At 32.6% G+C, this 254,580-nt stretch overlaps 8 protein-coding genes and 1 pseudogene across 32 annotated transcripts; 3 read left to right on the forward strand and 6 right to left on the reverse strand.

Moving 5' to 3' along the window:
• The first annotated feature begins 19,666 nt into the window (after positions 1-19,666).
• Positions 19,667-36,460, forward strand: LOC148615252 (uncharacterized). The gene is made up of 2 exons (XM_088589979.1): positions 19,667-20,157; positions 32,853-36,460. The coding sequence occupies exons 1-2, from the start codon at positions 19,807-19,809 to the stop codon at positions 34,428-34,430; spliced, it is 1,929 nt and encodes a 642-aa protein (XP_088446105.1). The 5' UTR covers positions 19,667-19,806; the 3' UTR covers positions 34,431-36,460.
• A 19,125-nt stretch (positions 36,461-55,585) lies between these two features.
• Positions 55,586-74,221, reverse strand: LOC148615253 (uncharacterized). Of its 10 annotated transcripts, none has more exons than XM_088589986.1 (11): positions 74,203-74,221; positions 67,451-67,526; positions 66,915-67,020; positions 66,015-66,071; positions 65,588-65,644; positions 63,552-63,758; positions 61,840-61,927; positions 60,633-60,757; positions 59,134-59,212; positions 56,581-56,617; positions 55,586-55,769 (listed from the first exon to the last, which is right to left on the reverse strand). In XM_088589986.1, the coding sequence occupies exons 2-11, from the start codon at positions 67,495-67,497 to the stop codon at positions 55,649-55,651; spliced, it is 924 nt and encodes a 307-aa protein (XP_088446112.1). In that variant the 5' UTR covers positions 67,498-67,526; positions 74,203-74,221; the 3' UTR covers positions 55,586-55,648. The 10 variants fall into 10 exon arrangements, with proteins under 10 accessions (XP_088446112.1, XP_088446114.1, XP_088446115.1 ...); XM_088589988.1 differs by lacking the exon at positions 74,203-74,221 and adding an exon at positions 73,937-74,176; XM_088589989.1 differs by lacking the exon at positions 74,203-74,221 and adding an exon at positions 70,055-70,179 and having other exon boundaries at positions 66,015-66,068.
• Positions 70,179-119,067, forward strand: LOC148615254 (testis-expressed protein 11-like). 3 transcript variants are annotated; one of them, XM_088589980.1, is made up of 30 exons: positions 70,179-70,289; positions 77,087-77,170; positions 78,947-79,086; positions 82,245-82,329; positions 83,019-83,098; positions 84,852-84,882; positions 87,835-87,884; positions 88,197-88,325; positions 89,028-89,108; positions 89,709-89,846; positions 90,437-90,532; positions 92,239-92,320; positions 93,428-93,509; positions 94,209-94,360; positions 94,787-94,872; positions 98,132-98,269; positions 98,451-98,553; positions 99,679-99,782; positions 102,109-102,236; positions 104,409-104,446; positions 104,876-104,962; positions 106,588-106,658; positions 107,928-108,044; positions 108,329-108,416; positions 108,962-109,114; positions 113,006-113,114; positions 115,026-115,143; positions 116,116-116,186; positions 118,241-118,334; positions 118,831-119,067. In XM_088589980.1, exons 2-30 carry the CDS (start codon positions 77,125-77,127, stop codon positions 118,909-118,911), a joined length of 2,778 nt encoding a protein of 925 aa, XP_088446106.1. In that variant the 5' UTR covers positions 70,179-70,289; positions 77,087-77,124; the 3' UTR covers positions 118,912-119,067. The 3 variants fall into 3 exon arrangements, with proteins under 3 accessions (XP_088446106.1, XP_088446107.1, XP_088446108.1); XM_088589981.1 differs by having other exon boundaries at positions 108,965-109,114; XM_088589982.1 differs by lacking the exon at positions 90,437-90,532 and having other exon boundaries at positions 70,184-70,289.
• LOC148615255 (indolethylamine N-methyltransferase-like) lies at positions 95,014-96,735 on the reverse strand. Its single transcript, XM_088586256.1, has 3 exons — positions 96,729-96,735; positions 96,040-96,247; positions 95,014-95,431 (listed from the first exon to the last, which is right to left on the reverse strand). The coding sequence occupies exons 1-3, from the start codon at positions 96,733-96,735 to the stop codon at positions 95,014-95,016; spliced, it is 633 nt and encodes a 210-aa protein (XP_088442382.1).
• A 3,547-nt stretch (positions 119,068-122,614) lies between the features above and the next one.
• Positions 122,615-182,300, forward strand: LOC148615256 (arrestin domain-containing protein 2-like). 12 transcript variants are annotated; one of them, XM_088590007.1, is made up of 9 exons: positions 130,688-130,753; positions 131,414-131,498; positions 153,781-153,913; positions 158,986-159,096; positions 162,709-162,935; positions 165,599-165,781; positions 177,898-178,080; positions 179,271-179,533; positions 180,039-182,300. In XM_088590007.1, exons 3-8 carry the CDS (start codon positions 153,796-153,798, stop codon positions 179,523-179,525), a joined length of 1,077 nt encoding a protein of 358 aa, XP_088446133.1. In that variant the 5' UTR covers positions 130,688-130,753; positions 131,414-131,498; positions 153,781-153,795; the 3' UTR covers positions 179,526-179,533; positions 180,039-182,300. The 12 variants fall into 12 exon arrangements, with proteins under 12 accessions (XP_088446135.1, XP_088446134.1, XP_088446133.1 ...); XM_088590009.1 differs by lacking the exons at positions 130,688-130,753; positions 131,414-131,498 and adding an exon at positions 122,615-122,842; XM_088590008.1 differs by lacking the exons at positions 130,688-130,753; positions 131,414-131,498 and adding an exon at positions 125,315-125,425.
• Positions 182,301-182,932: 632 nt separating this feature from the next.
• Positions 182,933-217,327, reverse strand: LOC148615257 (coiled-coil alpha-helical rod protein 1-like). 3 transcript variants are annotated; one of them, XM_088589996.1, is made up of 21 exons: positions 217,239-217,296; positions 214,314-214,417; positions 209,827-209,977; positions 209,338-209,377; positions 208,767-209,015; positions 206,558-206,745; positions 204,555-204,690; positions 201,318-201,425; positions 200,698-200,750; positions 196,816-196,903; positions 196,195-196,305; positions 195,107-195,213; positions 193,186-193,298; positions 190,650-190,737; positions 189,437-189,555; positions 187,262-187,332; positions 186,754-186,871; positions 186,055-186,156; positions 184,973-185,124; positions 184,135-184,267; positions 182,933-183,722 (listed from the first exon to the last, which is right to left on the reverse strand). In XM_088589996.1, the coding sequence occupies exons 3-21, from the start codon at positions 209,967-209,969 to the stop codon at positions 183,631-183,633; spliced, it is 2,211 nt and encodes a 736-aa protein (XP_088446122.1). In that variant the 5' UTR covers positions 209,970-209,977; positions 214,314-214,417; positions 217,239-217,296; the 3' UTR covers positions 182,933-183,630. The 3 variants fall into 3 exon arrangements, with proteins under 3 accessions (XP_088446122.1, XP_088446121.1, XP_088446123.1); XM_088589995.1 differs by lacking the exon at positions 214,314-214,417 and having other exon boundaries at positions 217,239-217,327; XM_088589997.1 differs by lacking the exons at positions 214,314-214,417; positions 217,239-217,296 and adding an exon at positions 214,490-215,613.
• Positions 217,328-219,785: 2,458 nt separating this feature from the next.
• LOC148615258 (acetylcholine receptor subunit beta-type lev-1-like) lies at positions 219,786-221,225 on the reverse strand. The gene has a single exon (XM_088586225.1). It carries the CDS (start codon positions 221,189-221,191, stop codon positions 220,016-220,018), a length of 1,176 nt encoding a protein of 391 aa, XP_088442351.1. The 5' UTR covers positions 221,192-221,225; the 3' UTR covers positions 219,786-220,015.
• A 6,785-nt stretch (positions 221,226-228,010) lies between these two features.
• LOC148615259 (neuronal acetylcholine receptor subunit alpha-3-like) lies at positions 228,011-228,993 on the reverse strand (annotated as a pseudogene).
• Positions 228,994-234,669: 5,676 nt separating this feature from the next.
• Positions 234,670-235,860, reverse strand: LOC148615260 (neuronal acetylcholine receptor subunit beta-4-like). The gene has a single exon (XM_088590488.1). It carries the CDS (start codon positions 235,858-235,860, stop codon positions 234,670-234,672), a length of 1,191 nt encoding a protein of 396 aa, XP_088446614.1.
• Positions 235,861-254,580: the final 18,720 nt, after the last annotated feature.

Here is a 254,580-nt window from a genome sequence, read left to right on the forward strand (position 1 = left end):
CAACTTATATATACCTTCTGTCTGTCGAGAGAGGGAACTTGCCCAAAATTACTTAAGACATATAAAATGAGTATTAGGAATTATAATGTTACCAATGGCACATAATGAGTATGAATAAAAGCAACTTTAGAATATTAAATGCATACACGTATAAAAATAAATATTTAGATTGCAAGCTGAAACAGGCAATGGTTTGGTATCCTTAAAATCATAGCAACACGCCGGGTATTCGGACACATGGGACCGAATATAGCACTAGGGACCGGGTGACGAACAACGTTTGCATGTGGATATCTCAATTTCGTGCTCATGCATCATGAAGATGACGAAGGACAAAAATAAATTTATCCAACGTTTCACATGTCTCTGTAGTAACGTACTGATTACCAAATTTTACGTACTGTTCGTCACCAACGTTTTAATTTGAAGTTGTTCGCGCAGCATTGCTCTATAGCGAAAATCGGACACAAAGAGGCACGGGTGAGGACACTGTTGACTGCCGGTTTGTTATCTCGATTGAACAAAAATAACCGGATTATTTAGTCATTTATTTCGTACCTTAAAATTGATGTTTTCAGTTTGTTTTTTTATACTTACTGTGATACATAAAAAGAAATGCTGCTGTTCATTTTCTTTCCATGCATCATGTGCTTCTTCCAACACCAAATTAAAACCAAAGGACGTGAATAAGTGCTACTATTGTGTATTAAAGGAACATTTCTTACAGAAAAATCATCGACCATTGCATCGTTGAAATACAGACAACTTGTTTTAGATGAAAATACGAGTGTACAAAGATATCAAACTAAAAAGCACGAACGGAGCAGTACCATCCAACTTACACGAATGTGGGGGGAAAGCGTAACCGCTCACGATGGCCTCACTCACGTATTTGAAGAAATTAAATACACCGATGAAAGACAACGTTGCAAGAATCTTTTTCGACCTGAAAAATCAATCAGAATGAGGAAATGTCATAAACCCTATCAGTTTGAAATACGCTTAAAACAATAAATGGCTTCACAAAGACAAAAGGAAATCTATATAAGTAAATATCAACCATATGGAACAAACAAAAAATATTGATGCCTACCTTTATACAAGCCGTACAATAGCAAAGCAAGCTCATCATAATTTGTAGGAACTTATATAATTGTATATCATGCATATTACTTCAAACGAAAAAGAAAGGATATGGGTAATGTAAGAAGCACAACGGTAAATCAACCATATAAACATGTAAACAGGAGTAAAAATTTAATCGGAGCCCGCAACGAAACCTCCAACAAAGCGGACTTCACACCCAGTTGTAAGCTCTGAATTGCCCCGAAATCACCAAATAAAGATAAATAAAGATAATAAATATAGTTTGTGCATGGAATGTATATTGACCAAAATAGCATTTTTCTTTGTGTGTGTGTGTGTGTGTGAGAGTCAATTACGTTCGTGACGATTTATTATCCAAAACCAGTATATAAAATTAGGTATGACATGTGAAACGTTTGATAAACTTATTTCTGTCCTTCGTCTTTTTCGTGAACGAAATTAAGATACCCACCTGAAGACATTGTTCGCACTTTACTCCCTCGGGTCTTGGTGCTCCACCTGCTTTTAAGTGTCCGATTACCTGGTGTGAGCAAAAGTAATCAAGGGAACGAGGTTATAGCGGTAATCAAAAGAATGTAATCCAGGGTCAAAGACCAGACATGGAAAACAGACATACACAACAAAGAACATAAAGTAACTAAAATCATTCATACAAAATAACAAAAGCAAAAAAGCAACACCCGCCGAGTTCCTCATAAAAAGTCAAGTCCGGTGTAGACAAACGAGGAATGGGAAACTATGACCCGTTGAATAAATCAGTTTTCATGGTGCAGATAGATACACAATAACGATCCACGAGTTCATGATGACGACCATAAAACTTCTGTAGTGATGTCTTCAATCTTGTAGCAATATAACCCTGTTCCAGAAGCCTATTTGTTAGAGTTCTAGCGCGATACAAAAAGTGTCGGCAAGCTCTGGCATAACGTATGACTTGTGATATGACACTCCATTCGCAGGTGCTGGAGGGATGTTGCCACAGATGAAAGGAAAGTTCGCAATTCTGAATGAAAAGTCATCACGTTTGTCGTAAAGTTTGGTCAATAGTTTTCCTTTACCATCGATGTCTAAGTGTAGGTCAAGATATGAGGCTGACTTCACAGTGTCTGTAGTATCCTTTATCTCAAGTTCGTTGGGGTAGATGCGATGTATCAAATCCCCGAAATTAGGTTTCAAACCAATCTGGTGATGTGTTGCATGGTCGAAATCTAAATTCCTTGGTTGTTGTGAAAAATGGGGAACGAGGCACCCTTAGAGACGAATGAAAATCGTTTTCAGTTAGATCTATAAATCACAGAAATTAAAGAACAATATCTTACAGAATCTCTCCCACTCAGAGAAACAGTTTTTAAAATATTTTTACTTTTATAAGTTAATGACAAACGATGGTAGAAAAGCCCTTTTTGCTAGCAGTTTTGTGCCAGCATTTTGCTAGGGTTTTTGTACCATCATTTTGCTTGGGATTTTGTTGCATCATTTTGCTATTGTTTTGGACTTATATAATACCGTTTATATTTTTCCATATGATGGGTGTGCTGTAATATATTTACTTAACACGTTAGGTATGTGGTTTTCTACGTCAATACATGTAAAATGTCAGTTTGTAAGTATTGGATTGCACAAATATTGTATTCCCTTTAAATTGTATTTGACTATATAGTATAAATGCTTTGTCCAATAAACTAGTTGGAACTTGAATATGAATAAAGTTTGGACACTTAAGTACAAGTCCATATAAAATTCAGACACTGCCAATTGTGAAGTGATTCATGGTGTAGAAAAACACACAGAACAAACAATGGTTTTTCAGTCTACATATGCTATACTTTCACATAACGGTAATCATTTATGCATTCAGATCTGCACTTTTTAGAAAATCATACATTTATCTACCACTAAAATCAACCAAATGAAACCTAATCAAGAACGATAACTCTTGCAAAGTGCCAATTCCATGTACAATCTATATATTTTTTATCTCGAAAGCGCAACAACCAAATGAAAAACTTCAACTAGTTATGTGTTCAGTAACTGTTTCTGAAAAGAAATAAAACTAAATTTGGTGGGTTTTTGACGTGCATGAATCACCTTCTGCCTGATTTTTATAAAGACTGCTACTTAACACCAATGTTACATAACTTCTTTCAGTATATATTCGAATGCCCGACTGTTTGAGTTTACCTTTACAGGTATTTTATTTAATTAATCACTGTGCCCATTAAGGAAAACAATAAAATTAAGGACATCCAACTGGTCTTGAACAAAGAGAGACAATCCTTAACAATATTTCAATTTTCAACATATAAGTTTCAAAATAACACAAAAATCTTCGAGTTATTTTCGGAGAGATAGTTCTGTAACAAGGGGTATCTTTAATATAGTTTGTTTACTACAATATTGTTCGTTACTTGTCTTTGCTTTTATGTATTAGTCTGGGGTTGTAATTTTTCTCCCTGTCCAGTAAAAGATTGGCATGGCTCAGTTTCCTGATTAAATTTTTTGTCAATGCAAAATTGGACTAATGAGATTACTTGAAATTTAAATATTTGAAAGATACATGAATTTGAGGAAACTCTCAGCTAGAGTTTTTATCTATGAAACTAAGATCAGTTCTTACGTGGACAGAGGGAATGATGACTAGTTTAGAAATTGGCGAAATTCAGACATAGAAATCATGTAGAATTCTATAAGCAATTAGAATTTATTAGCACCTTAATCGGCACTTTGCGCAGATTAAATTTCTATGGAAGTTCAAATTTTTTGAAAAAAGTGCATTTGAATATGTTTTATTCAAGGTGCAAGAATGGCGTAATTCTGCAGTTATTACATAAATAACTGACGTAAGAGTGGTTTTTAGACTGGCCTTGATATTTTATAGTAATGGGTCTTAGATGTATTGTAATATATTTTGTTCGAAATCAAGCTTGACTAACATTGCTTTTCTATATGATGTTTGTAAATCAGATTTATGGTATTATATTTGCCTGAATCCCATTACTTATAAGTGTTGTATCATTTTAAGAGTCTGGTCTGATTGTTACCTATAACAGAGTGGGTCCATTGAAAACATAATTTCATCTGCGCCATGAAAACTGATTTGTTCAAAATCTCATAGTTTTCCTTTCCTCTTTCGTCTACCTCGGACTTGACTTTTTATGATCAACTCGGCGGGTGTTTCCAGAAAAGCAGAGGACGCTTGCCCTACCGGTGCACCTGGTCCATGCTCCCAGTTTTTAGCGGAGTCCGAGTTGCTCATTTGCTTTTGTTACTTTGTATGTATGATTTTAGTTACTTTATGTTCTTTGTTGTGTATGTCTGTTTTCCATGTCTGGTCTTTGTCCCTGGATTACATTCTTTTGATTACCGTTATAATCTTGGTTCCCTTGATTACTCTTTCAGATTTTCAACTCGTATCTTGTACAACCTGTGAGAGAAAATTCGCTCTTCCCATAAAACCTTCCTTGTATAATTTAATCAGAATCCGTTTTCTTAAACTGATTTATTCAACTGGTCATAGTTTTCCTTCCCTCTGTTGTCTACCCCATACTTGACTTTTTATGAGCAACTCGGTGGGTGTGTCTAGAAAAACAGAGGACGCTTACCCTACCGGTGCACCTGGTCCATGCTCCTAGTTTTTGGTGGAGTCCGAGTTGCTCATTTGCTTTTGTTGCTTTGTATGTATGATTTTAATTACTTTATGTTCTTTGTTGTGTATATTTGTTTTCCATGTCTGGTCTTTGTCCCTGTATTAAATTCTTTTGATCATCGCTATAACCTTGGTTCCCTTGATTACTCTTTCACAAAGTGTTTGGATAATGTAGAAATCATGTAATAAAGTTGTGTTATTTATTGCCTCTGGAATTTAATGGCTGTAATTCATTCATATTTATGGATTATGGATTGTATCAGTGTATTAACGATTAACACATTGGAAATATGAATGTATCTAGTTTACTTGGCATTGTGCAGTCTTCATAACAGGTATTTATTTCAAAACCTGTATTTCACGCATTTAAACTGTTACTATGATTTTTATGTATGATATGATAGATAAGGACAATATAGCAAAAAATCCATCTCCTCTAGCCCCCCCCCCCTCACTAAACAAAAGAAACAAAAAAACTGAGTTTTTACTTGTGTTATGTACATATTCTGTCTCTGGTTTTTGTAAACCTTCCTCTTTTTTCAAAAGTCTTAATTTGCCTTTTAAGTTTTTTTCCTTCAACTCACTTGTTTCCTAATTCAACTCTCTTATTACTCTTTATTTTAAATCGTTTTTAAAAATGAATTTAACTTAATTTTAATCCGAATTTCCTCTGACCCTACAACCCTTTTTTTATTTGGATATTGATATGTCTGGTTGGCACATACCCTCAACCCGACATATCAATATCCAAATAAAAAAGGAGGGTGGTTGCAGGGTCAGAGAAAGTTTAACTTAATTTATGATTTCCAAAGGTATTTTGGACTTGTGACAATTAATACTGATGTTCAAGATTTATTATTTGTTTAATATCTTGTACATACAATTTACACATGTATCTAGTTCCTGTTATAATTTACTGATCCGACTGACAGAATTTTATTACTATTAGGATTATTACTTTATTTAAGCGCCATAACTTATTTCTCTGCTTCTAATTTTTAAGGTTAAACTTTTATTACATCTCGAAGTGATAAACCGATATGGATATGAGCAAATGAAATCTTGAACTTCGCGGAAAAAGATGAGTCATGAAAATGTTTGTTTACAAACATAGCCTAATTCTTCCTTTACGTAGGTAGGAAAAGGTTACCTGCGCTTGACAAAGTAAACATCAAAATTTGATACAATTTGATAAAACCTGACGCAAATATTGCACTAGAAACAGGCAAAAACACTCCCCCATATAATATTGGGTAAATAAGTGCTTTCCTTCAACGAAAATTTGATTATGCTACACTTTGTATGTACTAAAATATTTAGACTTGAAATCCTCTACTAGGAAATCCCCACTTTACTACCTTATTTTGTGCTTGCTTCGACCTGGGGGAGGTAACATGAACACTTGGTCAGTGTGTTTTATTATGCCCTGATGTTATTGAATTTTTTATCAACAATTACTGTATGGGATCATATAAGTGCTGTTATGATCAACTTGGACTTTCGGAGCTCCATACTGTATCAACGATAAACTTTAGGTAAAGTGAACAATTTACTTGCCTATTGAAGGAGGAAACCCTTCCATAACTAATATTGCTAAATAAGAGAGGTGAATACAAAGATAAATAGCATAGAAATAGATGTAGGTTCATGTTACTCCTATAACGTAAGAGGTTGGAATTCACTTCCTCCATACAGAAAATAGCTTGCCAGACGGCGCTGGAGTAGGTTTATGTGTGGTGGATAAAATCAGGGGTGATGAGTAAATGACTAAATTCTGATAAATTGACACAACTTGCGGAGTTCAGTCTTTTTGTGGTATTTATTAGTTTATTGAACTTTAAAACGTTTAAACCATTGTTGTGACGTCAACCTTTTGTTAAATCAGTGGATTCTTTTATTACGAATCAATGGCAAATAATAGACAGAACAACACAATGAGTGGTTTTTAGAAAGTATGTGCAAGCCGTTGTACCATTTATCAGTACGCCACTAATTACCACTAATCCAAAAAGAGTTCAGTAATTTTACTAACGTTAACATCTTAATGCACATTCGTAAATCTTTCGACAGTCCCTTCGCCAGTTAATAGGGTAGGTAGGTAGAGAATTATTTTTATTAAAAAAAAACATTTGAAATTGAGTTAATGGGAAAACAATATGGACTCTAGCAGTGCTTGAGCCAAAATGGCAATAAAATTGATTGATATTCTTTAGGCACAAAAATAGAGTAGGTAGGGTAGTAGAAAACAGACAGATAACTTTTGCCTTAAACACCATAATACTTTCAAATGAAAAAGATAAAATACACTCATGTGCATGTAAATACCTAACGAAAATGATAATTTAATTATGCATTTAATGAAGAAAATGTCTTTGTGAAAGTCAGACCAAGTGGGAAGTCTGAAACATGCAAGTCAAAACCTGCCAATCTGACAATATGATTTCATTCACTAACAGGTGAATCTTCTCTATCTGAAATGACCAATTGTATATCTGCAGCACAAAATACGTAGTACTTTTCAATAAAATGTAAAACAATGAGGTTTTTGAGAGCATAACATGCACTTGAAAAGTACATTTGCAGTGCATTTTAATGAGATTTTCACTCCTTTAGTTAAAATGAAGTGCAAAAAACTTGTTTTTCTCTCTTGCTTTTGAAGGTACAAATTACACTGTCTAAATGGTGGATTATTTCCATACATGTTTCACACACACTGTCTGATCCTTACACAGATACACTTACATGTAACCATAACGACTTATAGTTCACGAAAAAATTATATGGACATTTTGTCAAAGTAATATATGAGATATTACAAGCATACTTCAATAATCACATGACCGGCTACTACAAACAAAATACATTTATTGTGTCATATATGGAGCACATGTACTTTATTTTGTATAGTATTATAGCTACTTATAAGGAATACATATGTATAAATGAAATACCAGTTTGTTTTTTTAATAAGAAAGAAATGTGGACAAACCTTATAGCTTTTTCATTGGACAACGATATTGTGATTACAATGCTGATAGCAAACTGAAAAAAAGTCGAATTGACGACCTGGCTCTATTGTCAGGTCATATCATAGGAATTCCGGGTCATCAACAGTTCACACATCTACATTCTTTATATGGATCGAAGTTGTTGTAGGTCGTGGTTTCGCTCGAAACGTCTTAAAGCCATTGAATGCAGTATTTCGCATAATACCCGGAACGAAGTTTGCTCACTTGAGTTACACAAAAGGCCTAATTGGAGGTCATAACAGATTACTTCGGGGACGTCAAAACAATAGTTTAAGTAACAGAAACAATGAAATGCCGTTGAATCGTAAAAAGAAGTCACTCGCCCTTCTCTATTACAAAATTCTCTATAAACTTCTTATCTATATTATATACTTTTCTTTCCATCACGAAGGACTTGCATTTTAGTATATAATGATATGCCTCATCTATATCGCTATCCCCTCAAAAAGGGCAGGTTCTGTTATCTCTTGATATGTTTTTCTATCTCCCACTTTCAACAGGAAGTTTAGGATTTATGAGTCGAAATTTACACAGCGTTGCAATATCTTTATCATTAAATATATCAAAATATTTTTCAGTACCATGCATGCTCTTTTTGAATAGTCGCTATATCAATGTTCTACCATCATTTTCAATATTTTAATACCAACTTTGGATGAAGAGGTCATGAAGAGTTATTCTAACAGTGCTTTTTAGCCATTAATTTTACCATAGACAAATTGGTAAAGCCATATGTAGTGCAGGCCACATTCATTCAAAATGTGTTCAATAATTTTAAGCTAAGTGACGAAAAAGATATCGTGTTTGTTAGTTTAATTATCAGCTTATAAGCAAAGGTACTTTTTTCTATGGACCGTTTATGGGTTTCATCCAAAAAGAAAGCATTCTTACCTCTATATCTAAGACTAAAGGACATCTTCTTAGTTCCCCATAAACCATGGAGCTATACGTTGTTGATTTAACTCGGAGTAGAAGTTTTCAAAACTTCAAATGGATTTTTCCTATAATTTCATTATTACCAATCCCATATTTCATAACCATTCAACAGAATCAGCTTGACAAGTTTATCAAACTGATCCTCCAGGCATTTAGTTGAAAGATTATGGACTCGCCCTTTTTTAGTAGACTATACATGGTTTGTTTGCCTTTTCAGCTTAATGATGTTTGCAGGTTTTAAAGTTTCCACTCTTCGAAAAATGTACACCCAGGTATTTTAAGTCATTTACGATTTCTACAGCATAAATGTTGTAGACGAAATTCATTCATTATTTGTCTTTTTTGCGAATTTTTTTTTCTCGATTTTTCGACTTTTAACTATTAATTTCCATATGTTATAGTACTCTTTAAATTTGTTCAATGAGTATTGCAGATCACTTGTCGATTCAGTCATAACGTCAGCATACAAGGTGACAAAAGTTTTTAAAATAATAAAATTCTTTTCAATTGCACTTACCGTATCAAAGCCCATAACATTTCTATTGCTAAGAAAGTTCTCGAGATCATTCAAAAATAAAGAAAATAAGAAAAGGGACAGATTTTCACCCTGACGCACTCCTATTTTACATAGGAAATAGTCTGATTTCTGACCATTATAATTCATACGAGATTTGATGTTTTGGTACATATTGTGTATAACTTAAAATATTTTTCCGTTTGTATTATTAAGTATCATTTTTTTGCCAAAGGGCGTCTCCTTTACGGAATCAAAAGCCATTTCGAAATCTACGAATGCACAATACAGATTATTTTTCTTAATTAAGAACCTCAAGCAGAGAATGAAGAACACAAATATTGTCAGTGGTGGAATATCCTTCTCGGAATCCACAATGGTGTTCCTTGATTAAGAAAGATTCATCCGAAAATCTATTTAGCCTATTTTTCAGTACAGACATGAAGAGTTTTCCAAAGCTGCTCACTATAATTATTATTCTATATTTTTTGGATTATACTTGTTTGCTTTGTTTTTATAAAAGGATTTTATAGTTCCCCCTAGCCACGACTCTGGAATTTTACCTGTTTCAAATATTAAGTTAAAGTATTTTCTATACCCATCAATAAATTTATCTAAAGTTGCCTTAATATATTCGTTAATTATACCGTCATCACATGCTTTATTATTCTTTAAAGTTTTACAACACGTGTATATTTCTTCCTTTGTGATTGACATATTTATTTTCTCATTAATGTTTTCAAAATTATTATCTTGTAAAAATGACCTCTCATTACCACTGAACTTATCAGAATTAAAATCTTTAAAAACAATCAAACATTTTCGTGCTGTCAATATCGGGCTGCTTACAAGAGTCTCGTTCGTTAAGGATTTTTCAGAATTCCGTTTGGTCTCCGCATCTTAAGTTATCCATACGGTTTCTGCATTCAGCTTGTGCCTTATTTAGATTTTCTTTATGTTCTTTTTGGCTTTTTTAAATAGTTTGCGGATGTTTTCGAACTTCTCTTTATTTCGCTTTAGTTTTCCAAACTCCTTTCTTGCTACTTTACATTCATTGTTAAACCAATCTTTACTTTTAAGCGTTGCTTGGAAATGATTTCTTTCGCTGTCAACGTTATTTTTTTAGTTCCTAAAGTTTAAGAAGCTGTTTTGATCATATATTGATCAGCTTCTGTGTTGTCCTCTAATTCTTTGAGAAGTAAAATAATTTCTTCGCTATCTATGTTATCCAAAAAGACAATTCATTATTCCACTTATTTACCTTTGTTTCACTTTTTTTTTTGTTTATATATCTTTATTTCTCATCATCATATTACATAGGTACCGAGATATTATGCATAATATGTACAGTATTTACAACATAGTGTATGTGTTTAGCCAGGAGGGCACACATTCTTAATAATAACACTTATAAACTTACATATTTTGACCAGTTGAGTTTTGTTATGTGAAGACATCAATTCATTAAACAATAAATTCTTCACCAACATCATTAACATCACATAGTGTACATAATTTGTTTTCTCTTAAAATGTTGCTCCATCGACTTTGTTCTATAGGCAGTCTGTGATTAGTGGTCCGAAATTTACAAAATAAAAAATAATCTTTATCTGCCAAAATATCAAAGTATTTCTCAAATACAAGATCTTCCTTAAAAATTCTATAATTTACAGCTTTAGCACTTTTATGAACCACATCATTCCACTCTTGTTGAAATTGATCTAATAAACAAGTTTTAATCACCGCCTTTAACCAAGTATCACTACGAAAAGTCTGAGTAATCTATACATAAGAGAGACTACACTCATCGAGTACCTTTTTAACATAAAGAAGCCATGGAAATGAAATACCACGGTTTGATTGTATCTTGTACAATAATTTATACATTACATACGAATATTTTGTTTGCTTTCCAGAAACAAGTTTAGTCCAGTATGTTACCACTCTATGTTTTAAATCTAAAAGTAATGGATGGCGACCCAATTCACCATAAACCATAACACTTGGAGTTGAAGGCTTTAAACGTAGCAAAATTTTGCAAAATTTTAGATGAACCTTTTCTATTGGTTCAGTATTTCCGAAGCCCCAAACTTCTGAACCATATAGTAATATAGGATTTACAACCTTATCAAACAGATCTAGTTGACAAGAAATCGATAGATTATGGCGTCTACCTCTTGAGTATCTCATATATAGCCTTCAGTCCCGTTTCTGCCTGTCCTTGTATTGCTTTCCCAAATTTTCCACTTTTTGAAAGGAGAACACCTAAATAATTGAAATCTTGGACAATATCGATATTTTGGTTAAATAACTTTTCATAAACATCTATAAATTTCACTGAAGTGCTTTTTATGTACTCATTAACAACATCATCTTATCTTGTTAAACTCGGTGTTTACATTAGATCTTACTATTTTACCATTTTGATAAGCATTCAGCTTCACATACAGAGGACAATGGACATCAGAATATAGTGTGGAAAAAATCTGATACTTCAAAATCTATCAGATACTTCAAACGAAATGAGTTGCATATGCAGTAGTCAACGACGCTTGCATTCCGACACGTAAGTTTACCCGTACGGTCGCCTTTAGACCTACCGTTTAAAATAAATCATTTCCTTTACATAATTCCAAAAATTGGTTTCGGAATCTATTTTTACCCCTATCCATACTTATTGTTTTTCTCGGTAAACTAAATCGATCTAACTGACATACTTCATTAACGTTAACGCCATCATTTTACATCTCCCTTATGCTTTCTTCTTCAAATATATAATCCTTATCTGACGCAGTTCGGGCATTAAAGTCTCCTTTCAGCATTATATTCTTAAAATTAGTTGAAAGGGATATATATTCATTTTCAATTTCACTTAATGAGCTATCTGAGGACTACAAAGTGTATTCTGGGGTATGTATACAATGCCTAATATAATGTCTTCTCCCTGTGGAAGCAAATTTGAGATTCTACACCGAGAATGATTTAAATTCATAAAAGTTATGTTTGGTTTTTAGGCCACAGCAATTTACACACAAAATGTTCAGATACGATTGAATCAGTAGACAGTTTACTTAATCATTCTCTCAGATGTTTCTACATTCTTGTGGTTTCCGTTCCACTGGGTGTACATGTAGTGTCGGAATCAGTTGAGTTCAACCTATTACACTGGCCCTTGTATGGTCGAGGTGGTACTGGTGGGTATTTATCACTTAGTATTTGTTGGCTTAGTATCACATCTCTGTATTCCTTTGTCTGTTTATTGCAGCTTGAATGTGTATCATTACGTACTTTAGTTCGTGTCGTGTTTTTTTTTAGAAATTGAATCTACAAAATCATTCAATTCTCTTCTTGAAAGTCAGAATTTGTAGAAAATATTTGAACCACTCAACAAATAATCCTATGCACCCAATTCCATAGAAAAAAAAAAGAAATAAAGGTCCCGTGTTCAAAAACACCTAAAATATAACAGGGTTATATTAATAAAACACAAAATTCTACTTTGTGTCGCTTTCAGTGTTGCACTTGATATTGGCCACTTTAAACTGTTTAGAATAAGTCTATTCATAAGTTCATCCTGAAACATCATTTTTTATTTCACTCTCTTTGCCAGATAAGGCAATGGTGCAATTAATTTTGGCATTCACCTACACCATAAACCATTACAAAAGAAATTTTGCCAAATGTGAAGGGTAAGTCTATCCTTTTTATTTCTTATGCTAACAGTCTATCATTGCATTCCGTCATAAATGAATTTTGCAGAATCGTTACACTGACGAATACAAATCAAACCTCTTCATTAATATCTACTGTCAAAATTCCCCATTTCGATATAGTCATGTCGGTCACGTTATAAGAGGTGGATATCATAAAAAATAATGTTCTTCGAAAATATGATAGCTAAAGGACCTAAATATGGTGAAACGAAACCCATTAATTGGAAATTTAAACTTTAAAATGTTAATGTATTCAATAATAGGACTATACATAACAAGAAAAGGAGGAAATCGACACCTTTCTGAGACCCGTAAATCAAGACGAATCTTGCATGGTTCTAAAAATGTTCATGAGTTCAAGATAGCATCAATTCTCAAAAATTCTGAGCTTGTAGCTAGAGACACTTTACATCTTACAATTAAAAATTATTGAGCCTGCAGATAAAGCACCAAGTAACACCGTTTTTATCCGTAAAAAAATAATACCTTAATGGTCTAAAATATGAATTTGAATTAAGACAAAGCAATTCAACCGGTACACATAATGGATAATTACAAAATTAACGAACTGATAAACTCTAGGCAATAGTAAAAATGAAAAGTCAAAAAGGAAAGCCCGTAACACAAATGGCAATTTTAAGGTAAAAACCAGAAAGTTGGAAACCACAGTCATAGTTCAGTCTTTGTACAGGCATATTTAAAAGGTTCTAAAGGAATAAAATACAATCAAAATACAAGTAAAACAAAGAAGACACCAACTGCCGTCATATTCATCTTGATCTTTGTGGGGAAGACGCGTCAAGTTCAAGGTGAAATTAATCAGATACAAGTAAAAATACTGAAATTAAATTTGTTGATATTATAAAATTCATCATCTATAATCTCTTTTGTCAGAAATAGAAAATATCAAATAAACAAGAATACATATATGATGAGGCAAAAACCATATGATTATCGGGGGGATGTTTTTTTCCCAAAAAGTTTTTTTTTCACATTTTTGGTGAACAAAAAAATAAAATGATTGCTTTCTAATTATATGCATGTGTGTGAATTTAAAAACCGAATGAAGTTATTGATTTTCGATTGTTACATGTATGTATTAGAAATAGAAACAGTAGCATTTTTTTAATAAAGTGTCACGGAATCGTTAAACATTCAGGTCAAAAATCACACTGATTCCTTAAAAATATGTTTGAACCGACGCGTGCCGGTCATTCTGTGGTATTTTTTTTTCGATAAGATGATCCTAAGATACCTATTTAGTCGTCCTAAAGTTAGGATAAAAATTGCGACTTGTCTTAACTTGTGATGGCTTCGAGAACACGACTTAGAACAGAGACGAATCCTAAAATAGTCTTAGGACACGTCTTATCCCTAAGATAGCTTCGAGAAACATACCCATTGGTCGTTGCATAAAAAAGTTCTGTGAAATTAACCCATGCTCTATTCTACACAGATAGAGCTTGGCGTATCGCAGCTCTTTTTTTATCAGATGGCAGGTCGGATAAAGACAGGGAAAGCTAACTTTTAGAAAGAACAAAAAAAAAACTTTTTCTAGACAAAATAAAAAAAAAATTGCTATCGTTGGGTAAATTTTTAGAAAACGGTACTAATGAGAAAATAACATGACTCCCTTGTCGCGGCATTAATAAGACCTCAGAGCTTGAACCCTAAACAGTTTTGGCAAGTATGGAAACACTATACAAGCTTGATACAGCTTTGAATTTCGATTGCAATTAAACGTTTGACACAAAGATATAGATCTTACCAGAAATCGAAGTTGGCCTTTATCTGTCCTTACTTCATAAATAGCTTCAGCCACAGCCTCAAAATAAGTTCAAGCTTTCCGTCGGAGGAATGACACTTTGTGACAATATCAAAGAAATTCGTTCCGTTTCATTCAAGTTATCAAATAAACATTAGAAAAAAAACGCTGGTTTCTGATCGCTTTGGCACATTATTTCTACTGGGTTAAGTCGGGTTGATTGATTAATTGGCATGCACGGATCCAAAATAAACCTTAGCTGTAGAGTGGAACAATGTTATCAGTGGTCGGGAAAGAATTTTTACAAATGGGCCATTTTCAGCTATTCTTACAAATGGGCCATTTTCAGCTATTTTTACAAATGGGCCATTTTCAGCTATTCAAGATGTTAATTGGTCATTTTTTAACATTTTAAGTGAAACCCTGTAACTTTCAGCTTCAATGTGCATATAGCCCATGGCCCCTACCTCCCCATATCGATGTATTATAAACAATGTTTACCGGATTGAAATTCTATAAATGCTGTTTTTACCGCATTTTGGATCCAAATTCTTAATTGGTTCACAACACCTAAAAACATTTACAGTCTTCCTCATGTGGTGTGAAACCCTGCGGTTAAATTCCATATTCTATTCATTTTTTCGGACAAGAAATATATAGGGGCAATCAAATAACATATATGGAAAACGCAATAAATGCACTAGTGTGTAACCTGAATCCAAAATAGTAAATACTTCAAAAGATCACCAAAAGGTCTTCAGCAAGTGTAAACACACCTTTAAGTGTGCTATTGTATTTTTGTTCCAAAGTTTTGTAACGCTTAAAAGAACTGAGTAAATGTTTTTTAGAAGTTTGATATATCGATATTGTCTGTGCAAAAGCTTGTCTGTTAGGAACTTGTTATGCTCATTAAAATCTGACAGTTCATTACAAATACGAGCAAACGGACCAGTTCTGAAATGTAAATACTGTTGGAGGGTGTTTCAGGAATATCACCATTTAGGAGTGGAAAGACAACGATAAGAAAATCGAAGTTATCGCTTTCATAATAAATTTTAGTATGAAGGTTGCCATTTTCTATAGTGTAATATCTTCATGGAAAAAGTGCATACGCGCACTATTTTAAGACTCTGTCCAGATAAGTTCTTTTAGTAGATATCTTGAAAATAGATTTTGATGTTATAGGATTATTAACGTCCAAAATATCATCAGGATATCTAAAGGTATTATTAAATTCGTGTAACAGATTATGTTTAGAATGATCTTTAAAAAGTTCAGACATGAACTAAGATTCGTAACAGTAGAGAAATAAATCATCTTCTATGATAAAAGCACAATTAGTACCCATTTGAATACTAACAGCCTGTCTGCACGTCGAGCATTACTAAATTGTATACAATTACTGTCAATTAAAGATTCAAAGCATTAATCATATCTAATGTGTCCAATTAATGTATTTATCTCGTATTAAATCACTGAAAAATGCAGTGAAATGATTTGAGACTCAGATTTATCAAATTAAGGAACATTTAATCAAATATGACAACTTTTGTTTAATTAGGTTAGGCGGCAGCGGTGTATACAGGGTAGAAAAGTCATCACTATCGACAGAATCATACTAATCTCGAAATCTTATACTTTAAATGCCTTTTTGACAATCCAAAAATAGTTCACACCATTATTTTCATAACGTTTATTGCAATAATTAATACGTAGTTTTTGATATATTATTGGCCGCTTTATCCGTCGGTGCAAAAACAAATTTCTTGGTTCTTTTGGCTTTTTTCTTATTCTAGAAATTTGTAGATGAGTGTCGAAGGATGTATAGTTATTTTCGTAATGTTCAATTATTATACCTACGGTGGTCATGAATTTATTGATGAAACTGACAAGGGATCTTTTAAACAGTCTTTGATGTTGCGACAATCTTACCAATCAATTGCAATAAAAGGATCGACGATGTTTAAATCCTTTTTCAAAAGCTTAATAATTTCTCGGTCTTCGACGGTGTTCAGGTCTCCGGTTATAATATAGTCACACGCAGTGCTCATATCGAAATCTAGTACTGGCACATCAGCTAGGATGATGGGCAATTTGTATTAATGTTCGTCAGTAGAGACATAAGTGTGATTAAAAATAATACTTACAGCATTAGAAATTAGATCAAACGAACTGGCGACAAATGAAAAAGAAAAATTAGCAGGATTGGTTATCAACTTTCTAATCTTTAATATACATCTTATAAAATTAGTAAAGGGATTTGTTTGATCACGAATATCCGTTAAGATATTCGGTTTCTTCGATTTTGGAGAAGAAGTCCTAATGCAGCAGTCATGTCTAAACTATAACAACGCAAATTTATGGATGCTTAATTTAGATCTCTCATATCGGTTTTGATTAAATTTATGATAAGAGCATGTTTTGTTACTCGAAAAGAACTGTAAGTTTACATAAAGAGGATTTTGGATTCATCTTTTCTTCTAAATACCCAATTTAAATAAAGACGGTCTACGAGAGTACAACGTAAATATACTTAAGACCATTGTCTTCACAGTCATTTAAAGAAGCCATTTCTTCAAAGAGGGCGTCGAGTTACTCGATTTCTACTTAAAATGTTGTTCTTAAGATTATCTTAATGCTAAAGAGTGCTTCTAGTTCATGGTCCCTGGTGCATGAAAGAGAGCTTCTAGTTCCTGGGCCCTGGTGCATGCACGAAGAAAGAACAGCTTACCCTTCCAAAGGATATATATAAGTTCAAATGGGTTCTAGTGGTTTTCTGAGAACCTTTTGTTTTCCATATGTTCTTTTGTGTGTTCCCGATGCTGACTTCTCAAAAAGAACTCCTTTTGTCAGCTTGTCTGACCCCAACTTTGTGTTATATGTCATTTGCCAAAATGTGCCGTAGTACAAAGTTCAAAATCAAAATACCGAGGCTTCGTTCGGAGCTACAATGTTGTAGCACATTTGGTATACTTTCTAAATACTCATCTGTGCTGGATTTTGGCTTTCTATTTCGATATTTTCGGATTTGCGTACTTCTCGTATTTTTTGTAATCTTAAAATTCCTTAGTATTTGGTTTTAATGCTGCTGATGACAGGTTACTCCTTAAAACTCGGGTACAGCGTATACCGAAATTTTCAATATTTATATTATTGGTATTTTTGTATTTTACACCTTTTTCTCCCCCTTTATTGTTATTATGTCATTTCTTGGTTTATCTGACATTTTCAATGGACACGTAGTATTAAATCCAAATGTACAGATTTCATGAATAATCCTCAAAGCAGGTGGGAATGTAGTCGTCTCAAACCATATTGGTGCAACGTGTTGGGAAAGATGCCATGTTCCTCGCACGATAAAAAAACCTACTGTGGCATTCTCCCGGAGTAGGGACCATTGGGCTCCGCCGCAGGAGGCTAAATTGCCCGACCCTACTCGCCTCTCCCTATTTCCAGTGGCAATCAAAATTTGTCGACCCCATTATCCTTATGTCCAATCCCATTTCGTCATCATTTCATGTTCATTTTATCATCCATTTCATATTCATAACCTGAATATATATAGCTGAAATATTGCTGCGCATGCTCGGGCGTTAAACCCCAACAATCAATCAATCAATCCATCTGTATATATGTAATTACATTGACAAAACTCATGGTGAACTTCCAACTATCAAGGAGAAGATGCGTTTAAGGCTCATCAATTGAGCTTAAAAAATCATCACATGAGTTAAATATCATATACGGGTAATATGTCCCCCACCCTTAAAAAGATAGACATTCAATTCAATCAATGATTGGTATTTTTGTATTAAATATCTACTGGGTCGATACCCCTGCTGGTGGACCAAAGGTCCCCGAGGGTAGTCATACTTGATTGATCCCGAATTTAGCAGATTTATCAAAATTTCACCGAGAGTATCCAAATTCCAAATCATTCCTTGTATTGCACATGGTAGAGCCTCACGGTGGTGGCTTTCGGCATATCGAAATTTGTAATATTTCATTTAAAAAAACCAAGATTTTTATGGTAAAATATATTTAACTCCTTTAGTAAAATAATACAATATTTCAGTTTTTCTTCATTTCTTTAGGGACCGGTCATTATTTATCTCCAGGGAAGGGCCGGAAAAAAAGCAAAAAAGTAGGGGGGGTCAAATAAAAAAATAGCAGTACTTGAAGGGGGTTTATGTATTTTTTTACTAATTGATAAGGGGGGTCATGATTTTTTTAAAAGAAAAATCATTTACACATGTACTTGTGCAATATCTAGAATTGTATACACAATGTCCTGTGTAATAAAGTTTTTTTATGTTTGGTTCAGTCATTGTCTCTAATTGTCTGTTTCATTTTTATTTATGCATAGAAAATGACATTGCTGATTTTTTACTTGGGGCCTTTCAGAGCTCACTACTAGATGAGGTTATCCCCATGATGCAGGGGGTTGACTTTTTTCTTGGTTCTTGAGAGAGGGGGTTGAGAATTTTTCTGTGTTTTGAAAAGGGGGGTCAATTATTTTTTCCGGGATCATTATTCGATTTCCTGGCCCACTCCAGGAGATAATTAATGACCGGTCCCTTATATCTTTCTCCACTAATGGAGTACACCAATATTTACTATAATTGGTTTAAAAAAAACATTTCGTTCTTAACAAGTAGGAACAGTAAAATTCTAGAACGATAGATGCAAAATTAAAATTTGCATGTTCATTATTAAGAAGTAAACGATTTCGGTGGTAAATAATAGTTAAATCAATGAATTCAACGACTGAATCGTCAGTCAATAACGGAAGTTGTAATGTTATGATGCGCATTGGCAAACTGCGCATAATATGCAAATCACCCGTGACAACACATACGTAAGCAGGTGCCCCTTCGGTACCGTGTGCATCAAAAAGCTCAAATTTTACCTGATCTAATGTTTTGATTTGTATTGGAATGTTTACACATGTGTGTTTACAGTGTCATAATGAAAATAACAATCGATCATAAACTTAAGATTGTAAATTTCAAGATAATCAATGCCAAAGTGTGGAAATTTTAGGATAATTGTGTCAAATCTGTGTTAGACATCAGTGCCTTTACTTGAGATCCAAAATGGACGTTCAACCTGTCGAGATAGACCCAAACTTCGAGCCGCAAACGCGAGTCAGGAGTAATACATGGCCATGTAGGCCACGTGAAGTTATAGCTGATGCCCAGTGCTCACCTGTGTCCGACGAATCGGCATCAGGAGATCCTCAAAAGCCTGAAAACTTGGGACTAAAAGCGAAGTCGTCTTCGCGTAGAAATGCTTGGGGTAACTTATCGTACGCTGACCTAATTACGAAAGCTATACAAAATTCGCCTGAACAGAGATTGACCTTGTCTCAAATATACGACTGGATGGTGCAAAATGTTCCTTATTTTAAGGATAAGGGTGACAGCACCAGCTCTGCAGGTTGGAAGGTGGGTTTATTTGTTTACATTTATAGTTGAATTCCTATTATTAACAGAACACGTGGGAGACTGGGCTTTGTTTACTTTTTGCAACGTGTGAAGTGAACCGTGTAATTGGTTGTTAATCAAGCTAATCACCTTTTTCTTTGTTACGTAATTGCTTTGCAGTAAATATACAGTAATACATGTTTATTTGGCAAGGGGGCGTGTCGTGATAATTGATAAGATAATTGATCATGTTAAATGAACTGTCTGACGAACATGCACACTGTATACATACCGAATGTTTAGTGTGTGTTTATTGCTTATAGGGAGAATTCCACATGTAAATATAGCATACTCTATTTATTAAAAATATATTTTAGTATAAATTCTGAAATTATGCAAATTTCTATACATGTACATGTTATGTTATTACTCTGAAATCTGATTGCTTCTTGGAAGTTAACTTTTATTAAGAATTGACTATGATAAAAATTTTGTCTATTGAAAAATAACAAAAATTTCCCATGTGCATATTGTTTATTTGACAAAGTGCAATATACAAAATATATATATAATATTGACTGTATCATAATATACAAAAATGTATAGTGCTGTGTTTTGCAATGCTATAATTTTTTAACACTGGTACATGTATCTGAAATCAATTGTATATTTATCATGAATGGGCTGTTAGCACTGTGTGAGTCATATGCCAGTAAGCATTGCAGGAGTTCACTAGCAGTACTGCTAGATTTGTCACCCACAATTTTTGAACCAGCCCCTTTGAGCACCTTTGACTAGTCCTGGACTTACATGTATTTCTCTTGAGAGCCAGGGCTCAAGCTACTTGAGAAAAATAGGGAGATGTGACTTCTCTTTCAGAGAAACACAAGGGAAAATTGAATGCGTACGTGCATCATTTACTAATGCTTTTTTAAATTATGTGTTATATGTTATTTACATGCACACAATATTAGCAGCCATTTTCAGTCAAACTTCACTCGCTCAAACTCAGATGGTTCGAACACCTGGGATTTTTCAAACATTATTCAAAGTACCAAAATTTTCTCCTATGTAATAAATGTATATAATAACTTTGATTTCTCGAAAACTCGAACTGACTAGTCGTTCCGTATGGTAATAAATCTTAGAGGATAACCCTCACTAACTCAAACTCCTCACACATTTTGTCTGCTTGGGTAATAAAAGGTGTGAAAAACTGGAACCCTATCATTAATCAGTGTCATTTTAGTTAATTACAGGTAATATTTAAGTCATCACTAATTAGGTAGTTTTGATCTTAACATATAAAACTGATTGAAGTTTGAGAATGTTCCGAAGTCAGTATGATGAAATCATGAAAGAAAATCGGATGAAAACAAATTATTGAGCAATGAACCAGCACTCTGGACGTTTTTAAAAGAAAACACAGCATTTTTAATGTCCACAAATCAACACAATCTTCTGAAAGCGAATGAAAAAGATCCATGAACTAACACAACTTCGGAGAAAGAAAGCAATTTGTAACGATAATCTTGAACTCGGACCGGCAACGAAAGAAATCCAGAAATATACGAACTTCAATTTCTCGAACTCCCGATAACTCGAACACATTTCAATGGTCCTTTGGAGTTCGAGCTACCGAGGTTTGACTGTATATTTATTTCCTTTTATTGAGATAAATGTTACTTTTTCTCTAAGTTACAACATATGTAAGTAGCTAAAAAATTTGGGCAAAATGAAATCAGCCTGCTGACTGAATGATTGACTGTATCATATATTCATGAAATGGAATTTCTAATCTATACCTCTACCCCTTACCAAATTTATTACAGCAGAATCAATACATGATTGAGCAAAGCAAAGCTTCTTAAAATGCATTGTCCTATTATTTTGTCTTTAGCAGCACTGGAGAAGAAAATTTTCAGGCTGTGACATTCTGTTGGAATTTTCATTTTGTCCTGTTTTTTTCCTGATCCCGCTTCATCCATAATGATTTCTTGGTCAAAATATCCAGTCTGGATATAAGTTGACCAAGAATATCAATAATCATGTTCACAAAATTAAGACTGAAACTTTATTGACACATATTGTAGCGGTTAGTACGAACTCAACAAATGCTTTGCCGAAATGGAGAATTTTCTTTTCTGTTGTGAAACATGAAAATCAAAAGAAACTCTTGGGGTTTTCTACCAAATTGTCAATTGAGATAAATTTAACCCTAGTCCAAAGAACCTGCACAACTAATTTGCACGTTTCGTAATGAAATATGAACTGTAAAACATGAATGATCATAAGCTGAAGTAAAAAATGTTCATTCTGTGTCCAATCTTAAATGTTTGAAACAAAAAGCTGATTAAAATACTTGCTTGTAACCGATAATTTGATAGATTTTGAAAATTTTTACAATTTTCTCGTACTGGCACCATTTTTGTTTGAATTGTTATCAAATGAAAGATAACTCTGGTCAAAATACCACTAACAGATAGAGTACAGTCCTGATCATGGGCGATGTCTGAAAATGAGAGGTCGACTGTTTCACCCAAATTGCCCAGCAGCATGAGCCCTGGACTGGCTTGAGAGCTAATTTGAATTCTTGCATTGTGCTTCTGTTGATCAAATTCATGAGTGAACACTAAGCTCTATACTAAAATAAGTCTTTCAGAAGTCTTGTGAAAAGATGGCATAGTGAAACTCAAAAGCTCTATGCTGAGTGTAGTGACTTGTACAATGTATGAACTTAGCAAGGTCAGAAGTACATGTACATACAGTGTTTTAAAATGTAGTTCTTTACTGAGCTGTTAGTACTTTTGTCCCACGTCGTTACATGACTGTGGGGACCAGCTGACTCAAAAAATGTATACAAAATACAATTTTGAAAAATTGTCATAGAAGTATTCTATGTAAATAGTGTACAATTTACATGTACCTTTACATACATATGCTTTCTAGATATATACAATGTAACATGCAAATGTCACATCCTTGAACATTTTATAAGAAATAGCATGTACATTGTATATTTGTATAAAGATCTATCAAAATTAAATGCTCTTACAATTTAATCCTTCTATACAATTGAAAGATCCTTTTATAGCACATTAAATTGTTAGGACTATTTATATACATTGTACACATTTGGAACTTAGCCATTGAAATACACTTAAGATCCAGATTAGGTCAAGGTAGACCCATAAATTTTGTGTGCTGTCATTAATATAGCACATGTTAGTACAAATTGCATAATCATAATGGCTACATTATTTAAAGCTTTGAAATTTAGAATTTTAGATACACAGGAACATTCATTGTTGGAGCTTGAAGAATTCATGGGCAAAATGTACGGAACATTTTTGCCTTGGAAACACAAGATTCAGTTTTAATGTCTCATTCTTGGTAAATTTTTTGCTTTATCCCCAAATTCTTTTCTGTTCTGTTGTGCTCTGATAAGTATTATTAAAACCTGAAAGAATACTTCATAACTGTACGTTTACATTACCGACATTGGTCATGGAACAAAAATACTGTGTACATTTTACTTCAAAGTGACTGAATATTTCATGTGACAAAATGACCAATGTTTTATTTTTCAAATCTGATCAGTAAAGATCTATTTTTAGTCACTTCTACTGATTTATCAGTTTGTTTTATGAATTATTCCTACCTTCTGTACATCCATATACATGTACATGTACTTTTGTATATACATGTTTATATATCCTTTCACATTCATTTTTATGGATAAGCAAATTGATAACGATTTAAACTGCTTTGATTTACACAAAATCTTCGCTGACTTATGCATTGTACAAATTATTTTAAAGTGGTTAGTTACATGTTCATTTTTTGTACATGACATGCAAATGTACTAAGTAATGCAATTGGGACATACAGAGCACTGATCAAAAGATGCAACTATATGTACAGTAGAAGTATCTACATGTAGTATTCACATGCGAATCTTACTAGCCCACAGACAGCTAACGTCTCTTTTTAAACTTTCCTGACCCTAAAAAGTACTTTCCACGAGTAACAGGTAATGATAATCCTAGAGCAGTGTATAATGTAGTAATAGTTTCTTCATATTTTTAAAAGACACAGCCTTTGTGTTGCATGAAATGGCAACTGTTATGGAGCAAAATTTTGATGTGACATTTGTAAAATTGGGTAAAACATTGCTATTTTTGAGGAGGTCAATATCTTGAATTTGGTTGGTTGATCTTTATGAAATTTTACAATAGTGTTCCATATCACAAAGGTAAGGCTCATGTTAATTTTGGAGGTTGTGGCCCCAATGGTTTTGGAATAAAGGCTTAAAATAAACTTCTGTTTAACCCCAGTACAAGCATATATGGATGTCTATAACATTGATACACAGTATTCTATAGCTGAACGGTCAGACTGGTTTACTTTGGGATAAGACTTGAATCAATAAGAAACAAGCATTTTCCTGATTTTCAGATAATAACTTGACTATTAAGTAACAGATCTCTTTGAAATTGTACCTCAAAGTGTCAAAGCACCAAAGATGGCTGGAAATTATTTCAAGGGTTGATTCAGCTAGGAAGTAGGGGCCAGAAACAAACACTTTCCTGATATGTGGATGATATCCTATAAGGGAATAGATCTCCTTCAAATTGGACCACTACATGTAGGTTTTGGATTGATATTTGTGGTTGATAAGAACTTTTAAGGAATTGAGGGCCTGAAAGCACTTTGATTGTGATCAAATTCTTTTCCTGTAACAAATGTCAATCACAACCAAAATTCTAAGTTTTAGTAAGTTGTGTCTATACTATACTTTCCTGAACTGTTCAGGGTTAGACCTCTGGTTGTTTCATGTTCCACCCTGCAAAACTTATTATTTTTTCTAAGTAAAATTACTTGTATTGCAAAACATACATTGTAACTTGTTGAACATTATCTGAGAAATTAAGAAATTATAAGACTGTATTATTTTCCTTTTGTATAATGGTATGGGGCTGTCATCCATCTGTCCATAGACACTTTATTTTCATGCAGTTACATGTTTATTGGTAGTTTGATCTTGATTAAATTTGATAACCATGTTCCATAACATAATAGGGTTTAATGTTTTCTCTGTGCTCGGAGAGGTTCCATACCACTAAAGTCAGGCTGGGATTTATTTTGGAGTAAGTGTGGCTGTAAAAGTATGTGGAACTCTACAAAATTGTATTTCAAGGCTTTGGTGGATTTAAAGGAATGTGACCCTTATGAATTAGGGGCAAAAAAATCAGAGATAAACATTTTTACACAATGTATTAATAATTTATTTTTAAAGTTTAAATTTGTAATTGCAAATATTTAGTGCTTTGTCAAATATTTCATCACAATCCAAATTGAGAGCTTTATGAAGTATGAATGTTGTGTCCCTATTTGTTCCAACTGTTTAGGATTCAATGTCCACAGTATTTAAATATTACATGCATGAGTTTACATTGTATACATGTTCAAAATTTATCTGAGTAATTGACATAAATTATCCCAACTATGCCATTACATGCACATATACATGTGTTTGTGAATAAAATAGATACATGTATGATGTTCGGTATTTTATTACCAAATTAAACTGTTAAATTAAATTTGGTAGCTAGTCCTTTAATTCCTTACATTGCTTATGACATCATGGACAGACTATCACTAGAATTAGTGGAAGATACTGAATGCTGAAGTTACCAAATATTCCCAAAGAGTCGTAGAGAAAAAGCTACATTGAATACATCATAACAGACCAACCTTGTTGAAATTATAGGGAGTTGATATTTTTGCGATTTTGACAACTCCACTCATTAAGAAACTTTTAAGTACATTTTGTATATGATGCTTACTTTGTTTAGGATAAAAAAATTAGTGTATTTTACTGGACCTACATTTGTATAACTGATGGTGTCCAAGAAGAAGTTTATGAACTCTCACTCTACCCTGTTAACAAAGTGATTGAACTAAAATTGAACATTTTACATAAGTTAGGCGCTAAACATGAACAATAACTCAAAGCCTACACAAGTATGAATTGTACAATGTAATTGACTTAAACCAAAAATAACAGGATATGAAGTGTTAATTTGCAGTACACATGTAAGTGCATGTACATTTATGAACTTTTACCATTAAAATGTTATCTGTCTGTCTGTCCAGTGTTCTAGGGTTTCTGAAAATTTTCACTTTCCATGAATTATTTTTAGAAAACAAATATATTTCCCACAATACAAATGAAAGCTAAAACCAGTGAAATTAAACTTTCCCTGTGTCAAAATCTACTTTCCACGGGTGAAAGGAAATGGGAATTCTAGGATACTACTGTCAATCTCTTCTATGTGTGGTTTCTCAAAAATTCCTGTAGAACTTTGGTCATTATGGTTCCATGTTTATTTTTATGGAAGGATGCTGCCATTGTTTTTAAAATTTTCCAATTTTCTCTTTTTTTCAAAAACATCTTCATATGTCATGTACTTGTGTCATATGTAGTAGGATTTTAAGCCCAAAATAATATATGGAACAGTTGTAAATTTGTATAATTTCTGGGATTGTTGTCATATGATGTAATGAAAATTTTCATTTGGTATAAATTTGGCACCCTGTACATGTATGATTGTTCACCGAGATAAGCCTGATTTTAGAAAAGAAACTTTTTTGGAGTCAGTATAGAGATTGACTTCACATCTTCTTTTTTGCTTCTCTTTGTACCAAAGTCGCTCATAGCCTTTGATTAAAAAACGGCCAATAAGTATATACTGGGGTACCTATTGGGAGTTGAAAATTCGCTCGTGTGCTTTAATGGTGTTCATTAGAACAAGTGATTCAAATCTCATGAGCTTAGACTATCAGACTAGGATTAGTACATGTACATGCATTTCTTCCTAAATACACTGCATGTTGTAGGCAATAGATAAGGAGAATACCTTATAGTCTCATTATTCCCACAACTGTTCATATGATGTTTCTTTGCAAAATATAAAATGATAGTTGCTGAAAGTCACTTGACAGCCTGGAAATCACCTCTGACCTTGCCACTGTTTTTACACTGTCTATGCAGGACACTAGCAAAATTATGGAACTGATAAAATCTAGACAGTAGTCAAAAGGAAAGTCTGTATAATGAATGACAATATCAGGGTGAAAATTGACATCTATTGTAAGAAATGATTGCACTTGTTACCAAATCATATGACACATATTTTGTCTTTTAAATGTAACTTTCAATATGGGTAAGTTCATTTGAAGTCTGGGTAGGTCATTATTTGGAAGCCACTTCCACGTGGTAAGTCAAGTTGACCAAAAAATCCTAGAAATCCTAGAACACTACTGTGTTCTAGGTCACCCAGAGAATATTTATGTACATGCAATCTTGGTGTGGGGAATGTTATATATTATGTTCTACCCTTCCCTTTGGCATGTAGAAAACTTTATATTTTGAAAGATTTGTTAAGTTGGGAAAGCTCATTTTAAGTGTTGGATAGTTAATCTTCATTTAGAGTTTTCCTGTAAAATCCTAGAATACTGACTAAAAGTTGGCAATATGTGATTGACTGATTAATGGTATGCCAAGTAAGACAAGGTCACAGACAACTGCCTTTTCACTTGTTTTCTTACATGGAAAATGCATAAGAAAGGTAGCTGAAACATTTTAAAATTTTGCTGTTTGGGTAGGGTTGAGAATGTACATGTATGAAAGAAATGACCAACATCTTCCAAATTTCTATGTGGTTGACTGTCTGATGTCCAGTATAAAGAATAGCAAATGACTTTTTCATTTGCACTGAAAGCAATAATTGCTTGGTGTACATGTACATGTACCAAAGTCATAACATGCACACTTATTGTCTGGTTGCCTGCATTCTTTTCACATGCACCCCTCTTGCTGTTTGGCCCATTTTATAATGTTTAGATTGAACACTGCACATGAAATGAAAGGTATACATTTTTGTACATTATACAGAGGATCAAAATTCGTGGGTATTTATTCATACTCACAGAATTAGGGTATTATCTACAATGTACATACAATGTACATATTGTAGGATACAAAAATGTACATGTATTGATTTGATCATACATGTAGTTACATGTATGTTTATTGTGTTCATGTAAATCATCTGCATTTGTACATACAACTGTATATGGTGACTTAAAAAGAGTTAAATAGAAGATGAATGATTTCTACTAGCAGTATTTTGTTAGGTTCATTACTGTAATAGATTTATATAATTTTGGACTGTATCCAACATAATACAATGATATGAATGTCTTGGTTTGTTGAGCTTAATATTGAACTATAGTTTACCACTGTATCCACAAGTAACTTGTATGTAGTTCAGTATCATGAACAAAAACTCATTTCAATGTAGTAAAACCAGAATTACTGTTCTTGTTAAATATCATGACATGTTGAAATTTGAGGAAAGTTGTGAAGAATAGATTTTACTCTGATTTTTTGGGAGATACAGTTTACATGTACATTTGTACATGTACATTGTATAAAGTGATTGTAGTGTCCATCCATTCGTCTTGCCACAATTTTCTCGGCAATGACGTATTCCAGCCAGGCATCATGTGAATTATTGTTAGTCTGAAGTACTATTACTAATAGTGCTGCACTATGCTAATACTTTGAACGGTAGGTTCTTCATTTCTACACATTTATATGTGTGTTTATAAATATTACAAAATAAAAAAATCACACACAAGGTTGTTGAACTAATATAGATTGCATGCTTTAGTTTTAACATTCATAGATTGAATATGCTGCTCATCATCTGGACAGTAATGAAATACATGTAAGATGGCTTCATTGTAAAGGTGTTTAACTATCTGTAATGTCATCTGGTTCATTATGTGATTCCCAAGGTGTTTTACGAAATGACACAGATCAGTTTAATATTTGAAGCATGTAACTGCTTACTTAACATGTATCCTTTTCAATAAACTCAAACATGATAAGGATACCCCTTAATTTCAAGCATGTAAACATTCATGAAAGTTAATCTGACCATAATCTTTGTTAAAGTTTAATGAAACTTAGTACATGTGTATATTACCTTTTATGTACCTATTATTAACAATTTAATACCATACATCATTATTTCTCATGTTTATAATCCAGGATGATCTGCTTTCATTCATCATTTGGCGTTCATGTCACACTATTTATTGAACACATTAACATCAGTCATGCCTAGATGATGTTCATTGTATATGAGCTTGCATGTCTTAAACAACCAATTCAAAATTGAATTAACATTTATTTTTAAAAAAATGAAAATTGATAGTCTGATGTCCTCTTAATATGTCAGTGAAATTATTCATTTGAAGGCTGGTTTACATATATTTATATACAATGTAGTCTGAATAAGTCTTTGTATTCTTATTAATGTCAGCCTGCTACATGTTTTTTTGTTACTTGAATGCCAATTTTAGCTCTTAGGTCAAATACATGTATATTTAATTTTTCTTGCCTCCTTCCCATTGATATCTTTGTATTAAGTCATAAAATGAAGTTGATTGAACAGCTTGTTGCTATACACATTTTTTTGTCAATACTACTTTTGAAATACTGTTAGGTATTAGTCTTTCTAAGATTCAGACTAAAGTTGATAAAACTGACACACGGTAGGTGCAAATAAAAAATTCTGATTAACTATTGTCACTTGAAGTGGTCTCATCAGGTAATAAAACATGGTTATTGCTGATGATATTGGGAACTTACATTGTACTTGTAATTTGTACTTTTTAACAAAATATTATTTGCCTTTTAATTATTCATTTTAATCTTGATGTTTAAACCTGTCATTTGTAACTTTTTGCCCTCTTCCAGCCCTTGTAAGCCTCATGTAAGTGCACCAGGATATAGGATAGGTGTCAGTGTAAGCTAAAAAGAACATTGAAGTTAACCACCTGTATCTTGGCCTTGGTAGCAAGTGTTTTTACTTTGTGACATATGTACATTCTTTACTCTTATTGTCAATCTAACTTTCCCAGAAAGTTTATAGTAGGCTTTGTCCATGTGACCGACAAAGACGTTTGTATATTACTGATAGACATTAGTAAGTTTTGTCAACTGCATCCGTATTATACTAAATTTGACATTTGTACTAAATATGTCAGCATGGCTGGGGAATCATTGTCTCACTTCTGTTTTACATCCTCAGGTTTTGTTGTAATTTAAACCTTCTTCTACTTACAGAATGTCTTATATTCAAATTCATATTATAAATTGTATGATAAAATAAGGGAATGAGTTTATTTCAGTTTATTACAAACTTGAAACTTTTTGGACGTATTTTGTTTGAGTACAAAGGCAACTTACTACTGATCTCATGTATATTCTGTACATTTTAAGGGAATGGAAGGTTTCATTCATTATGTAGCTATTAAAAAAGAGTTATAGCGGAAGTCTGGTGGATCAGTAGTGTTGAACATAAATGATAAAAAAGGGAGCTTTAGGTGGCTTCAAACTACTTATGAAATAACTAACAACACTTGACAGTTTCACAATTTTCCATTACCCCAGAAATAAAGCTTCAAGTTTGTTGACTGCTTCTGCTTAGAAAGGGAGGTAACTAGATTGTTATATGTAGGGTCCCTATTACATTTATACCCTCCTGAGTTTAAATATAACTTCTAAATGCTTCAATAGTTTTGGTGTGCATTACAGATCTTTACATGCCTTTTAAACACTTTTATTCAGTTATGGTACAGAGATAGACATTTTATATAACTTCACATTTGACCCTATCTATTCAGTAGCAGGATATCAGGTAATGAGATCCTATGAAAGGTGAAATGTTGTTGATCCGGTTATTCCTACTGGTCATTTCCTGAAGCCATTATCTCACTATGTTGCAACAGAAGGTGGCCTTGGCTAATAACTCAGTAAATTTCATGAATTTACTCATCAACAAAATTTGTCCTATATTGGTACTCCTGTATTTTTTGCCAATATTACAGTACTGTACCAGTATGTCTGAAGTATTCTCCATGAAAGCTTAAAAACACCATACTCTTGACACAACTCCAAACAGATTTCTACATGTCAATTAATTCACCAGATTTATTAATTGAATTACCATACTTGGTACAATTTTTTAAACAGACACACATATACTTCTATCCACATGTATAATATTGGTAGATTTCAATGACTATCTCAAAGCCAAAAAATAATGAAATTTTGTGGTGCAAAGACAAGATAATGTTAAGATATCTCTTTATCACGTTGTTCTACAGTTCCTACATGCTAATACATATTTGTTTCTAGACAGGACAGGTCTAAAAGGCTGTTAAACAATGGTTGTAGAATTGATTTTCTATATTGAAGTGTCAATAGACCTGTACAAGTGTGAATGTTGTGTAAAACTTGATATTTTGTGCATTAGAATGATTATACAACGTAAGTGTTTTAATTGAAAAATATCTCTCTGTAACTTCATGATTTATCCTATGAAAATTGCAGACTTAGCTCAAGGAGCCTGGAAAAATCTATGTATTTCAACAACTTAGCAATTAAATTTTGGGTGAAAACTTGAAAGATTTATTATGTAAGAATATATTGTAATTTTGAGTGTTAAGACTGGGAAGAATTTTCCTCGCTAAGAGCCAAGCAAATCAATAAAAGAAGCGGTAAGTCTGCTCAGCTATGTCACAGTACAAATGTAATTATCAGACTTATCTTCTCTTTATATCGGCTGTAGGGAATTTGTACTGAACATTCAATTTAATTTTTCTTAGAACTTCCTTTTAATGTCCGCTTTTGCCTTATAGTACATGAACACGTATTAAAGTTCCGGAAGGTTCCTTGTGGGTAGCATACATGTAGCATTTGCTACATTGTATAAATTTGCTTATATATTCAGTGCAACCATACATGTTGTTACAAACCATATGTGACCAGTTAGAGAAAAAAGTGTCTGATAGCTATTTGTGTAGTTCACACGTGGAAAGTGTTGCTTTGAAATAAGAAAAAAAAGTTATACAGATCTCTTATATACATGTAGTTACATCTGTAGTAAGCTTAAGTTCTTGACATTTTGAAAAATTGATGAACATTAACTTTCAGACTTCTGCTTAACCATGAAGACTGCTCAAACTTCTGTAGCGTTAAAATCTATGTTGTATTTTACCTGTCAGTGTTTTCTATTGGCAACCCTGATATAAAGTGAAAGCTCCATTGTTTTTTTTATTCTTAATGTTTGTTTAGTTTTAAATAGGTTAAATAGAAGCTACTGTCAATGGAATGAAGTAAAAAAAAGTACAAGGTTTGGACAGATGCTTGGTTTAATCTGTCCTTAATTAATAAGACATTCATTTATATTATTCACTGGTATCATACATATATAGATTATTATGAAAAATGAAAGGTCAGATAAATTTGATTTCAACACATGTATATTTTGTTTCAGAAACCTGTCATTATGAAGGATTGTGTTAATGAATCTTCAAAAATCACTTAAGTATCACTACATAAGTTTTATGGTCGTCATCGTGAACTGGTCCAATCTCCCAGTTTTTAGTGGAGTCCTAGTTGCTCATTTGCTTTTGTTACTTAGTATGTATGGTTTTAGTTACTTATGTTCTTTGTTGTGTATGTCTGTTTTCCATGTCTGGTCTTTGTCCCTGGATTACATTTTTTTTATTACCGCTATAACCTTGGTTCCCTTGATTACTCTTTATGAAAACTGTTTTCTTTTTTTTTCCAGAACTCCATCCGACACAACTTATCATTACACAGTCGATTTATGCGAGTTCAAAATGAAGGAACTGGTAAAAGTTCTTGGTGGGTCCTTAACCCAGATGCTAAACCAGGAAAAACACCAAGGAGACGTGCTGGAAGTATGGAAACTAAAAGTTATGAGAAGAGACGTGGAAGGGTGAAAAAGAAAGTGGAAGCAGTTCGGGCTGCCATGGAAAACATGATGAATGGATCCCCATCTGGGGAAGACTTTTTAAGTGACTCACCACTCGGTTTTCAGTTAAGTCCCGAGTTTAGGCCACGAGCTAGTTCAAATGCAAGTAGTTGTGGCAGACTATCTCCCATACAGGCAGCCAATGAACCCGATCTCCATGACAGTCAAGTACCACCTATGTCCCCTATTCCATGGGGATCTGAACTTGACTCTGTTGACTCATTTGATTCTATGGGCCATTATGATGATCAGTTAGTTGATACTTTGGTTGGAAGTATGAAACTAGGAGAAACAACTAAGATAGGGCTTGGCAGTGACAATACTGCTGTTAACCCGGGAATGGATCAAACTGACATTGACATGTTGTTTGATGGCAATGTGCCGATGACACATCTACTAAGTGGTAACATGAGTAATACATCTGACCGTATTAATTTAACTAATGTGCCCTTGTCCCAATTTGATCAAAGTGCCAACTCAGACAATGCTCAGTATCGCAACCTTCCAGCCCCACCAGCATATCCCGGTGATTCCTTACGTCGGAGTCCACAACAAAGTATGGAACAACTAGCCCTCAATAATAGTGGTTCATTTAATGGCCTTCAGAGGCAAGGTGTTGGCAACATGACAGTTGCCTTCGGTAATCCACCAAATTCATTATTTTCTCAGCAGGATTCATTCCAGCACATGAATCACATGAATCAACTGAATGTGAATACACAACAACAAATGCATTCACCAGCACGTTCTCCTCAATCACATCAACAAGCAAGTCCAAATTACGGCAACTTCGTGTCTCCGCAACAGTCTCCACAGAATAAACAAATTTCCCCTAATCAGCTCCAGAATCAGGTTCCTCAACCGCAGCAACAAGGAGAAAGATCTCTACTCCAGCGATGTTTAGAAGCTCCAACTGATTCACTTCTTAGAGCTGCCTTAACACAGAAAACTCAGGGTTATAGGACTATGTCAGACATGCCAACAACTACAGTGTATAACAACACTGGTTTTGAGAATTTAAATCAGATGCCATCAGGCCTTCAGTTGAATAATAATGGGCTCAATAACAATTTATTTAACATGCCTTCTCAACCAGTGGCAGGTAGAAGTGAAAATTTAATGTTAAACTCATCAGGTGGAAACATTCAAATGATACAGCAACAAATACCCCAGCAGATCTCAATGCCGCAACAACAGAAACCAAATTCTTCTAATTCATTAAATGAAATAGATCCCGATTTCTTTGAGACTGGAGGCTTTGATATGGAACAAATTCTTCAGAATGAGCTCAGTATAGAGGGTAATTTGGATTTTAACTTTGAGCCTACCTCAAGCAGTTCTAATGATATAAGCCAAAATTTAGTACGATGATGAAGGTTAGATTAGTGTTGGTCGTCCTATATTAAGTGTTATTGGATGTGTGATACTGTTTTTGTTTTGTTTGTTAAAGATTGTCGCTTTGTTGTGATATATACAAGTTGTTACAGATGAAGTGGTAGCAGTAAAAACTGGCAGCATGGGTCTAGCTTGGGCTGTCCTAACACCCAGATGATTGAGCGCAGGTCGTGAACACAGGGATATTAATCAAAGTACAGAAATCATACAGTATAATAGTATGGTTCTAGATGAGCCAATATAATGGTGTTAGTTGTAAGAATTTGTAGTACTATGTGATATTCAATTGGTCATTATCATCATGTATGTACATGTATGGAAGATGGTTTAAATGATATCCTTTCATTTATACATCCTATCAATATTTTATGTCTTAATTCATTGGTGAAATGATACAGTAGGTTAAAGTACTTTTGCTGTAAAATGAAACTTTATCTTATTTTTTTTTTTTTTTGCATATCACTATTATTTAGCGATCAATGACATGCAACATGCTGATATTAAGGACAAAAGAATGTTAAAGTTAGTACAAAGCAATTGAGAAAAATACTTTACTTAATCTCTAGAATATCTTTTACTGATAAAAATCTACTTCTATGAATAGCTTTCTAGGTCGTTAACTGTCAGTGACCTAGATCATTCTATATGGTAAAATCCATAAAAAGTCAATTTTCCAGGAGTCTCATACATAATGGCACACTCTAGAGCTAGTATTGATTATTATGGAAAAATTGAAAGGCTCCTATCTGAAGTGGAGCTTAGGATACTGAGCTGAATTACCAGCTATTAGCTTGATTTAAATCTTCACAATTTAATTGTGTTTTTGAAGAAAAAAAATTCTAATGCAAAGCACGGACATTTAATTGAATTTTCACATTTTGTTATCAGTCTTTACTATGCGACAAGATGATTGTTGGGGTTAACTTTATTAAATTACACTACCATGGTGCTGTTTCTATCAAAAGTACTTTAATTCACCTAAATATTTCCAACTTATTGTATATTGTTAATTTGTCTGTCCCAGAGTATTCCCCTATTATCGGTGATAATCTCTCTTGTTCATGTCATATGTGTAGTATTTATTCCTTATCTGCAATATTCATTGGAAATGACCATTAAATTTTGTTAACTGTCAATAAATGTAATTTTTGCTTATTTTGTAATTTGCTATTTACTATAGCAGTCAAATCAAGAATATCTTGAGTCACCCAGAACAATTCATTCATGTCTGATAAATACATCAGTATTGTGTGTTCAAAATAATAGCTCAATTGAAGCTTCTTTTTTAATTGAATTTCACCTGGATACATGTATGATATTGATAAGATCTACCATGTTGTCTTCAGTTACACAGGAAAAAAATGCAACATTTGTTTTTCATACATGTATGTTTCAGAAATATATGAAAGTCATATGTTTTTCATATGTTTAGGACTACCATGAACATCATATGAAAAACATATTATTTCAATTATAAATTTTATACCTCTCATTAAAATATTAACAAATGTTTCCCAGATAATTTCAATCTTTAAAGGCATGTGTTTTCATTTGAATTGGGGCCACATATGTAGTTTATGAGTTAATGGGCAAAAATAGATATAAATTTCCATACTGGTCCTTAACATATGTTTCCATATGTTTTGAAACATATGGCAATTTTTCCTGTGTAATGTTAACATTTTTATAAGAACTTATTAACATGTTCAAATTGATCCCTTGTGGAGATGTAATTGTGAAGTGTAAAAGCATTGGATTGTAGACATATCTGATTTAAATCATTCTATTCTGGTTTTACTTGATTGGCTGATGATATTTTCTCATGTGTTAGGAAAGAGAATCTTATGTTCTTTGATTTAAAGATGTTGAAGATCTATGTTTTATTACCTTGGTTGTAGTCTTACTAATATTTGAATTTCTCAAAATTTGTGTTGTAAAGATGGTTAGATCAAATCTGATTTATAAACAATATGAAGAATTGTTCATAAAATATGTTGAGTTACTTGTATCCATGTTTTCATTATTATATGAATGTGGTTAACTTATTAATAGTGTGTGACTTCAGAAGTCTTAATAATTCACTATACCCAATGACCTTTAAAATGAGGCACCAAGTGAAATTATGTGAGCACAGTAACAACTCATTTAAAATTACATTATTATTAGGGATCATTTGTACATCAGACCATAATCAAATGGCTTTCCTTTCAAAGTTCAGGCCTCAGTTAGTATTTGTTCTGAGCTGTTAAAATTGCTTCCGTCAGAAATCCTCTAAATATAAAGTAGTATTGATCTGACTGTTGATATTGGCTTTGACAAATGTCTTCTGTTGTAAATTTCTAATTTTTGCAGGTGGTGAACTCTAACAATTTGACTTATTAAGACTAGATACATTAAAAAAAATTTATTGGTTAATTAGGTGAACCTTATAGCTTGTTCATTTAGTAAATAATATAGTATTATTGTGTAAGGTTTTCCATATTGGCTTATTTATTGTTCCAATGCCAGCCATATTGGACTGAAGTTTAGCCTAAGTCCAGTATTGCTAGCCGTGGACCTTACGCAATTATACCTTTATTGCCTAACTAATCCAGTATGTCATATTGGCCTAGGCCAACATGGATTTTAATGAGGCCAATATGACGCATTGGACAGCTTAATCCCATATTGGCATACTTTTGTATTTTGTATTGTATCGATAGTTTTTATCATATTTAGGCTAATATTTGAATGTTTGTCAATAATTCTCTCATACACAGGATAGTAATGATGTATTTCTTATCTTAGAACAGAGTGGTGCTTGTTGAAATCTGATTTTATCACCAGATCTTTTTTGGTGTGCTTTATTTTTGTTAATATAGCAGTTGAGGTTCTTAAACATTTTCTAAAGAGTTAACAATGAAATACAAGTATCAGTATTTAGTGGTGAATCCATCTTCGTTCAGGCTTTTATTTTTTTTCCACTTAGATTTACATGTACTTAAAATGCATGTAATGAACTAATAGTGTAAATTCATGATTTTTCCCTCACTAGGTCACTGTGAATAGTATTGTGTAAAATGAGGTCACATTTGCCCCACTTCCTTCCTCCTTTGTACTGGTACAATGATAAATCGGAAAACATAAGCAAGTAAAGGAAGTTAACTATTTGTTCTGGCAGACCTAAAAATCTACTGGCATAAAGAAACCATTGGTAGATTCTTTACAAGAAGTGCTGCATGAATCTCAGCCCAAGTCAATGTGTCTTTTACAGTGTTCAACATTACAACCTGTCAGCTGATTTCTGCTTCTTTATCCAGTTTTAATCTATCATTTGTGTATTTTCTAGAAAGAGTGCTCCATGTGTTAGATATTACAAACTTGTTTTTGCATATAATTTCCCTTCGTTTTGGTGAAACCATTACAAATTACATACAGGTTTTACTTAATTAATCTTATTCGTGGTGATCAGTTTTAACTTACTTCCTTTGGGATGTCGAAACATTCAACATAATACCAATTCAACAATATATTTAAGGATGATTTATGAATTCACTGCTTCTTTTCATTAGTAGAAATGCATATTTCAGAGACATTTATAATTGTAATGGAAGAGAATAATATTCAAATCACCACTTATTGAATTCTTCAGCTTAAATACTTTGTCACTTAAAATGCAGATCTATAGTAAGAATTGATTACATATTGTCAAAAGGGAAATCAGACATTACATGTTAAACATGTCATTCATGTCATGTAGAAATAAAGTGTAGAACTTGATTGAAATGGGATTTGAAAATGTGAAGTAATACTGAATAAATATTGTTGGTTCATTTCACTGAATAGAAGTTAGTAGTGAAGAAATCATCAACCAAGTACACATCATTACTTTATATAGCTGAAGTGATTGTTCCTTTACTGATCAAATTGCTTACCATGGGCAGTTGTGAATTTTTTTCCTCAGTCTGCTTGATTTGTAATTAATTATCAGTTAAGTACATGATCTCACCCAAGTATGACTTGAGTTCATTGTTTTTTTTTTTTTTTGGGTGGGGGGGGTTAAATGAGCTTTTGATGCATATACATGTATTTGCACATGTATTTAAATATTAAAGTATTGTGAAAATTAATACAGAAAACAAATGATGCTTCAAGTAGCTAGATTTACATAAGATTTTTATAACTAGGAAGTGTACTTGAGTTTTATAAAATTGCGTAACTTTCATCGTTATCTTATGCAACAGATTTTATTTTGTTCGTCAAAACATGTGAGAGAAAATGTCTTTTTATAATTATAAAGATGGTGACAAGCCTATTGGTTTTAAAACATTTTATTTTTTACAACTTATATGTTGCATAATTTTTCTACAAAAATTAATATTCTTCTAAAAATAGCTGAAAACACTGCACTAGTATGAACTTCATGGAGAATTCATTTCATAAATAAGGATTTACAGTACCTTGTTGAAATAGTTAACTTTTCTGAACAACAAAAGCTATATGAGTTGATGTATCTTATGATTAATCTCACCAATGCTTAAATATGAAATAATGTTACCTGACAAGAAGTAAAGGTGCATGTACATTTGTAGCTTACCCCAAAAATTATGAAAAGTAGTAGTATTTTGGTCTATTTCAACAACTTTACAATGTATAAAACAAATAACTAGTAAAGAAATGAAGCATAGCAATATAAAATCATATATTGAAGTATGTACAGTTTGTGGTTCATTGTATTTTATCATGCCTATAAACACGCTGATAATGTGAGGTACTTGTACTGTTAAGTGATTAAACCTGTACAAATTCAATATGGTCTATTATTTCATATTTAAATGTCTGATATCTAGAGCAATCGATGGGATAAAAATTAATGAGATATCACAATGATAGGCCTGAAATAGATTTTATTTCACACCTGGCTAATAAAATTGGTAATGTTTTGGTTCATTGTGATAATTTGTATAGATATTCTTAATTAGCTGTGTGGATCATATACATTATTTTACCACTGGCACAAGCCCACTACATGCATGTACTACCATTTGAAAAAACTACATGCAATAGGCTATACAATGCTAGAAGTTTTGCTGAATGTCACAGAAGGATGCATTCTATATAAAGGCATAGCTCCTTTTCCTTCACTCAACTTTTTCTCTGTGAAAAACTAAGGCCAAGTAATTGTAGCATTTAATGTTTTGAGTTATTTTTGTTAATTATTGTGCTTATATACTTTTTGTATGCTTTCTGTAGTGCTTAAATGTTATAATTTCTGCTCAACTTAAGTGTGAACTATATCAGGGGAAGTTACTCTATCTGAATGTGAAAGTGCAATTCTTCAGAATAATTATCTCCCTTAGAAGAATGGGAAGTCTGTGATTTTTTTTCTGTTCTCTGGTGATTAGTTAGGTTTATCTTGTATCTGTCAATGTGATATCATGGTACTATGTGACTGTATATTAAATGATACAGAATCTTTATAATATACTACTTAACAATTTACACCACACATTTTTTCATCAGTGAGTTTTATGTTTTAAAATAATCTTCTTTTATTTATCATGCCGGTGATGAGAAACTATTACCGTGAAATAAGATAAATTTGTGAGGTTTTCATGATTAGAAACCCTAACAAATGTATACATGTATGTCTTTAGGCTATACATGAATTGGACTGTCAATCTGCTTTTCTTTCTCATTATCTGTTTAGTTTGCTTGAATTTGATGAATGTTTTTGTTCATTTACTTTTAATTTCATTAGTGTATATAAAGTTGGTCAGTGCTTCATTTTATTCAATATTTTAATTGTAGATAGACTTGCAGCTTCTTACGAGTTTTGTGCTATTTTACACTTGTATAATTTTCATATTGTTTTATTTTCTTCATTTTTACTTGTGCAATGTTCATGTATATGAGAAGTTTTTATGAATGGCATACACTTCATTAGTTATTTTGTTCATTCAGTTTTTGGTCTTGTTCCTTTTGGTTTTTAATTAGTTAAGAAGAATGTTGAAAGTGCTTGAAATACTCTTGATAGGGGAGGAATTCACTGTTTAGTTAGAGTTACATGAATATTTTATTCTCTTCTTTTTTCTCTTATCGGTAATTTTTTTTTTTTTTTTTTTTTTTGGAAAGGTGACTTATCTTGATTAAGCAATGGCATTTTGATTTTAGGGCATTCAGGGTTTTGCTGCAAAACTTTTGACGTATGATTGGAAATGGCAAAGCACAATTCAGGCTTCTTTTTTTTTATCAGATTAATAATTCTGTGCAGTTCATATTGAACATTTTCTCAAACAGTAAAAACTTACAACAGCAGATTGAATTTAACGAGTTAAAAAGTGCAGCAAGCCATAAAGAGTCAATTAGGAGGTCTTAATACGGCAGTATCTTCTAATGTCATCTTTAAATCACTGCTTTTATAAAATCTCCTATGATATCCCTTTTTTTCAGATCTCCTCCTATATTAACCTTTAATGTATTAATGAAATAAGAAAAATAAAGATAAGATGATATCCAACCTGCATTTGGCTATTGTGATAAAGCTGTTCAAATTTGTATTAAATGATTGAATTTGTTCAGATTCTTTTACAAGATGATTCAGAATATGTTCCTACCCTAATTGCATGGAGATAAAGGGCTTTATAGACATTTTAGTAACTGATATTTTGTTATGTTTTATGGAATCACACATACCAAAGGAGTTGATTTGTTAATTAAATTTAAATTATATTTATATTAGAATGAATCATATGATCTGTTATTGCTGTCTTGTTTTAAATGTTTTAATCAATGAACTTTAGTTGTTTAACCTGACTAGGTAGATACCCTGGTATTGTTTTCTGTTAGTATGTCTGGCTTCTAAACTGGGCTGAAGTCCAGCTGGTTGTATCACTGTACAACAAGGGAATACAGTCACCAAGAATTAAGTCTGTTCAATATTATTGTTATGTCATCTGGTGATAAGTTTGAAGCTCTGATTTTTTAAGCACAGATTTTATTTATTTGAATACAAATTAACATTATTATTTAAGAATGTGTTTTATGTTCTATAGAGACAGTACTTAGAGATATTTTTTGTGCTCATTATGGTCATGATATAGTTCATCTGTTGCAAAGTCGAGGTTTTAAGATCCTTATGATGGAACAAAATAGGCTGAAATCAAATACACCAATTATTGTGAACATCTAATCAATCACTGTTTTTATTGTGTAGTACTTAAGGCATTGTTATTACCACTACCATCCTGATGATAAGGTCGGATGACAAATGTTAGTGTTGTGATCATTGTTACTGTATCAGTTATCTCTGTTTATTGTTTTTCATTGTGAATAATTCATATCTCAGTTGATAAATAAAATAATCCAACTCAATTGAAAGATAAGCCTATACTTGTAACCGCTAAAAAATGTTGAATATTTGTTTTAGTATTGGTGTTATACCACTTAAAGTTGAAATTTGTCAACATATTTATCTAATTTTGAACATAATTCAGCTCATTTAAAATTCATAATCAGTCTGTCATGTTAATTAGAGACTACATAATTCACAATCTGATGAGCACTTGGTAAGTCTACATTGATCAAGCGAAATTTAGACCATATTGTGCTGAAATAACTTACTGTCTGGTATAACAGAAATATGTGTAGTGTACTTATTTACCCCTCATCTGTTTCATGCCTTTCTTTAATCTACAGCAAATTTGAATAACAATTCCATAATCAGCAGTTACAATTTGTGTATGAAATCATTGTTGATTTTGATTGGTTGTTAATTTTTGAGGCTGCTGTTGATATTATAAGCCTTTCATTGTGCACTCATATTGTACAGAAAAGATAGATAAATATATATATATTATGCTATTACCTGTGTATAAATTTTACAAAGACTTCTTGTGGAAAGTAAACTACATAAAATGTGCTTGTATTTGATTTATGTTCATGCCTATTTTTAGCTCACCTGGCCTTCGCCATGTGAGCTACTGCCATCACTTCGTGTCCGTTGTCGTTAACAATTTTTCAATACTCTTCTCCTCTGACACTACTGGACCAAATGGAACCAAACTTAATAAGAATGTTCCTTGGGGTATCATGCATAGAATTGATGTGGAGATCTTTGATGCATTGAAAACATGGCTGCTGTTACTAAAAATAGAACATAGGGGTCAGACAGTAGTTTTTCACATATACAGTCGAACCTCGATGTGTCTAACTCGGATTAGTCGAAATCTCGGATAACTCGAACTAATTACTAAGTCCCAGCAAAACTCCCCTTACTCCAATACAATTTTACCTCGGATAATTCGAGGTAATCAGTCCCCTCGATAGGACTTCGAGGTTAATTAACCCCGATGTCTCGAAGTCAACTAATTAGTCGGAAAACTGATTGCTTTGTTACAAACCATGATCGAAGTGTGTTTTAACAACAATTAGCGTGGCTTTTAAAATCGATTTGTTGACACTCTTTATAGTTGGGTTTGTTTATTTAATTAATTAAAAATTGCGCGTTTTTAAAAGAAACGAATTTTTAAATTATTGATAACACGTCGGGATTTACACTAATAGTGATATCGGATAGTTTTGATATTTTGAAAAATACAGATGAATTGTAATGGTATCTGACTATTTAATGAAACATCAAACAGACGATAGTAAGGGTATTTCCAACGACTACATTCGTTTCACTAATGAATTTGAAATTTTATCGTAATATTGTAGAGCACATTGTTTGACGATACTCCTGATTGTGAATCAAACAAAGCAGCATGTTATGAACTATTACGTTTCTGATATAGAATAAATAAAAAAAAAGATCACTAAAACACTTGGTGCCGTTCAGTATTTCAAACATGATATACAAAAAAAAATATCTTCCGATATGAAACGTTTGACATTACGAAGTACCGTGTAAAGTGAAGTACATGTGCATGTACAAGTACTACAAATGATGTAAATACAGAAACAATCATGGACCAAACTACTAGTATTTCCGGTTTATCCTCGACCTCGGATTACTCGAACATTTGTGCATGGTACCTACGACTCCGACTTAATGAGGTTCGACTGTATCTCCAAAACTGTTAGGTTTAGCCAAATTCTGACATGAGGTATAAATGTTCAGCATGATGAGATCTATCTGTGGTCAAATATTCATTTAAATCGGTTAAACCATGTTAGAGTTATTGCCCCTTTTCGACTTTTTTTTGCTATTTTTAATGTTATTTCTTTCAAAAATCTTCTCCTCTGACACTACTTCACCAATTGGAACCAAATTTGGTATGAATGTTCCTTAGTGTATTTTTCATAGATCCGTTATAGGGATTTTTGATCCATGGAAAAAGATAACCGCTGTTACTAAAAATAGAACAAAGGGGTCAGTCAGAAGTTTTTTTCATATATTTCCAATACCGTTAGGTTAAGCAATGTTCTTTCAATTGGTAAAATGGTCCTTATTATAAGGCCTACAAAAGTGTCCAGGGATCAAAGTTGTCAGATGACTCATTGTAGGAGTTGCTGTCCTTGAAAGGGCGAAAAATGATGGGTTTTTTTTTCAGTTCCCAGCCAATGTCTTGAAAGTATATTAGATAGAAACTTTCAAATGCTGAAATGATCCTTATGATAAGTCCTTCCACTAGTTAAATTTATTGCCATTGAAAGACCAAATTTAACCAGGTGAGCGATTTAGGCTGCACTTAGCCTCTTGTCAATTTAGATCGATGATCAGAACTGATATAGCAGTCGCCAGAGCCTTTAGATTGGTAAAGCCTAATAACATCTGCAAATATCTTACACTACCGCAGGAAAATAGTCCCATTGTTATACCCCACTAAGGTTCAAATGCAGATAGTTCGGTCGACTTAATAGGTATTTCTAATATATCAAATTCTATGTTATTTACGCCAATAAACAACTTTTACTGGGAACTAATTGTGCTGATTAATTTGGTTTGTATTAACCACGATCCAATTAATAACAGTTGACTTCTAACCTCTTACCAGTACCTGTTTATTTCTATGCATTTACACGAAGGTGTAATACCACGATTTCGGGAACCAGCCGCCTGCACACAAAGGAAAGTAGTTCGTAATGACACGAAGTAGTCCCATTATTGCACCATATCATTCTCCTAGTTGGTAGAGGTATACAAACTTGGTGTAATCTGAAATCTGAATGAACCAGCAGTAATCTTACAAACTTCATTTTCAATATTCAATGTAGGGTGAAAAAAATCATATCCCACTTTACCGTTCTCATGAGGCACGTAAGGTATGTTTATTTTCATGAAAGATAAGGTAAAGGGTGACCATCATAATGAAACAGCTCTATCACCATCTGTACTGCATGATGTAAAAAAATGAGGCTTATAAATAGCTGGATTAAACATGTAAAGTAATGGAGACCAGAAATAGTGGTATGGCACCAGAAACCAGTATTTCAGTGTCGATATAATTAAGTTGCCTATTTGTTTTTAGAAGCATGAAATAAAAATTTGATGCTTAGCTAGAAATGATAACCCTGAGAAATTATTAGTAGTTATCAATCATTGAATTAAAATATAAGAGGAATGCTGTGTACCAATTGGAGGAGCTGTCTTCAGATTTTTTATGCAGGCCCTTGCGGATAAAAGGGGCATTGGAGTGGTAACGAACAAGAAACTTGTTTAAAGAAGGGATTTCATGCTATTATTTGCCACTTATCTTTTGTCCATAACCCCCGAAACCATCCTGATGTATTTTTATTACAATTACTGCCTCGTGAATTCAGAAACCCTAATCAGACAAATAAAAATGAAACTTTGCATAGGTGATGCCATAGGAATTTCGATTATGAATTCTCGGGAATTGTGTCATATTTTGGTCTTGTGTTCTTAGTTTTTGCAATAATCATTCTATCTGGCTATTTTGGCCATGTGTTTGTTAATATAATAGAGCTGTAGGTGCCCCAGGGCCTTAAAAGTGCATGGCAAATGTTTCCTGCACCAGACAAGATTGACACAAATACATTCTAAGACTTTATCGTTAATGTATGTGTGTCTGGAAATAGGTGCCCAGAAACTAAGCGCTTTTACATGACACATAGGCGTCTATGGATTAACTTGTAGCACTTGAGCTAGAAAGCTTATCAACGGGGAAATGTAGCTAGTTTAGAGGAACGTGTATCATTTATCTCAATGATTGTGGCTTTATTTTGAATGATTTAACAGTTTCGACCTGGACGTCGATAAATTGAATTTCCACCTGAAAATTTAAAAACTGGGAATGGCCAACTAACAGTGTGTAGTTCAAATATGCATTATACCGGAGAGCTATGTGTTCATTCATTTAGGTGTTCCATGGAAACCAATATTAAATACTTCGTAATCAGAATTGTGATTTTAAGAATAAAACAACGAGTTCAACGTGAACCATTTATAAAAATAAGCTTGTGTACAATACGTTTGAATTCGATCCACGCACGATTGACGATGATTTTAGGCGTAAAATTCTTACGATCGATATAAATTGATTCAGTTCATGGGTACTTTGATTATCTTTTGGTATAGTTTCTTCATTTTATTAACATTGAAATAAGAGACTCATGCTTTATGTAAAATAATGTGTCAGATTAGCACAAAACAGAGTCTGTTCGAAATTCTTGTCCCGAGTTATTTGCCAAAATCCACAGGCCCTCGGGACCAGGATTTTTTTAATCACAAAAATATCATTAAATCATTTTGTTTCCATATTTGAGGAAACTGAAAAAAATGTGTGTGTTCTCAGACATGTCCGCTTGCTATTTAATGCTGTTTATACTATAATACCTAGTCTTTCGTCTATCTCCTTCATAAACAGAATTAATAGCAAGAGGACATGTCTGAGAATACATATACTACTCAAACAAAATGAAACAAAATGATTTAATGATATTTTTGTGATTAAAAAAAAACCGGGTCCCAAGGGCCTGTGCCAAAATCGTAAAACCAATGTCAATCTGTCATGGAAAGCCTTGATTGAAATTTTGGTTTTAGTGTGCAGCTTTAGGGACATGTCTTTGATCCTATAGACACTCATGTAGGACAGCTTATCTTTGAAAAAAATAATTTCAGAAGTTACATGCTTCCGGTTTGGATAAAATAAAACTGTCCATCATCTCATAGACCAAAATTTGTAGACCTGTGCAGGTCCGGGTGTCAAAAGAATAGGCCTGCAACAGCGCTAAGCTTGTCGTAAAAGACGACTAAATAGTGCTCACAACCTTAGCCGGGGGCTAGGGCGCTCTGCCCACAGAGCAACTGGTTTGTGTGCCCCTGGTGGTGGAATGGGGTACCCCTGGTATGTTACATGCTGGGGTTTTCAGGCTGTAATACGGAAAACCTGACCGCAAACCATAGTGGTGCACCGTGTTGGGAAAGATGCCACGTTCCTCGTTCGTAAAAAAACCCTACTGTGGTATTCTCCCGGAGTAGGAACCATAGTACTCCGCCACAGAAGGCTAAATTGCCCGACCCTACTCGCCTCTCCCTATTTCCAGTGGCAATCAAAATTTCTCGACCCCATTATCCTTGTGTCCCATCCCATTTTTCATTTCATCATCATTTCATGTTCATTTTATCATCCACTTCATGTTCATCGCCTGAATATAGCTGAAATATCGCTGCTCGGGCGTTAAACCCCAACAAACAAACAAACAAACAAAATTTTTAATGTGACTGTGACGTCATCTATCTTTTAGAATGATTTACCAGTAGCATTTTTTAATACCAAAATTAAATTATGAGGAATGACTTGTTATATTTGTCAGTCTGCTTGAAATAATCTCAATGCCCGTGGTGCACAGTAAAAAATAATCTGCTACGCAGGTTATTTAGTGTGCACCACGTGATTTAGGTTATTTCTTCATTGACCGAAAACATTGAACAGTCATTCGTAAGTGGCCTAGATTATATTATCAATAAGTGAGAACTTAAGTACCAGTCCATATAAAATTCATACACTGTCCATATTAAAGTGATTCATGGTGAAAAAAAACCCACCGAACAAACAATGCTTTTTTTTCAATCTATATGTGCTATATTTCACGTATCAGTTTTCCTTTCCATCAAATCATACATTTATCTCCCACTAAAATCAACCAAATCGAACAAACTCAAGAACGATAACTCTTGCAAAGTGCTAATTTCATGTGTACACAATCTATATAAATTTTATCTCATAAGCGCAATATCCAAATGAAAAACTAAGATTGGTTATGTGGTCTGTAACTGATTCTGAATAAGAAATAAAAGTGAATTCGGTGGGTTTTTGACATGCATGAATCACCTCTTCTGATTTTTATAAAGACAGGTACTTAAGACCATTCTTAAGGGAACTAATATTAACGCTGAGTCTATCAAAAACATGAAATAAAAAATAACAACGCAGTAAAGAAAATCAATGAAGGGCTTCGTCCTGATGAACTTCTTCCGCACACGAGTTAAATCCTGAAGCGTTCTTGGGTCGAGTGAACTGATTACCCTATTTATTATATAGATGTTCTCCATAATTTATCGATATTTTCAACATTAATTTTTAATTCTGTGATTGGCGGATTGATATTAAATTTGTAACGTTTTGGCGGGAGAAAGCACAAGAGTGAAATTACCGAATTTATTTCACAGTGTGAATTATAGAAATTAATTACACTGGGATCATTCGATACACTGCTATCTATATAATAATAAAGTTTAATTTGACTTCTATTGTTGGAGTTGGCTAAGAAAAAGGCTGAAATATGTGTACCAAAACCTTATGAAACCATATAACACTCGGATGACATTCAACTTTTAGTAATAGACAAATTGTATACCTCACAGAATCTATTGTCACTTATAATTACCACCTCTCAGTTACGTGGAGAATAACACGTCTTGTTGATGACTTCCAAGTTATATAAAATGTAGATTATGTGAAACTGGGAAATAATGATACATGTATACACCACAGGTGGTGAAATATTCAAATTCACGTACGTCACAAAGACCTCTCTGGTAAAAAAATGATCTGATACTGTTCTCCGTGTCGATATCATCCGTAAACTATTTTTTTAAATTGGTTGTTTAATGGTATCCCCATGTCTTCATTGGTGTTCATTAACTTTATTTACAATAACTTGTGTAAGATTATTCGATCTTTTTATAAGACTCCGTTAACTTTAGTTTACGATAACCTAAGTAAAATTTATCTCATTTTTTTTTAATTTAAACACATTGTTCCAGAGACATTGTGGGAGGCCCTATAATTTTTTTTGGAATGGCCATGTGAGCTATTGCCATCACTTGCTTCTGTTGTCGCCATGAACATTTTTTGAAAACTCTCCTCTGACACTACTGGACCAATTTTGCATGAATGTTCATTGGGGTATTTTGCATAAAACTGATGTGGGCATTTTGATCCGTCGAAAAATATGCCCGTCATTACTAAAATATGGAACATAGGAGTCAGAATTTTCTTGTGTATATATCTCCAAAACCATTAGGTTAAGCATAATTCTGACATAAGAACAAGTCTGAATTGCTTATCTTGCAAACCATGCCTTTTAACTAAGTAAGTAAAGGTATCATGCTTTGTTGCCACGTTTGACAAAAAGTTGCTGAAAAAGAGCATATATTGATGAATTCTGTAGGTTCAAAAGAATACCTAAGGCACTGTAAAATGTTGGAAATGCCTTCAAAGCTTTTTTTAGAACCTCTGGGAAAAATTGGGCGGAGGTCCCCCCTATGCCCTGTTATTCCACTAGGACTAAAAGGGGCATTAGCCCAATATACATTTGCAGAAAAAGAACATAAAATTAAGTTAAACCATAAAAATAAGCGGGAAAATGGCCACCCAGAACAATCTTTCGATATCACCATTCAACTTAAAACACATATATGCTTTCTAAAGAAACCAATAATCATTGGAATCAGAGCAACTGATGAAAATGGTTGCAAAAAGGCATCCATTTTTGTGTTTTGGATATTGGCGAAGTTCCGTCTTCTGGTGAACAATATTACTCTCCATCAGGGGCCATAACTCCTACGAAGACAACAAATCATTTTGGAAATTTCTGCGAAGTTCCGTCTTCTGGTGAACAATATTACTCTCCATCAGAAATTTGCTAAATTCAACGTTTTTGAGTTACTCGCAAAAAAAAATTGTATTTAGACCACTATGTTCTATTTTTAGTAACAGTGGCCACGTTTTACCAACTTTAATTCAATTCCGTACTGTAGACCTGAGAAGATTTTTGAAAGTAATAACATGAAAAACGGCAATAAACATCCAAAAATGGCAATAACTCCAACATGGGTCAACAGATTTTCACCAAAATTACATCACAGATAGATCTCATCATGGTGAACACTTTCACCCGAGTCAAAATTTGGTTAAACCTAACGGTTTTGGATATTTATGCAAAAAACTGCTGTCTGACCCCTATGTTTTATTTTTAGTAACGACGACCATATTTTCGAAAAATCCAAACGGTCATTTTGTGCGGGATGCTCTAAGAAACAAACATAAAAAGTTTCATACAAATCCATTCAGTAGTTTCAGAGGAGAAGTAGTTTGAAGAACCGTTAACGACAACGACAGAATACGAAAAACGCCAAGTGATGGCAAGTAAAATGTGTTCAGCATGATGTGATTTATCTGTGGTCAAATATTTGCTTAAATCTGTTCAGACAAAGGTCTTTGATGAACACACGTAAAACAGAATTGTGTTGACTTTGGGCTAGTGTGGACACAATACAAGTATTTTGGCAGACTTACAACTGATTATAGACACAACAACTGGTTTAGACACAATATTGCAAAATATTACAGGTGAAAGTTCTGCTTTAAGGGTGGTCACTAAATGATCAATGCTAGATATCTGATAAAAAAATACAGGCATGGGTTTTCAAGAGGAATCCAATTAAAAATTGGACCAAAAATAACAAAGTTGATTTTTTTATGTGGCCCACTTTGACCTTTCATTTATACTGAGAGGTATCTGAAATCTGCTTGAAATATACAGGCAGCGTAAATAAACTAGCAAAAGAAATTTCCAAATCAGACCAAATTGAAATAAGGTGATTTTTTTTAGTTGCGGCCTAATGTCATACTCCTATACAGTGTATGTTAAGTCTATTTTGTAAAAAAAACTCTTAAAACAGAATTTCAAAATGAACATATATTGACAACATCAAGTTCAGATTTCTGTCAATTCTGATTACAATACCTTTTTCTCCCTTTTTGCCCCTTGTTTACAATAGGGCAAAAATCTCTATAAAATATATAGGTAGGATCAATGTGTTAAAATTTCAAAAAGATCTGGTAAGTTTTACTATAAGATATCAAAAGTTAACCGACAACAATATCAATCATTTTTTTCAGTCATATAACTACAGGTTCTAAAGAGCCTCATTAACTCACATGGTTATTGCAAAAATCTTCTCTGACCTTACATGAACAATTGGACTCAAATATGATATGAATGTTCTTAGGGATATTCTGAATTGAACTGATTTTGGGATTCTTTGTAAAAGCAGCCATATTTTTTCATGGATAAAATATCACAACGCTCACACCTAAGGAACAATCATATAAATTTTCATTGAATTCTTTCTTGTATTTTGTCTCACAGGAGAAGATATTTGGAAGTATAAGACCAAAAATTGCCCCCCCCTCCAAATCTCCAAAACAGACATTATCATAGGTTAATAGATTTTCATAAAAATTTGATAATAAATGGATCTCTCCATGCTGAACACGTTCACCCATGTCAGATTTGGCTAAACCTAACGGTTTACGAAATATATCCCAAAACTTGTTGTCTGACCCCAGTGTTGTTTTAGCAACAGTGGCCAATTTTTTTCGTGTATCAAAAATCCAAATTGCATTTTGCGCAGGATCCTCTAAAAAAAACAATCATACCTGCATTTAATTCTTTCCAGTAGTTTCTGAGGAGAAGATTTTTGAAAGTAATAACATTATAAATAACAAAAAATATGACCAAAAAGGGCAACGACTCCATCATGGGTAAACATATTTGAAGAAAGTTTGATAACAATTACATAAATCTCATCACGCTCAAAACTTTTACGCTATGTCAGAATTTGGCTATAAATCTAATGTTTTTTGGAGGTATATGCGAAAAACTGCTCCCAAGTCCTAAGTTCTATTTTTAGTTCATTTGTCCGAAATCAATGTGATCTATTGCAATCATTTGGCGTCCGTCGTTGTAGTCGTTAACAATTTTCCAAAACTCTTTTCCGCTTACACTACTTAACGAATTAGAACCAAAGTATGTATGAATGTCCCTTGAGGTATTCTGCATAGAAGTGATGTGGGGATTTTTGATCCGTTGACAAACATGGCCGCCATTACTAAAAATAGAACATAGAGTCAGATAGAAGACTTTCGCATATATCCCCACACCGTAAGGTTTATTCAAATTCTGTCATGGGTTAAAAGTGTTCAGCATGATGAGATCTATCTGTGGTCAATATTTTGTTTTAATTTGGTAACCCATGTTGAAGTTATTACAAAAATTCTCTCTGACCTTACATGAAAGAGTAATTAAGGGAACCAAGGTTATAGCGGTACAATTGGACCCAAATATGGTATGAATGTTCTTAAGGATATTCTGAATTGAAATGATTTTGGGATTTTTGATCCGTTGAAAAATATGACTGCCGTTACTAAAAATAGAAGTCGGACAGAAGATTTTCATATACATCCACAAAATCATCAGGTCTAGCCAAATTCTGACATAGGGGTAAAAGTGTTCGGCATGACGAGATCTGTCTTTGGTCAAATTTTCGTTTTGACCAATTAGAACCAAACTTAATATGAATATTTCTTAGGGTATTCTGCATGACCTGAATTCGGAATTTTTCAACCGTCTGTTACTTAAAATAAAACAAAGGGGTCAGTCAGAGGTTTTTCTCTTATATCTCAAAAACCGTTAGGTTTAGCCCAAGTCTTTCAGTTGTCGATATGATCCTATGTGTAAGGCCTACAAACAGGCGCGTAGCTGAGGCCAAATTGAAGTGTAGGCAAAATTACGGCAGGGGGTCGAATCTCCGCGGAGATAGCGTTTTAGAGCATCATTTATGCCTCTCCTGGATGTATTTTATCACAAAAAAAAAGAAAAAAAATGGCAAAATTAAGTGCAGGCAAAAGCTTTTTTGCCTAACGGCAGCTATGCGCCTGACAAAAGTCTACAGTTGTCGGGCGACTCCTGGTTAGTTATTGTCCTTGTAAAGTGAATTATTTTTTAGTTTTCAGCCTGTGTCTTTAAAAAAAAAACTATGATAAATAGACAGAATCTTTCAATGGCTGAAATGATCCCCAGACAGCTCATTATTAGAGTTATTGCCCTTGAAAGGCAAAAATTTAACCATGTGAGCGATTCAGACTCCTGGGAGCCTCTTGTTAGCAACTACAGCCATGTTTGTTTATGGATCAAAAACCTCCATATCAGTTCTAGGCAGAATACCCTTAGAAACATTCATACAATGTTAGGTTCTAATTGGTTCGGTAATGTCAGAGAAGAGTTATAAATCAAAGACTGAAGTCTTCAAAGACGCTAATCGTCGAATATTCTCTGCGACTGATTTTGGCCTACTTTGAACATCCAAAATGGCACGAATGCGATGTACTCTAAAATCGAGTGACTTCTGCTAGAATCTTGGTTCCCTTTATACGAGTACTCTTTTGTAATCATGATGACCCGAATGTTTTCAATCAAAACAACGAGTTACCAGGAACCAGATTAAACACTGGCAATGGCTTTATATAGATGTCAGGGCCCTGATAATGTACGAGACCTATATAGTAAATTGTACGAGCTCCTGTATTTGAATCGGAAACTGGGTAATATTACATAAATTCAATGCTAACCGATCATTTCATCTTTTAATGTAAACTTCCCGTTCTCATAAAGGCAAAGAAACACAGACATCTGTATATTTTTTTTTGAAAGAGGTACATTTTAGCGGTCTTTGAGTCGTTTATGATATTGACGTTACTAGATTGGAACCAGATTAAACAGCTGGCAATGAATATTTATAAATATCGGGGCCCTGCTAATGTATATAACCTATATACCCCTGTGCATGAATCGACAACTGGGTAATGTTCAATGCTAACCGATCATTTCATGTAAACTTCTCGTTCTCATTCAAGCAAGCAAGAAAACACGTGTATGACATTTAAGAGGTACATCGTTATCTTGTAGGAAGCTAGATCTACATGTATGACGCAATGGCGGTAAACATGGCGTAGATCTGCAGCATGAAGTGGAGTAGTAGTATAAAATTATGCGAATATTTAGAAGTTGGTGAAATTCTTATCCTGTGGTAAATGTTTAATCACAATAAAAATTCAAAGCTAAGTGATAATGAGTGGTTTGTTCATACTTGCCCCAAATTGTTCTGGGTTCGACCTATGTGGATGTATCAAACTGCACCCTCCATAGCGCCTTCTTTGTATGAACTTTTTCTGTCACCTAATTTTAATTGTCAAAGATCATTTGCGACTGAAGGACTCCATTTTATAATGCAGTTCTAATTTCCATAGAACAAAATTACAAGTGAATAGCTTATAAATACTGGAACGTAAATATGCTAACTGTTAGATATTATATAACAACTTAGTGTTTTACGCATACACAAAGCTTTATCCATAGAATAAGGACAGTTTGGCATCACAGTTTGCCGAGCTATGTAGGATTATATAAGAGTATTTTAGAAATATGTAATTAGTTATTTGATTCAACTGCTATCTTTTCAGTAACAGTTTCATTAATTGATTTTGTCAATGAAATTCGCCTAAACCTTAATCTAGAAATTGTTTCCTCTCACCATAATGGGGAACTACCATTTAATTTTTTTGAGGGGGAGCCAAACTTCTCAAGAAAAAAAGCAGGACATGCCATACCAAAACAACAAAAAGGCATGGTCAATTAACAATGCCCTAATGTTTTACAGTTCATATTAAAAAAAATAACTTTTGGCTCTTTGCATCACAGAAAAAAATGCAGGGCCTTTATTTTCTCAAAACTAGGCTACATTGAGATGGAAATCATCTCTACAGACCCCACATTACATTAAAAAGTGAATTATGAACATTTTGGAGGTTCAAAATTATACAGAAAATTTTAACTGATCTACCCTCATGCAAATTAACAAATGCATATGCCAAATGATGACAAAGTTACAGCCCAGACATGAATTTGTATTGCAAAATCATTAATTTGTCTTTCAGGTCAACCATAGCACACAACACAATTTTTTAGCTGATCTACCCTCATGCACATCTACATATGATGCCAAACCTTCCTTTAAAATTTTATCAAAATCCCATAAAAATCCCTGGAGTCGTTTAGGAGTTGTGCTGACAAGATTGAAGTCCTCTGACAGTAACTATATTCCTTTATGTGTATATACACGATTCCCAACCTTCCTTTAAATTTTCCCTTGAGCTGTTTTGGAGTTTTTAACATGTACTGATCGTCCTAACTTTCTAATTACAATTTAAAATAAGAAAATCTACATCAAAATATATGTAAAAACATTAAGGCTTTTTCATGATAAAATGTATAGGGGACAGCATCTTAGTATGGATGGGGGTATTTCTAGGCATAAATAGTAATGCTTTGTTGTGAATATTTAATTTTAATTCTATGGGTGGTGGGATATAAAAAAATGTGCTGTCCAACCCTCCCATACACTTTTTCCAGGAATTAAAAGCCCTTATGAAAGGTTCATTCAAAAAAGCAAAAACCATTTCAGACAGAGTGTTCCAGAACTGGAAAATCACATTTTTTATCATTTTTTTTCAAAAAAGAAAATTGGGATTAAAAGGGAGTCAATAGATATACATAGTTCATTAAATTTTCATGAAAATGCTGAAACCATATTTGAGTTGATGTTAAAAGTGTGAACAAAAACAGTATACCATGATATGATATGACTGTACAAGTGGGAAAGTAACAGTGTTTTCTTTTTATTGCATTACAGTAAAGTGGATAGGGTGGCTACATACAAACTATTTCTACTCATTATACAATGTTATAGGTTTTGTTTATAATTCAAATAGCATAAGTAAGGAGGTGGCTATGGTCCCCTTATCCACAAATATACCCGGAGTAACGATTCAAATTTCATATTTCAGAAAATCATTCATTTTTTATTTTACACATAAAAATAAAATAAACCAATGACATGAAGATCAGGTTTTATATTCTTTCCTTTGAAGAAGATTTGTCACAGAACATATTTGAGCTAACAGTTGCAATAATATCTTATCCCTTGGCAAGCTGGAACCACTTTGTAGAATCGGTTTAGAAGATCTGAAAAAAAATACACAAGAACAACATCACAAAAACTGATTTTGCACAATGTCAGAATGTCACACTTAGTATAAAAGGCCAAGAAAATGGAATAGACATTAACATTCAGATACTGTTGGAAGTGGTGGACCTGGGGTTGGAAATAGTCCCATATGAAATATATCTAATTTAATATAAAGTTGCTAAAATACATCCCTGTAAATTCAAAATTTTAAAATAAAATCTACCATGTCATGTAGCATATCTGCCCATAAATTGAGGCAAACATCGATTTTCAGTAGCCAGGCCTAATAAAACACTATTCAACAGTCTGCTATGTTCCAAATTCAGTGGTTTTGGCTCCTTATTGTTCCTACAATTTTTTTATGTTAATTTCTTTTTTAATGTTCAATAATTGTACATGTCTCTGTCATTTTTCCTGGGCTTAATATTTGACAAAAGATTTGGTTGAATACCAAGGAGACATAATTGCACTATTGTAGCCATAATAGCATATAGAGATTTCAGAGAAATACATATAAACTATGAGCACATTAATTTTATTTTGTTGACAATAAACCATTATTATTTTTTTTTATTTCTTTAAAAAATGAGAAACATCTTTTGCTATGACTCACAGATAATAAAGTTCTTCCAATAATAAGAATGATAATTTACAAGTAAAAATGTTAGAAGCTATAACATACTTTATAACAACTTAAGGGTTTACAATAATTTTAAGTCATTTGTTTTTATGGAGGTGTTTTTCACTCTTTTACTTGCATCATAGTGTAGTTGTCTCCCTTAAAAATATTTTGACAAAACCACTTACTTTTCTATCATTGGAGTTGTTTTCTGTTTACCACATGCTGAAATAAAAGGTTACAATACACAAACTTAAAAGTAAGGACTGAATAAAATGCAGCCTATATCATGACAATTAAATTCTCTATTTATGCAATCACAAAAATTCCAAATATATATAAATTTCCTTGTTTAAAATTTAATTTCTGGTCCTGTTGTGGATGTACTTAAATTCAAATTAGATATAGTACTTTCAAGGTAAAGTAAATGAATCTCATTTGCCTTAAACTATGTCAATAGATATTGATATTCAAAAACCGTGAAAATCTCCACAAAAACTCGTGTTTATGCTATAAATAGTATAAACTTTAGGTCCCAATATTTAGACACTTTTCTATGTAAAAAACAGCTATGTTTTAAAATTAATCTATTTTACTGGGGTCAAGTGTTGCTTTTGCTATTTAATTCATGGGAATTAACTTGGATCATGTCACACAGCATAAAGTGAGTTAGATATTACATACACAGATTTCACAGCTTTCTATCATTAACACATGTATAAAAATACAAAACTAATTAATTGAGGTTATTGTCAATAAATATTGCTTACAATATAAAAATGTAGGATTATCTATTCTGTCGACTAACAGGAATGTTGTCTTTAATTTCAATTAATATCATAATATTACACTAATTAATTTAGGTGCGAGACTTCCTTTTTTGTGTTATATATACTGTAATTGTTGCAATATGAGGTGTTATTTCAGAATTTGTTTGATCAAACAATTTGGTTGATTGTTAATTTTGCTGACAGAACACTAGTTAAACAATTTTTTTTTAGATATGTGGTGACCCAAATGAAGTCAAAATTACCCCCTGGAAAATTTCTTTGCTTAAAAAGATGCATCATTCTGATACATTGTACTGATGTTGATAGAATATTTGACACATTAATCCCCAAACAGTGCCAGGCCACAAGTGAAGTATTGTGGTGATAAGGAATGAGCAAGTCTGAGATGGCAAGTTATTTCACCCTAATGTATAAAGTCATCAATCTGCAAAATTTTGATATCCAATGAACCATTAATTTCTTAACATTTATAACGAAAGGCACTGTAATGTGAAAGTTCATTACCATGACACTGATAGTCACAAAACACAAATGGTACTTAATTGACTTTATTGATACTTTTTCAAATATTAACCTAAATATGATCTGAACTGCCAATACAATACAAAATAGGAAAGTGTGCCAATACAGGATCTAGCCGTCCAATATGGGATTTAGCCATCCAAAATGGGATTTAGATGTCCAATATGGCTTTTACTCATCCAATATGTCATTGGCCTGATAAAAATCCATATTGGCCTAGGCTAATATGACATATTGGACTAGTTAGTCAGTAGAGGTATAATTGCATAAGGTTTTCCATACTGGCTAAGTTATTGGTCCTTGGCTAGCAATATTGGACTTTGGTTATGCCTCAGTCCAATATGACTAGCCTCAGACCAATAACTAAGGTGTCATTTTCTCAAAGTACAATAGTAATTCTTTAATCAAACTTTCATAGAAATACTTGATTGGATTGCAATATCCTGGGGTGACAAAATGGCAGTATAGTAATCAATATGGTTTACAAGGTATTTCACTGTCAAAACAACTTCTATACTATTACTTTTAGTTCATCAAGGTTCTGAAAGCACGTTAGAGCAGGATGCCGTTTTAGTATTTTAGTCGGAAAAAAGTCACAATTTTCAAATTAAGCAGAAATCAAGGATGCTCATCTATTCAGACAGTCACTTTAAAAAAAAATTAAACCAACCTAACAACCACTACCGATTCCTGCTAAATATGGTGTGGGTACTTTGGTTTGCAAACGACAACTCAGTGATGAACAGAAACACCAACTTTGGATTTCTACAGTAGACTTTCAAAATCCTTGCTTCTAAAGAACTATTTCATTACTAACCCTAAAAAAATGTGTATTTGTTCCAAAGTATGGGTCCTCTCGAGAACATCCCCTTGCTTTTGGTCATAATGATATCTTGGCCTCAAATGTCTCCTTTCCTAAAATTACTGCTCTTACAGTTACATTTTATTATTTTGATCGATTACAGGTGTTTTGTCATCAAACCACTAATTATTACACATAGTCCGTGCATACAATCAGCTTATAAAGGATTTCTGGGAAAATGACAAAGAAACCCCCTACCCTTCCCCCCGCAAAAAAAAGAGAACAAAAAAAAAAGAAAAAGACAAATTTGAAAGAAAAAAATGAAGGTATTCAGTTGCCTTAGTATGATGGAAACTATTTAATATGACATAAGTAATTCCTTAGCAAACACGAAAAATGCAAAAAATGAAAGAATAGTTGTTAAATCCAGCAGTGTTGTTAATTGTGTAGTTTTATATTGAAATCAAAACTTACTGTCAAGAGGTTATATTACAGATGACTCATTAATACACTTTTATTGGGAACTCAACTTTGGGAATGACTCAGCGATGAAAAAATCAAGCCAATTGACATTCATTTGGGACCACCCCTAAATTTTTTTCTGGATCCACCACTTATTTCATTACCATGACATAGAGAGTCACCAAACATAATGGATGGCACTGTAAATTTCTCTGTATTGGTCTGAGTTGATTTATCTGTCATCTAAAATTGTTCAGATAATACAGGGTACATGTATAAAAAATTATAACACTTCTATTTCATATCACAGTGCTAATACAATTTGGTGGATTAGATGTCCTTACAAGGTTTATCACTGATTCTCTCTAAAGATCTAACTGAGTCAGACATGCATAGTCACAAATTTGGGTTTTGATGATATTTGTAAACATGCTACATATGTCATGTGAACTTTAAATATGCATTGGTCTGTTATAATCGATTTGGTTGCTAGGGAACAGTGCGCTATATGGGAATTCCATTTAATTGCCTTTTGGGCCAAAATCATCAAGGTCTGTTGCCACGACCATGTTCCTGATTTTTTTTACATATGAAGTCTTAAGTTGTAACATGGTGGTAATAGTCAATGTCTACAAGAATGATCAAATTCTGAGACTATGCATGTCTGATCCCCTATATAATTAAATTCTTCGCAATGCACAGCATGATAAAAATACAATGGTTGAACCGTTGAACCCTTAACATTTGGGGCAAGTGTGAACACAATATTAGTTTTTGACACACTTAAACATAGTGACTTACATGTACAATTCATTATGGACTAATTTGGACACTTTCAATACAAAATTTCAAAATCAGACCAATAATAAAAGTAAATTTTTAAGGGTGTGGTCTCTTTGACTCCTTATAACTTAAAAACCATATGAAATATCTGAAGTCTTAATGAAAAACACAAGTAGGGATTATCAGGAATCCAATTAATTTTTTTTCTTCGAAATTGCCCACTGGACCAAATTTGAAAAAGTCATTTTTTTAGGATGTGGCCCCTTTTAATTCAAAATGGTCCAGAATCCATCAAATCTGCTGATATAACAATAAATAAGGAACACAATCAAAAAAGAATAATCAAAATTGAAAGAAAAACAAACATTCTACATGGGCTTTCATAAAACATCAATTTTTACACTTTTTGGTCCCTTGTTCTTAAACTGTAGGGGCCACAAACCCAAATTCCATAGAAACTTTCCTTCAGTAGTTAGTAGGTAAAGTAATATAACGATTTCATAATAATTGGTCAATGCCAACTTAAGTTAATGTACCAAAATGAACACATTTTTTTGCAGTCATATAAGAAGTCTGGTCCTTACAATGAATTGGTACATGTATTACATAAGGTATAACTGTTGATCTGAGATATAAAATGATTACTTTAATGATTGACTACAAAATATTTTTCTATTTGTTTTGTTTTTTCTGTAAAGAATATCTAAAATTATGGAAAACAAACAGGGCATAGTTTGAGTAGGACCCAAGCAGTTTCCTGGAAAGTTCAAATCTTTTACTTGAACATAAGCTCCAGCATGTGTATGTTTATAATCAAAGACATAAAACCTAAGATATACACACATACTTAGGATGCAAATAATGTAGGGACAAAACATACCTCAACAATATTTGTATTACAGCAACATCTATCTGTACCCGTCTTAAGAGCTCTGGTAACAATCTGCCGGACATGCATCCCTTGTTCAGTTAATAATTCATCATATCTATTCTTGAAAAATCTGTCTGATAGAATAATAGAATCTTGAAAAACTCCAGCAGTTAACAAAAAAATGTGTCACATTCCATTGAAGTCCAGACCTGTGTCCTAATATTTCACATGATGGGATTATGCAGTGGAACAAGATATTAATAAATCCTTCATAACAGATAAATTCATATCCATGTAATAAATAATACATGTGTACCAATTTCATTACAATATGATTATCAATCATCATAAAAGGTTTTATACTGAAATCTCCAACAAGTAATGAAACTAGAAATATTGTGAGCAAGTTCACAAAGAGAATACCCCACCACACTTCAAATAGACTTAATTGTAAAACCTTTAAATTGGATTATCTCCCTTTGGACTCCTAAAACAGTAACTAATACATCTATGTATAATACCCAACCTCATACAATTTCATTAAAATCCCTAGAGTGGTTTAGGAGGAGTTGTGCATACAAGGAATGTGGACAGACAGACATACAGCGTGATTCCTATGTGCTCATCGACCAAACTTTGTTTGCGGGAGTATAATAATAGTTACCAAAATGACAAGGAATGTGGACAGACAGGCATACTGGGTGATTCCTATGTACCCACCAACCAAACTTTGTCTGCGGGAGTATAATAATAGTTACCAAAATGACAAGGAATGTGGACAGACAGACATACAGGGTGATTCCTATGTACCCATCGACCAAACTTTGCTGGAGTATAATAATAGTTACCAAAATGACAAGGAATGTGGACAGACAGACATACAGGGCGATTCCTATGTACCCATCAACCAAACTTTGTTTGCTGGAGTATAATAATAGTTACCAAAATGACAAGGAATGTGGACAGACAGACATACAGGGTGATTCCTATGTACCCACCAACCAAACTTTGCTGGAGTATAATAATAGTTACCAAAATGACAAGGAATGTGGACAGACAGACATACAGGGTGATTCCTATGTACCCACCAACCAAACTTTGCTGGAGTATAATAATAGTTACCAAAATAACAAGGAATGTGGACAGACAGACATACAGGGTGATTCCTATGTACCCACCAACCAAACTTTGTTTGCTGGAATATAATAATAGTTACCAAAATGAAACAACAAATCTTCCATTTCATCATCTCCTTCAAAGCATTCTTCAGGGTCTGTATGATTCATGTTCTGTGCACTGTCAGACTGAGCCATAAGTAAACAAATAGGTAATGACATTGTTAACAAAACATGACACAAAAGTGGGCATTTCAGGCTTAAGCCAGAAAAGCATGTTTATGAAAACTAGGTAATATAACTCACTGAACAGCTGTGGTGTTATTTCCTAGAACAGCAATGTTTCCTATGTAAGCAATGAATAAAATAATGGCTAATGAACATATATATTTGGTTAATTTTTCAATAGCAAGAGGCTTCCAGGAGCCTGAATCGCTCACCTGGTTAAGTTTTTGTCTTTTAAGGGCAATAACTCTAACAAGGAGCTGTTCGACAATTTTGACTCAAAAAAAGACATTCATAGGACTTATCATAAGGATCATTTCATCAATTGAAAGTTTCATTCTATCCGACAGTTTTCAAGATATTGGTTAAAAACTGCTAAAAAATCATTTTTACCAGACAACTTTGATCCCTTCAGACTTTTGTTGGCCTTATAATTAGAATTGAAAGAATTTGGCAAAACCTAACGGTTTTGGAGAAAACTTCTGACATCTTTGTTCTATTTTAAGTAATGGCAGCCATGTTTTTCCACAGATCAAAAATCTCTACATCAGTTCTATGAAAAAATGTTGAAAAAGGAATAACTCCCACATGGCCTAACAGATTTAAACAAACATTTTAACGCAAATAGATCTCATTATGTTGAGCACTTTAATTTGGTATCAGATTTGGCTAAAACAAACGGTTTTGGAGATATATGTGAAAAACTGCAGTCTGACCCCTATATTCTATTTTTAGTCATGACAGCCAAGTTTTTTTTGATGGATCAAAAATCCCCACATCAGTTCTATGCCAGATACCCCAAGGAACATTCATACCAAGTTTGGTTTAAGTACGTCATGCAGTATCAGAGGAGATGAATTTTGAAAGAAATAACATTGAAAATAGCCAAAAAAAATGTCCAAAAAAAGGGCAATAACTCCAACATGGCTAATCAGATTAAAACGATAATTTGATCTATAGATAGATCTCATCATGTTGGACACTTTTAGATATTCAAAATTTTGCTAAAACTAACGGTTTTGGAGATATATGCCAAAAACAACTGTCTGACCCCTATATTTAAATATTTGGTAATGCCGGCCATGTTTTTCAACGAATTAAATATCCCCACTTCTGTTCTATGCAGGGTACCAAAACCCCACTTCTGCTCTATGCAGGGTACCAAAAGAAACATTCATACAAAGTTTGGTTCCAGTTTATCAAGTAGTGTCAGAGGAGAAGAGTTTTGAAAAATTGTTAATGACGACAGACGGCAACAACAGATGGTGACGACGGACGCCAAGTGAGCTAGAAATGGATTGTTACATTTTTTTGATAAGGGACTACAGTTAGAACTTTTATTACATGGAAGTTTTACCAATTGAACAACTCTGCCCACACGCAAGTCCTCCCAAGTCTACAAGAACCAAGGATGCCATATGAACTATAAGAATTATAACCTATCTATCAATAAGGCCTCTATACCTTATAACTTCATCCTCGTAAAGTTTAAACTTGCCTCACAAAACACTAGTGGTTACCCATATATACTTCTAAATCAATATTTCAGACAATGTTTTACAATATTACTACTTTCACCATTGTTAACCTGAGATTCTGGTTGACAACTGCTACATGCACTGTGACTAGAGTATCCCATGTCAATCTCACCCTCCAGTTGCTGATACTGGGAACACCATGTCTGAATTCTTGGTAGTGTATTCCCACAGGAATAGGGTGTATGGTTCATACCAGTAGAAACGTCATCATCTTGTGACATATAAACCTCAGAACACAGATTGTTCTCCTTGTCGCCCTGTTGCAAGAGGAGAAATTGATTGTGATTACATACCACTAATTCAACCAATGAGCTTTTAAAACATACACAAGTTTTAGTGCACTTGTGTTATGTTGTTGTAGAAAAAGTGCACATCAAATCTGCACAAATGAGTCTGTTTTTGGCAGAAAATCATGTTTTCATTACCTCTACATAAAATGGTCATTTTAAATTACTGAATTAAATATTTTAATGAGGTAAGCATGAAGATCACCTTTTTGTCAATGCAGGGGAATTCCCATTCTATTTTTCCCTAAGAGCCTATTAGTGTACACATGCAGCTCTTAGGTGAAATATAGTCTTCTTCAGGTTAAACTTCAGGTAGAAGCTCTATAACACATTGAACTTTGTGAAATAAGCATTGGAGCCTGTGGGAAGTGACATTAGTGTTTGTAGCTTTGCATTATACTTTATGAACAGACTGTCTTTCCCTTATCACCATCAAGGCACTTGTTTTACTTTGTATAATTTCTCCATTAACATACAAAAGAAAGGCAGGATATACACGTTAATCTTACTCTACAATACTTTATCTCCAAAAAATTGTACAACAAAAATACCTTTGCAATTAAAATTAGAAAATGCCACTAACAGGACTAATACCTGCAGCCTGTTGAACCCTGTACATTTAGGGTCCAGTGTGGACCCACAATTCATATTGGACACAATTGTTATAGGGGGATACACTACGTACTTTTGACACACAATTTTGCTGCCATTGTAAAACATCAAACTCTTTTTTGTAGACAACACAGTAACAGAATATGACTGCAAATTTACTTTAAACACTAATTCCTATTAATATGCACACATCTATTTGGTAATCTAACACTCCACTGAGTTTCATTACAATCCTGCATGTCATTAAGTAAGACTTGCAAACAATGTATCAGACCCAAAACGCCCAAGTCTAACAGCTGTCATTTCTACAATTTTTGCCAAAACATAAAATTCTGAAAATACATGTATGCACATTCCATTATGGTACTTTAACATGCCACCAAGTTTCATAACAATCCTACAGGTCATTGAGGAGGAGTTGCAGACAACACATCAGACCTAAAATTTGCTGAAAAACTCCAACAGCTTTCATTTCTATAATTTTTGCCCAAGCATAAATTCCTGACAAAATGCACATTCAAATATTGTACTTTAACATGCCACTAAGTTTCATAACATTCCTGCAAGTTTTTTAGGAGGAGTTGCAGACAACGCATCACACCAAGTTAAAAACGCCATCAGCCATCATTTCTACAATTTTAGCTCAAATTTAAATTTCTGACAGTATGCACATCTCCATGTGGTTATATTACATTCCACAAAGTTTCATAACAAAGCTGCTCTGAAATTAGTTGCAAACAGACAGTTGGACAGACAGAAATGGTGAAACCTATAAACACCAAAAACTGTGTAGCTATGTTTGCAGAGGGTATATAATAGACTTTTACAATAAATATGCCGATAACTGATAAGTAACACCCTACAAACATGTAAGTAAAATAAAAAAAAATACAATTATCAAAATGTAAATTCTAAGCATAACATTTTTTACGTTAATTCAAAAATAATTCCATGCACATAAAGTTGGAATACTAGCATTATATTCAACTGTGACATTTCATATGTTAAAGCATTATCTGCACTGATCTGATCTTTTTTTTTTTTAGGTCTATTAAGTATCATGTATTTTTCCTGTTCTCATACAGACACATTTCACATTTTTATGCTCTCTATGATAATCATTGTCATAAGAAATGTTCTAAAATATCATAATATAAGTCAAAATTGTCTTCTCCATCAATACATACTAAATTAAGATCTTTCTGGCTGCTGAACTGTAAAATGCTTTCATTGGAATTTTCTTCCTAATATTGATGATAGAAATGATGTAAGCAAACAGAATAAAAAAAAAGCATTCAACTGATGAAATCTCTTAGTTTTATTATACTGATGATGGATATATATTTTTCAATGCAATACCTATCTAACAATAAAAACTCTAATTTTTTTAGTTTTGAGTATGATGGTCTTTGGTTCATTTTGAGATGGTAACTGAGGCAAAAAATAAATATGTCTGTTTCCTGCTATTCTACCTACCCTAGTTTTTTGTGCCTTCCCTGAAATTTTATGACCAAATTGGCTCAAGCCCTGTTAAAGTCTAGATTGTTTCCCCATTACCGGCAACTCAATTTTAAAATGTTTTTGAAAAATAAAATAATTTCCCTACCAACCTACCTTGTTTTTTTCTTGCTGGTAGCAGGAAGCAAGACTGTTATTTTTTTTGCCTAACTGCTATTAAAATAATAGAAAAAGACATAAAAATCAATTTCACAGAAAAAGTTAACTGTAACATTAAAGGCATGCATGAAGAGTGTATAATGACAAGTTTTCCAAGGTGCATAAAAATAGAAAACTTTTAGGCTTGATAGATTTTAATTTAATTTCAATCTAAATTGGTTATCTACTTTAAGCTTCTCCATTTTATATCTGAAGAGAATAAATATAAAAGAATGCTTAAAATTATGACCTAAAAACTTCATCAACAACAAACAACTTCCAGTTTTGGACAGATATAATATGGTTTTTAATTTTATTGAAGTAAATGTTCAATGTCCTCTATACTCCTAGATCTAACATCATCCAACAGTTCATGGGTGAACATGTATATATTATGACTTGACCAATCACACGATAGTAATCCTTACACTGAAATCTACTAACTGATTCATTCTTGAAATAGATCACTGAGAATTTCAAATATAAACATATAAAAGAGTAATCAAGGGAGCCAAGGTTATAATCTATATGCAGAAAGTTTTGAAAAGCAGTGACTATTAAAATCTCTGTGTGATTTGGCCGGGGATCAAACACATTACTGCCTGCACATGAGGGGATACGATGAAAAGCAGTGATTATTAAAATCTTTGTGTGATTTGGCTGGGGATCAAACACATCATCCCCCTGCACATGAGGGGATACGATGAAACCATTGAGGCAGTTCAACAATTTTTTAGATTAGAATGATGCTTTATTATATTAATTTCACTGCAACTGACTCTTTATTTCTTTTTTAAAACCTTCAATTTCTTTTAAGAGTCATTGCAATTCTATGAAACCCTATAAATATCACCTAACCTGAATAACTGCTGCTTTAACAGATGCAGCACCATTTTCATCTGGCAAATCAGCTTCCATGAAATGATCAGTTTCACTTGATGACAAAGGTACAACTTGTTCTGAACTGGAAGAAACAAGTAACTTATTAGTCATGGCTTGTGTGTGACAAAAGCCTTGTTGCTTTTGTTTTCTAAAGGGATGGACTGTCATTTGTCATTGGCATTGTCAGTTTGCCTAATTATATGCATTTTAACAGTGTTCTATGGAACGATTTACTAGGAAAAACAGTGATTGAGAAAAAATATGTATTAAATTATTAAAAATAAGAATTAAAATAATTGGGAGAACCTGGAGATCATCTGTGTATTCTAACACCTTCTTTATACATGGAAGTATATTGACTGCAAGATAAGGTTAGAAAAGTTATACCATCCAACAAATCCATGCATAAATATAATTTAAAGCATTTAAAGCTTTTGTAGAAATAAAAGTAAACTATACACTGATACAGATCTGTCTATTATTACATCTTAACCTATTAAAATACAATGTACCTATTCAATACACCAGACTGTGGCTCCAGTTGACCAGGTAATGGCATACTGTCTGTAGTCAACACACAAGTATAATCTGAAAATAAATCTAATAGAAGTACTTGTATCACACTGTATAATTTTTTTTAATTAAAAAACTTTTCAATGAGGAGTGGGGTTATATGATAAACTTCTTGTAGTTTTCTTTTATCTCTATTTGACTTGGGCTGCCCTTTGGTCTAAAATTTTTATCATTGACCTTCAAAATGAAACAATTTATTATAAAATATAGAATAACATGTATTAATGTTGAAATTAAAGTTTCTGCACATTTTTTATCAACAAAAAAAAAAAACATATACATAAAAAACATGCAAAGATCTGACAAGATTCAATATACATGTACGATCACTCCATGTATTTCAAAATCTTACTAGTACAAGTAATAATCATTAATATCAATACTGAATATTCCCTATTACTTATGTCCTTTATAGAAATGCATTATAAAATGTGAGGTACATGTACCAGCTGCTTTTTGGGGAGAAAATTGTTTCCATTTTGTAAACATATTATTTTTGGCCCTAATCACTATACTTAGTGTTACAGATATACATAACTTGGCTATATTGAAAAAAAGTAATTTTTTTATCGGTATACTGTAAAGTAAATATTTTTTTTTTGCAAGAAATGAAAAGGAATGTGCATAAGGGACTATATGAGCATAAACAGTGAAAGAAATTAACAGTAGACCTACGGACTAAGTCTATGTAAAATCAAGCAGGTCTGTGTTGAAATTGGCTCAATTTCCTTTGAAATGTACAGTGTGGTCTACATAAAATTATGATGGGTCTATGTTGACCAAAAATTAAGTTTCCAACACTGTGTAATTTTTTTTAAAATAATTTCATATGAAAATAGAGGTTTACATTTAAATATCATTTCAAATTTATTTTTCAAGTAAGAGTTATACATGTAAATTCCCATACTTAATATGAATTATACTGGGGTACCCCCTTTCCATTGGTCAAATTTATTTTCTTCCGATGGAGTTACCGATCTGACCAGACAATGCTAATGTTATTTATAAAAATAAAATTCTGACATTCTACTTTCTACTTCTGTAAATTATGTCATGTGCATGTCTTTTTTTTATTATAACACCAGTGAATGAAAATCGGATGTCAAGTATCTGCCATTATTGTAGTCATACACCAAATCTGTGCATTTCCGGTGCAGAGATTAAACAATTATGGGGAGCCATATGAGATACAATACAATTCCACTAAAAAAATAGAAATATGCTTGTATTGGATTTAATGACAAAAATAACTGTATAGAATCTATTTTTTAGTCTAAAAGAGAAATTTTAAATGTGGGAATTTAAACACTTTATTTTTTAAGGCAAATTGTTTCAAAATGATATTTATCTTATTTCAATTCCTATTCAAATAATATTTGATTGAAATTGATTAAGAATTGAAATCATTTATAATATTTTAGATCACTTAAAATTGATACATTGTAGGGTGATCTCAATCATCAGATTATTGAAACTGGCTAATTTTTAATTGATAAGTATTCAAATATTCTTATATAAGTATTTCATATACCATTTTTGTGCAACTTATTTTTCATTTGAATCAATTCTAACATAGAAAATTAAATCATTTATACATTTGAACAACTTTAATGAAATCAACAACAACAAAAAAAGTGTCAAACAAAAATATCCAATCTGTACTGCATTAAAGGCATATTTCAAACAATCAATCAGGGTGATACTGTTTTTCTTCATTTTTGAGATATCTATAAATAAGAAAATATCCCAAATTAGCTTAAATTTGTTCATTCTGAACTTTTTCTATTGTTAAATACTGCATATCTATTAATTTCCATAGAATTTTTCTAAAAAAAACATTTTTCAGATGAGGGAAAATATGTTCGATATTTTAATTTGTCAAATCCTCAGAAAATGTTCATTTTTTGTTATTATGGCTTTCAATAATTTTTATGGTATGACACATGACATATTTTAGTCACATGATTGTTGTTTGGGAACCTTTCCACATGGCAGACGATAAATCAATATCGATTGATTTCATGTGTATTTTCTACATTTCTAAAAGGGATTAAATAATCAGCATACAGAGGTTTTTGGAAAAGTTGGAAATAATCTTCGTTGTTGTTTATGTGAAACAGGCCAGGTTCAGTGTTGGCAACCTCTGACCCAAGCACGTGCAATCAGTTCCGTACAAAGAGGGATATTAATAATACATCAGAACCAGTTATACATCAGAAAGAGGGTACAGCAGTATATTTTATCTAAATGAAACATTTTACAGAACGAAAATTGGATATAAAATTTCTATTCTAATCATGAAATTGTCAATTGTTTATTTTAGTTATTTATTTGCCAACCAATTTGACACAAATCAGTGAATATGACATCACTAATGTAGTAATGAGATTTGCGAACTCTCCTATAAAAAAATATATACATGCAGAGACTAGAGTAGGGTAGATTCTATTTAATAAACATGGCCAGTCATGCATTTTTCAAGAGCAGGACTACAATTAAAATTTGTAACTCTTCGTAGATGTACTAATTATGCATATCAATACCCTAGTATCATGCCATATTTATTCTTGGCTACGTTTTGAAATGTCAACACTCCAGCAGCAGCAGCAGCAGCAGAAAGTACTTTGATGTCTTAGTCGACTGAGTGTTTTCTTTTCAACTCATATACAAGCGCCAAAAGAGATGTAGATCAGAGTTGACATTTGGCGGGAACGTATGTCAGTAGCAAACGACAACTTATCCACATCGTGAAGCTCTGCATGGTGTTCCAATACACAGGTAGCTACAATATCATTGTCATCGTTGTTGCATTTATATTTTCTGTCCCAGTTTCGATGTGGTTTTTGTATTATAGTATATGGCAAAAAAAAAAAAAAAAAAAAATGAAAATACATATTTGGGACTCCACTCTTAGAAAATATAAAAAAATGGCCTCCAGATTGTACTGTATGGTATCATAAAATATAAATTAACTAGATACATGTATGTAAAGATTTAGCATTTGAAAATAAATATTGTGTCCTGATCAAAACTGTCAGACCACCTCCCTGCAGAATCAAATGGTCCTGCCCGTATACTTGGGTTTCACTGTATCACGGTAGTGTATTTGTTTTGTAGAGTGAGGAAAAGTGGATTTTTTTTGTCTTAAGTTCGTACAACATCTAACATTTTATTGCATTCAACCGATTTTTCTGAAACAGCACCATTTAACACCCTGTTTGCTCGCAAAAAGGTAAGGTAAATTTTTGTGCCTAAAAAAATGTTTCCATTGTATCACTGCATTGAAAAGAAAATTCTTTAAAATTATTTCTATAAAAAACCTATTGGTGGTAATTTGTATGGATGCACTTCATAACATTTATATTTTTTTCTTCATTCATTTAACAACAATTTTCTGAACATGACCATAGAAAATTTTTTAAATTGCTGAAAATCACACTAAATTGGTCCCTAATTTTCCTGTCCTTGAGGAAGTTTGACAAATGAGTGGTGCTTAGTCCCCCTGCCAAGCACAACAAATACTAAGAATGTGCATCGTTCCATGTTCTTGATCTAAATGTAGCAATATAGTGGGAACATAGTACACATTGTAAGTTACAAAATATCATGGCTTATGGCCCAATCTTTTTTTTTGCAGTAAGGTGTCAACATCAGCAGTTCGTGGAATTTAAAGGGAAAGACCACCTTTGCATTAAGTTAGGCTCTTATGATAAATCATACCCACGTAAACAAAAATAAAAAACCTTTAATGCAAAATGCGCTTTTATAAAATGGTCAAGGCTATGCAAAGTTCGAAATCCTTGAAATATAAGTGGATAGCCATCTTGCAGAACTCTATTATATGAAGGAAGATCATAGTCAGACTTTATTGATTTTTACCGATAGTTTCTGATTGGCTCATGACGTCACTAAGTCGGTTTGGTACTGATGCAAGTACTGCAAATAATATGTAAACAAAGAATATTTGGTAAATATTTCTACTATCCTTTTTACTAATCACCAAACATGATGATTTGTCAAGCTTACAATTGCACTAATGATAAAAGAGAATTGTTCTAAAAGTTTTTTTTACCAGCAACACGAACATTCTTCGGAAGTAGTCATAAGATTTTCCTTACAAATACTAGTCATCTAGCTGCAAATCCCTGTGTTCGACAGTGATGTCTGACATTTGCGTACATGTTGTGCCTCAATCTCTTCTATCTATTTTGGGTTGAAATTATAGGGGAAAAGTCCCAAATTTGCGATTTTTGGGACATCATAATCAATTACCTATTTACTTTCACTTTACGAACTGACTTCGTGACGTCACAGTTCAACTGATCATGGTGGTGCAAATAGGCGTGGGAAGTTCTAATTTCCTAATTATAAATCTTGATTAATTAAGAAAAGGAAATTACTTTGTTTCAATTTAATTTTCATGAATATTTAACAGATTAGTTTCGATATTCATGACTTGCACAATAACATGGTCTTCTCCTTTAACTGTATAACTACAGTAAAAACAAAGTGCTTTGATACAGCAGCAGCATGTTGAACTCTGGTCACTTGAGGCAAATGTAAATGCAATTTAGTTTTTTGATACACTTAAGGATAAGGACACATCAACAAGTTTGGACATAATACAGCACACAATTTGAAACTCGAAGATGTAAATAGTGTTGTTTTAATGATGCTACAGTAATTAAAGACCTGTAACTAAAAAAATGAAAGAAATGTAAATCTGATTGTCAAATGCAGGCATGGATTTACACGAGGATTCCAAAGAATTCAGAATCAGACCCCAAAAAAGTTGTTTTTTATTGGTTTTGATTCTGTAAGATAAAAATACTTTGTTGCCGTTTCATTCCAGGAATTTCTCTACTGTTTCTGAACACACCACTAAAATACAGTCCAAATGCAAGTCCTTTTATGTCATTCAATAAATCTTTTATAACATGTAAATATGTTTCTGACAATTTTTCAAGTCAATGATATTCCATTATTTCTGCAAATAAAATTAAGATCTAGCCTTAATTTATGGCTAGGATAAATAAAGACCCTTCCAAACAACATTTGTAGAAAAGTTTATTAACACTTTAAATATTTGGACCATTTGCATTGAATAAAGCTAATATTGATCATAAAAAAATGTCTGTTTCTTGATCTTACATGTAGTATTGATATCAATAATGGTAAACTTAATACTAAAATTTACGATAAAAGAGAGGATTTTTCATTCCCAGTTTTGTGAACTTTTCATTTTTAGATGGTGATATACCCTTGTCGCTATCGTATGGCATTTCTTAATTGATTCAGTTTGCTTGTATTTGTTACAATGTTTCAGATTTTAACAAAAGGAATCTTTATATAGCCGTAAAATTACTCCATCAAGGTTTTTGTTATCAAACTTGTAAAAACATCACAAAATGTTTCAACGAATACAAGTACATGTAACTCATTCTTGAACAGTGTTCATTCCAGGCAGTGCCTTTGCGCCATTGGCACAGATATTTTATGTATGGCACACAAAAAGTATGGAGTGGGCACTGCAGGCGCACAGTATTATGCAGGTCAACCTCTTAATTTCCAGATATTTTTCAATTCCGTGTCCAAGCATAATGCTCTTATTTTAAGTGCTAGTGGCCTTGACTGTTTCATAGTAATCAGGAAAAACGAAAGTTAAAACTTTTTCTGCATTCTTGTCAAAACGACTTAATGAAACTGCAGGTGGTACCAAAGGGGACATAATGGTTTCCCCTGACCCTGCTGACGGCACTCAATAAATTACAGGTGAGCTGACTGACTGAAAACAAGCATGAGCTCTGATTGTAAGTTACTTTTATATGCTGATGAAAGCACGATTTTATTTACACATCAAGATCCAGATATTATTTCATTAAGACTTGGTAGTGAACTTAGCTCATGCAATGAGTGGTTGGTGGGCAATAAATGACTTCTCCATCTTGGAAAAACTGAATGTATAATATTTGGATCAAAAAGAAAAAAAAAAAAATGGTGAAAGATTTCAAAATTTCATAATGGTCATACAATTTCATGTTAAAAAAAATATTAAATATTTAGGTCTATGTATTGACCTATTCATATCTGGAGAGAGAGTTGTGAATAACATAGTTTGTAAAGTTAATGCAAGACAGTTTTTTATACAGATACAAAAAATGTTAGTCAGAAAAATAGAGAAAAACTTAATGTATGGCCTTAATACAGTGTCATTTTGATTACTCCTGTTCATCATGATTTTCTGGTTTAAACAAAACATTGAAAAATAAACTGCAAGTAGCACAGAATAAGACAATTAGTTTTATGAAAGACTGAGACTTATAATCAAGCATACAATATCCAGTGTTTCAAGAGATTGGTTTTTGGGGTTTTTACACTACACAAAAATATAATACATATTTAATTCCTTTTATATCATTCTATACCTCATTTATAACCAGTAAATATGTTTCTTGCATTTATGCAGCTCAATAATATTATATTATTTCTGCAAACAAATATAAGGTCTAGTCTTCTTATAAGCTGAAGATTTAAGGAAGTTCTTTTTGGCCTTGAAATATATTTCCCATTAAATTTGCATTCAGGGAATTGAGTTGTTGCAGTAATGTGTCAACAAGTGTAAAACACATCAAGAATGTTCCATTGAACACGCTTATCAATCAAATTCTCCATCCTATCATTGATATTTTACCATTTATAAACAGGAAGTGAAGAGCAGTGGTTTTAACTACAAAATGTAAGTAAAATTGGCGGGAAAATTCAAATTGATATACGTGTCTTAAGTTTTTGAAAATCATCTGTTCATCAAGGAAAATGATTTTCTTCAGCTGAAATTGGTTTTATATGAGTAAAATTACCTTGTAGGATAAATACTCTGTTAATATAGTTTTTTAAATGCGAATGTACATTAACTTTTGGACAGGTTTATAAATTTGGGAAAAAGGTGAAATGGAACAAAAGTGTGTGAGTTTTGATCAGTAGTATGGATTGACATTAATTTCAGTGTATACATATTAGGGAGAAAAGCAGTTCTTATTGTAAAATGTAGATGTATGAACGATCACAGTTTTATTTTACATCAGGTAATCATTGAAATTTTGTTCATGCTACAATTTCACAAGAATGAAAAACCTCTAGTGCTAACAGCACTTTGATTTAAATGTTGAAAATAAGGTACTGCTATTGGGACTTGACCATGTTAATAATGTTCAATAAATGCCAATCGTATATGAAAAATGATGGTGTTAAACTAAGAGATAATCTCTCCTATAACACAAGATCCAGTCAGCACAACTTTTTTGTACCACTTGTTCAGGGCATGTTAGCAAATACATTTTACTACAATTCTATTAAAGATGGGAATGATTTTCCCAGTGAACTGAAATATATTGCAAATCAAGATGCTTTTAAAAAAGGGTTAAAAGATTATCTGTTTGAAAAATTAAAGTTAAAACAGCAATGTGATTTTTAATTCACGAATGATTTTTTTATGCCCCCGAAACAAACAGTCAGGGGGGCATATTAATTTACACATGTACCCATGTCCCTCCATTCGTCCGTCTGCATTACACATGATCATGGCTTGTCCAGCTATCTCCTCGTACAGATTTTTTTAACTACATCTAAAATATTTCACAGGATATTTTTACACATGATGAAGGTGTGCATGGTCAAAGGATTTTGATTTTCATGAAATATTATGGAAATTGGTGAAAGTTAGACTTAGTCATTTTCATCAGAAATAGGGCTATATGGCTTGTCTAGTTATTTCCTGTAGTTTTTGAACTACATGTACATTTAAAAAATTTTTTTTCCCTAAAATTTATTATGAAATTCCTAGCTGAAGCAAGCAATATGAAAGTTGTCAATTAATTTATCTGTCGGTAGAATGAAAGTATTATTTTATTGATGAGTCAGCAAATAGTTTTTGTCAAAGTTACTCGAGAGCAATTTTAAGATTGAGGAAAGAAACATGTCTGTTCTTCAATTTATGACTTTTTATGGCAGCCGATTTACAGTAATTATTTCGGAACTTCTTTTACCTTCCATTGGTTGTAAAATAAAAGGTATCTTTAGTAAAAAATGGCATTGCAATGTGTCATAGCAAATTATTTTATTTGTTACACAGTAAATATTAATCAAAAATAGGAGGCCACCAGTTTTTATTTCCTAATTAGTTCCTTTTCTAAATAAATGTGAAGGAATTCTTTTTTTGGATCAAAGTTTATTTGGGATTTCTGCTTAGAAATGTCTGAAATGCATGTTAGATACATCATACATGTAGTTGAAAAACAAGCCCTACATTACTTTAAGTGTCATTAAAGAGGCTTACAGTGTTTTCATTAAGAGCCGGTACCTGGTACTTTTACCCGGCTACGGTAGCATCTTGTACCAGCAGAATAAAGTAAAAACAAAAAAAAGATCATGAGGAATAATCTAGTAAATAGATATCTGAGCTTGTTCCTTCTGTATGCTATCTCTCCAAAATCACAATCTCTAGTGTTTATTATTGTTTATATAAGTGTCTTCGTTGAGGTCCATATTGGAATCTAATCGGTGAAGCACTTTAACCTACAACAATATAACGTACATTGTCCATTTATAGAAAACATGTGGTGACTTGACAATGCCAAAGCAATCACCAATTATTTTGTGCTGAACAAAAAGCTAAACAGAGGTGAAGATTCCATGTAAACGTGTAAAGAAGAATGCTGTTCGTATTTGGAATTGCCCATACCTGTCATTTTTTCCCGATATTTGTTGTGATTTGCGCAGACAAATGCAGGAATTTTTAGTGTTGACTATATGTTGACTTATTTCACAATAAGACACATGCAATTGCACTACATATCACAGTAATAATTAGGCAATAAACAACAACTAAGTTTTATTATGAAAATTATTTAATCAGCACAAGGAACCACCACATGTTATGGAATTTCATTTAATAAATGTTTAGTTTTGTTCCTATGCTTTTATTTGCATGTGCTAGTGTTCAAATTTTGTAACAAGTAAATAAAAGCCTAAGAACAAAATATGACATTTATCAAAATTTCATATGAAATGGCATTATATTAAAGTCAACGAATTCATATATTTTAAACAAAACTGAAGCAAATATTGCAGACTTAAAATTTAAATCTCAAAAAGGCTAACATCCAGAGCATCCCCACCGTAGCGTTGCCCTGGACCCACTAGGGGCTTTATGCGGCCCCAGAGCCCTTGCCAAATTTATTTGGTACCTTCTACTTTCTGTAAAGTACCTCCTGCCTGAAAAAATTAGTGAAACCACTGGGCTTATAACTTAATAGAAGATACTGAAATATTAATACTCACATTCAACAGACCAAAGCTTTCAAAGTCCTAGAAAAAAAAACTTGATTAATAAGTCAGATGCATTTTTGTGTTACTTCAAAGGATGAACCTGCACAAAACAGTAATTTTTTTTGCAATATTAAAAAAATTTTAATTAAGTCGGGGCTGTAATGTATCATGGTCCCTGATTAAGCAGAAGAATGTCTAGGTCTATGATTCAATTGTTCTCCTCTGTTAACTGTTCTTGTTTGTATTTCAAGCTGTTCCAGAAGTGACAATCAGTTTATAGGAAGTGAATATGACTCGAGCAGAAAATGTTAGCACATTATCAGCACAGATTCAAGGTAATTAAGATGAGTAAATAGGTAAAATAAACAGTGCTCCAGCTAGAAATTGAAAGGGGCAGGGTGCTGTTTAGCAGAGGGGCACCTATGTAGTCGGAAAAGGGCACTTTTGTTTTGGTTTGCATGTTTACCATGTCAGGTTGTTTGTTTCATTTTCTATGTATGTAATTTTCTTTGTTTCTTTGTTTTTTTATCTGAATTCTTCTTTCTGATTACTACATGTAGCTGCTGAACACCACCTCTTATGGTTTATATGAAAATTTATTGATAGTTACTATATGCACTAAGATCCAGGACTGAAAACTGGTCAATGATGTCTGTGTCAACAAACCTGTCTTAGATATTGGTAATCAGTTCGGTGAGGAATGGTTCTTTGACTTTTGTGTTGAAGTCAGAACTTGGAGTAGTTGTCAATTGTAGATCAGTTGACATCTGGGAGTATTTCAGCTGCCAAGGTCCATCTTGGGTTTATCTGGTTTCTAACATCTTGATGGTTTTGTCTACTATTGATTTTACCATGCTGAGGTTAACATCTCTACGTTGGAAGACCAGTGATAAAGTGGATATGTGTGGTAGTGTATCTGCCAGCAACAAGAGTGATCTAAGTGTAGTTGTGTCTTTAAGACTCTTCAGGATACCATTACCAACTGGGTCACTGCTTATACCTGACGTCCTTAGGTCAACAACAATAGCTTTATAGGATCTAACTATGCTGGAAACTGCTTGGTCATGGGATAACCATATGTGGTGTTTGGCTTGTTTAATTCTCAGTGGTGCTTGGTTAAAGGCAGCTTGAACCATTTTCAGACTTTTAAAACTTGTTCGAAAATTTAATGTCATCAGTACATGTACGTGGTCACAAAAATATTATTTGAAAGAAAATATAAAATGACTGGTACCAAGTTGAGTCTTTGTTGAAGAACGATCTGATAGATGCGTTCGACTTTGCAACTTCCTGTTTGTCGCTGGCAAGTTGAGCTGAACATCGTTTCTGCGAAGGCATAGTGGTTTATGAATAACTAAAAACTGACTCAAAACGCATGTTATATACATTTATTAGCTGTGACATAGAGTAGTCGTGTTGAGATCAATCATATCACTTAAGTGGCGGGCATGCGCTGAGGTTTTCATCACCTACTTCAAACTAATTATGTTAATCAATTACACAAAACAAAAGGTAAACTGTAACTGATATCTCTTAATTAACACCTGTGAAGTTTAATCTAAACTAATTGATTTTAATGACATGATTGTATTCTCTAGGTAAACTTTAGGTACGTGTCATGACTGTAGTTGTAATATTTATGACAGGAAATCGATCAATCATGCAAAAAACCACCTGTTCGGAACTTATCATTGCAAAAAAAAGCACAAGGGCGTATCAGAAAAGTCGTAAGGACAGAAGGGCACCAAGGGCGCTGCGCCCTTCTATTTCGGGCTACCAAGACCATTGATAAAGACCATTGGAGTAAAACATACTGATGGAATCATTTTCCTGTATTTTAAAGCCAGGTTTTGTCCTAACGATTGTTAATGATTATAACTTTACATGTACACATACATACATGTAAATACTAATTTTGTTTTTCTAACATTTTACAATGATATCTTGACACATCAATCAGAAAGGATATAATTATTGTTTGACTTGTTTTCTTGTGATATGTGATTCTTTGATCATGTGTTGTCAAATACTGGTCATTATATTATTTTCTCATATCTGCATATTGTTGCATTTTCAACATATTGCTATATTCCTATATATGTATGTTTCAGCACTTCTTAAAGAAATTTTGAAGGAAAATATAAAGGATAGTGGACTTTTCTGTGATTATGTTGAAAAAGCAATTGTATTAGCTGAGCGGCTTCATGATGAAAATGATTCAAATTCAAGAACACCAAATATTGATTCTGTGGTTTGTATTGGTTTAAAAAATAATTTTGATGCCATAAATGTTTAAAAACTACAGTTGAACCTTGATGTGTCTAACTTGGAAGAGTCGAAATCTCAGTAAACCTGATAGCTTTATTGCAAACCATGACCGAAGTTTGTTTTTAGCTTGGCTTATATAATCACTGGTTGTCACCTTCATGACTTTTAAAATTGTATATTAATTCCACAGGCCCTTGGGAACAGGATTTTTTTTATTACAAAAATATTAAATCATTTTATTTCCATATTTGAGTTATTATGTGTATTCTCGGACACTTGCTATTTAATGCTGTTTATACTATGCCTAGTTTTTTGTCTATCTCCTTCTCTAACAAGGTTAGAAACTATGTAAATTCTAAAAATAGAACATTTTTTAACCAACGGTAACTCTGCTTCATTTTTCTCCTAGATTTTTTTTCCAGTCTGTGTTGAGGAATTGTTTGTTTGTTATTGCATTTTCCTTCTTGCACAATACTTATTTGCAGCACGACCATGTCTTTTTAGTCAGAATATAAACTTTTAAAATTCCAATGCATAGAAAATGTTATTAAAAAAAATCCTGGTCCCAAGGGCTTATGAATATCTTGTGTAGTTATAGAAATGAATTTGAATTAATCGCACTTTGGATTTTACAACAGTGATATTGAATATTTTGATGATTATAAAAAATTACTGATAAATATTATTTGTTGAATGATATAGGATCATTTAAGTACATGTCAAACAGACGCTAGCAACTTAAGTAATTCAACATCTACATTCGTTTCGCCAGTAAATCTGAAATTTTATTGTTGTAATAAAAGACATGTTGTGTGATGATAGTCTTGATTTTGAAATTTTCAAGGCAACATATTATGTACTGAAATGTTTCGGATGAAAAAAAAAAGCAATAATTTTTCCTATCTTTGTCACTCAGCATTAAGAATCTTAATTGATATACAACACCCCAAAATTGTCTTCCAATCAGATCCAAGTGCTCTGGCCTGTTAAGTGAAGTTACGTGCTAGAAATCAAATCATTAATCATTTCCGGGGTTATAATCAAACTTAGATGGCTCAAACCTTGGATAACTCGTACATGTATGCCTGGTCCTTTCAACTTCGACTTAAAGAGGTTTGACTGTACGTGTATATGTCTTTTAAAGGGCAGGTTTTAGTGGTCTAACCAAATGAATTTTATTGGGGTTTTTGATCCTTCAGGATCAAAATACCTTATGTCGCCGATCCATCACTGGAACTTCCCTGCTATTTCTGAATACTACACAAAGTTCTTTTTACATCTTTCAATACCTCTTTTTTAACCAGTAAATGTGTTTCTTGCATTTATTCATCTCAATGATATTCTATTATTTCTACAAGTAAGGACTCCTTTATCGGCCTCGAAAGCTATTTAGAAATTAATTTGCATTTAGGGAATTTATTTCTTGCATTAATGTGTCAAGAAGCATTGAATTTGATATGCATGTTCCATTTAACACGCTTATCAGTCGAATTCTCCATTCTATCATTAATATTTTACCATTAATAAATAGGAAGTGGAGAGCAGTGACTTTAACCAAATAAAATTGGTGGGAAAATTCAAGTTGATAAAAATGTCTAGTTTTTTTTAAAATCTTGTGTTCATCAAGGAAATTATTTTCTAAGCTGAAAATGGTTTCATTTGAGTATAATTCAGGAATAGTTACAGTGTAGGATAAATACTCTGTTAAATATAGTTTTTGAATGTGAATGCACATTAACTTTTAGACAGGCTTAAACATTTAGAAAAAGGGTTATAGGAACAAAATTTATCATGTGTGTTAAGTTGGATCAGTAATATAGATTGGCATTCAGTTCATACGTATCAGGGAAAAAACAGTTTGATAATAAAATGCAAATGTATGATCACAATTTCATTTAACATCATGTAATCTTTGAAATTTTGTTCATGCTACAATTTTCACAAGAATCGAAAACCACCAGTGCTATTAGCACTTTGATTCAATTCATACACCCACTCAACAAATGAACACTATATTGGAATCCCCTTGTCTGTCTGTCCAAATTCCCTTGCAATTATCTCAGCTGCAAATGGATGGATTGATTTCAAATTTTGTGTGTTACTTTATAAAGTTTGGGTACCGTATTCGTCCATGTATACCGCACAATTTTTTTCAACTTTTTCTTTGTTCCAGGAGGGGTGTGTGTGTGGTATACACCAAAACAATGAGTTTCTAAATTTTATTTCTGGAGACATACAAATTTTAATTATCAGGAATCAGAATTGAAGTCGACAACACAAGACAACATTGAGCCATTTTGTATTTTTGAGAACAGTTTACGTGAAATAAACAAAGTTTTACTGCAATTAAATATTTGTTTTATCCATCGATGCTGTTTTCTTGCATTTCATAGTTACATGTAGTATGAATAACTACAATTCTTATTTTTCTCTCAAAACACACGGTCCTAATTACAACTTCTTCACCTGTGTGCTGTGGAGCATCTAATACACAATTACAGGAGTCCCAACTTGTCGTTTGGCCCATTGTCATTTAATTATTAAATAACAAAAGATCAATTACGAAGGTGAAAACAATTGTTACCTGTCCTTAAATCCACTTGATGAACTGTTTCCAGATGTCAAATATCAATATACAAGCTTGGCAAATTAAAGCATTATTTTCAAAATGGTCGAACTTGACACCATTAATATGTTAGTTAAATACCTGATTTGCATACGAACAGGAATTTGAAACATTTTAGCTGACTTGTTGAACAGATCCAATACATCGCTCTATTTGAATCAATAAATGGCTTGCAAATGCAGGGATACAAATGGAAGGATACGCCTTTCACAGAATTCATCTCATTGTGGTGATCCACTGGTGATTTTTCAGCGCTTCTTGGTGTGCATTTTACACAGAAACTAACAATTTTTGTCTATCTCCCTTGCCAAGAAGGGGGTGAACTGAATGCACACTATACACAGAAAAATACAGTATGAGTTTGGGGTGCTGTCAAATATCAACAATATGTGCAACTTCATGTTTGTTTTGAATTTTAATATTTTTTGGAATGACAACATTGACATCAAATTGTATTTAGCATATTGTTATAAATATGTATGAATCTTTTCTTTAAAGAAATTGTTGATTTTCAGCTAGAAAATGCTGCAGTTAGCCTGTGGAACTTTGCAGTTGGTCTGAAAACAAAGGGTTCTCTTTCAAGTTTGTCTAATGCAAAGTGTATGTTATTATTAGGAATGAAATTATTTATGTCTGAGTACTGTTTACCTCAGTACATAGTCTGAGAAAGTTTAATATACAAAACTTTTTGGTCATCCTACTTGTACATATAAAGAGACATTATTTATTATTAACAAGAAAATTCAAAAGTATGGACTCGTTACATAACTCTTACATGAGTTTCACATACAATGTTTGTGCTTTATAAAGCTTTATTAACACTTTTAAACAATCAAGAATTTTGAATACAAGCTGGTGTAATAATGTTTAAAATGAGCAGAAAAAAATTAATTTACTGATTTTTCCCCTACTGCAACATGACATGTGGACTTAGTTATGGTCTTTGGTGCGTGCATTACCTATCTATGACAGATTTTGTAGGATTGTAAGTCACCAGATGCACATGTATTTGGTCTAGTTGCAAAAATATTATAATATGACAAACTTAATGGGAGTTATGGCACTTAGATTAATTTGTATGTGTCATGTTTCCATTTTTTCTGTCAACTGCATAAATGTGTTTTTGCACCCTTCAGCGAAATTCTGTTCTTTTTTTTTTCTTTTTTTCTTTTTTTTCTTCATCTAATCTGGATTTTACTATAATGTTTATTTTTTTACCATTTTAACTTATGATTTTACCAATTTCTGCTTTTTTAGTCTATGCAAAATCATGTTTGTTCACATTTTAGTGAGGTATATATCATTGTTGTTAGTGGATACTTATCTAACTGATGAAGTCGATGGTGCAACTTTAAAGAAGATAATAATGGTATGTGACTATTGTTCAGAATAAGTTTTGTTTGGCCAAAATGTTAGTGTGATATTTAATAATCTTAAATGTAAAACATTGTGCAAAGATTTAGAAATTCTGAATCATGAAAAAGTATGTAAGATGCAAGCATGTAAATATGCTTTACTAGCTCATTTGTGAGGTTGTGAAGTCTCTTTTGACATTTCATTTACCTTAGTAGGTCTTCAACCCATTTCATAGACACTTTTTTGAGGACTTGTTCTCAACTGGACTATTAATTATACCTGCATCATTTTCAATTTTGTTCGAAAATTTTTTGAGAGTTTGAAATAACTATATGGTCTATAGAGAATTAGGTTGATTTTCTTTTAATATTAGTATCAAATGTAGAATGGTAATGTTTTGGAGCAACCTTCTGGTGAACAATACAAAACTATGCTCAATTATATACCAAGTTATGTTAAAATTGCATTCTTTAGAACCAGACAAATTTAAGTGCATTTCCCATGTTAAATCGATTTTTGATTATACTGCATTATCGTTCATCTGGGATGACCAAATACCGTTAGTAAAGCAAGTATTAAAGTCAATGCTTTCAGTACAATTGACAGGTCAGTTTATACAACACTGGCAGTCTAGCATGTCTAACTCAAGTCGTTAGTCAACTTCTATTCAAAATTTAAGACTACCTTGGGCCTAGAAAATTACCTGCTATGTTTACAACAAGCAGATAGTTTATTTCTAAATTCAGATGCTCAAATTTGAACATCCCTGTTGAAGCCAGGAGATGGTCAGGAATTCCACGAGATGAACGAACATGCCAGTTATATAGAATTATGGAACAGGCAATGAATTTCATTACCTGTTCATTTGTCAGAAAAAAAGAAATTCTAGAACTTAGGCAAAAATAAATATCTAGTTATTATTTACAATATCCAACTGAACAAAAATTTATTAATTTATTAAAACTATGTCATACTGAAATGTACAAAGATAAAAAGATTAAAAAGTTTTCTGTGGTGTAATTTTTATGTATTTGTAAAAACTGAGAATGTCTTGAGTTTGGTTTTTAAAAATAGTTGTTTGTGTTTGTTGTGTTTAAATGTGTATATGTCCTCTTGTATACCTGTGTGCCTGAGGTATATCAAATAAAGTATTGTCCATTATCTATTGTAAATTTTTTATTTTCACATATTTGAGGTTTGGGGCTTGGGTGATTGCCCTTTTTCTGACAATACTTTAAAATGCTCTCAGCAGTTTCCATGAAAGTGATAGTAAATTGTGTGTTATTTCTATTGATGTAAGCTTTTTTAATTCTTATCTGAATTTACATTTTTAAGTTAGATTATAAAAAGGATGGGTTTTCCAACAATGACTCAAAATGCTTTTAGCAATTTTAATCAAGTCAGTGTATTGTTAATTTCGATTGGTGTAAACTTCCTTTCTATTTCATCAATTTTTCATTTTACCTTTTTCAAGTTATTGAACTTAATTTAAGAAAAAACTGGGGAGATATCTTGCTTTCTGACATTGTTGATGTTTCTTTTATTTTTTTTTCATATAGATGCAATACAAAACAATTTATGATGTTTCCAGTTGAGTGAACATTTCATTTACCCAATCCATTGGATTTATGACCATCATGCATGTGTATAGCGTTGTTAAAACATACAGTACTTTCACATTATAAATCTCAAAATTGACCAGTTTTTTCAGTCAGTTGTCTCCCATTTTAAACTTTCTGACATTTGTTGTCTTTTTTTCTTTGCAGATGGGAATCAAAACTGCTAGAGCATGGCTTGGTAAATATGATTGTGTTTATTGTGTAAAAATACCCAAATTTAAAAAATTCTTTCTCTGTAATTTTTAATATCAACATGTAATGTCTCCCTTCAAGCTAATTCACTATAAGTTGAAAGAGCTGAAAATTACCAAGTAACAGATACTACCTATTATTTTTATAATTTCTATGAATATAGTAGAAGCCTATATAAAAATCAGATGGGAGGTGATTCACGTATTTCATGAACTCACTGAATTCACTTTTATTCCAACTCAGAAATAGTAACAGTAAAACGGAACTATTCTTTTAGCTCACCTGGCCATTGGCCAAGTGTGCCTATGCCATTTCTTGGCATCCGTTCTCGTTATCATCCATAGACAAATTTTCAAAAATCTCCTGAAACTACTTGACCGACAGGATGTGAACTTAGCATGATTGTTCCTTGAGTATTGTGCAAAAAGATAACTGTTGGGATTTATGATCCGTGAAAAAACATGGCCGCCATTACTAAAAATAAAATATAGGGGTCTGAAGGTATTTTTTTTTTTGGCAAATAACTCTAAAAGCGTTGGCTTTAGCAAAATTCTGGCAGAGGGTTATATTGATCAGCAATATTACCTTCTGCCAGACGGACCTATGCCCAAATTTTCAAGACAGTTCATCATTTGATGTAGGAATTCCTGCTCCTGAAACAGTTTTTTTTGCCATTTTTTGTATGTGCAAAATGTATGTGAAATTCTTCTCATAAACCATTTTCATAAACCATTTTACAGAATTCCATGAAAGTTGGCATATTTGTACCTCAAAGTATCCCACACAAATTGACTGTTTGGATTTTTTGTTTGTGAAAATAATGTGGCTGCCATTATTAAAAATAGAACATAGGGGTCAGAAGACAGATATTTTCAATTAACTCAGGAACTGTTACCTTTAGCAAAACTCTGGTAGGGTTATATTATTTAATATGATAAGAGCGACTCGCGCTGAAATGTTCAAAACAATTCGTCGACCGATTTTTTTTTTTTTTTTGCATATGTCTTGCTTTTAAAATCTTCTCTAAAACCATTTAAGATCATTGAATGAAAATAAGCATATGGTTCTTCAGTGCATTGTGCTTGTAATGACTGGTTGTTTTTAATCCGTGAATAGATATGGTTGCCTACACTAAAAACAAAACATGAAGGTCATAAATAATTCAAAAACTGTTGCCTATAGCAAAATTCTGGTTTAGGTTTATATTAAAGCATTTCCTGAATTTGACAATACAGTTAATTTGAACTTAGCCTGTCTCATTCCTCAAGTTTTTCAAAAAAGCAAATGGTTAACCAGGTGAGTGATTCAGGCTCTCTTGAGCCGCTAGTTTTCATAAGCAACAATATTGAAACTTCTAAAAAATCAATTCCTATAAAACAATTACAGAGCTATAAACTGGCCATTTTCCAGTTGTATCTTCATTTTCTAATTAAAAATGTGAGCAAAGTTGTAGAAAACTTTTAACTTTTTGTCCCCTTTCGGCAAATGCTGAAGGGGACTTAGGTTTGCACTCCGTCCATCTGTCAGTCAGTCTGTCAGTCACACTTGGTTTTCCAGACTTTTTTTTGTAATGCCTCATCCAATTGATTTCATATTTGGTATATAGTCTTATCATGACAAGTTACAAGTTAAGTTCGAATGATGTTACGGTTGAACGATTTTTACAGAAGGTATGGCCCTTGGACATAGAAAATTTCATGAAATTTTATGTTTTCCAGACTTTTTTTTTGTAATGCCTCATCCAATTGATTTCATATTTTGTATATAGTCTTATCATGACAAGTTACAAGTTAAGTTTGAATGACATCATGGTTGAATGATTTTTACAGAAGTTATGGCCCTTGGACATAGAAATTTTCATGAAATTTTATGTTTTTCAGGCTTTTTTTGTAATGCTTCATCCAATCGATTTCATATTTTGGATATAGTCTTATCTTGACAAGTTACAGGTTAAGTTTGAATGACCTTACAGTTGAATGATTTTTACGGAAGTTATGGCCCTTGGACATAGAAAATTTCATGAAATTTTATGTTTTCTGGACTTTTGAATGCTTGTATTTTCTTGTAAAACCGTATTTCTTTCTACCTAATGTATGTTTGATTTTAACTCTGTGACTCATAATGGCAAAATAATTGCATGATTTTATTACAGAAGCCATCTTATCCGAAAGAGTTTTAAATTGATTATAGAAGTCTGTCCTGATACGAATATTAAAGACTAGAGAAGTGATATCTAAAACCTCTGTGGCTATTTCATGCTATATTTTTATCTTTTATGTTTGTAAAAAAACTTCAAACGAATTATCTTGCTATTTGGAACACATGTTTAATACAATAAAACAGGTTTTTATTTTTTCTGTTTTAAGCAGATGATGTTTGGGGTCAAAATTTCCTTCTTTTCTGCTAATGGCAAACATTTCTAAAATTCTTAAAACTTTTATAAAATGGTTTTAAAAAAAAATGGGCGAGTTTTTACGAACAGAATAATGTTACAATTTGTCCAGTCATAGTGTCTGGAAGTATTTACGTAACAAGGGTACACTAAAGGCCATCCTTAAATAGTACGCTTCTACTTACAGACCACATAACCAGTCATGGTTTGTCTTTCAATTATTGCACTTTCAAGATAAGAAATATATAAATTTGTATGAAATAGGCATTTTGTAAGAGTTATTGTTCTTGGTTTGGTTAATTTATGTTAGAGATGAATGTAGGGTTTTAAAATAAAAAAATTCAAGCCCGAATACTTATGGAATATCGTTATATCAAAGTATATAATGTGAAGAGTTAAGACTGAAAAAGCATTGTTTGTATTTAGGTTTGTCTACACCATGAATGTGTGAATTTTGTATGGACTGCTAATTAAGACCTATTTTATAATCACTCATTGTTTGGTATATAAAAGTCTATTATGTTACATTATTCTTTCCTTTTCCAGATGCAAAAAGACCCAAGTTGGCTGATAAAACATTACAGATAACTGATGAGGTTGGATGTTACATATACGTGAAAGATGGAATTTATCAATAGCTTTTGAAAGTGAATTCTTAATTTTGTCGCTTTCAAATGAAATGAATGTTTTCATTTTTCATTAGTTTATCTTTCAGTAAAATTGTTAACTGAAATTAACAAAAACAGACTTGCTTCTTAGATCTGGTAAGTTACAAAATGTAGAATGAATTTTTGTTGGTTCCATTTCTTTCTTTCAATAATAAAAACTATTTGGAGATTTAAGTACTTCTTAGGTTAATAGATATACAACCACTTGCTATGGCTATTCTGGTCATTTTTCAATTTCAGTATGTGAAAGTGTGCCAAAGAATAATTGTACAGAAGATAAATAGTAATGGACCTTCAGATCAGCTTAAACAACAGAAGATAGACATAGAACAAAATGTGTTTAAAATACTGTGCTACAGAGCTGAAAGTGTAAGTTTCTTGTACAGAGCTGAAAGTGTAAGTTTCTTGTACGGAGTTGAAAGTGTAAGTTTATTGTACAGAGCCGGAAGTGTAAATTTATTGTACAGAGCTAAAAGTATGAGTTTATTGTACAGAACTGAAAGTTTAGGTTTATTGTACAGAGCTCAAAGGGTAGGTTTCTTGTACGGAGCTGAAAGTGTAAGTTTATTGTACAGAGCTGAAAGTGTAGGTTTATTGTACAGAGCTGAAAGTGTAAGTTTCTTGTACAGAGCTGAAAGTGTAAGTTTATTGTACAGAGCTGAAAATGTATGTGCAATATTTAAACTCAAATGAGACAGAAACAAGTTAAGATAAAATGAAATAGAGCCATAAATTATGGGAAATGTGACTAAAAGAAGCCTCATCAGCAATTTGCAGGTAATTGAAAAGTGTACATGAAACAGCAATTACAGACAGTTCTTGTCATCAAGTGGAGTAGGTCTCACTCTCTACAGCAACCTTTTACCAGACCCTAACAGACTTCTGGAACTTATAAATCCAAAAGGCTTGAAGTAATGCTTTATGTTGTTTTCTTTTATTCGTTGAATAAATGTCAATTTCTAAATATCAAGTTTTTGAATGTTTGGCAACTGAGGAATTCTCCACAAACCATAATTCTTTTTTTTAATGATCAAATCTTCAAATAAAATATCATCTGTCATTGTTTTAAAGTGTTTAGAGGAAAATAGATGCCAGGAAGCTCTAGAGATGGCACTTCTTGCCAAGGAGATGTTGGTCAACTTTCCTAAAGAGGTATGTTGATATGTGACTGGTGAGAATGCAGTAATTGTTACAGCCTGCTTTGTGTTGGATGTTCTGGCACTGTGATTGTGTATCTTGTCAAATACTTTATTCAAAGTCTACAAATTATCCTTTTGTGTATATGTGTATAAGTGCATGAATTGTCAAAAAAAATGTTGACATTAAAACTGACCGATCAAAATTTGAGATTCTAATGTTTCAGAAGAGTTTTGTTGTTTTTTGTTTTTTGTTTTTTGTTTTCAATTGTATGAATACATTTGGATAGAAATAGAAAATATTACACAACATATTTTCATTTGTTTTTACATGTTTAAAACTAATGTTCTACATATAAAGATATATTTAGGACTAAAAAATTAATTCGTGAAAAACACAAAAGTATAAAAGTTATATTGTAAACATATTTTCCAAATGATTTCACATATTATATGCCTATGATATTGAACAAAATGAATACATCTTAATGGGTTTTAATAGGTGCAAAAAAACAATATTTCCCAAACTGGTGTCTTACAATGTTTTGCTTTCTCTCAAAACCCATTATATTGTAAAACATCAAAAACACATTATTTCTTTGGCTGTATTTTGAAGGGTGCTTTCCTATCTATGATGTGTTATAACTTTGGAGTAGACATGTACCAGAAGAAGAGATATGAAGAAGCTGTAACATGGCTGAGAGAAAGTTTTGAACTAGGGAAGGGTAAAAATAGTATTGGTTCAAAAAACCAGGTTTGTTCAGAATATGTCCTCGTGGTAATGAAACTACAAGTTGTAATACTGTAAAATGACATTTTTGCAAGCAAATTATTTTGGCTTATTTCCTAAGGACGATAAAATAATGAACATTATGGGATACATACTAGAGTTCTGGTTGCAAGTATTAATAGCAGGACAATTGAGATTACACCCTGAAATACCAAAAAAAAAGAACGTCAACTGAAATAGGTTTACAGTTACATATTTTTATGTATTACACAATCTATGTTTCTAATGGTGGATGTTGTTATTATAACAAATCAAAATCATGATATGTCTTGGTACTCCATTTCTGTGAACTACATATGTAAAGTTCCGAAGAAAACTGCTGAATTTAATAAGAATGAAACCTCCATTGTCTGTCTTTCTTAAATTCTATTTATAGACAATTAAACAACATTACTTTATGTCAGGAGTTGTCCTAAATATATGCCCAATCACATGAATATCATTAAAATCCTAAATGAGCTGTTATTGTTTTACTTTAGCAGACAGTAAGGTTACTGTGATATTGAATTTTACCATTGATTGCATTACCATTCAGTTTTCACATTCTGTTAAAGGCTAGAACACTGAGATTGTTGGCCAGCACTTACATTGAGTGGAGTCCAAAAGAACATCTACAGAAAGCTTTAAATGCTGTGACATTAGCAAATGCAGTGAGTTGAGTTTTCACACTTAATTGGTGTTGAAATGCCTTACCCAAGGTTAAGGACATAGTTTAGATCATTGAAAATGAAATATCGTCAGACCAATGGAAAAGTCTAGTAAAATGACTGCCAGTCCAGTAAATTTTTTTATAATCCTGGTCCCAATGTGTGGTGTATTTTCCAGCGGCGGATTTGGAAATTATGGTACTTTTTCAATTTCTATTGAACAAATCACTGACAATCAGTCCCTCTATACTGTGTTCTCTCAAAACGAAGCTTTAAAACAATGCTCAATGTATTGGCCATTGGATTTCTTCCTCAAAAAAATGATCTGCTTTCCAAGGAAAGCATGGTGTCCACAACAGCAATCCACTCACTCGATTCGATGGAAAGTTATACGGATGTCACCGGAATCATCCAAGGAGTTACCAGATTTGTTTGTAAACAAAGAAATATGATTACGAATGAACTTTTGTATAGAATTTTCCTGTAAGAAGAGATGATAAAAGTAAATGAGCTGCTTCAATGAGGAATACTTGGTGGAATGGATACCAACAGTTTGCATTATTTAACCATTAGGAGGTAACTTATTTAACAATTTGTTTTATGAGAGAGTGTACAGTGAACTTGTGAAAGAGGTAGTCAAACTTTATAATCAATCAGCACTTGACAATAAGAGAAGCTTTAAACAATTCTATTTTGCTGTTAATAAAGTCTTTTGATTCATAGACAGCTGAATAAGTAATGGTGACGTGTTTTTAGAATTACATAAAAGTAAATTCTTCATTTATTTTTTTTTTTTATTTTTATTCACTAGATTCGTTTTTTTGTGATTGTATTTATGAATTTTATTTCTTCAATATAATTATTTTTTTTAGAAGATTCTGATGCTTTGCAGAGGCGGAAGATTTAGCAGTCCTCAATTTAATTCCTTCAAGCGATGGTAATGAAGAATTCACAGCATAAAATAATGGGAGGAGATACTCTTTATTTCAGAAAGAACTGAGACATAAAATAATGGAAGGAGATATTCTTTATTTCAAGAAAGAACTTAAGACTTCTCTCAATAAATTACTAAAAATCATTTCTCCATTTAATCTTCTGAAGCCATATCAGTTTGTTCACACCAGAATTATGTTATAGTAATATAACCTCGATTTTTTTTTTCGGTCTAGTTAAGTTTCTTTAATTACAAGACCGAATGTCCTGTAAAAAAATTTTACGTTTCACGGTCACTGCTAGATGCCCTCTTAAGTTGGGGCCCTTTGATATTATGCCTTAAATTAAGATTTGCAGAAACTTGAAAATCATACTACATGTAATAACTTCCAAACATAGTTAACCGGTTTTTACTGGATATCGGTTATTATTGTCATATTCACTTTCACATTATTTAATTGACAGGTTGAATATTGTTTAAAATAATAAAACTGTATAAATAATTTTCATTGCCTAAATTATGCGAATTACTTTTGTTTTCTAATTTTGCGTATTAAAAACTTTTCCATATAATGAGTATAGGTATGATGTAAAAGTGAAAGAGACAACAACCCCACCATGGGTAGCATGTTTGGTAATCTTATTTAGTTTAGGATGTGCTCACTAGAAAACATTGTATTGTTTTCATTGTCATTATTTGTTGACTTTACCAAAGAAATACATTTTGCTTTGCAAATAGGTTTGGTATGCTTTAACTTGAAAAATTTTTTTTACAGGAACATTCACACCCAGCAGGATTATATATTAAGCTGAAGATACTATTAGTAAATGGTGACTCTGATGAAGGAATTGGAAGAGGTATTGTCTGAATGAGGGGGTTTAATGTGACTTATTTTTGACTGCATAAATTAGAAGTAAAACAGCTATTTGGCCAGTTTAGTCTCTCTGCGAATGTTTCAAATATTCCATTACTGGTTCACCTGGCCTTAAAAGCAGTTTGATTTATTGTTATCTCACGGCTTCTGTTGTCCTTGTTTAAATGTCTGCTTAACTAAAACTACTTGACTGATTTTAATTAAAGTTTACATGAATTTTTCTACAGTATCCTGCACAAAACTTGTATTTGAATTATTGATTTGTTAAAATACATGGCTGACATTGGTAAAGCAACTTATTTCAAGGTATATTTCAAACATTATTGTCAGATAGAGAAAAATACTAGACCCACCCTCTTAAGCTTAAAGAGCTGTGCAACAGCTTTCATATGGTTGAAGCTGAAGGCGACTCTTTATTATAATTATTGCCCTCGAAAGAGGAAAAATGACATTTTTTTAGCGACTTTTGCCAATATTTTGAAAACCATAAAAAAAAAACTTTCTATTGATGAAATGATCTTTACAATAAGGCTTTAAAAGTCTTTATTTGGTCGAGGTTGTAGTTCTTGGCCAATTTCCTGAAAACTGTAATGGACTGAAAGAAACTAACAATTGATGAAATAATTTTTATGACTCCTGCTCTTGAAGTGCAGTAAGTGACATGTTGTAGTTCTTGGCCAATTTCCTGAAAACTGTAATGGACTGAAAGAAACTAACAATTGATGAAATAATTTTTATGACATTGCCTTTGACATCTTTTTGAAGTTGAAGACTAACTTCTTGTTATAAATTTTGCCTTTAAAATGCTAAACATGAACCAAGTGAGTAATTCAGGCTTCTGGGTGCCTCTAGTGTTTCCATTAGGGTCAGCTACTGTATGTGGGTTTTTGGTTAGTGTCTTTTAGTTTGTAATTTTTATGTATATTTCAGTTAAGGTACTGTTAAAGATCAGCTTTTTCCATTGAATTGTATATTGTCAGTACATTTGTACACATGTACAATAAATGATTTATATATTTATATATATCTGTTAGTAGTGTGAAGCTAAGCATCAGTATTATGTCACCTTATTTTCTTGCTGTAATTACAGCGGTAGAAGATATTTTACAACAATCGGGAACATCTGTTGACATGGTTCTATCACTGACCCAGCTTCTTAATGAGAGTAAAAGGTACTTAATGTTGTCATTTTTGAAGTTCTAATGGCTTTGAATAATAAACAGAATTGAGAAATTTTTTTTGTTTTTGTTTTTTATTGTTTTTAGTATATTTAAATTCTTATCTTATTTATATGGCACATTGTAGTTTAAAACCAAAAAGATATGGACATTATAATTTGAAAAAAATCTCTTGTGACACGAATAACTGCTAAACTATTTTTGTATTGTATCCTGAAATATCATTTTATGAGATTACTTTCTACTCTGAATTTGCAGTTATGGCTAACCATATACCTACACGAAGAAGTATCAGAATTTCTTGTAATGTAAAATCAGTTTATTTTTGTTTTGTGGCTCAGACTTTTTTGAACAGGTTTTTACGTGTGTTTAATGGTGTTGTATTTTTTCCACAGTGGCCAGATTAAAAAGGGGGAGGGCTGTGATCACACAAAGTACTTTAACCAGCACCATGTTTTTTTGTGCTTGTCCCAAGTCTGGAATTTCTGAGCTCTCTATGTCTTGTTATTTTTTCACTTTCAGTTAACTTTTTGGGGTTTGCTGCAGCCTGCCATGTTGTTTGAGGTTTCCTGGCCATTTATTGAAGACCCATGGGTGGCCTTGAGCTCTCATTTTTCATTCCTGTGGGGATATTATCTCTTCCACATATTCACCATAGTCATTCTTGTTATATTAATTAGGAATATTTTCCAGATATGAAGTCTCTAAAGAAGTTTTGGTCCATTCTTTGACAAAGTTTGATAGCAGTCCAGACCTTGGGAAACTGAAGACCACTCAACTAGAACTATTGTTACAGTCCAAACAAGCCGAGGCAGCCAAACAGCTTGTAGAACAGAGTATCATTGGTCAATATAAGGAATTTGATGGATTTAAAATTAAATTGGCAGAGGACCAGTTTCCTCTATTAACTATACAAATTTAATATGTAATATAATTAGTAATAAAGATCATTGGTAAATAAAGTTTATAGTGTTTCAATAACTCACATTTTGAATTAATATGTTGTAAACATTATCATACAAAGAAAATGAAAATAATATTCATTTACAGCTTTGAAACCAATATCACAATATTAAATGCATTTATACAAATGAAAGATGAAGTCCTTTAAGGTAGACTACATGATATAAAACTCATATTAGATTATTGATGTCAAACACTAAGTTCTTTAATAAATGTCCATTACATTTTTAAACTGTTTTGATATTCAAATTTTAAATGATGTGACTGTAACATAAAATTCAAAATATTAATTTTTTTACTTTTTCCAGATCACAACACTGGACAACCATTAGACAAAGATGTTCTTAAAAGATTTCATGTTCTGTTATGGGAAAAGGCAGGAGAGGAATTTGAGGTATACATATGTACTTGAAAAGTGCAAAGATAGATGTACAGTTGTCTCCCCTGAAGTCATTATGATGTTAAATCCAAACATAATTGAGAACTCTAGAAAGTCCAGTAACCCACTGTTAATATCATTATTCAGCAATCAAAATTAGATCATTTCTGCAAGAATGATAATGGCACCACCAGGGGAATTGTCAATGGCTTCATCACTTTTATGTTCATATGTCTTTAGTATCTTCAGTCCTGCATTCTTCATTGCATCTAGTACATCATACTTGGTCACAGTCATGTCTTTGAAGATTTCATTTCCCACAGGATAAATTGCCCCATTAAGTAATTCAGCAAATACAAGTTTTCCTCCTTGTCTCAACAGTGATGTCATGTTTTTCATGGCCTTTTGGTATTCATCTAAAGTTTTACATGCTGCTTCTAAACATTGACATGTACTGATCACGTCCAGATCTTTATATTCTGTTTCAGCCATGGGATTTGTATGGTGAACATCACATGGCAGTATTCTTTTTATTTTATTTCTTAAGTCTTCCTCTTTCTTTAACCAATCTGATCTGAAATCAAAGCTGTATATTTTCAGTTTATCAATTTTAGAAAGGAATGTAAGTGAAAACTATTTTGGATAAAGTAATTTGATGAATTTAGATGAATTAAGGTGACAAATACACTATCAAGAGTTATAGGACTATCTATTACCAAAAAAAAAGTGAGGTACAGGCTTGTTATGTAGCGGTACTGTGAAAATGCTTTAATATGTGGATGCAAATTTTCGTAGATTAGGGAAGAAACACAAATTTGTTGATTCTTGAATTCATGGTTTTGAAGTTTTCAGTATACATATCTGTGACAATTTTCTTTTCGTTGGCAACCCAATATTGTGGTTTGACCTACCCACAAAAACCACGAACAATAATACTTCACAGTACTTTATTGCATCTGTTCAACATACTACACAATCCAGCTTGTGCTAGATTTTATGTGCTTGCCTACAAGAAGGCAATGCATACTCTGAAAACCTGTGCTTAGATGAGAAGTGGTAAGTACATGTGTGACGCTTCCAGTGATGTTCATCAACAAAGTTCATGTGCTGCTCTCTGACCATCTAGTTTGTATTTAATAAAGTCATGAGAGATTAAAATGATATAAAACTCAATTTACTTACTCATTACCATCAAGTTTACTGAAGAATTTAAAGAAAGGTGTCCAGTCATGAGCCTCTGTGTCTTTCTGTAGCCACTTCTCCTGCATTTCTCTGTTAAGTTGGCAAACATCAGTCAAGATAATCTCCTCAAACTGTGCTACAGCTGGGATAATAGTATGAAGACTAGGTCCTGTACCTATATCTAATAGTCTATGACCTTTAACTTCACCTGTTAAAATAGAAATCTTATATTAATTAAGATAATTTAACGACCTCAGAGATCGTTTTAATATTCCCTGAATTAGTTCTGTCTCATAATAGTTGTATGGTAATGAATGGAAATCTCACTTGGTTCAACTGGTCAATTTTTTGATGTATGATTTTTCCTGATCTGTGTGGCATGTTCAATCTACTAAAACAACTTATTGTATAATTTCTTGATCGGTGTCATCCTGGTTGGCCCACTTTTAATTACAGATATAATTAAACATAAGGGGTTAAGGGGTCACTTGATTATTGTAAATTTCAATTTTAATCAGCAACTACAATCCATTGCTACATGATATTTGCCATGTACAATTTCAGTTAGAGATCTTATACTGTACTAATTGATTTCAAATCAATGTTGAGATTGTAAATAGTATGAAGTCTAAAAAAATGATATTTCTTGTAATGAATTTGAAGAGGAGAAATTCTGATTATTACATTACTTGGCATGTCGTGTTTTGAAGTCCTGTCTCAGATACAGTTCACATCCTAACTACTATGAGAGTAGTTTTTGATACTTTTATCTAACTATCAAAATACTATCAACTTAACAACTTACCAGATGAATATATTGTGTTTAATGTGTCCAAAAGAAAAATCAGATATTTTTGAAATTCAGGAAATGGATGTTGTTCAATTTGTTGATAAAAAGTTGACAAATATAATTTAGGGTTGAAATATGTCTGAAAGTCATATCCCTGACGAATCTGTTCTTCCATACTTTCTTCTGAAATTTACAAATAATAATCTGTAAGTTGTACCTGTAGAACTATACCAAAAGGATGTTTGGATGGTTTTACCCCAGACAGTAGGTGTGACACAAAAAGAAAAAGTATATGTAGGGTTCATTTCATAATAATTATTTTCTGCTTTAAGTCATGGGTTACTAGAAATTGTTGAAAAAAATATTTATGCTATGAAATGGTTAAAACCAGAGGAGTCCTAAAATCTGACAAAAATGACCGAACATGAGCAGCAATTATCCTTAGTGTTATGAATTCCATGTTTTTGAATTAAGCAGTATTTTATGTTAACTAATGAATCCAAGTTTGCAAGAGATTTTCCTCATATAGGATGTAAATGGTTATGTCCCCTTCCTACCGGAAATCCTTGAGGTGCCCCTGGCTTTTGTGTCGGTTATTGCTCAAACAAAATCTTCTTGGGATGTACATACTTTTTTTGTTTTGTAAATTTGTGTTTTTATCCAACCTATGCATAAAATAAAGTGATAAATATGCTGTACAGAACATAATAGTCCGTGAGTTTTTTTTCATTGAATGCATTCTATAATTGTATTTCTCTGGTAATTTTAGTAGAGTTTAACAATATTGATATAAGCCAGCTTTGTTTAATAAATTTTGCTTTAGAGTGATAAATAATACCACTGTACTAGTACAGATATAAGTGTTCTGTAGTTTGATAGAATTATGAACCAGTTTACAATGATTTCCTTGGATAAAAAAGTTATCCTTACCTCTGACCTCTGCCTGTATAGCTTTATAATACTTTATGTGAACTTGAAGTATACTGACTTATATGATCTTAAATTATCGGTTTGTTGACCACTTAGGTATGTGGAATTTGTTTGTCTTGACCAAGTGACTTCACTTTACGATAATCAATATAAGTTAGTGGAATTACCCTTCAACTTGTAATGAATTTGCAAATGTATCAAGCTTTCCTGAAGAAATCAATGATAATTGTATAGAATGAAGAGAAAATGTCAATCACCATTTTGATTATGTAATCTGGCATGGGCTTGTGAAAACTAATAAATTTTTCAGGTGCATTTCTTTGAAATTACATCTTATTGTTTAAATAAAATGTATAAATTTATATTTTTCAGAGTAAAGACTACCAGTCCTCCCTTGATTGGTACAACTATTCCCTGAGTTTATATGAAGTTCAGTCTGGAGATAAAAACTTGGCCAAATTACATAGGAACAGAGCTAACTGTTACATTAATCTACAGATGAATGTCAAGGTTAGGTCATTGCTGTTTAAATTGATTTATTTAAACACTTCAAGACAAGGAGTTAGAGAAATTTTGGATAATTTTTAAAGTAGTTTTGATCTCCTTTAAAAAAAAAAAAAAACACACAAAGAAATTGACCTGTTCTCCCTACACGTATGAAATATTTACTATGTTTATGTTGTCCTCTCAGGCTGATGATGTGCTACATGAAGCAGAGAAGTATGATCCAGAATCTGTACACACCCAGTTCACCATGTATAAACTAGCTTTGGCTCAGTCTGATCTAGAAAAAGGTTTGATTCTGAAATATCAAATACCTAAATCTGTTACATATTATATAACTTTAAACTGTCAGTTAAAATACATGTAGTTTATAATGCGAGTTAATGAGATCAGATAATTTTGTTAACTTCATAAAAGGGCTAGTGACATCATATAAAGTCAACAAAAATAGAAAAAAAAATACACATGTTTATATTTATGAAACCATGATACAACATTCACACAGATGGATTCAGAGATCTTAAAAGGAGTCCAGAGGAGTATCAGAAAAAAAATGGGGATTTCAGGCTACTATTTGTTCATATGTGTTTAAATTTTGTCCAAAACAAAATACTTCAATAAAAAAGGGGGTTTTCTGGCCCCTGGATCCATTCATAGTGATTATGTTTATTTAGACAACAAAGGATTGTGGAGTCAGTCAACTGCTTAAAGAGAGATAACTCTGTTTGAAACAGAATTAATTGATGCTGTCAATCGTAATCTTATTGTTATCAAAATGTATTTCAAGTAGGAAAGAGATTTGAGTATGTATCACTAAGCTTAGTGAATCAAATAGAGTATGTTAAGGATAAGGAGATTCACATGTGTCCCTTAGATATAACCCTGCAACCAAGGCTCTTTTTGTTATATGAGAATCACCCTGTCTGTCTGTTTTGCTCTTCTGTCTACATATCTTGTAAGCAGAAGTTTTAACCAGTTGAGATTTTGATAAAATTTCATAGGAAGGTTGGGTATCAAATGTAGATGTGCATGAAGGAATGCATTCATTCTCAGAAGACTCCAAAGTGAAATAATGGTTAAACATATAACTCCATTTGAGCATGAGTTATTTTCTTGTTACCTTGATTACTGTATTTCTAGTTGTCATATTAATTTTTGCCTCATTGACATTCCAAACATATGCAATTATACTTTTGCTTGTTAATTTGTCTGTTCACAAAATTCCAAGAAGTCCATTTTACTAGAAATTGTAATTCCCAAGTTCTATCTGAATTCAGGTTTTGATGAGTGCTGTTGATGATATGGTTATGTAATTAGACATCACACATGGTAGAATGAGGTACAAAGGACAGTTTGATACTTATTCTGATGTTATTCTATGTTTATTAATTTGTTGATGTTCACTATTACTTTAGCAAAAGCTTCATTACATAAGATGTGTGTGTTCGCTACAAACAGTATGTCAGAAGACAGTGATGTTCACAGTTTGATTTGCTTGGCTGCTCATATGGCTTTTGAGGTATTGTGAAACTATACAAAGGTGCTCAAAAAATTAAAATCTGTCTTCCATGATGACATTTTCCCTTATCAATTCATTCACACCCACATAAGATATAAATTTAAGAGATGTTTATATTTGAATTTATTTTTTACTTGTATGTCTGGTATCACACATTTAGCAATCAAATAAAAATTGAGATGCTAGTTGTCTTAGTTGAATGCATAATGAAAATCATGCAAAATTATTTACCTTTTAAGCTCATCTGGCAGAAAAGGCCAAGTGAACTTCTTTCATTGCTTGTTGTCTGTCCCCATTGTGTGATGTCTGTCTTTAACTTTTCCTTCAAAATCTTCTCTGAAAGATTGAACAGAATTTGATAAAGCTTAGCAACAATCATAGGGGTATTACCATATTTTTTTGTTTATATCTCAAAAATCATTACAGATAGAAGAAATCTGAGACATTAAGAATCTAACACTGCTGAGAGTGCAAAACAGAGAAATCTCAGACGTCCGAGATTTGAAGTTCTCCAGCAAGGTTTTGCTGAGTTCATTGAAATCTTACCAGAGGGTGTCTGACATTTCTGTATTGTATTTTCTAGCGATGTTTGATTCTTTTTCTCACTTTTAAAGTGAATTTTTTATTAGTATGCCAAATTAGAGCCCAATGATTACCTAAATTGCTTTGAATTTACAGGACATCATAAAACTTTTGTTGTGATATGTTTTATCTCTCCCGTGGGTGAGAAAAGGATGTCTCACATGGATGAAAATTGGAATATGCTTACCTCTGTAATGAGAAGTCTTGGACTTGAAAAGATCTATAATCAATTTACCAATTTTGAAGTTATGGCCCTCTTATCCTGATTTTACCTTCTTTTGAATTTTTTGGTTATTTATTTGGAAAAGAAAACAGCTAGCTGCACAATTCAAACTGTATTATCATAATAAAGACAAGATCCATCAATGGTGCAAATTTCAGGAAAAATCAGTAGCTTATTCTTGGAGTAAAAGCCCCTGAATGTGTCATTTTTAACATTTTTCCAGTTTTGCTCGTTATTTAGAGAACAAAAGCAGTTGATGATAAATGTAATTTGGTAAAATGTTCAGTATTTCAATGTCTATTTTTGGTGCATATTTCAGAAAAATCTGTTGACCTCTCTTGCAGTTATGACCTTTTAAAGTGTTATTTTTGACACTTTTATCAGTTTTTGCCTGTTATTCAGAAAACAAAGTCAGATTGATAATTAATGTGAATTGGCAAAATGTTTAGTATTTCATTAACTATTTTTGGTACAAATTTTAGAAAAAATCTCTTGACACTTCTTAGTGTCATTTTTGCCTATTTTATGCTTGTATACAACTTTTTAAAGTTTTTTAAACCATGTGAACGATTCATGCTTTTGAGAGCCTCTTGTTTCCCTCAAAAACAAATAGTTAAATGCACTACAACATCAGACACATGTAATGATAAGAAATACATGTATTCTGAATCAAGGGTCCGAAAATTTTGGCAGCCCATGCCGGTCATTTTATCAAACTTCAGTAGATATTTGTGTCAGTCTTTTACATGCTTAGATTGAAAATAAACTTTAAGAAAAAAAATATGTAGTTATTTATGATAAATACTTGAATTTGTATTATTTCATCACATACTCTGTCTTTTACAAAATGTCAGAACGAGTGAACGATTTCCGTTTCAATCACACATGGATGTTCTAACATGTAAACAAAACATCGTATCTCTTGGACTTTTTCATCACATCCACAAAGAGCCAAAAACTTCCGAGTGATGAAAAAAAGTTGATTATTTATATAAGAAAATCATGTATATACATTTTGTATATTGATTTAAATGGTCTGTTGACTTCTGTGTTAAACAGATTCTATCGATAAATTAATAATTACAAACTACGACGGATTCGTAGTTCTAGGACCATGTGCTTTTGTTACCTCTGAAAGATCGGCGGCAAAATGATGGACTTGTCATCTTTTTCTTAATAAATCAAGTAATAAATATTTATATATGCGAAGGGGCTGCATATGTACTGTTAATTCACATATGCAATCTACTAATCAGTTACAGGTAAATCACAGTCACAGGTGGCTGCACATCGGATAAAATTGACACACATCTGTCAATTAATTTCCAATAAACAATTAGGAGACAGGTAGAGAGGATGTTTATACACTATTAAAACCATGCCGACTGTAAATTATAAGGGTTGACAATTTTCTATGTCTGATATTGGAAAATGGTTGTCGGCCATTTGCAAAATTTGTCTGTCAATGACCCTTGTCCTGAATCCTTGTTTCACTTTACATATTATATTCCATTTTCATAGCAACAACAACAGTCCACAGCATCTGAAGCATTGGAATGTTTGGCCAACACAAGTCCTGACCATTTACAAGTACTGACATCCCTTAGATGTCTGATCAGAATGAGTTTATCAGATTCTCAGGAGAAAAGGTACTGCCACACAAAATCTTCTAGAAAAAGTTTTGAACAAATTAAAACCTTTAGATTTATATTATTAGTTAGATGATGATTTCTTATGGCTGATGGTTGTAATATATGCCCTATGGAATATAAAGTAGGAGTGTCATTGAAGTGTGTTAAGAGAAGTTGTTTTAAACAAAGTGATTTCTCTGAATACATTAATGTGATATTATTTAAGGAAGGATTATTATATTTTTTCTATCTATGAAGAAATATTGTCAATCACGTGGAGCACACTCGATATTCTGTATAGCACTATTTTTAAGTGTGCATCTCTGGCATTGAGGTTTTATCAATTAGATCGAAAAATATAACAATCCTTTCCTATAATTTGAATTGAGTATAAAAAAATCAACAAGTATTCCATCAAAAAAGGTCAATGTCACAGTCGTATTACAAAATTTTGTCTATGAGAGGATGCACAAAATTTGTTTTTTTTTCAATCAGGAAGCTTGTTACATCAGAAATTGAATGATATATATTCATGTGTGAAGTTAAATATCAGGGTTTGAAATTACTATTGGTCCGCTAGCCCACGTCTAGTAAAATCAGTCACAGTCTTGCAAAATGCTTCATTGTACTGGTCTGGTGGTCTAGAAGAATTTTACGGAAATGTACCCAGAATTAGTAATTTCATAATTCCAGTCTTTAAACGCTTAAGAAATTTGAGAGGCATATTTCAAACATACGTCGCTATTGATTAATGTCAAGGTAAACCAAGTCGGAACTTCTTAGACTTCCTCATAACACGAAGGTAGGTATTTGAAGTTCGAGAAATTAATCGAATAGTTCTGAAAGAAAGTAAACAAGTGGCGACACTTTGAAGGGCTATCCAAACCTACCCCTCAATAACGATCCTCCTATGAAATAGGGGAACAAAATAAAGTGTATGACTTAACGCAGAGGCGCTGAATGTTTCAGGCTTCAATACAAATTGCAAAAGGAATAGATGTATTGTAAATATTGTCGTGATACGCTAGTAGGGATGGTGGCGGCTAACTTATTACCGAAACAAAAAACTTAAAGTAGGATACACTTGATTGGCACAAGGAGATTAAACTACACATAAAGGCTAGTGATATCCAGCATTAGGTTCACTGTTGCAATTAAAATTGTTGTGTCATAGCAAGTTAATCAATTGAAAGTTTGCAGCCTTTCAAGTTCTAAGATAATATTTTATATTGTCTTCTAACTTCCAGTGCCCATTAGCTGCCATCATTTCTATACATTTATTTTAAAAATTACCTTCTTAAAAGATCCAGACTTCAAATCAATAAAAAAACACAACAAAAATGAATGAAATGCCACTTTTATTAAAAACAAACCACCTTGTGTTATTCAGTTCAGGTTTTGATCAAGGTCTAGTGGCTTGTTTGCAGGTCTAGGTATTTTTTTTTGTCTACTAGACCTGTCGTCCAGACAGATGTAGACTAATTTTGATCCCTGAATATCCTATGCAGATAATTAGAAATATGTATTCCCCTGCCTTAAGGTATTGGAGGCATCAAGTACTACTCCTTCCTGTTTATATTGTACAAAATGTAGGTCTTTTCTATAAGTTTTCAATCTTGACAGTCACCCATCATGTAAGTGATTTAAATGTAAGTGTGCAGCTTCATCTTGATGAGTTTTAGTGAAGGCTTGTCAAGATAGTTGCACTAGGATGATTTGTTGATTTTTAGGGTGTCTTTTTCAATAAATTTTGGTTGCAAACAATCTTCGCAGCCATTCTATTGGAATTATTTTGCAGCTTCATTTTGATTGGTTGCACCATTTGGAAGTGTTTTTTTGTTTTTTTGTTAGTAGGTTTCACGTCATATTCCTGTTTTTCTCAGCAACCCTTTGTTGGAAAGCTTTAAAATTTATTTGAAGCTTCAGTTTTAAATGAATTAATTATGTTTGCTCGGTACTTTATTAAATTCCTGTTTATTGTTTCTTTGAATTCTAGAAATGATTGGGCATCCATGTCTTTTGAACACACATCCTCTTGTTTAACTATCGGTAGGAAAGCAAACTACTACATCAATCCATGAAAGTAATTCCATCTAATCTTTAATTTATATCCGTTATAACGATTAGAGATTTTCCATCTTTCTAGCCATATCTGTATTTCATACTGATGTTACTTACTGTAACTTTCAGCATTAATATGGAGAAAATTACAAAGCACATCAGAACAGGTAGTGTGTTAAAAATTCACTATAACTTAGTTTTTGTTTTATGTTTTTTTGTTGTCTTTGTTAATCATTGATTTTTTGGAAGTTGTTAGTAGTGCTATATTGCCATTTAAATGAATAATCTGGTTATGACTGACATGTATTTATTTATTTTTTTGCATCTATAAGTGAGCCAGTTTTCCCACACCTTCATTGAGAGGAGATATATATATATATATATATATATATATATATATATATATATATATATATATATACACACACACACACACACACACACACACACACACACACACACACACACAAACTTTATTTTTTAGTTCTATAGCTAATCATTGTTTATTCATCTCAATAATTTGAAATCATTTACAAATTTTAGCTAGCAAATTAAGTATATTTATTAGAGCAAAATTGGCAGGATTTAAATTTCAGGCTATAACAAACTTCTTCAATTGATCGGTGAAAGGAAAGACATGGCTGAACAGCTGAGAAATGAAGCTAGCTGGTTTATGAAAATATGTAAGTTTTTAATGTATCTTTGTCATTGATTTCTGTTGTGGTCCATTATGTTATCATCCCACTTCACACATAATACTTTCACCCACATTAATGACACTTTTCAATCTCAAGAGTCACAGGATACATGTATATTTCAATCTCAAGAGCAGTGATTTAGCTAGCGCTCGCCATTTTCGCTATTGACGAATGATTTTCGAAAGTGGCGAATTTTTCTCGTGCACGATTCGTCACTTGATATTTCGCTCCCCCCCCAAAAAAAAATCAGTAAAAAAGCCTCTGATGTTCCCATGACCCCATAATTGACAACTTTATTACCTTTCCCAAGCCAATTAGGGTTTTACAATGAACAATCATGACTACAATCAAACAATGAATTGATTGCATCACCTTTGATCACACCTTGCTTGATCACCTGGTTGAGGCTAATTATCCAGACAAACAAATTAATTAACGGTAATGATTTGTTTGTTGAGCGCTGTGACACGTTCTCAAAGTGTCATCGTATGTATTTAAAATGGAAAGATGTTTGGATTTTTCAATCACAGTTCGAATCGCAACTATGTCCGCCATTACGACTATTTTAGTTCGTCGTCACATGACAACGTACCTAAAGGTCAAAAGTCTAAAAATAAGTCAACTACTACAAAGAGTCGCAGTGATCGACTATTAAAGTCAAAATTTAAACTAGAGTGGTCAAAGATATTTTGATATGGGTTCCTTTGATTTTAAGAGGGCTTTCACTTTGTGGTGCATGGCTAAGGACAGGAGGTTTATGCATTACTGATCAAGTAAACAGTGCTTTACATTCTTAGACACATGCCAACAATAGTAGCTGATGTATATAATTTTTAGATTTTTACACACATGATATGTATGACACAGTAACAAAGTATTTTTTTGCATTTTTTATTCATGAATAGTTGCTAATGTAGAAACTGTATGTTGTTATATATTTTTTATTAATATGAATTATCTGTTATTTATATATCAGTGATGACATAGAAATAAACATGTTATTATTTATAATATAGTTGTTCTAAGTATATGTATATACATGCATGCTGATAAATTTGCAACGCGAAAAGAAAAAACAGTATTGAGATTTAGTCTTATGCAAAAGTGACTAATGGGTTGGAAATCCTGGCTAAATCCCTGCAAGAGTCAAAGGATACATGTATATTTCAATCTCAAGAGTCGCAGGATACATGTATATTTCAATCTCAAGAGTCGCAGGATACATGTGTATTTCAATCTCAAGAGTCAAAGGATACATGTATATTTCAATCTCTAGAGTCACAGGATACATGTATACTTTTATTTTGTACATGTGAACACTAAAGGTATTTGTTTAATTGATATCAATAACAGAGTTCTTCAAAATTTCATTATTTGTTGATTTTTATCATGTAAATTTGATATTTCCATTGTAGTTTATTCATGATTTAACAGAACAATGAAGGTACCAAAATTGCAATGCACAATCAATATTTCTTCTACAATTCATGTTTATGTTGTAGAAATATTTTAGAGAATTTTTTAATCACAAAAACAACATTTATTTATTTAAGATTTTGGGATTTTTATACAGTTTATGTTGTTTCACCATATTCTTCTCCTTTGTTTAGCCTGGAATATGGCATTACAGAATGAAGATAACCCACAATGTATGAGAGACTTGTTTTCATTGTGTTGTCAGGTATCTGCCCTGTCATGCTCATTTACTTTTGACATCTTTTAGCAGCTTTTATTAACATGTATTTATGCTAGCTATTTGTACTCAAATTACATTTTACTTATACCCCAACTCACAAGTGGGTGATATTGGAATTACCTTGTTCATCCTTCCATCTGCCCTAATTTCATCTCATTAATCTTTCAGTAGATAGATTGATTTTAAATTTGGTTTGTTGCTTTATATAGATGGGGCATACATTGTAAGCAATTTGGATGATGTCTGATATCAACTTCCTGTACAAGTGGGGGGGGGTGGGTAAGCCTACTACTACAATGTAAGCGGTTGGAATTTCGTTCCTCCATATCCCAACCTCTTACATAACATGGGTGAAGGTGACTAAATTTGAAGAAAAACGAATGACCTACCTGATAAGGAAGTCCAGCAATCCTGGAAGTCCTTTGTGAAAGCAACTTCTCATTTGGTTTTCAGCATTTTGAATAGGTACATCCGGTTAATAAAATCATGGATTTTAATTTGCGAAACAAAATATTAAATTAACCAACAAATTTTCAGTTGTTTTGTCAAAAATATTTGTAGTTCGTAAAATTAGCGACCTAATTCAAAATGGCTTGTCACTTTGATAACTGTCTTCATTATAACTGTTTTCTAGGTATTTAACAAAAATTAAGGATTTTTATCGCTTGATTTCTGGTGGTTTAAACTTCTTTTATGTAAATAAAAGACTTCAAATAATTTAAAGCACATGTTTAGCATATTCACATTTGTGATGGCTTTGAACATGTCAGATGCTAGAGGTTAGGATGGCACCAAGTCAGAAAATAGCTTGCCAGACAACCTCTAGCACTGCTCTAGTAGGGGTTAACCTAGCACGGCAAGGCATGCAATTTCATGTTGATAATGGACAGTTATGCTCTTGCATCACTGATGTCTCGCCCACCTGGAATATGTGACACTTCCTGTAGCACTTGATGTGCATCTGCTTTACAAAATCAAATAATCACATCCATTCTTCATAAGTCACTTCTTTCAGAAAGATTTTGAGGTATTCATGTTTCACAGAGGATCTACGTGTGTAGGATGTCACCGACACTCTCTCCATATTATACCCAAATGGCTAACATTTCTGTCAATTTAAATTTTACACTATCAACCCACATTAAGTACCAAAGAAATTCTTCTACCCACAGAATTGAGTAAAATTACTATAAAGTCAATTTAGAATGTCATTTAGAATTTTAACACTTAATTTGTTCCACTGAATATTTCTAGTTGTCATCACTGTGTGAAGTAGAAAACAACCAGTTAAGCAGACAGAAGACCTGTAGACTGATGGCAGCAGCAGCTAGCCTTCAAGTGGCCAGGACTTCAATAAATCAGCTGGAACAGGTATAAAATTGAAAAATATTTCAAACTTCAATTTGTTTTAATGCAAACTTTGAAGCACTGAATTCAAATTTGATTTTGGGTGCTACTTTCTAACACTTTTGTTTTTTCATCTCAGCAGTTGAAATATGATGAATGAGTTCTGCAAAAATTTTAACTTTTCCTAATTTTAAGATTATAATCATGAATAAACTGGAAAAAAAACTTAGATGTGTTTATACATAAATTGTTCAATAGTTTATATTTTACCGAACTTTTTCCCATGTGTTTCTTCTATCTATTTTTAGAGGAATTCTTTAGAAGATGCTCTGCATCATGTGGAAGAGTGTAAAAGACTTTGCTGCCAGATACAGAGTAACATTCTATCATCTACAGGTAAACTTAACGTAGACAATGATATTCACCTATAGATGTGTAAGGAGTGGATATAGTTTAATGTATCTCCTTGAAAACTGGCATTATTGCTTGAGCTAAAACTTACTATTTTGACCAAAATCATTATGTTGTTTTGTTTTGTTTAGTTTTATCTGATTCATACAAGTATAAGAACTTTTTGACAGTCATATGGAACCTCTATACTGTAGAAAACAATCATCTCCATATAGTCAAATTCTACTTTTCCAAGTTGAACATTTTAGTAGCCAGTTTTTACAAAGTTAACTTGGCTTTAGACAACATTGATTGTGTAGATGGAAACAGATTGTAAGAAAATGCCAAAAAAAACTTACAAGAGTTTCAAAATGTTGTCTTACAGCAGTGTTGTCATCACCATTCTGTAACCTAATTGTTGATATAAATGCTTCATGCATATCAAAGAATTACTTCAACTCCTGTATTGAATTTTTAATGAGATTAAACTTCTTCCTCCCTCCAGCCAGTGAAGCTGTTTTAGTAACATTAATGTGATGACTTTTTATCAGCAGATATCAAATCTAAAGACACTACAGACATTCTTCTTTTGTTGTATGAATTTGAAGCTAGAGTGAAACTGAATGATCATAGAGTGGAAGAGATTTTAGAGAAAGCTTTAAAGCTTCCAAGTCCTGATCCAAAAACATTTGAAACACTGGCAGGTTTGTTGGCTTTATTTTTTAGTATAATCCTCCTTAGGATAAGTCCCAGTTTTATTGTGTAATTCTGTGTAGGCTTAGGCCCAGTTTTTAGTCTAATCTCTGATGAAAGTTGCTATGCTATGACCTATGCTAGGTCAATGTTATTTGGTGTACAGATGCATTTCCACCATTGCCTCACAAATCCATGCCAGTTTTAAGCATATACCCCTGCAGCCTTGGTTTGTTGACTTAGAAAATTCAATGTTATAAGTTAAACATTAAGGTTTCTTATAGTTCATGTAGACATTTTTATTTAAATTTCATATTTACTTAAATCTCTGCTATCACTGTGTGATGATATAAAAAACAATTTAATCCCCAGCTACTCACAGTTTTTGCCATTCATAATCACGTTATTTTAAAAAGAATTTTCCACTTTTTTGATTTGTCAGATATTTGAGTTCCTCACTCCTTTCCTATTTCATAATAATGTAAGCCACCTGCTGGTATCATGTCCATAATACCTGCTGGTGGTCTACCGTAATGTACATGTTGAACATGTAGCGCTATATCCATATAACTGTTCTATTTAAATAGTTGTATTTGTAGTTTCAATTTTTATGGGTTTATTTTTATAGGTTTTACTTCTATGTATATATGCACTAGGGTTTTCTGGTATTAGTCTTTGTCCTGTGAGATCGGATTTGGTATGTTTTATTGTGACCATGGATTCCCAATGTTTTCTGATAATCCAGATATTGCAGATAAGATAGGGCGTTTGTTATTAACTTCAAAACATTTATTATAATAATAATAATGTTCATATATAACGACTATATCAACTGTACGAGTGGTGTCCGACATGGTTGGAAATAGCACTGTGCTTTCATGAAGCTGTTTTATTATTCCATTAGACTTACCGCATACATAGAGAATAATATTAGTGGTGGACTTACAAAATTATTATCTTCCTTAACTTAAGCAAAATCCATATTTGGTATAATTTCCTCACCTAAAGTCTGGAAAGATTTCTGGCAAAAATTCTGAATTTGTAAATTGCCGCCTGAAGATGTTTGTTTGTTTGTTTGTTGGGGTTTAATGTCCGAGCAGCAATATTTCAGCTATATTCAGACGATGAACATGACATTGATGATAAAATGAACATGAAATGATGATGAAATGAAAAAGGGATGGGACACAAGGACAATGGGGTCGACAAATTTTGAATGCCACTGGAAATAGGGAGAGATGGGTAGGGTCGGGCAATTTAGCCTCCTGTGGCGGAGCCTTATGGTTCCTACTCCGGGAGAATACCACAGTAGGGTTCTTTTACGTGCGAGGAACATGGCATCTTTCCCAACACGGTGCACCACTATGGTTTGCGGTCAGGTTTTCTGTATTATAGCCTGACAACCCCAGCATGTAACATGCCAGGGGTACCCCATTCCACCACCTGGGGCACACATCCCAGTTGCTCTGTGGGCAGAGCGCCCTAGCCCCCGGCTAGGGTTTTGAGCACAATTTAGTCGCCTTTTACGACTAGCTTAGCGCTGCTGCAGGCCTATTCTTTTAACACCCGGACCAGGGCGCCGCCTGAAGATACTTTCAGCTATCTGTCATGTTGAAATACTTTCATGTTTATATATGATGGGAATTTGTACCAAGTGACCTAAAGTGACCAGTGGCAGATTGTCCTTTTTGTAGGGGGTGGGATGATTAGACAATGGGATATGCTTAAACAGCAAAAATAAGTTATGTCAACTTGTCCGCTAACTAACTGTACTTACTAATATATAAATAAAACATTTTTAGTGAAAGTAAAAAAGTGGACAAGTTGTCATAAAATAAACGATTCAGACACCACTATCATAAATGTGCATAAATACAGCAGACGAAACAACAATGTGGAAGTTTCCCTTGACAAATAGTATCCTCTACTATTCTTAATAATGAAATCACATTCACATCCAGCAAGGTGCACCTTACATAAAAATGAAAAATGAGACCTTTACAATGAACCTAATGTGATAATTATTTTTTTTTATTATTTTACATGATAAAATAAAAGAGATTCTTTGATGTTTCACTCCTACCTCCGAAAATGGTGACTGGTTGACACTGAACAAAACAAAGTACGAAAATACTGAATAATAGCCGGTAATCTTAACAAGAAGTGATTTAACATGAATGACTACTCCAAAAATCTTGTGCAGCTACTAATTATTCCTTATAAAGAGTGGCATAAGCCTATAAAATGACAAAATCAATGGAAGTGGGTAAATGCAACCATAGTAAACACTGGTTTGACGAATATACAAAAATTAAAATTCCTATGAAATAGCTTGTGTGCTGGCATGTCAAATACTGCTTGCCTTGTGCCACAAGCATATCAAATATAATAAATTCCTACCCCATCCCTCCATTGAAAAACTATCCTACAAAGATTAATTTCCCAAGAATAAAAAAAAGTTTCCTACTGTTTCTTACAATATTATATACATTTAGTGATCAAACGTAATTATGTGACCACTTTTTATACCCTGCCACACGAAGTGGCAAGGTATTTTGTGATGGCCTCCGGGAAAGTTTAGTTGAGTGTTCATTCATCTGTTGCCTGTGCATTATGTAGTGGTAACACAAAACTGATGATTCTGTAATAACATATTATTATACAAACCTTGAAAGCAACACAAAATATTTAACGAACATACTATTATATTGACAACATTGAACAGGCAAGACTTGTCTCTGTGATAACAGTTTACATAGTATAATTCTCTGTAGGCTTAGGCCCAGTTTCATGGAATTATTCTGTGTAGGATTAGGCCCAGTTTTATAGTATTATTCTCTGTAGGATTAGGTCCAGTTTTGTAGTATTATTCTCTGTAGGACTAGGCCCACTTATATAGTATAATTCTGTGTAGGATTAGGCCTAATTTTTTAGTATTATTCTGTGTATTATCAGGCCCAGTTTTTTTAGTATAATTCTCTGTAGGATTAGGTTCAGTTTTTTAAATATAAATTAAATCTGGTCTTTTTTTGTTGCGGGTATACAGTACATATCTACTGAAATAACATGGTCAATATGGTTATATCTTTTCGGCATTGTTTCTGCCTCTGCCTGACCTTTATAAACACTGGTAGATTAACTATGCTCATAGGTAACAGGTACCATGCAGATATTTAACTAGTTTCTTACTGGCATCACTTTCAATAGTTTTTAAATGTTTTCAGTGCTCACAAAAGGTTTGTTTTGAAATTTTGAGCTAAAGTAGTTTGCTTCAGTGATAATTTGCTGTAAGGCAGAGAAATGGGTCAATTTCATATATTTTATTGACCCACGAACCACGAATTCAAGTATTCAACAAAATGTCATTTTTCCTGTTACCATGAAAATTTATACCCACAAAAATAAATTAAACCACAGTATTTTTTTCCCAGTCTGTCTGTTGATTATACTTTTGAAAGCACATTTCGTTGGAAAATACTGCTCCAATTTTCACTAAATTTTGTAGGTATTTTCATCATACGAAGTTGTTCATGTTACAAGAATTTATGATCCACTGAATTTTGTGGCAGTAAATACCCATTTGAACTTTGCCTACAAAAACAAACTTCAATTTTTAAATCAGATTATAAAATGATTTGACCAAGTCAAATATTTGAAGACTGCATGTTAAAAATATTTTTAAAAAACCCAATTATTTGCAACAAATCCCTAGATTTTGATTTTTTTTGGTTATTATTTTTTTTTTTTTTTGGAAAGGGTTTGTGCAGCTCACCTACAATTGTAATTGTTTTTTTTTTTTGTCTTTCTTGTTATTTGTCCTGGTTGGTTTATGTGTTCTTAGACATTTATTGGCACTTCATGCACATTTGAGTATTTATCAATGACTCGTATTATTATTTCAGCTTTAGCTGTAGAGGAACCTGCCCAAAACAAGAGTGTTAGTGTCAGGGCTTTAAAGGTTGCAATAAGGAAACATCTACAGATGCCAGAACCAGATTATAATAGATGCAGGTAAAAATGGTTCTGACACGAGTTCAGGGACTTCTTACATGAGTGTTCAGTAATTATGTCTTTTGCACAAGTGAAAAGACAATGAATTTCTCTCCCAAGTGCAAGAAATCTCAACAGTTTCATTAGGTACAAGTATAAGTACCTTTTTCTTCAGAAGAGCTCTGCATTTTATAGACAAATCTACTTATAGTCAGTGTGAATACCTCAATCTACTTATGATCAGTGTGAATACCTCTATCTACTTATAGTCAGTGTGAATACCTGTCTCTACTTATAGTTAGTGGGAATACCTGTATCTACTTATAGTCAGTGGGAATACCTCAATCGACTTATAGTCAGTGTGAATACCTCTATCTACTTCTGATCAGTGGGAATACCTCTATCTACTTATTATCAGTGTAAATACCTCAATCTACTTATAGTCAGTGTGAATACCTCTATCTACTTATGGTCAGTGTGAATACCTCAATCTACTTCTGATCAGTGTGAATACCTCAACCTACTTGGGGTCAGTGGGAATACCTCAATCTACTTATGGTCAGTGTGAATACCTCTATATTTATAGTCAGTGTGAATACCTGTATCTACTTATAGTCAGTGTGAATACCTCTATCTACTTGTGGTCAGTGTGAATACCTCTATCTACTTGTGGTCAGTGTGAATACCTCAATCTACTTATTATCAATGTGAATACCTGTATCTACTTGTGGTCAGTGTGAATACCTCAATCTACTTATAGTCAGTGTGAATACCTCTATCTACTTGTGGTCAGTGTGAATACCTCAATCTACTTATGGTCAGTGTGAATACCTCAATCTACTTATGGTCAGTGTGAATACCTCTGTATTTATAGTCGGTGTGAATACCTGTATCTACTTATAGTCAAGTGTGAATACCTCTATCAACTTGTGGTCAGTGTGAATATCTCAATCTACTTGTGGTCAGTGTGAATACCTCGGTCTATTTGGGGTCAGTGGGAATATCTCAATCTACTTATTATCAGTGTGAATACCTGTATCTACTTATAGTCAGTGTGAATACCTCTATCTACTTGTGGTCAGTGTGAATACCTCTATCTACTTATACTCAGTGTAAATACCTCAATCTACTTGTAGTCAGTGGGAATACCTCTATCTACTTATAGTCAATGTGAATACCTCAATCTACTTATAGTCAGTGTGAATACCTGTATCTACTTATAGTCAGTGTGAATACCTCTATCTACTTATAATCAGTGTGAATACTTGTCTCTACTTAAAGTTAGTGGGAATACCTGTATCTACTTATAGTCAGTGTGAATACCTCTATCTGCTTATGGTCAGTTTGAATATCTCAATCTACTTATTGTCAGTGTGAATACCTCAATCTACTTATGGTCAGTGTGAATACCTCTATCTACTTATGGTCAGTGTGAATACCTCTATCTACTTATAGTCAGTATGAATACCTCTGTCTACTTATGGTCAGTGTAAATACCTCTATCTACTTACGGTCAGTTTGAATATCTCAATCTACTATAGTCAGTGTGAATACCCCTTTCATTTCCCACAACTGGCACTGCTATAGTGTGTTGTTTAATCATAAATCACTTGTAATGTTGCCTATGTGCTTGTTTTGATTGGTTAATAAAATGAGTGTGGTCTTGTATGAACTAAAAAAACACCCTTTTATAAACAAATTGAAATTTTCCTAATGTGATAATTTGGTGTTGAAAGGAAAACTTGGACTAATGCAACTGACCGTTTTTGGAGAAAGACACATGTATTGAAAAATATTGATAATATATTGGTGTGTCTGTTAAAAAAATCACTTACATTTTTTTTGTTTTTAGGGATGCATTTAACTAAACTAAAAAAGTATGGAACTTACTTGCTATGGATATGTGACTAATAAATTGTGATTTATTTTCAGTAAATTATTCCATAGCTTGATACAGTTATCACTATCAGGAGGGATGGAACTCTGTGGGAAAGAAGAGGCATGGAACTATTTTGTGGAAGTTATAGATATTATTGACAAAAAATCACAGGTAAAAATTATTCTATTCTAGCTTTTGATGGACAAATGCTGTGGAGGTGTTGTCATCTGTGGTACCAGTGAAGTTTTCTGTCATATCAAATCTTATGTGGAAAGTTGCAAAATGATTTGGTTAAATAATACATCAAAAAAAAATTATTTTCAGACTCATTCGTAGGAGAAGTTTTTTTTATCTAAACAAGATTCAAGCACCAGTGGTCAGTTTCACTAAAAATTTTAAGTCTATGACATCATTACTTACAACATAATTTACATTTTGTTTAGGAAAGTTGCTCAAGTAGCAAAATATCTTGGCAGTCCTTTTAATTCCTGAACACCTGAGAGAACCTAATCGTGGCAGTCCTTTTAATTCCTGAACACCTGAAAGAACCTAATCGTGGCAGTCCTTTTAATTTCTGAACACCAGATGGAACCTAATCATGGCAGTCCTTTTAATTCCTGAACACCTGAAAGAACCTAATCGTGGCAGTCCGTTTAATTTCTGAACACCAGATGGAACCTAATCGTGGCAGTCCTTTTAATTCCTGAACACCTGAAGGAACCTAATCATGACAGTCCTTTTAATTCCTGAACACCTGAAAGAACCTAATCATGGCAGTCCTTTTAATTTCTGAACACCAGATGGAACCTAATCATGGCAGTCCTTTTAATTCCTGAACACCTGAAGGAACCTAATCATGACAGTCCTTTTAATTTCTGAACACCTGAAGGAACCTAATCATGGCAGTCCTTTTAATTTCTGAACACCAGATGGAACCTAATCATGGCAGTCCTTTTAATTCCTGAACACCTGAAGGAACCTAATCATGACAGTCCTTTTAATTCCTGAACACCTGAAGGAACCTAATCGTGGCAGTCCTTTTAATTCCTTTCATTTGTGTATTGGTCATTGATTGTATTGGATTAAGTTAGCTTTCAAGTATTCTTTTGAAACCCATAAGTATTGTTCTATTTTGGATTACAGGGCCAGTATCCAGAGATAGAAATTCTGTGGTTAATGACTAAGGCATGGAACTGTGGCATCAATTTTTACAGGTAAGTTAAGTTGTGTTTTCCACAAAGATGATATGGATGATTTAAAAGAGTAAAAGAATTTGTCCACCACAATCAAGCTGCTTACTGTAATTCATAAAGCTGAACTTCTATTAAAAACTTCTAAATTTACACTGCAATTTGGTTATTTTAAAACTAAATTTTGTATTTTTTAAATAAATTGTATGCATTTAATTATGTTATTCATGGTAAAATCAGCTAATAAGGGGAAATGTAGTTTATTTTCGTCCTAAATGTACGTTTTTTAAATAACATCTTACAGCATTTCATTAACTTCTGTGAATGAGATCAAAAGACAAATCAGTGATTATTATAATTATTGAACAAACATATTTGTAGGTAAGCCTGAACATTGTCAATATGTCACTCCATTATCAAGCCAATCAACTGTTTATTGAGGTTTGTCATGGGGTATTTTGTTTTTGTAAGAATAATAATCTTGACAAAAATGGACTGAGATAACCTGTTGAAGTGTTCCTCAGCTTGTTCACAATTAATCCTGCTGTAGAAAAAATTCTTTCTGATAGAACTGATGTTGCCATAATGGATAACAAACTGTCAGCTAGGATTGCTAACCAAGGAAATCTGTTCTTATTATGAGCCCACCAATGTAGGGGGTTAACATTTAAGTCACTTTATCCACATTGTATGTTTGTATAACAAAATCGTGTTCATTGCAAAATTTAATCAAGGGACTGATGAATAAGAAAGTCAATCTCACTCTTGACACTTTGTCCTCGGTTCATCGTTGTTATCTGTTTCAACAGAATTTCAGTTAATTTTGATTCAAGTTTATCCTCTGCCACTTTACATTGGTTTTTGTGGAGAAATTTCATTGGCTTATATTGTGGATCCATAATGCAGGCTAGAACTGTTGTGGTTTGTCCTATATTGCTGTCATTGAAGCTATAATGATGCTTCAATTCATCTTCACTGCATTCCTTTAATTGAACTGTGATCATCAGATAATTTCAAACTTTACTTTGAGAGTCTAGATACTATGGGGTAAATCTGTGAGACACACACATTTAGTTCATTAGTCATGTATGTTGTAACATCAGACAGATCTTTCAGCACAAGGTATAAATCGAAAATGAACTCCCATTCATCATCTTTTGGTAACAGAATCGTATTGGTTTTCTTAGTGATCGAAATGTCTAACATTAGGTGGTGTTCAACCATATGTTCTAGCATATGTAAAGTGGAGTTCCATCTTGTAACCACATCTTGGATCAGTTCATGTTGAGGGTTACCAAGAAGTTTCTGTAATCTGGGTGTTTAATAGTGTGGTAGAGTATTTAATATGTCCAACTAGTTTGTGACACTTAGCAACAGTCTTTGATACGTAGATGATTTTGATACATGACTTAAGTTTGTGCCCAAAACAGCCCAGATCATTCCATTCTGGGCACTTTGCCCTGGCACATTCCATATACTTGCTTTGTCATGGACCACAGAATATATTTTATCTTCAATTCCAAATTTTGTGTAACAAATTAATTTTTTCTGTAATGTTCGCTGTACATCTTTCTAGCATTTCGTGGGTAAACAATGCATTTGATATAAATTCCTATCTGTCAGTTAAATGATGTTCTGTTGCAGTCAAATAATTGTCATTTGATGCATTTATCAATGAAACAGACTGCACTGACTGAAGATTCTAAATGAGATTGTTTCTGTTCTTCAGTCAGTTTTTCTATCTTGGATCGTATGGTATTACAGGATGACACCTTGTAGCTAGGACTAACAATATTCAAGAGGTCAAGTTCATCCTGGTCCACACATTCTGTTTTTTTTTGTTTTTTGTTTTTTTTTTTAGAGAGAACTAGTCATCAGAGTTTGGTTCACATCTACAGTATTATTTTTGTTCTTCATTCAATGGCAAAATATTTGATTAAGAAAAAATTATATGATCTCTTCCATTAAAATTTAACCCTGTTTCTCATGAAAAGAAGATGAGGATACGAAAAAAACTCAAAAATTGTTCTTTTATAGTACCATAATGTGAACAATCTTGTGTATTTTTAAACAATCAGCTCAGGAAGGTATAGTGATGCAGAGAAATGGTGTGCTACTAGTATGAAGCTTCTGTTGTTCCTTGGTCCACTAAGGAGTAATTATGAAGATCATGTAAGTCTGTACCACTGTGATCAACATGTTTATTACTGTTTGTTTATAATTTACTACAAATGTTAGAGTGAGTTTCTCACAGAAGTATTTGTTATTTACAGTAGTTTACATCTTCCATTAATTGTGTGTCTTTAGTGTATAGCACCAGTGTCTGTGACAGGAATTACCAAATTTAAAATGTTACTTTCCTCTTAGTTATTTTTTTCTTTCAACCAGACAAATTCTTACTAGACATACCTGTAATCTCACTGCAGATATGTGTACATCATTTACATATTGTGAATACAAGGTATTATTTTTGTGCTTTTGTTCATTGTGTATTGCACATAGCATTATATCCATTGCAGTGTAACAAGACATTTTGTAATGTGCTTTGTGCCTGTATTGAGTTTTTATGTAACATTTGAATAAATAGCACATGTTTATTGAACTGAGCTTTGTTTATTATTATTATTATTATTATTATTATTACTTGACATGTTTTTTTTTCTTGCAGATGAATAACACATATTCTGAAATACTGGCTAAAATAGAGGCTAGCAGGACCAAAGGTAAATTTAAAGGCCAAGAAGAATGAACTTGTATCTATTACAGAAATACAATGAGTCGTAATAATGAAATAAACTCATTTTATTGCTGTTATTTTCAGATGTTTTACACTAGAACATAACCAGCTGAAATGTATAAATGGTGTAAAAGGTGTTTCTTGAAAATTAAAAGATAAAATAAATGTGTTTTTTTGTTTGTTTAATGTTTTGTCTTGTTTGTCTTAGCTTTTTCTATCCTTTTTAAAATACCTGGCATATGATATTCAACAAAAAGGAAGAAGACTTCTTACAATTAAGCCTCTGTAACAGGGTTATGTTGCTACAAGATTTGAAGAAGATCATCTCTACAGAAGTTTTATGGACGTCATCGTGAACACGTATTGTTAGGGTGTATCCATCTGCACCTGGAGAACTGATTTGTTCAACATATAGTTTTCCTTTACTCATTCATCTAACCGGACTTGACTTCATAATGAGCAACTCAGTGGGTTTTTCTAGAAAAGCAGAGTATGCTTACCCTATCGGTGCACCTGGTACATGCTCCCAGTTTTTAGTGGAGTCCAAGTTGTTCATTTACTTTTATTGCTTTGTATATATTTTTTTTTATGTTGTCTGGATAACATTCTTTTGATTTCCGCTAGAATCTTGGTTCCATTGTTTACTGAAGTTATACCATCTAGAACTCAACTCAATACATTACTAATTAACATAGAACAAAGTGTTGTGGAAGAAAATATGATACAAAAAAGTTGTAAGGAAAAGTACTAGAGCCTTATGCTTGGTGTCTTATCTGGACATTAAATGGCAAGTATTCAAAGCTTTACTATAGCTCTACTTTATTTAGAACCCACCAGCATTGCTTCAGACCCTTTATCAGTAAGCTAGAAATAGTTGAAAGATGTGCAACTCGACTTTTATCACCAAAGATTATTCAGAAGATCCTGGTCATAAATCGAACCAACTTAATGGAATATACTAAGCCTTAACCAGTAGACACAAGAAGGAAATAACTCGGCTATCACACCAAGTTGTGGTGCCAATAGTTGAAGTTGAATAGTTTCATGGTGATCCCTATGACGAGATTGAGCACTATAGTGGATTGGCTCCCAGTGACAGACGTCCTCCGTTCGTCATCAATGTTCGCCCTTATTTATCAGACATGACCTTTAATTGCCAGTACAGTGAGATTCTTGCAAGATGAGGAACAGATCAACATTCATGAAGCAGCCCAGTCTACTCATTGTTTTCTGTGCTGCTTGTTTTAGTGTACCGTTTAGTTACTCAGTGTTGTAAGAATTGCTATTCGTCTGTTGTCTATTTCGTGCCTGTTCCTAGTTGGTGTTTCTTTACTTAATTAAAACAAAGGATGCTTACAATACTGTTACAACTTTTCCTTGATCATAGATTTATTGTAAAGACTGGATTAAACTTTTATTTTTATGTCATTTTTTTCTCGTAAGATCTTTATTTTTTTCCTTTCATTGTTTAATTGGTATTTTTGTTCAAAATGGACTTTGTAATCTTGTTAAAATACAGGTTCCACTACAATTTTGTTCAAATACGACTCCTCGGAATTTCTCTGCTCTGAAATGTTTCTAGTACCTTTGAAGCAATTTGAAATACTAAACAAAATATAACGAAAGCTATTGTCAGCTCACCTGGTCCACAGGCTCTGTGAACTATTGTCATCACTATGTGTCCGTCGTCCGTAAACTTTTTCAAACATCATCGCCACTGAAACTACCCAATAGATTGTAAACAAACTTTGCATAAATGTTTCTTAGGGTATTTTTAACCATCCTTGTGTGGGGATTTTTTATCTGACAAAAACCATGACCGCTGTTACTAAAAATAGACCATATCAAATTGTTGAATTATGCAAATATCTCAAAAACAGTTTGGTTTAGCTAAAGTCTGGTAGGGATCAAATTGTTCAGCATGAAAGGATGGACCCATGTCGAAATTTTCAGAAAGATCCATTGACGAATGTATGAGTTACGGGTCCTGAAATGGATTTTTTCCCGAATTTTACGTTTCCAACTTTGGAAATCTTCTCTAAAAATACTGAATGGTTTGAAACAAAACCTTGCATGAATATTATGTAAAATATGTTTAACAATCTATGAATGTGAATTTTTTATCCTGTGAAAAAAAAACATGGCCACCGTTTGTAAAAATAGACCATAGAGATGACTTTTATTTCGGCATTGTATTTATGGTATGCCGAATCAAAATAGTTATCTTATAGAGGTCGAATTTCAGAATTGTGCAAATAAGTCAAAAACAGTTTGGTTTTATTTTTTTTCTACAATACACGGGAAAAGTCATTGAAGAGTTACATTGGCTTAGAATTTCAACTGAAACATGTCTAATGCTTCTATGTAGGTGACGCCTATAGAACATCCAGTTTAAAATGCCTTTAATTATATTGTGGTTTATGATCACACTTAAGTCTTACAAAAGTACATGTTTAGATTTTTTTACTTGTCTGTGTTTACCCTTTTCGTTAATACCTTCCATTAGTTATTAATGAAAGTTTTAAAGATAGAAAATAGTAAATATGATCACATTGCGTTAAGCCTTTGATCCCTGGAAAATTGGAAATTCAAATTTTCACTCTCAGTGCGAATTGTTTAAAATTGACAATTTCATTAGAAAGTAATTTTGTAGTTGTGAATATTATTCTCATTTGGGTCATACTAAAAAAGAGAGTGTACTTTTCTGTTATTTTCGTATAAAAACTCGGCGCCAATTTAATTCGTTGTAAGTAACATTTTTTGTGTAAATAAATATTTAATTCCTTTTCTTCAAAATAATTGATAATTTGATTGGTGAAACTGATTTATACCTACTTAAAGCATTCTTTGGCATTTTTATTATTTTTCCAAAATGGTAAATTTCTTTTTTGTCCTTTTAAGATTTCTTTGCCATGAAACTGCAAATATTTTGCATATATCTTCTGGAAAGAGTAAGAAATTTTTGAAATTGCTACCTAGACCTGTCCCACATTTTCATGCCTGTGCTGTTGCCACATATTACTTCTATGAATAAAAGTCATCTTTCCTGTCATAACTATATTGATAATGGTTTCTCTCAATGCTCTATAAAAAAATGCCTAGAATTGACATAACAAAAAACAAAAAAGCACAAGCTAAGGCTCAGGGGACTAAAGCAATTTCAAAATGTTCAAACCATTTGTTGTGTCCATAATGAACTGTAAGTCCACATGCTCAAGTGTGTCAAAAATTAATCATGCCCACATTGTTCAATGTTCGCCATTATCATACCTATCATGTGTCTTTCCTTCACGATATCAAATTTTCATCGCGTTCATTCTGCCCTAAGAATTGTTACGGAGCTTTAAAATTTACTATCGAAAGTAAAATTTCGATCACGAAACGTCAACTTAAATTTGAAATACCTTCAAACCAGGGTACACCGTGCTTTCTGATGTCGAGTAAAACTGCAGAATACAGAATACTAAGAAATAGTGATTTTGGGCATTCTTTCAGTCTGTTGATCTCTCCTCCATGAAATTAAGTGTTTCTCTAGCTAATTATCAGAAAATTTCTTAAGTATAGTATGTCAAAAGATGTTTTGACCCATAACTTCACACAAAATAGATTTTGATTACCTGCTAATCGACCAGTATTTCGCAATTGTTGTATCTGTTTAACTGATTATCTCATTCTAATAAAGAGGCTGACAACAATCATCAGCAGTCAGCTAACAGGTAGTTGCAGAGTGATGGGGTCCTCCGATGTGAACCAAGAATTAAAAAAAAAACTTTTAATGGATGGATTTTTATGAATGATTCTCGTTTCTATGTGATTTCGTGATGGGAGAATTCTCATTTTACCTGTGTTGTTATCGAACATTATTGACATAAGATTTAAACGGTTCAATCAGAATATTTGGCGCATATTTCGTATTTTATACCAGAAAAGACCGCGTGGTCGGGTAAGTTTATACGTCAAGCTTTTTAGGCCCGAAAACTGTTATTTCGGCTGGATGGTATTTTGGTAAGTAAAAATGACTTTAGAACATCTTCATTCAGTTTCAATTTTTACCAGTCACTGTTACACAAGGTTCGGTATGAAGAACGTTCAACAAAAATTGCAAATTGAATTCAACTGCTACGGGATAAACGGATCTGACTTTTATCAACAGGCGGGGATTCATAGGGGCGGATCACTCCCCCTACAATTAGCAAGTCTTTTTTGTTCGCATGAAATCTTGATATTCCCAAAATTTTAGTCCTCCATTTTCTTGCCTCGCTTCACTTGACCTTTACTTTAATTCTATTTAAGCCCCTTCCCTCCCCCATGAAATCCTGGATTTGCTCCTGCTAAAATAATGAATTGAAAATTAATATATTTTAAAAATTTCATCTTATCAAATAGGACAACATTTTTACATTTAAATGAGTTAATTAATGTACAAAGTGTATTTGATCACGAGGCTTTGCAGATATTTCTCCTAATTTTAAATCAACCAAGTTTTCACATAGTTGAAGCTCATAAATCAGCATTTGATCGGAAGAAATTAACCCGTATTTAATGTAAGGATTTCTATATACATTCTCCTTATGTACATGTAGTAACCAAATGCAAAATTCTACATACCAGAATTTGCTATTCTAGTTATAGATACGGTAAAGGTGTAGTGTCAATCTAATTAAAATTTAATTACGCTACCCTACATAAAAGACTTCACAAATGTCAGATCGTGTATTTTAATCAGATTAAGTGGCGGGTCCAGAAATTAACAAAAGGTGGGGAGAGGGTCCATTAAAGAAAAGATAAAACTAAATGTCCGGGATATACATGTAGTTTGATTATTTTTTGCCAGAATTTTGCACAAAGTCAATATTTTAAACAAAAGGGGTCCAACTCCCGAAACCGCGCTGAATTCTGTCCTAGGTTGCACCAGGTTACATAGATATACTACAATGTACAAAGTTAACATATGAATACACACGGTGAACTTCAATTATAGAGAACTAACTAGGCTAAAAACCACTAATTCCACTTCCCATAGGCTTCTATGCTAATTTCACAATATTCAATGGCTTCTCTGGACTTTACCTTAACTTTAACCTGCAGAGGACTATATATCAGCATGATTCTACATATGTCAGCTCACAATCCTCAGAATGGCATGTGGGGTTAGCAGACTTGCAGTGCAGTACTGGTCACCGGAAGTGAAGTGTCTATAAATAGCATGGGAAATCCCAGTGTTTTCACAAGATAGGGGTATATTTAGAAATCATTATGGAGATTAGGCTTCACATCACAAGAAGCAAAATGCACCTATAAAATGTACAGAAATGTTTTTCCTTTCAGAAACTGTTTAAATTTTTTAAATGAGATGAGAACTTTTTTCATAGCACTATGAGGAACAGGGGTAATTCCTGCGTAGGACTATTTTTGCGTACGTTCCAAATGCTCATTGGTTGAATTGGTGGTCTGTAACCTAACTAACTAAGGGGGTTTTTAACGTCCTTGACTACCCTGTCGGGTCTCGCACGGACGGTTTTATACAGAACCTATTTTGTGGTCTATTTATAGTTATAGTCAGGCGGAGAGCCGGGTGGAAATAGTGCTCATTAATAATAATAAAAAAAACTCCCAAAAATCACTTTCACCATTTAAAGTAAAGTTTACACACTCCAGTGCCATGTCAGTATATATGCAATGTATATATTTATTCAAATCCAAATCGAATCAAACACAACCAGGAAACAATAACAAATTCCAAAGGTAGATCATACCTTATAATTTTAGTGGATATAGATTTCTCTCAAAGACACACTGTAATTTTTTTTTTTGATTTATATAGGTCACCAAACTTAACTTCGAGATAATTGAGCCTAAATATATAATTTTTACAACATTTTATAAATACTCGAAAGGGAAAATAATTTCGCTTACTTTTACAAAAAGGGTAGATAAAATTTCTTTAAATTGCGAATAAAGACATAATTTCAAATTTCAAAAAGAATTTGTTTTTTTTCTTGAAATATTAAAAAAAAAAGCTAAAATTCCCTTTCATTTCCAACTAATTATCTACCCCCAGACCTTCACCATACATAGGTTTACGCCAAACAATCTTTTTGAATTATTTAGACATTTTTTTGTGTCTTTTGAAACACTTATTGCTCATTATAACTAAATGTAAATGCAAGAAGGCAGGAAAGAATGCTCTGTGAAATAGGTTTGATCACTGGGTTTGTTCTACCTTAAGAGCAAATATGCCGGAAGAGAGGATCTTTTTTTTGTTAAGTTATTGTATTGTTCAATGTAATTAATATAGCGTCCATCAAAATAAAAGGTGCTTTAGCAGCATTCCTTAATATGTATTGCCAATGACAATCCATGGCATGTCGGTCAAGTTATCGGCTGTTTCGACTGTTTCTTTCCCCGGTACTAACGTCTCCCATCAACCAACGCTGGTGCGCTTTGAGTCTATGCCTGAGCAGCAAATAGGGAATGGTGCACAGCGGAAAAAATCGTCATTTAAAATTCCACTTAGAAGTACACGGTATGCTTCTTGGAACTATCAAAGTTTTCTGTGCAAATGATCCCACGATATCCACCTAGGTGCAAGGACAGTTTTACCCCATTATCTTTTATCTGTTTTTTTTAACTGACGTTTCGGTTGGCAGAATTTTACATTTAGATCTAAATAATATATGTTTATTTAAGTGCATGTATAATCAACTTTCATGTCTGAATCCAGACATTTTTTTAAAAAAACAGGCGCGTGAATACGTTTATGTCAAAACGCCCGGGCGTACACATCAACAACAAAAAAATCATTAAGAGTTGTTGCACATTCACCGGGAAGTTCTTATAAATGTAGAAAAAGTAATTGACAGTTTTGCATCACGTGAAAAGAGGATGATGGCCCTCATTTATTAGACTGACTAGAACTGTAAACTCTTCTGAAACTAGTAAATAGGTTGATTGATATCTACATGATGTGTTTTTTCTTCATTTGCATGTTTTGATACCAATAGTTGATACTTGTAGTTGATCTATATAATACACAAATTTAAACATTTCGACTCATCTTGTTACTACAAGCAAATAACTTATAATGAAAAGATACCGGGAAAATGACACAATGTAGAAACAATAAGACAATAATCCATCAGGCAAACATTCAAAAACATCAAAATGTAAAATTTCAAATTCCTATTATTATTTTTATATAAAGATCTTAACTGCGATGAGTCCTTGCTTTTGGGGGTATTTTTTTCAATTTCAAACATCCACATTTCCTTAATCCCAGGAGCTTCAGACCCCTTGTCGTAAAATAGGCCTACACATTAATTAACTCTAGCAACGTCACTGAAAAAGAGGAGATTTTCCAGGTTATTATTTGCTCATTTGTGTCCTTATTCTGCACGGATCAACACGATTTTCCATCAGATGGGCAATGGATTCCAAACCGCAGAATTTCCTTTGTATCAGCCATTGAACTGTGTACAGTCAGTTGGAACTTTATACATAAACATACATGTAAATAAATAAATATTCATGATAATAAACATAAGCTCTATTGAGCTTTTGACAAACATGGATTATATGTACTTTGTTAATCATTATATCAGTCCCCAGCAATAAATGAACCTAGTTATTTAGTTGTGCAATTTTCTTTATTTAGATGTTGATACGAAACCAAAATGACAGCTCTTTTTCAGAGCTTTTTAAGTACCTTGCCGGGCTCAGACTACTTTTGGTTTGACTGATTCTGGTTACAGCTCTAGAAAGAAGGGGAATATTTTTCTTTTCTGACATGTCTACACTATTATTTTGAAAGCTTTGACATTTCATCCAGAAAACTCTAGCTAAAACAGATACTTTGTACTTTAATGGTGCTTTCCCTTTGTAGTACATGAAAAACTTAGTCATGTTAGGTCAATGAGAATAGTGATGTATTAAACATTAAATGTACATGTATTGAACTTTTTGTTAGATCTATAATATTAACAGACTGTTGGAATATGAACAGAAAGTTTAAATTGAATTAAAAACAATGATGCAAAACTAATACAGACATCTAGAAACTTTCACAGAAAAAAAACAAATATGTCACTGAACCTCCTTCACTTCTTCCCATGTAACCAAAATTCACTCAGGATTAACCATAGTGAAGCTTTAGGTGGTACTAACCTGAGTTCATCCAACTTCAGCTTTAGGTTACAATAACATTATTATGCATGGTCTATTTGAAGAACATTTATTTCAAGAAAAACTATGAGAGATAGAAAAAAGTAAAGGTAACTTTCATTTTTGGCTTTATGAGGTCTACTGGTCTTCATTGAGTGGAAGGTGTAGGGTGACTCCTTATTAGAGTTATTGACCTTAAATGGTGAAAAATGACTTTTTTCAGTTTTAGACTTAATCTTGAAAACCCTTAACAGATAGAAATACATGTAATCATTCAATGGTTGAAATTATTCTTATGATAATGCCAACAAAATTTTCAAATGATGTTTGGTTAAGCCCCTGTAAATAAAAAATTATGTGACTTTTGTATCTATAGCAAAGACTTTGCTAATTTTTCCTGCTATTTGACCTCAAGTTTGAAAACTGTCCACTTTCTTTGTCACTTCAAACACAAAGATTATGTTGTTGTGGCAGATATCTTAAGGCTATAAATAGATAAACTGTATGAATCTAACATCTAACAATGGAAATATGCCCACAGTCATCATAGGTTTACAGTTCTCTGAGTATGATTTTCTTTACAATTTACTTTCCATGCAGTAAAATGCATTTAAAACTCCATTAATAACATATTCACATGCAGTTGTATTCCCTTGTGTTTATATAAAGACATTGTAAGCCAGAGTTAGGTAAGCATCTGCATTGGAGATAGATAATTCTCCACCATCTGTTTTTTATGAAACTTTGCAGCAAATTTTGACTTATATTATTTTTATCACCTGCAGCTTCCAACAACAGACTCATCAAGTTTTGTTTTGACATATGCACTGTTAATGGTGCAGTAAATTAATACAATGCAATGTTATGAAATCAAAGTAACTCTTCTTTAAGTCACAGTTCATATAACTATAGCCAAGTATAATTTGAATAACACAAACATACTTATGATCCGAAAGTCATAGATTTTTCTATAGTTTTGTTTATATTTACCATTTTATGGAATTTAGTTGGTTATTTACTTGAGATTGCTTTGCTCTGCAAATTTTGGGTTTATTTGATTGAAAGGCAGTACTTATTGCAGTAAAATGGCCAAGTGTTCCATGGATGATGTAAATATATAAACCATTTTTCTACATACTGTTTAGCAGTTCTTCGCTGAATATTTATATTCTATTTATTGGTTTCTAGTGAGAGCATGTATAGTAGAGTGACTATGAATCTACTGCACATAGAATTAAAAAAAAAATTAGTTAGACATTACTTTTCTTAAGGATTAGATAGATGGATGGATGGATAGATAGGTAGATAGATAGGTGGATGGATGGATAGATGGATAGATAGATAGATAGATAGAATATCAACATACATATGTACTACAAAATATATGTATTACATTCAAACATTATAAATATTTTCACATCACAATATAAATATATTCATACATTACTGAGTTCACATTTGTATTGATACTTAAAATATTAACTAGCCAAAAATGTATATAGGCCAAATGTTAAAATTCAAAGTTTTTAACCATAAAATTATGTAACTAATAATACTGGTACAGACACAGTGAATGTAACTTTTTTTTGTTCCATCTGTAAATTGTCATTCATCTAGATGTAATACTATTTATTACAATGCCATCAATACAAATGTACCACAGGAATTAAAAAAAAGTAAAAAAAATACTAATAATTTCAAAACTGGCATCAAAAAGTATCTTTTTTGATCAAATGATGGAAATTTTTTTTAGTAACTTCATTATGTAAATTTATAATTAAAGTTTCTATATTTACCTTAAAGCCTGTCTAAATCATGTGTCAGTCACATTGTTCGTTTTTATTTTTTAGGCTTAAGTGCTATAAAGGACCCCATTGGAAATAAGCCATAAAGGTTTTATAGGCCATCCTAGGTTAAATATCAACCTTTTTTACAAAGTCAATAATTTTAATAAATCTTATTATTTTGTTTTGTATAACTTATCGTTCTTTCTTAAGGGTTTTATTTACACTACTATACCAGGAAGAACAAGCATAGTCAAAATGACTTTGTATAAGAGCCATAGTTAAAGTTTTTCTGACATTTTTTGACAAGCATTTGCATTTCTATAAAGAAATTTCAATCTAGCATATGCTTTTGTATTATACTTTTGACTATAATGTCCAGGCGGGTAGCTGCCGTTAGGCAAAAAAGCTTTTGCCTGCACTTAATTTTGCCATTTTTTTTTTTTTTTTTTTTTGGATAAAATACATCCAGGAGAGGCATAAATGATGCTCTAAAATGCCCCTGGACCCCCTGCCGTAATTTTGCCTACACTTCAATTTGGCCTCGGCTACATGCCTGATGTCACAAGAGAGAAATTGATCAACATTAATGCCCAGGTGTTTAACACTATTTTGAGCTATAATTGTGTGTTCATTACAACTTGACTAAACTCCTTTATTTCGTGAAGTTTTCTTTTAGAACCAAGCAATATACACTCTGTTTTACCAAGATGGAGTGACAGTTTATTGGCAACTAACCATTCACTACATGATTTTAATTCTTTTCCTAATTTATCAGATATTATATCGGTATTTCTGTGCAAAAAAGTATTGCACTATCATCTGCATAGAGAAGCAGCTGGACCACACACGGGTTGACATGTCTTTCATGTAGCACAAGAAAAGCAGAGGTCTGAGAATACTGCCCTAGGGGACACCACATTTAATTTTTAGAAAATCAGACTATGCTGTTGGTACCGACTATCTGTTGTCGATCTGTAAGGTATGATTCAAACCACTTAGTGGATGAAACTCCCATAGTCTGCAACTTGTAACACAGAATCTGATGATCCATGGTTTCAAATGCTTTGTTAAAATATAAAGATATGAAATAAAAAAGTCTCTAAAGTATCACTGTAAAACACCTGAGAGAAAAAAAAACATACAACATTCTAATAAACTTATTCATTTTGTTTTTTACTTTCTGTTATTCTGTATCTTCCTACCAAGAATTACTCTATGAACAAGATGTTAGATGAAATAAAATTTGTCTATTTGCAATTAAATGTTTGAAAAGGATGTTTTTTTAGATTAGAGTTACTTCCCTTTGCCCTTGTTGCTAATCTTACCTCATTACTGTAATAACTTCTACAGCTTTGATGGATCAAGACAGTCAATTACAGGTCAATTTTCTCCAGTCAATTTGTATAGGTTGTCAGTTTTGGTCATTCAAAGTCAAGAAATCTCATTCAGTAATTGATGGGGCATAATAAGCTTGTCAATTATAGCTCTGATATCTTGACATTTCATTTAGTAAAGAAGGAGTTCCTTCAGTTTTTCAACTGCTCATTGGTATTAAGAAAAGGAATACTCAAATGTATTTACAGCATTGGATACTGATAGGTAATATTTCTGTATATGTGATGAATATGACACTGATATAAAGTTGCTGTACTTAACATCTACACTAATGCATGCCTTTCCCGAGTTACTGTACACTCATCATACATGTATATAGAATATATGCTTTGAACTGGTTTTCATGTAGGGATGCATTGTTGCCATAGCAAGTAAAGAATTTAATACAGAACTAGCAACCAATTGATGGGTGATCAAACATGAAATGATCCTTTTCAATTTTAGATGTTGAAAGAACAGAAACTCTGCATCAAAAACACTGGCACAAGTGTAGAAAGAGTAAGACTTTTAAGGTTTGTCATTAGCTTACTTAGGTGAAAAATGTACTATATCTAAAATCACTTTACACACAACTTTAAAAAAAAAAAATTTTTAAAAGATTGGGCCAGCCTTCATACTTAGATTAGTTAAGTGTCCATTTTAACCAGGGAAGAATTTGTACTTTTGTAGATGGTATTTTAACTATGTATCAATATTTACTAATTTTATGGTCAGAAAGTTAAATGACAATTTACTAAGTAATTTCTTTGGCCAATAACAATTAAATAAATGTGACAGAATTAACACTTTGGGAAGACTTCATTGGACATAAATGTATCTAGTGATTAATTATTGTATAGATCTATAATACAATAACGAAGTACTTAGCCCTCTGGTCAGGGAAAGTGTTCATTCTTCACTGAACATTTCCAATTAGAACCTTAATATAGCTTGTGTAATAGATGTTGAAGGATGTGGCACTCTATAGATTTATGTTGTCTCTAGGGTGTGAAATTTTACCCAATTTAAGATGAAATGATTGTTATTTGTTTGTATTATTATTGCCTTGAACATTTGTCCAAAAATGATTTCACATTAATCACTGAACTGTCAATCATATACTAATGCCTATTGGGTTTGCCTAATAAAATTGTAACTCAATAAAAGTCTTCATTTTCACCCTTTTTTCTTAGTATTTGTATGGAAGATAAATACAATCATCACCTTCATCTGTCTGTTTTTACCATATAAAAGGATCATCTATTGACTTGGTTGAAGGTAAGGAAATTTCTTTTCATATATTTGTTAATATTGTAGGCTAATTTCTAAGTCTGATAGATTTTTGATACACTTTTTTGGTTGAATGTTCATTATGTGTAGGGAACAATGAAGAGGATGGTTAACCATTCAGTAGATGTTCACAGATTTTTACAATCCATTATGAATGAAAATCATTTATCATAATTGTGTATTGATGTCTTTATTACTATATTGGGGCAAATATCTGTAGAAACTATAGATAAAGGTTAGTTTATCTGTTTGACCTTGAAGTTAAGAAAACAATTACATAACTACATGTTGTTTGTTATGATATATTTTATAATTATTTTTTTATATTAGTAGGCTAAGTTAAAGTAGATATAAAGATTCTCTTTCAGTTATGAGTGGTTTAAGTTATTTTTCAACTTGAGATGGTAAAATAAAAATTTTTGACAAGTGAGCTTTGTCACAGAGCTTTACTGAGCATGTCGAAATCTTAATTTTACCTTAGAGAGTGGAGAAATAATTTAAATCAAGCAAAAGTTGAAAGCAAATCAGCTCCATGAAATCTTTAGAAACCTTGGAAAATGTGAAAGAAATTTAAAATTCCCCACCCCCACTCCCCGGGTAAACTTTTATTCACTGGCATAGAATTGAAGAATGATGGCAACCCTATTATTGCACAGATAAGCTTTAATTACTGGTGGTTATGGAGAAGGAATAAACTACATGTTATATAACGTTGATGTTGAACTAACTATTGCTATTTTTGTTGTTGGAAAAAAAGCTGTAAGAGTATTAATACATGTAATACTTCATTTATTCATTAATACATGAAATTAATTTCCAAAAACATATTGTCACGTCATGAATTATCAAAAAATGTATGTCCAATATTTGGTGTTTACTTCAGGTTGGATATTGCAGCACTTTGATTTTTTAAATGAATTTAAATATGAATGCAATATGAGCCCTGTGCTATAATTTGTGAATTATAAAGAGCTGTGCATAGAAAGCACTGTGATATTTTAAATTTTGTATATTATACCTGATACTTATAAGCATAATAAGTAGCTTAAATTTTTTCTTGAACACAAATAAGTCCTTTCAGGCGCGATCCAAGGATAGACATGGCAGAATACCCCTCCCCCCTATAATTGGGATTATTTTATTTTCATATGAAATTATTATTTTTTGTGTATTCTACCTTCCAAAATGTTCTTGACTTGGTTTGCTTGGTCTTTAATTCTATTTACACCCCCTTTACCTGAAATTTGGATCTGCCCTGCCTTTGATTGTAATACAGACTTAATTCTGCAGCCTCTACTAATATTTTCTTACTAAGTTATGTGATATCAACTCCTGGAATTTACTGCATGTTAATTATCCTGACCACAGTTAAACTATTGATTAAAATATTGTCCAGCCCTATATAAATAACTAAGTGTAGAATGAAGATGTGTTATTTGGTAAGACTATGATTGGTCAGTAATTAGTATATCAGAGATCAGATTATAATCCTGAGCTTTTGTCTTCTCATTGAATGAGGTCAATGTATCAGTCGTAATGGATCTTACTTATGTGTTAAAGAGATATAAGACTATATATATCTTGTTTTAAATGAAGTTTTATGGTAATTCATGGTTATATTAGAACAGTGAGTATGCCAATTTAGTTTCAGTGTCTTAATGAATATATTTTAAGAAATCTGATGTAGTTAACAGGTGAATTAGTTGATAAGACCTGTATAATGGTGTAGGATAAACTACATAGTACTATATAGGTTTTAATTTAAAGCATTGTAACTAAACAAATGCAGTAGAAGTTTATTAAAAGTGGTGTTGGGTCACAAAAAAAGTTATAAGAATTTCCAATTTAGTTGCAAAATTTTTTAAATGTCAACACATGTTGCAGTGTTTTTAAAAAAAAACAACCATGCATTTGACTATTAGCTGTATCCTATAATTGTGAACTAATTACCATTAAATATACTTTTGGTTGAACAAAATACTGTGAAAGTACTTTAATTCATGAATACCAATTTTCGTGGATTTGGGAAGAAAAAAAAGTTCATGGGTTCTTGAATTTGTGGTTTTGAGGTTTTCAGTTTACACATCAGTGGGATTCTCCTTTTCATTTGGAATCAAATTTCATGTTTCCGCCTACCCACATAAACCACGAAAATTAGTACCCCATGAAGAATAGTACTTTCACAGTAATACAGCTTTAGCTAAAACATACATATATAGCAGAAGCTGTAACCCATAATAAATCCTTAAACTCAACAGAGCTGATGTTTAACTTGTACAGTGATGTCTCCTACATGACATACTTATATCCATTTCTCCTTGAGGAGAATTTGGCCATAAAGAGAATTGGGCCAGATTACCAAGGCATGATTTATGCTAATAAAAGTTCAGTTAGACAGGTTTTACTATCACTGTGAAATTATTTGTAATTTATGCAAATTCTGTGTAATTTTGATACATGAACATAAGTAGAGCAAGGGATTAAAAGATGCATTGATTTCATCCTTTGTATTTCATTTTACAGGAGATTTAACTTGTAAATTATATGTACAAGTATGGGAAAGCTAGGTTTACTAACAATGTCAATTGCTGTAAGTGTTTTTGGGTACTCATGTTTATATCTGTTATTGAAGATTGTTTGCTATGATACCTTTGTCTATCTTGTCTTGTTGAGAAATGACTGGCCAGGACAGCTTGACCTAGGAAAGCCCTACCCTGCATTGAGATAATCGTTTTGGTACAAGAATTAATTTTACCATATACTTGATTCATCAGAGAATGAAGGTCATTCAGAGGTCATTTCTTTCAGTATGCCATCCATCCTACAGGATAGAGAAAGTTCAAACTGTTGTTATGGTTTGTGAAAAAGTCACATTCAAAAGCAGCCTAATGTGTCCTGTTTAATTCTACCCATTTATAAAAGCATGTTAACTGATGGGGTAGTACTCACATTGGTATGGATTAATTACTCTGTATGTTGCTGATTCACTTCATGCTGGCATGTTATAATATAAACATCAAATGCTTTGAGAAGTAATTATCAAATTAAGATGTACCATTCCTCATAAAAGTAATTTAAAGCGTAGTGTGTCATTGACATTTATATTTAACTCTGATAAATAAAGTTAATTTGGAAAATTATTAATTAATGTGACACTGGTCCACAGAGTGAGAAAAAAACATCAGAGCACAAATTCATTTTCGAAGTAAATCTGATTTCTTTTGGAATCTTAGTCTATTCCAAATAGACCTGACAGTCATTAGCTAGGTGATTTCCCTAGTGACTTATCCTTATTCAAATAAAGTATTTTTGTATTCTGCCATAGTAATGTTTCTGTCTGATTGGTAATAAATCCAAGTTAAGCCATTAGCAGTATTTTGTGAGCTACAAATTATTTTATTTTGACTCAATCTTTAGCCAATTTTAACAGGTATTATCAGTATATGTGTGTATTGGCTATTTAGTTTGTGATGGTGACAAAAGTCAATTAAACTATGGAAATAAGGATAATATTGGAATTTTCTGGCCTGTTTGGTCTATATAATTTTGAATTATATTATTCTTAATTGTCAAGTCAGCAATTTGGCCTAGTTCTCAGACTGTTAACAATATCTATTGTAGTGGATGATATAATAAAAATGTGAATTAAGTTTTATTAATACCTATGTATAGGTTCAGTGTAGGGTAGTTTTTGTTTTTCTTGTCCTATATATTGCTTGGTGCTATACTAATTTTAATTCAATAGTTGTTTATACTACACATAATTTCTTCTTAAGTTGAGAAGAATTTAGTATTTATATATGTATGGTAGTGGGTAATTGAAGTAGGTTATTTTTGAGAGTTTCTATACTGAAATGTATGTTTAATGCTTCTTTAGATATGTAATGTTTTCATCTTATTCCATTTTGCCATGTCATTTGTTAGTGACAATAGTTGTCTGTTTTAGTTAGATAAATCCATTAGTTGTTATGGATGATATCTACAGTCGGTTGCAACTTCATAACATAATTTTTGTAAAAACAGCTAACTTGAATTTTTCTTATAATTTCCATGATTTTTATACTTCCACTTAACTAGTTTTGGTATATTGGAATCCCCATTTTAGTCCATTCCTCGTTCTGTCCATCCAAATTTCAACACAATTATATCAACTCCCACAAGAAAGATTGATTTCAAATTTGGTATGTGCCTTTACATGAAATTGGGGTATAATTTGTGATTTTGGCTGCTGTCTGATATTAATTTCCTGATTGTTTTGGACTTTGTCCTTTTTTCATTACAATGGAATAATTTTCATCACATAAATCATTGCTTCCACTGGACAATTTGGTACTAGTATGTGGCCTCATATAGGTTGGGCATATGTTGTAAATAGTTTTGTCTTCTTTCTGATATTAACTTCCTGTTTGATAGAAAGCTCCCCTTTTACACCTTGTGGAACCATTACCTATCACAACAATGTGTACAACTTCATATTTTACTTTTTTAAAACAAATTACTGTCATCCAATGATGCCAGTAGAGTTATAGATTAGAGATATGCTGTATGAGCACTTTATCATTGATATATGTTTTAATCATGCCTTTCATTCATTAACTGCTATGTATATTATTCATATTATACATGTCACTATTATCTGTTGCACACTTGACAAATTATTATAAGGCAAAAATATGTTAGCTACATAAATTTGAAACTTTGAATCTCAGAATATTAGTCTGATCTTTCGATTGAAGATTCCAATACTCATAGCATTGGTTATTACTGTACATGTAGCAGGTAATTAATATACATGTATTCAGTAGTCTTACTTTTATATCTTAATGAACAAGGAGTGACTGAAGGGGTTAGAGCATTAATAAAATCTGAAATGACTACTGGCTGTTGTGGCAAGCGGCAGGGGTTGCAGGGATCAGTTTTGGCAGAAGGTTTTCATTAGTTTCATAAATGGAATATGAGGCTTTTCTTTCTCACAAAGCCCCCTCTATTGACACTTTCAATAAGCTTTTGGATGAGCTCAAAATTGATCAGATCAGGCACAATATTATGGAAGTTTTCTATTCTTAGAATGTTCATGTATGTTAATTTTTAATGCACAATTTCATGTCATTAGATGATTACATACCATAACCAGAGAGGGAGTGAGTATATACCCTATCCAGAGAGGGTGATTACATACCCTATCCAGAGAGGACATGATTACATACCCTATCCAGAGAAAAAATGATTACATACCCTATCCAGAGAGGAAGTGATTACATACCCTATCCAGAGAGAGTGAGTACATAACCTATCCAGAGAGGGATTTAGTACATAACCTATCCAGAAAGAGTGATTACATACCCTATCCAGAGAGGAAGTGATTACATACCCTATCCAGAGAAAGAGTGATTACATACCCTATCCAGAGAGGAAGTGATTACATACCCTATCCAGAGAAAGAGTGATTACATACCCTATCCAGAGAGGAAGTGATTACATACCCTATCCAGAGTGGGAGTGAGTACATATATCCAGAGAAGGAGTGAGTACAAAACCTATCCAGAGTGGGAGTGTGAACATACCCTATCGATAGAAGGAGTGAGTGCATAACCTATCCAGAGAGGTAGTGAGTACTTAACCTATGCAGAAAAAGAGTGATTACATACCCTATCCAGGGAGGAAGTGATTACATACCCTATCCAGAGAAAGAGTGATTACATACCCTATCCAGAGTGGGGGTGAGTACATACTCTATCCAGAGTGGGGTGAGTACATACTCTATCCAGAGAAGGAGTGAGTACATAACCTATCCATAGTGGGAGTGGGTACATACCCTATCCAGAGGAGGAGTGAGTACATAACCTATCCAGAGTAGCAGTGAGTACATACCATATCCAGAGAAGGAGTGGTACATACCCAATCCAGAGAGGGAGTGAGTACATAACCTATCCAGAGAAAGAGTGATTACATACCCTAACCAGAGAGGGAGTGAATACATATTCAATCCAGAGAAAGAGTGATTACATACCATATCCAGAGAAGGAGTGGTACATACCCAATCCAGAGAGGGAGTGAGTACATAACCTATCCAGAGAAAGAGTGATTACATACCCTAACCAGAGAGGGAGTGAATACATATTCAATCCAGAGAAAGAGTGATTACATACCCTATCCAGAGTGGGAGTGAGTACATACCCTATCCAGAGAAGTAGTGATTAAATACCCTATCCAGAGTGGGAGTGAGTACATAACCTATCCAGAGAAAGAGTGATTACATATCCTAACCAGAGAGGGAGTGAGTACATACCCTATCCAGAGAAGTAGTGAGTACATACCCTATTCAGAGAAGGAGTGATTACATACCCTAACCAGAGAGGGAGTGAGTAAATATCCAATCCAGAGAAAGAGTGATTAAATACCCTATCCAGAGTGGGAGTGAGTACATAACCTATCCAGAGAAAGAGTGATTACATATCCTAACCAGAGAGGGAGTGAGTACATACCCTATCCAGAGACTGGAAAGAGTGATTACATACCCTAACCAGAGAGGGAGTGAGTACATATCCAATCCAGAGACTGGAAAGAGTGATTACATACCCTAACCAGAGAGGGAGTGAGTACATACCCATCCTGAGAGGCCGTAATCACATACCCTGTCCAGAGAGGGAGTGAGTGAGGGAAAAGGAGGAGATTTATCTGGCCTATGAATTGCAGATTTTTAAAATTGTTAATTTTGTCTAAATTTTAAACATTAAAAACTCCCTGAAAAGGAATATATTTAAATACATTAATTTGCTATTTAGTATTGTATTATTAAAACAAGTGAAACATGATTCCTATTTTTTGTTGACTAATTTCTCCTATTGTAAATCTCTGGATCCACCAATTCTGATTATGTGGTGGTTACACACAATTTATTTCATGAACAGGGAATGATTCAGGAGTGTATGTATTGTTAGAAGCTTTTAGAACAGTAGTAAATAAACTCCCGTCAATTAAGGTATTTAAATTACGTAGTGCAATTCAATATTTGTATCCTTATTTTAATTTCTTAGTGTCAACTGTCATGAAGTCTGTTAAAACACCTTAAAAGACAATTAGGCTTTAAAGCCCATAACTATGACAGAAATTTGTAGTCAATATTTATAAAATATGTACAGTATTATGACAATAGCATAAATATAATGTAGAATGTAGCTCTGAGCTGAACAATGACGTAAATGTCTTGGTCAAAGTTCAACATGTTTCTGTCATGTTGATGATGCCATGGGTTCTCTCTGTTTTATATATCTGATGTATAAGTGAAGTATGAAATACCTTTGTAAGCTATCAGTATTGACAATGTCAATGAAAAACAGAGGTTAAATACAGATACCTCCACATTCCAAGACCCATAAGTCCTGAAAAGAAAATGCAATATACATCTTAATTAGTTGGAAACTGTATGACCCACAATATCGTGTTAAAGTTTGAAAATATTTTATTTACGTATCATCCATAAACCATAATTGATCAGATGAACAGACATGATGATCACCATATAACCCGAGCTTATTTAGTGGGGGAGGGCATATAAACTGGATCTTTCAAGACATCAAAAGCTGCAAAAATTCCCTTAACAGAGTGAATAATTGGGATAAAATATAATAAAACTTAATACTGTTACCATAAGTTATATCTTAAATTCCATTTCTACTGTTGACAGTTCCACATTTCTACTGTTGGGAGATGATGGGATTTAAATGCAATTACTTGAGCAAAAATAAAATATTATTGTATTATTAGCTCACCTGACCAAACATCTTCTCTGAAACTTCTCAATAGATTGTAACCAAACTTTGCATGCACATTTCTGAGGGTACTTTTAAAAATTCTTGGGTGTGGATTTTTAATCTGGCAAAAAAAAGGCCACCATTACTAAAAATAGATGATAGAGGTCAAATTGTAGAATTATGCAAATAGCTCAAAAACAGTTTGGTTTTGTTAAAATCTAGTAGGGTGTAAAATTGTTCAGCATGATGGGATGGACCTATGGCAAAATTTTCAGAAAGATCTGTTGTCGAATGAATGAGTTATGGGTCCTGAAAATCTTCTCTGAAACTACTGGATGGATTAAAACAAAACTTTGCATGAATATTATGTAGAATATGTTTAGCAATCTATGCTTGTGGATTTTTTATCTTGTGGAAAACATGGCCACTGTTTCTAAAAATAGACCATAGGGGTCAAATTGAAGAATCATGCAAATAACTCAAAAACAGTTTGGTTTAGCTAAAATCTGGCAGGGATTAAAATTGTTCAGCATGATAGGATTACCTACATGTAAATGTATGTGAATGCTGAAATTTTCAGAAAGATCTGTTGACAAATGAATGAGTAATTGGTCCTGAAATGAATTTAAAAAAATAAAATCTCCTCTTAGACAACTCGTAGGATGGATTGTAACCAAACATTGCATGAATGTTTGTTAGGATATCCTTAACATTTTTTTATGTGTCGAAAACATAGCCATCACTGATAAAATTGATGACTAGTTGTCATAACTTGAATACCAAAGGGTTCAGCCTAATTTTCTAGGGGGTGGGGGGATTGATCAGTGTGGTGAATTCGACCTTTGCTAAAATTTTCGTAAAGATCTGTTACTTAATGTTGGAGTTATTGCCCTTGAAGAGAAAAAAATGACAATTAGAGATTTATTTTATAATATGAAAACTGGTTGGATAACTAAGATGCTTTGTATTGATTAAATGATTGTTGTGACAATAGTACGGTAAGGTCAACAGTCCAGCTTTAGAAAGCTATAAAGACAATTTTTGAACATTTGAGCGATTCAGGCTCTCTAGAGCCTCTAGTTACATCTATACCATTCCTTAAAAGCTTAACCAAATGACACATTGCTCTACGTCAAGTCTGGAATTTTTTTCCACTCTTTTAATTTGTTGAATCTACTATTCTGTTACTGCTTTCATACTTTCCCCGATACAACTTTTCAACTGAAAAATCTTGTTACATTTTGCTTTTATAGCATTTGCAAAAAGTTCAATTTCTAACTAAAGCAAAACAATGTCTTTTTCCATTCAATTTTTATTCAAAGACAAATATTTAAGTATCATGATTTGTCAAGATAAAACTTTCATTTTTTATCAGCAAAATGCATTGCCTACAAAAAGTTACGAAGGAACTTCAACATGATTTGTAAAGTTACGAAGGAACTTCAACATGATTTGTATTTACTTGATTGTTATATTGTCTAAATTTTTCTATTTATCCTCCATTTCCTCTATCCTCCATTTCCTCTATCCTCCATTTCCTCTATCATTACATTGAATATTTTTATACTGATTTTTAGGAAATTTACAATATACTAAAGTTTTATATAAAACTGATGGCTATATGAACAATAACCCCAGTTGGCAATAATCTCTTTTTTCCAAAAACAATCTTTATGAATATATCTCTTTATCAAGCATCAGATATTTGGCCAAGAATCAGAAAAAAACAATGGAAGAGAAAGATCATTGTTCTGTAACAAGAAAGTTAAGGAATAATTAAGCTCAAATTAGTATTTTATACCTCCCCTGTTATAATGACTTGCATGAGGTGTAGTTGGAGCCAGCTTGTGTCCATTAATGACTTATATAACCATTACTGACATCCAGGCATGGAAGAAGAGAGATTATTTGTCAATGTTTATTATGATCACCATGTGGTTGTAACCTCTACATGTAAAGGTTATAACAGACATAACATGTGTCACACCATTCTCTATTTGTTTTTCTTTTCTTAGGTAGTGGAAGTTCTTTATTTTGGATGGGTTAGCAACTGGGCTCTGGAATTTTAATTTTGATTGGAGTTTGATTTGGTTAGAGTTGGCAAGTAAGTTATTCTGGCCTGTTGATTTTATTGGTGATAATAGATATGTAAATTACAGGGTAGATTGAATTGATAATCTTAAGTAAGTTTTGTTAATAAACTTTTTCTAATTAAGTGCAAAAAAAAATACAGAAAAAAGTTCCATATTCCTTGGAAAAAATAAAATGGTTTTCATGATATGAAATTGCAGGTAGTAAAAACTATCTTGGGTATGTTCTTCTATTTGTGAAAATGATTTTTGTTTTCAATTCAGACTCATTCTCATTGTTTCACTTTGCTTGCCAAACAATACACAACTCTTTTTTGATACAGAATACTGCTGATTTTCATATTGTTGAGAGTATTTTATGAAACTGATTTTTTACTTTTTTTAAATGAATAAAACTTATCTAAATAATGAAAAAGAATTCATAGCAAAAATTTTAATAAATGTGATTTCAGTCCTGTGACATTCATATACAATAATATCTCAATTTTCTGCACTTGATTAAACTGTCTTATGTGACAGACTATGTAGCTTTTGAATTTCCCCATTCAGTTGTATTTTATTGCATAAACTCATTAATAATATAGAAAGAAACTTAACGGATGAGAAAAAAGATGATTATTTTATATAGCAAGATAACGATTTGTCAAAAGGTGGTTCTGTAGATTAAAAGAATGTTTAAGGTTTCTGACCTAAGGACTCCTGGTAGTGCTCTGTGTTTAATGATTAAAATATTAATTAAAGAATTGCATCACAGATGTATGCATGAACTAGTTATTTCTCTGTCTGTTTGAGCATAAAGACAATTTATGCATACATCTTTTTGCACTAAAGTGAAATAAATGACCTGGAAGGGTATTAGTATGTTATTAGAACCCTAGGGATTACCAATAAAGGTCCAATATGGCTGATTTGGCAGGCTTTTTGTTGATTCCCTGTTTGTCAACCTTAGCAGAGAACAGTTTGTATCGATCTTTTTCCAGATATTTTAAGTATGTAACATATCCCTCTATAGATCCACATGTGTTGGAATGTTCCCAGGTATGAAAAAAAATGTTTAATATTTATTTATATATAAAGATTTTTGTTCTGTTTGACAAAAGCCTGCTCAAGTGTAAACAGAGTTGCATTGGAAAAAAAGAAACTAGAATTTGGTCCATGTTATTAAATAAGACAGCTGGTTATTGATGACAAATACATGTAGGTAATTTTGCATTATAATTCGTGTTTAAAATTTAAACATTTTACTTAAAAGTCAAGACTGAAGATATCATACATGTAATAATAATCAGCTGTACAAATTTTTCTTTTGTCATCCAGATTATTTGTATAGATTTACTATTAATACTCTGAAATCTTTATAGTTGTTGAGTATGTGGATAGAGTATTTATCTGTGAGTGCACAGCATATACTTGTATTAGATGCATTAGAAAACACATGGAAAAACTATAGAGTAATGTTTTGTTGAATTGAACATTGGCCCATCAGGGTATGGCATTAACATTTTATAAACATTGTCCTATAGGGCAAGTTGATGAAAATTCTACATGCCCAATTGAAATCTATGTTGTGCTTTAGTAAATGAATGTTGAAAAAAGAATAAAATTTTGTTGTTCTTCAGGCAAGTATAATTTAACCTTAAGCTGTCCTAATGGTAGCTTCACTTGTCTAGGGCAATAAGGCAATCTTCAATGTCATACCCTCCACAGTCAAAGTATTGTCACAAGATTTTCACATGAATTTCATATTAACAAAGTTTGAATATATTTTTCATTATTATATAGGTAGGGTTGATTTATTGTCTTGGTGTAATTTATTCCATAGATGTTTTTTTCTGATGTGACTGATAGTTTCGAATATTGACATCCCAAAGTAAAGATAAAATATTATGTAAAACCAATAAATAAAACAAATTAATTTTTATTAGCAATTTCCAAAGTATCATCTCTGGTGCTGATTGTAAGTTTATTGTGTTTGTTGAATTTAGCCACTCCACAGATTGTAGTCTTCCACGGTGAGTTAAAACCATGGTATAAGGCATGGATGGATTCAAAAAATCTTCAAAAAGGGGTACCATGCTATTATTTTCTAAATTTTTTTGTTTGTTTTACTTTTCAACATTTTTGTGGTAGTTGTGGACATATGGCTACTGGAAGCAGTCTTGTTTAACCCAATTTTTGTACAAAATTTTCCAAAAATGAGGGGATAGTGTCGCTGTCCTCAGATCCCAGGATCTGTAAGGGTTGTTCCATCTGTTATTAGATTGACAAGTCATTCTGACGTTAGCATGTCAAGATAGTCCACTTGAATGTTTGTATGTACTCTTATCTGATATGTGAAGATTTGGCTTTATCTGAATTAGGTTAATTTCTGTTCGTATATATACCGTCAGCAGTTGGAACTATTTGGAAACTTGCTACAATGGAAGTAATCAGGTTTTGGTTAATGACAAATTATAAGGTATTTTTAAAATTGTTTTTGTCTTTAAATGGTTTAATGGGACGATTAGATTGAATTATTAATTATGTGTTCAGGGTTGAAATGTGATCTACATGACGTCTATATATTGTTACTATTCTATGCTTACTAGTCTAACAGAGTACAATGAATTTAGATTATTTTTAGAATGACATGTATGCTACTTATTGTTAGAACCATACATTATAGTACAAGTAGGATGAATGACTTCCTGCTACATGTATAGCAGTTTGTAGAAATTGTCAAGGGTTGTCTGGATAGTATTCTCAAAAATGGTATGTGGACATCTTATTTCATACTTGTTTTAAATGTACATATATTTCTGTACATTGGATAACATTTTAATGTTTAAGTATTACGTGAAAACATGGTTCCACATTGGCCTTTGGTTGCTAAAGCTAGCTTAAGTATGATCATAATCTTTGCTGTAAGCTGCAAGGTTTGTCTGTTACATAATCTTTGTACTGAATGAGTACTTATCTGCTTATATAAAAGGCCTGAAGTAAAGTCAGAAACCATTATCCCATAGGTTTTAGCATTGTTAATCTTTAAGTCAGCTACCAACATTGATTTCTACTTGTTAGCAGTCTTATGAAGTGCTGGAGATATAATTCTTTGACTTCCCAGTGACAATAAAACATTGCTCATTTGTCTGCTCATGTATTGGGGTTAAGACAAAAGGTGGGAGAAATGGTCGTTGCAGATCCTGATCATATAAATGTTTAATATACAATCTGTTGCTTTGGGATGTTTGTAACAATATAAATTGACTAGTTTTGTGATTGTGGAGTGTCTGATGAGGTGTTTAGTTGCTATTGTAATGGTACTATGGTAATATATTGACCTACAGGACATCATTTCTGTCTGTGTTTCTTGTTGGATGTCGTTCTTTGGTAAGATATTTTTTTCTTTGATCTTTAGTCTTGGTGTTTGACTTCATGGGAAAAAAATAGAATATTAAATGGATTCAATCATAACTTTGAATAACTGTAAGTTATTGACTTACAAATCAAAATATAACAATTGGTCATTGTTGAACTAATGGCTTTTTAAAGAATTGACTTGTCATGTCCTTTGAATGGGTTTGGATTGTCATGTTTTTTTTTTTTTTGAGATGGTAATATTGATCATTATATTTATTGTATATTCTTCAGTAAAGTATGTGTTTCCTTTCAATGATTGATTTATAATTAGGACAAAAGAAGTCTAAAGGCATTCAATTATATGTTAAATATATTGAAGTACTTGTTCCAATTCTTATTATGCATGTTACTGCTAATAACATTAGCATTTGTAAGTTATGTTTGAAGTCTTCCTTAAAATAGTTTATATCAAAACATGACCTACTAATCTTAATTCATTTGAAATACTTTGAAGATGTTCTTTAGCCTTTGATATTTTACAATTCTTGTAATTCTTTATGATGGTAAAGCCATTTCCATGCAGTTTAAGTATTTACCTGTTATACTGGGTAGTACATATGATAATAGCATTACTTTTTGAAAGCTAACCTGCAAAAATCATGAAGAAAGTGGTATTTTAGTCACATGGACTGAACTATGTTTATTGTTGTTCTGTCAGTAGTCAGCTTCTAAAGATATTCTGTCAAGGTAGAAGCATCAAACTGAATGCTAAGATTACATTTTTTTTTCTGTTTTGGGTGAAGGGAATTTTCAACCTGTTATACATATACCAGTACTGCTACTATTATCTATATGATAAGGAAAGTAAAAGATTTGTATCAATACACTATTTGAATAACCATTTAAGTGTAAATAGGTTAGCCATTTTATGATGACCTTTTACGACCTTTATTATCCTTACTACTCAGGACAAAACCTATAATTATGATACTTGCTACTTGTATGTCCATACTGTAGAGATGTTTCAATGTCTAATTACTACCTTAGCTATAGAATACCTGCTAATTTCCTGTAAATCTGCGGAAATACTACTGAGATAATTATCTCCCTTACCTGATATGAAGGTTACTGACCAGTGGAGGTCTGATCAACTGTTCTGATAACTTCTGCAGTGTTTAATGATGTTAATATTCTGTCTTTACTGATTGGGCAAGGGGTTACAAGGTTACTCACTAGTGAGGAGTTTCAAGGTAACTCACTAGTGAACAGTTACAAGGTTACTCACTAGTGAATAGTTACATTGTTACTCCCTTGTGAGGAGCTTCAAGGTAACTGGCTAGTGAACAGTCACAAGGTTACTCACTAGTGAGGAGTTTCAAGGTAACTTGCTAGTGAGGAGTTTCATGGTTACTCGCTAGTGAAAAGTTACAAGGTTACTCCCTTGTGAAAAGTTTCAAGGTAACTCACTAGTGAACAGTTACAAGTTTACTCACTAGTGAATAGTTACATTGTTACTCCCTTGTGAGGAGCTTCAAGGTAACTGGCTAGTGAACAGTTACAAGGTTACTCACTAGTGAGGAGTTTCAAGGTAACTTGCTAGTGAGGAGTTTCATGGTTACTCGCTAGTGAAAAGTTACAAGGTTACTCCCTTGTGAAAAGTTTCGAGGTAACTCACTAGTGAGGAGTTTCAAGGTTACTCGCTAATGAACAGTTACAAGGTTACTCCCTTGTGAGGAGTTTCAAGGTAAATCATTAGTGAACAGTTTCAGGATTACTCGGTAGTGAACAATTACAAGTTTACTCCCTTGTGAGGAGTTTCAAGGTAACTTGCTAGTGAACAATTACAAGGTTACTCGCTAATGAACAGTTACAAGGTTACTCCCTTGTTAGGAGTTTCAAGGTAAATCACTAGTGAACAATTACAAGGTTACTCGCTAGGGAACAATTACAAGTTTACTCCCTTGTGAGGAGTTTCAAGGTAACTGGTTAGTGAACAGTTTCAAGGTTACTCGCTAGTGAACAGTTACAAGGTTACTCCTTTGTGAGGAGTTTCAAGGTAACTCACTAGAAAACAGTTACAAGGTTACTCACTAGTGAGGAGTTTTGTTTTATTCCCTTGCCTATGAATTACCAGTACATGTACTATTAATACTTTGATAAAATTGACCCCTTTGTTTCCTGCCTACTACTCAGTTTTTTCTTTCAATGAAATTTTGATTGGTGGTATTTTAAAGATGGAATGAAACAGTGTAAAAGATGTGATATTACAGGTTTGAGTTTTAAATGGCAGAGTTCGGATGAATTTTTTTTTTTATAATTCTTTAAAGTTCAAACAGAATGTAATAGGCTATGTATGTGTTGCATGCATGGTAATGGAAATGTTTTGGGCAGTTAGATTATTATAAAGGAGTCCTGAGTAAAAGGCAAATATCAGTCCACTTTCATTGAATATTATATATGTTTAATTCTTTTTATTTAAGTTAATAAAAGGTAATAGATAAACTTACAAAGTCTACAAGAATGTAAAACGAGATGAGACAATGCCTAACTTAACAATCAACTTTGTCTGTTGTACATAAAAATAGAGCAATATCTTGGAGAAAGTCTGTATGGTGCAAAGGATAATGAGAAAATGGGTTTCCACCATCTTACTGGGAGATAGAGGGAACTCATCTATCATTCTCTTTGATGACACCTGTCTACAGGTGCTTAATTTAAGGTAATTGGCATTTCTGAACCTCTTTATGTTACAAAGTTAGCTGTCCTACAGGTGCTTGGTTTTTGGTAATTAGCTCATCTGTTTTCTTTGATGGGAACATTATCAGTTAGAGCCAGTATTTAGAAAGCAATCCTAACAGTCTTAACCTTTCAGCAATGTCTAGAATGAGATTGTAATGATGTCTTTATGACAAATACTGTTGATAGATTGATATAAAGTACTGTGTTATTACATCTAGTTACATGTAGGTTTAAATTGGTAGCCTGAAGTAGTGATTTCCTGTTTATGAGAGGGGTATTTCCAACATCTTATCAGCAGCATATTCATTAAGCATGTTTACTGTGCTTAAACAATGGAGACTCCAACACATCTTGCTTTCAAGGTAATTATTTGGAAAATATGTTCATGATGGAGAAAAGATATTGGTTTAACCAACAATATACAACGCTCAGTTCTTTTGATGATAGGATACACTTTCTCTTTGTCTTGCGTAGTTATTTTGTTTAACTTATTGTTGATTGTACCCTATATCATCAATTGTTGATCGTACCTTGTTATTGACCTGTATCATCAATATTTTGTGAGTGCAAAACTTCAAAAACTTTGCATTGTGCTTTAAGGTGAAATTATGCACATTTATCTATTGCTATATGAAGATGTGCATATCAGATATTGGTAAAATTTAGGGGAATAATACCTGTCAACACTTCATTTTACTTAAAGCAAAAATCACAGGTATCGAGAGAAAAAAACTGTGCAGTTGTGAACAACAATATTTTTACAGAACATGTAGTTAAATAAAGTGTATTATTGTATTCTGTGCATTATCAAACTTGGTTCAAGGTAAGTGACTTTTGTAAGGGTGGGACTCATTCTGACCTAATCCAGTTTTTATAGTGTTACATGCAGTTTAACTTGAAGAATACACCACCTTAGCACTTTTGATAATGCATGCACCCAGAGGTGAAGATGGGGCACGATTCGGGCTCCTATTGGTTCCACATGTCTTCATTAATCCCTAACCTGCTTTAGGGCTGTCAGATTTTGCAGACAGAAATGTGCAAGATTTGGCAATTTTTATTAAAGATCAAACAAAAAGTTTAAGGATCAAATGCATTGTGCTGAAAGATGATAGTGTATAAGTTGGCCTTGTGAGAAAAGTTTTGTTTTTATAATCCATTCTCATTGTACTAGTAAAAATAAATTGAATACTTAAAAGTATAACATGTTCACAAATAAATGAGGCAAATCATTTGTCTTGTTTATCTATACTGAATGTCAATAGGAGCCCTAAGTTCAGAAAAAAAGTGTTTTTTTTTTTTTTTTTTCAAAAAAATTTTCTTTGAATCAGCATTTATGCCTAGCCCAGTTTTCTGTTGGAAGGGTTTCCTCACACTGGGTTGGACAGTGGACTGTTGCTGACTTATGGAAGATTCATTGCAGATTTGTTTTCACCCTTACCCTCTGGAGGAGGTATATAGTGATTATGGTTACTGTCTATATATCTGTCTGTGCATTGGTCCACAACTTTTTAGCTAGTACATCTTTTTCTGCAACAGCATATCACAGCTATTTGATATTAAGAGTGAAGCTCTATTTTTGTCTGCCATATCTTGGGATCAAGTTTTAGACTGTATTGACCTTCCAGTTGGAGTTTTTTTGTCCTTTATTTTACCATATGATTATTGGGAACAGGCAGTATCCTAAAGTGAGTTTGTCCTCACAGTTTTATTGGTTGAATTCTGACAGTAAATGATTAATATTTTCTTTTCATGAAAAGTCAGGTTATAGCAGTCTCTTGGGAAGTCATTAATTTGCCTGAATATCAAGGTCAATTTAAATTCTCTTTGACACTTTCATGCCCCTGGATTTTACAGTTTTATCCACCCCCCTCTAGGATTTATATTAGGATTAAAGGATCATAATTTCTCTTGACCTTAATACACTGAAGTATTACACAACTTGGTAATACTGGAATCAGCTGGAATAATATGTCACAAGGTTATCAGAATGGCAAGAACATTATATATTGATAATTAGTTTTAATAAGATGTCATAATTTTACATGGTAGATAATTGCCTTGACCAATGAAGCATTATACTGAATGTCAGTTATTTTTTGTGCATGAAATGTCATGAAATATTCTCCTAAAACATCTAAAGACCATTTATAATAAATTTCATCATGAGTTTCCAGATCAGCAAACAAGTTCGTATTTTCACTTCTCAGCTATTACCAGTGTACATTGTCTCAGTCTTTAGTGGAGGCCAGGTTGTTCAGCTATTACCAGTGTACATTGTCCATGCACCCAGTCTTTAATGGAGGCCAGGTAGTACATTGTCCATTCAACCAGTCTTTAGTAGAGGCCAGGTAGTACATTGTCCATTCACCCAGTCTGTAGTGGAGACCAGGTTGTTCGGCTATTACCAGTGTACATTGTCCATTCACCCAGTCTTTAGTGGAGACCAGGTTGTTCAGCTATCACCAGTGTACATTGTCTATTCACCCAGTCTTTAGTGGAGGCCAGGTAGTACATTGTCCATTCAACCAGTCTTTAGTGGAGGCCAGGTAGTACATTGTTCATTCAACCAGTCTTTAGTGGAGGCCAGGTAGTACATTGCCCATTCACCCAGTCTTTAGTGGAGACCATGTTGTTCAGCTATTACCAGTGTACATTGTCCATTCACCCAGGCTTCAATGGAGGCCAGGTAGTACATTGTCCATTCACCCAGTCTGTAATGGAGACCAGGTTGTTCGGCTATTACCAGTGTACATTGTCCATTCACCCAGTCTGTAGTGGAGACCAGGTTGTTCAGCTATTACCAGTGTACATTGTCCATTCACCCAGTCTTTAGTGGAGACCAGGTTGTTCAGCTATCACTATTGTACATTGTCCATTCACCCAGTCTGTAGTGGAGACCAGGTTGTTCAGCTATCACCAGTGTACATTGTCCATTCACCCAGTCTGTAGTGGAGACCAGGTTGTTCATTTACTTTTGTTTCTATATGTTGTGTGTGTGTCTATTTTCTGTGTCTAGTTGTTGTCCTTTGATTATGTGTTTTTTTATTACTGTTCTAATCCTGGTTCCCTTGATTCCCCCTTTTTTTTAAACTATGGCAGAGACAATAAACCTACTGATATTCTTAAATCTAGTAATTAACTGCAGATGAAATAGATGATTTTTTTTTGTAACGTTGTATAATTCAGGTGTAATGAGGTAGATTTGATCGTAATGATATCTTATAAAAACAGCAAGCCTTGTTTGATAGGAATGGCCTATCGACATTGATGTTACTGATTGTTCACATATCATATAAGCACTCTAACAGCCCACCTGCTGGCAGAGAAATATACAAAACCAATGTTATGATTAAGGATAACTTGTATGGTTTATATATTGCCTGAAGATCAATTGATTCAATAACCAACTTCTCTCAGGTAGATACAGGTAAAAGACGTTATGGATTAGTTCTAATTAATCTGTGGCTTTCGGACGGTGCCATAATTAGTGACCTGCCGGTAACTGGTAATCTAGTATGACAGGAAATTAAATATGATTCCAAATGAGGTAAAAATATTTTTGGATTTGTTTTGTGTGTAATATTCATTTATTGTATTTAATGATGTTTAATTTGATGATGGATTCTTTTTTATTGATTGTATTAGTTTTGATTTTTTGGAGCTTGAAATGTATTATTGATTGATCAGCAATAATGTTTAATCTATTCTAAACATTATAATACTGGAAATGGCATGCTGACTCTTCCATCTGATAAATGTCTTGCTCTTATGACAAACATGTAATTGTTATTTGGTAAAAAAAGAAAATCTCTTGATTTTGATTAGGTTAATGAATAATTAATCCATTTTGATTAGGTTAATGAATAATTAATCCATTTTGATTAGGTTAATGAATAATTAATCCATTTTGATTAGGTTAATGAATAATTAATCCATTTTACTAGCATGTACTCGGGTTTGAGCAGTTAGCTTTGTATGATATATTCTGTTGGTGACATCTATTTATGATTTTAGATAAAGCCTTTAAATTTTAATTTTAGGCCATTTCTAAGTTATGAAACTTCAATAAAGTGTTATTTATCTTCAGTTTAGATACATTTTAGAATTCTCCCTTGGTAGTTAAGGAGAAAGCTTGAATAAAACATGTTAGTCCCTATTTTCTTTTTGTTAAATTATGTAAGAACAATTCCTTCACAACTTGTTGACCGATTTATGAACAGAAGATTCAATTTTAAAGTCAGCTGGTTCACAGTTGATTAACCATTAAGTATCATATTAGAATGGAATGGTGGCGCTATATTTACATTACTGCTTTATGAGTTTTAAATATTTCCTATTGTCAAGTCAAAAATCATTCTTATGTTAGATTGACTATGATTTAACAAAGTATTAATGCTGTAATGGTTTGACCTTATAAGTTCGTGTAATAATTCAGATTATAATGGATTTAAACACTAAACATAAGATACAATGTTCCCCTGAACTTAGGTAGTCTTTAAGTGGTAATTGATTCTAACTTTTATTTACAACTTAAAAAGCATGGGTTTCACTCTTTTAGATTTTCTCTAAAATGAGTATTACTTTGTGTACAAATTTTAGTCATGAAATAACTGTGAAGACGTCATCTTAGATAGCTGTAGGCATTGTAACTGCCTTTACTGTACAATAAGACTTCCAGGAGCAGTCATTATTTTGGTATTGTCATATAATATCATGCCATCTCAATAAGGTATTATTTCTGATTCAGCAAATCTGTAAATCGTAACTTTAGAAATTAGCAATTCTGTATTGTTTGTTTTAGCGACAATGGTAGTGTATATTTTGCTTGGAGACTCTACAATTATAATGTCAATAGAGTAACAATAATTATAGGTTGTTCAGTGAGAGAACAATGTCTTATACTACCCACTAATACAATGATACCTGAAACTGAAATGTATGTCATATAAGTGCTGGTATCCTGTTTCTGCATTGACGTTTTCTCTTATATTGACGCTGGAAGTGAAAAAGCCCATAACTGCCGTGTCAATTAATCAATTAACACTGCAATCTATTTTTTATTTATCTTGGTCTATTATTGCTTGGTTGTGTTTCCCTTTATAGAAGTTTGTAACTGTAATAGTCCGTTTTGTCAATAAATAATCAGTGAGCAGTGAGTTTAAAAATTGACTGACGTAGATTAATTTTCGTCTTCTCATGCAAGGTTTGAAATCATTGAATTAAGACACCGTAGATTCCACAGTCAGTAAGTGATTGGCAATGGAGCTTGTAGCAGTTATGCATTTCGATGATGGGGTAAAGTGATTTTTTTTTCAATTTTTTAATTAAAAATTTTGAATTAAATTGTTTTTGGTTGAAAAATTTCTTTCTCTACAATGACAGTAATATATATTATAATTGAAAGTTTAATTTGCTGTTATATTAAAATTGAAGAAAGTATATATTTGATTTTTTCTTTCCATTTTAATTTTTTTTAGTATTTAGTTCAAATGTTCTTAGAATCATTGGTTTGGTAAATTTAAAATAAATTGTTATTTTTTTTTTCAGCTTGTATTGAATTTTTCAAATTATTTACAAATTCAAATAAATAGTAGCAACAGTGGATAACTTAAGTTCAAACCATTTTCTGGTGTTGCTACAACATGTCAATCTATTCTCTAATATGTTTGGGTCAGATTTTTAACTTTGGTCAAGAAATCAGTAGTTGTTGTATTAACAGTAAAATATCACACTATATTTCTGGTTTTCTACTGGTATATACTGTTAATATTAATGTAGAAAAGACCAAATTGATACACTCCCCCTCCCCCCCCAAAAAAAATACTAGATGGTCAGAGGATTATTGTAGACATTGTGTAAATGTTTATATTGCTGCCTTAAAATGTCTTCAAATTAGAGCGCAAAATGTATTTATGTAAAAAAATCAAAAGGATTTGATGATGATAACATAAAAGTAGTATTTACTTGTATATCTGTTAATTTGTTCTGATGCATTGTACAGTCAAACAAAGTACTTAATTGTTGATCAGGTGAACTTTAACCTTATAAAGACAGTGAATAACACTTTTTACTAGATAAATTATTCTTTGTGTTTACAAATTGGACTAAACCTGAAGTAATAGTATTGATGTCCAATAAATTTCTTGTTATAAGTTACCCAGCTTAATGTTTCTATCTACAAACCTGATAAGAACTTTTACAATACTCTTTGTTTACTGTTAGAAAACATATTTCTTTACTCCTCAACTTTGACTGGACTTAATGGTCCAGTTTTTACTCTTCAACTTTGACTGGACTTCATGGTCCAGTTTTATGCACTAGAACACTAGTTTTCATATTTTTCAGGAACCAGTTGGTGATATGGAACAGTTAGAGAAGTTCCAGATAATATTTAACAATCCACTGGCCACATACCATGCTGGTGATACTGTGTTTGGGTATGGATGGATTGTTCTCAAGAACTCCATGTTTGTACAAAGTGAGTAAATATTTTTTTGCTGGAAACTCAAAAATGAAGTAAATAAATTTTCTACAGGTCATGACTTTGTATGTGATTTTAAAGTTTATGATATTTGGTTTTGCTGTTATGTATTCTACTGTTTTAAGGTTGTGTGATTATTAATTCCAAACTTAAGGAAATTCTGCTAATGTTATTTTTCTATTAGGCCATATCAATTAAATTTGTAGATTCTCATCCCCACCCACCCCTACTTAAAAGGGCCAGCCCCAATTTAAAATTTTTTTTTTACAGTGGTTCAAATTTCCAGATTTCTTTTATGTCCATTACTGTCACGTACTTATACACATTATTATGGACTTCCAGTAAAAAAATTGTAGTGTAACATGGTGTATATTTACAGAATATCTTGGTATTTTTCTACAGATCTCAGGATGGTTTTCGCTGTTAGTCGCATTATAAGGGGAATTAAAGAAAAAAAGCCTTGGTATGGCACAAACATAACCTAAAGTGCACATTTCCAGGAATCGTCACCGGGAATAAGATTTTTCAAATCTTGGAAAATCAAAAAATAAAAAATAAAATCCTCCCACCCGCCTCATTTTTTTAGTTGCTGGTGGATGAGAATCTACAAATTTACTTGATGTGGCCTTATCAATTTCTGTATTTTGTGTAAGAGTCTTAGAGTTGACACCAATAAGGACAGAGTAGATTTTCTGTACATACTGATACATTGTGTTATGACCCTACTGTTTTTGTGTAATGTAGGTTTTTTTTCTTTCCTCCTAGTATCCTATTATATATGAAAATATCGAGGAACCTTAATCATTTTAGGGGTTTATTGTAAGTCTTGAAAACTTTTTTTAAATAAAGTTTATGAAAATTACAAAAATATAGTTCAGTTAAGGTAAAAAACCCGACTGGTTTGTGTCCTTTATTAGACAGGCAAATTAGAACATTGAAATTTAATATTTTAATTTGCCATGGACTATAGCTTGTAGTAATTCCTAGAACTATAATGCATATTTGTTTATAGAAATAAGTTGAGGCACTTATTAGTTCAAGAAATAAAATAAGATCAGGGGCCTATTTAAGTGGATACATTGTGGGCATGTGCCCTCCTTAAAATTGACAAACATGTTTTTTGGACAGGAGAAAAATTCGAGAAAACAATGCAAGAATTGATTTAGTTACACATAAAATTAACAAAGCATGAACAAACATCCATCCTTTCATTAAAAAATATCAAGAATTACATTAAAGAAATGTTTGCATTGCTCTGTTCTGTGTCCTTTTCCTCTCTAAATTCAAATCTGTTATCTGCCCCTAAAATTATATTTATAATGAAAGCTTGAAAAGACAAAGAATGTAAGACAGAGAATTCTGACACACCCAAGGGTATGTTTTCAAGTTCTCTAAGGAGGCTCTGCCGAGTTAGAGAACATTGAAATCTTACCCAGTGGTGTCTTAGATTTCTTAGTCTTGCATTTTCTAGTGGTGTTTAATTCTTTTTCTCACTTCAAGAATTAATTTTGTGATAACTATGACAATTTGTATGCTCTGCTTTGCCAAATTTCCCTTGAACTTACGGGATGTCATATTTTAATGTGATGTCACAAACAGTCCCATGTTTAATCTCATCAGAAGGTATCTCTCAGATTTTAATAGTGATATGATTGTCTCTTTAGTGAGACATTTCTTGACTCAAAATAAAAATAAAAATGAAGAATTCAAAATTTCTTTCATAAATCCATTTGACGCAGGCCATAGTGAATTCATCTATATTCTCCGTATATGTTTACTATAGCAGTTTGAGTAATGAGATTAATAGCACCTTGTTGTACCATCTCATTCATCATGAAAAATTAATACTGACCAATTAATGAAGAATAGGTCTTGGTTACAGGGTTTCTGTCACTTGATTTATCAATGTTTACATCTTCAGTGACCTTCAGAGCATGTCATTCAATATAGCAGAATATTGAGGTATTCCCAAATGCATGTATAGAAATAGGTCTTTGCATTAGCATGCTCTTGCTTCATGCACTTGAAAAGTTCAGTTTAACAACCAGCATTTTCTCTTTATGTTTACAGGCATTGTGAAACTGAAAACAAAAATTGTCATTTTCAATTCAAAGCATTTGTCGTGATACATCAAATTATATCAATTCAGGTTTATAATCTGTTCACATGTGCATCAGGGAATTGAATATTGAAATAAGAATTTGGTTTCAGGGAAAAGTTTGTTTTGCTTGTCAAGAGAGAAAAATTGATTACAGAGAAATCCAATACAAGACAATTGTTTACTTCTGTATTCATGCAATTTCATCTTGATAATAGCTTTAGTAATAATTGTATGTATACGTTGTTTTAACTTTAATTTTCATGATAAGAAAGAACTTAAGAATGTCAGTAACAGAGATTGTACCATAAGAGTTACATATGTATTTATGATTAAATAAGTTAGTGATGCTTGAACCATTAGCTGAATTCTGGTTTAAGTGCCTTATTCCATATTCTTAGTGTTTTCTAATAAAGGTTTTCTATTTTTTTTTTCATATTCTATCATGATGAGTAAAATATTGTGTTTTATCAATATATATATATTTTTAAAATTTATAAAAGGAATGTACATGGAATCTAAGCTTCAGAAGATTAAAATGGCAGAGCTTTTCATTGATATTTTTCGAAAATGTTTTGTTTGGGGATGTAATGGAATTATCGTGTACATACATTTTATGTATATCTGTAATGATGTCTGTTGGAGTATCAGTGTAGACATATAACATTGACTTTACCTTTATTGAACTATAAATGAGGGAGAGGGCAACATTTCACAGTTTCAGCCAGCCTCCTTGAGAAGTACATCTGATGCTCTTAACTTTTTATTATACCCTGCCACATGAAGCATGGAGGTATCATGTGATATTTACCAAAAAATTGTCTGTCTGCCTGTCCACCCCCAACAGTTTCCAGATAATAAATAGAGAACAGAATAATGAATTTTTTAAAAACTTTACACAGTTGTTAAGTACCATAACATACAGGTTTTAAAGTGTAATTTTAGCAAATCCAAATTGCAGTTTCCTGGTTAAGCCATTTTGAACATTCTGTCGTCCTCCTTTTTTCAACATAAAGTAGTGGGGTATCACTTAATCTAACATTTATGTCCTGTTGATTTTTTTTTGTGAAATAAAGCAGCACACACACAAAACTCGTATTTAAAGCAGTGCACACACAAAACGAATATTTAAAGCAGTGCACACACAAAACTAATATTTAAAGCAGTGCACACACAAAACTCGTATTTAAAGCAGTGCACACACAAAACGAATATTTAAAGCAGTGCACATACAATACTCGTATTTAAAGCAATACACACACACAACCTCACTTTAAAGCACAACACACACACACAAAACCTCACTTTAAAGCATTGCACACACACAGGACCTCACATTAAAGCACTATACACACACAGAATCTCACTTTAAAGCACTACACACACAGAGAACCTCACTTTAAAGCACTACACACACAGAGAACCTCACTTTAAAGCACTACACACACAAAACCTCTCTTTAAAGCACTACACACAAACCTTCAATTTAAAGCACTACACACACATAACCTCACTTTAAAGCACTGCACACACACAAAACTTCACTTTAAAGCACTGCACACACACAGGACCTCACATTAAAGCACTACACACACAGAGAACCTCACTTTAAAGCACTACACACACACAAAACCTCACTTTAAAGCCCTACACACACAGAACCTCACGTTAAAAGCACTACTAACACACAGAACCTCACTTTAAAGCACTACACACACACACACAGAACCTCACGTTAAAAGCACTACTAACACACAGAACCTCACTTTAAAGCACTACACACACACACACACAGAACCTCACTTTAAAGCACCACACACACAAACCTCACTTCAAGGCACTACACACACACAGAACCTCACTTTAAAGCACTACACACACACAGAACCTCACTTAAAAGCACTACACACACATCTCACAATTTAATCATGTTTTAAGATTTGCTTAATTGTATGGTACTATAGATAAATTTATGTTCCTTTTAAAAACTAATGCTTTCTTCAGTACTTATAAAAGTGGGTAATTTACCAAAAACTCATTTGTATAATTCTGAAAAATTGATGTTTAAAGATTGAAGGGTTTGATGAATGATATTGTACTGTAGACTGGTTGGTTAATTAGATTAAGAAGTGGTATATGCTGAGTAAGGTTTGAGAAACTAGAACAACTGCTAGTTTGATCTCTCTCTGAAGTGTCTTGTAATCAAAGGTGATGATAATATGTTATTGTTCAGTACCTTGGTACAATGTTATAAACTTCCTGATAAATCACAATTAGTCCACACCTCAAAGTTTTGTCAGATTTTCTGTTTTAATTAAACTCGTTAGCAACTTTATCTCCTGCTAGTTTTCTTCTTATGCATTATTTTTTTCTTCAGTGATTATTCAGCTGTATAAACTAGTGATCTGCCTGTAATTCATTTGTATAAATCAATTTAAAAGAAAAAATGGATTTCTACTTTGTTATTTTTTTTGTTTGATCTGGTAGAAATTTGGTAACAACTTCAATCAGTGCCTCTGCTTTTTATCAAAATGATTGATTTTGGATTTAATTAAATTTTCCAGACAAAATTGATAATAACTGATAAAAATATAAGGTTTTAGGTCATATTGTAGTATCTGGGTTCTGACAATAAAACTTGATGTCCTAAGTTGGAAGAGCATATCTTGTAGGATTGTTGTGTAGATGTTGGTAGTCTTATTTCAAATGGCTGGAGAGTTGGGGTTGTCTAAATATTGGGGGGTCTTAGATAGTTGGAGAGTTAAGGGTGTCTAAATATTGGGGGATACATATGCTTAGACTTTAATTTTTTGATATGGTGTAAAAATGTGATTAACAAACAGTAAAGGAATCCTTACAAAGTCGTTCAAGTGATGTTTTCATTATTTCTTGCCGTCACAATATAGATTAAACAAAAGTCATCTCATTCCATCTGAAGTGTTTTAATTATATATGTTTTGGTGTATTTCAGCCGTATGTTTAGAAGCCATCGGAGAAGCCAAGGTTGAATGGATGACATCCAGTGATATCCAGGCTTCAGATGAAGAAGTTTTTAATTACACAACAGTTCTTCCTATAAAAGGTAGTTTCCTATTATGACAAAATCAAATGTAGAAAAATGTGATATTGACTAATGTGATGTATAAAAGGTGAATCAATTAAGCTTGACTGTTCTGTAACAAACTTAAACTGTGTTTTCAGACATTGTTGTGATGTTTTCATTATATAGTATAATGGCTTATTACGTTACATTCTTTAAAACATAAAGTATAATTATATAAATATAATAATTATATAAATATAAGCTTTCAGTAATTCATGTTGACCTACTCTTGAAATAACAATGTGCCCTCAATACAAAACAGTAAAGAGTAATCAAGGAAACCAAGATTCTAGTGAAAATCTAAAGAATGTAATCCAGGGACAAAGACCAGACACGGAAAACAGACAATCACAACAAAGAACATAAAGTAACTTAAATGATACATACTAAGCAACAAAAATAAATAAGCAATTCAGACTCCACTAAAAACTGGGAGCATGGACCAGGTGCACCGGTAGGGTAAGCATCCTCTACTTTTCTAGAAACACCTAGCGAGTTGCTCATAAAAAGTCAAGTCAGGGGTGAACAAAAGAGGAAAGGAAAACTAAGACATCTTGATTAAGGAAAAATAATTTTAGGAGTCTTAATGACAGTATGATGATCTTTGTGAGTCTGAGAACATGTGTGTAAGTAAGAGAAAATCAGTGTAAGTCAGTCCGAGAAAATCTGTTTAAGCTAGAGAGAGTCTGTGTAAGTTAGAGATAATCAGTGTAAGTTAGAGACAATCAGTGTAAGTTAGAGAAGGTCTGTGTAAGTTAGAAAAGGTCGGTGTAAGTTAGAGATTATCAGTGTAAGTTAGAGAAGGTCTGTGTAAGTTAGAGAAGGTCGGTGTAAGTTAGAGACAGTCAGTGTAAGCTGGAGAAATTCTCTGTTCTGTGTAAGAAATGTTGGATTTCTCTTGACTATCTTTACAATGTATCAGATAACATTGGTTCCTATTTTATTTATCAGATAACATTGGTTCCTATTTTATTTATCAGATTACATTGGTTCCTATTTTATTTATTAGATAACATTGGTTCCTATTTTATTTATCAGATAACATTGGTTCCTATTTTATTTATCAACTTATAAATGTCATTTGGCTTGTTCTTACTCAGAGAAGGAAACTGATTCCTATAAAATGAGTTCCTTGACATGGTATTGGAAAAATATTTAGAAAAATAACTATGGAATTTCCAAAAAGCCTGAAATTACATGACAAATCAATAAGAGAGAAATTAAATCTTGAAGAAAATAGAATAATGTGGCTGTTATGTCACGGACACTGAGGGCCTTACCCTTTCCTCTGGAATTTCCAACTAAATTTTGGGTTATTTTTCTAAATTAATCATTGTTTTCAATGTGAGTGTTACTAAGTATGATAGCCACACTGTCACTACATCAATTGATTGTCTTCACAAGGATTCTTAGAAATCATGGTTTTCTTAAAAATAAATAAGTCAACACCCCCTTGGTAAAGAGGATAGACTTTGTCTATTGTATTTTACAAGATAAACCATATTTGTACACTAAATATTTTTGAAGTCTTCAATTTGGAAAATTTAACTTCTCATTTTGAAATGTTCAAACAGCAGAAATGTTTATCTGGAATGATTCCATCACATCATGTGAACCTTGTAAATGTTCTGAACGCTGATAATGAAACAGAGACAATTAATTCTCATATAGAGCTATATACCATTCATCAAAGTTAAAAGATTCCTTTAATGATAATATGGATGTTGGCATGTGATTTGTTCTGCTATTTACGGGCTTTGAACTATTAAATTCCAGGTTTTAAGTTAACATAAGATATTAAAGGGGATAGAAACAATTGTTATATCTAGATTAAACAACTAATTCTATCAATTTTAAATGTTTATTATTATCATTAAAATCTTTAGTTTTTTCAAAATGTGATCTACATGTTGCGTTAGATTTAAATGTCATAAACAATTCAAGAGTTAGTATGACCTTGATATTTTGTTAGAGATGTACCTAATATCAACGATACCTTCATATGATATCATACATACATGTACTTAAGTTAATCAAGACATGCTTTAGACGTGGTCTATTTATCTATGATAACATGAATAATAACATTCTTTAGTTTATTTCTACTGTACAGACTCAATTTTTCACAGCTAACATAGTAATGAGTTACAATCATTCCTTTACTTGAGATGGTAAAAGATTTTCAACATGCAAGCTTAAGGAAGCATGCTAAAATCTTAATATTACCACAGAGAGTGGAAAAATAATACATAAGAGAATATGTTTAAAATCTATAAAACTGGTAAAATGTAAAATGAAGTTTTGTTAAATTATTCATGTGCAAATTTTATCACCAAGTTAGAATGGGAGAGAAGAATATCCTGGTCAGTCTGTCTGTCTGTCTGTTAATGTAAATGTTTCAATGGATTGCAACAAAATCGGAAAAGTTGGGCATATTGCCATATATGGATGTCTGTATGATGCATGATTATAATTGTTTTTCCCATAACCATGTATTTCATCTACTAGTTATATCATGCTTATTTGATGCTTTCTGCACTTCAGTTGTTCTGTATTGACCTTACCATTTTACCCTTGACCAGAAACAATGTGATATATTTCTCTTATTGTGTAGGCAGGTTGACAATTTATGTTGTATTACATTACAGCATGTATTGACTGGAAACCAAGCAACATTGTTTATCATTGTAGGAGTCTAAAGGTTATAAAATTTTCATGGACATGGAATGTGTTGAATTTCATAGTTTCAATAATTCATGATTTTAGCCTTTACTTGTATAACTATCATGTTAACCTAGACATCAAAGAATAACAAGACAATATCATGATCTTTTTAATAATTGATTTTTCTGGTTATTACATGGTAAAGTAATACTGGCAGAGATTTATGAAGTGATTCAGAAGAAGTTGAACATTAATTACTTAGTATATCTAATTGAATTGAATTACCTAGGCTCCAAGTTATAGTTCACATAAGACAGCAGAAATACAACTTTATTGAAAATTAGATTCATTAGGATTCATTAATATAGGCCATCGTGTTTACAATCAAATAATAATGTATACAATTAAAACAGTAAAGTCAGCATATATTTAATATCTGACCAATATCTATCATCTACAGATATTTATCCACATTCTGTTTTATTATGTTTTGTATGATTGATCCCTGATTGTGTTACTCACATGTTTATGTTACAGGAGAGACTCCAGATGGTGCTGTGTTACTCACATGTTTATGTTACAGGAGAGACTCCAGATGGCGCTGTGTTACTCACATGTTTATGTTACAGGAGAGACTCCAGATGGTGCTGTGTTACTCACATGTTTATGTTACAGGAGAGACTCCAGATGGTGCTGTGTTACTCACATGTTTATGTTACAGGAGAGACACTCCAGATGGTGCTGTGTTACTCACATGTTTATATTACAGGAGAGACTCCAGATGGTGCTGTGTTACTCACATGTTTATGTTACAGGAGAGACACTCTAGATGGTGCTATGTTACTCACATGTGTATGTTACAGGAGAGAGAAAATTCAGATGGTGCTGTGTTACTCACATGTTCATAAGTGTTTTTCTATGTTACAGGAGAGAAGGACACATCAGATGGTGCTGTGTTACACTCAGGTTCACATTACTTTCCATTTGAATTCACACTACCACCAAAGGCACCATCATCATTTAAAGGAAAACATGGAAGGTTAAGATATTATGCTAGAATGACTATCTGTACCCCTGGAGGACCCCATCCAACGAGAACCAGCAAGTTTGCTGTAATTGGTTGCTTAGATCTCAACAGTGAACCAGATGCTGCAGTGAGTAGAAATACTTGTGAAGTTGATTTTAGGCTCATTGTGCCGAAGGTTCATGCTTTCCTCAGATTCAGGCGTTTTTTTTCTGGTGAAACCTTTTCCACGTTCAGACTTTACTTGAGTTTTTCTCTGGTGCAGCTTTTCTTCAAATTTTAGCTTGCTATTTGTTATATTATATTGGCTTTAGCTGTAGCATTTTTTGTAAGACCACATTTTTGCATATGAGTGTCTGTGTCCTCTGCCATATGCTTTCCTCTTTTAAAGGTTTACATCAGGGGTCCAAAAGTATGCTTTGATTAATTTCAACAAAAACAGAATTCTTGAGTTTTATTGATCTGCCAAATCTATTCACATATTGAGATTTTCTATTATATGTCCCATTTTTAAGTTTGTCCTAATTATGGTACCAAATTAACCTTTGTTGTATTTTATAAAAAAAAGACAATTCTTTAAGTTGTTCATTATGCCAAAGGTAACCATGTGTTTAGATTAGGATTTTGGGTCCTGTATTTAAGATGGTCATAATCATAGTCCAAATGGCCTTAAAATCAATTCAGTTCGATATCAGCAAATATGAATATTTGGGTTCTTTGATATGCTGAATCTAATTCTCTAGATCAGAAAATTTTGAATTTCAAATCTTCTGTGATCACATTCATTTGTGTCAGAAAACAATACTTTTTCAAACATTTAATCACAACTGTTCAGGGTTAGATCTCTACAGTTGCATGAAGCTGCACACTGCTGAGCTTTTAAAATCTCTTTAGATTTAAGTTTTTGCAATAAATTAGCTCTGTTCAGGAAGTGCCAAGAGGGGCTGCAGCATTATGTCAAAACAATTCCACATGTTCTTCCTTTCTGAAATATTTTTTGTGGACAATTAAGATAGAGAGAATGTTTCTACAGACATTTAATACTGTACTGTATGCACTTCAGTGGAGCATTACATTTCATAGAACTAGTTATTATTGGAAACTTTATATTTGATGAGTTGCACATTTTTGTATGAGTAGGTTTGTATAGAAATTGATTGATATGCCCTGCTCATCCTTGTCATGTAGGCTGACATGCCACTAGTTCACCCTGTATAATTCATTAGACTTAGTAAATAATATCATGGGTTACCATACTCAGTTGATATTGTTCAGAATCATGCCATATACTGAAAGCTTTCAACACCAGATGAACTATGTAGGTTTGGGAAGTGGAAGTGAATTAGGAAATTCCTACTTAAATCTCAAGGGTCAGGCTGTGCTGGTGTAATTTAACTGATAAGTTTTATATGACATGGAAAATGTGGTTAAAATCCTAGTACATGATGATATGATAGTTAGAATCACATTTTGTGGTTACATGATATTTTATTGTTTCTTGCCTTTAGTATAAATGGGTGTTAAATGATAGAGTTTTCTATTCCTCTGTCTTTCACTCTGAATTAAACTGTTCTCCTAGGTGGATTTTGATGTAATTTGTGCAGATGGAAGCCTGTAATATTGTTTTAAAGTTCATAAGATCTAAGGTCAGGGACTGTCTTCCTGAAAATATCACTTCATATCATTAATTTACCATGAAGGATAGATGGAAGCCTGACTAACAAGGAAGAATATTATTTATTCTGGGTCATTAGATCAAAGGTCAAGATCAATCTTGCGAAATATTATATTTTTGTTGCAATGAATTTGTTGTTTTGCTAGTCAAAAGTATTTGTTTATCCTGAACTTGTACAGACAAAAAATATACTCCACATACATTAAAACATGAAATGTCAGAGACTAATATTTAACTTTTTCTTAAGCAAGGGATTGTGCAAACTTAATGAATAACAAAAAAGAAACTTGTTTTGGTATTCTTCAAGCTGTCAATGGCAGGAACTTCAAGTTTCATCCTGACAGTACTTTTTACAGTATAGCTATTGAATACTTGAAAATAATTGAACTTTTGAGCTTTGTATTTTTTTTGTACAAGATTTTCTTGCTTGTCCTGATTGACAACCAAATCAATACAAAGAATGTTAACTGTCATCAGGGAAGACATTTTTTTACATTGTTAGCATTCCATCCTAATACATGTTCCACAATCTGTTACTTCATTGTAAATCTGTGTCAAGTATGTTAATTAATCTGTGTGGTCTCATTGAATTAAAAGTACAAATGGGGGAGTCATGTTCTGCTGCTAATTAATGAGTTACTCAGTTAAATGGAAAATTAATATTAATATTTCTATTTGTATTTTATGTTTTGTTTGATGTGAAACATATTGGTCTGTTATTAAAATGCTCTTTTCATTTATTGCTTGCTATTAAATGATCCATTGTGACAATTTGAACTTAGATTATTTCAAAAGATTGTAACTTGTCTTTCATGAGTTATCACTGATTTTTGAGCCAATTGTCTTTAACTTTGGACTATGTATCAATGAAAAAAAACAGTTTAATACCTGTAGTTATTCATTATCTGTAGATTTATATAAGGAATTGTTCCCTGTAGGTTGTATACTAAAACAGTACAATATTGCATTTAAAGGTCATCGTACAAAAAAAGTCAGTATGACTAAACCAAATGTGATACATTCCCTACACAATTTAATTAAGATGCTGGTGCAAAAAGAACATGTTAAGAAAGGGTTTCTGAAATGTTTTCTATTCACAGGTCTCTTTTTATTTTCAGTACCCAGTAGAAAATGACACATTTGAGACTGTTGGTTCATTCTGTTGTATAGCAGGAACAGTCACAGCCTCTATCAGACTGGAGAAGAAAGGATTTGCTTTACGTGATGCCATACCTGTCTATGCTGAAATAAAAAATCTCAGTACACGGCGGATATCTCATACACATGTGTCTTTAATACAGGTAAGAATCTCAATCCAAGGAACCCATGGCCTTTAATTATCACACTGAATTGGTAGTGTTAGAGACTAAACATTAAGCATTATAAACAAACTAGAGAAGACAGGTTCATAACCTGGGAACTTATTCTATTACAGTGCTATTCTACTTGATAGTGAATTCTATCCAGAAAATGTGACTGGGAGATGCGTTTATGTTTATAATATCTTATCATATATCACTCAAATAGAACATCACAATTAGATACAAAAAATATGCATCAAAGACTTCAGTAGACTGGTAGTTGTTATGACGTATACTAAAAGATATAATGCTATTTGTACTTGCATCACCAATGTTAAATAGAGGTCTAGTATCCTTTTCCCTCTGTCTGTCTGTCTGTACCACCATCCGTCAGACTTAAGGGGGGTACTTTATTTGTGTAATCTGTAGTTTAAAAAGTATTTAACCATATTCAACTAATATTATGCAAAACTCATTGTTTATATTTATAGTGATGTAGTGCACCTCCTATTATTGAGAACTTTGATAAAAAATTAATTTTGGAAAAAATTATATCATGTTGAATTAGTCGTTTTTTATTGTAACTTTATGTTGTTGATGACACTTTTTTAGTGTAATCTGTAACTCCAAAGGTATTGAACCAATATTATTTAAATTTTGCTCTGTGTTTTTTTAATTAACAGAATACTTTTTCTATTGTAACAGGTGCAACCATTATTCTTCATTAAAACATTTTCAGGAAGTTTAGTAATCTATAGGCCAAATAAATCATACAGTTTCACCTTAGAGCCTAGTGCTCATTGTAACATTAAGACCTTATATTGTAAAATAATTTGCAATGATTTATATAAATTACTCAAAGGAATGTCAAAGAAATGGAACATTAGTAGAAAATTAGAAATAAAGTTTGCTACTTAAATATATATTTGTTGTAGCAGCTGTATGGGTTCAGTTACCAAGTACATTAATGTGACCTTGACATTGCTGAAGTAAGGATTTTCCATGAAATAAACATTGGATAAGATTAATGACCTCTCTTGTTCTAGGAAGTATCATGGAACCATTTTCTTTGCATGTTTTGTAGCAATTTAAGATATTAGAAACCTTTCTATTTGATGATAAATTGTTTTTTCCATGTATTTCAACAGGAAATCATCTTAAATATGTTAATGTCATGAGATTTTCATTTGTATGTTGTCCTTAGTGGTACTCTCCATAGATGTGTGATATCGATCAAGATTTGTCTTTTTGGCTTTCTAATTGTTAGATGTTACATAACAAGTTCAGATAATTCACTATGACTGGTTCTAAATCTCAGGCATCAATATTATAGTTAATTAGTTTGCCCAAGATCTTTAACTATAAAAGCATCTGTCTTTAATAGAAGTTACTTTTATAAATTTTAATTTTGTAAGTTGACATCCTGATACCACTTTTCTGCATAGTTTTAGTTTACTGGTCTAGTCTAAGGATATTGTATGAACATTTTAGGATAATTCTTCAGTTCTATGGTTCATGGTACTGATAGTGAAAGGGATTTTCTATCAAATTTTTCAGATTTTGTAAACTTACTATTGTTTTTGGTATCTTCAATAAATTTTGGCATTCTGACTCCTTGCCTTCCTTTCTTATGTGCCAGTATTGAAATCTCTGAGCTTAAATCTGTCATTTTGCCTATCTAAGGAATTCAGCTTGTTACAATGATACTATTGTCCATTTTGTAATTCTGGGCAGGAATGTAATATATTTTCCAGTTGTCTTGGCACAAGTTTTACTCTTTTTACATAAGTCAACATTTCTAGTGAAAGATATTTTTGATAAAGTTCTTGATAATATTTATTGAGTAGGTACAGAACTGCACTCATGGTTTAAACATTTTGTTAAGATTTAGAAATAGTTTAAAGATAAGTCTGAAACCAAATGTCAGCATGCAAGATGGAAAACAATTGCAAACAACCTTGTAAGCAGACATATGGATGTTCATCCTTCTTATTTCTAAAGTTTTATTTTTTTCTAAAAAATTTAATTTGATTTCCAACTAATTCACATGCCACCTACATGTAGACCTTTCTATGATATATCCAGTAAGAGATAAGACTTTAATTAACACTGCAGTTTCATTGAGTTTTTTTTTAACACATGGGAATATATATGGTTATGACTATATACTTTAGGCTCATGTTTAAATGGTTGCAACTCAGTAGCATCAAATGATTTGCCAATGGCACTTACAGGCAATATTAATTTCCATGGTGAGACATCAACATTAATTTGGCAACAGTTTGGAAAAACGTGATCATTTTTTTAAAAATAGCTATGCATGTTATAGCTTACAGCTACATTTTATTATTGCATTTGGTAAAACTTTAACATGCAAATAAAGTACATTGTTGTGAATAGTTTCTTTATTTCTAAGTTTTCAATTATTTTTATTTATGAACGAAAGACGGTAATGTTATTTCCCGCTATATGTAACGTAATAATTGCTACGTTGCCACCGGAAGCGACAACTCTTGTATGGAACATCTAGAAACTAAACATATAGAAAGTTGATCGTCTTATAGTTGTTTTTCATCGCTCAACATTCCCTAAAATACATGCTTCAAAGGAGAGGAGATTACCCTTTTATAAAGTGCAAGAAAATGATAAGAGTTGATTGTTTTGAAATCAGATGCCTCATAAATAATCTCATTTTGATTTCCCAACAATCCACTCAGAGCTCATTAAATGACCAATCAAATAAGTGTAAAATGAAGTAATGATAGAGTGGCTAACCTCCCTTTATAAAATTGCAACATTAAAATTATTTAAGTTTTGTATGTTAAAACATGAACCCCCCCCCCCCCCCAAGAGAAAAATAGTTTAAAAAATAGTTATAAAATTCATTATTTAGAACAGTTGTATTATAGTATTTCTAATAGAGCAGTTTTAGTACCTTGTTATTGTAATGTAAAGTAACCCTGTGGACTCCAAGACATGTAAAATAACCCTGTGGTCTTCAAGACATGTAAAGTAACCCTGTGTTCTCCAAGACATTTAAGGACATCATATAAGAAAAAAAACATGTGAATATAATTCCTACTTCTTCACTTGAGGAACCTTGGAGCATCCAATTCACTTAGACCCTCCATTGTCATAGTGGTAGTGAAGTCTTTTTGAAATAATTTAAAATTAGAATGAAATGCCAGCAAGTTGATTATATATTGAAGTTGTTTGTTTTTTTAAAGTACAGTTTGAAAGTATGTATGCATCGAAGCTTGCATGTTAGGGAACAATCATGCATCTTTGAAATTAATGGCCCAATGCACATTTTGATTAATTGGTCATGGAAAACATAGGTTGATCTATAATAGGAATCTAAAGTGAAGACATAACTAATTCTCTATTGGTATTCCCTGCTACCACAATAGAACTCCTCTGTATATTGTAGATAATGGTACTTTAGCAGTTTTGTACTGAGAATGGTTTCTTTCCTTGCCAATTTGAGTGCTGGAGTCCCATATTGTATCTATCAATGAAAATGGGATTAACAAGGCTGTTTGATAGACAAAATTCTAATTAATGATTTAGACATTTGTTTTCTAAACAGGAAATCAAGTGCAATCAACTTGTTAATTATCCTTAATACACCTGGATTACACCTGAGTTACACCTGAAATACACCTAAGAGATCAAAGGCTTTGGTCATAGTATGGAATGTTACTGTTGTTGATATTCTTCAGGTGAACCTAATATCTCAGTTCTTTGTTTCTAAATCTTTTGTTTTGGTATTTACTTGTATTATTGATGTTTAGATCTTTCAATTTCATTCTTATTATTCTCTTGGGTTTAAAATGTACAAATACCTCTTATCAATTATATTGAATTGAACTGTAGGTACAAACTTTACATTGGTCTAAATATTTTGAACCCCTCTTTAACGGGATAATCTTGTTTCTATTTTGATAGTGGTGTGAGGTGAAGCTATGTGTATTCCTTTAATGTATGCATTAATGTAGAAATCTAAAGGTTGTATTTTTCAAATGTATCAGATATCCACATTATCTCAGTGCTGACTTGACTGAAGCCTTATTTACTGTCCAACTCACTTTGTCCTTTACTTGTGATGTATGGTGGACTGGAGTGTTGGTTTATATTTGTCTTGTGATGTATGGTGGACTGGAGTGTTGGTTTATATTTGTCTAGTGATGTATGATGGACTGGAGTGTCAGTTTATATTTGTCTAGTGATGTATGGTGGGCTGGAGTGTCGGTTTTAATTTGTCTAGTGATGTATGGTAGGCTAGAGTGTCATTTTATACTTGTCTGGTGATGGATGGTGGACTGGAGTGTCAGTTTATATTTGTCTGGTTATGTATAGTGGGCTGGAGTGTCAGTTCATATTTGTCTGGTGATGTGTGGTGGACTGGAGTGTCAGTTTGTGTTTGTCTAGTGATGTATGGTGGACTGGATTGTCAGTTTATATTTGTCTAGTGATGGATGGTGGACTGGATTGTCAGTTTATATTTGTCTAGTGATGTATAGTGGACTGGAGTGTCAGTTTATATTTGTCTAGTGATGTATGGTGGGCTGGAGTGTTGGTTTATACTTGTCTAGTGATGTATGGTTGACTGGAGTGTCGGTTTATATTTGTCTAGTGATGTATAGTGGACTGGAGTGTCAGTTTATATTTGTCTCTCTGTGTTTAGAGTTCTTTGTTACACTTTAATGATGAATTATAAAGATACAGTAGTAAGAGAAAGTTCATATGAGGTTTACAATTGTGTATACCTAATAACTTTCAATGCACAGTTAAATACTCATATCTCTCTTTTAATGAAGTTTCTCAGTTTAGTTACATGTATATATGTATTAAGCTTTCATTATTAGGTATGCATTGTATTAACTTATAATATTTCCAACATAGATGGCTTCTTCAGAGCCATCTAGATCTGACATTTGACATTTTGATAACAGCAAAGCAGAGGCTACAATAAATGTGCTTATTGATTGCCATATTTCATTTGAAGTAACCATATAGAATGTCTAAAAAAACACATTGAAAACTCATTGAGTAGGCAGTATGTAGTCTATAATGCTTGGTTCCACTACATTTACTGTTAGTTATGTTCCAATGATCCTGAACACATTATCAGTTAATTCAGTGAAAGTGAGTGTTTATTATATGTTTAAGTCAACCTTAAGAGAATCTAATTAACCAGAAGCAGTATCTGAACACTGATCACAGTTGGCGGTCACTATTTTAATTTCCATGCACTTCTCTAAAAGATTCAGTTCATTAAAACAAATGCATAAAGTGCAAGTGGAGGTCTGTCTGTCTGTTAATATATGAACCATGTTACTTCTGTATACCTCACTAATTATCATTTTTACAAAAGCATGCTGGCATTGTGCATCATGCACTGTAGCCTTTTAATGGTATATGATCAAGTCTTGTAATTATTTCCTGACATTGATGGGAGAATGGATGTTCAATACGAAGTGTTAATACATGTCCTTTACTCTTACTATGAAAAGACAATCTGCCTTAATGAAAGGTTTTATGGACTACCTTACTTATACCCCTTCTACCACAAAGTTTAGTGTTCAGTATTGACAGAAATTTGGTTTACATGGATACTGTGATGTGTGATTTCAGTCAGTTTAGTGAGGGTTTTGTTTAGAAATATGATGAATCAAGATCTTTACCACCTCCTTGATCTGTACCCAGTGTAAGGTTAAACAATAACCAGCTGCCAAAAATGATAGATGTATTTTCATTTGAAATCTTAACAATTTAGATATGATACTGTCTTCTATCTGTGTGTGGTATGGTTTGTAACTGATTTTGTTGACATTTATGAATCATTCTCACAAAGTTCTGATTTCCTACTTGACCCTTTTTATTGGCATACATAAAACATGGAGAATATTGTAGTTGTTGTAGAAGTAACATGTGAAGCCTGGCTGGTTTGTGTTGTTATGGTGAGTTGATCTGTTTTGACTTAATTTGCTATTATGAACTGAGATGGGATTGATTTATTTTCCATTTCTAAGACCTCATTAATATATTTCTTCCTATGTTACCAGCCATTAGTTGAAATAGAAAGTTGTTGGAGGAGTTTATATACATTTAGTCATTCTTGTTCTCCATTCCATCTTATTGGCCATCATTTTAATGAATACCATCATCATTTATACAATGTCACAAGATAATCAGTATTCAGTAAGGCTTCTGATAACCAAAAGGTGATTGAGCCTGCTAATCATGACTTTAGTGATGATTATGTAATATGTGATGAAGAAATATAAAATACTTGCCTGAATAAATAAAACTTGAGGTTTTGTCTTGTTATCTTTGAGCACTGTTTGGCTGTGGTACTTGGATTGCTGAGTGCTTTGGTGGTAAATGTAATTGTTAATGATTTGTAATTATAAGAAGATGTTTTTCTTACCAAATGATTAATAATTCTATTGCAGACTGTATGCATGATTACAGAAATCTGCTATTGTAGATCTCATTGAGAACATTCTCATGTGTATGTTAGATTCTTTTTAGTTATTTCAATAACTGAACAACTGTATCCCCAGTCTTTCTATCATTTGCCTCCTTTTTCTGGCCAGATAAACAAACCTAGCAGTACCAAGTATCAACAGTGTCTGTATTTATTATGTTAGTTGCAGATATATGTGCACTATACTTATTTTACTAGTGTTAAAACAGTGTAACAGATATAAATTTATAATTTTACACTAATTTATAAATAGACCCGAGAAATCGATCTTTGTTCTTCACTTTGGTTGCAGAAGAATATTCATGTAAATTGTCAAATCTTAAAATAACTGTATTCTGTATTTTTTATGAGTTTTATATCGATGTCCCTTTGAATCATGAATGTCTCTATGTAACTCTATGATTGGTTCAGTATTGTATACCCCTACATATTCTGTTCCTTAGATTGATGTCGTGGAGTCCTGTATTAGCTTTCAGAAACATGGAGATTGGTTTCATGTCTGTCACTATGAAAAAAAATCACACACATTTCAACTTCCATGCCAACACTATTTTTCTCAATATAATGCTTACAGGCTGTTTTTCTTGAGTGATTAAAGTCTGAAAGCTGTAATCTACATACATATTAAAAGTGTTCTTCAACAAGCATTAATACTGCTTTATTGTGCGTGTTAGAATTTATAAGACTGCTTATTCTACCATCATACAACAATTAACCCTCATGTACAAATTACATGCCTAAGCTGTTTGATAAATAACAGGGGTTAATAACCAATAATCCAATGTATTTATTACCCATGATGCTCTTATAAATGCACAATTATGCTTTATTGTGATATTTTCATATCTTGACTACATTATCTGTGTCAAAACAGCTTAGAACATAGGTTTTTTTCTGGTATTTTGGCATTGTTTCTTTGCAATTTACGCAAGAGGTTTCTGAACGAATATTTGTAGCAATCCATCTTTAGGTTTAAAACTGGGATATTGACTCTGACATTAAAATCATCTTACTGCCAGTACATAATTCTTTAGTATGAACCTTTTCTATTTATAGAATTACATGTATAGTGACATTACAATGTCCTTCTTTTTAGTCATACATTATAGAGTATGGAAATAGATGGTGACAATTGTTTTCAGATGGTTATGCAATAAATAATGGTAATAGAGTTTAATTATTGTCACTTATCTTTTTTTATTTACTGCTTTTTTGACATTGCATGAGAAACATTTAAATACTCTGATTAAGAATCAGGCAAAATATGAATAAGGTGGGGACATGAAGAAAAAAACACAGAGATTTTATTGCATTATTCAAGTATTCATACTGCATAACTTCCAAAAACAATTAAGAATTACGGCCAAAAATGATTAAAAACAACCTTTTTACGATGGAACCATTTCACAATAGGAAAGCTGGGATCAATTTTAGGGAGATATGTGTATACTTTCCCTTACTATTCAGGATTTGACTCTGCGGTTGTATCAAGCTTAACCCTGTGAAGTATTTGATAAGAAGTGTATTGGCAAATTTGCCTTTAGATAAAAGGTATAATAAAATGCAAAAATGTGTGAAATTATTAAATTCAATGTACCAGGAAGATTTGAAGTTAACTGATGGGGCCTCTTGTTTATGTTGTGTCTCATCTTTATACCTACATCATCACTTTGCATTATTTATAAGAACAATAGATACCTGTCTGATCTCCTCACTGAATATATACATCAGATGAACCATCTTCATCTAAAAATAATAAACTAATTTATGGAACAATAAAGATTATTGGCTTGTAATAACATCTTGCTATGGTGTCTCGATTTTATCAGTCAAGCCAATAAGATTTAATTAACATGCCTGAACTGATACCAGAAAGAGAGACTCAATATATATCAGAATGATGTGTAATGTTAAAAAAAAGAAAATGATTATGTTTTGTTTTACTTATTAAGTTTTTTTTTGAAGATTTTAATTAATGCATATTTATCTATTGAATATGGACTTGAAAAGGTATTGCCCCTGCTCTGTCTTTACATCTGCTTTGTGTCAAATCAATATTTATATAATGTTTTAATGAAGTCATTTTGATGTCTGAAGCTGCTAGTTTTCTCATGTTTATTGTTTTATGCTAGGTTTGTTATGTTTTTTATTGGATTCTCAGACCACTTTTGAATTGATTGTTGTGAATTTTGTTGTCTACATTAGCAAGAGATAAAAGGGTTGATTTGGGCTGCATCAAATTAGTATAACCCTGGTACATCTTATGTGCCTGTCCCAAGTCTGGAAATCTATTCTTTGTCAGTCTTGTGTGATTTTGAATTTCAGTTAAGGTGTGTTATGTGATGCCAGTTTTGCTGAACTCTGATATATTTATTGTTTCAGTGCCAGTTAGTGGTAGACTGGCTGCTTTTTGCTGTTTTTTCATTGCTGTATAGTTGGGTTTTTTCTCCTTGGCACATTCCTTGGTTCCACTTTCTCTATAAATGACAGTTTTCATAGTCCAGAATCAAATTCAGCAACTCTGAAATGTTATTTTTGTCAATATTTCTTAATTTACACGGACTATTCAGCTATCTGAGTGAACTTTGGTATTTATTAATATGTAATTAGAGTCTGTGAACTTTCTTTTTGGTTATAGATAGAAAATGATGAAAAATAAATTGCACCATCTTTACATGGAGTAAATCTAAAGTTTAACACTGACTAAATTTTTAATGAATGTGTTTCATTTCTTAGGTTACTGTGGTTGATTAAGTTAGAATATATACAAAAATAGCATCTAGGATAGAAATAGACTTGACTTTCCTTGGATTGAGACCAGAATATAAGACAAATATGGTAGGCTCCTACAATCTCAGACAAATATATTACAAGTTTGGCATTGCAAGATGAAAAATAAATTGTTTTGCAGATTTATTGTAATATAGCTACAACACTTAAAGATGGGGATCAATCAGAAAAAAAAATGGAATTGTACATGAAAATGAATTTGTCTGTATAAAACTGTGCTACAGAATTTATGGTCTGTGCACGGTAAGATAAATGGAATTAAATGGCATTTAAAGCAGTATGGTCTCTTTAATTAAAGGAATCATTGAATTTATTTAAAGCTTTGTTGATACTAGCAGTACATCTGCCTGGTCTATCATCTCTGCTATTTACATGACTTAATCATTTAATGAGATTTTTAAAAAAATGGAGAATGCTTTCACAATACGGTATTCATAAAAAAAATAAAATTATTGAATAGAGGGGGTTTGGTGGATGAATTATCCTATTTTCCAATCTTTTGAAATGGAACTATTAATTGTTATATATCACTATAAGATAAGCATATAAAATAATTCTGCTTTTAAGTTTGTTTTGTCTGGGACAAAGAATAGGTAATCACCTATATCGGTTGTTTCTTTCCCCTGTCTTTGTTTTTCAGTTGTCAGATTATTTGGTACTCTAGTTTCAGGATATTAGCACTTCCTTTTTGAAGAGTCTTGTTAGTGTTTGTATATTGGACACTTGAAAACAAATTTCTAGGTAACTATTATATTGACCAAACTCTTTACATTATTTGATTGATTCTAGAAGTAGGCACCATAGGGATAAATGTCTTTCTGCTTCATATATTATGTGTTTTTTTTTTCTTTTTTTTATTCCTTTTTTTTCATTTCTCTTGCTTCCTGACAGGTTCTTTATAATATCTACCATACATTGCTGCAGATCTTGCTTTCATACAACTTTAAGTTAAGTTTTCCAACATATTGGATGAATTTACAGTTATATATGTTCATCATAAATACAGATAGTTAAACAAACTGTATTTGAAGCCCTTTCTCTTCACCACAGCACATTTTATCCTTTATAAACCTCTCTGTGGTTAAACACTTCATTGCATCCTTTTTTGTATTACCCTACGTTACCTCAGGGGGACCCACTATATTGAAGATCTAGGTCTCATTTCTTCTGATATTTGTTTAATTATAGGATCATTTGATTCAGTCAATACTAATCTAAAATACTGAATAACTTTATGGTGGAGAAATGTGAATGTTATTAAGTGATTTTTGTCAATTATCAGTTGTAATATTCTACACTGATTTAAGCCTTTTGTTTATGAGAGTGTCCTAGTTTTGAGATAAGAATTAAGCTTTGTATTTGAACTATTCTGTCAATTGTCTCTCAGTAAAATTCTAATTCACAAATGTACTTCAAAAATATTTAATATGTTATTGAATAAGATTTGACATTTAAATTACAGTTTTTTTTCTGGACAGTTCTGTGATTGAGTTGTAATTGTGGTATAAAGCCTTTTACTACACTGCTTATTTACTGTTGAAAATCTGTGTGAATTTTAATTGAAAATATCAGTGAGAATTTCTCATATTTACTTCCCATTAAGAAATATTTTTAAGTGGTATATGTTGTCATGTACTTATTATTAAGAATTAATTTGAAGACTTATTTTAACTACAAGCACCATTGATGTGTAAGGTTTACTCCAATAAAAAGAGTAACATATAAACATTGATCTAACAACTAGTACCATTACATCCATGATGAGACGTACTTGTTCAGTTCATTGACCGCCCAAATGATGATAGTATTGACATTCACCATGTACATCATTGCTGTTTAGAGCCATACATACATCTTCTCTTAGAATTACATGAGAACAAATTTGGAACCATATATATTCTTTACTGAGTCCTGTTGACTGCAATTTTCTGGATGTTCACTTCTATCAATGGAATGATATTGTCTTGTTTGGGAAGCAAATTGTCAGGAAATGGATGTACTTTACAAAGACTGTAATATCAGTAAGCTGTCGAGATAATATGATTGACAGATTCTGGATCAGTTTTCACCCATTTTGGAGATGTTATTTATGAATTTCTATTTATGTATGTCCTGCGTGACTTTTATGATTTAGTGAGATGTCTAATGATGAGGATGAATGTTGGGATGTTGTCTGACATTCACTATATAACTTTCTGCTAATTGTAGGCTGCATGAAGAGAAAGTTTTCCACTGTTTAATGTGACATAAACAGTACAGAAAGTACTCCCCTTTAATCAGTGGGTTAAACCATGTACTTTTGGAGTTTTTCTCAATACATCCATCTGGTTGTAAAACTTCTATTTTTATGCTGTTTTGTGCTTCAAATTTCATCCATTATGGTAATGAAATGGATGTTTTGGGACTGGCTGTGAGACTAATGGTCAGTAATTAAGTGGTATCAATTATAAATGGTACTCTCCTGAAGGTAAACTTATTGGTAAAGTTACTGGAACTCTATCCACAAGATAATTTTATTATGTAAAATAAGCTAACTGAATTGGTTAGAAATTTGTTTTTGAATATTAAGTATAAAAACATTTTACAGAGCCGTTTTTTTTTCTCAATGGGTTAGAAATTATGAGTTGCTTAAAAGTACAATTTTTGTCAGCAACACATATCAATTACAACATGGATGTTAACACTGATAATCTAATTGTATTTGTAACAAGCTTTCTGATTGGTTAGTTCTCTTTGACAAAACCAGGTTATTTTGTATAACTTGTATAACCAAGTTACTTTGTAATATGTTTGACAATCATCAGTAGACTACATATAGTTGTATTCATTTCAGAATGTTACATACTACTCATACCGAGGAAGATTTTCTGAATCGACAACATTAGTGACTGTACGGAAAGGAAGTATTGTACCACGGGGAAAACAGACTTGGCAGAGAGAACTTATCAGCATTCCAACCACACCACCTTCACATCTCCGAGGATGTAAAATTATAGATGTTCAGTATAGTTTGGAGGTAAACATTTGATTAAAAGAACTAAGAAAGTTGATTGTACCTTTAGAAGAGCTGACAAATACATACATTTACAGAAATCAGAAGTTTTATTCATTGATTGCATTTGAAAAAAAAAATGTCCTTTTCAATCTGCTCAGTCCATCTGAATTCAGTAAAGTTAGAGTTTTAGCTATTTATGTGTTTATATGCACATTGAATTGCTTTAACATGGTCTCACATTGGCAATACATGATTTTTAACTTAAATTTTTAATGTTTTTGCCACAAAGTGGTATTTTTTATAGTTAACTATTCAACATGTTGACTTGTAATTAATGACGCTAGCAAAATGCTTTACTAATGACATATATGTTTCAGATGCTAAAAGTTTAGGATAGATATCATTCATTTGTTTGTTGTAAATGCATTGCTTTATAGCTTCATTTACTTGTCATTGATTTACATTAGTGGTGGTCTGAGGTCCAGCACCCTCAGTTTTGACATTGGTCCTTGACCTTCAAAACTTTTAAGTGACACTTTAATTGATTTTTGCTTTTCCTCAAGTGGACCTTTGATTTGAAACTCGCAAAGGTCCAAGGCCTTCCACTGTTGAAAGTAAATTTGAAAATGCACTTAGAAGTAGATGCAGTAAAATGTTGCTCTGTGAAAGGGTTTCTGAGTTATCTCCCCTTGTTGACACTGTTATAATCAAGAGAAGTACAAACTACACATGGTTCATACCAACCTGGTCTGGTTTGTGTCAATATAGAATATCATTGGAAATCTGTTAGCTGCCATGGTACTGATCTGGTAGAAAGTGGCAAATATTTCCTGTTAAGTAAATATACAAAATATTTATTAAAATACACTGAGTACATGAATTTAAATGGTTTGATGGTAAGTTTTTATTTTTCAGTATGTTCTGTATTACTGTATGATGCATAGTAAAAGAAGTAGCACTTTCTGTCTAAATGGATAGGAAAAGTTTTCAGCTTGAAAGATGTAAACAAGATACATTTATTCAAGCTGAACACATTACATGATTCAATAAATAAGACAATGTAATCATGTTTAATTTCTATTTTATGGCTACACGTTACAAAATCCTCTTTGAATTTTTATAGGGAGTGCTTGAAGAAGGAAGTTAAGAATTAAAAAGAACAGTAAATTTAAATGAGAAAACTGTTTAAAAATGATTTGTTATTTTTCCAGTTGTGCATCAAGCCATCAGGGTTCTCTCGGAAAGTGAAACTCCCTGTGGACATTTTGATAGGAACTGTCCCATTGTCTGACAAAACAGTAAAAAGATCATCCTACCATCCATTACCATCAAATGTAGACGAGAGAAGTGTTCCATTTCCATTCTTTGAAAATCCATCAGATAAAGCATATCTAACAGACGTAGGATATTTACAACAAATGTTGCCCACAGCACCACCATGGGAAGAAGATGCTGATATTCCATAACTACTCAGGTAACTTATGTCAGAAACAAATAGTTAAATGACAAAGTATTACAATTCATTTATGCACAGACTGTATAAGTTTCAAAACATGAATAAATGTTAATTATCAAAAATTGCAAATATCTATCAGCTTAGTTTAGGTTAACTACCTATTCTTGTGATAATAAAACCATGGTTTACAGGAAATAAGTTTGGATTTGCACTGAAAAAAATACAAAAGTTTTTTTTTCCAAAATTAAATTGATAGATTTCAAAAGCCAGTTTTGATGTAATAAATATTAGGGAAAAAGCAGTAGTGATATCCTATATGCAGATACTCTGAACATGAATGGCTCAAAATCTTTCAGTTGAAAGTGACATATTTTGGAAGTATGTATATAGTTTGTAGTTAGGAAGTGTTTCATAGAAGTGCATGGTCCTGTAGGTAGAGAAATCACCCATAAGAATGGCTCAGTTCCTCATTGGCCGAAAATTATATTACATTAATGTATCACATTGTTTTATCTTATTTCAGTGAAATACTGTGGGAACTACTGTCTCCTTTCTGAAGAGCAAATCCATGAGTTTTGAATGTGAAAAAAAAAACCTATGGCGATACAGAAATATAAGACTGTTTGATTGGATAAATGTCATCCAGTGCTGTGATTAGTGAACTTTGAACTTTGAACTAAAGATATTTGTAAACTTGTAAGCTTGTAAAGCTAAATGTACAACCATGAAAATCTTCCTCAGTCTAAGTTTATTTCTGTTGCATAGTAAATATTTCGTTTGTATTCTCCGTAGACATCACTATATACTATCACAATGACATGTAACCATGTTTAACATGAAGCATATTTACTGATAACAGTATGCAATGATATTTGTGTGAATAAGTGCTCATTGTATGACCTTGATAATGAATGTCATAAAAACCTAAGCAGTCATCAGCAAGGCTTGAATAAATGATATTCATCATGAAATGCTTTCAACTGTAGGTAGGTCAGTGGCAATAACTCTCAGATTTATGTAAGGTAGAACCATATTTGTTATGGATTAACTGGAAGTCTTAGATTTGTTTTGTAAATACATGTAAATGTAGTTGTTAAGGAAATGTATAATATTGTCTTGATTTAGTTTGTACTATAACAATGAAACTCAATCAGCTGTGATATATTGCCAAATATAGTAAATGATGTAATATTTATAGTTTGTCATGTGATAGTCACATGGTACTATAATGAAGTGCTTGATGTTCAGTTATGTTCATTTAATTGTTACTTATAAAGTTGATAGATTATACATTTTAACATACAAGAATTTTATTGTGAAGAAGTTTTATATCATTAACTTGTTTTATTGGATATAAATGACATTATGATTTTTTAACCAGCAGATATTTGTAGCCTCATTTAATGGCTTTTTTATAATCATTTGTGGAAATCTTGCAGTTAATTTTAGATCGAAATTATTCAGTGAGAAAGCAGTTTTCAATTTCAATCAGTGGCAACTGAACCAAATACTTGCTTATTTTTTTCTATTGCTTCATAAGTTGGTCCTTTTGTAGCCAAGTCAGGGAAGTTTTTTATCAGCATTTATTGTGTTAAAGACATAATGTCTTTAAGCTTTTTGTAGTAAAACCAATTAGTCCATGTGTCTTCCAGAAATATTAGACAAATCAAAAGATACTGCTGTAATTTAAAAATGATGAGATTAATTCAAAATTTAGTCTTTTTTCAAATGTGAGAATTGAAGCAATTGCCTACATAGTATAAAGATAAAATCAGTTGTAAATGTGACGGTTGATAGGTCGTGAATAATGTATTTATTTGGCATCTTTTATAAAGTATTCTCCAACTTCTGATATGTTCCCATATGTTTGATTAGAGGTATACACCAGAAAACAAACTTGTATAGTTTTAATCCTTATAATTACCGATACTGTTACAATCTACTGTAAAGACTTCTATCACAAATTATATTATTACATTCTGAGGTTTAAATTGTAATTATGGGAGGTAACCATGACCTAAAATTATTTATCAACAAATAGAAATCAACATTAACTTAGAAAAGTTTTTACTAATAATGAACTGATTAATTCTCCTTTATATCCACGATGTTTTTTTACAACACATTCAACAAACATGTATGTGTATGTTAGATACTCTCTATAACTAATGAATAGTCCTACAGAAATTAATATCAATCTCCTGTTCAGTTGTGTTAATAAAAATGTATTTATGTCCTATGTAGGGTTATCATCACAAGATCAGTTCACATTTTATCAATACATAGCATCTTTTATATTGATATTAATGTTCAGTGTATTAGTTATATGGATATTTAGATTTTAAATCTGCAAGCCAGCAGTGTTCATTACTAAGAACCATAACTCTGCTTATTACATAAGATTGCCATGCATGAAACTATATGGACATATTACATCAATAGTAATATGCCCTGTTGTTGGGTAGTATGTCACATTTTATCATTTGTGGAGAGAAATATTGCACTTGTCATTACCACTGTGAAATAATGTGCATAATCACTGTATAAAGTTAATGGTCATCACTCAAGGGAATAATGTTACATTGACTCTCCCCTAAATAGTAAGTGGAGTTATTACTTTAGGGAGTTATATTATTCAGCCCTGGGTAGTGTTTCATAATCCAGTTATTACTTGCGGGAGTTATAATATTCTTACTAATGTGTGTCATTATAGGTACAACACTTGTAATGCAATATTGTATGTTGAAATTATGATGACAATAAATTATAATTAACTATAATAAAATGTTGAGTCTTCAATTTTTGTGCTCCATGAACAGATTTAGAATTAAAACTTTACAATTGCTATACTGCATGCATTTATATCTGAATCTAGAAATACTAACATATACATCAAAGATTCAGACAGTATATAAATGAAGGAATCCTATTTGAATTGGATGCAGCTTGATATGACTTCGGAGACTGAACAATAAACAGTTGTGCAGAAAGTATGGACACAACATTCATGCTTGAAACAGCTCAATTTGAATTGGGATTTAATATAGAACACAGCATTGAATTTGGACTAGAATTAGACATCAAATAACTTAAGCAATTATAAATATACCTAATAATTTACATGAAGTGGTATTTACAAATCCTTAAATGTACCTTGTAAGCACTATATTTGTAGTAGACCTATTCTCTCACATGGTCACATGACAAAACTTATGGGCACTATTAGCAGATAGATAAGGATTGAAACACTTGTTTTTGGATTTGTAGATAAGGATAGTACATTGAAACTCTAGTTTTTGGATTTGTAGATAAGGATAGTACATTGAAACTTGGATTTGTATATTTTTTGTCAATAATTAAAACATAACTTAGTATTACCTTGCTCATCCATATCCTTCAAGTGAGAAGATACATAAGTCTGGATTTAAGTTATATTATTTTACTTGATCAATTTGATAACATAAATAATTCATATCACAATTCTGCTTTAATTTCTGTTCTAGTTCATACATAACATTATCTGTGAGAAATCTTGCACCTAATCATTCACACTTCATAAACTTTCTACAAACTCAACTTAATTCACATTTACTGTGAAAGTACTTTTATTCATTGGTACCAATTTTTGTGGGTTTAGGGAAAACTGATCAGTTTGTTGGTTCTTGACTTTGTGGATTTGACACCTCTTATCACACAAACAAATGCAAAATCTCCTTTTTGTTGGGAACAAATTTCATGGTTAACCAAATACACGAAAACCACGAAAATTGGTACTCCACAATCAATAATACTTTCATAGTATAACATGATTTTTATTGAGTCTATAAATACCACTATCAACTATCATTTGTTATTCATGGAAAATAAACTTTCATATGAAAAGCACATAAAAAGCACAGAGGCCAGTCCCTCTAAAGCTCAATCTGTCAGGAAACAAAATCTTGGAGAATCCCTCAATATTCTCATATTTATCACGTAAGTCCATATACTTAATTTGAATACATATTTATAATGAACTAATGACTCAATGCTACATTCTTAATGTCTCATTTGATTTAATCAACTGAAGTCACTAAAAGAACACAAGCCTGAAGACAATTCATTCCTGTGTGTGTTCAGTCTTCAGGTTCTGAGCTTGATATGTCATCTTGTAGGACAGCAGATGTAAGAGACTTCAGATCTTCTATCACAGAGGTTATAGGCTCATCTAAAATACACAATATACATCATTAATTACAGGAGGTTACTCAATATTTCAGTATGCACATAATTTAAATGTAATACAAAATTACATAATATGAAGAAAAGAATACAACATCCACATCATGTTTGAATGATTTTGATACAGCCAGATGATTTGAGTCCTTTTAACCACTTGTAATAAAAAAAATAAATCCTAACACTTATACTTTCATTAAGAACAAAATATTAAATAACTTGTGATGATATATCTATACTAAGAATGATCTTACTATAAAAACTATTAAATGTTGAAAAACAATGTGTACAAATCACGCAAATAAATTATTTCTACTTAAGAAGTATTGTTTTACTTTTCATTCGCATTTGAAATAGCTTTTGACTATTCCTAAATTAAACAAATAACACTGGAATATTACCTTTGGTAGGTGGAGATAACTCTACTTTACTTGGTAGATCTGGTTCCCGAAATACTGATGATTCATCTATCATTACTGGTTCCCCTCTAGCATTCTTTATTCTACCTATCAATCCTTCCTGTCTTAATGTTGCCTAAATATAAGTATTCTTTATTTATAATCCAGAGCCAATGCAGCACAGGTCAAACAATACTGTATCATGTAAATTTATAGGGTACAACTTCAAAATCCCCCCCCAAAAAAATGTTTTCTGACTGTATAAATGGTTGATGTGGAATAATGACTATTAAATTTTCCGAGTGTGGTAAATTTTGATATTTAACAATGCAATACTGACATTTTTTGTTTTCACTCCAGGATTTTACGTGCTAAATACTTCACTATTGAGAGGTATAGTAACTTATTTCACAGATGGTTTAAGATATTTATATGCTCTTTGCAAAAATAAGATATTCCTGAAATATTGGCCAAAGATAAATTATATTTCACCAATTAAAATGATGATTATTTTGATATCAGGTAATCAACCAAGTTCACTCATGCCTAATACACAGAAGACTTAGTACATATAACAAATTGTGTGTTTCTCAGCATTTTACTGTGAAACCAATATAAGTTGTCACTGAGTATGGATGTGACTGGACAAGAAACCAATATTGCTGTCCCTTAGCATAGATGTGGTTGGACAAGAAACCAATATTGCTGTCCCTGAGCATTAGATGTGATTGGACAAGAAAAGTTGTCATTTCAGAGGTAATTTACAAGTATGTCGACACTGTATTGTGTAAAATTTTGAAAATTTCGGCAGACAATTTTCAGTATCTATTTATATAATTACCATCATAAGATTTCTTTCAGCTTCCACCGCTTGTAATCTTTGTTGTAGTCCCTCTATCTGTCTAGTATAGTGTTGTTCTACTGTGTTTAAATGTTCAGTAGCTCTTTCCTTTTCTCTCCCAGTCTGTCTTTCCAACTGCCTCAAGGAAACCACTAAAACATTTAAAGAGTAACTGTTATATTTTTTTCATTCTATGAAAAAATAATCTCAATCACACAGTCTACACTAAATAACTTGCTAGCAGATATTTACAAGTGTACACCATGGACATTGACGTCTTTTCAAATAGACAGAAAAATATAACAGTCATACCTAATAATTTAATTTAAAAATTCAACGAGTAAATCATGTAAAAATTTTTAAATTTATAGGAACATAAAAGGGTTTAATATAACATAAAGCATTTCTCATCAAGAGATTTCATTTAGAATTTTGATACTTGATATCACACAAAACACTAAAGAAATCCATAGATCATACATGTCTTAAAGTACACACAAAATCATACTCTATATAGTACATGATAATAATAATAGATTTTTTACAATTGTCAATACTAGTATTTCATATTTTTAACCTAAAAATATATTTTTAATATTCCAATGACTATAATTATTGTTAATAATAAATCCTTAAGAAATCTTTCCTAACATATGTTTATTTCACCAAGTATTAAATCAAATATTTGAGCATAGATCATAACTTTAATATATATTCAGAATGTAATTTGTCAATATCTAAAATTAAAAACTGTTTTCATACTATGTACATATTGGTAATTTCTACCCTCCCCCAACCCAATGATTTCAGGAAATTATTGTTTTTTTCAGTTTTAATATTTAAACATGACCTAAATATCTTATTTAAAAGAGACAAAAGGATGGTTATTTAATGATTCTGATTTTAGCATTATTAGATTATTAAAATATCATCAATATTCTGCAAAAGTTTACAATGATTTTTATAATAACACAGACATTTAGTTACAGTAAAAAGGATGAAGAAAAATCCCATAGAAAAGTATGGGATGTGGTAGATACTCCCAATATAATAGCCATAAACATTAATGTATGAATAATGACCTGCTTTTGTATGTTCTCTCTTAGTATCATTAAGGTGTCTGTCCAAGTCTGCCAGTCGTTCCTCAAACTGTTGCTCAACAATTGTTTTCTGTTCTTCTAAAGCTAAAATAATAGACTAGTTTTTAAAAATAAAAACTGTCAATACTGTAATAAGTTACTTAAAATTTGTTTGCTAAAACAAACCAGTTGAATATTTTTGTGAAATTTAACCAATCCTTCTTCTAATTATTCTTAGTAAAGACCAACTAAATATCAAAATTTATCTCTTATTCAACAACTAAGCTTATGAGAATTTGCAAAGAAATTTACATTCCTAGAACACTCATGAATTTTCAATGTGCTTCTTGAATTTTATCTTGTTCTATGGTGACTTGACATTAACAAAGCTCTACTTTCACTTTGATATACATAGTTCTGTAATGACTTAACATTAACAAAGCTCTACTTTCACTTTGGTATACATAGTTCTGTAGTGACTTGACATTAACAAAGCTCTCCTTTCACTTTGGTATACATAGTTCTGTATTGAATTGGCAATGACAAAGCTCAACTTTGGTATACATAGTTCTGTATTGACTCGGCAATGACAAAGTCCTGCTTAACCTTTGGTTTATTAGTTCTGTAGTGACTAGACATTCAACAAAGCATTTTTGAATTGAATTTACATTTACCAAACTCTACTTTCACTTTATCTTTTACCTTGATCTGTATTGACTTGACATTTCCCAAGCTCTACTTTTAAGTTATCTATCTGATCAGTGGCATCTTCAAGTTCTATATTTAATCTGTCCACTTCACCTGTCAATTTACTACATTGCTGAAAATAAACATAGTAAAGTAGCATATAACTGTCATTAAACTTTACAATTTGATGTGAGATAATAATGTAACTATATCTTAAGAAGGGGTTGATTGAATATTACAGGCTAAAACAAATACAATAAGAAATGGCAGACCATATATTAATGTCTTTGTGAAGACATCATTGGGTAATTTAATGGAGACAACATTTGCCTGTGGTCAATATAGGGATCATCATCGGGATGGATATTTGAAGAATACGGAGTTGATGTAAGAGAACAGTTCATGTCAATGTTATACCTGTGATTTTATCCTTACTTGATGTAAGAGAACAGTTCATATCAATGCTATACCTGTGATTTTATCCTGAGTTGATGTAAGAGAACAGTTCATATCAATGTTATACCTGTGATTTTATCTGTAAATCTGTATCTAATTCTTCTACAGTTTCTCTGAGAGTTTTAATTTCTTCATTTTCTGGAAAATGAATATAACTGTATGACCAAAAGGTTATGGAACATTTAATTTTGACAGTAAGTTTATTATTTCCTGGTGTAATTTGATATCTATCAATTTTGATTTGATCTTCCTTGAGAATAGCCCATCAAAATCATGATCAAGTCAATGATGGAGTCTAAACTTCTCATTAATTTTAAGAATATTTTCTGCCACTTCATTATTAGTGATGTTTGCTTTTACACAGGGGTAGTATTTGCAGCCATATCTTACAGAAAGTGTAATCAAGGGAACCAAGGTTATAGCGGTAATCAAAAGAATGTAATCCAGGGACAAAGACCAGACATGGAAAACAGACATACACAGCAAAGAACATAAAGTAACTAAAATCATACATACAAAGTAACAAAAGCAAATGAGCCACTCGGACTCCACTAAAAACTGGTAGTATGGACCAGGTGCACCAGTAGGGTAAGCGTCCTCTGCTTTTCTAGAAACACCCGCTGAGTTGCTCATAAAAAGTCAAGTCCGGGGTAGACAAACGAGGAAAGGAAAACTATGACCTGTTGAATAAATCAGTTTTCATGGTGCTGATGGATACACCATAACAATCCACGAGTTCACAATGATGACCATAAAACTTCTGTAGTGATGACTTCAATCTTGTAGCAACATAACCCTGCTCCAGAAGCCTATTTGTTAGATTTCTAGCGTGATACAAAAAGTCGGCGTAGTTTGGGCAAGCTCTAGCATAACGTATGAGTTGTGATATGAACACTCCATACGCAGGAGCCGAAGGGATGTTGCCACAGATGAAAGGAAAGTTGACAATTCTGAATGAAAAGTCATCACGTTTGTCGTAAAGTTTGGTCAATAGTTTTCCTAGTTTTACCATCGATTTCTAAGTGAAGATCAAGATATCAGGCTGACTTCACAGTGTCTGTAGTATCCTTTATCTCAAGTTCTTTTGGGTAGATGCGATGTATCAAATTCCCGAAATTATTATTGTTTAAAGATAATACGTCATCTATATAGCGGAAACTGAGACTGAAGGATCAAGACAAAAGATATTTTTTCTTTCTGATTAGATCAGCTATAAAGTCAGCCTTGTAAGAGTGAAGGAATAGGTCAGCAAGTAAAGGAGCACAATTTGTTCCCATTGGAATGCTGACCGTTTGTTGAAAAACATGTCCACCACACTGGACAAATATGTTGTCGATTAAAAATTCCAGCATTTTGTAAACATCTTCCTATGTTTATTTGGAAGATGATTTGGAATTATTTCTTACAAAGTATGAGGAATCTCTACCAAGAACTAGATATTTGTATCTAGGTGTACCATCTTTTTTGGAAAAACAACAATGTATAATGTTTTTAAGTCAGGATTTTAACTGAGTATGAGCAATAGAAGTATACAGTGTTGAAAAATCATAGGTTTTAATGCTATTATATTCAGATAATAGTCTTGAACTGATTGTCTCCAAAAGATCTTTCGAATTTTTCAGGATCCACATTGAATTAATACCACTATGGGAGTAACAAGTGTTGTGGTAGGACTGCAGACCCTCTTTGACAGTTGTATAGAAGTTAAAAGTTTTGAAAGAGGTTTGGTGTTACATTTTGCAGATCCAGCTATGAAACGTTGTTTGTATGGATTCTTGTGGAGTTTAGGAATCCAGTACATAGACGGTAAATCACAATCATCGTCCTTGGTAGAGAGACCAAAAGAGGATAGCACAGATTTATGGTTTTCTACAATCTCTTCTTTGGAGAGAGTGGTAGCAGTATAGGTCTTATCACTGCTATTATTTTCTACGTCTACCTCTGATAATAAACATTGCATATAAAACATTTTGCTGACAAAAACAGTGTTGTTTCGGGCTTTGTCTGCTGGTACGACAACATATTTGTCATGTATAGTAGACAATGTTTTTGCTACACCTAGATTTCTTGTTTTTAAATAATTGTCTTTCAATCTAAAATGTTATACATGAGTCAAAGAGCTAAATGCTGCAAAGTGTTAATCTTGATGGTCTTTTATCCTATTTTTATTTGTTATTTTCTTTTATGTGTGTACTTTTTATTTATATATTATTGATAAACAATATGAAACTTTAATACTAACTCTGAGTATTGGCTTCCATGTGTCGTTCTGTCCATGTTTCAGAATCTTGCTTCAGTTGTGCAACAACTTTATCTCTCTCTTCTGTCACCCTCTCTAGTTCTTTTCTCAGAACTGATGAACTGAAAATACAAGTAAAACAACTTATATTGTATTAAGTATAATATAAAATTATATGAACATAACCATTTTATGATGATTAATAAGTTGTACAATAATATGTCAGATAAACATACAATAACATATTTTTCTACACAATAACATTTCCTTTGTTTCTAACCAGAGATATTCCTAGTTATAGTTATCATTTCAGAACCATTCAACTTATTGTGATGTTTGCATTGTTTAAAAATCTAGACAGATTGAAAACACACTCATCAAATAAATTACTACATAATGCCAGATAAATGACCATGATTATGGTAATTTTTAATACAAACAATAATCTCCAGTGTCACATCTAAATAGTTATCCAGCATACAGGTACCAAAAAGTCTGAACTCCACAAGTTATGTCAATTTATCAGAATTATCAATAAGAAAATGGATTCTCTCATTTAACCATTTACTCATCACCCTGATTTTATCCACCACATCTTTTTATATGCTATTTCGTATTTATCACTTTTTCTTGTTATTTATACTTCAAACTTACTTCTTCACAGTATTTATCTTACTCACTTTTTTTGTCTGTTTGTTATTTATACTTTGTTCTTCACAGTATTTATCTTACTCACTTTTTTTATCCGTTTGTTATTTATACTTTGTTCTTCACAGTATTTATCTTACTCACTTTTTTTGTCCGTTTGTTATTTATACTTTGTTCTTCACAGTATTTATCTTACTCACTTTTTTTGTCCGTTTGTTATTTATACTTTGTTCTTCACTGTATTTATCTTACTCACTTTTTTTGTCCGTTTGTTATTTATACTTTGTTCTTCACTGTATTTATCTCTCTTACTTTTTTGTCTGTTTGTTATTTATACTTCAAACTTTGTTCTTCACTGTACTTATCTCTCTTACTTTTTTGACTGTTTGTTATTTATTTTTCAAACTTACTTCCTCACTGTATTTATCTTTCTTACTTTCTTGTCTGTTTGTTATTTGTTTCTCAACTGTAGATTAATATTGTAAATTATGCATGTTTATCTGTATACCAATGTTTCTACATAAGTTTAGCAGAATAAAGTATATATACATGTACCCTCAATACTTACTCTTCTCCATCAGCCATGAGCTGTACAGGAGATACCACATTTTCTTCTCTTTGAACTTTAGACAAAGCTTTCTTTCTTGCTAACAAACCTACAGGAAAATACAAAAATATTAATACCAGTAATTACTTAGTTTCATGTTGTCTGAATACATGTATTACTCTTCCATAATATGATTTTAATGTACATATGTTCAGTATAATACCAGTGTTCGTTATAAATAGAATAAGATAAAATTAAAAGGTGTATTAAAAACAATCACCTGTTCATGTGTGTAAATTTAAACACAACTACTTCAATTATATTGTACAGTATTAGGTATTGTCAAGTCTTCCTATTGGAGAGAAAAATACTATAACTTGTGAGGTATCAATATAAACTACTCCACTCTTCACAGTCATGAAAATTGTAAAGAAACTGTCATAAACTTGTAAGTGTTAAAAACTACAGAAATTGGCAATAAACTAAAAATAGTGAAGTAAAAAGGTTTATTACATGAAATGTACATATATTTCTTTGAAGATAATGCATAGAAACAACCATAAGTTTGAATTTTTTTTCAAATTGCAACAAAACATAAAAATTTGCAATCAAAATTCATGAAAAATACAAGTTGTGAAATTAGCTTGAGGTAATCAGAATATGACACCAAAAAGTCATCAAGTTAAATCTAATTACCTGTGGTCAATCACCTGTGTCATAGGTAATTATTTGTTTGTTACAAATAAGTAATGTGATTAGTTTTACAAACATATCACAGAAATGGCAGAGATGGATATTATAGAAACTTTTATTAGTTTTTATCTGAAGGCCTGCTGTGAAAAATCAGACCCAAATTAATGCCTATTCAAATGCTCACAGTAGCTATTCAACACCTCAAGAATGACAAACAATATTGGAATATATAAAGGTCAAATATATAAAGGTCAAAAACAAAGACAAAAAAGAATATCATCTGCTGTTCTATGTAAAGTGTAAATCTGATCAATATTGTGATAAACTGATTTTGTTATAAACACCACAATGGGAGACTACGTGTTTTCATTACACAAAAGATCTTTTGATCTGCTTGGCAAAGTGAGCAAAACCAATCTAAAGAATAGGCACAGAATCACCTCCACATCCCGTAAAGACTACATCTATGATGAAAACTGGACATATAAAAGGAAGACATCAACACCAATCAAGTGGTTTCAACAAGGAACACCAAAAAAGTGGCTTCAACAAAGCAAGGACCTAACAAATAACGGAGTCCATTTAGGAAGGGGACTTCAGATTGTAAGTTCTAAGATTCCCATCTTCAAACGAGAAAAAGCATACAGTATAGACAAGAAAAAGAATATATCTACAGGCAAATTGCCAAAACTTTGTGGGATTAAAAAAAAAATTGACAAAAAATTAGAGTGTGTTCCATCAGCTTCAACAGACTGTTCAATGATTCCAAAAACTGGTAATACATGTACAATGGACAAAACTCAGGAGAATATAGGCAAACCTATGGGCCAAGTATCTATTAATCCAATGCCAAACTTTGAGGTGAATTCAGCTGGAGTTGTTAAACTTACAATGCAAATGACAATATGGACCAATCAGTTAAACAGACTGAAACGAAGAACAGAAAGACTAAGGGAAAAAGACAATCAACTAAAACAGAAGTATGAAGAATTGAAACAAAGGACTAAAAGAGTGTTATCTGAAGATGATGAACCACAAGAAAATCTAGGAGGTTCTCCTCCAAAACGTGCTAGAGTGGAAGATGTGACAAACAAACTGAAAAATTGTTCACTGAGACCAAAGAAGAACAAAACACCATCAAGAATTCCTCATCTTAGAAACAATGTGTTCTCTTATGCTAAAGCCAGGAGTTTGTTTGATAAACATGTGACAAAGGAGAAACTGTTTGGAAACCAAAACAAAAATGGGACATTAAATTCTACAAGTTCAGACATATTATTTACCTTTTTGAAGAATGGTAAGAAATGTACAATTTGTTGAATCTCTCAAACCAGGACAAAAACTTATCTACTGAACTTTAACCCTTTGAATAGTTCTGTTACCTCATTGTTATAATTATGGCCTTATAATAGTATATATAAAAAAAATAAAAACAAAAACAAAAAAACATGAATATATTACCATTACACTGATTGATGACGACTTTAAGGTGCAAATGTAAACTGTTCACTTATCAATTTATTCTTTTTTCAATTATAGAGGTCATTAAAAACAATCAGTCAGACATATTATAAGAATTTGATATGACATTGGTAACTTGGAACAAGAGTTGATACCATAAAAATATAGAAAACAGACACTAATTTATATTCTGATATTACCAGTAATTTCTTTACGAGTTCTTAATATATAACTGAACATAGTACACACTAAGGAGAGAAGACATTCAGGTTGTACCAATCAAATTAGAAAAATAAGACATGTAATGACAAAAACAGTTTTAAAACCTTGGTCTTAATATACAGAATATGATAATAGAATGTACATGTTTATCAACAGTTAAAAAAAAAAAACAGTGTAATACCTTGTAACATTTCAATACGCCCGCTGGCAAAGCTAATTCTCTGCCCATATGTCCTCACAGTACTGAACACAGTATTAAGTACACTGTACGATTCTTCTAGTCTACCACACACACTGTACAAAACAAAAGTTCTCAAAAGTAGCAGTCTTTATGAAGATAGGAGGTGATACATACATGTCCAAAAACCACATTCAAATTTATTTCTTTATTTAGAAACATTTACAGACCAAATAACCAGTCTTAGTTTTTCATTTGGTTGTTGCACTTATGAGATAAATATTCTAGATTGTACATAAAATTGGCACTTTGCAAGAGTTAACTTTCTTGATTTGGTTGATTTTAGTGGGAGATGAATTTATGGTCTTCTAATAAATATAGATAGACCTACTTGCAGAAATGACTATGGTAAAGTAAAAATTTTGTGTATGTAGATTGAAAAAGTATAGTTTGTTTGGTGGTGTTTTCTACCATTGGTAGAGTCTTAATTTTATAGTTTTATAGGGATTGGTAATAATGGTACACAGCCATTTGCTAACAGTTAAAAAAAACCCTGAACTTTATTTTCATAAACAAGAGGCTCCCAGGAGCCTGAATCGCTCACCTGGTTGAATTTTGCCTTTCATGGGCAATAAATTATACAAGAAGTTGTCCAACGATTTTGACTCAAGAAAACTTTGATAGGACTTATCATAAGAATCATTTCAGCAATTGAAAGTTTAAATCTATCATAGTTTTCAAGACATTGGCTGAAAACTGTTAAAAAAAACTGTCATTTTCCCCTATCAAGGGCAATAACTCTTATAAGAAGGCGTCTGACAACTTTTATGCCTGAAGACTTTTGTAGTCCCAAAAATAAAGATCATTTCACTTCGTGAAAGAATTTGGCTAAATCTAACAGTTTTGGAGATATATGCGAAAAACTACTGTCTGACCCCTACATCCTATTATTGGTAACAGCGGCCATGTTTTTCGAAGAATCATAAAACCCCACCTCAGTTCTATGCAGCATACCCCAAGGAAAACTCATACCAAGTTTTGTTTCATTAGTAAAATAGTGTCAGAGGAGAAGATTTTTGAAAGAAATAACATTAAAAATAGCAAAAAAACATTGAAAAAGGGCAATAACTCCAATACGGCTTCATAGATTAAAATGAAAATTTGACCGCAGATAGATCTCATCATGCTGAACACTTTTATCCATCTCAAAATTTAGCTAAACCTAATGGTTTTGGAGATACATGTATATGCATAAAATTACTGTTGGCACCTTTGTTCTATTTTTAGTAACTGTGGCCATGCTTTTCAACTGATCAAAGTTCCCCACATCAGTTCTATGCACGATACCCCAAGGAACATTCATAACAAGTTTGGTTCCAATTGGTCAAGTAGTGTCAGAGGAGAAGATTTTTTGAAAGAAATAACATTAAAAATAGAAAAAAAAGGTTAAAAAAGGGCAATAACTCCAACATGGCTTAATAGATTAAAATGAAAATTTGACCACAGACAGATCTCCTCAAGCTTAACACTTCTAACATGTCAGAATTTGACTAAACCTAACCTATCTGACCCCTATGTTCTATTTTTAGTAATGGCAGCCATGTTTTTCAACGGATTGAAAATCCCCACATCAGTTCTATGCAGGATACCCCATGAAGGAACATTCATACCAAGTTTGATTCCAATTGGTCAAGTAGTTTCAGAGGAGAAGAGTTTTTGAGGAAGACGGACGCCAAGTGATGGCAATAGCTCATGTGGCCTTTGGCCAGGTGAGCTAAAAAAATCAGCATGATCAGACCAATAAGCAGGAGTATCAGTATAAATGTGTTTGTAAATAATCAGTCATAAAAGTCCTTATGATCTTCAATTTAGTACCAAATGTATACAAAGATTACTCATAACTAATGATTCTATATATATTTACCTTTTACAAAAGTGTTGCAAATGTTCTGCAGACTGATGATTGTCAGTAAGTCTGTCATCTAATAGAAGTGCCATTTGTTGGGCTTGTGTTACTTCATGCTGGAGTTTCTAAAAAAACAGTGAAACGAAAAGAATTATTTTGAATTTTTCAATACTATCTTAATTTTGCAAGAAGAAACCTATACAAATTATTCAATTCCACCAATTAACAATAAGAAAAGAATGGAATTTTTTAACATTATCACTTATCAAGCAGTTTGTAGAAGAGACAGACAGGAAAGATTACTTTAGCAAGGTTTTTTCACATATCATATTATTGGAGTATATACTGTCAGAGAAAGGTCACAAAAAAGATACCACCTGCTTCACTTATCTTCAAATATGTAACATCTTTAAGTTGGACTATTTCCTCTTGCAAGTTTTTCACACTATTACTTCATGCACATCTGCATACATATAGAATACCAGATCTTCTTATATCAGAATAAAATTACCAGTTTAAGAGGAGTGCTGCTTACAAGACATACACATTTAAAAACTATTTAAGTGGATTACCTTCCCTTGTATAGTTCAGACAATGAATAACTTCCTGCATGCACATCTACACATGACGCCTAACTTTCCTTATAAGTTTCCTTAAAATCTATCAAGCAGTTTAAGAGTTTCTTTTATGAGATGTGCCTAATAATTTGATAATCTTCTTTAAATGGACACTAAAATGACCACCTGCATTTATTCACATCCCATTCTTCCTAAAGTTTCATCCAAATCAAGCAAGCTATTCAGGAGTTGCATTTGCAAATTGGACATGTGTGGCCACACTTCATGCACATATACACATGATGCCTTACCTTCATGTTATCATAAAGTTTCATCTTACTCTGTTAAGCAATTTAGGTGGTTAGAAAATGAAAACATAATTCACCCTTAAATTGTATTTTCTCCGCTTGCAGAAATTCTTATGCACAACTAAATATGATGCCTTACAAGATGTGTGGACAGACAGACAAGGTGATTCCTGTATACCCCAACCTTTTATTTTAGGGTATAATAATAAAATAATGACCCAATTTTATTTGTTATACTTACCTTAGTATTATTAATTTCCATATCAAGTTGAGCCTGTTTATCTGACATACCATGTGATAACATGTTTATCTGGTTATTGGCTGAAACCAGTCTGCCCTCTAAACTTTTGACCTGAAATCATATGTTTTGGTGATCAATTTCATCAGTAGTTGTCAGCATTTAAAAACTCAGTATGTTCTATAATTAAATTAAAAAAAAAATGAATGTATACACTTACTAGGGTAGTAGAAATTTATTCTTGGCTCTAGGTTGTAACCGACAAGTTAAAGCCGATCAGCAACAAGTGCTCATATAACAACTGATTGGATATTTAGTACCAGTACTACGTGTACATTGCAGTAACTGTATTGTTAAAATATTTTTGAACCTTCACTACCAGTACATATGGTGTCCTTGACATTTACAATTGGGTAGTTATTGACAGTCTTACATCAGTTATTGGCTGAACTTTCTATTGTCATTTACCAAGAAATAAGATTATAACTAAAGAAAGAAGTAAAGAAGTGGAACATATCTAAACAGCTGATTTTAATCAAGATTGTTTCTTATTGTTATAGCAACAATTTCCTATTTTGTGAAACTAGTAAAATACTAAAGATCTTTTTCTTTATAAATCTTAACCTTTTCCTTCCAGTTCTGTTCATCTTTCTTTTTGATTATATCAGCTGATTTCTGTTGTACCATTAAAGCAAATACCTTTTCTCTCCATCTATATAATAAGTTTTAACATCATAATTATATTACTTTTAAACAAACAAATTTATTTACATTGAAAGAAAACATCAATAAAAATGAAGCTGGACAGATTGCATCTGATACTGTATGTTTTCCTCAAGACTAGTGACAACTTTAGAATATACAAAAACAGGTCTGGAGCTGGCATGTCAGTCAACTGCTAACAGTCCTTAGTTTGTACGTTTGTGTAATTTATATTCAGTTTCTTTATTTCTGTTATAACAAGGGACTGATTCTTAGGTGTGTTTAATTGTGTAATATTTTTCCACAGTAACCAGGTTTTAAAAGGGAAGGATTGTAATCATGCCAAAGAACTTTAACCTGCCAAATTTTTGTCCCTCTCCCAAGTCAGGAATTTCTGGCCTCAGTATGTCTTTTTCTTTCTCATTTTCACATTTAGTTTATTTTTATGTTACTTGAGTATATAGGGGCATCATTATGGCTGTATCTGTGTATAATGTCTTGGAATCAGCTGTAGCTTGCCATGTGGTATGAGGGTTTCCTCATTGTTCACTGCAGACCAATGGGTGGACTGGGGCTATTTTCATCCTGATGGGGTTGTTTTCTCTTTGACATATACACCATGCCCATTCTCATTATATATGTACAGTAAATAAGTTCACATACATTGCAGTATAGACTGAGATGACTCAAAAAATTGGTTACTTTGTAGAAGAAAAAAAATCTTAAGAGAGATATAGTAGTTTAGATCTTTTTTACTGTCTTTCAGCCTAATAATTAATTGCTTCACAGAATGCAGCTTGATATGACAATAGAGGTTGAATCCTATGCAGTTGGGGCAAGTATGAATGTAGGTCTGAAATCTGATTTTGATAAAATATTTGAAACAATATAAGAATTAGACTGGAATCAAAATGGCTGCTGTTTGGTCCCTTACTCATAAATGGTTCAAGGCTCCAACCTGAAAATTAATCCTAGCCTTCCTTTTCAGATATGACACCTTGAGGTACAATTCAAAGCAATCCATTCACTTATACAATATAATCAAGTAATGTCCTGACATAAAGAAAATACCTATTTCTGACCCTTTTTTTGCCCATAATTTCTAAACTGTTCAAGTCATAACCCCTAAAATCAATCTCAACCTTATTTTTGTGGTATAGCACCTTGTGGTAGAATATAAATGGGGTCCATACATTTATACTCAATTTATTGTCTGGACATAATAAACATCCTTCTTTCTGGCACCTATTTGGCTGCTAATTCCAAAAGGATTCAAGTCAAAACTCAAAAAAAGAAATCAAAAGCCTTCCTTTTGTAGTATGTCGCATTGAGGAAAAAATCAAAGAGATTCATACTCTTATACTCAATAATTCTATAGATAGTAGGGATTTATCAATTATTCCCTCTGTAAAAAATTTCAATAATTCACAATGTAAAATAAATTGGTCTTTCTCTCATCAAAGTGTCACAAGTCGGATTTCAATCCACTGATCACAAAAAAGGTAAAATTTATGTAGAAATTAGCAATAAATTTCAGAGAAATCTATATAATAAATAGGATAATCAATTGGTTATCATGAATAATTAAAATATAAATACATGTGCAAAGAAAGCTAGAAGACTTAACTAGTGTGTGAAATAAGTTCCTAAACTCATTAAATCTATGTGTTCCTCCGCACTTATGATTGTATTTCAGTTATTCACTCTTACAAATTAATTATCCTAATAGTAATTGTCTAGTCATAATGAATTTACTGTTTCGTGCCCTTTTTTGGTCCTCAATTCCTAAACAGTTCAAATTTCAATCCCAAAAATTAATCCCAGCCTTTCATTTGTCGTGTGGCACCAGGTCATACAATTTCAAAGAATTCACTTAAATTCAAATTATTATCTGCACATAATGAAAAGCTGGTTTCTAGCCACTTTTTAACCCCTAATTCCTATACATTTTCAGTCACAACCAAGATACCTTTCAGCCTTCCCTATGATACCGGGTGGTTAAATTTCAAAGAGATTGATTCACTTTTATTCATGGTTTTTATCTGGAAACCTAATTGTCTACAGACATGGGACAATAACAACAATAGCATAGTACTATTATACAAGCACAAATATTTCATGCTGTCATATTAAAAAACAGTTCACCAATTAACCAGTATGGTGGTGATACCCCTTAGTTGTGAGCAATACAGCAGTTCTTACCTAGTCAACAGTATGTTCTCACCCAGTCAATAGTATGCTCTGATCTAGTCAACAGTATGTTCTCACCCAGTCAACAGTATGTTCTCACCTAGTCAACAGTATGGTCTTACCAAGTCAAAAGTATGTTCTTACCTAGTCAACGGTATGGTCTAACCTAGTCAATGTTATGTTCTTACCTAGTAAATAGTATGTTCTTACCTAGTCAACAGTATGTTCTTACCTAGTCAAAAGTATGTTCTAACCTAGTCAATGTTATGTTCTTACCTAGTCAATAGTATGTTCTTACCTAGTCAATGTTATGTTCTTACCTAGTCAACAGTATGTTCTTACCTAGTCAAAAGTATGTTCTAACCTAGTCAATGTTATGGTCTTACCAAGTCAAAAGTATGTTCTTACCTAGTCAACGGTATGGTCTAACCTAGTCAATGTTATGTTCTTACCTAGTAAATAGTATGTTCTTACCTAGTCAACAGTATGTTCTTACCTATAGTCGGCGTCACATAAATAACATACTGTTAAAATTTGAATAAAAATATTTTCTACGACTTTATTGACACCTACCGTCGTTTAAATTGTCTTAAATGACTTGCTCATTCGTTTAGCCAAACGGCTTCTCCCTAAACATTGAATTGTTAAATTCCGGTCAGATTTTAATTCTAGGTGGCAATATTTACATTGTAAAAAGTCGGCCATGTTTACAGTGATCGGGTTGCTAGGAGATGTTGTTTACGTTTAAATGGTTTGTCCAAAAACCGAAGAACCCAGAATGCACTTCGGCGTTATTTCGGATATCTCGGATTTATTTTACGCGAACAACGTACAATACCGAGAAGTTGATCAAGCAGACGATTGTCACCGGAGTTCGACGCGAACTTACGAACTTCGTTTGTAAACAAATCGTCCCGTAAAAACCAACATGGCGGATATTAGTATGGGATTTTCCAGTAAGGATTTGTTACGCATGATTTAAGCTAATAAGCGACTTGTTTTTGAGAAGCTGTTTGGCTAAACGAATGAGCAAGTCATTTAAGACAATTTAAACGACAGTTGGTGTCAATAAAGTCGTAGAAAATATTTTTATTCAAATTTTAACAGTATGTTATTTATGTGACGCCGAGTATAGTCAATAGTATGTTCTTACCTAGTCAATAGTATGTTCTTACCTAGTCAATGTTATGTTCTTATCTAGTCAATGTTATGTTCTAACCTAGTCAATAGTATGTTCTTACCAAGTCAAAAGTATGTTCTTACCTAGTCAATGTTATGTTCTTACATAGTCAACAGTATGTTCTTACCTAGTCAATAGTATGTCTCACCCAGTCAATAGTATGGTCTAACCTAGTCAACAGTATGTTCTCACCCAGTCAACAGTATGTTCTAACCTAGTCAATAGTATGTTCTTACCTAGTCAATGTTATGTTCTAACCTAGTCAATAGTATGTTCTTACCTAGTCAATGTTATGTTCTTACCTAGTCAATAGTATGTTCTTACCTAGTCAATGTTATGTTCTAACCTAGTCAACAGTATGGTCTTACCAAGTCAAAAGTATGTTCTTACCTAGTCAACAGTATGTTCTTACCTAGTCAATAGCATATTCTTACCTAGTCAATAGCATGGTTTCTTGCTTGTTCTTGTCAAATTTGTCCAGAGAAACCTAGACAAAAGCAAACAGACAACATGCTTAATTGAACTTTCTGCATGGATTCAAATGTTTTAAAAAGTAATGTAGAATCAAATATTGAATTTTTCAAAACATTAGTTACATTTTTTTTCACCACAAAAGGAAAATTCACCATATACTTATAATTAGAAGAAAACTGAAATTAGGTAAAGCTGAAATTTCTTGATTTCTTGATTTATTTAAGCAAAAATCAAGTCAAATCTTTTATGATATAAAATTATGTAAAATACATGAAAACATTTTTTTAGCTGTTCTGTATGCGCTTCTAATATAAATGCACCTTTTTATGAATTAACAAAATATGTTGTAAACCTTTTAATGAATTCACAAAAAAGTTGTAAACTATCATTTGAAGCTGGTCATGACTGTAAATATAACATATTAAGATATATCAGTTATGTTCAAAATAATGATAAAAACATGCAGTGAATACACTGATCCATACTGATGAACTAGTTTCAGTTTTCCAACTTTGCTTTGTTTTTCAGCTTTGATACTGAATAAAAGAATAAGAGTTTTATCTTTTGATTTCAAATCTACCTTTGATATTTCAGCCTCTTGTGTCTTCAGTATCTCATTCAGAGAAGAAAATCTGATATTTAGAAGCTGTAAATTGGACTGTAAGTTTTCTTTATCTACTTCTAATATCTGTAAAATATGCATATAAATCACTTTTTAAACACAAAATCTAAATACAAAGAAGGCACTACTGTTAATGCAACTGATTAAGTCAAATCAAAAGTGAAAATGAATCAAATTATTGCTATCTTAAATGTTACTGTAATTAAATAGAGCAGACTTCACTCATGTGACAAAAATGTCCTGTGATCTATATAGATCTGTCATATATAAATCAAATTACTGGTAGACAGGTTTTCAGCAGCACCATTGCATGAATAGTCTCTGTCTATGTATAAATCACAGTAATAGCCCCATGCCTATATATAAATCACAGGAATAGCCTCTACCTATGTATAAATCACAGGAATAGCCCCATACCTATGTATAAATCACAGGAATAGCCCCATACTTATGTATAAATAACAGGAATAGCCTCTATCTATGTATAAATCACAGGAATAGCCCTTACCTACCTGTAAATCACAGGAATAGCCTCTACCTATGTATAAATCACAGGAATAACCCCATACTTATGTATAAATCACAGGAATAGCCTCTACCTATGCCAGCACTCAACAGTTTAGTTTAGTTTCGCACTTTTGGCTAGGGATCCAAAATGACATAAATGGAAACCGGTGGTTGCTATAGTGATTAAAAATGAAGAACCTATTATTGATAAAACATTTTCTGAAAAAAGGTGACTTTTAAAAGTATTTTGCAATGTTTTATATATTTTCAATGTTGAAGGGGCTTTTTTTCAATGACAATTTGACTTCATTGTGAACGGTATGGTCTAACGTGTGAAAGTGAAAGTAAGTCAATTTTTTACCATGCTAAATTTAATAAGTGGATTACAAAGTGTAATAGCTCAAAATCTAACTGGCGATACCCATATGAGGAAGGGGTTTTCGAAGGAAAAAGTTTTAACAGTTTCAGGGAATGAAATAAAAATTTCAGATATTTTGCGGGAAATTAGATATTTTTAAACCTGATTTTATGAACTTTTTTGCAAATTTTCGCATATTTTTGCAGGGTCTCTATGGTAACCCTATATGCTGTGGGTATTTTTTTTCCAGAAAATTTTTACTGCATTCTGAAGGCCTTGGCTTGAGCTGTTTTTAAATATATATATTTACAGATGCTTGACAATTTTTTCAAGTGATAAATGTTACTAAGCATCAGATTACAAGACCAAAATTAGGCAGTTCTACAATACTGTGGAGTGCTGGCTATGTATAGATCACAGGAATATCCTCAATCTACATGAAAATCACACGAATAATCCATTTTCCACTTATTTCAAAATGAATTTAAACAAAATATTGTACCAATCTGAAGTTTGTTCTCCAGCGTTTCTTTGTCTTTTCTCCAAACCTCTACAGGCTTTGGACCCTTTATTGTACCAATCTGAAGTTCTCCAGTGTTTCTTACTCTTTCCACCATATGTCTACAGGCTTTGGTCCTTTTTATGTACCTACCTGAAGTTTGTTCTCTAGTGTTTTTTTTTCTCTTTTCTCCATATCTCTACAGGCTTTGGTCCTTTTTATGTACCTACCTGAAGTTTGTTCTCTAGTGTTTCTTTCTCTTTTCTCCATATCTGTACAGGCTTTGGTCCTTTTTATGTACCTACCTGAAGTTTGTTCTCCAGTGTTTCCTTTTCTTTTCTCCATATCTCTACAGGCTTTGGTCCTTTTTATGTATCTACCTGAATTTTGTTTTCCTGTGTTTCTTTCTCTCTTCTCTATTACTCTACAGGCTTTGGTCCTTTTTATGTACCTACCTGAAGTTTGTTCTCTAGTGTTTCTTTCTCTTTTCTCCATATCTCTATAGGCTTTGGTCCTTTTTATGTACCTACCTGAAGTTTGTTCTCCAGTGTTTCCTTCTCTTTTCTCTATTACTCTACAGGCTTTGGTCCTTTTTATGTACCTACCTGAAGTTTGTTCTCCAGTGTTTCTTTCTCTTTTCTCTATTACTCTACAGGCTTTGGTCCTTTTTATGTACCTACCTGAAGTTTGTTCTCTAGTGTTTCTTTCTCTTTTCTCTATTACTCTACAGACTTTGGTCCTTTTTATGTATCTACCTGAAGTTTGTTCTCCAGTGTTTCTTTCTCTTTTCTCTATTACTCTACAGGCTTTGGTCCTTTTTATGTACCTACCTGAAGTTTGTTCTCTAGTGTTTCTTTCTCTTTTCTCCATATCTCTACAGACTTTGGTCCCTTTTATGTACCTACCTGAAGTTTGTTCTCCAGTGTTTCCTTTTCTTTTCTCCATATCTGTACAGGCTTTGGTCCTTTTTATGTACCTACCTGAAGTTTGTTCTCTAGTCAGGGTTCGACGTTAACTTTTATATTCACTTGTCCAGTCGGGCAAGTGACATATGTGATTCACTTGCCCGAAATATTGAAATACTTGCCCGGAACTTTGTGTCACTATATAGTGTTTTTTTAAGCAAAGAAATTACAAGTATTCATGTGAGGAGTTTTTATTTCACATCTTTAGTTTAACAAATGGACAACAATAACTATCTTCAATAGAATTTTATTTCTCTTTTTCTCTCATATTTTCGAAGTTTTCGATACAGATTTCTTACAGTTTTCCAAAGTAAGAAATTCCATAAATAAATCGCGATGTTCAATTGGATAACGAAAATAGATGTACAATTGGACGCATCCGATTGGTCGACATTAATATCATACGATCTATTTTTGGCAAAGGGAAAATCAGAAAACTATCCAATGATAATCTAGGTCAGCAAGGTCGGGAAGAACGGCGAACTATACAGAAGTAATTTTCGATGTTTTAGAGCTGCGATGATCAGAAATAATGTAATTTGGGCACATATTTTTTTCACTTGCCCAGTCGGGCAACTTTGATGTCGTTTTTACTTGCCCAGACCGGCGATTTACTTGCCCCAGGCAATCGGACAACCGTTAATGTCGAACCCTGCTAGTGTTTCTTTCTTTTTTCTTTGTATCTCTGCAGGCTTTGGTCCTTTTTATGTACCTACCTGAAGTTTGTTCTCTAGTGTTTCCTTTTCTTTTCTCCACATCTCTACAGGCTTTGTTCCTTTTTATGTACCTACCTGAAGTTTGTTCTCTAGTGTTTCTTTCTCTTTTCTCCATATCTCTACAGGCTTTGGTCCTTTTTATGTACCTACCTGAAGTTTGTTCTCCAGTGTTTCCTTTTCTTTTCTCCATATCTCTACAGGCTTCGGTCCCTTTTCTGTATCACCTATATAATTCTTTAGTTGATTTATTTGTTGTTTCTGATTCTCTATAGTATTTGTAAGGGATCTTAAAAGATAAAAAAAATATTGTAATACAACCACTAATTTGTCTCTCATCATTAAGACATCATGGTCAAATATTTTGATAAAACAATGACTAATTTTGAGTACTTGTAAACAGTCAGGCCGCGGAAGGTTGTCAAAGCCAAGTGGTGGTGTTGGGAATGGGATCTCAATATCATTTTAAATGCCCCTTTCGGCATGCGTCTCAAACAGCCTCTGACAACTAAAGTCCAACTCAAACCTTCACGACGGGTTTACCAACTGGTGGACCTAGTCCAGCTGTTTCGACTGACTGGAGAAGGGGCAAAGGCGCCTTAAAACCAGATAGCCTCAAGTATGGATGAAATCCATATCACAATGGAAGATCAGCAAACATACCTTGGTGTAACCTTCGATAAAAGACTTACATGGAAACAGCATATAATGACAGCAAAAGCCAAAGCCAGACGAAAACTAAACATCATGAGAAAACTTGCTGGTACAAACTGGGGTGCTAATGAGAAAGTTTTGAAATCTGTCTACGAAGGAAATGTATGCCCACATCTAGAATATGGCTCTAGTGCTTGGATGACTGCAGCTAAATCTCACCATCAGACTCTAGATAAGAGAAAAGAATGTAAAGCTATGATACAGGCCACCAAATATCAATGCTTACCAAACCACCAAATGAATGAGAGACTGAAACAACTATCCTCAGGCAGACTCAAAAGATCCAGCTTCACTCTAGAAACAAGAGCACTGCAAAGAAAACATGAATGACAAACTATATACAGAAAAGGAGGACAATGTAACCATTCAGATAACAGTTCGGTTACTCAGTGCCAAAGATGAACAATCAAACATCGTCAGAAAAACCGTAACAATGAGCATGATGGAAGAAGAGTATCCATCAGAATTGTGGGCAAGAGTTTACACAGATGGTTCAGGCACAAATACGACAACAAAAGGAGGGGCCGGTATCTACGTAAAATACCCAATGGAGTACAACAGTCAATGGCAATACCAACAGGATTACATTGCTCCAACTACAAGGCTGAAGATGAAGCACTCATCCATGTGGCAAATTACATCAAGGAAAGTGCAGAAAATATGCAAGTAGTATTCCTACCAGATGCCCTCTCCGTAATACAAGCACTGACCAACAACAAACTACCACAACTTGAAAGAGCTATTTATTCCATCAAGAGCCTTAAAACTGCCATAAAGTGGATACATTCACATTGTGGACTCAATGGAAATGAAAAAGCAGATAAGCTATCAAAGGAAGGCGCTCAACAACAGCAAGATGAAAATCCTGTCTGCTACACAGAGATGAAGACCATCATCAAGTCTCCACACAATACCCCTCAGAAGCAAGATAGCTACCATCAACTAAAAAGATTTGAGCAAACTACAATCTTCAGGCTCAGGACAGGACACAACAGACTCAACCAACATCTGTACAGTTTTGAAGGTCATACCATCACCTATGTGTCCCTGTGGAGAAGTAGAGCAGAATACAGAACACTTTCTGCAGACGTGCAAGTTACACCAGGCACAGAAAGAGAAGATATGGCATAAACCAACCCCATCACAGAGAAACTGTATGGACATGTGGAAGACCTACAGAAGATGGCCAGATTTGTTGAGGAGACTGGCATTCAAGTGTAATGGCAAATGACAAGAAGAAGAACAGTTTTGAAGAGGAAAGTAGTTACTAGAACTTATTTTGAAATAGACACAAATTTGGTTGACTAAAATGAACTTGTATAATGCTGAAATGTTCAAATTGTCTACCATGTCACAAAAGTGTTGTTTTTCACATATCAGTGGTATAGCAGATCAAGAAATTACTACATTTACATATATCAGAGTTATTACTATAATCATACTTAATTTCAGCCTGTAATCTCGACATTCTATCAAGCCCCTGTCCCTTCTCCTTTTCCACATCCATCTCCAGCTGTGTGATTCTATCTTTAGATCTCTCTGAAACAGACTCTAGTTGTTCCTCCAATGTCAGAACCTGACTATATAAAGTCTCAACTTCTCTTTGGTGCTCAGCACTAAGCCTGTCAATCTGTTATAAAAATACATTTACTTATTAAAATATTGAAGCCATTATTTTTCTTTATAATCACATATAATTAAAAACCTTTTTTCTAAAGTTCAAAAGACAAATAGTAGGAAACATACTTTGAATTTTAAACATCAGCCATCCAAGTCAATATATGTTCAGTTTTCCCCCATAAACAAATAGGAAAACTAATAAATGTTCTATGTACACATTTATTCAAATGAGAAAGCTTTAATTCATCAAAGTGCTGTAAGACAGGATGCACTGGGCTTTTTGTTTATTGTGAAAATAGTAACATACACAGTCAATTTCAAAGATTATATGAAAACTGTAACCTGGTAATTAAGAACTTTTTTTCATATTGACACAGAATGTTAATCGTGAGTATTGACTTCAAAGACATGCATACCTACTGAACAGTTCATGTGGGAGATTCTCTCCCATTGGAACTGTCTCATGTGGGAGATTCTCCCCCCCCCCCTCCATTGGAACTGTCTCATGTGGGAGATTTTATGTAAAAACAAAGTAACGATGTATAAATTCAATTATTTAGTATTATTCACAGAAAATATAGTAATTTTACAAATCGTACATTTTGATGTGAGAGGTTCTAAATTTTTTATTGATTCTGTGGAAGTCTCCCCCTAATGTTGAGGGTTAACAGGTATGGATATGATCTGTAGAACAGTATTCAACTTCACACACATTTACAAATTCTGTTTCATTTCAACTTTTTAACAATTTTTTAAACCTGTCCAAAAATTAAATTGCAATTACAAAATTTCTGCTTAAGAAATTTGTTTCCTAGATGTACATAAGCTTATCAAAAAAATATACACTTTCTATCAATTTGAATCTTCCTGCCAATTTTACTTGGTTAAAATAAATGCTGTTCACCACATGTTTATCCATTTTGACTGATAAGTGTGTTAAGTACAACTTGCTTAACACAGTCAATGCTTCTTGACACATTTTGCAAAAACAAAATTTCCTTAAAGCAAGTTTATCTCTCAATATCTTTCAAGGACTATATAATACTTAATATAAAGTTCCTGCATCTTTCAAGGCCAAGAAAAGTTCCATCAAATCTGTTTTTGATTTAAAGACTTGATCTTAATTTTAATGGCAGCAATAATAGAACATCATCAAGCTGAATACCAGTAACTGCCTCAAACTGATTTACTGATTTTGAAAGAGATGTTAATAGATATAAACAGAACTATATATTATTCTGTGTATTGTTCAGAAACAGTAGTAAAGTGCCTGACATAAACCGATGACATAAGGTATTTAGGTCCTGAAGGATCAACAACCCCAAAACAAAATGTGAAAAGCAACCATAGCTACAATACCAATAAATGCACATTATTTGTCTGATTTATCACTATTAGCAACCACAATAACTCACAAAAAATATGCTTCATGCTTTATGAAATGAATAGAATAACAGAAATTATTGAGAAACTGTTCACATAATATGATGTACATTATAACTAAATCTATTTAGGTTTCCTGAACCAATCATGTAACACTTTCCAACAACTCAGTGATTCCTGTGTTTAAGTTATAATCATATGAGAATTGTTGATTTACATTTTCTCAACTGAAAATGATGATGTACATTCTTAAAACATTTCCAAGTGAGTTAAAAAAATATTGACCATGTTTCATATAATTTATACTATATGTACAGTTAATGGTAATTCAAATGAATCACAATTTATTACAAATTTCTCAGAAAACACACAATGGCTAAGTGTTATATGTAAATTTCTAATATATTTGTTTTTTGCAAGACAAAAAAATAATTAGGATGAAAGAAAATTAAATTTAGAAGTTTCCTATAACTTTAAAATTTTCTTTATTCTTATACATGTATGGCAGTACATCCATTTTGATAAAATTCAGTAGAAATATAGGAATGTATATTTCAACAAAGTCATGAAACTTGCATTAGCAACCCTCTTAAAAATAAGATATAATTTAAAGTTATGAAAAAAATACTTGTAGCAAACCATCTCTACCTGGGCATTGTATCTTTCCTCCTTAGACTTTAAATCCGATTCTAACATAGCTATTGTTTGTACACTCTTTCTCTCATCAGCTGTAGCTTGTCGTTCTATCTCAGTTATCTTCTCTTTGTGGTTACAGTTTAGTTGTCGTATTTCATTCCTTAGTTCTGCTATCTCTGACGCTTGCTTAGTTATAAGTTCATCAATATACTTCCTGTCTTCCTTTCTATCATATCTGCAGTCTTCTCCTGGACTTTTTGCCTTCAAATTTTACATGCTATAATTGTTTAAACTCCAACCATTTAATTTGAACAATCAAAATGCATTGACTTATACAATGTACATGTATTCACATATCATTTAATGTCTATGGGACTTTTAATTAATTGACTGCAGGACAGGTTACCAGCTGTTTTTATCATATTCAAGCTTACTCAAAATACAACACCAAATGGGATCTTGTTCAATTTCTTTCTTGAAAAATTATACCACAAGTGACATAAAAGATTTAGTTTTAATCAGAGTTGTCAATATTAATACTGTTCATAACAGTTTTAACAAAATGAAAATATAAGATACTTACAACAGGTGTAGGTACAATAATGGGTTTGCTCTGTTCTTCTCTACAATTAAAGAAAGCAGCATATTTACTAATAGATAAACTTGTTTTATCCAGGCATTAGTGCTTAATTTTTTATACATTAATGGTTCAAAATGTTACCATTTAACTGATATTTTGAATGTGCTTGCATCTATCTACAAGAATTTTCTCCAGCTTTGAAACAGTATCCACCCATCATGATGGGGCACCATCTGCTGATAGCTTTGAGGTGGATAGTGGATACATTGTGTATATGTGTGTAAATTAAATATCAATTATACTACATGTCTATGCATGTAAGAATATCTAATGACTTATATCAATATCACATGGTTTGTAGTAAATCTTTAAATTTAAAAGATATTTGAGGTGTTTTCAAAACTAATGTTTTGATTAGAACATGAGCCCATTCCTCCTTAAAGCTGAGAAAATAGATATGTGTAAGTTCAGAAAAAAATAACCAATACATACTTAAGTTTTTGATTCTCCAGTTTCAAGTTCATGACTTCATTAGTAGCTCTGGCTAACTCTTTCCAAGCATCATCTCTGCCTGTTCCTTGAAAAGCTGAAGGTGGTAACAAGTCTACTTTCTCTTTCACTTGCTGTGTAGTCATTTTTGTTACTTGGAATATAAAATGTACGATGCATGTAGATTCAGTATACTAACAAGCTTTACACTTAATTAATTGTTATAACAGTCTTCCAGTCGTACATGGACACAGTGATTCAAAAGTTGATTGATTTTGACATTGTTACTAATTTTATACATTATAAATAACCACACCCATCTGATACCACTAAAGTGGACAAATTTCTCAGGTAAAGTTTATTGTTTCCATATATGGATATAAAATGACCTTTTAACAAACAATGAACGAAATGGAAAAAAGAGAGTGGCATACATGTACAAATAAGAACCTGGAACAAAAAGTACGAAAACTTACATGAAAATGGTACATTTGAAAGTACATTTTAGATGCACATTGTATCAAACAAATAATAGCACCAGATGATTAACTAAGCCCGAAGAAAATTTTCTCATTTTTTAAATGTGCGAGAAAAAGCTTTGGCACACCAAGGAGTAACATCAAATGATAAAGCTGAAAAAAATTCCAATTGTTTACAAAAAAGTTAAGCCAGATTGGAAATGAAAGACATTACTTTTACAGTAAATTGCTGAAAGAACTACATCCTAATAAAGCAACTGCCCTAAGACAACCTCACCAAATGTAAAACTCCATCAGTCACATTTCTATTCCACAAATCACTGACTTGAGGACAAAAACCAACAACGCATCTTATAGCATCCAAAATCATGAAAAATTAAGAAAGAAACAGAACACTTTTTGAATTAGTACACAATTTTAAAAATAGGAGATCCCATGCAACTGAATGGAGTGATATATATATATATGATACAATAGATAGATAATTAATTGGCAAAACTCAAATGCATACTCAGCAAAATGTACAGTTTGCATGGTTATTTTTGTAGCATTTAATACTTCTAAATAGACAAATCAACACACACCTAAAATATTGAGTACTCATAGATAATTTCATTTACATAATACAATACTTATACATGTACATGTATTTCAGACCATGAAAATACTGACAATGTATTAGGACAATTTAAATCGTATATCAGGACGATTTAAACCATAAAGGTAATCAGAGTAATATAACAGGGCTGAAAAAATTATAGGTGGTATGAATTAATGTTTCTTTAGGAGTGTTTCACCTGTCTGATATCCATATATAGATAGAAGTTTGTTTAAAAAAAAAAAATCATCATTTTGACCACTTTAGAAACTATCTCCAAAGCAAAAAGCTACTGATCAAGGAGTAGTTCTTGCCAACCATTTTAAAAAAAAAATTTTTTTCCCTGACGTAGTCGATATAGTTTCGCTCTTTGCCCTTTGACCTTAAAGACACTCTTCAACAGAAACACAAGTTACTTGACCTTCATTCTGTTTCTTGATTGGCCAAATACTGATAACTTAGTGGCGTTAAAAAAACTGTATTGGAAATTCAAATTGCGTGCCATGTGTTATTTCCTGAATGAAATGTAGATAATTATACAAATGTAAGTAAAAAGAACAAATTTTACTGCGTCGACTATCTTTTTTTAAAGATAGTACTTGTTAACCCTTTCCTCTGGAACAAAATTGAAGAAAAATGTCAAACAGGATGCTGATATTTTACTCTCAAAAACGAGCTATCATACAATGATCTGCATTGAGGAATAACATTTTGGTGAGAACTGATTCTGATCTACTCAGTACATCAGGATCTATTGATGCTTTGAAACACATTTTGTACAGTTAAAAACATCACCTTGACAAAAAGTTTCAAAGACATGTTTGTTATCTGATTGGAAATACATTTGTACATGTATATGTATCCAGAAATTTTTAAAAAAGGTTCTTGTGTATGAAAAAAATCATGATAAAACCTTGCATTCAAGACCAAATCCAGAACTGTTTGACCAGTACTATAATAAATATTTGGAATATCCATTGAGAGATCCCACTGATAAAAATACAACATATAAAGTCTACTTCAGTTTCAAAAAAGTGAAACCTTTAGCTTTGATTCCACTTAAGGCTAATGTCTTACTCATGTTTTTATACCCAGTCAGTACTTGCACTTAGATGTAATTGTATAGAAAATCATCTAAATTTCATAATACTGACATTTGAGAAACTTTCATCCAGCCAAAACACTATATCATAATTATTGAAGCAGTCATTCCCAAGGTTCATTGGACATTGGTAAAGTCTGATGAAATTTGCTTTGGCCTGCTAAAAATGTGCTGAGCATAAGCAAAGGACCAATGTTTAGTTGACAATGTCATAGCACTTCAGTAATGACTAGCAACTTTGTCAATGAAAAAAACATGACAAAGTTGCATAAAACCCCTTTGTTATTTTAAGTTTTCAAGAAAATGAACTGTAAATAGATTTTTTTCAAAACTGGTTTTTTTCCCTGCCACATGGGGATTTTCTTAATCTTCATCAGTTGCACATTTAGAAGCAAGGCAAAAATGCAAAGAGGTTTGATGAAAAGCTTCAACATTGAATTTTAACCATGGGTGGGTCTCCATTATGTAGACGGGACAATCATAGGAAAGCATTCCAAAGGAAAAAAGTTGGCCACAGAACAAAAAAAGGAAATAAATCAAACGATATCAGGCGAACAGGAAAAAATCCAAACCAAGAGGGTTTAAGGCCAAGATTGGCTGCAATTTGATGGCAATAAAAATGCGATGACAAGCACTAAGAAATGACAAACTGGTCGCTTGTCAATGACTTTACCAGAGACTAAAGATGTTTAATTATTAAAATAATAGTTTAAAAACAAAAATGAAGTTTTTTTTGGTTTTTGGGGTCCGGTAATAACATACCTGCCAACTTTTGAAAATCCCCATGGAGGTTTTTCGTGTGAGGCGTGTGAAAGGACAACTTCGCGACATATTTTGAAAGCTGTATGGTTTTTATGGTTGTAATGTATGAATAAGACAACCACTCCAGTAATACTGGTTCTTTTTCAGTTGAACAGCATGTGCATGAAATGTAACGAATTGACGTTTGTAAGCCCCTTTTTGTGGTGGATTCTTCCAAACCTAATTGAAATGCTGAAGTTTAAATTCTAAGAAAATAAATGAGAAAACTTTTTGTGCACATCTTCCCTACACATACTTCTTGAGAAACCACTATTTCCAAAATATTGAAATGGATTGGTTACAGACCACAGCACAGTCACACCAGCATTAACAAGTCATATTCCTTTCATAGGACTGGAATCACTTTCTCACAATATGAAACTTGGACAACTTTTTCTTTTCATTAAATGCATACTATGAGGTGCAGTATATGAGGATGTGTAACAAAGATTCAATAGAGCAGCTTCCAAATTTCAAAAATCATCACAATTTACAATATATAGTATTTCTTTTAACTATTGCAAACTTAACTTTCAGATACTGTAATGCTGAAATAAGAAAAAATAATTTAAATTTGTAGGGGAGATAACTCATTGGTGTAATCACAGGTAAATTTACAATTTGTTTATGTGGTCCTACAAATTTTAGACCTATTAAATTGACAGTATTTGACAATTTAATTGTGCAGTAGGAGTTATTCTTGAGAAAGTGATTAGCTGTTCATAAAATAGTGGTACATCCAATCCAGATTCATTTTCTAATTGTCAATTATCATTGATAACCCTGATCTGTTGATTGCTCGTCAGGGATTATTTACCTGCCATTAAACATCCTTTACCTGTTTAGACAGCAATTAACACCTTTTTTAGATTTATGACTCTTCTAATCAAAGAAATGTGATTGAAACACGAAATTAGGGGTTTGAATTAGGATTCTTCTAAGTAATTTTGACAAAATCAGGTTTTGGGACAAATTTGACCTGGAAAATCGTGTTAGCTGGACAAATGGTCAAAATTGTGAAAAACACGCATAAATCGTGTAAGTTGGCAGGTATGTAATAATTAATTTGGATGCACATGTGTACACCACGCACTCTCTTCTTGGCAAGAGAGATCAACGAAAAAAGCTCGATTCTATGTAAAACACTCATTGGGAAGCGAAGAGAAAACAGTAGCAGAAGACCACATTGAGATGAAAGTATTCCTGAAAATTCCCAGAAATATGTATCATTTCATTAAAAAAAATTTTCATTCGCAAGCCATTTATTGATTAAAATACTGCAATGTATTGGATCCATTCAAGTAGTCTGCAGAAATGTTTACATTTTCTGTTTGTATGCTAATCAGGAGTTCAACTAAAACAATAGTATTAACTCCGACATTTAATTCAAACAAAGTTTTAATTTGTCAAACTAGTGTATTGATATTTGACATTTGGAAACAATTTATCAAGTGGGTTAAAGGATTAGTGACAATTGTTTTGACCTCTTTTATTGATCTTTTGTTATTACATTATTATATACAAATGTCTTGTTGTCTTCTGTGCCGATTCATGAAATGTCTCAAGAAAAAAATCTAGAAACTCATTGTTTTGGTGTATACAGCAAAACCCCTCCTGGAACAAAGAAATAGTTATAAAAAAGTGAACAGACTTTGTGGAAGAATACGGTACTAATGCTATGCTTACAATGCTAGAACATTGCCTTCCTCATATTAGGTTGTTGTACAAGAAACAATAGTGCTCTAGGGTACTACTAAACAAAGAGTGGTAAAGAGCACAAAAGTCTGGTAAAGACTGGTACCGAAATATTGATTTATTTTATTGAATAAAAGTTTCTTTGTATCTGAATAGTGATATTCTTTTATTTTTAGCTAAAATAAATGTTTTTGGTGCATTTCTGTCGACATTTATTTACATACGGTCACAACTTCAACATTTTCGTTTCTCCAACATGGCGGCCGTAAAGTCTGGAGGTACACAATTCGTGACAATTTCAGTTTGTAATATTGTTTTTATGAGAGTTGTAGTTTAATCATGTTATTTTGTCATTTTCATATGTTTTTAAAACTTTTCGGTCTTTAATATTGTATTTTATCACTCATTTATAACTCCTAGATGTCACGACAGTTTCGTTGTAAACAAAGGATACGCGAAGCAGAGGGTCCAAAGAAATAAATGTTTTCTTGGATCTCTTGCCATAAATGCTGTCACTGCATTCAATATAACACAGTGAATTTTGGGCAGACCTTATAAAGTAAAAGGCCTTAGTGGAATTCTTGGCGGACTGCCAAGAACCACAATCGTCGGGATATTCACCGCGTTTTTTCAACAAGTGGCATTGCCTGTTGCTGGTGTCATCAAGAACGAAGTAAACATTTTGCTTGATACCAGGTGGGATGGAGGTCAGGGTATTCCCACGTTTTAAACCAAGGGGTATGACAACAGATGCTTATGAGGAAAAAAGAAGTTCTATCAACAGATTACTACAAGACAAATTTAGAAACAGTAACAGAGTTATGTTTTGGAAAGTAAGAGGACTTATAAATCCTAAGGAGAGTGCATGTCTTCAAGACGGTGTCCATTTAACCGAAGAAGCAGAAAAGACATATGTCAGACAAATTAAATTAGCCATGTTTTGTAAACTTTTTGAACATTAAGTATTATTTCGTTTGGTTTATCAAGTTTGATAATAAAGTATAGAAATTCCATTTATCTTTTCATCAAAATGTTACGAAATGGTTGAATATTACATATACTATAACACATATTACAAATGGTAGCATTTATTAGTACATACAAAGTAAACAACTATATCATTTACCACAAAAAATATATGGGATATTTTGACATTCGAATCTATTTATTAATTAATCACGTTTCCTCACCGTCATCTTATTAGTTTATTTATCTAGTCGCCATTTTGAACAGTCTACGAGTGGAAATACATACTCCAAAAATCATGTTTAAATTTAAAAAATAACTTTAAATCATAACAAGTTATATACCATACATCATTGTTTTAGTTTATTTAAATGCAAATAAATAGCTATTTAACTCCTTCACATCACCAGACTTTGCGAATTGATCATGCGACAATGTCTAGAAGCCGATCTATGAATAAATATCCAGAATAGTAGTTGATATATTATTTTCAATGGTCTCATAGAAAAATAAACACTATATAGATACTAAGAAACATTTATTTACTCAAATAATTCAAAATTATGATACCAGTATTTACCAGACTTTTGTGCTCTCTACCACTCTTTGTTTATAGTCGGTGTCACATAAATAACATACTGTTAAAATTTGAATAAAAATATTTTCTACGACTTTATTGACACCTACCGTCGTTTAAATTGTCTTAAATGACTTGCTCATTCGTTTAGCCAAACGGCTTCTCCCTAAACATTGAATCGTTAAATTCCGGTCAGATTTTAATTCTAGGTGGCAATATTTACATTGTAAAAAGTCGGCCATGTTTACAGTGATCGGGTTGCTAGGAGATGTTGTTTACGTTTAAATGGTTTGTCCAAAAACCGAAGAACCCAGAATGCAATTCGGTGTTATTTCGGATATCTCGGATTTATTTTACGCGAACAACGTATAATACCGAGAAGTTGATCAAGCAGACGATTGTCACCGGAGTTCGACGGGAACTCACGCACTTCGTTTGTAAACAAATCGTCCCGTAAAAACCAACATGGCGGATATTAGTATGGGATTTTCCCGTAAGGATTTGTTACGCATGATTTAAGCTAATAAGCGACTTGTTTTTGAGAAGCTGTTTGGCTAAACGAATGAGCAAGTCATTTAAGACAATTTAAACGACCGTAGGTGTCAATAAAGTCGTAGAAAATATTTTTATTCAAATTTTAACAGTATGTTATTTATGTGACGCCGAGTATAGTAGGACCAGTGCTCTAAACAACAACAACAACAAATGCTTTATTGTCAATTATGATGCCCAAAAATGAGTTGACCAATTAAACAAAAATCAAAATGTACATGTGATAAACATGATTTGAATGAATTTAGTAACAAACAGATATTAAACATAAAAGGATATTATTGCAACATAAAACATTTTGTAATAAAAAACAAGTATGTTAATGATAATGGTAAATAAATGATGTGTGATAACATATTAAAATGTGCAAATACTCCATTCTTTTGAGTGATTCTTTTTATCTCAACCTGACATATAAATATAAAGAAGGAGGACTGCAGGGTCAGAGGAAATCTGACTACTGTCGTGGTTGGACATGTATGAACACGTACATTGTAACATTGTATAATGTATACCTCAACACTACAACAGACCATCATTAATTAAGAAACGCGTTCAACCAAGACCTGTATGAAGTATTGTTAGAGATACATTTTCTTCTCAATTAAAATTGAAACTGAATACAAAACAAGACAAATGTAGTACCTGGAGGTTTTGCAGTTAAAAAGTAAGACGGAGTGTTTAAATTTTCCGCCATCTTGAAATTCGAAAATAAAGTGTAAACAAACATAAATATAAATGCATAAAAAATAATATTTCAAGACTTTTGTGGTGAATTTGTGATTAAAGAAATAGTTTTATGTTAAAATGTACAATTTCAAAAGGTTATATTATTAGATTTCATACGAAAATGATAGAAATAAAATTCGGATGTGTACAAGTCATCACCTATTTCGGTCGTCCCAAATTATCTTATTACCTACCATTTATACCATCAGTCAATGCGAGGATTTAAACTTAAAAAAATCTTGGTCATAGAGAATTTCTCATCATCAGTGTATAAACTTTCTACTAAGGTATTCACATCAACTCCAGTACAGCAAGAACTTGAGGGAAAAACGACACTTTCAATGGCTTCTATATAGTAAACCCTAAATTTTCATGATTTAAAAAAAAAAATAGACAAGGAGTTTCAATCTAACTTTTGACCAATTTTTTCCATTAAGGAAATGTCAAAAATAATTTTTAGGTCCATTTTAGGAAAAAAAAGCACGAACTTTGGTACACCAGAGCAGGTCGAACTAAAACTTCTTTTACTTTCACTATTATATTGAGTTAATAAAATAGACCCCTTTTCTGAAGCATTATTTTTTCATGAAAATATTGTTTTTTTCCTAAAAAAAAAAGGCAAAAAGAAAGCGCACATATTTTTATTATTTTTAAGCTCATTGCAATACCACCTACTTTCGTAGTGGCATAAATTATATGTGGATATTAAAAAATTCTAAAGATTTACTTCAAAACCTAAAATCCTGCAGCTTTTCGGAAATAAGTTCTATCCAAACTTTGACTTCTCAACTCTTTACACTACGTTACCACATGAAAAATTGAAATTTCGTATGAAAGGATTTATTTGTAAATCTTTTGCTGTTTCAAAAAGTTGTTATTCTTGGTTACAAATCCACATATTTTTCTAAAACATTGCAGAAGGGCAAATTGTGCTACACAGAATAGCAGGTTTCCTCATTGATAACATATTTTTCACATTTGGAGGAGCTATTTTTCAAAAAGTTGGCATTCCAATGGGCACTAACTGTGTTCCTCTTCTAGCCGCTTTGTTTGTATATTCGAACATGACTGAATTTCTTCAGAAGCTCGTAAAGAATAGAAAGTTAAAAGCTGTTAAATCCTTTAACTTTATATACAGATATATTGATGATGTATTGTCCATCAACAACCCTTATTTTGGTAAATGGTTACCTTCAATATATCCACGAAGACTCGAGATAAAGAAGACTACAGGAACAGCATGTTCTGCATCTTTTTTGGACCCACATCTCTAATTAACAACAGCGGTCATCTAAGTACTAAGATTTATGATAAAATAGACGATTTAATTTTAATATCATAAATATTCCTTACCTGTGCAATATCCATTCATCTCCTGCATATGGTATTTATATTTCATAACTGATTCGCTACACCAGATCAAGTGCTAACTTCTCTGATTTCCTTCACCGCCATAAATATCTGCGTAACAAACTCCTGAATCAGGGGTATGAGAAAATGCGCCTTAAAAGGTCTCTTACCAAAATTCTTTTTTAGATATCAGTCCTTGGTTGAAAATCACTCAGTTTCTTCTCAAACAATGAATATTTTTTTTTATCTATTTATTTTTTTTTATAAATTGTTGTTTCTGCTGATGTGACGCTGATTTACCGATTATGACAATAGCATGCAAGGGCTTTTTAATCACCACTGGTATAGTCCCGGCGCAATAGAAGAGGGGGATTTAGCGCGCTGTAAAACCAAAATTTACCCCACCATTTCGTTTGAAGTGCCTGTACCAAATCAGGACCATTGCGGTACCAGCTGCTCCGGTAGTGTAATTTCTATTTTGCCAGATTTATTTTGGACTTGACAATGAAATTACAATTAATTTACAAAAATAAGTAAAAACCAATTAACATCAATAAAAGTGTATCAATAAAACAACGAAAGACAAGTCATATTACCCCTCCCCCCTTTTTAACTTATCTGTTTATAGTATACTGTATAATAACACTACTTAGGACAGAATGAGGATACCAAATGGAGGTCGTTTTCCTCCCAACCTTTAAAGGTCCCCTTTCTAGGTCAAGGACCCAATTGGTCCTTCATCCACTTCCGGTTTCCGCAAGATTCTTCCCCTTCCCGGTCACTTCAGGCCCCCTCCTCTCCCGGTCACTTCCGGTCCACGGCCACCGGTCAATTTTGGTCTCCATCTCCCGGTTACTTAGTCTTAGACAAGCTGTCATCAAAAGGTCAAACTAGGAATAATCAAGGGCACTAAGGTTATAGCGGTAATCAAAAGAATGTAAACCAGGAAAAAAAAACAGACATGGAAAACAGACATACATAACAAAGAACATAAAGTAACTAAAATCATACATACAAAGTAACAAAAGCAAATGAGCAACTCGGGCTCCACCAAAAACTAGGAGCATGGACCAGGTGCATTTCTAAAAACACCCGCCGAGTTGTTCATAAAAATTCAAGTCCGGGTAGACAAACGAGGAAAGGAAAACTATGACCCGTTCAATAAATCAGTTTTCATGGTGCAGATGGATACACCATAACTATCCACCCAATAAGTGTATGAGGGAATCACACCAAAGACCTTATCTATCTGTTTGTTAATTGTCACGTATGAATTTGTAGAAGAAAAATAATGCACATTTCTTGACTTACATAAAACGTATCATTGAATGTTGAAAATCTTATCAAGACATCACATATATAAAGTAAGCTATGAAGATAACTGTAATGCACACATATGAACCATAGAAAAAGATAGTGTCTAATATCGAACTGATGTTCTTTCCTTCAAGAAGTAACAAATCTTCCTTGCTTTTGTTTCCGATGGGTTTCACCTCATTCTTTTTTCGGAATACTCGAACCAACAACTTAATATGAGCTCCAAGTGCCTGATTATTATCCAGATAAAAATATTTTGATGTAACGACAGTTCCACAAACAATCATGGTGCTGACCCCAGTAATAACAATCATCAGGATCAACAAAACACACATAGGGTTTGAAGATGTTGGGATCGAAGACGAAACCAACGTCAGAAAAATGGTGTACGATAAAAGAATGGTAACTGACAAAGAGACACGTTCTCCTGAAGCGTTTGGCAAAACGAATACAAGTGGATTCAGCAAAGAAAATAACAATGTCGGCAAGACGATCATAATTGTAAAGTATAAAGATTCTCTCTTTATTTTTACTTCGATGAAAAACATGCTATATTCATAGGATTCTTGAACAGCGAAGGCATTTGACTCGATTAGTTTCCAGTCTGATTGTGGCGTGAAGTAGTCTAAACGTACACTACCTGACAGAGGGGATAATAACATAGCATAAGATGGATATCCCCATGGAACGAATTGCAGTGTGCAAGACTGACTATCATATGGAAACTTCGAGAAATCCATCGGGCATTTGGCATTAATCAGTGCTCCGGGACCATACTCTACGCGTCCGTCCGATTGTATAGTTGATAAAACACCCATAGTTTCAATATATGGCTGCTTAAGGTCCATTTGATTAACGAGATACAATGGAGGTAGCCACACATCTTTAGCTTTTGTCACTAAACGTGATATATTTCCATAGGAACTGGGTTCCCACACCAAATTCGGATCAGTCCAATACATCACCAAACCTGTCATCATTGAGAAAGTTTCATCAACTTCATTGATTGAATGCAAAGACGCGATGTAAAATTCCACGTCAACCTTTAATGGCGTTGGCAAATCTGCTGTTGGAAGAAGCTCGTTTTTGTAATTTGAGAATAAATGCATATGTAATTTCGTCGAATTTAAGTTAGACTGACATTCAACGATGGATACAAATTTTCCAAACACTACCAGAAAAAATAAAATCATATATTTCATCTCTCTGTAAAATTCAAATACGATTTAATTGATAGACAACCTACACAACACAATGCCTTTCAAATAATGATCTCAACTTCAATGTGTTTTTTATAAAATAGAAAAAAGATTGCCAAAACGTTCAACATTCAGGACAACAGTCATAATAATGGTCAATAAAACGCTAGAATAGAGCACCAATAACGCAATAAATAATTCATAATGCATTTATTGAAAATTTAATTGGAAAAATATCGAATAACTCTAATTCAATAAATTTAGTTAAATACTCAAATGACTCCCTGTTAGTAATGTCATTTACTGCTTTCTGTAAAAGTAACTATCAAAAGTGCTTTTCAAACGAAACCACTCGTACCATCTTCTTTTTGGCTTAATTCTGTCCCTCATGCACCGCGACTGAAGCTTTACTACTGTTCTTAATGTACAAGTACGTCTGTCCCGTGGTGATTTACCGTATATAAGCTTTTTGACCTACTTTGGCATTATTTTAGTGATTTACAGACGATTAATACCCATTTACAGATTTTAATGCATTTATAAACCAATAATACTTGCTTATTTATGTTTGAAAATTGATTCGTCAGACGTGGGACAATCAACTTATCTACTTATCGGAGATAAAAACATATAATAACAGTACTTAACAAAATACTCTTAATTGTATGTTGCAATATTCCGTACTAATGATTAAAAGTTTATATTTTAGGTACATTGTTATAATTAGTGGTTTTAGGCAATTATTTCATTGAAACAATTGTTTTAAATTTAAGGTTTGATGTATTAGCAACATAGATTTTACTGCAGAATGTCATAATCTTGATTTTCTCTGAACATTCAAAATAAAAGACAACATTGTGAAGTACGTGCTCATCTGTAGCATTGATACAGATTGTCTGAATATAGCTGAAATGTTGCTGCTCGGACGTTAAACCCCAACAAACAAACAAGACAATTGATACAGATTGTGAGGAAACAATCATTGTGAAGTACGTGCTCATCTGTAGCGTTGATACAGACTGTGAGGAAACAATCATTGTGAAGTACGTGCTCATCTGTAGCATTGATACAGATTGTGAGGAAACAATCATTGTGAAGTACGTGCTCATCTGTAGCATTGATACATATTGTGAGGAAACAATAAATCAACAAATTAAAACCTAGTTTGTTTTCTCTCTTATTCAATTAAGCGATGAAGTTCATCAAGAAAGTTGCAGTTTGGAGATCGCCACTTTGATTGTAAATTCTAACGCTGAATATAGCCTCTATTACAATGCTTCCACTCACAAGTATTATAAATAACATAACAATCTGAAATACACGGGTTGGATTGGATGATTTTAGAATTTAAGCTTCAGTTATAGTTAGGAAAACTGTGTATGATAGAAGAATCGTTATTGGCAGAGATACACGCTCATTGCATTCAAATTGGAGAAAAGGACAAACACTGAATGACTGCTTACAGAAAATAATAGGGCTTGAAGAATGGTCATCACGGTATAACCACACGGGCTTGCTCTCACTATCAAATATGCAAGCCGACTAGTACATGTATATAAAAACGAAAATGGTGATCCCAGATTTGGGGGTACCTTGCTTCAACTATTTATTTAAAATAAAATCGAATATATGACTATTTACTGCTCTTCAATCACTTGATAAATGATGAATCTAATTAATAAGCACAAGTATCACCATCAAATACTTCTAATCAAATCAATACAAGGAATTGAACATCCGAACTCTATATTCCTACAATTTTTTGGATCGGAAGTGAAACTACTGCAACCTTTTACATCGCTAGACAAACCGGTTTGCTCGGCACTTTGTTGGAAGAGTTCCATATGAAGTTTGAATCTTTCCATTTCATGACGAGTCCTGTCATTACTGATATAAATACATCCACTTCATTAATCAAAAGGAACGATGCTAGATAAAAAAATTTACACCTACCTCTAAGAGGAAAGAATTGACAGGGAAAGCAATTTTTTGTGGTCAGCAAATAAATCGGTATAGAGATTCTTTACAATCGCATTAGGCTTGGAATGAACACGACATGCGACACTGATATTTTCTTTTTGGGGGGTACTAGTATAAGAATTATCAGAATGAGTCGATGAATTTTTAATGGAGAATGATTAAATTTATACTGATCTTTTTAAGTATTGTTTTGGGTTGCAGAGCATTGCGTACCAAGGAAAAAAGACAAATTACAATAAGGTCATCCTTACAGACAATTTAGTCAACTCAATTATTGTTTGACTAACTTATAATATCGAGTTTGTTCTAGCTATACACATTTATGCCTGTAATGTTGTTAATGGCCACAATTAGACATACGTTTTGATAATGTAAACAAGTGTCCATTAAGACTAATTGATGGCCATGCTGTTCATTGTCCAATGTTTGGGTATAAAACCTTTTACTGAAAATAATCGTATTTTAAAGCAGGGCTAATCACTTTTCAAACAGACAGAAGTTGAGTATTACATTAAGTTGTTGACAATCGGTATCAAAGGTTTCTTCAAATATCAATGCTTTTAAAACTTCAAACAGTCAGAAGTTGAAATAAGTAAAGATGGCTAATACATTGATGTTAAAGTAAAAGCCAAAAATTAATGAATACCTTCTCGTAAATCTTCCCTTTCCGGTCGGCAAAACTTATTTTAGTCTAACAGTTTCATTTAATTTCTTGTTGCAATTAAACTATTCATCAATACATTTTTTTTTATAATTTTTCACCCGTGATGATACACATAATGTTTAGCATTAAAGGCATTGTGAATGGGTGTACCGCTACATATTAAATTCTAGTTAAAGAGTAATCAAGGGAACCAAGGTTCTAGCGGTAATCAAAAAGAATGCGATCCAGGGACAAAGACCAGACATGGAAAGCAGACATACACAACTAAGAGCATAAAGTAACTGAAATAATAAACACAAAGTAACAAAAGCAAATGAGCAACTCGGACTCCACTAAGAACTGGAATCATGGACTAGGTGCACCGATACGGTAAGCTTCCTCTGCTTTTCTAGGAACACCCGCCGAGTTGCTCATTAAAAGTCCGGGGAAGACGAAAGAGGAAAGGAAAACTAAGACACGTTGAACAAATCAGTTGTCATGGCGCAGATGGATACACCGTAACGATCCACGAGTTCATGATGACGACCATAAAACTTCTGTAGTGATTTCAATCTTGAAGCAACATAACCCTGTTCCAGAAATCTATTTGTTAGAATTGTAGCGCGATACAAAAACATCTGTGTAGTTTCGGCAAGCTCTGGCATAACGTATAAGTTGTGATATGAGCACTCCATACGCAGGTGATGGTGAGATGTTGCCACAAATGAAAGGAAAGTTGACAATTCTGAATGAAAAGTCATCAAACATGAATCACCTTATTAATATTTACATCCCCTAAGAACCAAAAGAAAGGTCTAAAAGCTTATAGGTTTGTAGTCCTAATTTTTTTTTATTCAGGTTTTATGATACAGTCGCACATCGTTTATGTAGAAACTTTATATTACTTGCATTGTTCTACTATCACTGTGAAATGGCATCTATTGTTTATGTAGAAACTTTATATTACTTGCATTGTTCTACTATCACTGTGAAATGGCATCTATTATTAACTTGAAATTTTGAATGGACGTATCCTTGATATTTTACACTTTTTTACTTCGTTACAACCTATAGTTTCAGTTTTGATTATATTTTCAATGAACATGGATCAACTTATAACTATTTCAGAAATGATGCGACCAATAGATTATGGAAGTACGAAAGAGATTGTCTAAGGATAAAAAGTGTGGAAATATACAAGAAAGCATTAGATTCTTTCTTCAAAACAGTTATGAAAATAGTTGACATCCGAATAAAACATTTTGAGAAACACTTTACTCCTAATAAACAACATCCAAACCGTATTTTCCGAATCAATTCAGCAAGGGAATTGTTTTTGTTCCTGCCTATAAAGCTGAAAATAATATTATTGTTATTTGACAAAACAATTATATTGAAGTTCTACAAAAAGAAATTCCAAATTCACCAACATTCCAACTGACTAAATTTCCAGAAAATGAAATTGTGAGCAAACACATACTCGTCGCTATCTTATTATAAGCCGAGCCCACCTAGCAGTATAGAAGTTCCTATCATGTACTGGCTATCCAAACTTAACAAATCGCCTGATAAATATACTAGTACTTCATTTCCTCTTCAAATCAGAACTATACAAATAGACTTTCTATTTTACTTACTAGGGCGCTCAATAATTTAAAAATCTGATTATAAATTTTTGTAACAAAGCTTAAAAATAAATTATTTTGGGGTGTTAAAACACACTCGATACATGTCCATGTTGAATCTTCCAAATCTGTGCATAGTTTTGATTTTCCAACTTTATTCACTAAATTTCACATAATCTCATAAAGCAAAAACAATATTCGGATGTGAATATATTTGTTCGAATTCTTAGTAACGAAAAACATGAAAACCATGTTAATTGGATTTCATTTTGACAATGAGTATAGAAAGGAAATATTTGAAAGAGGTTTGGTGCTGCAATGGCAACATCAAAAGTAAAGGAAATCTTTCAAGCCAATATAACAATAACATAAATGTGATGAATTTATTTGACAAAAACCAAGACGGATAAGGAGTCATGGCCATCGCCACTATACATCACATAAGATGCATTTTTCTTTTTATACTTTATACTTCTATTCCCCATACACAGTTAAAATCCCGACCCCAAAACATACATCGTTGTTACCCCAAAAAAGATGGTACACCGAGATACAAATATATAATTCTTGGTAGAGATTCCTCATACTTTGTAAAAATAATTCCAAAATCATCTTCATAATAAACCAAAGTACATGTTTTCAAAATGCTGAAATTTTTAATCAAGAAACTACTTGTCCAGTGTAGTGGATGCATTTTTCCACAAACAGTCGGCGTTCCAATGGGAACAAATTGTGCTCCTACTTGCTGACCTATCCCTTCACTCTGATGAGGCTGACTTTATAGCTGAACTGATCCGAAAGACAGAACATCGCTTAGCTAGATCCTTCAATCTCAGTACCGCTATGTAGATGACGTATTATCGTATGCAATAGTTTCGGGGATTTGTTACATCTCATCTACCCCAAAGAACTTGAGATAAAGGATAATACAGACACTCTGAAACAGCTTTATATCTTGACCTACACGAAGAGATCGATGGTAAAGAAAAAACGATTGACCAAACTATACGACAAACGTGATGGCTTTTCATTCAGTATTGTCAACTTTCCTTAGCATAGCAACACCCATTCAGCACATGCATATGGAGTTTTCATATCACAACTCATACGTTTTGCCATAGCTTGTCGTCACTACGCAGACTTTTTGTATCCACTAGACTTCTTACAATTTTGCTTCTGGAACAGGGTTGCTACAAGATTGTAGCCATCACTACAGAAATTTTCTTGTCGTCATAATGAACTAATGTGTCGTTATGTGCGTCAATCTCCACCATGACAACTGAAAACTGATTTGTTCTACGTGTCATATTTTTCCTTTCCTCTACCCAGGTCTTGACTTTTAATGAGCAGCTCGGCGGTTGTTTCTAGAAAAGCAGAAGACGCTTACCGTATCTGTGCACCTGGTCCATGATTCCAGTGTGTAATAGAGACCGAATAGCTCATTTACTTTTGTTGCATTGTATGTATTATTTTGGTTGTTTCATGTTTTTTGTTACGTTTGTCTGTTTTCCATGTCTGGTCTTTGTCCTTTGATTTCCGCTAAAATCTTGGTCTTCTTGATTACTCTTTGTCATTTGTGTAATTTTCATTCAGTTTCTTTATTTCTGTTGAAACAAGGGATTCAGACTTTTAAACTGATTTTATGTGTGTTTAATTGTATATTTTTTCGACAATGACCAATTTTTATAGGGGAGGGTAGCTAAAGTACTTTTACCCTGGCGCACTTTTTTTTGCGCCTGTCCAAAATTAGGAATTCCTAGCCTCTGAATGTCTTGCTACATTTTCACTTTTAGTTTATTTTTTATGTTACTTGAGTATATAGGGGCAACTCTTTCGCTGTGCCTGTGCATAATGATGTTGTGGGGCCAGCTGCAGCCTGCCCTGTGGTTTGAGCGTTTCCTCGTCGTTCATTGATGACCAATAAATGGCCTTGGGCTGACATTTTCATCCAGGCGGGGTTGTTGTCTCTTTGACATATTCTCCATACCCATTTAGTTATATTGCGATACGAATACAAATGCAATGCTGTTCGTCATCGCAAAGAGGTGCCGTATAAATAATGACATCGGTATTATTCTGTGTCAATACCAGTAGATATCTTTTATTCTTCTTTGGTGCATGTGTGTGTCCATTTTTTATGCCCTTGTCCGTGGATTTTCTAATTCCTTATTTACTCTAATCGTGATTACCCCTAATCTTATCTTTTGACATAAAGATACAAATTTTATCAAAACATCATGTTACTAGTATTTGTAATTGATACGTGTATAAAAATGCATATAGACCGGTTTTCTGAACTTCCTCGAATCTACAGTTCTTATTGGCATTTTGAAATAACGACTCTGTTGAAAAGAGTGAATACATAGAACATTTTTTAATTAATTTTAACAGGGGACTTATTTATATCTGGTTCACGCCGCTTAGTCACCAGAGATAGTTGCTGCAGATAATATAATTAAATATCGAAAATAATTTTTTGGGGGTAAAAATATAAAGATTATTTAATAGGCTGGTAAGAATGCAGAAATTGTTTAACCTGTTCAATGACCTGATGATGGAAGTCATCTTGCTTAATCAGTTGAAACTCTTCTTTGATTTTCTAAATGTTTTATACTTATTTGATCTTAGTTCATGTGATGTAAAACAGCCAATAAACGTACTGACAGTTAATTCAAATATCATGTAATGAATGAGTATCGCTCCTGATGTTTTTGGAAGTTCGGAACTCAATATTGTTACAAAGACGGCAAAAGAGAGAAATATAGTCATAATGTATCCCATTTTTTCACCACTGTCTGCTGGTAAGACAAATGTAAACACTGTTAGAACACTAAGGAAAATAATAGGAAGGATAAGGTTGTACACATAGTAGGTCGGATTACGCTTTAGGGTAGTAGAAAATTTTACCCTCGATTCCAGACTCCGAACTTCTTCAACTGCTGATGTTGTTTCTACCGACCACATTCCATGTTCCTCTAGATCTTCTAATGATATACCATTGTTCCACAGGGAAATCATTGTATCACGCGATGACCCGCTCCAGACGACAAATATTAAATCACATATCTGTCTGTCGAACGGAAAGTATTTGATATTAACGGAACATTTAGTTTCAAAAACTTCAAAGGGTAACCAAAATATATCTCCTTTGCTTGAAATAGTGAACTGAATAAAATCACTTCCTAAGATTTGTTATCTATTAAATCCATTCTTCAGTGTGATATCGGGACGCCATACCTCTTTTTGTGAAATAGAAAACCATGACAGTCCATTATAAGCAGTGGTATTCCATGTAAGATATATATCATTCCAGGAAATGTAGAGATAGTAGTAAGTTTGTGTTCCAACTCATCCAGTCCATTAATTCCAACTAGAGTAAAATCAACAGCAAGTTTCAGAGGTCGCTTAAGATTATTTGAAGCCTTCACATATTTCTTATAGCCATCCGTGATGAATAGCTTTGTGATACGATTTTTAATATCGGTACTGTTTTGACCATCACTCTCATATATATTGTTTAGAAAGATAAAAATAGTAAGACATACTATACTTTGCATTCTTGACAAACGAGTGGAAATTTGCTGAAGTACAGTACAATTATGAAACTATTCAAATTCAATATTTTTAGTATTATATTAAAGCAAAAATCACTTTTATTTTCAATATGGGTTAATTTATCTGATGTTTGAATAGAACGAAGAGATAATTCAGCAATAAAAAAAAAACATCCTTTAAAATCCAGGTTCACATTTATTCTGTTGTAGTGTTTCTATATAATACAAGGTCATTTTAATTATAAAAGGTTAGACACATGGAGTTGAAGAAATGTGACTATAGTCAAACAAACAGGCCAGGTACTTTGATTTTGACGTATTTGAATCACTCCATTTTGAAGATTCGGCAATGTTTGCTTTCTACCAACATATTGGAAGAGTAATCAAGGGAACCAAGGTTATAGCGATAATCAAAAGAATGTAATCCAGGGACAAAGACCAGACATGGAAAACAGACATACACAACAAAGAACATAAAGTAACTAAAATCATATAGATAGGACGATAGGTAGGAATCCCATTGTGAAATTGAATGTACAGACTTAAAAATAAAAATGAAATACTTCAAACATTATATTGTTAGTGCTGTGTAAAAAAGTATGACAAGAAAAAACTAGATAAAAATGAATATTATTAGATGATGGAAAGATAAACACTCTAGAAAAAAATTAGAAAGACAGTGGCTCTTCCAACAAAAAATCGTAAGAGTAAAATTAGTCTTAAATTATGGCGTCACAATACTTTTATTTACTATGACGTCATAACTTACGACTTATTTTACACTTACGATTTATTTGTAAAAAGGACCACTGATTTGACTTGAACAAGTTTCACTATAGTTTATCGAAGCTATTTTAGTTATATTAGTTATATAGTACTTCCAATAACCCTCCGACAAATTTTCTTATACCATTTAAAATTACCTAAATGCTAAGGACATTGGTTTCATTAAATGGATAAAGGTCATTGCAAACAACGGTATGAACAGATGAATCTGTGCAATATACCACATAACCCATTCCATACTAAACGTCTTTGGTTGGTATTCAATTTTGATATTTTAACACTAAAATTTTGATTATCGAAGAAAACAGAGAAGTTATTTTTGTGCTCACAACATTACAAAGGTTTACATTTATCTTTCTCAGCATACTTTAGACATCATGGCAGTAATTTATCGAACAGTAATAAATTTCGATAATTCGTACTTAAGATAAATTTGGTATTTCAATCTCGAATATTTCCCGCAAAATGTCACAAGGAAATCATTCCGCAGAGTGATGAATTATATTTGCATTTTACGCGTCTTATTTTTCAAAAGGTATTTTTTTTTTGTTCCTGAAGTAGTTGTTTTACAAGTTGTGCAATCAAAATAACAGTATCAGTATTGTACTCATTGGTTTACCCCTTTTAGGATGTATCTTGAATTGGATAAACAAACAAAGAGACTTTGGTTATTTAAGCATGGATTTTATTTGAATGGAAGTTCAGTCTAATTGATATATTTTATGTGAACTTCATAGATAATACATTAGTAACGAATATATGTAAATAACATATTTTCCCAGATAAGCTTTATGATGACTTTGCCTAAAAAGTCCAAAATAATGTCCACCTTTAGAAAGAGTAATCAAGAGAACCAAGGTTATAGCGGTAATAAAAAGAAAGTAATCCTTGAACAAAGCCCAGACATGGAGAACAGACATACACAACGAAGAACATAAAGTAACTAAAGAGTAATCATGGGAACCAAGGTTATGGCGGTAATCAAAAGAATGCAATCCAGGGACAGAGACCAGGCATGGAAAATAGACATACACAACAAAGAACGTAAAGTAACTAAAATCATACATACAAAGTAACAAAAGCAAATGAACAACTCGGACTCCACTAAAATCTGGGAGCATGGACCAGGTGCACCGGTAGGATAAGCGTCATCTGCTTTTCTGGATACACCCACCGAGTTGCTCATAAAAAGTCAAGTCCGAGTTAGACGAAAGAGGAAAGGAAAACTATGACACGTTGAACAAATCAGTTTTCATGGAGCAGATGGATACACCATAACGATCCACAAATTCCTGATGACGACCATAAATCATTTGTAGTGATGACTTCAATCTTGTAGCAAAATAACCCTGCTCCAGAAGCCTACTCGTTATATACTATACACTATATACGCAGGAGCTGAAGGGATGTTGCGACAGATGAAAGGAAAGTTGACAATTCTGAATAAAAAGTCATTGCGTTTGTCGTAAAGTGTGGTCAATAGTTTTCCTTTACCATCGATTTCTAAGTGTAAGTCAAGATATGAGGCTGACTTCACAGTCTTTGTAGTGTAGTGTCCTTGATCTCAAGTTCTTTGGGGTAGATGCGATGTCTCAAGTCCCCGAAATTTGGATTGTTTAAAGATAATACGTCATCTATATAGCAGAAATCGACATTAAAAAGGATCTAACTAAACGATATTATTTCTTTCGAATCAGATCAGCTATAAAGTCAGCCTCATAAGAGTGAAGGAATAGGTCAGCAAGTAGAGGAGCACAATTTGTTCCCATTGGAATGCAGACCATTTGTTGAAAAACACGTCCATCACACTGGACAAATATGTTGTCGATTAAAAATTCCAGCATTTTGTAAACATCTTCTTCTGTATGTTTGGAAGATGATTTGGAATTATTTCTTACAAAGTGTGAGGAATCTCTACAAAACATATATTTGTATCTCGGTGTAACATCTTTTTTGAAAAAAAAACAACGATGTATAATGTTTTTTAAGTCGGGATTTTAACTGAGTATGGGGAAAAGAAGTATACAGTGTTGAAAAATCATAGGTTTTAATGCTATTTTATTCAGATAAAAGTCTTGAACTGATTGTTTCCAAAGTTCTTTCGAATTTTTCATAATCCGTATTGAATTTATACCACTACGGGAGTAACAAGTGTTGTGGAAGGACTGCAGACCCTCTTTAGCGGCTGTGAGTATAGACGTTAAAAGTTTTGAAAAAGGTTTGGTGGTACATTTTGCAGATCCAGCTATGAAACGTTGTTTGTATGGATTCTTGTGAAGTTTAGGAATCCAGTATATAGACGGTAAATCGCGATCATCGTCCTTGGTAGAGAGACTAATATTTATGATTTTCCACAATCTCTTCTTTGGAGATTGTGGTAGCAGTATAGGTCTTATCACTCCTATTGTTTTCCACGTCTGCCTCTAATAACAAACATTGGATGTAAAACGTTTTGCAGACAAAAACAATGTTTGTCATGTATAGTAGACAATATTTTTGCCACATCGATGTCTTTGAAAACTGATGTAGCATTGGCATTCATTGACAGACTAGGTACTGCAATACCTTACGAATGCAATTACAACAACAAAAGTATAGGAAACCTTTCAAGCCAATATAACAATAGCATAAATGTGATGAATTCATTTGACAAAAATCCAAAACGGGAAAGGAGACATGGCCGCCGCCACTATACGTCACCTAAGTTACATGATGTCTCCATAGATGGTCTCCTTCCTTTCATACAAAAACCTCTTGGACTTCATCACATTAGAACCAAACTTTATTATATACCCCTCACTCTACTACACTCCCTTTACAAAACAAGTCTTGACACTCCTGTTTCTGACCCCACCTCATCATTATACAGACTTGTTGCCATGATTTTAGATATTGGTCTCCAGACCCTTTAAACCAATTTGTGTGAAAAGTCAAGATGAAGAAAAACGATCCCGTCCTCCACTAACATTTGTCAACAATTAATTTGGATAACATCCTCCATCACAAAAACGTTACCAACAAAATTCCCCCATATTTTAAATCCATACTAATTTTTTCATATTCCTATACTTCACCCATTGCATCTAAAATTTTCAATTATAAAAGGCTATTGCAGAACCTCGAGATTGAGGACTTCAAGGCTTCCGGTCACGTCGTTACGGGTGATTTGTCCATCATCGAAAACAATTTTTTGCGTAATATCCTTTCAAAAGGTCCCAACTACCGTGAACCAAGCTCCATAAATTGGAATTATAACTGTAAAGTTCTTATGGATGCCGTGGAGGACTACACAAGAAAATGGATAAAACGAGAACAAGAAGACATTGATTCTATGTCAGAGTGGTACAAGGCCTTGAGGTCTTTAATTTTGAAACTAATGAAAGTTTTAGGTAGTCAATGAGTGCTAAGGCTACATTAGTTTTCAAAGACCCCGATGTAGCAAAAACATTGTCTACTATACATGAAAAATATGTTGTCGTATCACCAGACAAAGCCTAAAACAACATTGTTTTTGTCTGCAAAACGTTTTACATCCAATGTTTATTATCAGAAGTAGACGTAGAAAATAATAGGAGTGATAAGACCTATACTGCTACCACACTCTCCAAAGAAGAAATTGTGAAAAACCACAAATCTTTGCTATCCTCTTTTGGTCTCTCTACCAAGGACGATGATTGCGATTTACCGTCTATGTATTGGATTCCTAAACTTCACAAGAATCCATACAAACAGGTTCATAGCTGGATCTGCAAAATGTTCCAGCAAACCTCTTTCAAAACTTTTAAGTCTGTACTCACAACTGTAAAAGAGGGTCTGCAGTCCTACCACAACACCTGCTACTCCCGTAGTGTAGTGGTATTAATTCAATGTGGATCCTGAAAAATTCGAAAGATCTTTTGGAGACAATCAGTTCAAGGCCATTATCTGAATATAATAGCATTAAAACCTAGATTTTTCAACACTGTATACTTCTATTCCCCATGCACTGCACATCGAAAATCATTCCAAATAGTTTGCACATTGATTTCTCGTGTTTCACCTAAATTGAGCAAATACAATTTTTGGCTGTGTACATTTCTGGTGATTGGAGCTTTAAGTGAAATTCATCTGAACTTTTCACTTGAACTTTAGGCTAAGTGAATTCCACGTGAAGCTCAAATCTGTCCAAATTTATGACCAAACTGGAAAGATTCATTTTGAAGCATTCCTTTTTAACCTCCTTTCAATTATGAATTTCCAACAAACAATTAAGTAATAATTTCTACTTCCTAGAGGAGAAATTTACATATATCTGAGTTGTAAATTTCATAAAATCTTGCACAGGTGGAATTGGAAATATGATTTGTTTTGAGTGTGCTATCCATTCATTTCCATATTGAACACATATCTAATAAGCTAGGTATCCTATGAAAACTTATTAAATTGTAAATGTGAAACCTACGAATGGTACACGAGTCCAATAATAAACATCAGGATGTTTACAAATGAAAGAAAAAGCAGAAACAAATTAACAGAGAGTCCATATATGATATAATATAATTCCAACTTACGCCTTTGTCATATGCTTGCTTGTCGGTAAGTTTCCTTTCATCGGCAATGACTTGGGTCTTAAAAAACGTACAAACATTTGAAGCTCATTACCATTTGGCTTAGAACAGTTAATGCATGAACCAACAGCTCACCAAGTACCGCTATTGTCATTTGGAAAGTTTGGCCCTGATATGTTATTACAACGACGAGATGCTTTCACACAAAAATGATGAACTACGCTAAAATGTCGTGATACCAAAAGATTTTTCCTCCTGAAGGTGCGAGGTAATTATGAGCTGCTATTTATGTATAATGGAATTAACTCTCGATATAAGGTCGATTTAATGAAATGATAAAAAAACCCTACAAATTATACACAATTACAATCATGAATATCAATGTGACTACAAACTTTAGAAAAACCATGAACCAAAACAGAATAAAGTCTATCCACGATATTACATCGTCCCAACTCATGTTTTTGTCGTTTTCTGCATCTTTAACTGGTTTCTTTTCAATTGCACAGACTCTATCTTTACAAGGACGTTTACAAAATTTTAGTTTCATTAGCTTTTCAATTTTATGTGGAACAGGGTCTTTTCTGTGGTGAAGTCTAAGTTCAACTGCTGTAAAACAGACAATAAATGTACCGATAGCTAACTCGAACATCATATAGTAAACGAGTATCGCTCCTGGTGTTTTGGGAAGTTCGGCACTCAATATTGTTATAAAGACGGCAAATGAGAGAAATACAGTCATACTGTATCCCATTTTTTCACCACTGTCTGCTGGTAAGACAAATGTAAACACCGTAAGAATACTTAGGAAAATGATAGGAAGGATAAGGTTGTATACATAGTAGGTCGGATTACGCTTTAAGGTAATAGAAAATTTTACCCTCGATTCCAGACTCCGAACTTCTTCAACTGCTGATGTTGATTCTATCGACCACATTCCATCTTCATCTACATCTTCTAATGTAATACCATTCTGCCACAGGGTAACCATGATGTCACTCGATGACCCACTCCAGACGACAAATATTAATGCACATGTCTGTTTGTCGAACGGGAAGTATTTGATATTAACGGAACATTTAGTTTCAAAAACTTCAAAGGGTATCCAATATATAGCTCCGTCGTTGGTAATAGTGGCTTGAATAAAATCACTTCCTAACGATTCAAACTTATTGAAACCATTTTGAAGTGTGATATCGGGGCGCCACACCTCCTTCTGGGATATTGAAAACTTTGAGAGTCCATTGTACGTAGCAGAATTCCATGTTAGATATATGTCATTCCAGGCAATGTAGAGATAGCCTGTCGTAGTCAGTTTTTGTTCCAACTCATCCAGTCCATTTATTCCAACGAGAGTAAGATCAACGTCAAGGACCAGAGGTTGCTTCAGATCATTAGAAGGCATCACATTTTTGTTATATTTATTCGTTGTGAAAAGAGCAGTGATCAGATTTTTAGTATCGTCACTGGTTTGTCCATTGATCACAGATATATTACTCAAATAAACAAAAACAAAAAGGATTACGATAGTAAGCATTTTAAAAAAATGTAGGAGTAAATATTAACAATTTTATACTAATTTTTTGGACGAAGGTGTTAAAATTCTATCCAAATAAACTTATAACCAACCTAGTTAAAATGTTTAACACGCAGACTGGTCAAAATGAAATTTAAGTAATAATTTGAGAGTTAAATAACCTAACTTCATTTATATTAAGGTTAAATCCAACTTACATTTCAGAACAACAGGATTAAAAAAGTTATAATTACTTCCCATACAAATTTATTTTTATGGTTAATAAGTATTTCTGCTTAATACGAAATCATTTCCATTGTTATAGGTTAACAAATTGATATTAACCGAATCGGACTTAAGTCTAAGTTAGCTTTACTTGTAGACGCTAGTAATCAATTCTCATTATAATATTGTAAACAAAAACCTTTATAGTTACCGTAAGGTGATGTATTAAGTAAAATAAGTAGGAGCAAAATAAATCACAGACAGAACATTTTAAGATTATAAGAAGATATATAAAGGATATGAAGATATATTAACATATGACAAACTCAGAAAATCAAAATGTACCATGAACGCCATGAATTTTGTTCGATAAAAACTGATGTGTGATTTCAAAAAGAATCTTAACAAAGAACAATGGAGAATTACCATTTATTGACACAAGTAACCTGAAGTGTCTGTTTAATGAAGTACACTAGGATTCTATCTTTCACCAATGAAATACACCAGGATTGTCTCTCTTTCGCCACAAAAATACCCTTACCACGTTTGAAGGTTAGGTCAATAAACGGTCATTCCAAACCACTTAATTGGATACCAACAGCAGTCAATAGGGAAAAAATGTGGCCATGTAATATGTATGTTTGTTTTTGTATCTCAAAACAAGATAGGTTGGTATCAAAGAAGCGTCGAGACCTTTTTTTGTGTTCGAAATTAACCTAGGCAATATTTTTGCATTGTGCGGAAAAGACAAATCACAACTAAGAAGAATAGACATGTTAATAACAGGAAATGATTTATAGTACTGTAAGTGTAACCGGGATAGATTCAAAGAAATAAAGACAGCTTTCCAGTAGGTGTTTATTGTTCACAACAAACAAAACAACACTTTAGTAACAATAAAGAGTTTTACAACTAAATCATACAATAATTAAAATGCACTATAGATATAATAGATATTATCAGTATTCAATATTCACAATAATGTATTTAACTACTATAACGGTAGATAATTCATAACATGAATATCAATAATAAATATGAATATTGTTAAGCAGCTTAAACATGTGAACCATCATTTAAACCATTATCAAATAAATAATAAAATGAATAACTTAATGCAAGATAATCAATCTAAGCTTATAATATAACTACTAAAATGTGAACTAAGAACCTGTCCATGGGACTAAGTTTATACAACAATACAACCATCTTAATCACTATGAAAAACAGATATGTACATCAGAAATATTATAGATATGCGTTATAATAAAATACGACAATACTATACCTATATATGTAAGCACAATATACAATTGTAGTACAAAATGAAAAAACTATGATAAAATCATAATTGTCACATTAACCTTTATCGTAATGATTTTTATAACTCCAGCTTTAAGAATAAAGGTAATCAATGATTTAAAAAGGAAAAAAGTCCTATTTGCAGCATTTGTCATATTACAAAGCAATCTGCTTCATAACTCCACAAATTTACACAAAAAAGTATATAGAAAAGTAAAATATAAATACTTGTAGATATGTTCCACAAATATGTAAGAAAATATTAATGATCAATATTACTTTAACACAATGAAAAGAAATGAAAGAGAATCTAAATTCCCTCCAATACTTTCAACCAATCACAAACGCTTCTCACACATCATGATCCAAACAACCAATGAAATCTGTCGGACATCAAACCTCAAAACAAGCTCTGACATCACTCACACACTAAATCACATTCTCCTCCTGTTTGAAAAAAATGGTTTTCACACCATTTTACAAATTCACATTAAGGAACAAAAGTACAATGAAATCATCTACTTGTGATAAGATAAAAAAATGGAAAAATAAATAATCTTTCTCATCAAGAAACTGCCTGAAATGACATATATATTAGTGATTTATTGTTTAACTGTAGTTGCCCTTAATTTTACTCAACTAACATTCAAACCTGGAACCTAATTTAACAAATTCTGAAAAGATGAACAGCCATTTGATATTAGCCATTATTTTTTATCGAAATGTCATCAATAAAATTAAAAAGAAATTTTAGATAAATAAATTTAAAATAGTTATCAAGGGAACCAAAATTCTAGCGGAATTCAAAAGAAAGTTATCCTGGGAAAAAGACCAGACAAGGAAAACAGACACACACAACGAAGAACAAAATATTCAAAATAATGCATACGAAGTAAAAAAAGTAAATGAGCAACTCGGATTCCACCAATACTGTGACCATGGAAGATGAGAAATCGTCCATGGATTAGATATATATTATGTATTAGAGATAAACTCCAAACATATAGAGACAGTGAAATCAAATAAACAGACACAGCTCAATTATAACTAATAACACCGCAAAAGAAAGAACGATTTCATATTCTGCAGAGGAAGGCATACATATTTATACAAAGAACACATTAGAAAAAAAAAACAATTCGACTGAGCCCGACGGTTGTGGTAAGATGAATGCAAACAGAATTATACGAATGTCAAATGTGAAGAAACGCTAAGCGGTTAATTCAGAAAATCAACAATTTATTTTACCCTTAAACTCGTAGAAAACGTCTTTTGTACCTATATTTAAATCGAAGGCTATGAATACATTATATTAATGTCATTGTTAAGTAAGTACATGTGTAACTTGGCTGGTTTCTACTGCTTTTGTGAATCAAGTAAACTTTGTTTACAACTGCCGACTATAAAGGAATGGTAAAACATAATTTCTTTGCGTTTCAATATTCCTGTCATATCAATTCATGTATAATATTTTTGCTTAATTTCAGTGAAATATAAAACCCTTTAAGAGATTTTATTTAATATATAAAATTAATATATAGTAATTTACGGACACTTAAAAGCACAGCTATTTATACATTTATTAAAATTCAGCGTCAAGCACATGCCGACTCGAATTAGGCCTATGCTAAGCATCCTTTTTACTTAGGTTTATTTTAATGGTTTTTATTTAAATGATGCACATTCTGACTTTAAAATTCAGTGTTCTTGTAAAAAAACAAGAATTTCTGCAATTAGTATCATACACAGAGACTTCTATGTACACAGTAGATTTTTAATCACCTGGTTAAGAACAATACATTATTGTTGTATCACGCTATAGAATTCTTACAAGTAGACTTCTGGAAAAGGGTTATGTTACTGTAAGATTGAAGGCATCACTACAAAAGTGTTATCGTCTTCATGAACTCGTGGATCGTTACGATGTATCCATCTGCACCATGAAAATTGATTTGTTTTTTTTTCTTTATTCTTTCGTCTACTCTGGATTTGACTTGTTATGAGCAACTCGGCGAGTGTTTCTAGAAAAGCAGAGGACGCTTACCCTACCGGAGCACTTGGTCTATGATGCCCGTTTTAGTGGAGTCCGAGTTGCTCATTTACTTTTGTTGCTCTGTATGTATTGTTTTAGCTGCTTTATGTTAATTGTTTGATATTTTCCGCCTCAGGTTTATGGCCCTGGATTACATTCTTTTGATTTCCGCTATAATCTTGCTTCCCTTGCTTACCTTTTGTAAATGTAACATTTAAATATCACTTGGAATTTATGAATTGAGGACAAAATACATTAGTTGTTTTGATGCTACAAAATGACACTGGTGCAATACTAACCAACGTAATTATTAAATAGTAAAAATATGAGGGTTGTTAACTTAACGAGGCTTTCAATCATCATCATTTCTAGACAACTAGACAATGATAGGATACATCTCACTGACAATAGCTTGGTTGATTTGTTGTAATAAGTCCTTAATAGCCTACACAAATTGATGCTTTGTTATTTTCATTGATCTGTGAAAGAGTCTATTTAAGATAATGCAAACAAGGTTTTATATTTAGAAATCAGTGGATTTAATATTATGAATTGTATCAAACTCATTCATGTGAACTAAATCGACGCCAAAGTAAATAATTGGTTGTTATAAAATATATAGCATCATTCCTGAAAACATAAACATAAGCTTCAAATTTTCTTGTATGACCTGAGGTTCAAATGAGTACCGTCACTGTAAAATGTATAGATTGAACTAGCGTAAACAGTTATATGGTCATGAGCCTAAAACATACAATTGTTACATCCATTTTTGGTTTGGTCCTAGTCACACTTTTTATATAGTTTCAACGAAGTGCAGACTATATAATTTTTATCTCCAGGTTTTCGCCTTGTCAATATAAGTTTATCGAATAAACTGAGAAGAAACACTCTCCGGGAATATCTGTATATTTCAAATAATAGATATAAGGCTTCAAAGTTTGGCTCAGGGGAATATTTTCAATCATGTTTTTATAGGGCAAACCAATTATATCTGAAAATCATTACTTTGTAAAACAAAGCAGACGTGAATGTGTCTGTATCTTAACATATTTTAAAAAAATCATTTCAAAATGTATAATAAAACAATATGGTCTATAAACAACGAATAACACCTAAACTAAAGGTGATCAACAAATATGTTTTAGAATTGTTTTTAAATATACAAATGTATGTCAGCATGCAGAACGTCGGTATCTTACGAATATTGGTGGTTTGTGAAACATGTATAATCATGTTTCCAAAGTAACATCTTAATTGGTCGTTAGCTGTTTTCTGCCATCTTTCAAATAAAAAGTACTAATGATTATTTATGTTCCTATTAGTTTTAATGATGCAGTATAATACGATGTTACCGTAATGAATGTATGAAATTGCCAGAAAATGTTTACCGTTAAATATTGCTAAGCTTGTAATATTGTTCCTGAACATCGTTAGTTTTCTGGGCTTAATTGGTTCAATAAGACATAACTATTCCATTTTCTCATTTTTAAGCACATTTCTACGGGCAAGGCGCTATCCGATAAATCAAAATAATTCTTCATTTTACATTTCTACAATCTTTCTTTTAAATTTTATTTAAAGCAAAATTATTTGTTCTAATGTGTTTTTCTTTAGAGTGACAAAAGCTAAGGTTTTAAGTGTTCGGATATATATATATGTAAATTATGCTAATCAAATGTTTTGCAAACAAAGATTATGCCAAAGGCAATATAGGGGGATGAATATACTCAGATGAAAAAAATGTTGCCATGGGACCCCTGAGAAGCTACTGTGTAGGTTATATCCCTACCCTTATATCCTATATCGACCATTATTTTGTTATAGAGTAATCACCAATCAGTCCATCATATTTTTAACTGACCTTATATATTTTATCAAATTGTCCTATATTTGAGTTATGAAAAGCAATTAAAAAGCATCGCAATCAAAAGAACAATCAGTAAAAAATCAATAACTTTCAACTTTTTCCTCTACGCGTGGTTACATTCTCATTTGTGGGTTTTGGGAGAAAAGAAAGTTTACGTGAGTGTGTCTTGAATTTAATGTATTTACATAATTTTGATATGATCATATTAGTCGCTTTCATTATCACCTGAATTTGGTCGGTTTTGCGTTGATTGAATTTTTCAAATGCTGTTATTACGCGTGCTTATCGCATAAAGATATTTTTAATAAAAGGAAAATACATGTATCCTGAAAAAATTGAAAGATCTTTTGGACACAATCAGTTCAAGACTTTTATCTGAATATAATAGCATAAAACCTATGATTTTTCAACAATGTATACTTCTAATCCCCATACTCAATTACAATCCCGACTTTAAAACATTATACATCGTTGTTTTTCAAAAAAAAAAAAGATGGTACACCGGGATAAAAATATATAGCTGGTAGAGACTCCTCATACTTTGTAAGACATATACAGAGGAAGATGTTTACAAAATGCTGGAATTTTTAATCGACAACATATTTGTCCAGTGTGGTGGACGTGTTTTTCAAAAAACGGTCTGCATTCCAATGGGAACAAATCGTGCTCCTTTACTTGCAGACTTATTCCTTCACTCTTATGAGGCTGACTTTATAGATGATCTGATTCGAAAGAAAGAATATCGTTTAGCTAGATCCTTTAATTTCAGTTTCCGCTATATAGATGACGTATTATCTTTAAACAATCCTAATTTAGGATTTAGGGGATTTGATACATCGCATCTACCCAAAAGAACTTGAGATAAAGAATACTACAGACACTGTGAAATCAGCCTCATATATTGACCTACACTTAGAAATCGATGGCAAAGGAAAAATATTGACCAAACTTAACGACAAACGCGATGACTTTTCATTCAGAATTGTCAACTATCCTTTTATCTGTCGCAACATCCCTTCAGCACCTGCGTATGGAGTATTCATATCACAACTCATAAGTTATGCCAAAGCTTGCCGCAACTACTCAGATTTTTTGTATCGTGCTTAACTCTAACAAATAGGCTTCTGGAACAGGGTTATGTTGCTACAAGATTGAAGTCATCACTACAGAAGTTTTATGGTTGTCATCATGAACTCGTGGATCTTTATGGTGTATCCATCTGCACCATGAAAACTGATTTATTCAACGGGTCATAGTTTTCCTTTCCTCGTTTGTCTACCCCGGACTTCACTTTTTATGAGCAACTCGGCGGGTGTTTCTAGAAAAGCAGAGGACGCTTACCCTACCGGTGTACCTGGTCCATGCTCCAAGTTTTAGAGGAGTCCGAGTTGCTCATTTGCTTTTGTTTTTTTGTATATATGATTTTAGTTACTTTATGTTCTTTGTTGTGTATGTCTGTTTTCCATGTCTGGTCTTTGTCCTGGGATTACATTCTTTTGATTTCTGCTATAACCTTGGTTCCCTTGATTACTCTTTCACCCACTCCAGATGCTAACTATCAAAATGTTCTGAGTCAAAGGAGTTGAACAGTTTTTTTTCGTATTCTGACTTCCATTTGTCAATTACGACATCCGGAGTCGCATCGTAAAAGGTCTCTTGCCAATTTTTTTTTTATATATCAGATTTGGTTGAAAAATACTTATTTCTCCTAAAACAATGATTAATGATTGTTTTTTCTAAATTGTTGTTTGTGTTGAAGTGACCGCTGATTTACCGATTATGACAATAGCATACAGATACTTTTTTAATCACCACTAGTATAGTCACGCCACAATAGTAGAGGGAGGTTAAGCGTGCTGTAAAACCTAGATTAAACCCACCATTTCGTTTGAAGTGCCCGTACCAAATCAGGACCATTGCGATACCAGCTGCTCCGGTGGTGTAATATCTATTTTGATAAATTTAATTTTTATTTGACTTGTTTATGAATCGAATTAGTGTTCGGTAATGTTATAATTACCGTTATAATACTTGAGTATAAGAGCCTTGAAACCATCAACACGTCATAGGAAGCAGACTCAAAAGACTCAAGGTAGTGCATCTGTTGCTTCAAAACCTAAAAATAACTCATAAACCTAGTAAGATAACACGAGTGGTTCCAGATTTTCAATCAGCGGGATACATGTACATAGAAATTCATAACCAGATACAGGTATATTTATCGATCCAAATAACAACATGGACATTATATTGTATGCTGGGCCCAAAAACGTGTGGTATCAAGACCCAAAGGAACACAGCTTACCTTGCAATATGATGTCTACCACATTCACCGGCTCTGACAAAGGGAATTCAACGAAGTAGCTGACAATTTATCTAATCTTCATTATAGTTCAATTGGGTTCAAACGATCTAGGAACAGCCAAAATCTCTGATTTGTACTTGGACATTGAAAAGGACATGTTAAGACTAAAACTTAAATGCCCAAAGGCAAGGATAATTTGGTCAGAAATACTAACGAGGAGATATTGGCATGAAGCCGGTAATGAAAAATGAAAAGGGGGTTGAATCGGCCTGTAAAAGATTAAGCCTAATGCTTAGAAATTTTGCTTGAATTATCTGTGGTTGTGTCATTAGACACAAAGATATAAGGGCTAGAGAAAGAACTTTGTTTAGATACGATGGTGCACATCTCCCAGCTACTGGGAATGATATGTATTTGAACAATATCAAGGGGCCACTAGAGTACTTCAAACCGAAAGAAGGACCACTACTCTTTCCGTCAATGGAATGAGGAGCAACATGAGGATTACTAAATGCGGGGAGAGGGCATGTTTGCGTGGCGATGATCAGATCCGCAGATTGTTTGGCAGGGTATGACAAGATGATCATGGGACATGTATAACAAAATTGTACGCCAAAATTGTACGCCGGCTTATATTATGTGTTTAAGCTTCTGTGATACCACAGAGTTTTGTGTTAGTCTTCTCTGGTTACCAGAGAGACCGGTGATTGAATTGATATCAATTCGGATCTTTAGTAATTGAACTTTAAAAAAAGAGTTCTGTAATTGATATCTGCGGCGTACCGGTTTTTTTCGTGTATCCGTTGGTCTCTTAATTGTGTGTTATTGATATTTATTATTTTGAAACCGGAGGATATCCGCTTCTACTGTTACAGTAGAACTCGAACTTGCTATATATACTTAATCGGCAGTTCGCCAAATCATATTGTCATTTCCAGTCCACGTTTATTTTTTTCTGCGCTGTGGCCATTTACGGCATTTTCTATTTTGTCCCATTTCTGGATGGAGTCTTTTATTTAGTACTCATTATAAAAGCTACGCATTTTCATGGGTGTAACAACCATTATAGATATATCCCATCTTAGCACAAGACATCAATTTAGTTATTGGACAGTCACCGTTATTTTATACACAATACTCTTCATTGAAATCAATGCATAGAATAAATGATTATATTGAGAACAGCGAACTGACACCATCAGAAACCATTAGGCGGCGATACTTATGACAATAATCTAAATATTTGACGCCTCATCATTACTAAGGCTATTATCTAGTTCTACAGACATTAGAATTCCTGTGTTTATGAGATCATCAATAATAATTATATGTAAACGATATGGAATAAGATGAAGGTCTCGCCATTATTGTCTCAAGTAACGGAATAATGGTCATCATTAAGGCTTGTAGGACTTCACGCAATTGCTGTATTCGAACGTTATTCAAGCCTAATTTGGTTGTCTAGATTTATGATATTGATATCACTGTGAAAGGTTTTATACACTTGTACGGTAATAGACATAAACAAATTTAATGGTTTTCAAATAAGAATGGGTATAAATACCTTGTAGGGTATTTCAGTTCTCTTTATGTTTTAAAATAAATGCTGACAACACAAAACAACATTTTTTTTAAATAATTCAATGCATTTTGATAAAAAAAACTTATTGGCTGACATAAAAATGTACATTATTATATAAACGATTTCATATGCATTGCATTGATCACATGTACTTTGTAATGTGCTCTTACACATTATAAATTAACACACGGTGTAAGTACGCATCGAGATATACATTTCCCTTCTTTCTTTCTTTTGAATTATTCCACGAAATGTTTGGCCCTAATTGGTTTTTATCGCACGCTTTATTGTTTTGTGATGTCAAGTTCAAGCTTAAATTAAAATTTTCAATAGATTATAGATAAATGACGTGTTTAATGGTGATTTTTCGTTGCCTTAATCTAATTTTGTCAATTTCCGATGTTTGTCCACTAGTTTCAAGTTGTCTGCTGCGTTTGCACATGATACTTAGAACAGGATGATTTCACCTTAATGTCAATATTGTTTGATAATGTTGGTCATTAATGTGTCTTCATGTCGTTATTTGACCTTTAAGTATACTTTGAAGAAGTTTCATCGTTATGTTACCGTGAATTTTATTACTTTTCTGTAAGTATTTACTATTTTTAAATGATTAATTTTTTTCATCTTTGCATAAAACAAGTTGATCAAATATCTTCTTTGAGTGCTAGATTTAAATCAAGCTATCACTTACATATAACAAAAATATAATGCAAAGGCAAAAAAAAAAACAAAAACAAACAAACAAAAAAACAAAAAAAAACAACCAAAAAAAAAAAAAAAACAACAAAAAAAAACAAAACAAAACGAAAAATGAAACAAAACTGTAGTATATTTAAGACATGCCTGATATTCTAAAACCCTTTATAAAATATTTTTCAACTCATGTATTTATGTTGTATGTTCTATGTTAAAAAAAAAGTTTGAAAGCCATTTATTTTGATCATTTGCATGTGATTATGTTATTTTGTTTCTATTTCTTTGTTTTGCCTTTACCCTTTGAGTACGTTTTGCCTTTACCCTTGAGTACGTTTGTCTTCGTCAGATCTACTTTATACCACCTACAGTCGAATTACAGATTGAAATCTTATATTATAAATCAATAGCATGAACTGTGTTATCAATTTTGCTGTATTAGTTGAATGAACTTTTCAACGATTTCTTTTCTAGACACTTTTGAAATTTCAGCAGGTCGATGGGGATTTCCCTCTAGATATCAGATCCTCAATAAATGGCAATGTATGTTTGTGTTAATGTTAAATGTTATGTCAATTATCATGAAATTTCAAGAAATAACGAAGAACACTGAGAGTTTGTTTTCCCTCATGTTGCATGTTTCGTTTTAATATTGTATGTTGACTTTTATTCATTACAAAAACAGGACTTCTGTACGGCTCGTAACGAATTTGACGAAGTTATCCGAAAAACCGAACGAAACTACCAAAGACAAGAACAGGACAAACTCAGTGATATGTACCAAAGTAATAACACCAGAGATTTCTGAAAGCATATTGGACGTATTGGCATCGCAAACGACCGAAAACAAAGAATTCCATTCAAAGTGATGACTGACGATTGGTTAAACAGCGACTCCGGATGTCGTAATTGACAAATGGAAGTCCGAATATGAAAAACAAAAACTGTTCAACTCCTGTAACTTATGATTTTCAACAGTATATTGACATATGTACATAATATTCTGCACCAGATCTTATCAACTTGTATTAAGTCCTCGGTAAGTGTCTACTAATTCAATAGCATTCTTCGGGTATAAGAATAAACATATTTTTATAAGTATTACTCAATGTCAACCAGATCTTCATAACAAACTCTGACACACACCATTCTGCCTAGATTTGAAATACTGATTTACAAAATATTATAATTGATAAAAGTAAAGCTATGTAAAAAGACAAAAAGATATGGCCTTTTGTTGTGATCCTGCCTTTCCTAACGTTAACGTTCCCTAAATGACGTTATTACGTTTCCCGAAGTTTGATGGTTAATGGCGTAAATTTCAGTCAGGGATACCAGAAGCGAAACGGACAACGATCTAACGGTGGACACTTTAGAAAATTGCCGTAAATGACGTGTTCTTATGTGCAAATAAGTGGTGTACTTAGTCGATCCAAGCTTTGATATTCATTTGTACCTGAAGTTTTAGTAAATAGTCTTTTTATATAGTTATCGTGTTCGTGACATTAATTTAGTTTATGGAAAGAACTACCGCTCGGATTCTTTTCATAACACCCTGACAAATCTTTTTCAAAACATACATCGTTGTTACTCCAAAAAAGATTATACAACTAGATACAAATATGTTGTTCTTGGTAGAGATTCCTCATACTTCGTAAAAAAAAATCCGAATCATCTTGTAAGTATACCAAAGAAAATGTTTTCAAAATGTTGGAATTTATGATCGACAACATATTTGTCCAGTGTGTGGACGAGTTTTTCAACAAACGGTCGGAATTCCAATGGGAACAAACTGTGCTCCTCTACTTGCTGACCTATTCCTTCACTCTTTCGAGGATGACTTTATGGTTGATCTGATCCACGGAAGAAACATCATTAAGCTAGATACTTTTATCTCAATTTCTAGTATATAGATGACGTATTATCATTAACCAATCCTAGTTTCGGGGACCTCATATCTTGACCTACACTTAAAGATTAATTGTAAAGGAAAGGAAAACTATTGACCAAACTATATTACAAACGCGATGACTTTTAATTTCGTATTATCAACTGTCTTTTCACATGTGGCAAAATCCCTTCAGCACCTGCGTATGGAGTTTTCATATCACAACTCATACGTTATGCAACATCTTGTATCTTGTATAGAATTCTTACAGTTAAGCATCTGGAACAGGGTTATGTTGCTACAATATTGACGTCATCACTACAGAAGTTTTATTGTCATCATGAACTGGATTGTTTAGGTGTATCCAGCTGCACCGTGAAATCTAATTTGTCTAAAGTGTAAAAGATTTGCTGTCCTCTTTTGTCTACACCGAAATTAGCTTTTTATGATCAACTCGGCAATTGTTTCTAGTAAAATTAAGAACTACTGATACATCTAGTCAATGTTCTAAGTTTATAGTTGAATCCGAGTTGTTAATTTACCTTTGTTACTTTGTATATATTATTTTGGTTATTTTATGTTCTTTGCTGTGTGTGTCTCTTTTCCACGCCTGGTCTTTGTCCCTAGATTATATTCTTTTGATTTCCTCTCTAGAATCTTGGTCTTTTACTTGTCTGTGTGTTTTCTGTATTTTATCAACTATCGGACAAAATTTCTTTATATTTTTGTTTTATTACCTATAACGTGTTTCGTTTTTTTAATTTCAAAACAAAGAATATATGTACCTTTAATATATCTATGTTTTTGTGTCGGCTACTTATTTTTTTCTGAAAAACGGATCTCCTGGGAACATGATTATAATGTCAATAACATAAGATTGGACTTAACACCGAAGTTGTGCCTCCATAACGTGATTAAAATCTTTAATACAGTGTAATTATACCAGATTATCGTCGACAGCATCTCCATATATAACGCTTTCAAAAACGTTACTGACACTTTTCATACTATACAGCATTAAACAAGAATCTCATGGGTGCCATACAGCCAGAGGTTTTTGTTTAATTATCACGATTTTATATGTCAGGGATACCAATTGGCATCTGAATATCGTAATACAAAAAGCTATTGTGACATATAAGAGGTAAAGGTATGATTTATTAATCTTTTACGTTCTGAATTTGACATAGGCGGTAATATTAACATTTTTAAATTGGTTGAATTATGAATAAAAACATATAATAAAACTGCACCGGATTGATACAACAACATACGTCTCAGATGAAGAGGTAATATCTAAACTACTAGGAAAGCTAGTTTGTTTCTGTAACATCATGATATTTTCTTATTGTAAATACTGGATAATGTAAGGTATTAATGATATAAGGTAATAGCGTATGAAATACTTTAAACAGCTAAACTATATTTAATACCCCTTCAAAATATTTTTTTACAAATCCTTGCAACTAATAAATTCGTAGTCAATCGCAAGCATTTATATACATAAGCAAATTCTTAAATAAAAAAGAACAAAGACCAAGAATGTACATATATATATATATATATATATAATATTAATAAAAAATTAACAAAGAATGTTCAAAACACTACACGAAAACACACAGAAATAAAAATTTAAAGTAAATTGTGCGGTGAAAAAGAACGGGAATAAACAATATATGATCTTTTTGTATTGAGTGGGAAGAATAATGAAAAATACTGTCTAATTATCAAACTTTGGAATACGGTCCCATCATTTGAGTTAGGTGAGTAACATATTGTGAATTGTGGGATAAGTCGGAAGAAACGTTCAACGACAAATAATCAGGCATCAAAAATATTTTGCTATATTACAGGTTAAACATAAACTTTCCCCTACATCTAAAACACAATTTAGTCAGACATAAAATACTTGAATATCTCCCTGTTTATTTGGTAGACATTGGAGGATGTGGGATACCTGCTAATGAGTCCAATATTGATGAAATTTAACATAATGTGATCATTCATGTCTTATAATAACAACTGATTATGTTATATGTTGATCGCCTACATAAAGTAAATCTAATTTACAGTGACTTTCCTACAACCATGACACCCTTTAGTTACCAATCTGCTGGAAAAAAAACAAAGAATTGACATAGAAAATGGGGCATTTAAACTGAGCAGTTGCTATTGAAAGAGTTGATGAATACTCTCCTGTGAATGTTTCCATAACCAGCTCCTGGTTATTTAAATCCGAAGCAGCTACCTGGGTTATTCTATTTTTTTCAATGGTTAGGAGAGTTCAAATTCAATCAGTTGATATTTGTTTTGAATTATGTTGACAAGATTGAAAAAAAGTACATAAATATTTATTTTTATTTTAACCACACTGCATTGAAGTATAATATATCATTATTTAATGAGACCTTAATTAATGTTTATTCCTTCCATCATAAAACGTAAATAGTCCTACTAATGCGTCGTTTTAACGAAAAACTGTATGATTTCTACTAATTAAGGAACAAGTGCAGCAAAAAATGCAAACAGTTTGAGGCTCATATGAGTTTAAATTTTTGGAATCGTGCTATGGGTTAATTAAGCGAATTAAGTGCTTTATAAATGGACCTTCATTGGTATTAAATTGTTCAATATGTACTGCCCTGGTCGTCATAGTTTGGGATAAAGTGCCATGATGATAACAATTTTTGTTTGTCTTATATCTTCTTTTTTTCAATTTAAGTAGAGGCTGTCGCCAAGGTGATCCACTGTCTCCTTATCTTTTTATATTGGGAGTAGAATTACTTGCTATTAAGCTTAAAAATAGCCCTCATATCAAAGGGGTTAGCTTTAAAAGGGGAGGGCCTATTGTAAGTTAATATGCAGATGATACGTTTTTATTGATAGATGGAAAAGAATCATCTCTTAAAGAAACCTTATTATCTTTTAGAGACTTTCATGGTGCCTCTGGTTTGAAAATGAATAATAGTAAAACCAAAGTACTGTGGGTTGGATCGAAGAAATATTCAAAGGATATTATATGCCCCGATGAGCAGCTTGATTGGTCAGTTTCAAATTTTAGATATTTAGGTATTGTCTTTTCACCAGATTTCACCTCTATGGTCAATTTAAATTTTAAGAAAAAAGTGTTGGAGATTACTAGACTATTAAAAAGCTGGAAACACAGGAAGCTTACTCTTCAAGGAAAAATCACTGTGGTTAAAAGTTTGGCCTTGTCAAAACTGATTCATTTATTAACGACTTTACCCGATATTAATCAGAATTTTATAAATGAATTAAATAAACTGTTTTTTTTTTAATTTTATTTGGGATGGAAAAACAGAAAAAATAAGCGCAAAACACTTATAGCAGACATACCATATGGAGGATTGCTAATGGTTCATTTGCCATCGTTTATTATTTATCTAAAAATGGGATGGGTGAGAAGAATTTTCCTTCATGAAAATGGGGATTGGCAGCAATTATTGAATTCATCACTGAAACATATTGGTGGTTTATGAGTATTTTCTCTTAATAAAGAGAAACTTCTCCAAGTTAAACATTATATCAAAAACCCTTTTTGGAGGGATGTGATTTGTGCTTTAACTATTTACAAACCAATTCTTAAATTAAATGATATTCAACAATGTTTATCAATTGATATTTTGAACTATGTATCAGTAGAAGATAAACCTTACTACATGAGATGGGAGAATGCCAATATTAAATACATTTGTAACATAATGAATGCAGCAAGAAACATTTTTTCCTTTCCAAGACATCAAGGAAAAGACAAATAGCCAGAACTTTGTTAAATATTTTTCTTTGATTAGCCCTATACCTTCTGATGTTAAAAATGTATAAGATAAGTTAAAGATATCAATCTAGAAAATTTTACGCCATGTGATGAATTCTTAGATAGAGTTGTTCATTGCAAGAAAGTAAAATTTATTTATACACAGCTTATTAAACAGCAAAGTTGTCTCCCAAATAAAAAGTTTTATAATTGGGAAAATGAATTTAAGGTTGAAATCCCAGAATGGAATAAAGTTTTTGTACTCAATAAGAAGTGTTGTAGAAATGCTTATTTGAATAACTTCCAATATAAATTTTTACACAGAGTTTCTACAAAAGTATTTTTGTACAAAATTCACATTAAAAATAGTGATGTATGTTCTTTTTGCAATAATGAAAAGGAAACAGTTGGACATTTTTTTTGGTTGTGCAATCACCTTTAATTTTTTGCAAAATGTTTATCACTGTCTGCAAAAGTTTTTTTACAGGCTTGGTTTTGAAAAAAAAGATGTTTTCCTTTTGGGCGATCCCCAAGAAGGACTTTTACTGAATCTTCTATTGACTGTTCCAAAGTACTATATATTTATATTTATTATTATTTTGTATAGTCTTTTTCGTATTAAATTTGATTTCTCGTGAAGATTCTGTTACAACTTAGTCAGGTGGTGATGTATGAGTCTTTGTTAAAAGCCTGACTATACTCAAAAAGGAATAAAAAATAATGTAAAAAAAACTTTGTTTGTGTTACAATTGTGAATTAAGTGCATTGAGTTTGACTGAAATTATTATTTGGGATTATAAATACAATGATTTTTAACTAAATTTTAAATTTGGGTTAAGTGTTATTTTCATTGAAACTTCTTAGGATTAAGTACAATTGGTATGTAGTGTGGGATTCTTTATCTTATAAATAGCTTTATGTGAAGTACAATAGTTTTCAGTGAAATATAATAGTTAAAAGCTTGATTAAAGTGTAATGATTTTAATATAACAAGTAGTTTGGGATGTAGTGCAATGCTTTCTTTGTTAATCAAAGATTTGGATTAAGTGCTATTTTCATTAGAATTACAGTTAGGAATTAAGTGCAATGATATATATTACTGGAATTATATGACATAGTTTTATATCCTTTGTAATTGTAGTTCTGATTTACAGCACTGAATTGAGTGTTTTACATGAAAGATTTTTTATTGGAATTATACTTTTGAATTAAATTTCATCAGAACTATATATACATGTATATTTGTTTGAAAAGAGCATATTGAGAAATTTATAAGAATCGAAGAAAAACTAGCTTAAATAGATACTTTCAAGAGAACTATACAACAAAAATATATATATATATATAACAAAAAAAAAAAAAAAAAAAAAAAAAAAAAAAAACAAAAAAAGCAAAACAAAGAAAAAACAAAAACAAAAACAAAAAAATTTCCCCCAAACTCATTGTGACTAACATTCATGAGTTGAGAATATTCATATATTCATATGATGTGAAAGAGTAGTCAAAGGAACCAATATCCTAGAGCAGACATGGAAAATAGACAAAAAATACCGATAGGGTAAGCGTCATCTGCTTTTCTAGAAACACCCGCCGAGTTGTTCATAAAAAGTCAATTTCAGGGTACACGAAAGAGGAAAGGAAAGCAATGACACATTGAACAAATCGTTTTCATGGTGCAGATGGATACATCATAACGATCCACCAGTTCATGATGACAACCATAAAACGTCTGTAGTGATGAATTGAATCTTGTAGCAACATACCACTGTTCCAGAAGCCTAATTGTAAGAAGTCTAGGGTGATTCAAAAAGTCAACTTAGGTCTGGCATAGCGTATGAGAGTAATCAAGGGAACCAAGGTCATAGCGGTAATAAATAAATGTAATCCAGGGACATAGACCAGACATGGAAAACAGACATACACAACAAAGAACATAAAGTAACTAAAATCATACATACAAAGTAACAAAAGCAAATGAACAACTCGGACGCCACCAAAAACTGGGAGCATGGACCAGGTGCATCGGTAGGGTAAGCGTCCTCTGCTTTTCTAGAAACACTCGCCGAGTTGCTAATAAAAAGTCAAGTCGGGGTAGACAAACGAGGAAAGGAAAAATATGACCCGTTGAATAAATCAGTTTTCATTGTGCAGATGGATACACCATAACGATCCACAAGTTCATGATGACGACCATAAAACTAATGTAGTGATGACTTCAATCTTGTAGCAACATAACCCTGTTACAGAAGCCTATTTGTTAGAGTTTTAGGGCGATACAAAAAGTCTGCGTAGTTTCGGCACGCTCTGGCATAACGTATGAGTTGTGATATAAATACTCCATACGTTGGTGCTGAAGGGTGGCCACAGATGAAAGTAAAGTTGACAATTTTGAATGAAAAGTCATCACGTTTGTCGTAAACTTTGGTCAAGAGTTTTCCTTTTCCATCGATTTCTAAGTGTAGGTCAAGATATGAGGCTGACTTCACAGTGTCTGTAGTATCCTTTATCTCAAGTTCTTTGGGGTAGATGCGATGTATCAAATCCCCTAAATAACGATTATTTTAAGATAATACGTCATCTATATAGCGGAAACTGAGATTAAAAGATCTAGCTGAACGATATTCTTTCTTTCGGATCAGATCAGCTATAAAGTCAGTCTCATAAGAGTTGTGAAAACTCCATACGCAGGTGCTGAAGGGATGTTGCCATAGATGAAAGGAACGTTGACAATTCTGAATGAAAAGTCATCGCGTTTGTCGTATAGTTTGTTAAATAGCTTTCCTTTACTATCGATCTTTATTGTAAGTCACGATATGACTAACCAGAAATTGACTTTCTCTAAGCAACTTGCAGGTGTTGTAAGCATAGGACGCTTACCCTACCGGTGCACCTGGTCCATGCTCCCAGTTTTTAGTGGAGTCCATGTTGCTAATTTAGTTTTGTTACTTTGTTGTGTTTGTCTGTTTTTTTATATCTGGTGTTTGTCCCCGGGTTACATTCTTTTGATTTCCACTAGAATCTTGGTTCCCTTGATTACTCTTTCATTTTAATTTATTTAAATAC

Source organism: Perna viridis, chromosome 6, assembly GCF_037379345.1.
Source record: "Perna viridis isolate PV_CMFRI_1.1 ecotype Kerala chromosome 6, ASM3737934v1, whole genome shotgun sequence".
Lineage (NCBI taxonomy): Eukaryota > Metazoa > Mollusca > Bivalvia > Mytilida > Mytilidae > Perna > Perna viridis.

Coding starts and splice junctions, on each gene's coding strand:
- LOC148615257 (XM_088589995.1), bottom strand. CDS start 217,323: ATGTTTGTTTACACTTTATTTTCGAATTTCAAGATGGCGGAAAATTTA. Junction 209,378..209,826: donor CTGGAGAATCAAAAACTTAA/GTATGTATTGGT, acceptor CTTTAATTGTAG/AGAAGAACAGAGCAAACCCA. Junction 187,333..189,436: donor CATGGAAGCCAATACTCAGA/GTTAGTATTAAA, acceptor TTCATTTTCCAG/AAAATGAAGAAATTAAAACT.
- LOC148615256 (XM_088589998.1), top strand. CDS start 143,774: ATGGAAGTAATCAGGTTTTGGTTAATGACAAATTATAAG. Junction 159,097..162,708: donor AACAGTTCTTCCTATAAAAG/GTAGTTTCCTAT, acceptor TCTATGTTACAG/GAGAGAAGGACACATCAGAT. Junction 162,936..165,598: donor ACAGTGAACCAGATGCTGCA/GTGAGTAGAAAT, acceptor TTTTATTTTCAG/TACCCAGTAGAAAATGACAC.
- LOC148615253 (XM_088589986.1), bottom strand. CDS start 67,497: ATGCCATTACCTGGTCAACTGGAGCCACAGTCTGGTGTATTGAATAG. Junction 59,213..60,632: donor GTAATACAAATATTGTTGAG/GTATGTTTTGTC, acceptor GAACAATTTTAG/ATGACAGATAAATCAACTCA. Junction 55,770..56,580: donor ACAACTCCAATGATAGAAAA/GTAAGTGGTTTT, acceptor ATTTTTTTTCAG/ATCTTCTAAACCGATTCTAC.
- LOC148615258 (XM_088586225.1), bottom strand. CDS start 221,191: ATGAAATATATGATTTTATTTTTTCTGGTAGTGTTTGGAAAATTTGTA.
- LOC148615255 (XM_088586256.1), bottom strand. Junction 95,432..96,039: donor AGTAAACTTGATGGTAATGA/GTAAGTAAATTG, acceptor CTTTGATTTCAG/ATCAGATTGGTTAAAGAAAG.
- LOC148615260 (XM_088590488.1), bottom strand. CDS start 235,860: ATGCTTACTATCGTAATCCTTTTTGTTTTTGTTTATTTGAGTAATATA.
- LOC148615252 (XM_088589979.1), top strand. CDS start 19,807: ATGGACGTTCAACCTGTCGAGATAGACCCAAACTTCGAGCCGCAAACG. Junction 20,158..32,852: donor CCAGCTCTGCAGGTTGGAAG/GTGGGTTTATTT, acceptor TTTTTTTTCCAG/AACTCCATCCGACACAACTT.
- LOC148615254 (XM_088589980.1), top strand. CDS start 77,125: ATGACTCGAGCAGAAAATGTTAGCACATTATCAGCACAGATTCAAG. Junction 89,109..89,708: donor TGGTCAACTTTCCTAAAGAG/GTATGTTGATAT, acceptor TGTATTTTGAAG/GGTGCTTTCCTATCTATGAT. Junction 108,417..108,961: donor TAACATTCTATCATCTACAG/GTAAACTTAACG, acceptor ACTTTTTATCAG/CAGATATCAAATCTAAAGAC.